The sequence below is a fragment of the Bubalus bubalis genome, chromosome 7 (assembly GCF_019923935.1).
Source record: "Bubalus bubalis isolate 160015118507 breed Murrah chromosome 7, NDDB_SH_1, whole genome shotgun sequence".
In the NCBI taxonomy this organism is placed as follows: domain Eukaryota; kingdom Metazoa; phylum Chordata; class Mammalia; order Artiodactyla; family Bovidae; genus Bubalus; species Bubalus bubalis.
Window position 1 is genome coordinate 21,112,685 of NC_059163.1, and position 288,358 is coordinate 21,401,042.

Here is a 288,358-nt window from a genome sequence, read left to right on the forward strand (position 1 = left end):
TAAAATATTTTATGAATATGAATTACCATTATTACCTAAGACTCTATTTAGCAGAGCTGGACTATAGCATCAATGTCTGCCAGTAACTGAAGAACATTGGCAAGCAGTTTGTCATGTCACCACTCCATGGAATGTTCATCCTTTCTGAGTCACATCTACCACCTTGCCTTGGATGCTCTGCACAGACACTGGGGAAAGTAAGGAATCCTGAAAGGTTGCTGGTGCTACTTGATATCATTTACAGTTAACAGGATCTGCTTTACATGTCCTTCATACATTAATCAGCTCTTTTCTTAGCTTCAGAAAAAGAAATTATCAATATGGTATGATGATGAGCAGCATAGATTTTGGAGGCAGACAATGTTGGGTTCAAATTCTTTCTTTGTCATTACATGATGATCTTAAGCCGTTTATTTCAGTTTATGAAATATAAGTTTCTCAGTTTGCATAGATACTAATCATCCTTCATAGGATTTTGCCTAATTCAATGCCTGGGATATCATTGTTGAGTGAGAATGATTAACTGGGGTTATCTCTGACTATTTAACTATCAATCTAGGGGAGTACGTGTGTGTGTGAACACTTAGTTACAATATCTGATGAGAAAATAATCAATACAAGGTGGTTACATAATGGCATCAGGGCATCTCTCCCTGCTCAGTTCAGTTCAGTTCAGTTGCTCAGTCGTGTCCGACTCTTTGCGACCCCATGAATCGCAGCACGCCAGGCCTCCCTGTCCATCACCAACGCCCGGAGTTCACCCAGACTCACGTCCATCGAGTCAGTGATGCCATCCAGCCATCTCATCCTCTGTCATCCCCTCTTCCTCCTGCCCCCAATCCCTCCTAGCATCAGAGTCTTTTTCAATGAGGCAACTCTTCGCATGAGGTGGCCAAAGTACTGGAGTTTCAGCTTTAGCACCATTCCTTCCAAAGAAATCCCAGGGCTGATCTCCTTCAGAATGGACTGGTTGGATCTCCTTGCAGTCCAAGGGACTCTCAAGAGTCTTCTCCAACACCACAGTTCAAAAGCATCAATTCTTCGGCTGTCAGCCTTCTTCACAGTCATTCCTCTCCAGATTTTTCCACATGTCTCATGAAGATCTTATTTGTAAGAAACAGGAACCAGCTCTGGCTAATAGAAACAGAAAAAGAAATGTGATATAATCACAGAATGGTACACATGGCAGTGAAAGAAAATGAATTATTGCTATATACAATGTCCTATAATATATCTGTTTTACAGTTTTACCTTTCATAATAAAATTCAAGATTAAATGTCCCTGGCATGTGTCATCTCTACCATCACTGTAAATTCCATATCTTTTGTTTCTTTGAGAGAAAGTAATCTTTGTGTGCAGATTCCCTGGTGGCTAGGTGGTAAAGAATCTACCTGCCAATGCAGGAGATGTGGGTTCGATTCCTGGGTCAGGACGATCCCCTGGAGAAGGAACTGGCAACCCACTCCTGTATTCTTGCTGGAGAATCCCATGGACAGAGGAGCCTGGTGGGTTACAGTCCATGGGGTCGCAAAAGAGTCGGGCACAATTTAATGACCAAACAATAACAACCACCTTTGAGTGGTGCTGGCCAGGCTCCTCTGCCCATGGAATGTTTCCAGGGGATCTTCCTGACCCAGGTATCGAGCCCTCATCTCTTGTGTCTCCTGCATTGGCAGGCAAATTCTTTACCTCTGAGCCACCTGTGAAGCCCTATTCTCTCTTATTGTGAATTAAATCCAACATGCCATCTCTCCCAGGGAATTTCACACATTAAAATTTTTGCTGTTAATTACAGAATGAATATCTTTTCCCTAGAAAAGAAATTTCAAGTGCAGATAATCCAAAGATGGGCTTCCTAACCTCTGCACTTGAAATGTACCACCTGTTTGCTCTTTGGGAGAATGATGCCCATGGCTATGGCTCCATTTGTGGTCTGCCAAATATTAAATATTCAATCAAATTATTAGTATGAATATTATCATTTATATATTATACAATGTCAGATTTAAATGTCAGAGCATTAAACTTATCTGCTGACTTCCTGAAATTGTACAATTAATGCTTAGTGCACATATGTGCACACATATGTGTCATTCTTAGCAGAATGGCAGACACACTGTACAACAGGGTGTGTGCATGGGAGAAAGCAAAAATATTTGGTGGCAGCGAAAAGTTTGAATTGCCGCAAGAAGGCAGGGTAAGGCCAAAATGTAGTACAAATTTTACATCAATGAAGGCATTTAAAATCAGGGCTCCACAGCGGGGAGTGCTCTTTGCACCTTTTGGTGCCCAGGGGAGACCCTGAGGCAAACAAACTACCCCTCAGCTGTACCCTCATCATGTCCTTTCCTTCTGCTGGAGTCTATCGTCTGTGCCCCTGTCTCCACTCCCTCACTCTCTACACCTCTGTCTTTCCTGGTTTGTGACCACAGTGGCCTAAATATTTGCCAAGCTGCTAGTCTCTCCTCTCAAATGCATGCTCCTGTCTGCTGCCCAGCAAATCCATTCACATATTGTTGTAAAAGTATCATGGGCCTCTTACCTACTCCAGAGTCAACACGCTCTACCTCTGTCTCACTGTTTTGGATCTAACAGCCCCAAATTATCTGTGGTTCATATAAAAACCCTAGAGTAGGAAATGGCAACCCATTCCAGTATTCTTGCCTGGAAAATTCCATGGACAGAGGAGGCTGGTGGGCTATAGTCCATGGGGTCCCAGAGAGTCAGACATAAAAACTCAACACTTCTTTATATTGCATACCTTTTGTACTCATGACATTTTCTCTTCCTTTGACACCATACGTCTCTTTCTCTATCCCCAGCAACCCAGCAACCCTCATCCACCCTGCCCCATACAACTTCTTTGACTACCTAACTTTTCCTCCTGTCCTCAGCTCCTGTACCACCTTCCTCCAGAAACCTTCTGGTCACAAGAACCCCTCTCCTGGCTGGGCTAGCTGCTCTTGCTTTGCTCAGACTGCATCTTCTGTATATCTATGTCCTGAACGTGCACCACTCCTTTGAATATTATTTGTTCACCTCTCTCTCCCACTGGACTGGGAGAGCTCCCTAAGAGTAAGACAGCATCATATTCACCTGAGTAGCCCCAGGGCCTGCTCAGTACTGATGTACAAAATCCTGTCCATGCAAATATCTGCATCTGTTTTGTCACTAGTCAAGGCAACATCCAGTTTATTTGGAAACCTTTCCTACACCAATTGCTTATGCTTAAGTCGCTTCAGTTGCGTCTGACTCCTTGTGACCTTATGGACTGTAGCCCACCAGGCTCCTCTGTCCAAAGGATTTACCAAGGATTTACCACTGGAGTGGATAGCCATTTCCTCCTCCAGGGGATCTTCCTGACCCAGAGATAGAATCCACATCTCTTATGTCTCCTGCATTGGCAGGTGGGTTCCTTACCACTGGTTCCACCTCATTGCCTCAAAGTCCTTCCTCCTGATATTGAATTTGTTTGTTGTTTTGTTTTGTTTTTGCTGGGAAGCCTTCTATTCATTTTCTAGGGTTTCCAAATTGGGTGACTGAAACAACAAAAATTTGCTTTCTCATGGTTCTGTGAGACTAGAAGTCTGAGATGAAGCTGTCACCAGAGTTGGTTTGAGACTTCCCTCCTGGGCTCACAGATGGCCATGTTCTCCTTGTGTCTTCACACAACCTTCCTTTCATGTGCATCTGTGTATACATTGCCTCTTCTTATAAGGACTGCTGTTATTTGGATTGGGGCCCACGCTGATGATCTCATTTTAACTTAATCACCTCTTTAAACACCCTACCTCTAAAGACAGTCACATGCTGAGGTGCTGGGAGTTAGGACTGCAATGTATGATTTTGAAATAAGCTTATAACTCTGCTTACTTATTGATACTTTCCCCTAAATTTGCTGCTGGTCGCCAAGCAAATCCCATCTGCAAAGATGCAAGTTACAGCATCCTTCCTTCCCTCCTGTAAAGTTCCCACCTGTAAAAGTTCCATATGGTTATTTTATGAGCCTATACTTCCCGAATCATTTTGCATATGACATTGATCTCCAGTGATGCATGGGAGGCCAATACAAGGGAGAGAACTACTTCTTCTTTTATGTGATATTTTCTCACGTTTGGATAGATGATGATTTTGCATTTTTATTTTCCTTCCTATTTTTTCTGAACTCCTAGATAATTTAGGGTTCTTATCATACAAGGGAATGGACAAATTGTGTGGTGTAACTATCACACCTAGGTTTTGATGTATCAAAAAGCTGTACAATTTTTATGTGTTGTTGATTGTTTTCAGATACATTGCCTTATTGGATCTTCTTTTTAAAAACTGCAAATTATATACTATACTTTTTATTGCTAAAGAAATGTGGAACCCCAAAGAGGTCATATACCAAGTGAGTATCAAAGCTATTCAGAAATCCAAGACTTCAGAATGAGGGACCACAGCTATTTTTGCTTTATCATTATTATCTTGTTTACAAGGTCCTTAGAGCCAGACTTCTACTTTTAAAATAAGCATTTATGTTTATGAGCCAATTCTTATTTTATTAACTCATGATTGATTATTTTTTAATATTTAAAATATTTCTATTTTAGACTGTGTTTTACTTAAAATTTTTAATTATAATTTAAAAGTTCTGAATATTTTTAATTTAAAAGTAAATATGCCACTTGAACCTAATTGATAAATTTCTAAATAATTTTCTTGTGCCTTTTATAATATTTTAAAATCTATAATTGCTATAAATTTTATTGAAACATTTTTATAAACCTTGATATTGCTTATGTAATCAATATTTTATATAAAAAGTCATAAATTTAGTATAGAGCTAAGTTACAGTATCTCAGAGGATAATTTTCTGACTGACAGTAGAGGAGAAAATGTATTAAATTATAATAGGGAATTGAAGATACCTAATATTTTACTTTGAAGAGGGCACCAAGGAAGAATAACAATAAGCCATTTGTCATTAACATGAAAAATGATCTGAGCATTATTATGTAAGTTTCTTTGCTGACTTGAATTTTAATTTAAATCCTCCAGGTAAGCCTATGACATAGGTATCATGTAGTATGTTTGTGGAGACTGATGCTTAGTGATTCAGCAACCTACTCTAGATCTCCATGCTAGCATGTTATGGGGCTGGAATTTGATTCCGTGCCTCTGACTCCATCCCCATGCTTGTTTCATTGTGACACAAGCTGAAGAGATTACAGGAGAGACACGTAGTCAGCAATTACTCATTGAAACCAGTGACATGTTGGATTCAGACACTTGAAGCCAGTGAAGCCCATAAAAGAGGCATTGCTTTGCTTTAGTTGGTCATCTAACACTTGAGTTTCCCATCTCTATGACCCTTGGTATCTTCATCTATAAATATGAGATTAATTGTGGCATCTTCCTCAAAGGTTTGCTGTGTTGAAAAAAGTGTGTGTATACATGCATGATACACATATGATATATGGTAGTTGTGTAAACTTATTTAGATATTGTGTTTTACTTATAATTATAAGTCTAATCCTTTCAAAAAGCAGTATAGATAGTAAATAGCCATGGCCATAAAAATGTCCATAATTTTGGCACAGGAACCCTACTCCTGGAAAAATATTCTAAAGAAATGATTTGAAAGACCAAAAAAAGTATATTTTTATAGGTATTAACTGCAGGGGAAAATAGTTTGATAGTTCCTCAAAATGTGAAATATAGAAATGTCTTATGATCTGGCATTTCCACACCTAGGTGTATAACCAAGAGAAATGAAAATTTGTACATGAGTGTTCATAAATGCCTTATTCATAATAGCCCCAAAGTAAAAGCAACTTATATGAATAAATCAATAAAATATGGTATATCTATTCAAAGGAATTTTTTTGGACAACAAAAAATGATGAAGTGATGATATATCCTACAACATGGATAATCTTTGAGAACATTACACTAGGTGAAACTCACCGAAGACAGTATACTGTATGATTTCATTTATGTAAATATAAAATATTTAGAATGGGCAAAAATACAAATAGAAAGTTGACTAGTGGTTGCCTAGGACTGGGGGGAGGAGACGGGGGAATGGTGGAGAGTTACTAATAGGTAAAGGGTTTCTTTTGGCAGGGGACACAGATACTTTAAAATTACACTGTGGTAATGGCTGCACAAACCTAGACAACATATTAAAAAGCAGAGACATTACTTTGCTAACAAAGGTCTGTATAGTTAAAACTGTAGTTTTTCCAGTGGTCATGTATGTACGTGAGAGTTGGACCATAAAGAAGGCTGAGCACTGAAGAACTGATGCTTTTGAACTGTGGTGCTGGAGAAAATTCTTGAAAGTCCCTTGGATGGCAAGGAGATCAAACCAGTCAATCCCAAAGGGAATCAACCCTGAATATTCATTGGAAGGACTGATGCTGAAGCTCCAATACTTTGACCACCTGATGTGAAGAGCTGACTCATTGGAAAAGACCCTGATGCTGGGACAGATTGAAGGTGGGAGAAGGGGATGACAGAGGATGAGATGGTTGGATGGCATCACCAACTCCATGGACTTGAGTTTGAACAAACTCCAGGAGATGGTGATGGACAGGCAAGCCTGGTATGCTGCAGTCCATGGGCTTTGCAAAGAGTCAGACATGACTGAGCGACTGAACAACAACAATGGCTGCACAACCTTGTGAGGTTTTTTTTTTTTTTTTGAGAAATAGTGAATTGCGCACCTTAAATGGGTGAAGTGAATGGCATGTGAATTGTATCAATAGAACTGTTTATGGGGAGGGAGGTGGGAGCGGGGTTCAGGATTGGGAACACATGTACACCCATGGCGGATTCATGTTGATGTATGGCAAAACCAATACAATATTGTAAAGTAATTAGCCTCTAATTAAAATAAATAAATTTAAATTAAAAAAATAAAACTTCAAAAAAATTACAGCGAAAAAATGGAAATAAAATATGTATCAGGATAGTAAATGACATTATACTCCATCCTGTTGATGGAACATGATGTAATCACTAAATATTATAAGCCCTAAAACTACATAACAACACAGAACATACGAAATGTGATGTTCAGAGTAAAGCAAAGTGATGTTGTAGCTAAATATACATTCATCTGGAGAAAGGCTGGCAGGAATCAGAGAGCGGAGACTGTGGTGAGGGGGATGTGCCACTTTCTTTCAAAAGTCTCATTAATGTTGTTGAGCATTTTGAAGGCACTTGTTTTAATGTGTTTTGTAATGGCAGCCTTGTGGTAAGTACAGGTGGTACTGAAGATGCATAAATCATAGGAAAGGAAGGCAAAAGCACAAGGGACATTTAAAAATCAACACGTAAAATATCTAAGAATTAGAAATTGACATGCAAAGATTCAGCGGAGCGTTTAAGGAAAATGCATATTGGGGGAGGCACTGAAGAATATTTAAGTAGCTCAGGTTCTCCCAGGATTCTGCCCAGAAATTTAAGAACTGGAGTGCCTGAGAGTCTGTTCTTCCCCATGAGCCTCTCTCTGCTCACAGGTTTTGAGGGGAGGGGGTTTTCATATACCGGAGCTGGTGTGGGTCTGTGATAATAACCCAAAGGAAGTGGGAACACTTAGCAGCGGGTGCAGTTTACTTAAGTTCACCAAAATTGTACTGGAGTGTGGAAAAGGGAGGAAGTCTGGTCAAGCCTGAATGAGTCAACATGTAATGGCCCTCCACCCAGCTCTCCTCCCTTCCCGAGGCCACCTCACCTCTGTGTCTGTGTGCTTGACCCTTGCTAAGAAGGAACTCCGGCTGGCCGGGGTGGGGTGAACCTAGATTCCTGTTGATTGGTCCCAACTCTTAGGTTGGGGGAACAGAGAGTAGAGGGGCCAGAGCAATGGGGCCTGGCCCCTCCTCTCTATGTAGCTATATTACATACCTTTTAAGAACTTTCCCTTCCCTGGTTCCCACTAAATGTTTGAAATATATTCCCCTCCTGAGTCCCAGAAGCAGCTCTTGAAAGTACTGCTCATAAGTTTGCTGTGTTGAAAAAAGTGTGTATACATATATGCAATACATACACATATGTGATACACATATGACATATGGTAGCTGTGTGAACCAGCCCAATCCTTTTGAAAAGCAGTATAGATAGTAAATCAAAAGAGCCATAAAAATGTCCATATCTTTGGCATAGGAACCCTACTCCTGGAAAAATATTCTAAAGAAATGATTCAAAAGGCTAAAAATAAAAAAGAGTGTGTTTTCATAGGTGTTAATTACAGGGAAAAGTAACTTGATATTTCCTCAAAAGGTGCAATATAGAAGTGTCTCATGATCCTTTGGGGTAAAGTTGTCCTCAGTCCTTTGGGAGCACTCTGTAGATGGAAGGTGCGGTCATCTTTAATCTGGATAAAGAATGGGTGACAAGTTGAGGATGGATAGAGGGGTGGCCGTCTTTGAAGTAGAATCTGCTTGCATCTCAAAACAGAACACATTGTTTACAGCCCTGAGGTGTGGGGAGGAGGTACAGGCAGTTGATTGACATCCACGTCCGTGTTTTCTATGGGATACAAATCCAAAAAAGAGGGGGTATATGTATACATACGGGGCTTCCCTGGTGGCTCAGACAATAAAATATCTGCCTGCAATATGGGAGATCCAGGTTTGATCCTTGGGTCAGGAAGATCCCCTGGAGAAGAGAATGGCTACACTCCAGTGTTCTTGGCAGGAGAATCATGGGAAAAAGAGCCTAGAGGGCTACAGTCCATGGGGTCTTAAAGAGTCGGTCACAGCTATGGGACTAACACAACATGTATACATATAGCTGATTCACTTTGCTGTACAGTAGAAACTAGCACAATATTTTAAAGCCACTGGGTATGTGTGTGTGTGTTAGTCATTCATTTGTGTCTGACTCTTTAAGACCCCATGGACTATACCCTGCCAGGCTCCTCTGTCCATGGAATTCTCCAGGCAAGAATACTGGAGTGGGTTGCCATTCCCTTCTCCAGGAGATCTTCCCTACCCAGGGATCGAACCCAGGTCTCCCCCATAAAAGGCAGATTCTTACCATCTAAGCCACTGGGAAAGCCCCTGTAAAGCAACTACTCTGCAATAAAAGTTAATTAAAAAAAATCAAGATTTCTGAGCAAAGACACATTCTTTTCTTCAGAGTTATTAGGGTTGTTTGAGCTGCCCGGTGACACCCCTTTGGACAGATGCCACCTGCATTGATCCCACAGCTCGGTCAGCGAGCTGAGCTGCGAGGTGATCCCTGTGTCCTTCCTCCTCAAAATTCTGGATTATTTCTGTCCTTCGGCACCAGGAATTGCCCTTATATTCCAGACTCCAGGGTAAACACTGAAGGTTGTAATTACAGTTCATGGTCTTAACCACTTCTGTGGTCTCCTTTTAGGAATCCAGTCTTAGAGAAGTAACCCCAGGTACCTGTCACTGCAGAGAGCTCTCAGCAGTTCTGTAGCTTCTCAGGAATGCTCTGAAGTTATTACGGGAAGAAGATAAAGGGGCAGTTTCACCCTTATCTTGCAGAGAGCTGGAGGGGATGGCCAGATTTGCCTGAGGCTTTGACTTTTCCCAAAGTTTCTCTTATTCCACTTTAAGACCATCCTCAGAGTCCCTGTCCCCACACAGAGCAAACAATAGGTTAGATGGGGAACAGCTCCAAAACCAGCCACAGCCACTCAACTACCCAAATAATAGCAACCACAAACCCTGGGTTGGAAAGCCTAAAATGACCAAAGGAGAGAGGGAAAGGGAAATACTATTTAGGGGAGCAGGAGGAGAAGGAGGTGACATAGGTTGGATATCAAGAGGATGAGATGGTTGGATGGCATCACTGACTCAATGAAAGTGAGTTTGAGCAAGCTCTGGGAGATAATGAAGGACAGGGAAGCCCAGTGTGCTGCAGTCCATGAAGTCTCAGAGTCAGACACAACTTAGAGACTGAATGACAACAACAATTGAGTCATAACAACATGCCCCTGACTACTCTGTGTTTTGTATGTGAACCCATTATCTCAGAAATATCCTTTTATATATGGCCCAGAATCATCATGTATTTTCCCACCACACAAATGATTTCTAGGTAAGAGATCTATGCTTTGGGACTCGTAGGTTGTTTCAGTCTTAAATATACCCAGTGCAATCATATCAAGGGACTCTTTTGTCCCAAAGAAAATCAAGCTGCACATCCACCTAAGAAAACTAGTTACCTGTTGCCATGGCAACTGGACCAGCCTTAGAGGGAAGGGCAGAGTTCCTCAAATTCATCTTCTATGTCTGCAGATTGACTTCCTTGAAACTGAGTCATGTGTCCTGATCATCAACGCTGAACTGTTATTTTCATTAAAAAAAAAAAAAAAAAGTCACAGTCTCAGTTGATGTATTTCAGCTTTTTCTCTGGTGCCACTCAATGAATGTCTTTTTATCTCTGAAAGGTGGGATTTGGTAACTGGATCCTTTAGAACTTTCATGCATGCCCTAACGTGGTTGGGACCTGGGCCAATAGGTTTGGTAGTAATTAAACTTTGATGGCTGGAACATGACCTGTGAAATGAGTTGCTGGTCTCAGCTTCACTCCTAATGAACAGAAAGCCATATGCCTTGGAATTTGACCATCACCCCTGTTTCTAGACCACAGGAAGAAAGTCAGAGGTTTGAATGGCTTCTCCTGGGGGTAGACTGCAGGGACCTCTTCCCCAGGAATCATGCTTTGCCTTTCTAGGCCACAGATAGCTCCACAATTCGTCTTAAAATGCCCTGCGAGATATGTGTAAATAACGCAAACCACATTTACAGGCAGGGCCACCCTGGTTGAAAGTACGAGTAATTTGCCCAGAGTAAGATAATTAGTAACAGCAGGGGTAGAGATTCCAGAGGGTCGTACTCCATTCCTTTGCTAAGACCACTGAAAAAAATCTTTCTTTCACTCAAGAAACATGGCCAATTAATGGACAGCAGGAGGCGGGGATGGGTCAATACTTGCTTGATTCAGTTTTAAAGGTCATTTTTATTTTATGGGGTTGTTGGTACCTACAGTTAAGATTTTTTTTTTTTTCAATAACAAGTATCTTGATATTTCCTCTAATGAGACTGAAAAATGTGCTTAGTGAGAATGAGAGCTGAGGGCCAGAGAGAGCTGGATCGGCTGGGGTGTTTCTACATAAAGAAAAGATTCAGCTAACAGAAGGCGAGAGTACTGTCATAGAAAGCACCTATATCTATGTCTTAGTCCGTTCAGGCTGCTCTAACAAAATGCCACAGATTGGGAGCTTATAAGCAGAAGACTTTTATTTCTCAGATTTCTGGTGACTCGAGGTCTAAGATCAGGGTTCAGCACAGTTCAGTGAGGGTCTTCTTCCAGGGCACAGACTTGTCCTTGTATCCTCACATGGGAAAGAGGCCAGCCAGCACCCTGGGATGTCTTTTACAAAGACATTAATCCCAATCATTCCCAAATCACTGTCTAAAGCCCCCACCTCCTAATCCCTTCACCATTTGGGGCTTAGGAGTTTTTTAAGGTGGTTTTTTTTTTTTTTTCTGATGTGAACCATCCTTAAAGTCTCCACCGAATTTGTTGCAATATCATCTCTGCTTTTTATGTTTTGTTTTTATTGGCTGCGAGGCATACAGGACCTCAGCTCCCTGACCAGGGATCAAACTAACACCCTGCATTAGAAGGTGAGGTCCCAACCCCTGGACCAACAGGGAAGCCTTTAGGGGCTTTAGTATTTCATCATATGAATTCTGGGGGCGGTGAGGGGTGGGGACACAAACATTCAGACTAGAGCTATGCATAAGACCTATGTTAGATTGTAAAGGATACAAAGATTACAAAAACAGGAGTCCTGTCTTCAGTAAGTCACTTCCCAGCAGATAATGACAAGTACCCTAATAATAGGATGTGAATCCTGTGATTGGGAGAAGTTTACTGTGATTCTAGCCAGAGTGGAGGAATATAGCGAAATGATTCTTAGGACAGGTAGGAAATCATAGACAGATAGTGAAGAAAGGATCTTTTAGAAACTGGGAGCAGTATAAACAAAGGCATAGACTGGAATCTACTGAAGAAAAACACAGTTGGCCAAATGTGGCTTGAGGTTTAGGTTAAATTATAGGAGAGAGTTGGAACTAAAGCAAAAAAGGGAAAAAGAGCCACATTTTGGAGTGTTCTAAAAGGCAGGTAGAGAATTTTGGACAGTACTCCATATAGCATCAGAGGTTTGAAAACCAGAAGTTGAGCTGTGGTCCGTGTTTTTATGCAATAAGATGAGATACTTGTAGTGTTATTTTTTTAACAACAACAAAAAAAGATTCACATAGTCTAATGTGTGTTCTGCAAGATACCTTAGCAGATTAGGCTGAAAATATTCTGCACTTCTGTCGATATTCCTTCAGAATGTCATAAGAGGTTTTGTAATGTACCCCTGCGTAAGGTTAAATGAGTTTGCACCGACGGTAAGCTGAAGGTGCCTGTGTGAAAACGCTGACGCAAGCATTTCAAGTGACAACCATTATAGTTAAGTGCTTGAGGCACTGTTGTGAGAAGCAGGAGCATGGCTTCATGCAGTAGGAGAGCCAGCCAAGTCCCTGAAACCTCTCTCTCTCTGTTTCCTTTCTCATAGGAACAGCAATGGAAACCTTCGATGTACAGCAGCATAACTCCCATCTGCTTTGCAAGCCCTCTACTTGAGAAGCCAGTTGGCAAAGTAAGAATGAATTCATTTCTTGCTGAACGGTTTAATTTGAGTCTGTTGGCTGTTCTTTCTTTTTGTCTTGAGCTATTTGGGTGACATAATCAAGTTGATCTCATAAAAGTGGCTGATAAAAATCCAGATTTTGAACTGCTTGGTTGGCCCTAGTGGCATTGCTCCTTGGCAAGATGTTGGGGTAAGTGATGTTGATCTGAGATTCCCTGGGCTTCACATGGATCTTGGTGCTGTCCTCCCCAAATCCTTCAGTGGCCCACTTTCTCAGCTCTTTGTCAGTGTCCCCCTTTCTCAGCTTCTTGTCTCCCCTTCCCTTGCCTATCGGAACATATTAGAAGGAAAGAGATGGCTTTTAGTCATCTACATTGTAGGGGAAGGGAAACCTTTTTCCTCGCCTCTTTTAGCTTAGTGCCTGGGGTAATGCAAATTAAACTGAGGAAATAAAAGAGACAGGTAAACAGAGAAAAGGTTTATTACTGTGAATAAAGAGGCCTTCATAGAAAAGAAGTGAAGATCTAAAGAAGCAACTGTATTTGAGATTTGTATAACATTTTAACAAAGAGTGATATTGGAAAAGTGACAAGAGAAAGGTGAAGGGTATTGGGCTTCCCTGGGCCATAATTTGTGAGCTGGTCAATATATGGGGGAAATTAATGAAAAATTAAGAGTTACTTGGTAAGGTGTGTTATACTAACTCAAGTTGGTGCCTTTTCTACTACTAAGAGTCTTTTCTAGTGATTAAAAATCATCTTCTTCCTGGTATGGAAAAGCAAGACACCGTTACAAATTTATGTTACTTTTACAAAGGAAAGTTTATGTGCTACTTTTAGACAGAAAGAGAGAAGTCAGAGAGCTTTGCCTACACCTGCTATTTCCCAATTGCCTTTGACTCAAGTAATCCTTATGCAAAAGTGGCATATTTGGGTGTAGCAAAATCTGATTCTCTTCAACATTTTATTGTGAAATCTAACTGCCACACTCTCTCTTCCAAACATATTTGTTATTTAAACTATCTTGTAGAATGAAAAACTTTGACTCCAGAAGAGAAATTACAGTATTTGCCTGATTCTGAACCTGAAAATCACACCCATCAGTCCCACCAGGGAGAGTAGAGCTGGATAGTTAAGAGGTGGGTTCTAGAGTCACCAGCTCTGTGACTTTGAGCAAATCAAATGTAAAGAAGTCTTCATACCGGTACCTGCCTCATGGGACTTCATCAGAATTAATTTAATAAAAATTTATGAGAACAAGGATTTTTTAAGCCTATTTGGTTTACTGTATATGCAAGTACTCAGCAAATGCAAATGAATTGAATGAATGAATAAATGAAACACTATACACATGATAAACTTAGAGGAAACACATGCTCAATTTGCTTATTTCAAGAAGTGGGAGCTGGAGGGTGTTATATGTAGAGAGGGACACCATTCTCGACACTTTGGCGAGAATGCCAAGGACAATTGCCAGGCACACCTCAACAGAAGCACCAATCTACCTGGGATAACAGTCACCTTCCTGTCCTTTGCTACAGTTATTGGTGCATCTCCAGACCACACACGATCCAACCACTAGGATGAACCATAGTCACTGTCTGGACAAGTCAAAAACAAACAAAAGTTCTTTCAATAGGTCTTTTCTCTCCAAATTCTACATATGTGGGCAGAGCTGGAGCTTTTGTAGTTTTTAAAAGGAAATGAATCTATTTTTCCCAGCAATTCCTGGTAATTCTGCCTTGTCCTGCCAAGACAGCTGTCTTTGGAGTACGAACTCCCAGTGGAACAGGAAGTCTCCTGCCCATGCTCTCAGCGCGGTTGACGTTTTGCATGCGTAGCAGGAGAGTGACCTCAGCTTCTTGGGACTGACTTTTCTGTACTTCATGTTCACTAAGGTCTGCACTTCCCCTCTGCTGACTTCAGTTCCAAGTAAGAGGAGTATCCTTTGGCCCAAAGATTAAAACAACAAACAAACAAAACACTCCCTGAACATCACAAAATGTGTTGCCAGCAGCTCCGTTCACTGCTTTGTCCCTGCCTGGGTCCCTTCCAGCCCCACTTCCTTTGACTTTATTTATGTAGGTTCTAAATAGACCACCACTTTGTGGGGATGGAAAGAAGCCATTTCAGAGGTTGAGTTCAGAAGTCCGTGAGCCCTGGAGAGACTCTTTTGACTAAATTTCACGTCAATCTAATAGCCAGTCCTGAGTTTACTTGCTGTTTTCCTAGACCTGATTGAAAAACACTAACAGCAATGTAGAAATGGTAGAGAGTGCCTTTGGTAAAGGCTTGTCAGAGAGCCAAAGGAAGCCAAAGGCAGTATGACCGTTCTTGGGTTTCGCAGATGGCTCTTTGGTAAAGAATCCACCAAGAGATTCTTGATGTAGGAGACATGGGTTTGATCCCTGGGTCAGGAAGATCCCCTGGAGAAGGGAATGACAATCTACTCCAGTATTCTTGCCTGGGAAATCCCATGAACAGCGGAGCCTGGTGGGCTATAGTCCATAGAGTTGTAAAGAGCTGGACACGATTTAGCGACTAAACAACAACAACATGATCATTCTTGGTCTGATAATATTTCACAGCATGTTCCTCGGGTTTCCCTCCCCCACAGGCCTGAATGAGCAGGTAATTGTCTGTACAGTGACACCAGGACTGTCCTGGGGTGAGAGGGGCTGCTCCCAAAGAATACACTTTCTCTCTTTTCTCTCCGTAGCTCTGGCTTTAGCTTAACACATGTTCTGTGAAATATTCTAATGAATTCATTTTTAAAATCAGCTCTCTAATCCATCCACTTGGGGGTGTATGTGGGGGGGAATGATGCCAAAACTGTAAGAAAGTCAAGCTTTAATTATAGAGGTCAATGGAAGGCAGCATTTGGGGGTGGATAATTAAAACCTATGTTTAATCTGCCCAGAATCCAAACTCTCTTCCTCACTGACAAGAAACTTTCTGTTGGTTAAAAGGCTTCAACTTTTGGAAGGTTGGTTTCCAGAGGCAGTTTCTACCACCCAAATTAGGGTGCCCCAAGCTGAACCAAAGACTAGTGTTTCCTTGCTACAAGGGGGAGGAAAAGTGCTGAGAAAATACCAATTAGAAAACAGAGGTTTCCAATGTGAGCTCATAATAGAATAAGGAATATTTTGGCACCAACTCCAGTCTTACCACTAAATGATAACTATTTTCATTAGTGGTTATGATTAAAGGGCAGGAATTAAAGGAGGGAAGCTTCCTTCTTTTCTAGGGAGAAGCCCTTGAAATCACTCTGGGCAGCAAGCAAGCCTGGAATGTGTGAATATCCATTCTCAGATCAAGAAGAGTTTTCTGTTTTATTTTACATAACTGAAGTCAGCGCCTTTTGAATGGAGCATGCAAATTTATGTAAACAAGAATGCAAATGTTAAAAAATATGTGTCTTGGGATTTCCTGGGGATGCCTTGGTAGCTTTATCTTCCTGCCTTTGTATCATCTAAATATCGTGTTGTGAAACGGGTGAACTTACTTCCCCAAATCCCACAATGTTATAACTAGAGGGCTTTCTTTATCATTTATAGGAGATATTTTGGAGAATGAATTAAGACAGACTAATGTATTTGACAGCTCCAAGAAGATACACAGGCCAACAATAAATGCAAAATGGATTGGAGAATTTCAATAAATTGATGGCAGATTCAAAGTGGATTATTGAAAGGGAATTAGAGAATGATGATGGAAACAAAAGCAGGGGTTTAAGGAGATAGGTGACATGAGAAGATGCCATAAAATTCAAACTCCAGGCTGTCCTTCAAAATTCTCCCTGGGGCTACTGACAAGAGAGTGGGTTGAAAGAAGTATTAGTTCAACTCAGCATAACAGTCCATCCCAAGTACGGATCATGCCAAGTCTAAATGACTCAAGCAAGTGCCATGACCTCTGAAACCTGCAGAGAATACACAAGCAGATGGAACTGTTTGGGATTAAGAGCTGTCCATGAGTATGGCTGTGCCAACCTGTCTTTCTCAGTATAATTTAGGAGACAGGTAAACTTGTCCTCAAGTCTAAGGAAATGTAACTTTAATACATGATTTGATTCAGCCAGAAGGAAATGGAGAGAGATAAACAGCCTTGAAGGATAGCAGTGTTATCGAATGGAAAGGTAACTAAGAAACTAATGGAGGCCCTCTGGGCCTTCTATATTTCTCCATGAGTAAAGGGGGAAACTGGAGGAGCTGGGTGGAAGTACTGGATAAACAACAGATAAGAAAGGAACTGGTGAACTCAGAATTAACCACATATAGAGTTGCTTTTGGAGAAGGAAATGGCAACCCACTCCAGTGTTCTTGCCTGGAAAATCCCAGGGACAGCGGAGCCTGGTGGGCTGCCGTCTATGGGGTCGCACAGAGTCGGACACGACTGACGCGACTTAGCAGCAGCAGCAGCAGCAGCAGAGCTGCTTTTGGCACCCCACTCCAGTACTCTTGCCTGGAAAATCCCATGGATGGAGGAGCCTGGTGGGCTGCAGTCCATGGGGTCGCTAAGAGTCAGACACGACTGAGCAACTTCCTTTTCACTTTTCATTTTCATGCATTGGAGAAGGAAATGGCAACTCACTCCAGTGTTCTTGCCTGGAGAATCCGAGGGGCGGGGGAGCCTGCTGGGCTTCCGTCTATGGGGTCGCACAGAGTTGGACACGACTGAAGCGACTTAGCAGCAGCAGCAGCAGCAGAGCTGCTTTATTTCAGAGTTGAGAGGCATCTGTGGGAAGAAAACAAACAGAGGTGTCCCTTTTTTGCACACTGATCTTTAGCTTCTTTTAACACTGGAGAATTTTTCTTACCAAAGGAAAATTTAACTTAGCCAAAATGGACCACTTAAAGAATCGCTGTAAAAGTCATGGCCCATTGAGAATCTCTGAGTGTGTTACATCATTATATCGCGGCTAGGTCTGCATAGACAGCACCAATTCAATGAGAAGTACCTTGGAACTTAATACTCAGTATTTAGGGCTCTAAGTGACCAAAGAAGATGGAACCAAGAAGGCAAGCCACAAAGTACTCTGAGGCCTAGTGCTGTTTCTAAAAAAAAGGAAAAAAAACCCAAAAGTCAGGAATGGAATAATCCAAAGAGAATAATAATTTTAAGCCCAGCAAGCTACCACAATTACTACAGTCATAGATAAATGTAATTTCATTAATTGAGGATGAGGGCACCTGATGTGACTGGCTCTCTTTCTCTATACATTTAGCTTCTGGTCACTGAGGTAAAATGCATTAAGCCAACTATTCTTAGAGGTGAAAGAAACTTCCAAGGTGAAGGGTCAGCTCTCTTCTCCTACGATAGTGGAGGATTTAGTTGGGCATATGTCCACCCAACTAAAGAGCACATTTTCAGCATCCCTTGCAGCTAGATGTTGGCCATATAATATTATGGCCAATGAGATATGAATGGAAGTGATGTATGTAATTTTTGAATCATGCCATTCAGATTAAAGGCAGACCCTTCCTGCTGGCTGGAATATGGTAGCAAAAACTGAAATAGCCACCTTAGACCATGAGAGGATGGCAGAGAAACCACACAGAACCATTATCTGCTTGTGTTCAGACAGCTGTTGCCTGAGACAGAAACTGGCTTTCATCTTGTCTATATCTCTACTATTTGGCCTTTGGTACCGTAGCTGCAGTGGTATCCTAGCACACAATTAAAATGGGAGAAAGGAGACTGCATGCCCTATGAGAAGTCACGTGGGATTCAGTGAAGGCAAAAGGCAGAACCTACACAGTAAACATCAGTTAAAGGGATGAAATTCTGAGTTGCTGTCTCCCCAATCAATCTGGATAAGGAAGAAGAGTTACAGAGGCTAATTTCTGGCTCTGATGATAAGGGGATGAACAAAACTCTGCTTAGCTGAGCTCTACTATAGTAAACCCAGATAGCCATCATATCCTGAATTTTGGAGTTCTCCTTAGATCTGAAACAAATTTCTACTGAAAATATTCTGATTCAAGCATTGTAGTGGAACCGGTTATCTGGTCCAATAACATTCTATTGATAATTATTATATATAGGAACTACATTAGTTTGGAAACATTTATAAATATCTCCATGTATTTGGTATAATATTCTATTCTTTCATCATCTGGAACAGGTTTAGATTCCCTGGGGCTTCAGGGAATCACCTTGGGCTTCAGCTTTTGCTATAATTCTATTACACAGGATTTTATGGGAAGACCGAATTGTTATCTCATAGCTTATTCTAGATGCACTGTCCTTTTATTAACATAAAATATAATAGCATGTATTATTTGGGCTTAATAAATTAAAACATCAGCTTTTACTGCTATCACATATTAGAGTCCATGTCATTTTTTCCCATCATCTCTTTCCTCATGTCTGATGTGATGACATGTACATAGTAAGCAGATAGTGCTTGTCCAAGGATGGTTAAGTGAATATGGAATTTTACTCCATTACTCAGCTATTTTCATCTTCTTATCCTGATCACAGTGGTTGTTGAAAAGTATTCTATGTGAGTGGGCTTCTATATCTACTAAAAACAGAAAAAAATTTTAATCAATAGCATTAGAACTGTCCTATGAATATTAAGTAAGCAGTGGTGAAAATATATTTCCCTTGAATTTTGATTCCTGGATTCTCACTACCACCCAAGCAAAACCTCGACTGAAATTGACTACATTAGGTCCATTGGTAAGAGTTCAGAAGGATAAGAAATGCTTCCTAAAGCACAAGGACAAGAAGTCTTTCCATCCCAACATTCCTACCAGGCAAGATGACTCTATAAACAGGCTTGTAAGCACAGAGAGTTAGAACAAGATTGAACAAATATGCTGAAACCAATGGCAGTTCGAAAGCTTTGACCAACCTAGACAGTGTATTAAAAAGAAGAGGTAAATTACTTTGCTGACAAAGATCCATATAGTCAAAGCTATGTTTTTTCCAGTAGTCATGTATGGATGTGAGAGTTGGACCATAAAGAAAGCTGGGTACTGAAGAACTGATGCTTTTGAACTGTGGTGTTTGAGAAGACTCTTGAGAGTCCCTTGGACTGCAAGGAGATCAAACCAGTCCATCCTAAAGCCCTAAATATTCATTGGAAGGACTGATGCTAAAGCTGAAGGAACAATCCTTTGGCCACCTGATGGGAAGAACTGACTCATTGGAAAAGACCCTGATGTTGGGAAAGATTGAAGGCAGGGGGAGAAGGAGACAACAGAGGATGAAATGATTGGATGGCTTCACCAACTTGATGGACATAAGTTTGAACAAGCTCTGGGAGTTGGTGATGGACAGGGAAGCCAGGCGTGCTGGAGTCCATGGGGTTGCAAAAAGTGGGACACGACTGAGCGACTGAACTGATAAACATAGAAGCATATTCAGTTCTGGCTTCCAAACCTATAGGATATAAGTGAAATGTGAACAATTAATATCTATAGAATTTATTTTATTATGCTTATCAAATAAGACTACTGGAGTGGGTAGCCATTCCTATCTCCAGGGGATCTTCCTGACCCAGCTTTTAAACCTGGATCTTCTCCATTGCGTGCAGATTCTTTACTGTCTGAGCCACCAGGAAAGCCCCATCAAGGTTGTTAATTCATAAACAGTTAAATGCCTATACACAATAAAAATGAGAAACAACAAACTTAGAAATCATTCTTATTCTCTGATCTTGTTTTACAGCTTATTTATTTTAAAGGGTGAAATACATGGTACAGTATGTACAGCTCAACTGCATAGACGTATCACGATATACTTCATGTTTAAATATGAGATAAACGGCTTGTTAACATTGCACACACACACACGTAATTACCAGACCCTTGCTATCACAGACTGCACCATTACCAGAGGTCTCAGAGTCATATTTGTATTACACAGGACTATTGTTTATTTTTCCCTTGGCTCAGTGTGCTCACACTTTCCATTTAATACCACATTGATTTCTCTTGCACAACCTGGTTGAAAAATATCATGTGGAACTTCTGATGGAAAAATGCTAAGTACAAATATTGCCTGGTCTGATACTGACCAAAAGAGAAATTTTCATTTGTCCCACCTGGGGGCAGGGAAAAAAGATGACCTGGAACTGGCATAGAATACATGTTGTCTCTATTCATAAAGATCAGAAAAATAGCATATCTCTGAATCCTGAGACATAGCACTGCAGAATTATCAACAAAATTAGCCCAGAATTTATATAGTTTTGCTCCTTTCTCCATACTCTGGGTCCCCCTGAGAAAGCCAAGGGAAGCTCCTCTTGGAAATATTGCATTCTAAGCATTCTATGCCAGCTGCTATTTCCACTAAGAAATGCCTTCCATGTGTGAGGCAGTGTGCTATAAACAGTAATTCAGGGCAATTTGGTATAAATGATAACAGCAATAATCATTATTATAATAGATTCCATTGTTTGAGAACTCTGTGCCAAACACTAACCTAAGTTCTTCATATCGAGTCTCTCATTTAATTGTTTTACCCATGAAGCCTGGAAAGGATAAAGGACGTGTTCAAGGTCATGGACTGGTAAGCAATAGAGTTGGCATCCAAAAGTAGGCAAGGACCTATGCCTTAACCACCTGCCGGAGAGAGATTTTAAAAATGTATTCAGATAATCTCTTTTCTCTTCCTCATTGAAATATAATCAAAGTTTCCTGAGAGGACACAGAAGGATGCCAAAAAAAGTATGACCTGTCTTAGATTATGGGTCACTCTGGCTGCAGTTAACCAACTCTAGATTTTCTTTTTCCAAAAGGCCCTGTTATAAATAGCAACCCAGCACAAGTGGGAAATAACGTGTGAGCATTCGGCGTTAGGTTGCCCCTTTAAAGGCAGCTGCTTTACAAAGGACTTTAAAGGGGATATGAACTGCAAAGATAGCGGCATGAGGTTACTCAGATCAGAATAATATTCCTCAGAAGCCATCCCATACCTTTGGGTGTCCCAGTTTATCTCCTCTGGAAGAAGCTGAGTTGGTGCTCACCTAATCCTTGAGGCAAGGCATTTAATTTTAAGAACTCTAATGCTCTCAATGAAAAAGGGTCAAAAGTGGCCTTATTAAAGTTCAACTTAACAAAAGACTCATGGTACAGACAAGGGTAGAGCTGAAATCTGCACTCACCACTAATGCCTGTTAAGTTTTTCATGGAGGCAGTTTAGATGCCTGGTGAAATAAAGGCGTCTGTTCTCTTTAGTGAACAGAGAACAGATTGCGTAAAAGTTTATGGTCTGAAGAGTAGGGAGGTAATTAGTGGTGTGATGAACTCCCCAATTGTGTCTATGTTTTTAAAGGTCATTTCCTGGATTTTACGAGAAATGGGGAATTACCTGTGGGCCCCCATGGAACTTTGCTTTTACTGTTATGAATGTTTATTTCAGTTTACCTTACCTTAGGGTTGGCTGATTGCATGTCTGTCTTTTTTGCAGGGGCTTGTAATCTCCTTGTCTGGGGGCTGGGGTGGAGGAGAATTGGGCCTTATTCATTATGTGTGTCCCCAAAGCACCACACATAATTCTTTCCATACAGGAGCTGGTTATTGAGGAGGGGGAAGTGGTAGACAAAGAAAGGGAAAGGAATTCTCATTTTGTTTATCTGAGATCACTCTTTTCAGATTACCTGGGTTTGGACTGCTTTTCGTGAAATGCCTTCTGAAACCTCTCTAAGAACAGCTTAGTGAAAAAATTCAACTTTACCTTAAAAGACATTTGCTTACAGAATAACTCTTAAAAGGCTCTATTCATTTGTAAAAGGCAGAAACTGAAGTTTTTACACTAAGGACTTTCACAGAGAATCAGCAATAAGAGATGTGTTGAGATTAAAACAAAATAGAAAAAAAAAAACAAAAACAGAGAATGTGCTCATGTTTCATGGCATGGAAGTTGTCCTTCCTTCGCTGCACGAGTCAAAGCGATCTTGCCAAGGTCAGTAGGGAAATCCTCACTGCCGCTGCCCCTCCCCAGTGCACAGAGGCCACAGTGGGGACTGCCAGAGCACGTGGGCAGAAACCCGCCCCCGCCCCACCCCCATGGGAGGAGGATGGGTGTGCAGGCCCAACGGTGGGGCCGTGTGCCACTCGTTGCCTTTTTAAAATTTTTTTTCTTTTTGGTGGCTTCCCTGGTAGCTCAGATGGTAAAGAATCTGTCTGCAGTGCAGGAGACCCAGGTTCAATCCCTGGGTCGGGAAGATACCCCGGAGAAGGAAATGGCAACCCGCTCCAGTATCCTTGCCTGGAAAAATCCCATGGACAGAGGAGCCTGGTGGGCTGCAATCCATGGGGTCGCAAAGAGTCGAGCATGATTGAGCAACTAACACAAACCCAGAGTACATTTCATTTCTTCTGGAATATGACTCAGTTGACCCCTCCTCAAAAGTTGTTCCTCTCTTGGCTTTTATGAGAGATGACTGTTGTAATTCTCATCTGGCCTTCTCAGTCTTTTTTGTTATTTCATCTTCCCTCAATAATACTTCCAATTTTGTGTTCCCCAGTGTTCCATTCCTAGTGTACTTAAAAGAACTCAACGCTCTCTCAACGAACAATACTCTATTTTCTTGTTTCATTTGCTCAACACCTTCGAACCTGAACTAGTGAGCACCTCTTTCGGGTCTCTGATTCCTCTGCTCTACAGATGTTCTGTTCCTCTCTCAATGAATGTTCCTACCTTCTATCCAGCAATTCAAATCAGACATCCATCATTCTTTCCGCACTCCCCACCCCACCTCATCCTTTCAGTCAGTTTTCCATTTCGGATGGTTCTAAATCCTTTGTATCTCACCCTCTTCTTCCCTATTGTGATTGCTATATTTAAGGCCTTCATCATCTCTCATCTGCTTCCTAAGGAGCCCTTGAGCTGTTTTCCTCTTCATTCTCATCATCGTCTTTCAATTCCTTGTCAGTATCACTACAGACTTATCCTTTCAAATGGCAACTATGATCAATGCTTGCTTGACTCAATGTTGAAATGGCTTTCCACTGACTACTGAGTTAGTCTGAGTCCCTCTGAATGGTGGAGGTGGGCGCGTGTGAAATACTCCCCTGCCCCTCCGTCACCTCCATCTGCTTGTCCCCTCCCAAATCCTACAGGATACTGTACTTCCTGAGACTGTCATCGTACGTGCTACTCCTTCCACTCGGTCCTGTGGAATCACTCTTCTTTTTAAAAATCTGTCTTAGATTTCCCTTCTATTCTCTTCTGTCCCTCCTCCAACCTCTATGCTGAGTTACAACTGTACTTTGTATTTTTCCTGTTGCAGCTTTTCTGTCACTTTCCTGATATTGCTTGTACTCTGCCCCCTCTTGGTAATGGCGCACGTTTATCATCTTGTATTCCTCCAGGTGCACCACAAAGCATGGCACACAACACAAAGAGATGCTCCAGAAATCTTATTGGTGCCTATGAGTACGTTGCCTGTTCATTTCACAGCAAGCCCAGAGTTCAGAGCTCATTCAAACACACAGTTTAGAACTCTTCTCTTCATTTATTCATCTCAGGGTTTTCTTGGCCAGTGTACCTGACTCTGAACTTTCATTAATGAGGAAGGTAAACACTGCTTACAGATGATGAATGCCCATTGCTATGCTGAAGCTCATCATAACGAAGGAAAAGTTTTTATCAGTTGGAAACGAACGAAGACAGCACCCTGGCCTGTGTGAATTTCTTCCTATTGACTGGTGTCAATGAGATAACTGAGGATGGAATTCTCTAGGCCAGAATACTGGAGTGGGTAGCCTTTCCCTTCTCCAAGGAATCTTCCCAACCCACAGATTGAAGACAGGTCTCCTACATTGCAGGCAGATTCTTTACCAGCTGAACCACAAGGGAAGCCCAAGGAGATAGGCATATTACCCCATTTAGGTAAATCTACCAGATCTATTTTATTAACTTGAATTACAGTAGAAGTTAGAAGTGCTTGCTGTGCCTTTAGAAGGCGAGAGTGATCATGGTCAGTGTTTCCAGATGCTCTTTGTACAAACAGGAGGAAAAAAGGTTACTGGCTCCAGCTTGGACTTTGGATAGCAGGTCAGTCACCAAAGAAAGTTCAGCCTTGTGTACCTTGAAAAATCTGACTGGTTTAAAATTAGACATTCTGATAGGGAAAAGCCAAGTGGGAAAAGACGAGGACTTTGAACATACCAATTTAAATGTCCCCAAAGAAGAATTTGTAGGGCTAAAATTTACACTCTTTAGTTTTAGTCACTGTGGTAATCATAAAAATAAAATTTAGTGGTGTACTTGTTTTAGAGGAGAAGAGAGAAAAAATGAATCAAGAATTCTCACACAACTTCACATGGAACAACTCTTACTATGAGAAAAATTATGATTATATAATCAAAAATGTTTATTAAATATAGTAGATAGACATCATTTGATCAATAGTGCTAAGTATTCTGGGAGATACTAAGGAAGTTATCTTAAGGAATATAGAATGACTTATTTAGCATTGGAAGATAACTTAAATATCATCCAGTCCAACTTTCTAATCTAACCCTTAAATCTATCCTACAAATTCCTGCCAAATCTCTTCAGTATATCTCCAGTTAGAGGAAGCTTTCCACCCTCTGAGGCAGTTCATGTCATATTTAAATAGCTCAATAAAATTTATTGAGTGCTTACTGCATGCCAGACACTGAGCTAAGCATTTTATCTTCAAAAATCCTATTTAATCTTTATCACAACCTTGTGAAATGGTACTGTTATTATTTCCATTTTACAGCTGAGGAGGAAACTGGGCAACTGCCCAACATTGCATGGCTGGTAAGTAGAAGACCCAGCTTTGACTATGCAGTCTGCGATCTTAAATAATATACACCTGCAGGCTCCCTAACAACTTCTTCCCTATGCTGATCTGAAATCTATCTTCTTAGAGGTCCTCTTCATGGGTCCTAATTTTTTTGGTCTATAACTTTATTTTTTAATTAATTTTTATTGGAGTATAATTCACTTTATTATGTTGTGTTAGTTTCTTGTGATTGTTGTTCAGTTGTTAAATTGTGTCCACCTGTTTGCAACCCCATGGGCTGCAGCACGCCAGGCTCCCTGTCCTTCACCACCTCCCAGAGCTTGCTCAAACTCATGTCCATTGAGTCAGTGATGCCGTCCAACCATCTCATCCTCTGTTGCCCCCTACTCCTCCTGCCTTCAATCTTTCCCAGCATCAGGGTCTTTTCCGGTGAGTCAGCTCTTCTCATCAGGTGGCCAGAGTACTGGAGCTTCAGCTTCAGTATCAGTCCTTCCAATGAATATTCAGGACTGATTTCCTTTAGGATGGACTTGTTTGATCTCCTTGCTGTCCAAGGGACTCTCAAGAGTCTTCTCCAGCACCACAGTTTGAGATCACCAGTTTCTATAGCAAAGTGAATCAACTAAATATATATCGGAGAAGGCAATGGCACCCCACTCATATATATATATATATATATATAGTGCTCAGTTCTCTGTAGTGATCTAAACTGGAAGTAAATCAAAAAGGAGGGGATATATATATATATATTAGTGTTAATCTTGAGGTCATGTCCAGCTCTTTCTGATCCCATGGACTGTAGCCTCCCAGGCTCCTCTGTCCATGGAATCCTTCAGGCAAGAATAGTGGAGTGGGTAGATATGCCCTTCTCCATGGGATCTTCCCAAACCAGGGATTGAAACTAGGTCTTCCACATTGCAAGCAGATTCTTTACTGTCTGAGCCACAAGGGAAGCTCTTTTTTGGATTTCCTTCCAATTTTAGGTCACCACAGAGCACTGAGTAGAGTTCCCTGAGCAATACAGTAGGTTCTTACTAGTTATCTATTTTATACATAGCATCAATAGTGTATATATATCAATCCCAACCTCCCAGTTCATCCCCTCCCTTTCCTCCCTCAGTATGTTTCTTCTGGACATTTGTGTCTCCATTTCTGTTTTGCACATAAGATCATCTATACCATTTTTCTAGATTCCACATGTATGTGTTAATATATAATATTTTCTTTCTCTTTCTGACTTATTTCACTCTGTATGACATTCTCTGGGTCCATCCACATCTCTATAAATGACCCAATTTTGTTCTTTTTAATTCATGGGTACTAATTTTTAATGAGGTAATACCTAACATATCCTGTTTTATTCCACACGATAGCTCTTCAAATAGTTGAAAACAGTTATATTATTTACTCTCACACCTTAGTCTTTCTACTGGATATGCAATTACATTGCCTTCCATTTCCTCTCATGTGAAATGGTCTGTAGTCCCTTTAACATCATGATCACTGTTCTTTGAACAAACCTCACTTTGGGGTCTTATCCATTGAACACAGCATAAAATCATATAAGCTTTGTTGTAAGAGTGGAAACAAAACATTAAGTCATATGCTTGTGGTCAACCAAAGCCAATGTGTTCTGCATATATGTTGGTAATCTGTATCTCTGCTCTCCTGTATTCACACAACTGTTTATGTTAAACTTGAACTTAGAGCTTTGTACTTAAATCAGTTATATGTTTGTGCATGATAAGCCACTTCAATACTGTCTGACTCTTTGGGACTGTATGGACTGTTGCTCACCAGGCTCTTTTGTCCTTGGGATTCCCCAGGCAAGAATACTGGAGTAGGTCGCCATGCCCTCCTCCAGGGGATCTTCCAGACCCAGGGATTGAACCTGCAACTCCTGCATTGAAGGAGGATTCTTTACTGCTAAGCCACACAGGGAAGCCCTATATCAGTTATATTTTATCTCAGTAGTATAGTTTATGATTCTAGAAAGCTGAAACCTTTTGTATCAAGATTCTGTCATCTAAAAATTTTTTCCCTTTGTGTTCTTTAATGTTTATCATGTATGAAGCCATCCCCAACATAAAGTATTAAAAGAACAATTTAGCTTCTGATTCTATGTGTCTGAACCTAGACTGGGCTCAGTTTAGGGCTTTTTGGACTTGACTGGGCTCACTCATGCATCTGTGATCAGCTGCTAGGTCGACTGGGGGCTAGTGAGTCCAGAAGAACCTCATCTGGGATGGCTAGTCTCTGCACGGCATGGCTTCTCATCCCTCAATAGGCCAGCCTGGGCTTGTCCACATGTCAGAAGAGGGATCCCCAGAAAGCAAATGAAACTAAGAGAGGCCCCATGAGTCCTAAGCTCAGGACAGGGACACCATCATTTCCCCTGTTTTCTGTTAGCCAAAACAATTCTAAGGCCAGAAACCTTCAAAGGCTGGAGAAACGGACTTGATGGGAGGAGCTTCAAAGTCTCTTTATAGTGGGTCTCGATAGGAAAAGAAAACATGACGATTGTGTCCATTTTTAAAAATCTGCCATGCTTTCGTGGTCATGCCATTTATAGATCTCATAAGCACATCATCAAAATGATCCTTTAAAAATTCTTGAGTTTTATTTTAGTAAGATCTAAAAATAAAGTCCTATGTAGCATACTACTTTGGCTCTTACAATCTAGTTCAACAACCGTAACAAATGTAAAGTAAAAGAAAAAAATTACATGCTAAACTATACCATTCTGTTTGCAGAGAGGCATGTGTAAAGGCCACCACCAGGAACATGCTTGTAGATAAGTCTGAATTTGATACGTATGGATTTTTTTTTTTTTAAGGCTAGAATCTTTACTAGGAAAGAGAAATTGTAGAAGTGTTCAGATTAAGGATTAGCATGTGCAAAAGCACAACAGCCTGGAGAATAGACTAGAGTGAAAATATTGAAGGATTACTCTGAAGAATAAGTGGTAAGAGAAAGGGTGGCTAGTTGGTGGGCGATCCATAATGAAAGAACTTGGAACTAGAAATTTGAGTTTGACTCTAAGCAGTTGGGCACTATGGATGGTTCTTAAACAAAAAGATAAAATGATGAAATTTTTGCACAATTAACCTAGCACTAGTTTGAATGGTACTTTTTTTGTAGTCAGGGAAATCATTGAGAAAAGCCTTATAACTTTTTTTATTCCTAATTAAAATCAAGTACCTAATATCACTTTTCCTGTGGTTGTAAAGAAAATGACCTAAATAATTACCTTGCCAATATGTTTCATTTCTGCCAACTGAAAGAAAAAACAAGGTACCAATATCTGAAAAGAGGTGACTATGTTCTTTTTCTTAAAGAGGAAGAAAAGAAAGTATAACTACTTCTGCTTAAATTTGAATCATGTCATGTGTACAGATTTTTTTCCAAGGTTGTTTCCCTCTATGGCAAAATGATGGCTAATGGAAATAAAAAGCTGACATTTTCAAAATTCAAAAATACAGTGATTGAATAAAATCCTGACTACTCAGAAAAGTCTTAGTTTTCCATTCTGGTATGGAATTGCTACTTACTGTAAGAGGACGTAAAATCACCCCAACCTTCTCAGATATTCTTAGTGTGAGTCCTACTGTAGGGTCTCTGTAAATACTGAAATTTCTCTTTAACCAGTGTTTCAATACCAGGACATGGAGAATGTTGGAAAAAATATTATATGTTTGGAAAACACTTTGGAATTCCCTTAGGAAAGGAGTGTAGCCAGTCAGAAATTCCATTGCTAATTACATGATGTAATAAAGGCCATCTAGATTACTTGTCTGAAGATTTTATTGGAACACATCTTTTCTAGAAGAAATCTATTTAGGTCCTTGTCTGCCTTGAGAATCCCATCGACAGAGGAGCCTGATGGGGCTACAGTCCATGGGGTCACAAAGAGCTGGACATGGCTGATCAGTGTTGATGGGTGTGTTGGTTGTTGCTTGAAAAGCTCTGATCAGCAAGAGATATGAAGTGTTTACATGTGACATGATATTATGTCTGAGATTTGCTTTAAAATACTTCAGCAAAGGACAGTGAGGGGACAGGAGATAATAGATGAAACAAGTAGAATGGTGACAAGTGCTAGTCAATGAGTACCTTGGATTTATTATCATATTCCCTTTATTTTCGTGTGTGTTTGGTAGTATGGTGTTCAAATTATTTTAAAGTTGTTGGAAAAATCATGAAGGCAAATGTTAATACAATCTACTGTGTAAACAAAGTTGAGAATTTCCGTGCTTTCTTAAACAGCAGGCTGGGGAAAGTATTTGTTACAAATGTGGCAGACAGAGTTAACATTCATTTTCATACAAATGCACATATATGTGTATATACACTAACACACATATCTGTATGTGTATATACACACATAAAAGTTGATAGAACAAATGCTAAGAACCCAACAGCTAAATAATATAAACAGAATTTGAAAGGGGAAATGCAAATTGCTGAAAATATTCCTTTAGAAATAATCATAAAAAGGCAAGTCGAAGATTTCTCAACTGCTGAGGCAAGCTATTCTCCGGAACATATATGCCTTTTATGTCCTGGAAAACAGTCATTTTCAATGATCAATAGAGAAATCTTTAAAAATAGTAGCAGCCTTTTTATTAAATGCCAAAATAGTGTCATGTGCTGTACAGTAAGGACTATTTTTAGAAAGTCTTTCTAACACTTCTCCAGTGCTGATAAAATCCTGGCCAAGAATCCCTGCTGGGGCTGAAGAGGGAGTGCTTGAAAAAAAAAATGAACTTAGGGGAGGGTTGTGAGAAGGAAGTCTTCACAGGGTGCTTCTAAGGGTGTTGACAGTGTTCTCAACTTGATTGATAGCCATATGGGTGTTCCTTTATAACTATTTCTTAAAAGTGATTTCTTATTTGTGTATATACATTTCATGCCCTTTTTAAATATAAATGCAATATATTTTATAATGACAGTGTTTTTTTTTTTAAGTAAACTCCAGCAACTGTAGTCCCCCATGTGACTTGAGTTGCCTTATATGTTGTCCTGATATCACCCTGATTGAGCACAGAGAAGCCTGACCGCCTTGGAATGGAGTGAGCTTGAGGTTCTATAATGGCAGAAACCGTTTCCCAAGAGGAACTCTTAGCTCATGTTTGATTATAGGGCTTCTCCAGGGACACCATTGGCTGTTGGAAGAGTATTCAGTTCTGGAATTACCCTAAAGTTAGAAAGCGTGCATGCATGCTCAGTTGCTCAGTCATGTCCGACTCTTTGTGACCCCATGGACTGTAGCCCGCCAGGCTCCTCTGTCTATGGGATTTCCCAGACAAGAATACTGGAGTGGGTTGCCATTTCCTCCTCCAGGGGATCTTTCCAACTCAGGGGTCAAACCCGAGTCTCCTGCGGCTCCTGCATTGGCAGACAGATTCTTTACCACTGAGTCACCTGGGGAGTCCGTAAAGTTAGAATACCCCAGGAAAACCCAAGAATCCCCTGAGAAGTTGTTTTTTTGTTTTATTAATCCCAGCCACATGGGATGTGTTTAGTGACTAGAAGAAAAATATGAATATTATCCATAAAGATACTGACATGAGGACTTTCTAAGAATGGGCAGACTCTAAGATGGTTTTCTAATAATGAAGATGGATTTACTGTTACTTATTTTCATCTTCTTACCTAATTCCTTTAGGTGACTAATAAGTGTTTGCAAGATGGGTGGCAGGGGTAAAATAGTGAATGATTGGTTAAACTATGATCTTAAAAAATTAACTGAGTTGATTCCCCAACATTAGCTTTCAGCTTTAAGATTCAATGACTAGTTTGTAATGGATGTGTCCAGAAGGCTTGTATGTTAAGCAGTCATATCTGGTCAATATCTAATCCTGTTCTTAACATCAAGTATCCAACAATGATTTGTCCATGGTCATGCAAGAGAAGAAAAAAAAAAGATAAAGGATAAAAACAAACCCAAATATCAGAGAAAGATGTGACCATTTGCTGATCAAGTTGTGGAGGTAGTCTAGAAAATCCTTTTTAGAAAATCAGTTGTGTTAGATAAATGGGAAAATGTGGCTTCTAATAATTCACTACATTCATTATCATTTAGAACAAGGAACTAAGCCTTCCTGAAACCATACAACTCACATTACACACTTAATTCTCTCTCCTCACATATCTCCCCAGTTCTCTTCAAACTTATCAAATTACCTGGAACCTGATTATTATACGCTTGCCTTCTAAGAAAGTCTCTCCCAGGAATAAGGGATTTAGTCTTTAAGTTTCATCCATGAGTTTGAAATATTAATTAACAACAATTAGGAATTACATTTGATAATTTACAGTAGAATCTGGATGTCTTAGTTCTTAAAAAACTCTTCTTCTTCTTATGGAAGTAATACTCTCTCACTCTTCCTCATTATGGGTAATTTGGAAAATTCAGGGAAGGTCAGAAGTAAACAAAAATTTCCACAATCCAAAGTTAACATTTCAGTGCATTTTCTTCCTCCTCATGCATACGTTTGTATTATATAACTGAGATTATTCAACATATGCAGTATTCAATAAACTCTAACTTACTTTATTGCATGAGCATTTACAATATCATTATATAGCTATTTTAAATCTTGATTTTAATAAGTAATATTTGAGTGTATCACTGTAGCTAAGTTATTTTTACCAGCAAGCCAACTCTGGACATTCTGGTGGTTTCTAACTTTTGTTATAAATAATACTAAGATAAATAATGAACATAATTATAGAAAGATCTGTGTATATTTTTCTGATTATTTTGTCATAGTTATTCCCAGAAATAGCAGAGGTTAGGAATTTTCAAAATTTCACAAGTTATACTGCCTAGTTGCATTTCAAAAAGATTGTTCAGTCTGTGTTTCTACTAGCATCATATAAGAATGTCAGCCTCACTATACTTTGATCAGCACTGACTATGGTAAGTTTTCATCTTTGCTAAGTAAAATCATGGCATGTTTTCATTTGTTAGTGTTTACTAGTGGGATTGATTTCTTTCCTATATCCATTTGTTTTTATATTTCTGCTTCTGTACATTCATATCCTTTATTAATTTTCTTTTATTTTGTTTATTTTTGGCTGTGCAGGGTCTTTCTTGCTGCATGGGCTTTTCTCTAGTTGCTGAGAGCAAGGGCTACTCTTGCGCAGGCTTCTCGTTGCGGTGGCTTCTCTTGTTGCCAAGCAAGGGCTCTAGACTAGAGCACATGCACAGACCTCAGGAGTTGCGGCTTGCAGGCTCTAAAGCACAGGCTCAGTAGTTGCGGCACACGGGCTTAGTTGCTCCCTGGCAGTGGGATCTTTACATATCGGGGACTGAACCCATGTTTCCTGCATTGGCAGGCAGATTCTTTACCACTGAGCCACCAGGGAAGCCCTCCTTTGTTCATTTTCTATTGGAACTTAAGTATTATTATACTGACTTTTATGTGACAGAGATAAAAGGAATATGTGTGACAGAGATAAACGGAAATTATATTGAACCACAAGTGTTTGTTATCCCTCTGTCTTTCCCCTTCTCTCTTTTCCAACCCCATTTCTCTACTTATGAAGTAAGCCAGAAAGAAAAACACCAATACAGTATACTAACGCATATATATGGAATTTAGAAAGATGGTAACAGTAACCCTGTGTACGAGACAGCAAAAGAGACACTGATGTATAGAACAGTCTTATGGACTCTGTGGGAGAGGGAGAGGGGGGGAAGATTTGGGAGAATGGCATTGAAACATGTAAAATATCATGTATGAAACGAGTTGCCAGTCCAGGTTTGATGCACGATACTGGATGCTTGGGGCTGGTGCACTGGGACGACCCAGAGGGATGGAATGGGGAGGGAGGAGGGAGGAGGGTTCAGGATGGGGAACACATGTATACCTGTGGCGGATTCATTTTGATATTTGGCAAAACTAATACAATTATGTAAAGTTTAAAAATAAAATAAAATTAAAAAAAAAAAGAAGAAATGATGAGCCTTTATCTCAGCTAGTTAGAGTGAGTTGTGGTTGGGAGAATAGAGACTAAATTAATGTACATAAGAAAAGGCATGAAAATACATTTTCTAATGTGGAAATATGAAGATACTGGATAGGGAGCGGGGATTTGTGAAGATAGCAAGAATTTGGAGAGATTTGGCAGCAGAGAGAAAAGGGGAAAAAAGCAAGAATGTTCCCACATTTTGGGAACAGGGTGGTAAGGGAGGTTATCTTCCCTGGTGGCTCAGATGGTAAAGAATCTGCCTACAATGCGGAGACCTGGGTTCGATCCCTGGGTCTGGAAGATGCCCTGGAGAAGGGGATGGCAACCCGCTCCAGTATTCTTGCCTGGAGAATCCTGTGGACAGAGGAGCCTGGTGAACTACAGTCCATGGGGTCACAAAGAGTTGGACATGACTGAGCAACGAGCACTTTTACTTTGATAAGAGAGATGAGAAGCTGCTCTAATCAATGAGACTTTAATGGAAAGGCTGAGCAAGAGACTCTTTAGCATATTTTACTATAGCTCAGTTAGTAAAGAATCTGCCTGGAGTGCAGGAGACCTGGGTTCCATCCCTGGGGTGGGAAGATCCCCTGGAGAAGGGAATGGCAACCCGCTCCAGTATCCTTGCCTGGAAAATCTCATGGACAGAGGAGCCTGGTGGGCTGCAGTCCATGGGGTTGCGAAGAGTCGGGCACGACTGAGCGACTAACATTTAACACTTACTGTGATTTATGCAGTGAAACCTTGCATTTGCTGCCATCTCTGCCCCTCAACCAAATAAAACCATCTTCAATAAAGTATATACATTAATCTTCAAGGTTGTGGAATTAGATTTGTGTTTGGATGTGTCGCTGGGCTAGGACAGGTCTTAAGAGAGGAGAAGATAGCCCAGGTTTATTATGAAGGTTAAACTCACATAATCAATACGAATAGCCCTGTCATCGTTTTGAACAAATATTTTCCTCTATTGGCTGTTTAACATTATGAGAATTTTGTACAGACATTCTGAAAAGTGGAAATACCAGCTTACAAAACTGAGACTGAAAAGCAGTCTCCTATCTGGGAAAGATGTTTTCTTTAACCAAATGTGTGGTGTTAGACACACATACAAGGTGGTAAAGACGGAGAGGACCCCTCCTGACCAAGCAGGTCACTTGGGTCAGCCCAGGTGATCAGTTGACACAACCAGGAAGTCTGCCTTCATATAGTCATACTATTATGATACTTTTCCACATTTAAGTAAGTATCTGTAGCTATATATCTCTGTTTCTATGAGGTTTACATATGCATGTGTGTGTGTGTGTGTGTGTTGGAATGACCCAATATTATCACCTTTCTTTTCTTCCAGTTTTTCTGTGGCATCAGTATTAAATGATTATGTGATGAATGACTTTTAATGTGTAGGATGAGGCGAATATGTGTTGATTATTTTTAAAATTATCCAGTTTGTTCTCATGTCATCATTGGAGAGTTAATTCCTTCCTTGTTAGTATGTGTCACTCACTTCGTGACACATCGAGTCTTCATAAGTTTTAGAACCATTGGACTTTTCTTTTCTGGTAGCATGCTATGTTGATTTTTGTAGATTTATAATGCCTTTTGATATTCCCTCATCACTTTTTCAAAGTTATTTTGGAAACTTTATCAAAAGTACATTAGAACTATAAATTACTTTGCAAAGAATTGACATCTTTATCACACTTCTTCATCATGTTCAAAATAAAGAATATTTCTCTGTTCAACTATCCTCTCTGTCCCATCAGAAAAAAATTATAATTTGTCCTTATGTAAGCTACCACATGAATTTTAATCAAAGTTATTGTTATTGTTTTATATATTCTATTGCTATTATAAATTACTGTTTTTGCATCACCTTTGTTTTTCTTCATATTCCCTAACGATGTTGTAAATACATAGAACAACTTTTGAATTTTGAACATTTATTTTGAAACTGATCACCATACAGAACTTTAAAAAATTAATGTTTTATTAGCTAATTCTCCTGCAACTTCCTAAACAGAGATTTATACTATCTATAACTAAAAATAAAATATCAGAAAGGAGGTAAAATCAATTCCATTTCTTATATTTTGGTTGGAAGATCTTTCAGGAATATTTTTATGTAATATTGAAAAATAATAGCGAGGTCATAGCTCACTATGAAATACCAGAGACATTCCTGTTGAATTCAGAAACAAAATAGGAATATCCTTAAGACGACATTAAAAAAAAAAAACATTACAAAGATCATTTAACCTCATTAACATCAGATCAGATCAGATCAGTCGCTCAGTTGTGTCCGACTCTTTGCGACCCCATGAATCACAGCACGCCAGGCCTCCCTGTCCATCACCAACTCCCAGAGTTCACTGAGACTCATGTCCATCGAGTCAGTGATGCCATCCAGCCATCTCATCCTCTGTCATCCCCTTCTCCTCCTGCCCCCAATCCCTCCCAACATCAGGGTCTTTTCCAATGAATCAACTCTTTGCATGAGGTGGCCAAAGTACTGGAGTTTCAGCTTTAGCATCATTCCTTCCACAGAAATCCCAGGGCTGATCTCCTTCAGAATGGACTGGTTGGATCTCCTTGCAGTCCAAGGGACTCTCAAGAGTCTTCTTCAACACCACAGTTCAAAAGCATCAATTCTTCGGCGCTCAGCCTTCTTCACAGTCCAACTCTCACATCCATACATGACCACAGGAAAAATCATAGGTTTGACTAGACGAACCTTTGTTGGCAAAGTAATGTCTCTGCTTTTGAATATGCTATCTAGGTTAATTAATACAGAATGCATTTAACCTTGACGAAATATACAGTACATCAGTATTACCATATTATAGTTGAAGAAATCAAAACAGAGTGATGAAGAACTTGCCCTGGTTCTAATAGATGGAATTTGAGCCCAGGTCTGTGATATTCCAGTCTGTTCTGTTCACTAGAGCTTTTTGCTTACTTGACCTTCCAGCAAAAGGAAAGCATTTTCTTTTTTAACTGCTTAAAATTTAATAACATGCCTTTATACACTCCATCTCACATTTTCTCAGAACTAAACTGAGTTAAGTGAAACCATTATCATTTTTACATAGTATTAAACAAACACTAAAACGTTGTCTCTTACTTCATAGGTGGTTTGGCTACATCAGAATATCATCTATTTCCTGAAAAAAAGATAACGCAAAGTGCTTAGAGAAAGGCTACTTTATATTCAGAGTTGCCTTTACTGCTTTAATTATACCTGTGGGTTTACCTCTAATATATATTTGATAATATTGAATTGGTGTAATTTTGTGAGAAAATTTCGGTGAGTTTAGGGGTTTGTAAAAAACCCAGCTAGAAAGAGTAATTTTCCTATTGTGTTGGGAAGAAGAGCTATAGAAGAAATTTCAAATTATGTTGGGGATAAAATTTGTATGAGGGAATGTGATAAACTTTTTTCCCCAAACAAGTTCCAAACCCACAGATCAGATCAGATCAGATCAGTTGCTCAGTTGTGTCCGACTCTTTGCGACCCCATGAATCACAGCACGCCAGGCCTCCCTGTCCATCACCAACTCCCAGAGTTCACTGAGACTCATGTCCATCGAGTCAGTGATGCCATCCAGCCATCTCATCCTCTGTCATCCCCTTCTCCTCCTGCCCCCAATCCCTCCCAGCATCAGAGTCTTTTCCAATGAGTCAACTCTTCGCATGAGGTGGCCAAAGTACTGGAGTTTCAGCTTTAGCATCATTCCTTCCAAAGAAATCCCAGGGCTGATCTCCTTCAGAATGGACTGGTTGGATCTCCTTGCAGTCCAAGGGACTCTCAAGAGTCTTCTCCAACACCACAGTTCAAAAGCATCAATTCTTCGGCGCTCAGCTTTCTTCACAGTCCAACTCTCACATCCATACATGACCACAGGAAAAAACCATAGCCTTGACTAGACGAACCTTCAAGGAGCAGCATTTGATACTGCATTTTGAAACAGAGAATGGAGCCAGGATTCCTCAGATCTTGTCCAGGGTTTTGCCAAGGATTGGTGCCAGTCTGTGTGCTGATGTCATTTCCTTGTGCTGTGCTTAGTTGCTCAGTTGTGTCCGACTCTTTGCAAACCCATGGGCTATAGCCCGCCAGGCTCCTCTGTCCATGGGGATTCTCCCGGCAAGAATCCTAGAACGGGTTGCCATGCTGTCCTCCAGGGGACCTTCCCAACCCAGGAATCAAACCGGGGTCTCCTCCACGGCAAGCAAATTCTTTAGCAGCTGAGCCACCAGGAAAGCCCAATTGTCCTACTGAGAGAGGCTGTGCTGTGTGCTCAGTCATTTCTGACTCTTTGCGACCCCATGGACTGTAACCCTCCAGGCTCCTCTGTCCATGGAGATTGTTCAGGCAAGAACACTGGAGTGGGTTGCCATGCCCTGCTCCAGGGGATCTTCCAAACCCAGGGATGGAATCCAGGTCTCTCGCATTGCAGGTAGATTCTTTACTGTCTGAGCCACCAGGGAAAGAACTATAGGACATTTTATGTTCTTTCAATATTTCCATTAGAAAATATAGATTTAGGACTTAGGTGCATGTGTTTATTCTTCCTGTCTAACCAGCTCATCTGGACTTTACAATGACCTTTATCCCAGATGTTCTTGTCCTGTGACTAAGATCAAGTTAGGGCGGGGCTGTGCCTGCCTCATTATGAGTTACAGTGGCATGGGGAAGCTGGAAAAACACCCACTGAGCTCTCATAAAAACACTTGTAATGGGTTCAGTTAGGAAAACAGTACTCAAGGGATTTTTTGAAGGCAGGCTAGATTTCTCCACACTAAATTCTACTCAACTGCTCTGTGTGTGTGTGTGTGTTGCCACATTTGGTAGGTAATAAAAAGATTTGTGAAAGAATATTGTAGGTCTTCTGAATCGTTTGAGCAACCACAGGCCTCCGATTTCTTAACACCTTGGGAATAATTTTAATAGCATTAAAGTAATCAACTTTGTTGTCATTTAGACTTATTTTGCAATGCATTTGTACTACGAAATGTTGTTATTGTTGTTCAGTTGCTAACTTGTATCCAACTCTTTGGGACCCCATGGACTGTATTCCACCAGGCTCTTTTGTTCATAGGTTTCCCAGGCAAGAATACTGAAGTGGATTGCCATTTCCTTCCCCAGGGGATCTTCCCGACCCTAGGATGGAACTGGCATCTCCTACATTGGCAGGTGGATTCTTTACCCCTGAGCCACCAGAGAAGCCCATTAAAAACTGGCTGAGTAATATTTAAAGCATATGCAATTTAAAGCATCTATAACTTGGGGAAATATTTTAAATAGTCAATAAAAAACATCAATTTAAATTTGCATTGTTTGAGTCAGGTGTCTTTTGTTTGTCTGTAACATTGACCCAGCTCAGATAAAAGGGGCTTTGAGTATGTTTCAGAAGTCTTGTAAGGATCAAAGCCTAGGAATCAAGGACAGATGGATCTCTTGAAAATGAATCTGGAAAATCACTGCACATAATGTTTCTTTTTCTTTCTATTGGCTTCCTTGTTCCTCCTTCTCCATCTCTCTGTCTCTACTAAGTCAACCTCCTCTCCTTAAACATAGTTTTTTGCTCTCTCATAAATTCAGCTTGCATATCGTTCAAAAATTTTTTTCTTAGTTTCTATCTCACATGTACTCATTTCAGCTTCGTTACTCCCTGGCTTCATCTCTCAGCCTCCCAATTCTGAATTCTTAAATTGATTGGCTCAGTGTGTCTTTCTGAGCCAGACCACAGCTCATGGGTCCTGAGTCAGCCTGAAACTGGACCATCCTTGAATCTGGTGGTCGACAAAGCAGCTTGCTTTACACCTAGGTGAGAAGCATCACAAATGTGTCTAGTACTTAAATGCTATGTAGTAATATGCATGGATAGAAAGTAGAGTTAGGAAAATAAGCCTAAATATTAGCAGCAGTTGTCTTTGCTACTGCTACTGCTAAGTCACTTCAGTCGTGTCCGACTCTGTGCGACCCCATAGATGGCAGCCCACCAGGCTCCCCATCCCTGGGATTCTCCAGGCAAGAACATGGAGTGGGTTGTCATTTCTTTCTCTGATGCATGAAAGTGAAAAGTGAAAGTGAGGTCGCTCAGTCATGTCTGACTCTTAGCGACCCCATGGACTGCAGCCCACCAGGCTCCTCTGTCCATGGGATTTTCCAGGCAAGAGTACTGGAATGGGGTGCCTCTAGGCAGTAATAATACAGTGACTTCTTTTTCTTCATTTCATTTTTTTCTTCAGGGAACACATGTTTTATAATTACAAACTTCATAGACTTCAAAATACTGAAAAAAATATTTTTTTAAGAATGATGATCTTAATAAGCAAAAAGGTTTCAGGATAATGTAATTCAACACCGCTTATGGACTCTGTGAGAGAGGGAGAGGGTGGGAAGATTTGGGAGAATGGCATTGAAACATGTAAAATATCATGTATGAAACGAGTTGCCAGTCCAGGTTCGATGCATGATACTGGATGCTTGGGGCTGGTGCACTGGGATGACCCAGAGGGATGGAATGGGGAGGGAGGAGGGAGGGGGGTTCGGGATGGGGAACACATGTATACCTGTGGCGGATTCATTTTGATATTTGGCAAAACTAATACAGTTATGTAAAGTTTAAAAATAAAATAAAATTAAAAAAAAATTAAAAAAATTAAAAAAAAAAAATCATCATTAAAAAAAAAAAAAAAAACACCGCTTCAATAATTTAACATCACTTCGATCTACAAAGGTTGAAACAGACCCATGTCATCAGTGACTTAACCAAAGTCACAGAGCAAAAGAGTGACTAAGCTCCAAGTGTCCCGACCTGAATGACCTCAGTCCCACACGGTACTGCCTTGTCTGAACCGAATGAGATTGACACCCCTGGTTGCAAGTCAAAGCTTGTGGGTAGCAGATCCCTGAATGTGAGGTCTAACGGTAAACCACATGCTAAATATTTAGGACTTGAGCAAGTTTGTTAAGATAATATCCAGTTGAGTTGAAACAGAACCCCTGCCCCAGGTTTCATTAAACCAGCATTTTCTATGATCTATATTTTGCTAAGGGCTTCTACTTACACACTCCAAATTGTCAGCTCTGCTTTGTGTTAAAATAATACCCGCAGCAGAAAAGCAAAGGAGGACTTGGGGAATTTCCAGACGTAAAGTAAAAGCTCCCTCTACGCTTGTGTCTGTTTCTCTATTCCGGTGGATTGGGCTTCCTTTCCTCCAGTGTGTTTTTTTTTCTTGATGGATTAATATGATCTCTTAAGAAGAGAATAAAGTCTTTTGAGGTGAGAGCAAAGTATAGGCTGGGAGGGACATAAAATCAGATCTACACTAAGGGAGAAAAGGAAAGAAAAATTAGATGTCTCTTAAGGTTTCATTCAAAAACAGTACTTCAAGCTGAAATAAAATACCATGCTTGGCAGGAAAAGGTTCCCACACAGTTTGAAGCTGGCTCCTGCTTAACCTAAAGGAAACAAAAGTCCTGGGGGATTTAGTAGTTCTGGGCATCTAAATGTTTTGGAGATAATCCCATCTCTAAAGCATTTACTGTGTGCTTTTCAGTGTGTTAATTCCTCCTGCACTGAGCCTCAGAGAAGCTTGAGATGTAGCTCAGGTAGAAACCCCTGGACAATTTAGTGCTCCCTGTTGGCTCAGATGGTAAAGAATCTGTCTGCAATGCAGGAGCCCCAGGTTCAATCCCTGAGATGGAAAGATCCCCTGGAGAAGGGAATGGCAACCCACTCCAGTATTCTTGCCTGGAGAATTCCATGGACAGAGGAGCCTGGCGGGTTACAGTCAGAGATGGGGTCACAGAAAGTCAGATACAACTAAGCGACTAACACTTTCAGGTTTTTCAGTTTTTCTTTTCACTGTTGTCTTAGAAGAGGATGAGCCAGTATGACATATGTCAAATGATAGACTCAAGATTAAAGGATTCTCCATAGTTTGTAATGATAGGTTAAAAAATTGAATGAAATGAAATGAAAAAAGATTAATGTATAAATAAAAAGTTCTAAACTCAGAAACTAGCAAAAAAGAACCATGCTAATGAAAGATAGGGCAAGGTTGCATAACTGAAATTGACATGAAAACATCCTTGAGGTGTCAATTTCCAGTTTAATGTGAGTTAAGTATGCCCAAGACAATGATTATAGAAAAATGTGTGCAAAATATTTTTTTAGGTTTTAGTGTTTGGAAATACTAGAAAATTGGCACAAGCAGACAGGAGCAGCCAAAGTAAGGAGGCGGTCTGTAAATCGTGTCTTAAGAAATCAGGAGTATTCAGTTTAGGGGAGGGAGGAGGAGGAATATACAATAATGGTTTCAAGTGCTTCAGTGATCCTTATGGAGTTAGAGGTCTTTGATAAAGGATCAAAGCACTGAATTTACAGGAGGCAAAATTCAGTTTGAAATGAGGAGGATCTTTATACCAATCATAGTTAACCCCCAACTGCCTTGTGAGGGACTGTGTTCTCTGCTAGTAAAAGAGTTTAATGCTAATGCTAATGCTAAGTCACTTCAGTCGTGTCTGACTCTGTGTGACCCCATAGACGGCAGCCCACTAGGCTCCCCCGTCCCTGGGATTCTCCAGGCAAGAACACTGGAGTGGGTTGCCATTTCCTTCTCCAATGCATGAAAGTGAAAAGTAAAAGGGAAGTCGCTCAGTCATGTCCGACTCTTAGCGACCCCATGGACTGCAGCCCACCAGGCCCCTCCATCCATGGGATTTTCCAGGCAAGAGTACTGGAGTGGGTTGCCATTGGCTCAGTGGTATAGGACCCGCCTGTCATTGCAGGAGATGCAGGTTCGATCCCTGGGTTGGGAAGATCCCCTGGAGGAGCAAATGGCAACCCACTCCAGCATTCCTGCTTGGAGAATCCCATGGGTAAAGGAGCCTGGCTCTAGTCCAAGGGGCACAAAAGAGTCAAACACAACTTTGTGACTAAACAGCAGCAAAGACTGTACTAGATTATGGTGGGGGTTCTACTAGAACTAATGATATGACTCTGTGTACTAGAAACAGTCCTTTAAATTATTTTTCTCTTTTTATATTGTCCTCGGCAGGAACTTAGTGAGATCACTGCCCTTGTTATTTCAAGGTGGATATTGAAAAAATAAGAATATAAAAATGGCTTAACAGCAGAACACCAGCAGTCAAGGTTGCCTCATGCATTCCTTAAGTAATGAGCTTACACTTGTGGGGGATGCTATGAGACCTCCACAATCTTTATTTACATTTCTCAGTTTTTATGGAGCATCTGCCCTGTGCTAGGCAGGCATTGTACCAGGGTCCAGACTACAGACATGAAATAGACATGGTTCCCCTGCACACAGTTAGAGTTGGAGTTATAACCCATAGAATGGGAAGGGTGTTATGTTCTTCATGCTAAAATCCATTCTAAGTTTTCTTTCTTGATTGAATGTTCCCCCCATTTTGTTAGATGCTTTCACATCCTTAGATGAAAAGTTGTTCAAGTAGACCTTGGTGAACCACCCCTGCATTCAGTTGAAATCTTTTGATGTGTCCAAGACAAAGAAATGGCTTTATTACATTCTATCCGTGCAAAGACTTGAACACGACTGAGCGACTGATCTGATCTGATCCGTGTGAAAGTGTCAGTTGCTCAGTCCTGTCCAACTCTTTGCAACCCCATAAACTATAGCCAGCTAGGCTCCTCTGTCTATGGAATTCTCCAGGCAAGAATACTGGAGTGGGTTACCATTCCCTTCTCTGGGAGATCTTCCCAAACCAGGGAGCCAACCCAGGTCTCCTGCATTGCAGGCAGATTCTTTACCATCTGAGTCACCAGGGATAGAAAACAAGTAAGTGTGTGTTTAATACAAGCCTTGTCCTCTATACTGCTGTCTTTGAATACCTAGCAGATTGATTCAGTACTTATACCTAACGTATCTTTTTATCTTAACAAGTTGAGCTGGTGAAATTCAAGTTCTGAAGCAATCTCCAATAATTAGAGGCCATTTGATCTGGAGTATTCCACAGTTAATATGTGAGCAGATGTTGGCCTGCATTGAGCATTAGGATTAAAAAAAAAAAAAAAAGTTAAATAGGAGGTTAATTTTGCAGAAGTGTTCAGTGGTAACCAATCAGTGGGATTTCTGTTTAGAGGAGAGGAAACTGGCAAGTGAGTTTCAGTGTTATTTGCTCCTTGACTACTTTGCAACTGTCTGCTTTCTTTGTATTTGTTTGTTTGTTTTTTACAAATTACATCTAATTTTTTTAAAGCAACCTCTAAAGTTGCATTTAATTTGCTAAAACCACCACAAACCATCTGTGTGTGCAGGTAAGGAGGCGGGGGAGGGGCTTCTTGACCAAGCGTGTATGGCTGCTTTCCCACTGAAATGTGATCCTTTTCAACAGAAGAAAAGACAGATTAATTCCCCAAGGAGGAACAGCCAGGCTGCTTACTAATCTGACCACCTCTTTATCACTTCTTGTCACTTAGGTTTAGATATCTAATGAATCTGTATTCCGCGAATTAGAAAGATACATATCCACTTTTCTGAGTACTCCTCTCCTTCAACAGACAGGGCAGGACAGTGGAGTGTAAATAACTTTCCTTCAGAATAGCCAACAACTATTTTAAAACCGTAATGGTAACCTCTGACTCTTTTCGTTTTAACGTGTATCAGTGCTGAAATGAAGCCACTGGTGGTAAGACCTACTCTCAGGCAGGAAAAGGACAATTGTAGGAAATCATATGGAGCATAATAATAGCAGTGAAACACAAACTACCACATTAGATGATCCCTCTCCCCCCGCCCCTTTTTGGTCAGCTAGTGCAGTCTTATGAAAGGCAGGAAGGACCCCTTTTCAAAGTTGTGTCTGTATAGATTAGTGGGAACAGAAATGCCGGATGTCTTAAGCAGTTGCTGGGATCTGAAGAAGAATCACCGATTTGTGTCTTTCCAGTTTTCTTAAGCTTCCCTGGTGGCTGAGATGGTAAAGAATCTGCCTGCAATGCAGGAGACGCAGGTTCAATCCCTGGGTTGGGAAGATCCCCTGGAGAAGGAAATGTCAACCCACTCCAGTATTTTTGCTTGGAGAATTCCATGGACAGAGGAGCCTGGCAGGCTACAGTCCATAGGGTCGCAGAGTTGGACACAACTGATCGACTTTTACTTTCAGTCCTGGTGATCATTGGGGTGGGGCAGGGGCACTGAAATAGCCAGGCCTGGTGACTTTTGAGGAGTTTCTTCTAATAACACTTTTGCCTGGTGACCCTGGAAAAAGCATCTCCCTCGTCCTCTCTTCTGGACCACCTCTAGACCCTGGCTCTTGTGGAAGACCGGTCTGTGCTGCTCACAGGAGGAACTCACACTCATCTGATCATAGTTTCTTGTAATGTTTAACAGTTGTGTCAAAGTGAGCAGAGAATAAGAGCAGCCTCCAAAGGATCCATGTTACCTGTATTTGTTTTGTAAGTTTTCAGCTAAGACAGGCCAGAGGAGGAGCATGTAAATATGTCTTCCAGACTGACCTGTCTTTTTCAGTGCGTTGTGCAGTATGTTCAGCCCTGTATCCTTCCCCAGCTGTTTTATCCTTTTAGCTTCCTTTCATGCTCACATCATACGGCACAATACTGTCAACCCAGGTGAGTTTCAGTGCCCCACATTTCTGAAAGCCAGTTGAGAGAAAATTTGAAATTCACTGCCAGAAATACCCAGGTATCACTCCTATACGTACAGAGTTGTAACTGACAAAGTGAAGGATGGAGCAAGAAACACTGATGCTATTTTGCATCATAATTAAGACAGTTCCACAGTCCTGCAAAATCAGTAGAGATTCCTGTCTGATGATTCTTAATCACTTTCTATGGTTCTACTATAACCCTGAACCTCTATATTTTTTTCAAATTCTATTTCAGACCATTAGACATTGGCCAAAAGTTTCCCTTCTTTTAATATTTTTCAGATGTCCTGCCTATAGTGGTGGTGATTTAGTTGCTAAGTCATGTCTGACTCTGGCGAGCCCATGGACTGCAGGCTGTGGTGAGCCCATGGACTGTCAGGCTCCTCTGCTCATGGGATTCTCCAGGCAAGAATACTGGAGTGCGTTGCCATTTCCTTCCCAAGGGGATCTTCCCGAACCAGGGATTGAACCCAGGTCTCCTGCATTGCAGGCAGATTCTTTACAAACTGAGCCACTAGGGAAGCCCTGCATACAGTGAGGCCAAGGTAAAATATGAATGTCTCAGAAATGAAAACTGTTCACAAGCCATCAGTATAAATGCATTGCTCACTAATGATGAATTCTAGGGAGGAAATCATGCTATTATCTCAAGAGCCTCTGAATGTTCTCATCTCCCGGTTTGACAGGAGTCAATCTGAACTCCTATGTTTTAAATGTACATTCTGACTCTACTAACAGGGTGAATCAGAGAAGCTTTTGAACATCAAAATATCAGTTGGAGCTGGCATACAATAAATTAAGGTCCACCTTTACAGATGGTCAGGGTATCAACATTGGATATAATAGCTCTTCCAATTTCAATAAAGCATTTAACAAAAGACTCCTTTTTAGCATCCTTGATGGTGAATCTAAGTAGGACATTGATAGTGAACTAAGGAAAAACACCAGGGAGATGTCCCTGGCGATGCAATGGTCAAGACTCTGCACTCACACTGCAAGGGGCACGGATCCAGTCTTTGGTCAGGGAACTAAGATCCTGCATGCCATGTGGCACAGCCAAAAAAGATCTAAAAAATTTTAAATAAAATAAATCGATGAAGCATTTTTAAAAAATGGCACCAGCCATGACATTGTATTAAAATACACAAACAAATTCATAGCTGTTATTGTTAATGTTATTTCCACACTTAGACCCACCAAGGCCCCAGGCCAAAGGACTGTTGCTTTAAGGCTGCTTCCTGTCCCTGCTCATTGAAGAGTGTTAACTGGGAGCAGCGTCCCCTCTAAACCTCTGCTTGAACCGAAGTCTGGTGGCTATGTGAGTATCAAGCCACAGCTTCCCTTAAACTGACTGACCGTCTATCACTAACACACACCGAATATGGTAGGTTCCTCAGAAAATAATTCTGGATAATTAAATGATTTGTTTCTGTGTTAATCCAACTATTCCCAAATAAAGAATATTCTACGTCAGTTCCCATTTCCTACTGTGGCTGAACATTTCAAAGGAACCAAAATAAGTAGGATCAAAGCACAATTCTATTCAAATTCTTCTATTTTTTTCCTTCTATATAGAATAGATAGAATAAAACCCTCTAGGCCCATGCACCTCAGAATGCAGACGTCTTCATATACCAATGGGTGCCATTTTAATAATAGAAGCTGTTTGATCTTTTATTTTAACAGGATCTCATACTTTCTATCAATAGGTATTTTCTATCAAATGATAAGAGAGACAGAAAATAAAGGGTTTTTCACTTTCATGCATTGGAGAAAAAAAATGGCAACCCCCTCCAGTGTTCTTGCCTGGAGAATCCCAGGGACGGGGGAGCCTGGTGGGCTGCCCTCTATGGAGTCGCACAGAGTCGGACATGACTGAAGCGACTTAGCGGCAGCAGCAGCTCCTTAATACTCTTAAGGTTCAAATCATTTGACAAATGAAATATTAACAAATATTGGTTAAAGATATTAATTGTACAAAAGTTTGTATTTACATAGGACCAGAAACACTGTCATTTTTCAGAAACAATCTAACTATCCAACAAGATGGGACCAGTTAAATACATCGTAACAGCAGTTCTCGAAGTGTGACCCATTGACCCGTGGGATTGATTGTAAGGTTAAAACTGTTTTCTAAATAATACTAAGACATTATTGATCTTCTTCATTGTTTTGATGTTTGCACTGATAATGCAAAAGCAATGGTGAGTAAAACTGCTATTGCCTTAGTATGAATCAAGGTAGTGCACCAAACTATGCTAATAGTCATTGTATTCTTCACCCCCTTGCATGTTCATTAAAAAAAAGGCCAGGTTTACTTAAGAATGTCTTTGATGAAACAGTACAAATGATCAATTTCATTAAATCTTGACCCTTGAGTACTTGTTTCATAGTATTTTGTGTGACAAAATGCGAAACATGCAAACAAGCTTTGGCACATCCTCAAGTATGGGGGTTATCATCACAAGGAAAAGTACTCGTGCAGTTGTTTGAGTTGCACACTGAGCTATAATGGAACATTTTCAACTGAAAAACTGATTGCAAGCTATAGTTATTCAGAATTGGATATTTGGCAAATACTTTCTTGAGAATAAGTGAATTTATTCAAGGAAAACAATAGACCAAGGTGCCCACCAATGGGATTTCCAGAGAAAATTAAAATTTTGTAAAGCCCCTAGGACCTTGAAAAGTTCTTCATATTTAAATATATTTTTAGGGAGATTAGTGGTGATAATTAGTGGTGTTTAGTTATTGTGTTTATGTTATTTATGCATTATGCAGTGGGCTTACAATTGTCATTTTAAATCAATTAAAAAATATTTTTGAATTTTTTTCTTAGCATTAATCCATAATACATAGAAATACAAATATAATAAAAATTATATATCAATATAAGAATAAATCCTTGAACACTTCAGTAATTTTTAAGAGTGTAAAAGTTCCAGAGACCATAAAGTTTGAGAACTGCTGAGTTATGGTATATTACGAAAATGGAATTCTTTGTAACAGTGGAAAAGAATGAAACAGATTTGTAGGTGCTTGTTGGAATTCATTCCATTGTATATTGTTAACTGATTGAAGTGAGCTGCATTATGTATGTATAGTATGCTTCCATTTGTATTAAAATGAGGGAGTAAAGATGTTTAAGGTTATAGTTATGTATATATTCATATACAGATACATGTATTTTTATTCATGAATGGAGATTTCTTGTATATTCTAAGCTGTAGTTGTATCTGGGAAAATGACCTGGGGTTTTAGTAGACAAGAGAATAACTTTCATGGTATTTTCTTTTGCATTAATTTTTTTTTTTTTTTTTACTGTGGATGCTTACTATTAAGAAATGTAGCAATTTTTTAGAAAACAAAACTCATGCAAAGAAGTGATGAATTACTCAATATTAGACAAAAATATGCAATAGGACAGAATTGATAATAGACCCTAGGCCTAGGCGTATTAACACTGAGTTGGCCAACTCTGGCTTATCTATTAAAAGAAATGGCTCGTTTTGAGTTCACAGTTTCAAATTTTAACTTCAACCATAGCAAGTAAATACTTTTTGTCCTGCTTCTTATCTCTCTGCAAATATTTATTTTTCATTAATGTTAAGCAATTGTACTGGCAGCGCTTATTTTTTTAAAGTGGAAAGGCAAAATTTCACAGACAGTAAATGTCCTTTCTTCTCACTAGATTCAATTTGTGGGAAGAGGGGAAGAAACACAAACAGGACATGAAGGACAGAAAAGATAAGGAAGTTGCCTAAAAGAATAAGGAAAAGGATTAAGTTGAGGGAAGGAATGGATGACAGTTGGAGGGGAGCAAGACAGGGAAAGTGAACCAGGAAAAAAAAAGAGTCAAAAACAGCATGGAAAGAAACCAGGAGAGGAGGCAAAATCAGTACAAGGTCAGAGAGCAAGCGCTTAGAGATAAGAGTACACGGGAAAGAAAAATAGAAATCCAAACACAGGGAAGCTGAGTTGAAAACAAAAAGTAATCAATCAGAACGAAATATCCTTGACCGCAAGTAACTAGGAAACAGATGACTTTGGCTAGGAGAGAGAAAAAAGAGTGAAAAATCACTAAATAGAAATTTCGTGGAAAGTGAGACATTGAGTGGACGTGAGGCTTGACAGGAAGGGAAGCTAGAATGTTAATTTAGATGAGACTCTTTTTAAAGATGTAAATTCAAAGTAGAAAGTTTCCAGGCACAAATGATGTTCCCCTCAACTTTCTATGCTTCATGTGTAAGGCTGATGGCATAGGAAAGACAATGCTGAGCTGTGATGGGGTCGGGGGTTGGGGCGCTGAGGCAAAAGGCAAAAACTAAAAGAAACTTCTGTGATCCCTTATCCTGGAGGAGAAAGGGAGGGGAACCCTGTATCTGCTGGCCTTGCAGCTGGAGCCCGATTCTGTCTCTCCAGCTGAGCATCAGCCCAGTCACTTCTGACCCAGACAGTCCATGACAAACAGTGTTCCACCCACCAGCCTTGGGCTGCAGCCAGGGGCTGTCCAAGGCGGGGAGTAAGCAGAACAATCTCCAGATTAGAATATTAGGGAAATGGAAATTTTGAGAGAAAAAGGGAAAGATGGGATGGACATTAGCAAAAGTGAAACTTTAACAATACAAAAACTTGAGTACCTAAATTGGGAACAAAAAGAGCAGGGGCAGCATGTGATCAAAGTAGCCATCAAACAAATTACACCCACTTGGATTTTGACTTGAAGGTATGCTTCTTACTCCTTTTAAGGAGTATTATTCGTTCTGTGATGATAAAGAATTTGGAGGTTCTAGGTCAGCATTTTGTTGTTGTCGTTACCATCTCCTGGATCCTAGGTCCCCAGATTTTAGATTTCATCTTTTTTTGTTGTTTTGGTTTTTTATATTTTAAACTTTTTATTTTTTATTGGAGTATAGCTGATTAACAATGTTGTGATATTGTTTCAGGTGGACAGGGAAGGGACTCAGCCATACATATACATGTATCCATTCTCGCCCAAACTCCCCTCCCATCCAGACTGCCACATAACACTGAGCAGAGTTCCCTGTGTTATACAGTAGGTCCTTGGTGATTATCCATTTTAAATATAGCATCTTTTAAGGCTGAGCTCTTGCAAACAGAATAAGATTCACCATGATCTGCTCTTTGCAAGGAGCTAGCTGTGTCAAGGCACCAAGAATAATTTACCAATTTTTGCTAATAAATTTACCAATTTGCCAATTTGCTAAGACATTTATTAGCCTACAATGGACACTGAATGAACATCCATAGAAAGCAAGGATGGGACAATTTAGTCACATTCTTATCTTTGTAGCTGTTAGCTTTTGCCTGTAAGGTATTTGTCTATAGGGAAAATATTAACATAATAGTCTTAATACTAGGCTAACACTAACCAAGAAGGAAGTGTTCTCAAGTGCTGAGAAAAGTGAGCCAAAGTTTAAAAGATTACAATAAAAATAAATTTTCCTGAAACATCTGGAGATGAGTCATTCAATGCAGTTGACAATTAGTCTCTTGAAGCACCAGAATATTTTTTATTGTATTTGCTTTATGTGGAAATAATATTAAACAACAGAATTCATTTGTCTCTTTCTTAGTATATTCTGATTACATTTTTGCCCTTTATTACTCAGTGTTCATTATTGTTAAAATTAGTTTTTCACTGACTATATAGCGATGATGTGGGTCCCTTAAAAGAATGTAAATTTGTTTGCCACTCTGCTCAGTCTCTAGATCAATGGAAGTTTAAAGGTTTTCTGTTGAATTTTCTTTTTAAGGCTTTCTGTTGCTTTCCTTGTTGTCAGCTATCAGCAGCTGCTCCACCCCCTCCGCCTCTAAACTTGTGATCTCGGAAAGTCAAAGAGCCATGTGTACAAAAGTTATGGGTACACTATCAGGAGATGGGTCTGAATCAGGACAGCAGCAAAGCCCCTGAACTTCAGCTTGGTGGACTTGTTGGTCTGTTGGTTTTGGTGTGTGACCTTGGTGACACCATTTGGAAGCTCCTGGTTATTCTTGTTTTATTGTATCTTCTCCTTTATGATCTTGTTAACAGAGGCTGCCTGATGAATTCAGGAAAAATGAAGTACTTTGAACATCAATTGAGGAAATCTTAGTTGTTGTTAAAGCTTTCTCAAACTTGACAGTGAAAATGATGTTTGTGGAAAAAGGGAGGGCAGATTCCAGCTCCCTGCACTCCCAAACAAAACACGTGTAGTATTCTCAAAACTAGAATTCATGATTACTTTTCAAAATTTCAAAGTACTTTTTAAAGTTCAAAAATAAAGGAATATCAAGTATCTCAAAAATATTAGCAATATTATTATCTTTAATGATGTTGATACGATTAATATTCATATCTTTCCGGAAATACTACTTAACTAACTGCTGGTTTTTCTCTTACATAGGAGTAATAAGAAAGAAGTTATGTAATTCTAGTCATTTTGTATATGTATTTGTAGCCTATCTGCTTAATATATCCTAAATGTTTTTTGCCTTACTTCATAATCGCCATTGAGTTCAATTATTGCATAATATATCAAATGGATACACTTTAATGTGTATATTTAGTACATCCTGGTGTACTTATTTTTTCCACTTATTTTATAAATTTACCTATTTTGGTATTTTGAGCATAATTGTTCTTTTAACATATTGTTGCAGTCTTTTTTCTTAATATTTTATTTTGTCAGTTAGTTTTGACCATACTACTCAAAATAATAAATTCATTTTTCTAGCAATGTATTTTACAAATAAAAACTAAAAAATAGAAGTCATTTGGATGGAAATTTTGTTGACAGCAAACTCTGAAAATACACCAATCAAAGACATCTGAGATTGTTTGCTCACTCAGATGTCAAAAAGTTCTTTCTCTCTTCCCCATCTTGCTCATTTTAAGCTGTCTTCTCTTTCTCATTCAAAATAATGATTTTTAAAAGGCCAGCATTTTTCTAACTCTCTCATATTCTCCAACTTTATAAATAAAATTCTTAACTTTTTAAAGTAGCGTGACTCAATCCTTATATTTAAACAGGTTTATTTTTTTATATGCATTGGTAATACAAGATAATGTTACTTCACAGCATTCAACTGAACCAAGAAAATTGCTATTATAGACTATATATTCTGCACAGAAATTTGCTTGGTATTGATCTTCCTCACAGATATCTTGAGAAAGAAAACACAGCTTTTATTTCTCTGCTTTGGAAGTACATGAAAAAAAATAGCAAGGAATTGAAAATCAGATTATAGACTTAGTCATATTTATCAGAACTGTGTTAGTTTTAACTGTCTAGCATGAATTTCCATAAGAATAAGAGGAGAAACTTTCATGTGAAAACTCAGTTATAGATTTAAAATACTGAAATTGGATATTACACCTTTCCCAGAGATTTAAGGTATCCTTGAGAAAGAGTCTAAACTCAATAAGTCAAAGCAACATGTCTAATCTGTTGAGGGATATTTTAGCATTTCTGACCTGCTTGGAACAGGCAATCTGACCTTGGGCTTCTCACTAGCCAGACTGGGCCTCTGTCTTTTCATTTGTAAAATGAAATGGTCACATGACCAGATCTCAGAGAATCACAGGATTTTACACCTGGATGGAATCTCAGAGAGAGTCAGCAGTTTGATCCATCTGAAAAGCTAAGCTAAGGATGTCCTTCAGTTAAGATCTTGACTCAACTGCCTATAGAAGTGGTAGTGGAAAAACCAAGATGGTCCAACTTTCATTATTTCAGCTGCTGGTTTCATTTCCTCCACAGCAGGAACCCCCTGTTGTGACGTCCAGGAAGGATGCTTGAAATGGAAGCGAAAGCAGAAACTCCAGGCAATATAGGAAACACAGAGTGAAACATATGTCTGCAAGGGGGTGCTGGCTATTTATTGTTCTGAGTAGTTTGGAAGAAAAAGTATTTAACAATATCCACTTCCTCTGCTAATCCCTTCCTTAAGTGCGTGTATTGCCTAAAAGACAGTAAACATAAGATCAAAATTTCAAGGTGAAACTTCCCTAGGAATTTTCTTATAAGAGAAGTAAATACTGTCACCAGCTGTCAGAGGTCAATTGGAATTTTTGGTTCTTAAGTGCCTCTAAATGTACCATTAAATAAACTTGGGCGCCATCATGGAGAAAAGCTCTAGAACAAGGCTGGTAATAGAGATGTAAAGATAATCGATTCATCAAAGATGTATTTATGAGTGGCTAGTTCAAGCCCTTGAGAAATACCATTTTATTTTGCCAAGTGTGTGATTGGCATGGGTATGGACAGGTTGCTAACGAAGGCCCAAGACACTCCTCAAATTCCGCATCTCTCTGCTTGGTTGCTCATGCTCCCAGCTATTTTCCATAGCCGTGGGACTTCTAAGGTTGGTTCTGGAAGAGCATTTTTAGGTCTTTTTTGACCACAACTCACAATAGAAACACATTTTAAACCATGAACGAGTTCTTATGTATGTGAGTGTATGCATTGTGTATTTAAGTAAACACATCTGAGAAAAGTCCCAGGAAGTGATCCACTCACCATATGGGAGGCACTCTGAGACTTTCTGTGTTAGTCTTTGCTGCTTTATTTACTAAAATGCTGTGACAACCCAGTTTATTGACTATAAAACCCATACATAGGCTGAAGTCCATAGTTTGAAAAACATTGGCCTAGATTAATAATAATCATGATGATAAATATAACAATAATATCTAATAATAATACAATAAAAGCATCAACCAACAGAACCCTGAGCCTCATTTAGAGTCAGAGTTATTTAAGAATGACCTGAAGTAGAGGAGGAACTCTCCTCCAGTTCAGGAGAATTTTCTAAGATGATAACTGACAACCATTTGGAAAGTTTTGTCCCCAATCCACCTCTGTTCCTGATTCATCGCAATAGTGTTACATTAGATGTTTGAAAGATCTGCTTTTCATATACTCTCATCTTAACTGGATTTGAGAGTTAAAGGGTTAAGGTTATGTCGTTGTTCAGTCGCACAGTCACGTCTGACTCTTTGCAACCTCATGGACTGTAGCACACCAGGCCTCCCTGTCTCCCTCACCATCTCCCAGAGTTTGCCCAACTTCATGTCCAATGAATCGGTGATGCCATCCAGCCATCTCATCCTCTGACACCCCCTTCTCCTTCTGCCCTCGATCTTTCCCAGCATCAGGGACTTTTCCAATGAATCATCAGTTCACATCAGATGACCAAAATACTGGAGCTTCAGCTTTAGCATCAGTCCTTCCAGTGAATATTCAGGGTTTATGTCCCTTAAGATTGACTTATATGATTTCCTTGCTGTCCAAGGGACTTTCAGGAGTCTTTTCTAGCACGACAGTTAGAAGGCATCAGTTCTTTGGCCCTCTGCCTTCTTTATGGCTCAACTCTCACAACTGTACGTGACCACTGGGAAGACCATATTCTTGACTATTTGGACCTTTGTCAGCAGAGTAATGTCTCTGCTTTTCAACACACTGTCCAAGTTTGTCATTGCTTTCCTGCCAAGAAGCAATCGTCTTCTGATTTCATGGCTGTGGTCACCGTCCACAGTGATCTTGGAGCCCAAGAAGAGGAAATCTGTCCCTGCTTCCACCTTTTCCCCTTCTATTGCCATGAACTAATGGGTCCGGATGCCATGATCTTAGTTTTGTTTTGTTTTTTAATTAATTTATTTTTTAATATAAATATTTATTTTAATTGGAGGTTAATTACTTTACAGTATTGTATTGGTTTTGCCATACATCAACATGAATCCACCACGGGTGTACATGTGTTCCCCATCCTGAACCCCTCTCCCACCTCCCTTCCTGTATGATCCCTCTGGGTCATCCCAGTGCACCAACCCCAAGCATCCAGTATCATGCATCGAACCTGGACTGGCGATTTGTTTCTTATATTATACATGTTTCAATGCCATTCTCCCAAATCATCCCACCCTCTCCCTCTCCCACAGAGTCCAAAAGACTGTTTTATACATCTGTGTCTCTTTTGCTGTCTCGCATACAGGGTTACTGTTACCATCTTTCTAAATTCCATATATATGTGTTAGTATACTGTATTGGTGTTTTTCTTTCTGGCTTACTTCACTCTGTATAATCGGCTCCAGTTTCATCCACCTCATTAGAACCGATTCAAATGTATTCTTTTTAATGGCTGAGTAATACTCCATTGTGTATATGTACCACAGCTTTCTTATTCATTCATCTGCTGATGGGCATCTAGGTTGCTTCCATGTCCTGGCTATTATAAACAGTGCTATGATGAACATTGGGGTACACATGTCTCTTTCAATTCTGGTTTCCTTGGTGTGTATGCCCAGCAGTGGGATTGCTGGGTCATATGGCAGTTCTATTTCCAGTTTTTTAAAGAATCTCCACACTGTTCTCCATAGTGGTTGTACTAGTTTGCATTCCCACCAACAGTGTAAGAGGGTTCCCTTTTCTCCACACCCTCTCCAGCATTTATTGCTTGTAGACTTTCAGATCACAGCCATTCTGACTGGTGTGAAATGATACCTCATTGTGGTTTTGATTTGCATTTCTCTGATAATGAGTGATGTTGAGCATCTTTTCATGTGTTTGATACCCATCTGTATGTCTTCTTTGGAGAAATGTCTATTTAGTTCTTTGGCCCATTTTTTGATTGGGTCATTTATTTTTCTGGAATTGAGCTGCAGGAGTTGCTTGTATATTTTTGAGATTAGTTGTTTGTCAGGTGCTTCATTTGCTATTATTTTCTCCCATTCTGAAGGCTGTCTTTTCACCTTGCTTATAGTTTCCTTTGTGGTGCAGAAGCTTTTAAGTTTAATTAGGTCCCATTTGTTTATTTTTGCTTTTATTTCCAATATTCTGGGAGGTGGGTCATAGAGGATCCTGCTGTGATGTAGGTCGGAGAGTGTTTTGCCTATGTTCTCCTCTAGGAGTTTTATAGTTTCTGGTCTTACGTTTAGATCTTTAATCCATTTTGAGTTTATTTTTGTGTATGGTGTTAGAAAGTGTTCTAGTTTCATTCTTTTATAAGTGGTTGACCAGTTTTCCCAGCTTCTGCTGCTGCTGCTGCTAAGTTGCTTCAGTTGTGTCCGACTCTGTGCGACCCCATAGACGGCAGCCCACCAGGCTCCCCCGTCCCTGGGATTTTCCAGGAAAGAACACTGGAGTGGGTTGCCATTTCCTTCTCCAATGCATGAAAGTGAAAAGTGAAAGTGAAGTCACTCAGTCGTGTCCGACCCTCAGTGACCCCATGGACTGCAGCCTTCCAGGCTCCTTTGTCCATGGGATTTTCCAGGCAAGAGTACTGGAGTGGGGTGCCATTGCCTTCTCCGAGTTTTCCCAGCACCACTTGTTAAAGAGATTGACTTTAATCCATTTTTTTTTTAATATTTAATCTTAAGCAGGTTCTTTCACTCTCTTCACCCTCATCAAGAGTCTCTTTAGTTCCTCTTCGCTTTCTGCCATTAGAGTGGTATCATCCACGTATCTAAGGTTGTTGATATTTCTCCTGCCTATCTTGATTCCAGTCTGTAACTCATCCAGCCCAACATTTTTCATGATGTTCTCAGTGTATAGACTAAACAGACAGGGTGACAGCAGTCAGCCCTGTTGTACTCCTTGCTCGATCTTGAACCAATCAGTTGTTCCATATAGGGTTCTAACTGTTGTTTCTTGACCCGTGTACAGGTTTCTTGGGAGACAGGTAAGATGGTCTGGTGTTCCCGTCTCTCTAAGAGCTTTCCACTGTTTGCCATGATCCACACAGTCAAAGGCTTTAGTATAGTTGATGAAACAGAGATAGATGTTTTTCTGAAATTCCTTTGCTTTCTCTATAATCCAGCAAGTGTTGGCCATTTGATCTCTAGTTCCTCTTCCTTTTCTAAACCCAGCTTTGACATCTGAAAGTTCTTGGTTCACATAATGTTGTGAACCAAGAAAACCTAGCTTGCAAGGTTTTAAGCATGAGCTTACTAGCATGGGAGATGAGTGCAATTGTCTGATGGGTAGCACATTCTTTGGTACTACCCTTCTTGGAAATTGGGATGAAGATTGACCTTTTCCAGTCCTGTGGCCATCGCTGGCTCTTCCAGATTTGCTGGCATAATGACATAATAGTGTTACATTAGATGTTTGAAAGATCTGCTTTTCATGTACTCGCATCTTAACTGGTTTTGGGAGTTAAAGGATTAAGGTTATAGCACACTATTATTTCATGAACTACAGAGAAGAATAAAATTCTGTTAATTATGATTGTGAAATGCTGCCATTATATGACATATCTATTTCAGATATGTTAAAATATAAAAATATATATATCTATTTAAAAATCAATGCTGGGTTAGCTCTCCTCAAGTCTTTTAGGTCCCTTGTTCTTTCCTTAAGAGGACTATCAAAGGTTTTTTTTTGTTTGTTTTTTGTTTTTTTTTTTAATCCATGGGGGAAATTACCTAGGATTACATTTTGCTAATCTCATACAATTTCATAAAATTCTAAATTTAAAAGTCATTCTCAGCGATGATTTGGATTATTCCTCCTCATGTTACAGTTGAAGAATCTGATACCAAGAGAGATGTGACTTGCCCCAGTTAACACACCAAGGTGGGGACAGAAAGGATCGAAAATAAACAAAAAGATCTAGGTTGTCAGACTGCAAAGAAGAAGGAGTAGCACAGAGAAAAGTCAAGGCTGAAACCAGAAGTCTCTGGTTCATTTAGGCTGTCTCCATAGTTTTTGATATAGAATTGGTTGTATCAAAGCAAGGTCATTAAAAGGAAAGCAGTGTACATAATCCAGTTATGTTCAGTTCAGTTGCTCAGCTGTGTCCGACTCTTTGCAGCCCCATGTACTGCAGCACACCAGGCTTCCCTGTCGTTCACCATCTCCTGGAGCTGGCTCAAACTCATGTCCATGGAGTCAGTGATACCATCCAACCATCTCATCCTCTCTCGCCCCCTTCTTCTCCTGCCTTCAATCTTTCCCAGCCTCAGGGTCTTCAATGAGTCAGTTCTTCTCATCAGGTGGCCAAAGTATTAGAGTTTCAGCTTTAGCATCAGTCCTTCCAATGAATATTCAGGACTGATTTCCTTTAAGGTTGACTGGTTGGATCTCCTTGCAGTCCAAGGGACTGTCAAGAGGCTTCTCCAACATCACAGTTGAAAAGCATCAATTCTTCTGTGCTCAGCCTTCTTATGGTCCAACTCTCACATTCATACATGACTAGTGGAAAAACCATATCTCTGACTAAAGGGAACTTTGTTGGCAAAGTGATGTCTCTGCTTTTTAATATGCTGTCTAGCTTGGTCATAGTTTTTCTTCCAAGGAGCAAGCATCTTTTAATTTCATGGCTGCAGTCACCATCTGCAGTGATTTTGGAGCCCCAAAAATGAAGTTTGTCACTGTTTCCATTGTTTCCCCATCTATTTGCCATGAAATGATGGGACTGGATGCCATGATCTTAGTTTTTTGAATGTTGAATTTTAAGCCAGCTTTTTAACTCTCCTCTTTCATTTTCATCAAGAGGCTCGTTAGTTCCTCCTCTCTTTCTGCCATAAGGGTGGTGTCATCTGCATATCTGAGATTATTGATATTTCTCCTGGCAGTCTTGATTCTAGCTTGTGCTTCATCCAGCCTTGCATTTTTCATGATGTACTCTGCATATAAGTTAAATAAACAGGGTGACAATATACAGGCTTGATGTACTGCTTTCCCGATTTGGAACCATGTCCTTTCCATGGAGCTCCTTTCCATGGAGCTCCTTTCCATGTCCGATTCTAACTGTTGCTTCTTGACCTGCATACAGATTTCTCAGGAGGCAGGTAAGGTGGTCTGATAGTCCCATCTCTTTAAGAATTTTCTTTTTGAAATCTCTCAAGAGAAGTTCTCTCTTACCACCACTTTATCCATGTTCCCTTTTGCTGTACATCCATGGAGCCCTGAGCAACTGTGGTCCAACCTAACACTTGTCATTAGGTCATAACTGTCTGCTCACAGATTTCCATTCTCAACTAGCCTGAGAGGTACTTGAGATGCGGTGCCAAGATGCCTCTTGGAAACATTGGCACCTAGGATAGTGCTGACCATACTTCATGGTCAGTTCACACTGTTCCAGGAAAACAAAAAGAAAATAAATTTGAGAGAAATATTTGAGAAGTATATCCACCACTGAACTGTTCTGGAGTTAGTGCACAAACAGAATCACTGATTTCTCCTGGATATTAGAACTTATTTTTAGAGTCAGGTTATTCTTTCGATCCCATCTTTGGTGTGGAATAAGTTGTGTCAGCTTGTTAGTCATATCTTAGAAAAAAAATTATCATCTAAAGGTTAGAGCCAGTTGGACTTCTGTTCAGTGACTCATCAGGCAGCCTTCAAGATGCTATTTTTCCCTTCAATACTACAGCAATTTTACTGCCATAATGTTGTCTGGGTTAGATAACACACATTATATTGATTTGCTCATGTCTCTTGAATTAAGGTTTTCTTTACCCTTTAAAACTAGTTATGTACGTATTAGCTTTAATAAAGCTTCATTAAGTCATTTCAGTTCACCTCTTTCTCTATTATTGTTACTGCACCATTGCCAAAGTTTTCAGAGTCAAAGAAAGCATCCTCTCCAGGAATGAGAAGGCAGCTGCAGTTTATTTTCAAGTATTCTGTGAAAAACCTGCATGTCAGTCAATTTGCATTCTGGAATTCATAATCTGAGAGGTATTTTCTTTCATTTGAACCACACAAGAAATACATCTCTGGAAAGACCAATGGGTGGGGCTCAAGTATAAGTCATATTAGAGTTTCTCACTTTCCTGCTTTGTTAGATGTCAGGAAGTTTAGCATAATGCAAATGGAATGGACTCTGTAGTAATGTTCCAACATCTGTGGAATGCCACATATATTATAAGGAGGATACAAAGATCATGTGAGTCACACAAAGCTTGATTTAACCTCCTCTGCCATTTGCCACCGGGGCGATGTTGAGCAGCTTACTCTCCCTCTGTGCCTCAGTTACCTCTTCTGTAAAATGGGATTTAAAATACCTGACTTCCTCAAATTGTTATAAAATGTATGTAAAAGAGTATATGTCAGGCTCATGTATATTAAATGTCAGATGATGGACAGGGAGGCCTGGCGTGCTGCAGTCCGTGGGGTTGCATCGAGTCGGACACAACTGAGCGACTGAACTGAATGTATTAAATCTTTAAAATGGTTATTACTAGTCTCATCACTTCCAGGTTATTATGTTAAATTATAACCTCATTTAAATAGTTTTTCATCAGTATCTTTTGCAAAGATTTAAAAGCCCAGTCAATAGCTTATGGGACGGTTGGCACCCGCATTGACATTTTAGATTTAGGGTTTCTTATGTAACTTGTTTTCTTTTGTTTATCATTCAGGATTTCCTCCTGGCTCACCTTGCATCAGGTACAAGTATCATTACAAAGATGAATTATTCATGGACCCAGAATACCATATTGATGTATGAGAGAGTTCCTTGAATGCAGAGTCCTTGGTAAAACCCTCTGGTGGTTCCTTTTGGCTGAATGAATTACTTTGGAAATCTTTATTGACCAGGAACAGCCTGAGCTGGAGAGACAGTATCCTAAAATGACTCACAAATCCAAAGAAAGCTTCTAAATTATTGGGCTGGCCTAAAAGTTTATTTGGGTTTTTCTGTAACACGTTACAAAATTTTTGGCCTCCCAATATTTTGTGAATGATTATATGGGAAGATAACTCTTAGAAAGTTAGCAAAAACAAGAGGGACTGATTCTAGAAAAATAGGCATGCCTACTTAGGCCATGACAGATAAGCTTAAGTTTCTGCTTAAACAAAGATACAAGGTTGTGGGGCAGATTCTATAAGCAACAAGTCTATTTAAAAGAATATGACAGTTTGGTTTTAAGTAAAAAGACAAATTCCAAAATGCTGAAAATCTAGATATACAAACATTAAAATGCAAAGAAGGAGTGGTGAGATTACAACTGGCCTTTTTTTTTTTTTTCATTTACATGTCTCTCTAATTTTTAAACAATAAACATAAATATCTTATGTAATAAGATAAAAGCAACATAAAAAAGAAAGTGTGTGGTTAAAATTTATCTGAATGATGTTCAAGGACTTCTACAACTGTTCATATCACCTGATAACAAGTTACTTGAGTATTAGATAGCAGTGAAAGGAGAGTGGATTATATTGAAAATATCCAGGCCCCTGGGAAGCGCAGTGTTGCCAGAATACTCAGCAGTACCCAGGAGAGCATGCTAGATGTCTACGTTTGTTTCCTACTCGTGTGGGTAAAAACATCTCCCACTTTTGCTGGAATCATTGAGACCAACATGCTTCCTACAACATTTTAGTAAAAACAGTTGCTATAAACTAATTTATTTGTTAAAACTATAATCCTGTCATTAAAAGAGTCCACTTGTCATTGAACAGAGACCTCTTGGTAAAGAATTGGTTTATCTCACCAGTAATAAACTTACAGTAGCGGTGGGGAGTGCCTGGTGGTGAGTTGTGTATGTGACCCTTTGTGACCCCATGGACTGTAGCCCACCAGGCTCCTCTGTCCATGGAATTTTCCAGGCAAGAATACTGGAGTGGATTGCCATTCCCTTCTCCAGGACATCTCCCCAACCCAGGGATTGAACCTGCGTCCCTTATGTCTCCTGCATTGGCAGTCGGGTTCTTTACCACTGAGCCACCTGGATTTAAAAGGCTGACTCATTGGAAAAGAACCTGATGTTGGGAAAGATTGAAAGCAGGAGAAGAAGGGGATGACAGAGGTTGAGATGGGTGGATGGCATCACTGACTCAATGGACATGAGTTTGAGAAAGCTCCGGAACAGCCTGGGGTGCTGTAGTGCATGGCGTTGCAGAGTTGGACCCAACTGAGCGACTGAACAACAACAACACCTGGCAAGCCCAATAAACTTACAGAGCTTACTCTAAATTCAGAGGATTAAAAAAAAAAAACTGAATAGAATTTTGCCAAAACAGTTTTTATATTCATAAAAATTAAGATCGGCCATATGAAGCAGAGCTTTTCAAAGAAATACTAGGCTTGTCTTACTTTCCAAAGCTAAAAATCATAGTAATTAGAATTCAGGAAATAAACATTACAAAGAACTGCTGCATAATGGCTTACCACCAAAGAGCAAACCACGCCAAACATCAGACCTCAGAACCTCACTGAAGTCAGCTTCCTAGATCACGAAGGATAAGTAGACAGTCATAAAATAAAGACTGCTTTGTGTTTTTTTTTCAAATTTTGGTTTAAACTTGAGGTGGTAAAGTGTCTGTACTAAAATGAGGCCAAGCAATCTTGAACATAAACTCTGCTGGCAAGAAGCCATTAGACGTTGAACTTTCAGTTAAAGCTCAGTTAGAGCAGACCTGCAAATTAGAGAAGGAAAATCCAGAGGCAGACTTGTTGAGTGACATATCCAATAATTCAGTGCCTATTAGGGGGTGAGCCTCAACTTCTTGTCCATTAAAAGCTAGAGTTGAAGGCAAGGGCAGGAAAGAAACTGGGTATGCCAGAGGAGTATGGTGTGATATAGTCTTGTTCATTTTTGTATGGCTGTTCCTTTCAGACCTAAGTCCTTCATGATTGAGGAAATGGAGTGGAGGTTAATTATATCCTTCTTCATTCTAATAAGATTTTGTGATTAACCTCTACCTTTTCCTGACAGTCTAAACACTATTTGTCTTGAATGATAAATTATATGTTCTATGAGTTGTTGATCTTTCTTAATTATGAATTCTTATTTATCCAGACATCCATGGATAAGTAGACCCCTCCAACAGGCAGTCTATTTGTAGACCTTTTATAAGGCTGGGTCATAAGGAGAAATTCCAAATTGTTAAATACGTTTTTACTTGAATACAGGATGACTTCTACCATTATAGTGTCACTGCTCTGAGTTAAGGAGAATAAAGTGAATCAGTGTATCAGGCTTATTGTGTGCACATGTGTGCTTAGTCAATCAGTTGTTTCTGACTCTTTGTGACCCCATGGACCGTAACCCGTTAGGCTCCTCTGTCCGTGAAGTTTTCCGGGTAAGAATACTGGAGTGGGTTGTCATTTCCTACTCTAGAGGATCTTCCCGACCCAGAGGTCTAACCCACATCTGTGTCTCCTGCATTGATAGGCAGATTCTTTACCACTGAGCCATCTGGGGAGCCCCTACCAGGCTTATTATATGTTATATAACATTGAAGTTGATGTATTAGGGTCAGGCACAGTAGGATGTAGACTGTGAACTCCATGTAGGTATCTAGTGGCCTGTATCTAAGACCAATAACTTTAATTATAATCAGTATCAGTATCAGTTCAGTTCAGTTGCTCAGTCATGTCCAACTCTTTGCGACCCCATGGACTGCAGCACGTCAGGCCTGCCTGTCCATCACCAACTCCTGGAGTCTACTCAAACTGATGTCCATTGAGTCGGTGATGCCATCCAGCCATCTCATCCTCTGTCGTCCCCTTCTCCTCCTGCCTTCAATCTTTCCCAGCATCAGGGTCTTTTCAAATGAGTCAGCTCTTTGCATCAGGTGGCCAAAGTATTGGAGTTTCAGCTTCAACATCAGTCCTTCCAATGAACACTCAGGATTGATCTCCTTTAGGATGGACTGGTTGGATCTCCTTGCAGTCCAAGGGACTCTCAAGAGTCTTCTCCAACACTACAGTTCAAAAGCATCAATTTTTCCATGCTCAGCTTTCTTTATACTCCAACTCTCACATCCATACATGACTACTGGAAAAACCATAGCCTTGACTGCTGCTACTGCTACTGCTAAGTCACTTCAGTCGTGTCCGACTCTGTGTGACCCCATAGATGGCAGCCCACCAGGCTCCCCCATCCCGACTAGGCCAACAGAAAGTGTCATTTCTTTTCATGTCTCTCTCTCTCTCTTTTTTTTTTTTTTTGCTATTCTATAAGTAGAATTTTCATGGTGCAAAGTGTTCCCCAAATATTTTTAAACAAAGTGCCCAGAAATATGGTACTTTGATCACTATAAAATCAACAGCTGTGTAATTTTTTGTTTTAAGGATAGATTCTGTATTGTTTATTTGAAGAAATATTTATTGAGCATCTGTTATTTGCCAGGTAGTAGGGAATTCTGATCTCTAGGCATTTACAATTTAGTGGAGGAAATAGATAAAAAACAAGAAGAACTCAATTTGATAAACATGAATTTTAGGCATAAGGACAATATGCTATAGTAAATTTAATAATTTATTGACTCTTTTTTTATGAAACATATAAAGTTACTGCAGTCTCAGGACTAGCTAGATCTAGGGGCTCAAACAACTTCATTAGGACCAGGGTATCTTTCTCTCTGTCTCCATCTCTCAGCTTTGCTTTCTTTGTGACAGTGTCATTCTTAGGCAGCAGCTTGGTTCCAATGGCCCCAAGCTTACTCCCACCAGAACAGGAGTTTGATTCTGTTCAGTTCAGTTCAGTTCAGTCGCTCAGTCGTGTCCGACTCTTTGCGACCCCATGAATTGCAGCACACCAGGCCTCCCTGTCCATCACCAACTCCCGGAGTTCACTGAGACTCAGGTCCATCGAGTCAGTGATGCCATCCAGCCATCTCATCCTCTGTCGTCCCCTTTTCCTCCTGCCCCCAATCCCTCCCAGCATCAGAGTCTTTTCCAATGAGTCAACTCTTCACATGAGGTGGCCAAAGTACTGGAGTTTCAGCTTTAGCATAACTCCTTCCAAAGAACACCCTGCAAAAGTCCCGGGGCTGGTTCTGATTAACCCTTCTTTTTAAAAAAAATATGGATTTATTTATTTTACTTTTGCCTGTGCTGGGTCTTCATTGCTGTGTGGGTTTTTTCTAGTTTCAACAAGAAGGGGCTACTCTTTGTTATGGTGCATGGGCTTCTCATTATTGTGGCTTCTTTTCTTCCTGAGCAGGGGTTCTAGGGCTTGTGGGCTTCAGTAGCTGCAGCACATGAGCTCAGGAGTTGTGGGTTTTGGACTTAGTTGTTCTGAAGCATGTGGGGTCCTCCAAGATCAGGACCAGTGGGCCACCAGGGAAATCTCTGATTAACCCTTGTTGAGTCACATGCCCACTTTCAATGAAAGCATTCTAGTCCTGTGATGCACCACTCTCATTGGCTACTTGGTGATACAGACTTACGGACGGGTGAATCTCCAAGGAAAAACCAAGAGAAGCAATAGATGCTCACTATACATGATTATTGATTATATTAAACATTTAGCTCATTAAGCATGAGCTCCTTTATCTCTAAATTAGAAAGATTTGCTGCTGCTGCTGCTAAGTCACTTCAGTCGTGTCCGACTTTGTGCAACCCCATAGATGTCAGCCCACCAGGCTCTCCCGTCCCTGGGATTCTCCAGGCAAGAACACTGGAGTGGGTTGCCATTTCCTTCTCCAATGCACGAAAGTGAAAGTGAAGTTGCTCAGTCGTGTCTGACTCTTAGCGACCCCATGGACCGCAGCCTACCAGACTCCTCCATCCATGGGATTTTCCAGGCAAGAGTACTGGAGTGGGGTGCCATTGCTTTCTCCAAGAAAGATTTGAGATACATATAAAAAGATGATAACTTAGTCTTAATTTTCTGATACATGTCTATTCCCAAGTCTTTAGGCTTGCCTGAAGGCAAACCTTTAGACATTAGATTCAATGGCTTTCTATGCTATGACAGTTTCTACTTTATACCAAATTTATATATATTTATACCAAATAGTTGGATATAGTCTGTAAGGAGAGGTCCATACTAGGCTATTTGAGATGAACACACAGAATTAATTACTAAAACTGGGGTCCATCAAAGAGCTGAGCAACCTTCAAATGTACCACTGAGAAGCCCAATGCATGAGCAGAAAACATTTAAAAACAAGAGATTGTCTTGGAAAGTAAGGCAGGATCAAGGAAAGGAAAGGGAAACGATGTAAAAATAAAAGAAACATGGTGAACTCAGTGCAACATACTCCCAGGTCTTGAATCCGCAGATATTTAGGAACTGCTACTATGAATAATTTTAGAGATTTGGCCCACCAGCCTGGAGAGGTAATATTGGATCAAATAAGCTACAGTGTCTTCCAAGTCATTAAAAAATTTCAAACTAAAAGTTGTGCTTTTTAACTGTTTCATTTTTATCTCAGATAACTGAACACAGCAAGAAACAAATTTAAAAACCTGAAATCAGTCTTCTTTTTGGAGCAGTATATTTGATTTTCCCAAATGTTGTTTGAATGATGCTTTAACGTGGCAGGTCAGTTACATAAGCAGGAAATAATTTATCAGTAAACACATAACTGTGTTTTTCCACAGGACTAAGATGTTCCAATGGTTTTCCAGTAAATGAATTTATTTTTATTGGAGATCTATTTTCATAAGCCAAAGGTCATTACTGGCCATTGCTACTATGAGTATGCCCTAAATAAACCCCCAAATAAGTATATTTAAAAAAAAAAAAAAGCTATGGTAGAAATCCAGGCTTGGGAATAGTCATGTATCAAAAAATTAAGACTAAGTTGTCATCTTTCATATGTTCTCAAATCTTTCCAACTTAGAAATAGTCTAATGATTTCCCCAACCCCTGAACATCATAGCACTTTATGTCCCTGTCGTTATAGCATTTAAATAAAATTTTTTGTGCCTTTTTGCAGTAAAAGCTTTATGACAGGTATTTGCTTCTTTACATTACTGACTTTATCCCTTGACTGTGAGCCCCTTAAAGAAAAGAACTAAATCTTTAGTTATTTTCTGATCTTCAGAATCTCTGTTTGCCACCTGTGGTTGTTTTAGTCACTAAGTCATGTCCGACTCTTTTGCACCCCAGTGGATGATAGCCTGCCAGATGCCTCTGTCCATGGGATTTCCCAGGCAAGAATACTGGAGTGGGTTGCCATTTCCTTCTCCAGGGAATCTTCCCAACACAGGGATCAAACCTGATCTCCTGAGTTTCCTGAATTGGCACTGGGATTCTTTACCACTGCGCTTACAGAATTAGATTATGATTTGTGCAGAAAATAGGGAGTGACAACTTGGGCCAATGCCCCTGCTGAAGAATAGGCATGGTTGGCAGTTTCTGGTTAACTCACAGGACAGACCACTAGTTGCCTTTTGTGTTGAGTAAAGAAGAGACTCCACGTGACAAAGCAACCAACCGTGTTTACTGCATAAACAACTCTATTTACCCATACACAAGTGGGCATGTTTGGCAAATTCTTGAGTCTGCACCAAAGAAGATTTTTCAGGTTAGGGAACTGTGATATCCTCCGAAGAAAAATTAATTTTAAGGGAAATAGCCAGTCATGATAGGCAGGCCATTGGCACATCTTTCTTTGCTTTGAAAGGAAAGAATGTTGTGTGCTCAGACAAGTCTACCACTCAGATTTTCTCTGAAAGTGAAAGTGTTAGTCGCTCAGCTGTGTCTGACTCTTTGTGACCCCAGTGGACTATCTGTAGCCCGCCAGGCTCCTCTACCCATGGAATTCTCCAGGCAAGAATACTGGAGTGGGTTGCCATTCCCTTCTCCAGGGGACTTTCCCGACCCAAGGATTGAACTGGGTCTCCTGCACTGCAGGCTCCTGTTTGAGCTACCAGGAGGAATTGTCTCCGTTAGCCCCATTAGACCCAGGGAAGGCAGAAGTGTGATGAGCCAAAGTCAGAAGAACTCTCTTAAGAAACGCTCTAACATCTGGGGTATATTTTTACAGTACTTAATCTCCCATCTTCCTGTTTTCACAGAGGAAGGAACTTCTCTTCTTCCCATTAAGCCTGTGGCTTTGAAGACGCCGTCTAGCTTCTCTCCCAACCCCACATTCACTTCTCCATGAAGGAGGAAGGGCAGTTCTCAGGAGAATGTCCTCTGTTGAGAACGACAGTTCCTGCACAAGCCTCCTGCTCTCCAGGACCTTCAGGGGAGCAGCGGGCACTCAGGCTCCCTAGCTCTTTGCTTCTGTATGAAAAACGCACTACAGGAGATATTTCACCTCTTATCCTCCCCTCTTTACTCTCTGGTCAGCCGCTAGCAGGGTTGATGAAGCCTGAGACCTGTGCGCAAGGGTGGGTGGTGAGTTTGTGCTGAAGACTCGTTTCTCCCTCCCTCCCCTCAGCCGACCCCAAGCTCCAGTGGCTCTACAGTCTCATCTGGATGGGGATGGGATGAAACATGTTGGCTTTGGATCCAAATTACATTCTCCAACCCAACATTTACTAGCATTTGCAGTGTGTCTTGGGCACTTGCCCAGTTCATTAATAAATCTGATTCATGAATAAACCCACAAGTGATCATCAATTAGCTATGAGTTCCATGGGTCTGTAGCTTCTCCACTGGAATCTTGTGGAGAGTCAGCGTAGATCATAACCTCCTCTCCCACCTAACCCAGATCCTACTCTGACACTGTCAAAGCCCAGGGAGTCAGAGGGCTGTGCCAGGCAGGGTCGAGGCATAGGAGTAACATATGCCTTAGAAAAGCCAGCATGGTTGATGTCATGGAGTGTTGATGAAGCATGGGAGTGGCTGGGCCTGGTGGCGCAGCAGGAGAAGCTGAGCTTTGATGGAGCAGCTGCAGTGCCCAGCAGGAATCTATTGAAGATTATATATGAGAGGTTCCAGTGGCTAAGCGGAGAAGGCAGTGGCACCCCACTCCAGTACTCTTGCCTGGAAAATCCCATGGAAGGAGGAGCCTGGAAGGCTGCAGTCCATGGGGTCGCTGAGGGTCAGACACCACTGAGTGACTTCACTTTCACTTTCATGCATTGGAGAAGGAAATGGCAACCCACTCCAGTGTTCTTGCCTTGAGAATCCCAGGGACAGCGGAGCCTGGTAGGCTGCCATCTATGGGGCCACACAGAGTCAGACATGACTTAAGTGACTTAGCAGCAGCAGAGGTGGCTAAGAGTCCTCATTCCCAATGCAGGAGGCCTTGGTTTGATCCCTGGTTGGAGAACTAGATTCCACAGTTCAGTCCAGTTCAGTCGCTCAGTCATGTTCAACTCTTTGCAACCCCATGGACTGCATCATGCCAGGGCTCCCTGTCCATCACCTACTCCCAGAGTTTACTCAAACTCATGTCCATTGAATCAGTGATGCCATCCAACCATCTCATCCTCTGTCATCCCCTTCTCCTCCTGCCCTCAATTTTTCCCAGCATCAGGGTCTTTTCAAATGAGTCAGCTCTTTGCATCAGGTGGCCAAAGTATTGGACTTTCAGCTTCAGCATCAGTCCTTCCAATGAATATTCAGGACTGATTTCCTTTAAGATGGACTGGTTGGATCTCCTTGCAGTCCAAAGGACTCTCAAGAGTCTTCTCCAGTGCCACAGTTCAAAAGCATCAATTCTTTGGCACTCAGCTTTCTGTATGGTCCAACTCTCACATCCATATATGACTACAGGAAAAACCATTACTTTGACTAGACAGACCTTTATTGGCAAAGTAATGTCTCTGCTTTTTAACATGCTGTCTAGGTTGGTCATAGCTTTTCTTCCAAGGAGCAAGTGTCTTAATTTTGTGGCTGCAGTCACCATCTGCAGTGATTTTGGAGACCAAAAAAAATAAAGTCTCTCACTGTTTCCATTGTTTCCCCATCTATTTGCCATAAAGTGATGGGACCAGATGCCATGATCTTAGTTTTCTGAATGTTGAGTTTTAAGCCAACTTTTTCAATCTCTTCTTTTACTTTCAACAAGAGGCTGTTTAGTTCTTCTTCACTTTCTGCCTTAAGGGTGGTGTAATCTGCATATCTGAGGTTATTGATATTTTTCCCAGCAATCTTGATTCCAGCTTCTGCTTCATCCAGCCCAGCATTCTCATGATGTTAAACTTCATATAAGTTAAACAAGCAGGGTGACAATATACAGCCTTGACGTACTCCTTTCCTGATTTGGAACCAGTCTGTTGTTCTATGTCCAGTTCTGTTACATTTTCACCTGCATACAGATTTCTCAGGAGGCAGGTCAGGTAGTCTGGTATTCTCATCGCTTTAAGAATTTCCCACAGTTTGTTGTGATCCACACAGTCAAAGGCTTTGGCATAGAAAATAAAGCAGAAATAGATGTTTTTCTGGAACTCTCTTGCTTTTTCGATTATCCAATGGATGTTGGCAATTTCATCGCTGGTTCCTCTGCCTTTTCGAAAACCAGCTTGAACATCTGGAAGTTCATGGTGCACGTACTGTTGAAGCCTCGCTTGGAGAATTTTGAGTATTATTTTGCTAGTGTGTGAGATGAGTGCAATTGTGTGGTAGTTTGAGCATTCTTTGGCATTGCCTTTCTTTGGGATTGGAATGAAAACTGACCTTTTCCAGGCCTGTGGCCACTGCTGAGTTTTCCAAATTTGCTGGCATATTGAGTGCAGCACTTTCACAGCATCATCTTTCAGGATTTGAAATAGCTCCACTGGAATTCCATCATCTCCACTAGCTTTATTCCTTGTGATGCTTCCTAAGGTCCACTTGACTTCATATTCCAGGATGTCTGGCTCTAGGTGAGTGATCACACCATCGTGATTATCTGGGTCATGAAGATCTTTTTTGTACAGTTCTTCTGTGTATTCTTGCCACCTCTTCTTAACATCTTCTGCTTCTGTTAAGTCCATACCATTTCTGTCCTTTATTGTGCCCATCTTTACATGAAATGTTCCCTTGGTATCTCTAATTTTCTTGAAGAGATCTCTAGTCTTTCCCATTCTATTGTTTCCCTCTATTTCTTTGCATTGATCACCAAGGAAGACTTTCTTATCTCTCCTTGTGATTCCTTGGAATTCTGCATTCAGATGGTTATATCTTTCCTTTTCTCCTTTGCCTTTAGCTTCTCTTCTTTTCACAGCTCTTTGTAAGACCTCCTCAGAGAACCATTTTGCCTTTTTGCATTTCTTTTTCTTGGGGATGGTCTTGATCACTTCCTTCTGTACAATGTCATGAACCTCCATCCATAGTTCTTCAGGCACTGTATCATATCTAATCCCTTGAATCTATTTGTCATTTCCACTGTATAATCATTAACGGATTTGATTTAGTCATACCTGAATGGCCTAGTCGTTTTCCCTACTTTCTTCAATTTAAGTCTCAATTTGGCAATGAGCTCATGATCTGAGCCACAGTCAGCTCCCTGTCTTGTCACAACTAAAGATCCCCTATGTACAACTAAGACCCAGCACAGCCAAAGACATAAAACAAATATTGAATTTAAAAAAAAAAAAAAAAAAGGATTACATGTGAGAATAGAAGATACCCACTATGGTTTCCATGTTTGCGGATAGGGAACTCTTACTGGCTGTTGAGGACATCACAGGCTGTGCAGGTGGAGCACGTGGAAATCAAATGATTATTTTAGGTGATCTCACTCATAGTCCAGACTGATGGCTGCTGGGAAAATCATGGTTCCTCCACTTTACTCTCTGAGCACTCATTCACTAGAACACCTTGTCCAAAGTGGGCAATTATTGTGGGACAGGAACGATTAATTCACTTGAAATGGTGACCATTTCATATGTTGCCGTTTAAAGGTTTGTTAGTTGAAATAAGAAAGCTAGTATTGTTATGAGGTGTTAATATGCTATTACAAGAGTTTTCAATTTTTGTTCACTTCTGTGTGCCTTGAGTTTGGAGTATGGTGAAAAGTAAGCCTGCAAACTAGCAATGAAGGCTTAATCCTTTAAAAAAATTTTTTAAAGCCAATGTAATTATTTAAAGCTGATTCTCTATGTCCTTAAAGGAATTCTCTTTCTTCCTACCTCAAAACCACATTGCTTATCAAAGTTGTTTAATCTCAAAATGAATATCTTTCAGCTAAGTTATTATTTCAAAAAATAATACCAGATTGGCCTGCAGTTTCCATTTGAAATTTGTTCCAACAAGTAGATGCTGCTTAATGCATTTAAAAAATTTTAATATTTGATTTGACACCTAATACACATGCATACGCAAAATTTTATTTTGCTCTAAAATGCACTTTTTTATCTACAAATATTATGGTTGTAATTTTAGACATTTCCCAAATTTTATAACATTTTCTTCTTTTCTATCATAATCAATTACCTGTTCTCTTCCACATAGTGACAATATTTGTTTCCTATTTTCATTGAAATGGAAGCAAAGGGGGATGGATGAAAGGGATCAAGGTGAAGGTGATTAAGAGATACAAACCTCCAGTTATAAAGTAACTAAGCCATAGGCTGTAATGCATAGCACAAGGAGTATACTCAATAATTTTATAATAACTTTAAGTGGAGTATTTGTTGTTCTTCAGTCATGTCCAACTTTTTGCAATCCTTTGGACTTCAGCATGCCTGGCTTCCCTGTCCATCATCTCCCAGAGTTTTCTCAGACTCGTATCCATTGAGTCAGTGATGCCATTCAACCATCTCATCCTCTGTTGCCCCCTTCTCCTCCTGCCTTCAATCTTTCCCAGCATCATGGTCTTTTACAAAGAGTCAGCTCTTCACATCAGGTAGCCAAAGTGTTGGAGCTTCAGCTTCATTATCAGTCCTTCCAATGAATATTCAGGGTTGATTTCCTTTAGGATTGACTGGTTTGATTCCCTTGCAGTCCAAGGGACTCTCAAGTGTCTTCTCTAGCAGTTCAGTTCAAAAGCATCAATCAATCTGTAATAATTTTGAATCACTATGTATACATCTGAAACTAATATAAAACTGCAAACTATACCTCAATATAAAAACTAAAACAAAATTTTAAAATTAAAAGGAATGGAAGCTATTATAATCCTGAGACCACAGAAATACTTTAATTTGTATTGTAATATTCATATAGTTTCTATTTTTTTGCTCTTAAGAATGACATTTGTATCAGTTATTCTTTGTGGCTTGGATCAATTATTAGAGTTTAGGGTTTCTCAAATGGCAAATTTGCATCTAAATTGAGTTTGATAAACTTTCAAATCACTAATCTACATCATATATTTAAGAGATTAGTTTCAAAATGACATATGTTCTCAACAATTAAGTAATTCTTGGGTTGTTTTTCCAATTGGGTTGACAAATTGGCAAATAGTTTTTTTTTTTTTTTTTTTCCCAATTCTCATCCAGTAGCTTTACCTCAAAGATGATGATAATAATGCTCTGCTCTGATCATGGATGGGTGACTTGATATGGTAGAGGAAAGGAGTGGACTTTTGAGAAAAGGAGACCCCAGTTCAAATATCAGCTGTACTACCTACTGTCTGTGTGATCTTGAGTAGGTAACTATACAGCTTTAAACCTCATTTTCTGCCTATGTGCTTCCCTGGTGGCTCAGACAGGAAAGAATCCACCTGCAATGCAGGAGACTTGATTTGATCCCTAGGTCTGGAAGATCTCTTGGAGAAGGTAATGGCATCCCACTCCAGTATTCTTGCTTGGAGAATTCCACAGAGGAGCCTGGTGAGCTGCAGTCCATGGGGTCTCAAAGAGCCTGACACAACTGAGCCACTAACACTTTTCATTTTCTGCATATATGAAATAGGAATCATGTACATATTCTGGGCAGAAGAAACAAGACAGTGATTGCTGAGTCCTTATAACATGATAAATGCTGAAAAATTCCAGTTTTAATATCTAGTAACATTTCTCCCTGGAAGCTCAGCTACCTCTGTGGATTTAAATATACTACTCATCTTTTTAATAGCTATGAAGTCATAGTACTTTGGGACTAGACGTTACCTTTGAGATCAACTAATGAGTAGTATTTCACAGATGGGGAGGGATTCCCTGGTGCCTCAGGTGGTAAAGAACTCACCTGCCAATGCAGGAACCATAGATTCCATCCCTGGGTCAGGAAGATCCCCTGGAGAATAAAATGGCTACCCACTGCAATAGTCTTCTCTGGAAAATTCCATGGACAAAGGAGACTGGTGGCTATAGGCCATGAGATTGCAAAGACTTGGGCATGACTTACCAACTAAACAGCAACAACAACAACACAGATTGGGAAAGCATGACACTGGAAAGTTAAACTATATAAAGAGGCTTTTCCTATATGTTTGTATAATAAAGAAATTGGAGACAGAATCATTAGTTGCTCGAGTTTCCATTTGAAAATGGTAGACAATGCCAGCCCTCACAGAGGTGGTGCCAGGTATGAGGTAAACCTCTATCAAGGTTTATGGTTTATACCCAAAGTAAGATAAACACAACATATTTTGAGAAAGAGATTCCTTCCCTTTACTATTTTAATGCATCTGAATGCTTTGGAGAATCCTGAAAATTATTAGCTGCCTATAATCAGTTATTCAGTATCTGAGGAAGTATAGTCACTGTGATTGCTAACACTACATCCCAAAGGTTTTTAAGATGTGCTTGAGATATTTTTATCCAAGAAATATTTTTAATCACGATTTAATCATATTTTAATCACTATTATTATGAGTTTGATTCTGAGGAGTAAGAAATCCTATTGTGTGTGTGTGTGTGTGTGTGTTAGTCACTAGTCATGTCTGACTCTTTGCGACTCCATGGACTGTAGCCCGCCAGTCTCCTCTGTCCATGGGATTTCCCAGGCAAGAATACTGGAGTGGGTTGCCATGCCCTCCTCTGGGGATTCTTCCCAACCCAGGAATTAAATCTGGGTCTCCCAACTTGCAGGCAGATTCTTTACCTCTGAGCTACCAGGGAAGAGGTCTTCATTTTCATCTGAAGAGTTAAAGAGTTGTATTAGAGGAATATTTCCTACATCGCAATCCTTTTTATAAAAACTATTTAATTAAAGAACTAATTTGGCTGCTCCAGGTCTTGGTTGTAGCACACAGGATCTTCGATCTTAGTTGCAGCATGCGGGATCCAGTTCCCTGACCGGAGATGGAACCCAGGCCCCGTGCATTGGGAGCGAGGAGTCTTAGCCACTGGACCATCAGGAAAGCCCTTGCAATCCCTTATGTTGCCATAGTCACAGTTTTCATTGTATAACACACCTGTAATGTTATTTGCTGTTTTAAAATGGCCTGATTTTGTAAATGTAACCTAATCTTGCACAGTATGATGTAGGAAGTGGCACATTTGCTACACTGATTCTACTGTTTCTAATATAAATATAACTTCATGACTGCCAAACTAAAAGATTCCTGTATATACCACCTAAAATCATGTCATGTATCATGCTGGCTTCTTTACAGACTTAGAAGAGTCTTATTCTTACTTCTGTTTACCGATAGGGTTGATCAGAATGAAGTATGATTTGCAATGACAAAGTCCTTTTCCGGGCTCAAGTGTTTAGTCTCTGGTGTTAAAAATAAAAGGCCCCTGTCCTGGGTTTGTGTGTTTCTTGAGGATGGGGAGGTTCAGGTCTATGTGCTTTGGGACAGGCGCTATGGGAAATGCAGCCAAATCCAGCAAAATTTCCCGTTTAAAAAAGATTGAACCACCACCATTAGGAAGTATTATTTATTTTCAGATTAGCTCCAATAACATCAAATTAAGTCCAAATCATTCATATCAGTGTGTACTTATCCAAGGAGACTTCATCTAAAGGCTAACGTTCTTAGTAACATTCCTGAAGGCCTATGGAAATTGTAACAGCCCCCAAAACAACATTCCTTCAAAAATAAAATATTTGAACAAGTGGGAGAAAGAACATTAAAAAATTAGCCCTCATTAATGAAGAATGTATATTTTGGAAAAGATCTTGGAGAGTAATCTCAGACCCACATATACATTTCCCCATAGACACTGACCTCTTAGTTGAACTGATTCATTGTTCATTTTCATGAAATTCCTCTTCTCTTCACTAAGAACTTAAAATTGCATTCCACCATTTCTCTCAGACATGGCAAGGGCACTTTATTTTTTGTTTTCATTAAATATATAAATAGAATCATGGCTATTTTCTATTAGATAGATATATAGGGAGATAGATAAATACAGTGCATGCATGCTCACCCCCTTCAGTTGTGTCAGACTCTTTTCAACTCTATGGCCTGCAGTCTACCAAGCTCCTCTGTCCATAGGATTCTCCAGGCAAGAATCCTGGAGTGGGTTGCCATGCCCTCCTCCAGGAAATCTTCCTGACCCAGGGACTGAACTCGAGTCTCCTGCATTTCATGCATTGCAGGCAGAATCTTTACCACTGAGCCACCAGGGAAGCCCAGATGAATATAGTATACACACACACATACCACACACACACACACACACACACATATATATATATACACACACACAACTATATAATTAACAGAGACATAGAATGCTTTATTTGGGAGGACCTTAATGGTCATTGAGCCCAGCATCACTAAACTGTGTTCCATAATTTCCATGCAGTGTTGAGTAGGTTTTCCCTTGAGAAAGGAATCCATGATCAAATAATGTTGGTAAACTTTGGATTAAACAAAACTTAACTTATGACACTGTATACTTTTGATTTATAAAAAGAGAATACATCAGTGCTTCTCAAACTTTAATGCATGTGTAAAATTGCATATTAAGTCTGAAACAGGGCCTCAGATTCTGCATTTCTAACAAACTCCTGGTAACGCTAATGCTTCTGGTCCAAGGACCACACTTTAAATAGCAAGGGTGTCTTTCTTAAAACCTTATTTTACCAGTGTACTGTGTCCTGCTTACACAAAGTTGGTGTTCTGAAATGTTTGGTTGGTTGGTTGGCTGACTGGCTTGTTAATTAGTGTTTGTTAATTTTGAAAGTTAAACATCAGTAATTTACAGTTTTCAAAACTGTTACTGTATCTGAATACCCTCTCTTATAGAATGTCATTATAGATGTCATTTTTTAAAAATCACCCTACATTTACCTAATTAACTTTTACCTTTTTAGTGGCTGCCTTGCTTCACTAGAGTTATGATTGGGAAAACATGAATCCCTATACGATTGGAGAAAGGGATGAAGGAAATAAAAGGACATATGTCTCTTGAATTCTATTCCGATATGCGGTGAAGGGTGTGCTCACTTTATAAGCACACTGAAAAATAAGCATGACTCATATAGCTAGACTAAAATTTATGTGCAAACAATTGTTTGAATTTATATTATTGACCTTTTTTTTTCTTGTCTGTTCAACAATTAATCATAATCATACAGAAAATCATCTAACTACTTTAAGTACCTGGCAAGCCAGCCACTCAGTATTCTCCACCTACTTATCCACCCACCACCATTGACCTGTGCATCCACCTGTTTAACTATACACTCATCCACTCACACATCCAGTCCCACTCAACCACTCAGTCACATGCTCAGCACATGTCCACCCACCCATCCATATGCTCATCCATCCCTTTATATCAATTTGGTCAATGATATTTATGTGACATTGTTTCTTGGCAAACATGGAGAAAAAGCAAAATTAATCTGCAAGTTTAAGGTAGGTAAAAGAATCAATTACATGTTATTTTACAATCTCCTAATATACTTCCTTATGTGCTAAACTCTCATCTGTAAAAGAGAGTTATTTCAATGGTAAATTTTAAACAGTGGCTTGGATGATGCCAGTGTAGGGAAAGAAACAAGCTGCTTGTAAGCAGAGAGCTGAGCTGTCCAACGTAGTTCCTAAACCTGACATTCCTGCTCCTTCATTCCATGAAGAATTCTTTCAGTCCTTTCTACCACATTGCCTGGCATTCCTGTTCATGCTTCTCTCCAGCTAGCTAAACTAAGCAATTGAAATTGCCCAAATTATGCCTTTGATTGTACTTTTTCTTCCATCTGAACTATGCTTCCTGACCATCCTAGATGTCTAGTTCATAGCCCGATACATTTCTTTTCTAAAGTTTTCCCAGATCTTCTCTGATTTGTCATCTGTCAATCTCCTCTGACATTTACAGTTGACCTTACATTCTAGTTTCTATGTGCTTGTCTGATCTCACCTGTTAAGCATAAAGCTCCTAGAAAAATGAGATATGTACCTAATTATCTTTGCATCTGCCACAGAACCTTAAATAGGGCCACTCAGTAGACATTTCTGGTATAAATGAATCAATCCACCTATACTTCTCATTGAATGAAAACTTTGAGTGTGCTGATTTCATGAGTAACTGAAGAGGTTGAGGCTAAGAAATATCCTGCTATATAAAATCATTGGTTAACTGTATTAGTGGGTTATTACTGCTGAATCTATTGTAGAGTACTTTGCCATGACTTTATCTGAGAATGTTGGTATGTTTCAAAGTGATGGAATCAGTTCAGTTCAGTCGCTCAGTCATGTCTGACTCTTTGCGACCCCATGAATCGCAGCATGCCAGGCCTCCCTGTCCATCACCAACTCCCAGAGTTCACCCAGACTCATGTCCATCGAGTCAGTGATGCCATCCAGCCATCTCATCCTCTGTCATCCCCTTCTCCTTCTGCCCCCAATCCCTCCCAGCATCAGAGTCTTTTCCAATGAGTCAACTCTTCGCATGAGGTGGCCAAAGTACTGGAGTTTCAGCTTTAGCATCATTCCTTCCAAAGAAATCCCAGGGCTGATCTCCTTCAGAATGGACTGGTTGGATCTCCTTGCAGTCCAAGGGACTCTCAAGAGTCTTCTCCAACACCACAGTTCAAAAGCATCAATTCTTCGGCGCTCAGCTTTCTTCACAGTCCAACTCTCACATCCATACATGACCACTGGAAAAACCATAGCCTTGACTAGACAAACCTTTGTTGCTAAAGTAATGTCTCTGCTTTTGAATATGCTGTCTAGGTTGGTCATAACTTTCCTTCCAAGGAGTAAGCGTCTTTTAATTTCATGGCTGCAGTCAACATCTGCAGTGATTTTGGAGCCCAGAGAAATAAAGTCTGACACTGTTTCCACTGTTTCCCCATCTATTTCCCATGAAGCGATGGGACCGGATGCCATGATCTTCGTTTTCTGAATGTTGAGCTTTAAACCAACTTTTTCACTCTCCACTTTCACTTTTATCAAGAGGCTTTTGAGTTCGCTGATTTAATTAAAGTATTGACTTTCTGGAACACAAGCTGTTAAAATGATACATCCTTACTCTAAGATGTATTAATTCGAACACTATTTTTTTCCTCTAAAACTTTTCTGCTGTTAATAGCAATTCAGTGTCAAAGCTTGTAAAGAATCACACGGGGTTGTAGCTTGGAACTTACTAACCAGTGACAATTTCTATCATTCCCTTTGGCTGTCAGATCACTTGAAGATGCAAAGTCTCTTTATCATCAGCAAGATTTTTTACCTGCCCTTTTCCATTTTAGAAAATGATAATAGCTTTTATTGTTGTCACTCTTCGTTCCTTTACATTGTCCCAAATACTACATGAATTCTCAATAATTATTATATGAAAGAGAGAGAGAAAAAAGATAACGACTCCACTGGTAACTCAAAGTCATAGCCTGTAGAATTGTCCCAAGGCTGGAGACAAAAGTGAATCTTTGTCTTTCTCATTTTCCTACAAAAACTCTTACTTTCCTACAAACGTGTCTCTTGAAGAGGTTGTCTGGGACTTCCTTGGTGGTCCAGTGGTTAAGAATCCATCTGCCAGCGTGGGGGGCACAGGTTCAATCCCTGGTCTGGGAAGATTCCACATGCCGTGGGGCAACTGAGCCCATGTGGCACCATTACTGAAGCCCTCATACTCTAGAGCCCACGCCCTGCAACAGGAGAAGCCACCGCAATGAGAAGCCCGTGCACCACAACTAGAGAGAGCTCAAGTGCAGCAACAGAGACTCAGCACAGCCGAAAATAAGTAAATAAATTTTTTTTTTTAAAAGAAGCATTCTGACATTTCAGGTCCTAGTCTTAATATCTTTGATAATCTGTATGATTGTGTTGAAGTAGACCTAGATTATATCTTGTTTTTTCCCTTTATCATGAAACTCTATGAATTTTATAATGCCAATATTGAAAATTATATATATATATTTTATACATATAATATATATATATATTACTTTGAATAGGGACAGGGAATATAAGAAATATATAATATATATGTAATAAAAATATAAAGAGTTTAATTTACATTGATTCAGTTGTCAATGTAAGTTTACCTGGACCTCTTCAGACTATATGTGGAACTGTGAAGCTCTGAGAGACAGAGCTGCTTCCATAAGAGCCCAGAATCTCCTGGCCTTGTTACTCAGCGCCCATACTTTGTCAGCCTTTTCATTTCATCTTGGCGACAATGAATAACAGTATTTAATACATATGTAGAGTCTTTTCATGGTGTCCCACTGCCAGGATCACTCTTGTTTTTCGGCTACCACCGTGCTTCCATTAGCCTTGGGCTGTCATCCCACCAGGAATGGGGTTGTTATGGCTTTGAGCACTCAGGATTTTTGCCCCTTCATTAAGGAAGAGCGAACAAAAAAAGAACAAGAAAAGTACATGTCATCCAGACAGTAATTTTCCCTTTCTCTGGGTCTTGAACAGTGTACTCGAGAAATGTTTGGATATGCTTATTAATTTTCAGCCGTCCTGAAGGTTACTTGTTTTCAGTACATACCAATGGGTCCCCTGACCCTTACTACATCCCATCTGGCTTGCCTCCCTTTGGAAGCCTCCTTTGCTGCTGGTGTCCCCCACTGAAGGGCCCCACGCCTGCACACCCCACACATTGTCACAGCCAGCTGCCCAGGATGGAGCAGCACTGAGAGGGGGCCCCCGAGGGGGCCTCCCCAGCCTCGTGTAACCACTTCCCTTTGCAAATGTTTCTGCCCACTCTACAGTCCTGTCCCTCAGTCTTTCCCACCAAATCCTTCACCCCCTGGGCCTTGAAAGCAAGAGGCGCCGGAGAGCTTCCAGCACCATCTCCCTGAGAGACCCAGTCCATCATATCTAACGTGGTCTCCTTTGGAAAAGATAGTTTAAATCCCAAACAGTCAACTGTCTCACAAATTTGGAAGGCAGACTGTGTTTGATTTGGGGATTCTGTGTACTTACATGGAGGAAGTGGGGCTGCATATAGAAACTACAGTCTAACTGCTGAGTGAGCACTTAACATTTTTTTTTAAATATATAATTTAATTCTCTAAAGATAGGAAACTGCAGGCAGCTGCATTTCCACCGTTCAAGAAGCACTTTTCTCCTTTACAGCAAAAGAGCTCAACTATGAAATGAACTTTGCTGTCTGAATGGGAGCTAGGTATTTTGGCAGTCATTCAAAAGTCTTTTTCGATGGAGTGTCCATCAAATAGCAAGTTTGTGAAGTACTGCTTAGAAATGCTTGCTCTTATTCTTTGATGATTAGATCAGGATAAGGAGGGAGCAGGAATCCAGAGTTACACATAATTTTTTTTTTGCAGCTGGAGAAACTGAGGCAATGAAAAGAAGGACATTATGCAAGGTCACAGAGGGGAGTCCGCAATTTTGAGAAAATCATCTTCATTTACTCAGTCATTTCCAGGCAGCTGGTTGAAAGCTAATCTTATTTTTAGATAAGCTTAGTTGTCTGGGATATTATTGGCCACTCCATCACTGGGAAAGGCAGTGTGTTTTAGGAATAAGGTTAGTTATCAGACTTCTATCAAATACAAAATTTAAGAAAAAAAAGATATCTGCTTCCTTATAAAGTTGATTAATAAGTTCACTTGTTTATTGTTGGGTATAAGCAAAAATATTAATACAGATTGAGGAGTATGTTTAAGTTATGAAACATAGTAACCACCTCCCCAGCTTAAGAACTGGAACATGAACAATGGCATAGAAACTTCTGGCATATTCTTCCCCAGACTCCTCCACTTTCCCCTGCCTCCTGCACAGAGGTAGTCTTGTTCCTAGATTTTACGTTTGTCTTTTCTGTGGTTTTATTATGTATCATTAGACAATGAATATTAATTTTAGCTTTCTTAGAGCTTCAGTGAAATGGTATCATAGTGAATGCATTTTTCTGCATCTCAGTTTTTCATTCCAGTAGTGTGTTTCTAAGATTTATATTGTTTCATAAAAGCTGGAGTTTACTCATATTCACTGCTGTATAATATTCATCATATGACTATATCAAAATTCAGTAAGTCACTCTTGACAGTGGAGTTGTGGATTTGGGAGTAAAGGATGAACCATCAGGACTGGGCTGATATTCTTGTCCAACAGTCTCTTCAAGTCAGAGGCTTTCAAAACTTTTTTCTTCACTCTTATCAAAAACAAAACCTATTTGCAGGGCAGGAATAGAGACACAGATGTAGAGAATGGATATGTGGACGTGGCAGGAGGGGATGAACTGGGAGATTACGATTGTCATGAATACTTTATCATGTAGTAAAACAGATCGCCAGTAGGAACCTGCTGTAAAGCTCAGGGAGCTCAGCTTGGTGCTCTGGATAACCTAGAGGGCTGGGGTGGCGGGTATGGGAGGGAAGGCCAAGAGGGAGGGATTATATGTGAACTTACAGTTGATTCACTTCGCTGTACAGCAGAAACTAACACACTGTTTTAAAGCAACTATACTCCAATTAAAAATCTCCAATTTTATATCTCAGTACACATACACATATAAATAATTGAAACAAAATATAATGAAATAATACTATTTTTACCTTGTGTGATATATTCTAATATTTCTATTCTAGCCCATTCTATTTCATTTTTACTTTTTAACACTTAACCATTTTATACAAGTATTTAATACTTCGTTGGCAAGGTCCAATGAATTGATTTTGTTACCCTCTGTGTTGCTGATCACAGTTTGAAAAACACCGCTCCAAGTCTTGCAGTGAAGAATCAATTAGTAGGTCAAAAAGTAAAGCATGCTTATTTTTAATATTATGAATTTTATTGGGGTCAGGAAAAGCAATATAGCAAAATCCATATAACATTCACACACGGTGCTTTTTATTGTGATCACCATAAGATTTTATCTCTCATATCAATAAAGCCTCCTTAATGAGATTTTAAAATGTTCCACAGGCGTAAACACTTTTAAAAGAGTCTTTTGATCAAAACTAAATTATGAAAAAGTCCAGCACAACACTGAGTCTTTAATAAAGTACATTTTCATATCATTTTAGAAAATTTAATTTTGTGATCAGAGAAAGCAAAATATTTTTTTTCCTTTCTTTTGCCATGGGAGATAAGAGGTTGCTTTCCAGATTATGAGTCAGAAAGTGAAGCACACACAGACCTTGTTCTTGACCATATCCCCTGTGAGTTCCTCACTCTATGCAGCAGGCAAAAGATACCAGTATCTTAAGGTTTGCACCCATCCCTCTTACTGCAAGGACATTAGGAAAAATCCTATATTTTAGCCTCCTCAAGGGAACACTGGAGAAGAATCTCTTCTATGTATCCCCAAATGCAAAGCAGCACTGAGTTCCTTTTTACACTTTATTAGAGTTGATGGGGATTTACCATTTTTGCCCCAAATTACAGAGATCTTCAAACCTCTACACAATTTCCTTCCTATTACAAGAGACTTATGGGAAGCTGGGTAGAGCTACTTGCCAGGTATCCTCACTTGAAAGAATCATTAAAACTTTAAAAACCATAAATGCTGGAGGGGGTGTGGAGAAAAGGGAACCCTCTTACACTGTTGGTAGAAATGTAAATTGATACAGCCACTGTGGAGAACAGTATGAAGATTCCTTAACAAACTAGGAATAAAACTACTGTATGAACCAGCAATTCCACTCCTGGGCATATACTCTGAGAAAACCATAATTCAAAAAGATACATGCACCCAAATGTTCATTGCAGCACTATTTACACAGTAGCCAGGACGTGAGAGCAACTTTAAGGTCCATCAGCAGATGAATGGATTACTCAGCCACAAAAAGGAGTGAAATTGGGTCATTTGTAGAGACATGGAGGGACCTAGAGATTGTCATACAGAAGTAACTAATACAATTATGTAAAGTTTAAAAAATAAAATAAAATTTAAAAAAAAATTAAAAGAAAGAGAAAAACAAATAGTATTTATTAACACATATATGTGGAATCTAGAAAAATGGTATAGATGAACTTATTTGCAAAGCAAAAATAGAGACACAGACATAGAGAACAAACATATGGATACCAAGGAGGGAGGGGGTGTGTGGAGTGGATTAAGACTGACATATATATGTCATATTGGAACTGACATATATTCAGTACCGTGTAAAAAATATATAACTAATGAGAACCTACTGTAAAGCACAGGGAACTCTACTCAGTGCTCTGTAGTGACCTCAGTGCTCTGTGGCGACCTCAAAAAAGAGAGGATATACGTACATATATAGTTGATTCACTTGGCTGTACGGCAGAAACTAACGCACATTGTAAAGCAACTCTGTGCTGTGTGCTAAATCCTTCAGTCGTGTCCAACTCTTCACGACCCTGTGAACTACAGCCCACCAGGCTCCTCTGTCTTTGGGATTCTCCAGGCAAGAATACTGGAGTGGGTTGCCAAGCCCTCCTCCAGGGGATATCTCCAATAAAAAAAAATTTTTTTTAATAAGTAAATGATTAAAGATCATAAAAAGGAATGAATTCTGTTGGTACTTTCACCTTCGGCCCTCACACACCCAGAATGAGGAACAAGTTACAGAGTTTGCAGTCCTCAATGAGATGCCCAAGATTTTAGACTGTATACTTGTCTCTAGACCTTCTCCCTGTTGCTTGGGAATGGACTTATTCTATGTCAGGAGTTTGTGTCCTCTCCAAGTAAAGCAGGAAATAATTTTTGGAAGGGTTAAAAACATTTTTATAATTATGATAACCTTGAGTTATTCTTGGATCATAAATTAGTCTCTTCCTTCTTAACCTTCCTTTCTCTTTCTTCAGAGACTAGTGAAAAAGAAACTCTTCCATTTCTAAATCTTTGAGCAGACTTTTTAGTTTTTATGATATTTCTTCCTCTCCATGGAATTTTATAGTTTTGATTAGCTTTCTCAATAATGCCTATCGTTTTTTCCTCTTTATTTTTGTTTGTAAATCATTGGCTATTTTACAGTTTTGTTTATGAAACAATGTTTATATAAGGGACAATTTACATTTTAGAAAGAGTCTTGAGTGGTTAAGAGTGAGTCTTCTGGAGCCAGACTTCTCAGGTTCAAAGCCCAGGTCTTCCACTTACTGCTTGTAGGACCTTAGCAAGTTACTTAAACACTTGTGCCTGAGTTTCCTCATCTGTAAAATGGAAATAATACCTTCTGCATGGAACTTTTATAGGCTTATGCAAGTTAATACCTAAAGTGCATAGACCAGGACCAGATATACAGCAAAGGTTCAATATATATTATTCTTATAATTATAGTCCTTGCTATATTATAAAGTTATTATATTTTGTGGTAATTCGTGATTTCCTTCTCATGCCTAAGAAGCTAAGACTGATTTTTTTGTTTCTAAATTTGTTAAAAACAAACATATTTTTTTCTCTTTGGGGATCTATATAACCAACATAACTTTCTGATGAAAGTTTGGCTTTGTTTAGTTCTCAAGTGAGATAAAGTCTATAAAGTACTTTGTAAATCATAAGGTACTATACAAATGTCCATTATTATAATACCTACTACTAAGAAAATGTCTATTTTCTGGATGCCTTTATTTAAGAAGTCTTATCTTTCCATTTGGAAATAAATTTGAGGTGATTTTCCCATAAAGAATCATCTTTATGGTGCTGCAAAGATCTTAGATTTGTTGATGGCATTTTTCATTATTGGGATAAGGATTTAGATTGTATCAGATTGAAACATATTTGCAATTTCAGCCTCTCCTTCCACAGAAATATGAACAGATTGCTCTCCCTTGTCTATCAAAAAAAAAAAAAAGCAAAGGACTCTTGGTTGCCAGAATTTCAAAAAATTAATGTTAAATAAGACAAGTTCTCAGAGATTTCAACTCTCAGACCATTTGATGCATATTTTATGTAACTAATTGTAAACCTGTAATTAATTGTGTATCTTAAGAAATTTCTTAGAAGGAGACATCCAATCTGCCAACAAGCTCTCAGTTGGTGAAATTTCTTAGACCATCAACACACAGAATTCTCCCCTTTTTCAATTTCCTTTTGTACACATAATGCAACTCTCCCCTAAGTAAGACCTTATCATGATATATATTATCCTTTCCTCAGGCTGTCAGCCCTTTACAACCTGGCATTTCGTTATCAGCGTATTATGTTATCATAGTTAAAAGTATTTCCTGAGTGTATTTAGCCTCCTCAGCTAAATTTTAACTTCTTGAAATCAAGGCTCATATTTTATACTTTTCATAATCCTTATATATATATAGATATATAATGGCCAGCAAAATCCTAATCATATAATAATTGCTTAGGGAGTGCTAACTGATTGGTTAATTGAAATTTACATGAGCCTACTCTAGAATCCAATGAGACAAAGCCCGTTGTTTCCTCAAATGAAAGGCTTCAGAACGGAATTCTTTTTCACTCTTCCTTAGCCTTCCTACAGGCTCGTCTGATGCTTCCGTGACCTGCAGACAAAGCAGTCACAGAAAGGAAAGAGCTTCTGTTGGGGTTTCAAGTGTCTGCGTTTCAAATAGTAAATGTAAAGAGGATATTTGACCTCCCTGAGCCTCAGTTTTCTCTTCTATAAAATGGGAACAATAACGTCCGCCTTAGTATTTTGAGGATTGGAGAAAATACTTGATCTAAAGTGCTTAGCATGGCACCTTGTTGGGACACAATAAAAGTAGCTGGTAAACACCTACTTAAGTGGAGGGGCTGACTTGACCTTTACCTCAAAGATTCAGTATTTCCAAAACCAAGCTCATGATTTTCCCTAATTCCCAAACCTGCTCCTCCTTCAGAGAACGGCACCACCACCTATCCTCCAATGCAAACTGAAATCTAGACTTCATACCACTCACACCCTCTTTCACATCACCCATTTCCAAACCAGCACAAACTTGTTGCCTCCAGAATGTCCCCACACCTCCGCACCTGAGACAACCCCCAGATCAGTAGAGGCTCCCATCACCTCTCATGGGGACCACCACGACACCTCCCACCAAGCTTCCAATCTGCTCCTATGACACCAATAACCTTCCTTTATAAATGCAAATCTGATCCCGTCTTTCCCTCACTGCCGATCCTGTTCAGAAGAACGAATACTCAAGTCCCTCACTTGGCTGATAAGATCTGGACCCACTGGGCGCATACTCTGCAGGACATTTTCCACTTTCCCCTCCAGGTCCACTTTATTCTTCTTCACCCCCCGGTGTGCACTGAGAGCTCACTTGTGATAAGCTGCAGGGCTCCCTCGTCATCTGACTTATGGTGCATTTGACTAAGGCAGCTTCCCTGGTGGCTCAGTCGGTAAAGAAACCGCCTGCAATGCAGGAGACCTGGATTTGACCCCTGGGTCAGGAAGATCCCCTGGAGAAGGAAATGGCAACCCACTCCAGTATTCTTGGCTGAGAAATCCCATGGACAGAGGAGCCCAGTGGGCTACACAGTCCATGGGGTTGCAAGAATTGGACATGAATTAGCAACTAAATCACCATGACTAAAGAAACGCTGGAGATGAGGAGGTGGCTGGAGATTGCAGTCTGGTATTTATGCCCCTGGATCTCTCCTTGCTGTGTTGCTCCAGACTATCTGCATCTCCTTACAGCCGCAGCCACTGTGAAGTGTATCTTTCCTGGAGCCCTTTTCTCTGATAAATACTCCTCCCTTCCACTTGATGCCCAGGCACAGGAATAACTTTTCATTTTGCGGTACCGTACAGTCATGTTGACTTCCCTTAACCATTCAGACCCCACTGCAAAGAGTCCCTTCATGGAACTGTCCCCAGTGGCCCTATGTGTGAGTGTGCCCTGTTGCTGCTGACTGAATCATTCTTCCCTCCTTAAGCCACTGGCCTTTCAGTACTTCAAATATATTCCACCTCTGCCTGCGTGAATCTTTCTCTTTCCCTAGTTAATGTTAACTCATCACTCACATCATGGCTCAAATATCACCTTCGTAGTGGAATCTTTTCCTGTCTCCCGAAGTAGGTCAAGTAACTCTACAATATGCTTTCCAACTTTCATGTAATTTTCCACAGCACTTAGAACAAGATAACAAACGCATCATTTAATTAAAGAACATCTCTGCCGTGAATGGCGAAATCACGTCTGATATGCTTGCTCATCACTTCTCCCTAGTTCTCAACACAGTGTCTGACACATGTGGTCCTCGGAACATAAATGATAAAAGAATAAATGGTTTGAAGTCAGGGAGCCTGATTGCTCCAGCTCCATTTTTTCTTTCTCAAGATTGCTATGGCTTTTCGAGGTCTTTTGAGTTTCTATACAGCTTGTAAAAATTTTTGTTCTAACTCTGTGAAGAATGCCATTGGTCCTTTGATAGGGATTTCAGTCGGGTCCTTTTGTAGAGTTGTGGATGGACCTAGAGTCTGTCATACAGAGTGAAGTAAGTCAGAAAGAAAAGAATGAATACCGTATATTAAAGCATATATGTGGAATTTAGAAAAATGGTACTGATGAACCTATTTGCAGAGCAGGAATAGGCACACAGACATGCAGACACAGGGGTGGAAGGGAGGGTGGTACTAATGGGATATTAGGATTGACGTATACATACTACTATGTGTAGAATAGATAACTTTTTCTCTGCTACCCTCCCATACCCTACTTAATATTTTGATAACTTTTATTATCGTCTAGCATCATTTATGGGCTTCCCTTGTGGCTCAGTAGTAAAGAATCTTTCCCTGCTGTAAAGCATAGAACCTCAGCTTGGTACTCTGTGATGACCTAGAGGAGTAGGATAGGGGAGTGGGGTTGGGAGGGAGATCCAAGAGGGAGGGGATATGTGTATACATATAGCTGATTCACTTCATCATATAGCAGAAACTAACACACCATTGTAAAGCAACTATGCTTTACAGTTGGGCAGTCATGTCCAACTGAAACAAATTATGCTCAGTCATGTAGTCGTGTCCGACTCATTGCGACCCCCTGGACTGCAGCCCACCAGATTTCTCTGTTCGTGGGATTTTCTAGGCAAGAATGCTAGAGTGGGTTGCCCTTTCCTACTCCAAGGGATCTTCCCAACCCAGAGATTGAACCCAATTCTCTTGTGTCTCCTGCATTGGCAGGCAGATTCTTTATCACTGAACCACCTGGAAAACATCAAAACTATACTCCAATTAAAAAAAAAAAAAAAAGAATGTACCCAATGTGGTATTTGCTAACTAGAAATATGCCAGAATTTAGGTGTGTACACATTTACGTGTTTATTCTGTAGATCCATGTCCATGTGCTAATCATATTTGGACAGAGAAATTATTTTTATCATTTCTTCCAATCACAATTTCCAAAGCCAAGCATTTCAAAATTACTTTAGGGATTTCCTGGCAGCCTATTTGCCACCAATGACTATCCTTTCTTCTTCTTCCCATAGTCTGCCCTTAGTATTTTTCTCAATAAGTAATTTTCTACTTTCCATTATGTCTTATATGTAGCCAGAAATGCCCCAGCCTCTCATATCCATGAGACTAACTCCTTCACCTCCTTCCAGGCTTTGTTCAAATGTGGTGTCTACCCTAACCACACTATTTAAAATTTCAGAAGCTACCTTTTCTCTGACACCTTCCCATAGCCTGCTCAATATTTTCATAATGTTTATTATCATCTAACATCCTTTATGGGCTTCCTTGATGGCTCAGACAGTAAAGAATCTGTCTGCAGTGCAAGAGACCCAGGTTCAATCCTGTGTTGGGAACATCCCCTGGAGAAGAAAACAGCAACTCACTCTAGTATTCTTTTTTTTTTTTTTTTTTTGTAGATTTTTTTAAAAATTTTATTTTATTTTTAAACTTTACAAAATTGTATTAGTTTTGCCAAATATCTAAGTGCCTGGAAAATTCCATGGACGAAGGAGCCTGATGGGCTACAGTCCACGGGGTATCAAAAAGGGCTGGACATGACTTGGTGACTAGACAAAAAGAGCATCCTTTATATTTTCATGAGGCCTATTTATTGTCTGTTTCCTCTATGTATCTTAAGTCCCTACAATAGCACCTGGAACATAATAGACCTTCAGAAATATTTGTTGCATGAATTAAATTGGTGTCCTTTTCTCAATCTTTGACTGGCCTACAACTCTTTATTCACATCTACTCTTTATTCACATCTGTTCTTTTCTCACAAACCAAAAGATTTAACAATTCTCCCTTTCCCTTCCACTATCTGGATACAACTCTACCTAGACAAAACTTTTTGGTGCAAAAAAATGGAAAATACATCTCATGGGATTTAAAGGAAATGCTCTTACCCTACTTACTTCTTAAATGATTAATTAAGCCATGTGAACACAGGAAGCATGCTTTTTGCTTTAAATGTCCCACATTCAATAAATATTTTGTTATGAGGGTGGTAAAAATGAAAGCAAGTGTTAATGAAAGTCCATAAAGGTGTAAGTAAAATGCCTGGTCTCTATTTGCTAAGCAATTTTCTCCATTTTATCTGCAAGTCACTTTAGAAATACTGCATAAAAAGCAAAACCGTCACATAATCTAGCAAAAGAAACCACTTTTGAATTTGTGTTATATTGCATTCTGTGTTATATTCATCATTGATATCCAAAATAATCAGTCGAGGCTCTGCAAGATCCCAAAGTGCCTTCTGAATCATTAACATTAAATTTTCAATAATATTTCAGGCCTCACCTTATTTATTGAATACTGGTTATACATGTCCTGTGTACATGGTTACCCTCTAGTAAACTGGAACATTCCAACCAATCAATCTGACAGGAAGTAGCTATTAAATGACTAGCATGGACTCATTCTCACATCATTTTATCAATCAGGATACCATCCCTTGGACTTCCCTGGTGGTCCAGTGGCTAAGACTCTGTGCTCCCAATGCAGGGGTCCTGGGTTCGATCCCTGGTCAGGGAACTAAACCCCACATGCCACAACTAAAGATTCCACACGTGGCATCAAAGATCGAAGACCCCGTGTGCTGTAACTAAGACCCAATGCAGCCAAATAATCTAAAAATAAAAATACAAGGACAAACTCTTCTTTAAAAAAAAAAAGAATCCCATGCCTCTGAGTATGCTAAATCCTGAGAATTTACTGTATTATTAACTATGAACATCCGTCAGTCTGAAATTGCTTTTACCCGGATGCCCTTATATGGCTGAAGAAAAGGAGAAGTGAAGCCTGTTGACAGTCCCGTGGGCGCTTCTGCCTTCACAATGCTGCCTCTTCTCTGAGGCACATACCTCTTTTCTCCTCATGATTAATCAAGTCCAAACTCTAACTGCGTTTTCTCCTTTAAGGGAAACATGGGAGAAAATTTTATCTGAAGTATTTTATGTCTTTTTGTCTCCCTTTTACCCTCAGTTCCTTTCAGATGCTAAATTGTGTCCAACTCTTTGCAACCCCGTGGACTGCAGCATGTATCTCCTGGAGCTTGCTCAAACTCATGTCCATTGAGTCAGTGATGCTATCTAACCATCTCATCCTCTGCAACCCCCTTCTCCTCCTGCCTTCAATCTTTGCCAGCATCAGGATCTTTTCCAACGAGTAGGCACTTGGCATCAGGTGGCCAGAATATTGGAGCTTCAGCTTCAGTATCAATTCTTCCAATGAATATTCAGTGTTGATTTCCTTTAGAATTGACTCTCCTTACTGTCCAAGGGACTCTCAAGTCTTCTCCAGCACCACTTTCAAAAGCATCAGTTCTTTGGCACTCAGTCTTCTTTAAGGTCCAACTTGCACATCCATACATGACTACTGGAAAAACCATAGCTTTGGACCTTTGTTGGCAAAGTGATGTCTTTGCTTTTTAATATGCTGTCTAGGTTGGTCATAGCTTTTCTTCCAAGGAGCAAGCATCTTTTAATTTCATGACTTAAATCACAGTCTGCAGTGATTTTGGAGTCCAAGAAAATAAAGTCTGTCACTGTTTCCATTGTTTCCCCATCTATTTGCCGTGAAGTGATGGGACCAGATGCCATGATCTTAGTTTTTTTGAATGTTGAGTTTTAAGCCAGCTTGTCTACTTACTTGTCAGTAAAAAGAGCAATTAGGAAGTACAGAGAGAGAGAGACAAAGAATTAATTCCCAATTCTCCCATACAGTTCATCACTAAAGGAAACTACTGTTACTGGGGGATATTTATCATGGTTTTTACACACACACACACACACACACACACACACACACACACACACACAGAGTGATCTGCAGCATGCCAGTAGTGGAGAGCTAGAAAAAAAAACAGTCCAATCCTATAAAAGTGACATCTATTAAAAAAAAAAATACCTAAAAGAAAAACAAGAAAGAATGAAAACCTAGCCTCCAGGGTAAAGGTTAACCACTGAACTGTCATTTAGAGTTGATGATTTGCTTCCCCCTAAGCCTAGAACTTTCAGGGAATTAGTTTATGATCCCAGGCAGCTTTCTCGGCAGGGGGGGAGGGTGTCCAGTTAGCCCTAATTATGACATTTTGTTTTACATTCCCACTTAAACAGCTAACCTTTTTTTCTCCCTAATAGGTCTGGACTCTGGCAGCCACAGCTTGAACTGACTGAGCCTTTCTTTCTCTAAATGGCCTTTTGTGTGTGGATAATGACTCCACTCTCTTGAATAGGGATTTTTTTTTTTCTACTTACTGTAGCTAAATGCATCGTTGGAAAAAACAAAGCAAAGAGAAATTGCAGTAAAATGGTACATGATGGCCCCCTGGGGTGGGGGGGAGACTTGACTCTTAGACTTTCACACTTTGCTTCCTTTGAAGTTTCCTACAGAATAACGTTTTGCTTCTGAGCTGGGGTGGGAGAAGGGTGTGGATTGGGGCCACATTCTGGGTTGGGATTTAAGACAAGCTGTCAGTACTCTTGCCTGGAAAATCCCATGGAAAGAGGAGCCTGGTGGGCTTCAGTCCATGGGGTCTCGAAGAGTCAGACACGACTGAGCGACTTCACTTTCACTTTTCACTTTCATGCATTGCAGAAAGAAATGGCAACCCACTCCAGTGTTCTTGCCTGGAGAATCCCAGGGACAGAGGAGCCTGGTGGGCTGCCGTCTCTGGGGTCGCACAGGGTCGGACACGACTGAAGTGACCTTGCAGCAGTAGCAGTCACTGAGTTAACAGATGCCTGGGTCTTCTCAGTACAAATACTGCTCTGCTTCTTGAGTCAGTTTATTGAGTGAGAGCTTGCCTCAGAGGAAGTGCTAGAAATGTTTCCTCTTGGTCAGGTCATCCTTGTGCTACAATTCGATGTGCTACCTGAGCGTACCATGTCTGTGGCATGGGAAAGAGTTGTGAAACATGAATGAAAGCTCTTGGAAACCCACTTGTACCAAAGATTTTAAATTATATTCAAAAATTTCCATATTATAGAAAGAGTAATGGTATCAAAATTTACAAAATTACAAGGCAGATTTTGATCTACCACTGTTATATTTTAAACTAATTAAGGAGCTATCTAGATTTCTTTGTCATCCCAAGGATATTTCTTTACCGACTTAAAATCGCAATAAGACAATTTTAAGGTCTAAGTACTGTGTGTTAGTGGAACCTTCCTACCTATACTAATTCAGTATCCTCTTCACTCCTTTCGTTTATTCTCCTCCTGTATGTAAAAAGCACTTTGTAAATTACTGTTGCTTTAGTCGCCAAGTCCTGTCTGACTCTGTGCGACCCCATGGATTGTAGCCCATCAGGCCCCTCTGTCCATTGTGTAAATACTGTGTGATCTAATTGCCCTTCTATCCTGTACTGAATTCCCTGCATTGCTCCTTGTTTACTTGGCCCTTAACTAATTCTGACCAATCTATTTCTGCCTCCTCATCCCTGGAGTATTTTAATAGCTTCATTTAATAAATTAATAACCCATAATGGGTTAATAAAAGGCATTTAGGGATCCTAGGGTCCAGTTCCTTGAAGATCTGTGATTTATTCACTCCCACTTCTGAGTGCCCTGGGCACCTCATCTTAAAAGGAAGTAATAATAACATACCTTCTTTACTCAGACAAGCAAAGATATGTGTGGTATATGTGTGTGTGTTTAACATTTTTAAAGTTCAGCCTCTGCGTAAGCAAGAGGACAGGAAATAGGACTGAAACGCAGAGAGAAGGAAATTCAGGAGATTGTTTCATACAAAAAGACTGACTTGAGACTTCCTGACGACCTAGTGGTTAAGAATCTTCACTTCCAACGCAGCAGGGCGTGGGTTCGATCCCTGGTTGAGAAACTAAGATCCCACATGCCTCTTGCCATGGCCAAAAAGTTAAAAATAAGTCTAACTTTGTGAAGAGAGATAAATATTAGCAACAACAGTATATAATATTAATTGAACTCAATCATTTTCAGTATTTGACCAGAAATTCTGAGTAGATTTCAAATATGCTGCATTTTAAAAAAATACTATTAAAAATCCAGTGAAGTTTGGAGAAAGTTCAGGCAAGCAAACTCATCCCCTGTGAGGGTGCAAGTCAGCCATTTGTGAATATTCCTTCTCTTCCTGGAAGACTTTTGAGACAAGTGCAGCTTTGCCCAATAGCTTTGGGCTGCAGCTGCTGAAGAGGAGGATGGAGCTAAATAGCAATGCAGATTGGTTTATAAACCTTGGCTTTCTGTGTGGACTGAGTGCTTTTTGACTCTATCAAATCTGCACTTTCGATGTGATCTAGTCTTTAAAACCCGCATGAGCATCTGAAAGGTGACTAAAGCTTCCAGGATGAAGAATGCTGACCATCTCAGAGTAACACTCCTTCTAAGTGTTCTTTGCTCGTCTAGAGTTATCATGAGGCACACCACTTGCTAGTGACCTGGCTCTGCGCACACAGCCTTGGGACACTTTCTGAGCAAATGCTAACCAGTGACAGCTAAAACAAAGAAAGGTTATAGACCAGGAGTAACAATTACAGTTCCATCATTACCCATGGAATAGTGGCATTCTCTGTTGCTTCACACTGTATGTGGGATCCATTCATTCGTATGTTCACAATCTTTATTGAGCATCTCTTACTTGCTAGACATGGTATTAAGGTCCAGCGATACAGGTGATACACAGGATTATCTCTTCCCTCAGAGGTCACTTTTTACTGGAAGTAACTGAGTATAAATAACAGAATAATTATTCTCACTTACTCCTGCCAGTTGAGCTCCTGTTACTGTTCTAAGTCAGTGGTCCCCAATCTTTTTGGCACCAGGGACTGGTTTGTGGAAGACAATTTACTATGGACCTGATCGAGGGGTGGGAGGGGATGTTTTGGGGATGATTCAACCTCCTTACATTTACTGTGCACTTTATTTCTATTATGATCACATCAGCTCCACCTTAGATCATCAGATACTAGATCCCAGAGTTTGGGGACCCCTGTCCTAAGTGATCTGTATGCATTCACTCCCTTCATCTCACAATTGTATGGGGTATGCGTTATTATTATCCTTTTCTGCACACGACTGAACTCAGGTGCAGAGCTGTTTGTACCTGCACAAGGTCACACAGTAGTAGATGATGGAGTGGGTATTCCAACACTCTTCACCACTGCCTCTGACACTATATTCTAAAAGAAAGGTATAGAAAGAGGATCAAAAATCCCTGGGAAAGGATTAGCACTTTTGTTAAAACTTTGTTTTAGTCCTACTCCCATATATAACTGGGCTTCCTTGGTGGCTCATTGGTGAAGAATCCACCTGCAATGCAGGAGACGTGAGAGATGCGGGTTTGATCCCTAAGTTGGGAAGATCCCTAGAGGAGGGCATTGAAACCCACCGGAATATTCTTGCCTGGAGAGTCCCATGGGCAGAGGACCCTGGAGGGCTACAGTCCATAGGGTCGTAGAGTCAGACATGACTGAGCAACTTAGCATGCACGCACCCATGTATGACTACTGTTAAGAGTTTGGTGAATTTCCTCTCATCCCAACCAATCTATGTGCCTGGTTTTGCTGCTTTAAAAGAAATAAGTGTAATTATATTGTACATACAATTTTAAACATGTAATTCTGAAGTCTGTCTGTAGGCCTTGAAGGTTATTAAGAAATGACAGAGGAAGTCCTTGAAAATCATTGTTTAAGGGCTTTTATGTCCCGAGAGATACTATTTTTTACACTACCTTTAAAAAAAACCTTAGTTCACTGGGGAAGTATTCATTTACTTGTATAAAGTGTACATTACAAAAATAAGCAATTTCCCTGTATGACTCATCTTGAAGGCTCACCTACATATTGAAATAACTAGAAATCTTGGGTATGAAAATTATATTTAAATACTTTTATATCCTCTTGCTGTTTAACCTAAGCAAGTTAAATTGGTGCATCAGAATTGTAAAAGCATTTATAATTTTAGAAGGTTCCCCAAATATTCATCAAGAACTCAGTAAAAGTAATGTTTCTTTTATAGCAATACTAAAAATTAGCAATGGTGGGAAGGGGATTTAAAGAACCATAATTATAGCTAGTCTTTCCATAAAGTGTACATCGGGTTAAATTTTAATGGTGGTATAAACAGGAGTACTTTGCAATCCAAGGGTTATACATCTTAACTATTAGGGAAGCAGGTGACACTCTTATTAGAAAAATAAGGAAGTGGGTAGGGGAAGGAGAAGAAAATGTGCTTCGGAGTTTTAAACTGTAGCTACTGACTTTCCTATCAGAAGCCAATTTTACATCTGAACCCCCAACAGATCTGAGCAAATTTTTGGCTTGCCAACTGATGAGTTTAAAAATGAAGACCTCCTGTTGTTGCTTGATTTTCTTTCTGCTTCAGTTGTTCTTTCGAATAAACACACTGAAATGCTAAGGAAGCAATTTTCAGAAATGCATTGGTAGTGAAATCACACTGTATGGTTGAGATCCCAGGTAGGTGGACTTCATCTGTGTTACCCAAAGCCTCTGTAACATTCTAATGTTACTTAAAGGTGGAAAAATCAGTGCTTAGGGAAGGGAATTTCTTAGCTGGGTAGACAAAAACAATAAAATTGCATAGTCATGAAGTCATTAAAACAAACTCTAGCCTTTTCCTTATGATTGTCACCTTCACTAAAACCTTGCTGTAACATTGATTTGATAGTAAATACTTCAATATAAGACAAATTTGCCTAAATCTGACCCAAGGTAGGCTTTTAAAAAGCAATAGTATTAGGCCCAAGCACTTCACTTAGATTATCTCTTTTGAGCCTCAGAACTACCATACGAGATAGCTACCATCATTTCCTTGGTTGTCTAGATAAGGAAGTTGAGGCACAGAGATTTTTAAATATTAATAACTAGCCCACGTTTACAGTTAGGGAGTGGCAGGGCTGGAATGTGAACACAGATAAGGTTTCCCCATGCCTTACTTTTTGTCACTTCCTCCTCCAAAATCTCCAATGGCAACTAATAGCCTTTCAATCCAAATGATAAGAGATGATATATCTTTTTCTTTGGCACTATCTTGGGAGAAGAGGGAATGAATGAAGGCACAGGGAAGGGAAGGCACCATTTTTTTTTTTTTTAACCCACCTTTCATGAAAGTTGCCAAGAGAGTAAAACTTTAAAGTTCTCATCACAAGGAAAAAAAATTTGTAGCTATGTGTGGTGATGGATGTAGATTTATTGTGGTGATCATTTTGCAATATATATAAATACCAAATCATTAACTTGTAATCTTAAACTAATATAATGTTCTGTGTCCATTACATCTCAATAAAAAGAAAAACAGCTTTCAGTTTCAGTTCAGCCAATGGGCTGGTGATTCTGTTTTCAGTTCTCCAGCCTTTTCTGTCCTGCTCTCACCATCTCTGGCCTCTGGTTGGGTTCAGCCAATGGGAGGCCCTGGCAGGAGAAAGGAGGGCTGGAGGAGAGAGAGATTGCAGTATTTCTTCCTCACATCATCCCCACTTCAGTACTTGTCTCTGGTAATTACTACATCTTTTCTGCCAAATGACTCCTCTTGCTCTTTCAGCCTCGGGGCTGCTATCAGCCTTCTGTTGCTAGAAGCCTTCTGTTGCTAGAAAAAAAGTGAGTGTTAGTTGCTCAGTCGTGTCCAGTTCTTTGCCTGCTAGGGTCCTCTGTCCATGAGATTTCCCAGGCAAGAATATTGGAGTGGATTGCCATATTTTTCTCCAGGGGATCTTCCCAACCCAGGAATTGAACTCAGGTCTCCTGCATCGCATGCAGATTCTTTACTGTCTGAGCCACCAGAGAAGCCCCTGTTGCTAGTCCCATCCTTTCTTATTCCTCTCCTTAAGTCATTCCTTCAGTGAAGTGGAGCTTGAGTTATTAGGAGGAAATTCTGTTTCCTGCTAAGACCTGACTGCTAGACTTTGTCTTTCTAGTCTTATTCCTCTCTCCTCTCTACATAAATCCATTCACTGATTAAATATTCACTGAGCCAGGTGCTCTCCCAAGGCTGGTGGGGAAGAACATCAGACGAATGATATGGATAAAGTCCTTGCTTTCTTGGTACTTAAACTATATGCTTTCATTTCCCCATGCTTTTGTTCATCCCCTAATCCTCACTCATCTCTTGACAACTGAAATTTTTTAAGCCCCAGTTTCAATATTTCTTCTTCAACATGGCAACATTTAGATGTCTTTTGAGCACTGTGAAGGGCTAGGTTCTGTGCTACCGGTGAAGATTCTAAAAAGAATTCTGAAAACATTCATCGGTCACCCCTGCATTCCAGTTCTTCTTTCCGAGAATCCAGAACTCTGAAAAACCCAGAGGAACAGAAGGAATTTTCCTAAGTGGGCGGCCACTGACTATTTGCCCCTTTGAAATGATCGGCTTCCCCAGATGATAAAGAGATGCTTGTGTCCCAGGATGATAAGATTATGAAAGCATTTTTCTCTAAACCATTTCCAAACAGCAAGGATCTGGGGCTCCTTTGCCTCAGGATAGGGGTGTGTTGCAGAAAGCAGAAGTTTTCCTTAGACAACCTGCCTTCCTGATTTTTGTTTCTAGAGGCCTGAACTCTTGAGGAAATCATGGTGGTGGGGAGGGGAGGGATGAAGGTGGCTGGAGGCAGGAGAAGAAACTGGTGAAGACTCAAGACAGGGCAGAGGCCACTGCAGGGCATTCCAGAGAGGTGGCCATGGTTGTATGTGTCCCCAGTAAGTCTGACTTCTAGTCTCTCAGCCAGGATAAAGGCCCAGGGAGGCTAGAGTAGGGAGTTCCCAAGCTCCCTGCACCCCCCGCCCAGATTGGCCACCCCCTGACCCCTGCCACCTTCTAGGGATATAGGTAGCAAGATGAAAGACCACCTTAATCTCCTCTGAAGTTTGGTTTTTAAATAAGGTAATTGACACACATCAGATCCTCATGTTGCTTAATTTCCTAGCAGCTAAATGTACAGCCTACTATGGTCTTTTTCTAGCATGGCTCGGTGCTATTGAGTTGCTGCTACTGCTGCTAAGTCACTTCAGTCGTGTCCGACTCTGTGCGACCCCATAGACGGCAGCCCACCAGGCTCCAATGTCCCTGGGATTCTCCAGGCAAGAACACTGGAGTGGGTTGCCATTGCCTTCTCCAATGCATGAAAGTGAAAAGTGAAAGTGAAGTCGCTCAGTCGTCTCTGACCCTCAGCGACCCCATGGACTGCAGCCTTCCAGGCTCCTCCATCCATGGGATTTTCCAGGCAAGAGTACTAGAGTGGGTTGCCATTGCCTTCTCTGGCTATTGAGTTGACATCAACTCAAATCTGTATCTAAATTTGTATATGAGTCATTGAATTGTATATACAAAACACTGAGCTGCTTATGAGAGAAATAAAATTGTTGTTCCCTGGGCTAGTAGGAGGATTCCTTCCAAAAGGGCCTTTTATTTTCCTTGTTTGCTTGTAGTTTTAGTAGAAGAGAAGGAGAGAGAGAGAGGAAAGAGAGAGAAAGAGAGAGAATTGACCAAGTTTAAGAGATGTTTTATCAAATCATTGTCATTTAGGGTAGGAGTTGGCAGACTAGGTCCCACAGGCCAAATCCAACCATCACCTGCCTTTGTATGGCCCAAGAGCTGAAGATAATTTTTACATTTGTAAATGGTTGAAAAAATCAAAAGAAGAAAAATATTTGGTGACATGTAAATTATATGAAATTCAAATGTCAATGTCCATAATAAAGCTTTATTGGAACATCACTAGCATCACTTGTCTATGGGGCTGCTTTTGTGCAATAATGCAGTGGAGTAGTTTCAACAAAGACCCCCTAAAACCCCAAATATTTACTACCTGGCCCTTTATAAAAGTTTGCTGACCCTTGATGTGGCGTGAATGTGGCAACTCTTGTTCCTAGGCTTTCATCCTGGCTGTCCAAGAGAGGATCTGGCTACCTAATAACTGGATTCTGTTTAAATATGGAGAAGACAAAGGTTATTACTCACCCAGGGGTGAAGGGCAGCATCAGAATAAACTAAGTCCAAAAAGGGGGCCATGGGGCTTCCCTGGAGTTCCTGTGGTTATGACCCTGCCTTCCGATGCAGGGAGTGTAGGTCTGATCCCTGGTCAGGGAGCTAAGACCCCACATGCCTGGTGGCCAAAAAGCAAAACATAAAACAGAAGCAGTATTGTAACAAATTCAATAAGGACCTTAAAAATGATCCACATCAAAAACCAAAAGAACAACAAAACCAAAAGGGGGGCCATCTTTATGAGTTAAACAGAAATCAATGCATTTTGAATGAGTTTAGCCTGAGGAAGTGCTCCCAGAGACATTATAATAATATTAATAGCTTCCACTTACAGAACTCTTACTATATGCCACCTACCTCGTTAGCAACTCAATTTAATCCTCAAAAACAACCCTGAAAAGTAGGCATTTTAAAGATGTGATGAAGGTAAGGCAATGAGTTGAAATATAAAAATCAAAAGATGTGTTCAGTTCACATGAAACGCTAGAGGTTGGGAGAGGCCTGAGAAAGTGCTTCTAAAGTACGGGACCAAAGGTTCAGATTTCTGCCCACCTGACAGGAGGTCTGTTCTTGGGACAGATAAGATCAACCTTACAGAGTTGTCATAGGGAATCAGGAACGTAACTCATGGAAAAACTAACAGTGTCTGGCAAATAGTGGTTGCCAACAAAGCTTGGTTCATTTTCTTCCCTTTTTTTTCTAATTAACTTTCCTATTTACAAAATGGATTTGGATTTTGCATAAAGAAAGACTATGAGAGTGCAGCAACAAATAATACAAATGGTTACTGGTGGGGGCTGGGCAGGGTACAGGGCAGCCAGGGACAGGAGTGTGAGCATTGCTTCTCGAGATATTTTATCCATATTATTTTGATTTTCAACCATGTAAATATATTTGCTATCAAAAAATTAAATGAAAAATATGTACTTCCCTGGTGGTCCAGTGGTTAAGACTCCATGCTTCTGCAAGGGGCGTGAGTTCAATCCCTGGTTGAGGAAATAAGACCCTATATGCTCAGCAGTGTGGCTAAATTTTTTTAAAAAGGAGAAAAATGTGTAATGAATTTTAATTTGAGACCTAAAGATTTCAGAGCCTCCCTACTTGAGAAGCCTACTCAATTGTATGATGGTGGCTTATCATTACAGATTTCATTTCATCCTATTTTTTTGTTTGTTTGTTTGTTTTGTTTTCTTTGGAATTAATTTATTCCTTGGTTTGAAAACATAAGTACATATCCCAGTTCCTTTGTTCTACAGTCAACTCCTGTGAATAGTAGTGATTCTCAGCCAGTAGTTTATTCTTATAACCAAAATATAATTTCTGAGAGCTTGGTACATCGTATTTTCAGGTCCTTTTCTATCTACTAATTCAATCCAGTAGCATTATTGCTTCAACCACATGTATCTAGTGGGTAAAATATGACTTACCAAAGCATTAAGTCACTCAGTCGTGTCCGACTCTGTGAACCCATGGGCTATAACCGGCCAGGCGTCTCACCCCATGGGATTCTCCAGGCAAGAATACTGGAATGGGTAGCCATTCCCTTCTCCAGGGGATCTTCCAGACCCAGGGATTGAACCCTAATCTCCTGCATTGCAGGCAGATTCTTTACCACTGAGCCACCAGTCAAATGAAATAATAACATACTTAGAAGTTAAAAGAATTGTTTCTGAGCTTACTAAAACATTTCAATGGCTTGTGATTATAGAGAGATTCAAGTCCTAGCTCTGTACCAGGAAGTACACAGCCCTCTGGGGCCTGGATTCCGCCCTCCTCTCTGCAGCCCAGAGACCCCCTGCTTGGTCTTCCAACATCCCTAAACCACTTGCCTATCAGCTTCCTCATGCTGTTTCTCACCTAAGTGCTGTCACTTGGTAGAAGCTTAATCAATATTTGATCAACTGATGAATCAATGACCAATAAACTCTGATACTGATTTAATTTTCCAGAATACTGTTCTTATTAGAGAGGAATGAGACAGGCTATATTTCTTCCCATGCCTACAAGCCATTCCTCTTCATAATTGTGTGTAACTTCCTAAATGCTTAAATTGGCTTTTATGAACAAATCTCTTCTGAGTTTAGTTACTATGGATCAAATCATCTATAGCAAATTGATGAAAACAAGTTTCAAGACCCACTTGGCCTATGGCTTGGAATGAACACTTCAGAAGTCAGTGAGGGAAGAGGTTTCAGAAAAACAAACCTTCTCTCCTTATCCCTTAAGAATAAGGGTGTAGAGTCTCAGAGGGTATGAGACAGGTTGGGACCTGGGACCCTTTGTGGCAATGCCACAGTGCTTGTACCTAGACACGTCCCTCCTTGAGCAACAAAATGCAAAGAAACTAAATGGGACTAAAAATAACTGTGTGCATGCACAGTTGGGGCAAATTCTGGACAAAAGATAAAAAGGCATCAGAAAACCCAGCTGCCACTTCTGAAGAGCTTGAAACAAGTGCAAGGCACTGAGGTATTGTGTGTGCCCCTGCATACAGCACCACCAAAGGGGTGTGCAAACCACCTAAGCCACCGCTCCAGCCCGGCCCCTGAACACACACCTCCCCTCGCCTCAATAAGGAGCAAACTCAGCCCTTCAGGAGCCAGCAGCAAAGGAACCTGTTGTTTGTTATCGCTTCCCCTCCTGCTGTAGCAGGGGCCCCAGCAAAACCTTGCCTGGAAAAAGAAGAAAGAAGCATTTGAGAAGCACAAACAAGTAACCTTCCCTCTCACAACTCTAGAAAAGTCCCCAGACCCATGCTCTGTCTCCAGTGCATCCTGAAGAGCCACAGCCTCTCTTTCTAAAGACTTCATAGACCATATTCTAATTAGGATAATGTTCAAGGCTCTTTTTAACTTGGTCCCAACTTTACTCTTTTGTATGATTTTCCACAATAAAGCTCTCTACTCTGAGTTGGTCAGTTTCCTCAAGATATATGCTCTGTTCATTTCTACCCTCAAATCTTCAATCATTTTCTTTCCATTAAAAAAAAAAATCCCTAGGTTGGCTTGTTTTTAAAGTGGTTTGTTTTGTTTATGCCAATTAAAATTCTGTATGTCATGAAAGCCTAAATAAATTCTCTTTCCCATGATCTTGCCTAGCACCTGCTGTTTATACCATAACATCTAATACTTGTCTGTAGGTACCCTAATTGCTTCCCAGTTGCAAATAGGAGTTTATTTATACCTCTTGTTTCCTCAAATAGAAGGAATATTCTTCTGAGACATTGTCTGGGCTTTCTCATCCTTTATTATTTTTTCACAATGCCTACCACAGAGCTGGAGAAGGAAATGGCAACCCACTCCAGTACTCTTGCCTGGAGAATCTCATGGATGGAGGAGCCTGGTGGGCTACAGTCCACAGGGTCGCAAAGAGTTGGACATGACTGAACGACTTCACTCACTCACTCACTCACCACAGAGTTAGTTGGACTGAGTAGGCATTCTAAGGATACCAACTGAATCTCCATAAAGTATTTTCTAATTGGAAGGAATAAAATGAATATACAAGACCTACCATGATAGGTGTTTATTCTTTGTTATCTAAAGTCATTCCCATACAATGCTGCCAAGTGCGTATTATAAGCCCCATCTTTTAGAGATGAAGACCCAGATGTTCACAGACATTTAGCAACTCACTCCAGTGTCACTCAGCTTGTATGTGGCAGAAATGGAATTTGGAAACACATCTGCTTGATATTAAAGCTTTTTTCTTTCTCTTTCCAATCAGTCTTTCACTAGTAGCTGACAGTGGTACTAATCTTTTAAGACCGAAGGGTATAACCTGTTAGTATGTATTCTAAGTAGGTAATTGGATGGAAAGAAATTAGTTTTGCCTATATAATGGCTTTCTTATCTTTAAGACAAAATTAAAATTGCGTGAGGGACAGCTTCTCTTTATCAAATAAAGAGGAGGGATCATTAGGAAATAAACTCAATAGATAGAGAAATAAAGTCTTGCCCATCTTGGTTAACTAACAGAAAAGTCCTGAGTTTAGACAAACTTCAGGCTGCCTGATTTCTTGGAGAGGCAGCAAGAATGTCAAGGTATATTTTCTACTGCTTGAAAAAGGGTCTTTCAAAGACAGGATTTTTTTTTTTTCTTTCTTCTTTAATTTCAGAAGATCAGCTAAGCTAGCAGTATAAGTTTAATCTCTAATATTTTCCAAAATAAAATCGAGGCCTGATTGTCAAGAAAACAAAGTGGAAAAAAAAAGAAAGTCTTGTAAAATTCTTTCTGGAAACCCAGATCCTCTTTCCACCTATGAACATCAACCATATAACCCATTCTTCCTAACCCTGGGTCTTCCACCGACCCTGGAAATGGAGTATGTGTTTGTTTTCTCTGCTGGGTTTTTTGTTTTTCTTGTGGTTCTCACTGAATGGGAGATCCTGGGTCCTGGGCTGGTTGTGGGCAGAGGGTATCTCCAGAAGCTGCCTGACCCAGGCAGGATGTCATATGGCAGAGAGAAGAAAGGATTCAGCCCGACTCACAGCCAGGCAACTCCTGAGAAACTTCCGAGCCCCAGCTATGAAATGACTACAGACACGTTCATTTACTGGACATCTTTGTTTCTAGTTGTGCCCACTGCTTCTCCTTCAGTCAGATCCGGAAACTCACGTAAGAAGCCATACCTCTGTAACTCCTCCCACTGATAGATACCATTCTGAGACTGGATAATAAGAGGAAGGGAAAGGATGAGGGGGAGGGAGGGGGCTTTTTGGAGGAGGATGAAGCTTTCTTTACATGGAAAAACCATTTCCTTTTATTCTAACCTCGGGCTTCTTTTAATTTTAAGCTATTAATTTGAAATAGCTAATCAGTTGCCACAGGCATACACACATTGCCAAGATTGCAAAATACCTCTCGTTTCCTAATCAACCCCAGAGTGATCATGATTTATATGTATAACGTGCACTTAGCCTGAAAAGCCCAGGCACTTTCTGTAGGATGATTCGCAGAGATTCTTCAGTAGGATTTTCTAATCCATTCTAATGGCTGAGAGGCCCAGGGAGAACTGCAGTGTCTTCGCGATTGAATAAGAGAGTGAACACACACACTTCATAAAAACAAACAAAACCCCCCAAACCACAAACTCTAAGAAGAGCTTTCACAAAACTTCCTTACCCATTGATTTGGCCCAGGGTCATTTTGTTTTGAATGTTTTCTCGTTCTCGGTGGAGTACTTGTGGAAATGTCCTGCCGCTGCTGCTAAGGTGCTTCAAGGTTTACATAGCACAAGCTTTCATTGCTGCTCTGATACCAAATATTTACTGGGAAGCAGGATGGGTTTCTTCATTTAAATGAGAATTATTTGGTTTGACTTAATGAAGCAGGAATTAACTGTTAGCTCTCTCACTTAACCCACTGCTGTGATGTATCTATCTTTATTAAGGAAACCTAATATCGCCTTGGCAGATCACAGCAACACTATGGTTTTGAGGGAACTGGTAAGAAAGAACACTGGTTCTAATTGAAATGACAGCAGGAATTTGAGCAGAATGCAGTAGTCTGCATTGAAATGTTCCCACCATCGCAGTTAGAGTTTGTGTCCTGACTTCTACCCAAATGATGAATCAGACCTTCACTGACCTTGCAAAGCAATGTTTTGACCACACTCTTAAATCTACTCTGGGGACTTCATTTCCATAATGGGGTGTTCATTCAAGGAAAAGCATAACTCCATCTTCATTAAGTGTCAGACTCAGCATAGCAACTTCCCCTGGGCTTCTGCTATTCAAGTCAACTGCAGTGTTGACCCAATTAAGATTATGAAATATCTTGGGAACATTATCAGGGGACATGGTTGGGAAATGGTCAGTTTACACTTAATTGAATTTGACTCATCTTTTGCAAAAAGTCTTTCTCAAAGTGAGGTGTATTCAATATTGTCATTAAAATAAAATCAACATTAAAGTAAGTAGATTTCTTAGGTAAAACATGTTTATTATTAAGGTCATTACAGTATTAGAGATAAAGGGTCACAAGAAAAAAGAATGGAGGAGCCAAGAAAAGTTACTGAAGACTAGTTTTTCAAATAGAAATTCTATATGAGATGCTACTTTATGATAATGCTATTTTATTTTATTGCCTGCCTCTCAAAAATCTCAATATACTGTATTGAAAATATCCTTTTTTATTGTTGTCTTAGGTTCTGAATTTCATAACTTCAAAAGTGCCTTTTCCCGGTCATAAGAGAGAATTCTTTAACTGTTTTTTACAGTAAATCACATAGCAGATTGCTAAAACATCATTTTGGTGGGATAATTTTTTTGTCCCTTTTTATAGATTCTTGTCGCTATTTCCTAATTGAATATTTTAAGACATAAATAATATATTAAATATTATTTAAATAATATATTTATATATTAAACATATATATATTAATATATATATAGATAGATAATATATTTAACCCCATACTGTCTAGATTGGACTGGAACATGAGTATCTTCAGGCCACATTCTTCTTAGGGAATTTGTTTTCAATCTGGTATTGGAAACACGGGAAAATAAGTAGTAAAATATGGAATTAACTTGTTGTGTTGCATGTCAATAACTAGGGTTGCCATATCAGTTGGACCTCAGATCCAATACATGCCCAGTAACTTTTTGGATAGTTGTAGGTGGAACAATTACTTGGTGACGATGTGTCTGCAGAACACATAGATACCTTGGAATGATGCAATGATAATTCAATTCTCCTCAGCCAATTTTTAACAAATCTCTGTGTGTATAAAGGGAACTGAGTGTGTTCCTCTCAGGATGAGATACTCTGTAGTTCAACCGGTCTAAGATTTCTCTCTCCTTGTTCTAACTGAGGTGATCCCATTTTAACGTGCCTGTTACCTATCAAAGTGGATGTCAGAGTACATTTCCCCCACAAGAGATGGCTTCTGTGGATAAACGATGCAGGAATATCTAGATTGTCACATGCTCTAGAAACCTGTTGGGTTTTACAAATGATCTAAATTTAGAGTTGCTAGTTTTAGGGTGTGCGAGCGTGTGGGAGACTGTCAGTCAAAAGCAGAGCTTAACATTTACAGTGACTTTGGATATTGAAATAGGATTCCTTTTTGTCCTCAGCTGTAAGCTCCGAAATGGAGTGGAACAAGTTAATTAAAACATTGGTGGCTTAATACTTTTCAGCCACTGATCGCTTCCAGTCAGCACCCCCCAGGAACATTCTCTGTAATTGTGAAGCTCATCCGGAGCCAATAGAAAGATTCCTTAACAAACACAGTAATTTCTTCTAAGCTCTTTCTACCCTCTCTTTTAAGATCTGAAGGTGACAGTTTTGTGGACTATTTGTTGATGCTTCAACCCCTCTATGATACCATGGAAAATGTAAGGAATATCACATTTCACAAGCATATACCTAGAAAATAGCTTTATCAGCAGGCATCAACTTATCTTTTCCTATGCACAGACTTTGAACAGTCTGCCCACCAGCAATTGGCTAAATCCTGAGGAATAAATAACAACAAAATCCTTCATAGGTTTCTAAGGTTATTTTTGGCCCTTGGTGTCCTAGATATAGAAATATGCAGGAAGAGATTTATTTGTATGTTGAACTCCTTGCTCTGTGTGGAATTATTTGAAGAATTTTTTTTTTCACCAAAATATTTTACTATACAAGGAGTGAGAATGTATTCATGGAATGTTCCTCTTCTAGAAGTTGCTCACTGGTGGCCCACAGGCCACATAGCCTGCAGACATGCTTTTGTGGTCTATGTATCTTCTAATTAATTGACTTAGGAGGCCTTTTATGAACTGGAAATTTCACATAGAAATAGATTTCAGGATTTAAAAAAAAATCTGTGACCAGTGGGTCTGCACTATCTTGAGGCAGGAATTAAGTAGAAACTGCCTTTTAGATGTGACTCAGTCCCTTCATAGATGGGAGTGGACCCTCCTCTATCAGGCATAAGTTCTCTAATTGCTGTCTTCAAATGGGACACACACCTTTTGGTCACTCCCTTTAGGTAAGCGTGGGCCCTCAAGTTTGCCACAGTTCTCCACAAATCACAAATCAAATTCTACTGTAGGCTTACCAAAGACATATGCTTTTGTGATCACTGCTCTTGACAAAGAACTTTTTGATATCAGAATCTTAATTATCAGTAACAAGAGAGAAACTAAGTCAGAAAGAGAAAACCAAACATCGTGTGTTAATGTGTATGTGGAATCTGAAAAAAGTGGTACAGATCATCTTATTTACAAAGCAAAATAGAGACACAGATGTGGAGAACAAAAGTACTATACCAGATACCAATGGAGAAACTGGGGGTGGGATGAGTTGGGAGATTGACATTGACACGTATACATGAGTGATACTATTAAAATGTGTAAAATAGGTAACTAATGAGAACCTACTATATATAGCACAGGGAACTCTACTCAGTGCTCTGTGGTGATCTAAATGGGAAGGAAAACAACAAAAGAGGAAATTATATGTATATGTATAGCTGATTCACTTTGCCATGCAGTAGAAACTAAAACATTGTAAAGCATCTGTATTGCAATGCAAATTAAAAAAAAAAAACAGAAACTATGATAAATGCTTTTCTGAGTTCCTTAAATAACTTCTTTTCCATGAAGATGAACCGTCATTCATTAAGTGCCTGTCATGTGCCCAGCATCATTCTTACCCTGTCTCATGTGATCATTACAAAAACTCCATCAAGTAGTTATTTATAGACTAGGAAAATGGAGCTCAGAGAGACTGAGTAACTTGCCTAAAATCACACAGCTCTTAACTGACAGCACTAAATTGCATTTCTAGGCCCTCCTGTTTCCAAGTTTTCTTCCCTGGTGGCTCAAGAATCCGCCTGCAATGAAGGAGGCTCAGGTTCAATCCCTGGGTTGGGAAGATCCCCTGGAGAAGGGAACGGCAACCCAATCTAGTAATCTTGCCTGGGAAATCCCATGGACAGAGGAGTCTGTGGGCCACAGTCCATGGGGTCGCAAAGAGTTGGACATGACTGAGCAACTAACATTTCCACTTCCTAGTTCCAAAGCCCAGGCTCCTCCGCTAAACCTCCTGAAGACTTCAGTTGACTTGACACAGAATCTCATTCCTCTTACCACATCCCTGTTGAGAGTAAGGAACTGAGTCAGAGAGGTGGAAGAGAGAAAGGGAAATTTTAAACTTTTTTTTTCTCAATGGCTACGTAAACATTTCCTTCTTAGAATTACAAGAAAATTTCCTATTTTGGTTTTTGTAATTCCTCAGGATGAATTATGAAACTTACATGTGGATCCTCTAGGCCACTATCAGGTTGGCATCCACGTGGCTTTTCTTTGCTTTCCACTGGCTGTGTATTCTCACCTCTCAATTTCTGCACAGCTGTAAGGAGCTCAAATTGTAATAAAAGTGGTTTAGTGCCAACTGTACATTTATAATGGTTTTTGCTTTCCCCCTAGACTTTGAAAATCTCTCTTAATTATCTGTCTGTAGACTTGAAATTTCTTTGCCAAGTCTAGCTTCATTTTCTGTAGTGTCCCAAAATACCACTTTAGAGGAATTTCTTCAGAAGTGAGAATTGGCCCCAGCCCTCATATGGGGGAAGGTCAATGCAAGTGATGAAGTTGATTTGAAATCTTACTCCAGTGAGGGAGCCCTTTAAGAAAAGGCATTCAGTTCAGTTCAGTGGCTCAGTGTCCGACTTTTTGCAACCCCATGAATCGTAGCACACCAGGCCTCCCTGTCCATCACCAACTCCTGGAGTTCACCCAAACTCATGTCCATGGAGTCGGTGATGTCATCCAGCCATCTCATCCTCTGTTGTCCCCTTCTCCTCCTTCCCCCAATCCCTCCCAGCATCAGGGTCTTTTCCAATGAGTCAACTCTTTCTCATGAGGTGGCCAAAGTCATTGAGAAAAGGCATTAGGTGGGAATTTACTGAATGACACAGGGAGCTCAGGTCTCTGATAACCTAGAAGAGTGGGATGGGATGGGAGGTGGGAGGGAGGTTCAAGAGGGAGGAGACATACTTACACCTATGGCTGATGTATGGCAGAAGCCAACACAATATTGTAAAGCAGTCATCCTCCAGGTAAAAATAAACTGTTTAATTTAAAAGCACACACACACACACACACAAGCCACACAGGGCCCACTCTGTTTTAAAAATAAAAGTTGTAAAAATGGGAGTGAGGGAGGCAAAAATGAACACTAAACAGTCCAGAATTGGGGGAAAATAACAATGTAGTTGAGCTGATGCCCTGGTGAAGGTTAAGCTTCCTTCAGCTCTGTGTAGCTCCAAATTCCTGCTTTTGCCCCAAGAGACTTTTTCAATCTTCTCCATACCTTCATTCAGTTGTTCATTGAAACCTTCTCTGGGCACATATATAAAATTAGACCTGCATCCATCTCTAGCGCCTTACCCTGCTTTATCCTCTTCTTTTCACTCTTATCACTGCCTCATTGTATTTTATATCCAGTTGTTTTATATATTGTTTGCCCTCTCACCTAAACATCAGCTCTCTGAGCACAAAGACCTGGTCTATTTGTTCACTCTTATACCACTAGCACCTTATGCACGATACATGATAGAAACTCAGTAAGTATCAGTTATTCCTGCTATGTACGTAGAGACTGACTGATGCTGAACCTGAAACTCCAATACTTTGGCCACCTGATGGGGAGAGCTGACTCATTTGAAAAAACCCTGATGCTGGGGAAGATTGAGGGCAGGAGGAGAAGGGGACGACAGAGGATGAGATGGCTGGATGGCATCACCGACACAATGGACATGGGTTTGGGTGGACTCCAGGAGTTGCTGATGGACAGGGAAGCCTGGCGTGCTGCAGCTCATGGGGTCGCAAAGAGTCAGACACGACTGAGTGACAGAACTGAACTGAACTGAACGTAGAGTCTGAAAATGATTAAGACGTGGTTTCCACCTCCAAAGTATTCACAGGCTTTTTGGAGAGATAGACGCAAACATAAATGCAACTCATTCTATGAGAACTTGACCTGTATTCATGGGCTTCCCTGGTAGCTCAGCTGGTAAAGAATCTGCCTGCAATGCAGGAAGACTCTGGTTCCATTCCTAGGTTGGGAAGATCTGCTAGAGAAGGGATATGCTACCTTCTCCAGTATTCTTGGGCTTCCCTGTTGGCTCAGCAGGTAAAGAATCCACCTGCAATGCGGGAGACCTGGGTTTGATCCCTGAGTTGGGAAGATCCCCTGGAGAAGGGAAAGGCTACCCACTCCCATATTCTGGCCAGGAAAATTCCATGGACTGTATAGTCCCTGGGGTCGCAAAGAGTCGGACATGACTGAGCAACTTTCACTTTAATGACTTTAGCAAAAGTGATTTAACTGATTGGCTGTTGGACTCCATAGTGGGATGGTTGAGTTTATGTTTCAACTTGACTTCCATAGAGTACAAAGGTATTTGGTTGAGAGTGTTCCTAGTTGAGATGAACATTTGAATCATAGACTGAAGAGAGTAAATTGTCTTCGCTAATGGGGTTGGCCTCATCCAATCAGTTGAAGGCATAAATAGAACAAAAAACTTGAGACCACACCAACACCACCGCTACCACACCGCCCTCCCACTCCCCAAGAGTAAGAGGGGACTCCTGCTTGAATACTCTGGCCTTGGTCTTGTCTGATTTTTGGACTTGGACTGAACCATTATCAGCTCTTCTTGGATCTCAAGCCTGTCAGCTTTCACACTGAAACTTGAACTGTCAGCTCTTGGACCTTTAGATTCCAAAAATGGAATTCCACATTGGCTCTCCTGAGTCTGCAGCTTGCCAACTGCAGACCTGATGGCTTCTCAGACCCTATGACTACGTGAGCCAGCTCCTTATAATAAATATGTATCTCCAATAGATAGGTTTTATTTCTCTGGAGAACACTGGCTAACCCAGTGGGCCAGGCAGGCTCTTTGGAAAATGTCATGCCCTGCTTCTCTTAGAAGCAGATGCCAAATGGAATTAAATCTGCAAGAGGTTTACTGAAGGAAGTGCCTGTGAAGGATGAGGGGTAAAATGAGAAACAGCAGTATAGTCAAGGGTAGCCTTCAGTCCATGATACAGATCTGAGACCTATGAAAGGAAAGAGGAAGGAAGGATTGAGTAGGAAGAGTTTCAGACCACAGCACAGCTCTGAGAAACTTTCCGTTATCCTGGTGGAGAGTCCCCAAGCCAAAAGTGCCTCTTTGAAGAATCCCCCTTGGGAAAGGAATGACCCAACTCTCGTTCCCCACACCCACCACTTCCCTACCCCCCTGTGCTCAGTCAGTGGCTGGGAGCAGCCCTGGGGATGTGTGGCTTCGGAGTAAACACATTAATGGATCCAAAACAAGGCAGCTGGTGGCTGTCTATCAGCTACACTTCATACCACATTCTCCAAGCAGGGTACCTTCATGACCTGTTCTTTTAGAATGCCTTCTGTTTTAGAAAACCCACCAGCTTTCACAGATTTTGGTATCATAGAATCTCTATGTGGGAGGGATAGAGTATAAGAGGTGATCCCAGGAACTTATGTTAAAGCACATGGTCTGACTCAAATTATATATTTACCAAAGCCAATCTTAGAGCCATCCCTGCCCACAAGCAAGAATGGCATCAACTGAGAAAGGCTGGTAGTGGGAATTAGGGGAAAGGAAGGCAGAGAAGCTGGACTGTCTGTCAAGTCTGCCAAGTCCAGTGGCATGGGAACAGCAGGCAGTTAGGATTCTAAGTGATGGGAAGAGGATCTGGTCTTCGAAACCAATAATATATCAATCCATGGGCCAGCTTTGGTACCCATGCTCTACTTGACAGACCTCTGGCTGAGACTTTGAGGATCTGGATACATTTCAGTAGAGCTGGGAGGGAAATGGCAGAGATCAGCTTTCCTTAGTTGGAGCAGAAAAGCTCCCGTGAGTGGGCAGGGAAAGATAGGAGGCCACCTGTTCCTTTGGCAAACCAAAGAGTGCTTGTTTTGTTAAGTGATTAAAAATCAAGTTCTTTCTTTTGTTTCTCCTTTAGGATCAAAATTTATTAGCAATTCAAACGCTTTTACGTGGTCTGGGCTTCCCCTGTAAACATTTTCCTTCTTTAGTGTATTTCTTCACTTCTGCAAATTAAGAGAACTGCCACTTAAAACTTGTCAAAAATAACCTTGTCAATTAATTCTGATGGAATCATAGTGATGAAGCATTAGTGCTAGACAGGAATTTAGAGATCCTTTATTGTTACATATACAGAGATTGAAACCCACAGAAATAATGATTGCCCAAGGTTAGTGGGGTGACTGATGGCAGGAAGAAGTCTGGAACCCCAAAGCTTTAGTTTTTAGGTTAGAGCTCTGCTCATCACAGCAGCCTAGCTTTCTTCTCTGATTGTACCCTGCTTTTTATTTTTTTATTTTTTATTTTATTTATTTTTTTTTTTTAGGAAATAGTGCCAAACCTATTGATTTTATTCCAAATACAATGTAATAGGATCCACTGTTCTCTTCGCCTCATTCAATTTTTTTTTTGTTCTTCAATTTTATTTTATTTTTAAACTTTACATAATTGTATTAGTTTTGCCAAATATCAAAATGAATCTGCCACAGGTATACATGTGTTCCCCATCCTGAACCCTCCTCCCTCCTCCCTCCCCATTCCATCCCTCTGGGTCGTCCCAGTGCACCAGCCCCAAGCATCCAGTATCGTGCATCGAACCTGGACTGGTAACTCGTTTCATACATGATATTTTACATGTTTATTTTAAGTTCTTCAAGTTGAATACATACTTGGTTAGCCAAAGATTTTTCATAGCACCTTTTCTAAGAAATCACTTTTTTTCTCTGGTTAAGAGTTTTGAGACCTAAGTTAATCTTAGAAAAACCAAACCAAACAAAAAAACGGCGCTGTAATTCAGGAGCATGTGCAAATGCCATTGCCTTGAAAATTGGCAATGGCAATAGCTTAACATAAACCCTGTGGAGGGAAAAAGAGAAAGTGAAAGTGTTAGTCACTCACACGTCTGACTCTTTGAGACCCCATGGACTGTAGCCCTTCAGGTTCCTCTGTCCATGGGATTTCCCAGGCAAGAATACTGGAGTGGGTGGCCATTCCCCTCCAGGAGATCTTCCCGACCCAGGGATGGAAACTGAGTCTCCGTGTTGCAGAAGGTCTCCTGCATTGCAGGCCGATTCTTTATTGTCTGAGCCTCCCGAAATCATCTGGCTTTGTAGCTGGTAGAGCCAACCCTCGCTTACTGCTGTGGAAGATTCCACTGCTGCTTGTCTACAGACTCTGAAACTTCCATGAGCTGCAAGGAACTCTGACAAATATTTATGAAAACAGAGCCCCAGGAAAAGCAAATTAGGACTGGAACCCACACTTTCTTTTAGTCAGATGATTGTCAATAACCTAATACTTTGAAGGATCCAAAGATGAGGGTTTTCATTTAAGACAAGCAAGGGCAAATGAAGAAGTCGTGTCCAAAGTCAGAGCATACTAGCAATGAGAATCACTATTAATTCCTTCTACCAGGCACTGTTCTAGGTACTTTACATGGATGAAGAACTTTCACTGGGCAATGAGTCAGCTTCACCAGGTTATGTCCCAGTAACAAGCCCAACAAGCTGGAATCAAGATTGCCGGGAGAAATATCAATAACCTCAGATATGCAGATGACACCACCCTAATGGCAGAAAGTGAAGAGGAACTCAAAAGCCTCTTGATGAAAGTGAAAGTGGAGAGTGAAAAAGTTGGCTTAAAGCTCAACATTCAGAAAACAAAGATCATGGCATCTGGTCCCACCACTTCATGGGAACTAGATGGGGAAACAGTGGAAACAGTGTCAGACTTTATTTTTGGGGGGCTCCAAAATCACTGCAGATGGTGACTGCAGCCATGAAATTAAAAGACGCTTACCCCTTGGAAGGAAAGTTATGACCAACCTAGATAGCATATTCAAAAGCAGAGACATTACTTTGCCAACAAAGGTCCGTCCAGTCAAGGCTATGGTTTTTCCTGTGGTCATGTATGGATGTGAGAGTTGGACTGTGAAGAAGGCTGAGCGCCGAAGAATTGATGCTTTTGAACTGTGGTGTTGGAGAAGACTCTTGAGAGTCCCTTGGACTGCAAGGAGATCCAACTAGTCCATTCTGAAGGAGATCAGCCCTGGGATTTCTTTGGAAGGAATGATGCTGAAGCTGAAACTCCAGTACTTTGGCCACCTCATGCGAAGAGTTGATTCATTGGAAAAGACCCTGATGTTGGGAGGGATTGGGGGCAGGAGGAGAAGGGGATGACAGAGGATGAGATGGCTGGATGGCATCACTGACTCGATGGACGTGAGTCTGGGTGAACTCCGGAAGTTGGTGATGGACAGGGAGGCCTGGTGTGCTGTGATTCATGTGGTTGCAAAGAGTCAGACACGACTGAGTGACTGATCTGATCTGATCTGATAACACAGTGGCTTATTTCTTATGTATTATATGTTGATTGTTATAGTGGAGGCTCTACTCCCTGTGTCTTCTTCATTCAGGATCTAGCATGAATGAAGGCGAAAGTGTTGGTGGCTCAGTTGTGTCTGACTCTTTGCGATCCCATGGACTGTACGCGCCAGGCTCCTCTATCCTTGGAATTCTCCTGGCAAGAAGACTGGAGTCGGTTGCCATTCCCTTCTCCAGGGGATCTTCCTGACCTAGGGATCCAACCTGGATCTCCTGCATTTTGGGCAGATTCTTTACCATCTGAGCCACAGGGAAGCCCAGCATGAATGAGATGATCATATTTGAGATAGTCATCTTTGTGGTAGAAGAAAAAGAGCACAATGGCTTTGAAAACCTCTGCTCCCTCATGTCATGTGTAGCTCGAATTCCATAGGTCAAAGCAAGTCATATGGCCAAGCCTGATGCCAATGAAAGAAACACAACAAGTCATGAGATAATGGGTATGTGTTTAACATGAAAGGCAAAATATTTGAAATAATATTGCAATATACCACAATGAGAATCTCCACTTTTATTAGCTCCTTTAATTAAAAAAAAACCAAAACTATGAGGTAAGTAAAGATATCATTTAATGTTGAAAGTATATAAAACACTTAAGAGACAGAACTAGGTAGGGTAAGTTCCCTTTCCCCCACTGGGAGCAAAGACTGCCACCGTGTCCTGCCAGCCATTCACTGCAGGTGGTGGGATGTCACTCCAGGATCCTGCTTCCAATGTGTAAGATCCCCTATCCATTAAAACATCGATGTCTCATAAAAAAGGAGACAGAGACAGAGCTGATGTTTGAACCCAAGCAGTTGGGCTCAAGAGTTCACACTTAATCAACAGGCTGTGTCGCTCTTTATAATATGATGCCTTTAGTCCAATAACCTTCTGACACAGGTTCCCTCTCGTCCTCTCCCTCTACCAACAAGTAAAGTCCACCTAACACCTCACCCAGAGACTTCCACTGTCTGTGATTTTTACCTCTTTCCCACATGCACTTATTTATTCAAAAAATACATGTGTGCATCTGTGGACATGACATGATACAAAACGGTAGGCAGAGAGTGGTTACAAAAATAAATCAGAAATAGATGATGAGCCCTGTTCTCAGAAACCTAGTCGGGATATGTAAATGAAGTGCGTGGAATAAAGTGGTAAATCATCAACACATATGAACCTACTGTTAATTGCTGTGGGGAAGTAATAAGAGATTTCATCTGAGGAGGGAGGCCTGAAAAAGGATGGGAAGGGAGCATAAGTTTGGTCTTTGAAGGAGGGGTTGGGTATGAAGATGTGCAGATGGAAGGGAAGGAATGGGATGCAGGAAAATGGGGCTCTCGAGGATGCAGTGGGCCAGCAGAGCCTTTAGTTCAAGGTACAGGTCCACCACGGACCTCAGAAGAGTGTGTGCTTTGACTCAGCAACACATACACTGGCAAGAGTATGGAAGCCCTTGTCACCTGTTTTAAACTGGTGTTCCAATACTGGGCCACACTGTTTAAAGTGACTCTATAGGAATATTTGAAAAACTCCTGTAATTATCTTTGAATGGCACAATTATATTACATTGTGTTTAGTAATCATTAAGAACATTAATTTGATTAACATTACCTTCTGATATTTAGCAAACATTTAAAAATCCTGTTTTGGCTTTTCTTCATTAAAAATATATATATACCAGGGACTTCCCTGGTGGTCCAATGGCTAAGACGCCCCACTCCCAATGCAGGGGCCCTGGGTTCAATCCCTGATTGGGGAACTAGATCCCACATGCTGCAACTAAGAGTTAGCATGCCACAACTAAAGATTCTGCATGCCACACTAAAGATGCCAGGTGCCGCAGCTAAGACAAGGCATGGCCAAATAAGTAAATTAAATAAATGCATATAAAACAAATTTACCAGCAGCCTTAAAAAAAAATTAAAGCAGATTTTATATCTTTCAATGTCCAACAGGTTCTATAGTAAAAGCACGGTAGAAAGAAAGTTCAATCATTTTGACTGGGAAAATTGCTTTCATTCATTCAACCAACAAATATTTAAGGAACACTTAACAAGCTATGATTCCAGGTATTGGGAATGAAGCAGTGAATAGAGACACGCATTTCTGCCCCCATGGAGTCTGCATTCTGCTGAATACACAAAGAAGTAATGAGAATCAAAAGGCCAGATTGCAGATTTTTGAAGGAAGTGAACCTTGACTGTCAAGCTGACTAGTCTCATTTTTCTTCTGAAGACTGTGCGGAGTCATCAAAGCATTTCCATAAGGAAGAGAGAGGTTTGCAGCCTAGTCTCTGGTAGGGACAATGTGGTTTAGCCCAGAAGTATATGGTGGACTTTGGCACCCTAGCTTCCCAGATGACTCAGTGGTAAAGACTCCACCTGCAATGCAGTTGACATAGGAGACTCAGGTTCGATCCCTGGGTTGGGAAGATACCCTGGAGAAGAAATGGCAACCCACTCCAGTATTCTTGCCTGGGAAACCCCAAGCACAGAGGAGCCCGGTGGGCTACAGTCCATAGGGTTGCAAAAAGAGTTGGGCATGACTGAGCAAGCATGGGCACAGACCCTAGCTTTGACGTCTAACCTGACACTTAATAGCTGTGAAGCTTTGGGAAGGTGGCTTAACATCTCTGAGCTTTAATTTCTTCATCTGGAAAAACAAAACATAATCCCTAACTTGCAGGATTAAATAAGATAATAAATACAGTACACAGAACATAGACTAAGTGCTCAATCCCTTTTTGTTCTGATTATTATAATTACGTGGAAGAGGAACTGGCTTGAAGTATACATTTGAAATAACTGCATACTCATTTGAAGTAACTGCAGAGTAACTTCAGAAGTAACAACTTCCAAAGAGAGGTGTTGAGTGGACAGTCAGAAAGTTGGGAGGCCTTACACAAGCCCCTATATTAAAAATGACAATATATTCACATCTCTTTTGTGAGCATCTACTGCGCTAATGATTTGATAAGGTTCAACCCAATTAGTTCTTCCAGTAAGCCTACAAGAAATACGTGGTTGTCATCACTTAAAAAAAATTTTTTTTTAAATATAACTTTGTTTATTTTGGCTGTGTTGGGTCTTCCTTGTGACACAAGGGCTCTTCATTGCTGCGTGTGGGCTTTCTCTATTTGTAGTAAGCGGGGGCCACTCTTGAGCCAAAAGTGGAGAAGAGACTTGTATGATACCACTTAGGTGCAATTTAAAAACAATACAAATGGATACACACACAAAATAGAAACAAACTCAGGTTTAGGGGCTTCACTCGTGGCTCACTGATAAAGAACCTGCCTGCCGATGCAGGAGATGTGGGCTTGATCCTGGGTCAGGAAGATCCCCCGGAGGAGGAAATGGCAACCCACTCCAGTATTCTTGCCTGGAGAATCCCATGGACAGGGGAGCCTTGGCAGGCTACAGTCCATGGGGTCACAAAGAGTCGGGCATGACTTAGCAACTACACAGACTCTCCAGTTGCAGTTCTCAGACTTCTCACTGTGGTGGCTTCTCTTGCTGAGGAGCACTGGGTCTAAGGCGTGCTGGCTCCCATTGTTGTGGTGCAGGGACATAGCAAGGGGGATTTAGTTCCTGGACCAGGGATCGCAGTCATGTCCCCTGCATTGGCAGATGGATTCTTAACCACTGGACCACCGGAGAAGTCCCTATCATCACTATTTTAAAATGAAACAGATTTCTTTTCTACGTTTATCCCAGCCTACACAGCTGATAAGAGGCAGAACTTGAATTTGGGTCCCCTTGACTTAAACATTAAGAGTTTGGAGTGGCTAACTCAGAGGTGGCACTTCATTTAGTTTAAGAACAGTAACTGCCCACTCATCCATACTCAGACCCTTCCCACAACCCTCCAGGAGGGTAGCCTGGATTCTCTGCTCTGCTTATGAAGGTAACCACCTTACCCATCTCCACAGCACCTTTTGTAGACTGGAGCTGATTTCATGGTTCCACTCAGATACCTATTCATAATCACAGACAGGTCCTTTGGCTCTGGAAAGGTCTGCATGTGCGCTCAATCATGTCCAACTCTCTGCGACCCCAGGGACAGTAGCCTGCCAGGCTCCCCTGTCCATGGGATTTCCCAGGCAAGAATACTGGAGTGGGTTGCCATTTCCTACTCCAACCCAGGTTGACCCTATCTTTCTCTACTAATTTTGAGCAAGCTGCCTGAGACTGGGAGCCACTGCAATAAAAATATACCAGTCCAAGAAGTCAAGACCCAAGTTCAGTCTGGATCTTCATCATTTATTACCTGTGTGTTTGGGGGAAAGTCCCTTACCCTTTTTGAGCCTCTCTTGCTCATTTGCAAATCAGAGACTGACCTCAGGCTCAGATCAAACAAGAGAAAAATAAGGTGGTTTGGAGAAGGAATCTGTAAATAGCAGCTGTTCTGTATGACATTTCTGTCCTACCGGTGGTCAACTGGAAGAGGGAAGAAAATCTAGGTTCTTAGCCCCCAGAAGTGGAGAAGGCAATGGCACCCCACTCCAGTACTCTTGCCTGGAAAATCCCACGGACAGAGGAGCCTGGAAGGCTGCAGTCCATGGGGTCGCTGAGGGTCGGACACGACTGAGCGACTTCATTTTCACTTTTCACTTTCACGCATTGGAGAAGGAAATGGCAACCCACTCCAGCGTTCTTGCCTGGAGAATCCCAGGGACAGGGGAGCCTGGTGGGCTGCCATCTCTGGGGTCGCACAGAGTCAGACACGACTGAAGCGACTTAGCAGCAGCAGCAGCAGCAGCCCCCAGAAGATGTCAAAGCCGTGAGCCACAGAGTGCTCCCAAGAGGAACACCTCACCTGACCCTTGAATTAGACCGCCTTGAACTTAAGTACAAACCTATTTCCACTCTTCTTTTGTTTCCCAAGTGCAGCTATATTGAGTCATTTTTCACTCAAGGAAAAGTGTCACATTCACAGTTCTGCCCCTTCTATTTCGATGTTAATTTTAGCGTTACCTTTGCAGATTACAGGTTTCCGATTCCAAACAAGCCTTGCTTAGGACAGAATGGAGGCCTCTCTCTGACGGACTTAACAGCTTAATATCAAGCTTTGCCATTTCTCTGTGAACAGCTTCTGGCAACAAAGTCTATTGGGGTATTCTTTCCTAATAATTTACTGTATGAGGAACCGACAAATTGGCTTCTGAAAATCCACCGCGCAAAAGTGGCCCTGGCCAGCTAGTGTCTGGGAAAAATTTTGATACGATCAGAAGAAGACATGATGCAGATTGTTCTGTGTGTTAGTCAGGGAAGCCTGATTTTGTTTCTCATTCCGGGTCAATCTCTTAAAAATATGAACTTGTCCCAGAGAGCAGAGACTTGCCTTTTCATCAACATCCACTCCTCACTTTGACCGTCTCACAAGCAGGCATCTTCTTGTTTTTCTTCCTTTTCCTTGAATGTGCGATCTGGCCAGTCGAAGGAAACACCAAAATGCCAGAGCAGTCGAGCGAATAATCGGCATTTACTCTGGGCTCCACCACGTTTTCTAGCCAGAAGGACGGCAGAGTTGAATGAGTGGGGGTCTCCAGCATGTGGCTTTGTTCAGCGGGCCTGCCAAGCATTACTATTCCAGCCCTTAAGCCTGTGCCAGACTGTTAATGTCTTAATGCTTATTCAAGTGTCAGGGAGTGCTGGCAGATGTCAGGGAGAATGGGAGGCTGTCAATAAGGAAATGACTTACATTCACAGGGTGATTGCTGCAGTCTGTCAGGTAGCATTTGAGAAGATGTCAAGCTGAAAAGAAGGAAGCAGAGGGGAAAAAAAAAAAGAAGAAGGTGGCAGCAAACAGCATGGGGGGAGGGCCTTTTTTATTTTTATAAATTGTTTCAAGATATTTTATTTGCCTTTTTTTTGTCTAGAGCTAAACACCAGATCCAGCCGTCATAGGTCAAGAAATAAACAAGCAGTTGTTTCCTACTTCTGAAAACCTTAAGCGTCAGTGTTGCGTGACTGGGGCCTTTTGTTTTTGACACACGAGAAATCATTCAAGCTCTTGCCCCAAGAAGACAGCAGGAGGCAGTTCCCTGGTCATCAGGAAACACACATGGTTTTCTTGAAAGTGTATTAGTTGCTCAGTCATGTCCGACTCTTTGCAACACCCTGGACTGTAGACCGCCAGGCTGCTCTGTCATTGGAATTCTCCAGGCAAGGATAAAGAAGTGGGTAGTCATTCCCTTCTCCAGGGGATCTTCCCAGCCCAGGGATTGAACCTGAGTCTCCTGCATTGCAGGCTGATTCTTTACCACATGAGCCACCAGGGAAGTGCCGTGGTTTTCCTTACATTCTACATCTCATTCAGCCATGACTTACTACCTTCTCTGTGCCAGGCATGGTAGGTAACCCAAAGATTTGATGTATACACAAGTGTATTTAAAACCACATTTTTGAAATGTTAGGAAGGAAAAGGTTTCCTTGCTCTGTGGTTTTAACATTAAGAATTTGAACTGAGTAACATCCCACCTGTGTAACTTTGACAGCATCTGCCTTTCTTGTTGCCTGTTTGGTGAGGACACTTGGGGAACAGAGCTTTGGAGAAAGAGGTTTACAGGCAATCTTGCCTTTAAAAGCTTTTCTTAATTCTGGATCTGCTATGGTGGTTCTATTTATTGCCTTCTTATGCATTAGAGGGCAGACAGAATGAAAACCACAATCACAGAAAACTAATCAATCTGATCACATGGACCACAGCCTTGTCTAACTCAATGAAACTATGAACCATGCCATGTAGGGCCACCCAAGGTCATGGTGGAGAGTTCTTACAAAATGTGATCTATTGGAGAAGGAAATGGCAAACCATTTCAGTATGCTTGCCTTGAGAACCCCATGAACAGTATGAAATCATCCACCTATCAACAAGGTAATAGATATATATCCTAACAGTGGAATACCCTGGAATACTTCTTACAGTGGGAAGATACCCTGGAGAAGGGAACGGCTACCCACTCCAGTGTTCTGGCCTGGAGAATTCCATGATGTATAGTCCATGGGTTCGCAAAGAGTCGGACACAACTGAGCGACTTTCCCTCACTCACTCTGTGCCTGTGAAGCCCTATTCCTGTCTTTTTTCTGATCTTTATATCCCCTACCCCATCCCTCTGTGTATGTAAATGTCTGATGTCTGTGGCCAACACAACAATCTAATTACAAGGGGGAAAATGCAGATGTGGCTACAAAACTTAGCTTTGGATGGGTTGAAAGGATGGGTCCCTCAGAAATACCCTGGAAACATGAGAGCCCTCTGATGTTTATCCCTAATAATGAGAAAAACATCATTGCATTTAAAGGGGACATGGCAATTCCATTCTTAGTTAATGATGGCTTTTTAGAGCTGTCTGCACTTAAGATATAATGTCTCATGTTGCTCAGTCATGTCTGACTCTTTGTGACCCCATGAACTGCAGCACGCCAGGCTTCCCTGTCCATCACCAACTCCTGGAGCTTACTCAAACTCATGTCCATTGAGTCGATGCCATCCAGTGATGCCATCCAACCATCTCATCCTGTGTTGTCCCCTTCTCCTTCTGCCTTCAATCTTTCTCAGCATCAGGGTCTTTTCCAATGAGTCAGTTCTTCGCATCGGATGGCCAAAGTATTGGAGCTTCAGCTTCAGCATCAGTCCTTCCAATGAATATTCGGACTGATTTCCTTTAGGATGGACTGGTTGGATCTCCTTGCAATCCAAGGGACTCTCAAGAGTCTTCCCTCACACCACATATTTCCTACCATAACCTAGCTCCCTTTACTACTTTAGAAATTCTCCCAGGAGGAATAGAAGAGGGGAAGTTAGGCTCATTTGTGAGTTGCCATTGGACTACTTAAAGAAAAGCAGGTATTTTACTGATGGATACTCCAAGGTGAAAGGTGTCCAGGAATACAGGATACAAGGGCAGAGAACTTCTTCCCACAGAACCTGAGTCAACCAAGCTCCTGAAAGATGTCGCTGGAGGATTGGACTCCCTGGGGACAGAACAGGCTGGGATGAAAGCTATAGTCTAGATTAGCTTTTTCATACTGTTCATGGGGTTCGCAAGGCAAGAATTCTGAAGTGGTTTGCCATTCCCTTCTCTGATAGACCATGTTTTGTCAGAACTCTCCACTATGACCTGTCTGTCTTGGGTGGCACTACATGGCATGGCTCATAGTTTCACTGAGTGAGACAAGACTGTGGTCCATGTGATCAGTTTGGTTAATTTTCTGTGATTGTGGCTTTCATTCTGTCTGCCCTCTGATGGATAAGGATAAGAGGCTTATGGAAGCTTCCTGATGGGAGAGATTGACTGTGGGGAAAACTGGGTCTTATTCTGATGTGCAGGACTATGCTCAATAAATCTTTAATCCAATTTTCTGTTGATGAGTGGGGCTGTGTTCCATCCCTGTTGTTTGGTCTGAGGCCAAACTATAGTCAGGGTAATGAAGGTAATGGTGACCTCCTTCAACCAACAAAGGTCCATATAGTCAAAGCAATGGTTTTTCCAGTAGTCATGTATGGATGTGAGAGTTGGACTATAAAGAAAGCTGAGCACCAAAGAACTGATGCTTTTAACTGTGGTGTTGGAGAAGACTCTTGAGAGTCCCTTGGATTGCAAGGAGATCCAACCAGTCCATCCTAAAGGAGACCAGTCCGAATATTCATTGGAAGGACTGATACTGAAGCTGAAGCTCCAATACTTTGGCCACCTGATGCGAAGAACTGACTCATTGGAAAAGACCCTGAAGCTGGGAAATATTGAAAGCAGGAGGAGAAGGGGATGACAAAGGATGAGATGGTTGGATGGCATCATCGACTCAATGGACGTGAGTTTGAGCAAGTTCCAGGTTGCAAAGAGTCGGACACAATTGAGCAACTGAACTGAAACTGGAGACTTAGCCTGGACAGAGAGGTGGCCCCAATGGCTCCAGCGGGGACCTCCTGGCAATCTCTCCCATCCCAATAGTTCAGAGGACACTGTGTGGGATTTGGATTCTGGACAAGAATGTGCTCCATCCACATCATCACAGCCCCCCCAGGAGCATCCCGCCCCCCGCTGCTTGGGCTGTGTACTCTGGATTTCCGGGGCACATGCCACATACCTTCATGGCTCTCACCCTAGTGGTGGAGGAGGCCCCTAGCCTTTGAAGTGTCCTCTGAACCTTTGAAGTGCTCACTCCAAGAGGGTATCAGCAAATTACTCTCTGAAAAATGTGGCATTACTTAACCCATCCCAAGAGGCATTCTTCCAGGGACACCTTACATTTCAGGAAAAGGTAATTAAGTTTCTATCAGCTGAATTTGCAACAGCTTTGCTTCTTTTCCTTGCTAAGTTGAAGCAGAGATCAAGCTGGACACCCTGTGGTCTGTATAGTAAGCTTTGAAACATCTTTCCTTGTTAGAGCTGTAACTTCTTTACCCTCACCTGCTCCACCCTCATACACCCAAGTAATGTCAGTCTAAGGCCATCTCCTATATGTTGCAATATAGGATTCTGGGTAAAAGAGCATATCCATCAATCAATCCAGGACTAATGCTGAAATACATAAAAATACAGGAAAACACAACCTAAGCAATATTAGGACAAAATTCTGGAGATGTCACTAAAACATTATCAAGGCCCTAGTTTTCCTGTAGGCATTTGTTTTCCCACTTGGTCATTTACCATGTACTGCTCATTTTACTGAAACATTCTATTTTAAAAAAATTAAAATTTGTAGCATTTTCAAAATATTTTGTTTTCCTCCCCTATCCTTTCTAATTTCATGATTGCTATTATTATATATCTTTGTTTCTTTTATCCTGTTCTCTAACTGGATACTGGTCAGGGAGTAATGAGAAAAATGAAAATAACAAGGTCAACTAATTGTGTCATTAATTAAGTACTTACTAAGTGCTGGGTTAAACTCTTCACATCTCCTCACTAAGATTTTAGGACAATCCACCATCCCTATCATTACAGAAGACTGACGCTTAGAAATGGGAAATAACCTAAGGTCTCAGGTTTTGTAATCCCAGTGCAAGGTCATTTCCTCGGGGAACCACTCTCAATTAGGACATAGCCCTCTTTAAATGTTCTTATAGTCTTATAACATCTTGTAACTTTCCTTCATATTTCTTATGAGAGTTTGTAATATTACATTTATTTGTGTAATTTTTTGAATAAAGTGTTTCTCCCCACTACACTCTGAGTTCTAGGACAGCAGAAACCACATCTGTTTTTGCTATTACTGAGTCTGGTACATAGAAGTAGGATAATAATACATATTGAGTGAATAAATACTAAAATGTCTTAATTAGTGAATAAATGAGTCTTTGTCTAACTCTAGAACTTGAGAGTTTTAGTTTAGGTGGCAAAATTGCTTTTTACATGAAGTCCTAGGTAACAGAACATGCGAAGTGCTATGTCAGTTCAGTCATTCAGGCGTGTCCGACTCTTTGCGACCCCATGGACTGCAGCATGTCAGGCTTCCCTGTCCATCACCAATCTTTTTTAGATTCTTTTCCCTTATCGGCTATTATAGAATACTGAGTAGAGTTCCCTGCTAAACAGTAGGTCCTTGTTGGTTATTTATTTTGTATACAGTAGTGTACATGTGCTATACACTCCCTTCTTATGTTACTTTTTATAACCACCCCAACCAGAATCTGACCAATACTTCACTATCTTTCTGGGCCTTCTCCAAATCAGTTCTTCAATGTTTCCCCAGCCTTCCTGGGACAACAGTCATCAGGTGGTCCCGATTCTTCCTATTTTCTGAGTGCTCTCAAGGCTCAAAGTAATAGAAGTACCATAGTGAAAAGGAAAATGAGACATTCAATCAAATCTCCTGAATGGGAATTTGTCTGCAGGCCTGCTTCTGACTGGCCATTTGATTTTGAGCAAGTTATTTCACTCTTCTAGGTTTCCCATTGCCTACCTGCGGAAATGAGACTAATTCTCCATGAAGCTTATTCTGGAATGGTTTTTCCTTCCTCTGCCCTGTTTGTTTAGACCTATGTCATAAGAGCAGTAACAATAGTACATGCTTTCAACTTACACTTTCCAGAATCTTTTGTATTATTTGGTCACCATGTCAAAAGTCTGAGGATTTCCAGCTGGACACTATCGCTCCACTTCCAGATAAGGAAAGTGAGCTAAGGCAGGAAAAGCATATATGACTTGGCAAGGTCACAGAGCCCCTAGACCACAGATGTATCTGACTGTGGTCTGTCAGACGTCTATGGTATGTTGTATGCATTGTGCTGGGCAAAGTGCGAGCGATACAACACCAATCCCATATTTTTTTGGTAATGGACTATGCACACAAAGATTACCTGTTAACCAAAGGGAATAGATGCCAAGAGCCAAATGAGTAAACTACAATTGCTTTTCGTCTTATAGACTTGACTGTGAAGAAAGAATCCCTTCCTTTTTAGAAGAAATTCCCCCATTGTTGTGTGCTACACACTCCCCTCTTATTTTCCTTTTTATAACCATGCTAACCAGGACCTGACCAATACTTCCCTATCCTTCTGGGCCTTCTCCAGATCAGTTCTTCAATTTTCCCCAGCCTTCCTAGGACAACAGCCATTAGGTAGCTCTAATTCTTCCTATCTTCTGTGTGCTCTCTAGGCTCAAAGTATTAGAAGTACCGTAATGAAACATGAGACATTCAGTCAAAATCCCATCTCCTGCAGCTGCTACATGGAAGGCAGAGATTAATTTTACTTTACATCATTATTCAATTGTATGTAAGCACTAGCCTTGGGATGGGTATCTTTCCACAATGGTCTGTTTGGACTTTAACTACTGTATGTTTTGCTTTATTCCTAAGCTTTAAAATTCTGTAGAAGAACAAAAATCAAGACTGGAAGCTGTCTTGATCAGTTTCTTGTGAGGTTTTGTGTTTTTTTTTTGACTCTGTGTTTTAGTTCTGATTGTATGCAAAGCATGCAGGGCTTCGGTTTCATTTTCAGTGACATTGAGGAGCACCAGAAGTGACTTGGAAACTCCACAGCAAGAATAAACACTAAAAGAAGGTCTGGAATTTTTTCTGTTAAGAAAATTACATTTTCTGAGGACTTTTGGTAGTGCTTTTAAGGAATTCAAAGTTTTGAATGTATTCACACAAAGACAAACATGGTAAAGTAAGAAAAGGTGTCTTGAGCAGTTTGCTTCCTATCTCTCCCTCTCACTGTCTGTTCGTCTCTTCCACCGAATAGCTAACCAACCACTTGTCAGTTCTTTGTTTATCAACCCAAAGATTTTTCAATGTAAAAAAAAAATGCAATACAAGTATATATTCCTTCTTTTTTCCCTTTTTTTTTACATAATAGCACACACTATATGATAATCTGTACCTTTTTTCACTAAATATATGAGCACTTCATACAGTTTCCTTATTATTGCCTATTGTTTTATATTAGCTGAGTGTTTGAATTCTGAGCATTTATCAAAACATATTTATTCAGCTCTTTAATGAGGGACAGTAAGTTGCTTCTAATATTTTACCTGAGGAAATGAATTAATACTTTGTTCACGTGTTACTTCACATAGTGAGTGGAGTGTATCTATAGGATACTTTTCGTTGGCTCATCTTGGTGAATCAAAAACTGTGTAAGCTTATAATCCTCCACAACATGGATTTTTTTGCTAATCTGAGGAGTGAAAGAAAAAAGATACCTCAGTATAGTTTTAATTTACACTGTTGTCAGTAGGAGTAAGAGGGAGCATCTGTTTAAAAACCTTTTCAAATACAAGCTGTGTGCATACTCTGGTTTTCTCTTGGGCTCTTGATGATTTTCATTCAGACAAAGCACAACAAATAAGTGTATATTCACTGTTTCCTAAGTTTGCTATGGGGTAGGCTTCTTTGTTGGGAGAAGGTGGCTATTCTTGCCTTCTTTGTAACTGAAGCTACATACAGGTGGTTAGTTTTGGCAAGCCCCAACAAACCCTACATCTTTTCTTTCTATTTTTAAGATTTGACCAAGTTGAACTGGAACAAACAGAATTATATTTATCCCCAAAGTCCTTCTCTTTCTATTGCACTCCTCCACATGGTTGAAATTTGGTCAGTATAGAAAAAACAAGTTCAACTAAGAAAAACTCCCAGTCTTTTTACCTCTGTTAGTCATTTTAAAATCATTCACCAGTTCTTACAATAAAACTGGAAGAACTGATAAAGTGAGAAGAAAAAAAAGTGGAATTGTCTAACAGAATAAATCTAACACTATCACTAAATGATGATTTGCTCTTTTTTCCTCTCTTTGAAGTTTGAAAACAATTTTTCAATTGATATACAGTTTTCAGAAACTTGGAAAAGCAATAGCATGTTCTGATATCTCTAAACATGTTATAAAATTAACCTATTGGCTTCCTAGTGTGCCACATGGAAAACAAGGAAAACCTGAAGCATGAAAGGAGGATGAGGTGGCCTATACTCTGAATATTGATTGATTGAGCATGTATTATTGAGCAGTAATTATGAGCTAGGGCTTTCCTTGTGGCCCAGCTGGTAAAGAATCTGCCTGCAATGCGGGAGACCTGGGTTTGATCTCTGGGTTGGGAAGATCCCCTGGAGAAGGAAAAAGCTGCCCACTCCAGTATTCTGGCCCGGAGAATTTCCTGGACTGTACAGTCCATGGGGTTACAAAGAGTCAGACACGACTGAGCGACTTTCGCAGTCACTTATGGGCCAGGCCTTCCACTGAGTGGGCTTCTCAGGTGGCACTAGTGGTAAAGAATCCTCCTGCCAATGCAGGAGATGCATGAGATGCAGGTTCAATCACTGGGGCAGGAAGATCCCCTGGAGTAGGAAATGGCAACCTGCTCTGGTATTCTTGCCTGGAAAATTCCATGGACAGAGGAACCTGGTCAGCTACAGTCCATGAGTCCATGGGGCAGCAGAGAGTTGGACACAACTGAGTGACTGAGCACACTTCTACTGAACAGATCAAATACACGCATGTGTGCTAAGTCCCTTCAGTCTTATCTGACTCTTTGTGACCCCAGTGACTGTATCCCGCCAGGCTCCTCTGTCCATGGGATTCTCCAGGCAAGAATACTGGAGTGGGTTGCCATGCCTTCCTCCAGGGGATCTTCCCCACCCAGTGATTGAACCTGTGTCTCTTTACCACTAGCACCACCTGGAAAGACCATGGAATATGAATTAGTAAATAAAGGTGTGCTCCTGCCTTCTCAGAGCTGGGATCCTACACTCATCCATCTTTACCCAGGTTACAGTGAGGATTATCTGGAACAGCTTTGCAACAATACCAATGCCTGGACCCAAGGTAAGAAATTCTAGGGTTGCAACTCAGGAACAAGTATTTCTCAAAACTCCCCAGATGATTCTAAGAGAAGCCAAAGTTGAAAACCACCAGCCTACATACCCTAGAGGTAGCTACAAAACCACAACATATTTTGAAGAGGAAGTGGTCGTGGAAATTTTCTATGAGGTAATATGAACTACAGAGCATCAACTTTGAAGCATTCTTGCCATGTTTATCTAAAAATCAATAAAGCTTTAAGCCTCTCAATCCATTTTTTTTTTTTGGATAACTTAGAGGATAGAAGGAAATGTTAAATGGCATCTCAAGGAAAAATATCAAACAGTTCCAGAATGGCACTTTCTCCAAGACAAATAGATTGGTTTCTTCACAAAGAAAGCAGTATCAAGAAAAGCAGAAAGGGGTTAGGAGTGGAGTGGGGACTGGTACACATTAAAAGAGAAGGAACAACAGAATTTCAAGGGCTTCAATCCCTGAGTCAAGAAGATCCCCTGCAGTAGGAAATGACAACCCACTCCCTGGGTCAGGAAGATCCCTGGAGAAGGAAATGGCAACCCCCTTCAGTATTCTTGCCTGGGAAATCCCATGGACAGAGGAGCCTGGTGGGCTACAGTCCACAGGGTTGCCAAGAGTCAGACACGACTGAACACAGACACAAAGAAACAACAACCAAATAAAACACTTTAGTTATGTCCTGGTTCACAAAATTCTTGGGGATAATTTTGAGGGACAATTTAGGAAATTTAAATTATATACTAGAAATTAGATGATATTAGTTAACATTGTCAATTTTTCTTAGGTGTTTAGAAATCTCAATATCACTGTCCAAGAATGTCCTTACTTTTAGGAGATGCATGTAGAAGTATTTAGGGGTGTCAGCAACTTTCAAATTGTTCTTCAGCAGCCCAAGAGGAAATCACACATATAGACAAGCAAATAGAGTCGTATTTTTTAAGACGTTCGAAAGAGGCTGAAGTGTTAAAAATGAAAGAGTCTGCTGAATAGTGATGATAATTAGATTTCATTAACTACCATTTATTGAGTTCTATGTTCCAGATACTGTACTAATGACTTTATATGTTGGTATTATTTCATTTTTAAAGCAAGCATTATCATTTTAATGTCACAAATGAGAAAACTGAAGCATTATTATTTTAATTTCACAAATGAGACAACCGAAGCTTAAGTTCACACTGAACCAGATTTTGAACCAAGTGCTTCCTGTTTCCATTGTGGGTGATCTTGAGTATTACGCATGCAACATCGCTCTGCCCCAAAAAGTACACACGCTTTGTATTTACTTCCATTACAGCGCTTGTTACCATGCAAGTCCAGCTAGTGTGTATGTGTCTACTCCATAGACTGTGTCTTCCTTGTCACAGGAAGACTATGATCTTTGGAGTCCTGCCCACCTGGATTCAGATCTTGGCTCTGTTACTTATTTGATGTTCTCCTTTGGCAATTTTTAAAAACTTCCCTCAGTTTCAGTTTCCTCTTTTGTGAAGATGGATATAATATAAAGTGTTTTATAGGACTGAAAGCACTTAGCACGGTTCTGGCGTATAGTGAATGCCCAGTAAATGTTTCCTCTCTCCTTACCTTTTTATTTATTTATTTATTTTTTAATTTTATTTTATTTTTAAACTTTACATAATTGTATTAGTTTTGCCAAATAAATTTGGTTTGGATGACCACACATGACTTCGGCTCATGCTCGGTGATTGCTCAGGGCTGAATCCTGCAATTGTGTCCATTCACTGTCAGCTTGGCATCAGGGAGTGTGGCTTTGAATCCCTGAAGCCTACAACAGGAGAATTCAACTAGGCTTTAAAAATATATATGTTTGTTAGCGTTAAATCATTGGTATGCCTGGAGAAGGAAATGGCAACCCACTCCAGTATTCTTGCCTGGGAAATCCCATGAACAGAGGAACATGGTATGCTACAGTCCATGGGGTCACAAAAGAGTCAGACACGACTGAGCAACTAAACAACAGCAATAGAGTGCAGTGAGAATCTATATTTATTTTCTAAGAAACAGGAAACACATACTTTTTAAATAGGAGAGAGGCTGATATTGCTGGAGAAAACTTAGTAAAGATGTGTTTTGCTTTGAAAAAATAAAATTAATGATCAGTGTGATGGTCATTGTGACTTCATTTATTAAGCTTGTGCCAGGTATTAAAAGTTCCCTCTAGGAACTTAAAATGATGATATTTTCAATGGGTTTCTAAAATTCAGACAGGAATAGTTATTTGTAATATATTTTGGAACTAAGAAATGACATTCCAGGTAAATGGAAGAGTCTGAGGAAAGTCATAGAAATGGGAAAATGTAAAAAAAAAATTTCCAGAGACAGGTAGTAAACTCAGTTGTATTACTATACATGTAAAAGCAAAATAAGAGGTAAGATTGGAAAGTTTGGTTGAAAACCTTCAGGCTTCAGTATGAAAAACTACTATCAGTTTTGGAGCAACTGAACAATTCAAGTTTCTGAGATCTCACATATCAGACCTAGTCTAATCTAGAAATGTGCTGTATGCGTATCTGTATGTGTCCTGTTGGGAGATGCAGGGGTGGGAGTTGGGTAGGTGGTCATTTCTCTATTCTCTGAATGCAATGGGACTAGAATGGTGAGGGAAAGTAAGGGGGATTTTGGGGTAGAAAAATTAGAGGATATAGCTACTGACTGGATGTAGGCAATAAGCCTGGATAAAGAGGCCAAGTTGGCTTTGAGGTCTGTAGCCTGAGTAACTGAGAAAATAAAGGTACTATGATCAGAAGTGAGAAAGTCCAACTCCCCTCCCATCCAGGCTGCCACATAACATTGAGCAGAGTTCCCTGTGCTATACACCAGGACCTTGTTGATTATCCATTTTAAATAGACCAGTATGTACATGTCGATCCCAAACTCCCTAACTATTCCTTCCTCCTATCCTTCCTCCCTGGCAACCATAAGTTCATTCTCTAAATCTGTGAGTCTGTTTCTGTTTTGTATGTAAGTTCATCTGTTAGATTTCTCATATAAGGGATGTCATACTACATTTCTCCTTTTCTGTCAGTATGACAATCTCTAGGTCTATCCATGTTGCTGCAAATGGTATTATTTCATTTTTAATGGCTGAGTAATATTCCATTGTATATATTGTTGCACATCTTCGGGCTTCTCTGGTAACTCAGCTGGTAAAGAATCTACCTGCAATGCAGGAGACCCTGGGTTGATCCCTGGGTCAGGAAGTTCCCCTGGAGAAAGGATAGGATACCCACTCCAGTATTCTTGGGCTTCCCTGGTGGCTCAGATGATAAAGAATCCACCTGCAATGTGGGAGACCTGGGTTTGATCCCTGGGTTGGAAAGATCCCCTGGAGAAGGGAATGGCAGCCCAGTCCAGTATTCTTGCCTGAAGAATCTCATGGACAGAGGAGCCTGGCGGGCTACAATCTATGGGGTCACAAAGAGTCAGATACGACTGCGTGACTAAGCACAGCACAGCACATCTTTATCCATTCCTGTGTCTTGGCTATTGTAAACAATGCTGCAATGAACATTGGGCTGCATGTATTCTTTCGGGTTTGGGGGAGAATAGATGCATGTATTTTTATGTCTGAGTCCCTTTGCTCTCTACCTGAAACTATCACAACATAACTGTTTAATCAGTTTTTCTCCAATATAAAATAAAAAGTTAAAAAAAAAACAAGTGAGAAAGTAATAATAATGAGCTGTTTCAAGGGACTTGAGAAATTTCCTGATGGAAAAGGTAAATTAGTTCATTTGTTAGATTCTGCTAGAATCTAGCTAGAGTTTGCTAGACTTGGACCTTCTTTTAATTAGTCACACCACAGCCCACCAATAGAGACACCAATAAAGCTGAAGTCTTGAAGATCTATCGCTCCTCAACTTGGGTAGCAGAACACCTAACATCCTGTGAGCTGATGCCTGGGCACAGAGCAAAGGAAAGGGCTTGGAGCAGCAGGCACAGACTGGCTTAGAAGAGCCCTCACCTGTAGCTTCATGGCTGTTCCATGGTCCATAGGATCTATAATTCCATCTGCCTCATAGATATTCTGGTTGAGAAAAAAGATATAATTTGGGAAAAGTAAGTTTAGGGTAGCTACATAGTATTAATAAATCAAAATATTACTCTCCTTTATTTATTTAATAGATACTGACACCTAATACCAAGTATTGTGGGTACTGTTGGCATTGTAGATTAGGTCTTTGTGTGAGTGCATTTCTATTCTAATTATTCTATAAGCATTTTATTCTACATCTGATTCTAACAGTAAGCACATAAATGGATAAACAGTTTTGGAGAATAATATTCTCCTAAGATTTTCTTGAAATATCTCTTAATTTTTAGAAATGATCTAAAACTTACCTGTCTTGGCAATACTCATGACCAACTTCATATCCTTCAGGTCTAATTCAAGAGAAATCTTTTTGACCCCCTCTAAGCAAAGCCCAACAGCTGTTTCCCTCCCAGTGATGACCACCATCTGTAATGATTATTTATTATTTATTCCCTTGTTTAATGTCTGTCTCACCCACGTGGATGGTAGCCTCATGACAGCAGGAATCTTGTCCGCTTTGTTCTCATGAGGTTTCCTTTTTTCTAGGGCCAAACCCATAGTAGGTTCTTGGTAAACTGTGAAATTAGGCTGACCAACTGTGCCAATTTGCCAGGAGCTAAGGGTTTGCCCAAGACATAGGATTTGGGGGGCTACAACCAGGATGCAGTGAAAAAAATATGAAGTGAAAGTGTTAGTTGCTTAGTTGTGCTTGACTCTTTGTGACCCCATGGACTGTAGCCTGCCAGGCTTCCCTATCCATGGAATTCTCTAGGCAAGAATACAGGGGGAGGGGGTAGCCATTCCCTTCTCCAGGAGTTCTTCCCCACCCACAGATCAAACCCAGGTCTACTGCATTGCAGGCAGGTTCTTTACCATCTGATTCTGTTCATGGAATTCTTCAGGAAAGAATACTGGAGTGGGTAGCCATTCCCTTTTCCAGGGGATCTTCCTGACCAAGGGATTGAGCCTGAGTCTCCTCCATTGCAGGTGGATTCTTTACCACTGAGCCACCAGGGAAGCCCAGAACCAGGATAGTCCTGAGCAGATTGAGGTGCTTGGTCACCCTATATGAAATGCACATCTGTTAGATAAGAAATTAGCCCCCCAAATTAGCCCCAGACCTTCAATCACTGAAGCTGAATGTCAAAGCTTATGAAACCAGATGCAGAACAGAGGTATCACTATGCTGTGTGATGGTGAGTTGCAGCCACTGCCTCTAGTGTTAGGCCGAGCCTTAGGCAAAGTGACAACAGATCCCTGGGGACTCTTTGAAGCATCCTCATCACTATAATAATGCAGACAATGAACTCTGGGGAAAGATATAACCAGAACTATAGTCATAACCAAGTCTGTAGAGTTGGGTCAAGTCCATCACTTCTGGGCCTCCTCAGGCCTCTTGGCTCTCTGCTGAGGCATCCAGATGGAATAAGTCTAAAAACTGACAATTAAAAACAGTATTAATATGAAGTAGTATTTGCCAGCTAGAAAACACCTCTGAAATCGAATCTCCAACCCCTCATTTTACAGTTGAGAAAACTAAGAATCTGAGATGTTAACTTCTCCATGCTATGCTAAGTCACTTCAATCATGTCCGACTCTGTGCGACCCCATAGACGGCAGCCCACCAGGGTCCCCCATCCCTGGGATTCTCCAGGCAAGAACACTGGAGTGGGTTGCCATTTCCTTCTCCAATGCATGAAAGTGAAGTCGCTCAGTCGTGTCCGACTCCTAGCGACCCTGTGGACTGCAGCCTACCAGGCTCCTCCATCCATGGGATTTTCCAGGCAAGACTACTGGAGTGGGGTGCCATTGCCTTCTCCAATAGGATCCCTGTTATTAATACTTATTCCTATACCGTCCAGGGTCCCTTTCAAAGAGTGTTCACTGCTTTCACTTTACAGTTGAGAAAATGAGTCCCTTCTGTTATCTGCTCTCAACAGGCTGTCCTGTTTTACATTTTCTTCCTCATTTTGTATCCTCTGGAACAAGTTCAGCTAGCCTTTTTTGCAAATGACTTATTTCAATATATTGGTTGGTTCTCCCTAAGATAACTGTCTAACAGATTCAAACATTACTTCTTCCTGGTTTAATTACTCTGAGATTTAGAGTAAAAAATTACCCTGCTATGTAAATCACAGAGAAAGAAAGAAAGGGAAATTTTTGAAAAAAGAAGATAAAAGAAAAATAAAAGGAAAGAAAGCCTAAAAGCTCCTGTAAAAAATTGTGAAACCTAGTATAGGCACCTTATCAAGCTAGATGTTCCTAGAGTTATATCACTGTGATATACTTTAAAGGCTAGGTTTTTCCCTCACTGGTGGAAAGCCACAGGCCAAAATTCACATTCATTTTTATTTTGTTGTATGTTTTGAATTAAAAAATGACCACTGTCAACTATTAGCCTTAGTGCAAGAGTGGGGGCAGGGCTAGCCAAAATTGCATCTATTTAGAGATATTTTCGAAACAGTATGTCCCAGTTCAGCTATTCTGGGGGGAAAAGTACAGCTTGTTAGTATTTTGGAAGTTAGAAAGTTTGGGCTCACAACTGCCTTTTGTAACAGCTGGTATTTGACTTTTAACTTAGGAAGGCAGGGCATTTCAAAAAGAGTTTGTTATGAGTTCTTAAGAAACAAAACAGAACTTAAGACAAGTGTTTTATATATTTGGAGGATTTTATCCAGGCTAAGATATTTTATTTGACCTTCTGTTGTGGATTTCTTGTTGTGAGAGCTGTTAAATTCATCCTTTCACAGAGAAGGCCTTGGTCTTTCTTAGGCTTATTTCCTTGCATGCTTTTTCTTGGGAGATAATCTCTTTAAAGTCACTGAGAAATATGTTCTGGACCAGAAATTTTCTATTTATTCCATCTCTTTCCAAATTTCACCTCTGCTGGCAACAGGCATGTCCTTCCACCCCATTTACTCATCAAACACATCTTGAAAACATATACTCTGACTCTCTCAACAGACCTGAAGTGAATGGACTATTCCAGTAATAGACATTTCCATGTATTCAACCTCCATTTTCCTTTCATTCTTGACCACTCTTCAGAGACAGCTAATTGGAGATAATTATGTGGGTAACTGTAGATTCTAAGGTTATCACTAGTTAATTCCAAGCCCTAGAAACATTAGTCATATGCTAGTGGTGTTAATGTGTATGAGGTTTGACCTTAAAGAAGATTTCTATCCAGACTCAAAGCTCTTTTGTGGGTTTAATACTCATAATAAACATCACAGTCTGAGAGAATATACACACAGTCACATCACAGCAAGAGAAAGCTAATAATCTTGATAAACTCTGTGAGATGCATAACGTTCTTTAAAAAAGTTTTCATATATATAATTTTTTGTGTGTATGTATGTGTGTGTTTATATGCGTGTGTGTGCGCTCAGTCGTGTCCGACTCTGTGACTCCATGAACTCTACACCACCAGGCTCCTCTGTCCATGGGATTTCCCAGGCAAAAGCACTGGAGTGGATTGCCATTTCCTTCTTGAGGGGATCTTTTAGACCCAGGGATTAAACCTATAGTCTCTTGTGTCTCCTGCATTGGCAAGTGAGATCTTTACCAGCTGAGCCACAAATTCTCTGGACTTTTTATTAAGATATACTTTATAAATGTGATTAATAAATGAGCAGGAAAAGGTAAAACAATAACTTTACCAGTATATATTGCTTTAAAATGAAAACTTTAAATACAGACATTTAGGGAGTCCCTGGCCTAGTGGTTAGGATTCTGAGATTTACTGTCGTGATCTGGGTTCAATCTCTGGTCAGGGAACTGATCTCCTGTAAGCTGCATCAGTTCAGTTCAGTCACTCAGTCGTGTCCAACTCCTTGCGACCCCATGAACTGCAGCACGCCAGGCCTCACTGTCTATCAGCAACTCCCGGAGTTCACCCAAACTCATGTCCATTGAGTCAGTGATGCCAGCCAACCATCTCATCCTCTGTCATCCCCTTCTCCTCCTGCCCTCAATCTTTCCCAGCATGAGGGTCTTTTCAAATGAGTCAGCTCTTCCCATCAGGTGGCCAAAGGATTGGAGTTTCAGCTTCAACATCAGTCCTTCCAATGAACACCCAGGACTGATCTCCTTTAGGATGGACTGGTTGGCTCTCCTTGCAGTCCAAGGGACTCTCAAGAGTCTTCTCCAACACCACAGTTCAAAAGCATCCATTCTTTGGCACTCAGCTTTCTTTATAGTCCAACTCTCACATCCATACATGATCATTGGAAAAACCATAGCCTTGACTAGACGGACCTTTGTTGACAAAGTAATGTCTCTGCTTTTGAATATGCTATCTAGGTTGGTCATAACATTCTTTCCAAGGAGTAAGTGTCTTTTAATTTCATGGCTGCAGTCACCATCTGCAGTGATTTTTCAGCCCCCCAAAATAAAGTCAGCCACTGTTTCCACTATTTCCCCTTCTATTTCCCATGAAGTGATGGGACCAGATGCCATGATCTTTGTTTTCTGAATGTTGAGCTTTAAGCCATTTTTTTCCACTCTCCTCTTTCACTTTCATCAGGAGGCTCTTTAGTTCTTCTTCACTTTCTGCCATAAGGATGGTGTCATCTGCATATCTGAGGTTATTGATATTTCTCCTGGCAATCTTGATTCTGGTTTGTGCTTCTTCCAGCCCAGTGTTGCATGGCACAGCACAAGAAAGGAAGAAAGAAAAAAAGAAGAAAAGAAATAATTTTAAGATTATGTAACATAGTTATATGAAAACATCCAATTTTCACCATAAAAATCTTTTGTGTTTTTGAAAGAACTTTACAAAATTTAAAAAAGAAAAGGTATGGACACCTGTGTATTCACCACCCACAAATGATAATATCAAGCATCTTGTCGTGTCTACTTTATATCTTCTTTATGAAAGAAATAAATACTATATTGGAAAAGACCCTGACGCAGGGAAAGATTGAGGGCAAGAGAAGAAGGGAGTGATAGAGCATAAGATGGTTGAATGGCATCACCGGCTCAATGGACATGAGTTTGAGCAAACTCAGGCAGATAGTAAAGGACAGGGAAGCCTGGTGTGCTGCAGTTCATGTGGTTCAAAGAGTCAGACATGACTTAGTGACTGAACAACAACAGCAAAAACACTTCACATAAAGTTGTCTTCCATGCCCAATCCCACCCCCACCCCTTCCCAGGGACAGCCATTCTAATTCAGTGAAATAATTAAATTATATGATCTGCCCCATTTGTTTTTGTGCATAAAAATATACTTAGTATTACATATTTCACAGCAATATTTAAATATATTGAACAGAAATGTTGCTGTTACTATGAAAATAATGGCTGTCCATGAGTCAAAACGTCTGGACATTTTACAGAATTAAACTTCACAAAATTATCTAGAAATCACAACAATGCTATAATATTTATGAAAGAGGATACAGTCTTATGAAAATTATTTTATTAAATTAAATAAAAAATACCTTTTAGGTATATATTTTCATGATGACAACAGCAAATGCTTACTAAAGAAGGTTTTTTATTTCTTTTTTGGGGGAAGGGCATGCTCCACAACTTGTGGGATCTTAGTTCCACAACCAGGGGTTGAACCCAGACCCATAGCAGTGAAAGCTCAGAGTCCTAACCACTGGACTGCCAGGGGATTTCATAATTTCTTGAGTACAGTTTATAAAGTCTGACTAATAGTCTAAACTATGGTTATGTTAATGATAAAGCAACCGAGAGTTTACTATATTACTATCTTGAATATTAAATAGATAAATGATATTAGCAATATTTAGAGAAATCTAATAAAAGGTATTAGCAACACCTAATGAATTCTTCTTTATCATTTCATCAAGAAGTATTTAGTAGAGAGTATTTGTCATCAGTATTTGAAAACAAATTATACTTCCATAACCTCAAAGTTCATCAGATGGTCAACACTGAAATCAGTTTGATTATATTCTTTGCAGCCAAAGATGGAGAAGCTCCATACAGTCGCCAAAAACAAGACCAGGAGCTGACTGTGGCTCAGATAATGAACTCCTTATTGCCAAATCCAGACTTAAATTGAAGAAAGTAGGGAAAACCACTAGACCATTCAGGTATAATCTAAATCAAATCCCTAATGATTATATGATGGAAGTGAGAAATAGATTTAAGGGATTAGATCTGATAGACAGAGTGCCTGATGAACTATGGATGGAGGTTCGTGACATTGTACAGGAGACAGGGACCAAGACCATCCCCAAGAAAAAGAAATGCAAAAAGTCAAAATGGCTGTCTGAGGAGGCTGTACAAATAGCTGTGAAAAGAAGGGAAGTGAAAAGCAAAGGAGAAAAGGAAAGATATACCCATTTGAATGTAGAGTTCCAAAGAATAGCAAAGAGAGATAAGAAAACCTTCCTCAGTGATCAGTGCAAAGAAATAGAGGAAAACAATAGAATGAGAATGACTAGAGATCTCTTCAAGAAAATTAGAGATACCAAGGGAACATTTCATGCAAAGATGGGCTCAATAAAGGACAGAAATGGTATGGACGTAACAGAAGCAAAAGATACTAAGAAGAGGTGGCAAGGATACACAGAAGAACTGTACAAAAAGATCTTCATGACCCAGATAATCACAATGGTGTGATCATTGACCTAGAGCCAGACCTCCTGGAATGTGAATTCAAGTGGGCCTTAGAAAGCATCACTACAAACAAAGCTAGTGGAGGTAATGGAATTCCAGTTGAGCTATTTCAAATCCTAAACGATGATGCTGTGAAAGTGCGGCACTCAATATGCCAGCAAATTTGGAAAACTCAGCAGTGGCCACAGGACTGGAAAAGGTCAGTTTTCATTCCAATCCCAAAGAAAGGCAATGCCAAAGAATGCTCATACTACCGCACAATTGCACTCATCTCACATGCTAGTAAAGTAATGCTCAAAATTCTCCAAGCCAGGCTTCAGCACTACGTGAACCGTGAACTTCCTGATGTTCAAGCTGGTTTTAGAAAAGGCAGAGGAACCAGAGATCAAATTGCCAACATCGGCTTGGTCATCGAGAAAGCAAGAGAGTTCCAGAAAAACATCTATTTCTGCTTTATTTTCTATGCTAAAGCCTTTGACTGTGTGGATCACAATAAACTGTGGAAAATTCTTCAAGAGATGGGAATACCAGACCACCTGACCTGCCTCTTGAGAAACCTGTATGCAGGTCAGGAAGCAACAGTTAGAACTGGACATGGAACAACAGACTGGTTCCAAATAGGAAAAGGAGTATGTCAAGGCTGTATATTGTCACCCTGCTTATTTAACCTATATGCAGAGTACATCATGAGAAATGCTGGGCTGGATGAAGCACAAGCTGGAATCAAGATTGCTGGGAGAAATATCAATAACCTCAGGTATGCAGATGACACCATCCTTATGGCAGAAAGTGAAGAAGAACTAAAGAGCCTCTTGATGAAAGTGAAAGAGGAGAGTGAAAAAGTTGGCTTAAAGCTCCACATTCAGAAAACAAAGATCATGGCATCTGGTCCCATCACTTCATGGCAAATAGATGGGGAAACAGTGGAAACAGTGTCAGACTTTATTTTGGGGGGCTGCAAAATCACTGCAGATGGTGATTGCAGCCATGAAATTAAAAGACACTCCTTGGAAGAAAAGTTATGACCAACCTAGATAGCATATTAAAAGGCAGAGACATTACTTTGTCAACAAAGATCCATCTAGTCAAAGCTATTGTTTTTCCCGTAGTCACGTATAGTTGTGAGAGTTGGACTTAAAGAAACTGAGTGCTGAAAAATTGATGCTTTGAACTGTGGTGTTGGAGAAGACTTTTGAGAGTCCCTTGGACTGCAAGGAGATGCAACCAGTCCATCCTAAAGGAAATCAGTCCTGAATATTCATTGGAAGGACTGATGTTGAAGCTGAAACTCCAATCCTTTGGCCACCTGATGGGAAGAGCTGACTGATTTGAAGACTCTGATGCTGGAAAAGATTGAAGGCCAGAGGAGAAGGGGATGAAGAGGATGAGATGGTTGGATGGCATCACCAACTCACATGAGTTTGAGTAAGCTCTGGGAGTTGGTGATGGACAGGGAGGCCTGGCGTCTTGCAGTCCATGGGGTCACAAAGAGTTGGACATGACTGAGCAACTGAACTGAACTGAACTGAACCTCAAAGTAGCTCCACAAATTTCAGCCCTGAATGAATGATTAGGAAGTCAAATCAGGTAGGTTTTGAAGTCTTTGACTTGCCATCCAGGCTCTTTGACTTGTATAACCTTGGCTCTTACCTTGTTGGATGGCCTTGGAGAGATCATCTAATCTCTTAGTATTCAATTTCCTCAATTAATAAATGCCTTGGTTGGTGGCATTGAGGTGGGGAAAGATGAACAGAGATGATCATTAATTTTTCTCAGCTCTAAGATTTTATTATTCTATTATTCATTTTCTCCCTTCCCTACAACACTCGATGTTCTAGGACATAGACTGGTAATTAGTCAAAACTGAGGGGACTGTCTAGCAAAATAATCAGACAATATTAAAGGATGTAAGAATATGAAACATAAAACTTTTTCTTCATTCATTATAAGATCAACTCCTCTGCAAGAAAGCAGACCAAACCACTATAAAGAGAAATTTGAACTAGAGAAATAGTATGTCTACCATTCACTATAAAGATTTTACAAGATGAAGAATATTTATCTAAATAAATTCATGTTAAATATAGTTGAATCTCCTCTCAAAAGAATGATTTATTGTTGTTTAGTTGCTCAGCTGTGTCCGTCTCTTTGTGACCCCATGGGCTGCAGCACACCAGGCTTCCCTGTCCTTCACCATCTCCTGGAGTTTGCTCAAACTGATACATTATATTAAAATAGTGCTTAAGGTTATGAAATATTTCTTTCTCTGTATTAAAAAAAAATCACTATGCATTATATAATCAATGATGATGAGATTGTCTCATAACCAGGCCAAGCAATATTGTTTCTCGATATCAATATGCCTTCTGAGGGTATTGCAAAAATTACTTTGTATGAATAAGTAAGAATTGGCAAATGAGCAAAGTAATGATGCTTATAAAGGAAAAATAATATATTTGCTTTTCTGTAGTTCTTGTCTGGTATAAATGACAATATGGTAACTTTTACATCTTTTTAGGGCACTTTGAAAACCTACTATGTAAACCTACCTACTTTGTGGAATTTTCCATGCAGTTGTGACATTCTTCTGTACAACTTTAAAGTCCAGCAGACAAACAGTGACAATTTGTCACCTAGAGGATCACCTAGATGTGTGGAAGAGACTTCCCTGAAGTTACCTTTTCTAGTCAATTCCCTTTTGCTTAGTGGTAACTTCCTAGCAAATCTAAATGAATGGCTGTCTATAATATTTTTAGTGATCCCAGGAAAGGAAAATATATGCCTCTGTAATAACCACCATTAGAACGGAGTCACCTTCATGAACTCAGTATTCTCCCTAAATGAGACAGTGCTGTGAAAGAGTATTGTAAATGATAACAATTGTTAGGAGTTATTACTGAGGAGACCATTCCAAGGCTGACCCAATCATGTGTTTCGTTGCAAAAATTCCTCCCAAGTGGCAGGGTTCATTTTATCGTTGTGAAGGGCCAGGGACTCAGAATCTTGAATATCTAAATTTTCAGGTCCTGTGCTCACCATCCTTCCTTCAGGTTCCAGGAAAAGGTAGGAACAGAGGTCAGTGTCAAACACATACATGCTTTATTACTGTGAAATTCCAACATGGCCCCCTCATAGGCTAGGAGGGCCCATGGGCAGAATTCGTTTTACTCAGGCTAGAATGAGGAAGAGGCCACGAAACCCAAGCATGCCAAGCAGCTTCCTTCCCTGTTTCACTCTAGGGTCTCAGATGAGGAAAGGGAAGTCAGGGAAAACTCATGCTAAAAAGCAGGGGAATATAAGGGTTTTTTTGTAAGGTCTAGAGCCAGGCTGCTCTAATTGACCTGATCAACATCTCATCATCCCATTATAGCCACATGAAAGGGAGAATCCAAACAGACGATGCCAACAAATCAGACCTCTGATTCCAAAATGTCTTTGTCTCTACTGAGCCACACCACGCTAGTATCTCATCCTCCCTTTGTGAAAGGGTGCAGTACGGGGGGAATCTTGTGGTTTTCTTTCCTCCCTCTTCCTTTAAATTGATTCTCATGCAAAAGCAATCGCTTTTCCCACCCTTTTATATAAAATAATGGTATCTGTGCAGTACCTAGGTATTATAGAGTTTGGTTTCTTTTCATCTGTTGATTTTGCATATCCAGAGAAGCTGCGATTAGTTCAGACAAAGGACAAATTAACCAGCTGCAAACTTATACTAACATACCTTGCTTAGGAACTGTTTAATTGCATCTGGTCATTCTTCCTGTTTCTGCTTTCTGAAATTCTTGTAATCTTCTGTCAAAATATATGTGAGGCAGTGTACCTCATACTTATAAAACATGGGTTTGTCTTCCTTGGCTTTGAAAGTGAGAAGGCTGAGGATGTGGTCTAGACTGGCTGTTGATAAGCAGTGTGACCTATGCCTTTGTTTCCTGCCATATATAAACTTGGAGCTAAGATTCCATATCCTTAGACTCTTCATCTTCATATTTCAGAGTGACACTAAGAAGCTAAATGAAAGAGAATATGTGGAAGTGTTCTGGAGAGTTACTTGGCCATTTCATACGGCCCTTTAAGATCCAGAGAGAGGGAATTCAATACCAAAAAAGGCTGCTTTTCTATTGGGAGCATTGTTGTTCAGTCACTAAATCATGTCCAACTCTTTGTGACCCATGAACTGCAGCATGCCAGGCTTCCCTGTCCTTCAGCATCTCCTGGAGTTTGCTCAAACTCATGTCCATTGAGTTGGTGATGCCATCCAACCATCTCATCCTCTGTCATCCCCTTCTCCTCCTGTCTTCGATCTTTCCCAGCATCAAGATCTTTTCCAATGAATCAGCTCTTTGCCTCAGGTGGCCAAAGTATTGGAGCTTCAGCTTTAGCATCAGTCCTTCCGATGAATATTCAGGACTGATTTCCTTTAGGATGGACTGGTTTGATCTCCTTTCAGTCCAAGGGACTCTCAAGAGTCTTCTCTCCAGCACTACAATTCGAAAGCATCAATCCTTTGGCACTCAGCCTTTTTTATGGTCCAACTCTCACATCCATACATGACTACTGGAAAAAACTATAGCTTTGACTAGACAGACCTTTGTTACTGTTTTTCTTACTCTGAAGCCTTGGTCCATTCCTTTATACTTTTCCCTATTTAGTTCTATTTGGTGTTCTGGAGCCTTATTCCTCTTTGATATGATGCACTTTAAGCATTTGAAGGCTATCTTTGTGAGATTTTCATTTAAATTTCTTGTGTCTTAAGAAAATCATAAGCCACAAAAATGATATTTAACTTGTGTCTGAGACTAGTGATAAACATTGCTTCGCAATGAAAAGAACTGGTCTCTGGTTTATCTACATATATCTACCAGTTTTAAGAGCAATGAAAAAGCCAGACTCTGGTTTAATTTATATACACATAGTTACTAGTTTTAACAGAAATATCTTGGACATGTGATATGACCAAGAAATAGAGGATTTTTTTCAGATACTATTTCAAAAATCTTAGAGTAATTATATCCATTCTGTAGAGTGGATTGGAACATTGGAATCAGAGAGATACAAGTTTAATTCATGGCTTCTTCATTTGAATGTTCTTGGCAGTTATTTACCTTCTTAAGCCTTAATACCTTATCTCATAAATGGAGAAAACAGTACCTATATCCCAGAGTTTTGCTGAGGACAAACAATAATGTACACAAATATGAAAGTGAAAGTGTTAGTCGCTCAGTCCATAAAATGAACATGATGAAATACTCAACAGCGAGTAAACGAAATGAACACCATCAACTTATGTCAACATGGATGGATAGATGATCAAAACTTAGAAAAAACCACGAGAAAGAAAATGAGATGGATTACACAATAATGTTTAGGTAAATAAACTCTTATGGTGCTCACATAAAATACACATCATCATTCATGAAAGGCAGATCAAAACATCCGTACCACATCTGTGAGAAGGAGTAAGTGGCTTTGGGTGAGAAGTGGGGTCTTAGATGGGAAATGAAAGAGAGTGAAATAAAAGGAGGAATGTGGGACATGAATCAGTCGTGACGACTGTTCTAATTTTGTGAGCTTCAGGTCCAAAGGGAAGGGAAAGAAAAATAATGTTCAGCACAGAGCTGGCCATATAGAAGCTCAATACAAGTGGCTGTTTTTATTACCCAAGTGAGGTCCTACTCAGCAGGGGTTTATTTGCATCAGTTTGACCAACATTACTGAGCTTACCAACATGTCAGAGACAAGAGCTGAGCCAATGGAGTCCAAAGACCAGAAAGAAACTATGACAAGTAGAGGATGGAATGAATATCTTTTCATGATAAAAGATAATTAAATACATACTCATAAAAGCTATTATTTACCATTTGTGAGGCATTCATTCATTCAACCAACATATAGATAGCGAGTGTGTATCGTGTGTTAGATACTGTTCTAGACATTGGAAACAGCAGAAAGACCGCAACTGCAACAACAAACCACAAACTTGGCTCTTATGGAACTTAGATTATAATGAAGGGAGGGAAGCAAATGCTAATAAGTAAAATAGACAGTATGTTAAATGGTAGAAAGTGCTATGGAAGAAACAACAAAGCAGAGAAGGATGAGATGGATGGGGGAGGGCATTACAGTTTTAAATAGGGAGATCAGGGGACTTCCCTGGTGGTGCAGTGGCTAAGACTCCACTTTCCCAATGCAAGGGGCCCGGATTTGATCCCTGGTCAGGGAACTAGATCCCACATGGTACAAATAAGATCCCACATACTGCAGGTAAAGATCCTGCATGCCACAACTAAGACCTGGCCTCGTGTGTATGTGTGCTCAGTCGGGTTCACTCTTTGCCACACCATGGTCTGTAGCCCACTAGGCTTCTCTGTCCCTGGGATTTTTAAGGCAAGAATACTGGAGTGGGTTGCGATTCCCTTCTCCAGGAGATCTTCCCCACCCAGAGATCAAACCCATGTCTCCAGTATCTCTTGCATTGGCAGGTGGATTCTTTACCACTAGCGCCACCTGGGAAGCATTAAATAAATACTAAAATAAATTAAAAAAATAATAATGAGGTAAGAGAATGCTTCTCCAAGGGATACTTTTCCAAGCTTATTTTGTGTTTTATATCTTTTCATCTTGTTCCATGAAGAATTTGCTTTTATAAATCATGACTGCTATTTTTTAGATGAGTCAGCTGGGCCTCAAGAATCCTTCCTTGCCTTTTCTAAGGTTTGATCACTGGCTAAGAGATAGAGGATTAGAGTTTGAGCCACCTAACTCTGGAGCAGTCTCCTTATGTATTACTCTCACACAGAGAGCTGGAAGGGGCCCTGGGGGATGAGCCAGAATGGGGAGCAGGAATGTGGTTTGGAAAAGCACCGAATCAATAGTATCATAGTATCTATTATATATTTTTGAGAAATTAAAACAAACATCTTTTATTTGGATGGAAGAAAGAAAAACTGCAGAATGTAAAACTGGGCAAAACTTTTGGGCTGGTGGGTATATCCGGAGGCTACTACAAAGGATGTCAAACATTTCCATTAAGAAATCATGATTTACTCCAACTATTATTTATTGCTACAGGAGCAGGAACCTCAGGATTGGAAATGACTTGCCCAACCTCTTATGGCTTGTTTGCTGCAGAACCAGGGTGGAAAACTGAGCTGGAAAAACTAGCCAAGCAGCACAACCACAACAGGGCTGGGCCACCCAAGCCTGGTGCTTTACTCTGAATAGCTAGCTGGCCATGCCAAGCTGTCTTGGCCTTATGGCTCCTTCTTTAAACTGTAGGGAAGCTTAGATAAGTGAGAGTGGCTTCCTGAGTCATGGTGCGGGGAGGTAGAGGGGAGTTGTGGGGTGGGGGAGACCCATTTGTAGAAGAGAAGGATGGAGTATAATTAATGAAAGAGAAGCCCCAGGAGGCACCGATGAAGAAGCTGAGGGAAGGGATGAGCTAAGCATAGGCAAGGTGAACTTCAAGAGCACTGTTTCCATCCCAGGAAGGAGGACGGAGGGAGGGAAGATGGCACAGAGACAAAAAACGTTCCTCTATCTCAGTAATCCTAATTATAGTCCTATAGGCCAGGTATGAATAATGTTGTTTTATACATGGGAAAATAGAAGCTCAGAAAAGCTGCTTTACTTATCCAAGGTCACATAGCAGGCAAGAGAGTCTGTGTGTGTGTGTGTGTGTGTGTATTTATTTATTTTTTTTATATTGTATTGGAGCATATAGCCAATTGGGTTTCCCTGGTGGCTCAGACTGTAAAGAATCCGCCTGCAATCGAGACCTGGGTTTGATCCCTGGGTTAGGAAAATGCCCTGGAGAAGGGAATGGCTACCCACTCTAGTACTCTGACCTGGAGAATTTCATGGACAGAGGAGCCTGGCAGGCTACAGTCCATGGGGTGGCAAAGAGTAGACAGGACTGAGCTACTTTCAATTCACTTCATATAGCCAATTAACAATGCTGTGATAGTTTCAGGTAGACAGACAGCAAAGGGACTCAGCCATACATACACATGTATCCTCCTGATGCTTTAAGATTTTTCTTAAAATCTTTTTCTTGCATCTCTTCCTTCCCCTGTTTTTCATCTTTTCTTCCCTCCAGTCTCTTTTTCTTAGTACAAGGTGAAGTACTGGGGGTTTTACCTCTTTTTCTAAAATAGTTATCAAGTATCCAATGATCAAGTATAAGGTTACCATGACAGCAAGACATTTACTGAGGTCAGGCCACCCCTTTGCCTCCAGAATCTTATTTCACAGCACAGTTCCCTTTCATTGTTGCACCTGTAACAGTCTCAATTTTACGTGTTGTTCGGGTGACGATTTTTTAAATGTTTGTCCTCCACTAGACTGTAAGCGTCATGTCAGGGACCAACCTGGAGTGTGCCCCCAGCGTTTGGCACAACCCTAGCACTCAGGTTTTCTGTAAATATTTGCTGAGCGAATGTTCTTGTGGTTTCTCTCCGCTCTCTTCTGAAAGTTACACGGACAGTAACCTCTAGCTCATAATTATGTTAATAGAGACGGTATAACAAGTCGAGCCGGTATTTACAGGTAGCACACAAATAAACGAACACACACAGGCACACACATGACTGCACAAACAGCCCCCGGCAGGTGCACTTGGGAGGAAGCTCACGCCAACCGAGCGAGCCGAACCAGCGCTGGTAAACACTGCGGCGCCGGGCTCCGCCGGCCTCCGCAGCGTGGGAGGGTACGGAGGCAACCTCGCTGCTGGAGTCCCGGGCCCCTGGGGACGCGTGGGCGGGTCCCGGGCGCCGGGGGCGGTGGCGGAGTGGGCGGGGATCTTCGCCGTGATTGGCCCGTGAGGACGGGCGCGGGGCGGGGCTGACGGCGGGGGCGGGCCTTCGGAGCCAAGTGGGTGTGCGCCCCGGCCGCGGCCGTAGTTTCAGTATAAACAAGCCACCGGACTGGTTGGACAGAGTTCTCTTTTTTCCCCCCTCATCTTCCCGCGCGCTTTGGTTCCCTGTCCTTTGGTTACGTTGGTGGGCACACGGAAAACAGTCGGGAAGCCGAGGACGCGGGGTCCATCTGCAGGTGAGTTGTTTCCTGATCAGTAGTTTTCCTGGGAGAAACCAGAGCCCGGCTGCGGGAACGCGCGACCCTGCCGCGCGCTGCCCTCTCCCAGGCTCTCGGACTCGCTCCCGCTGTCGGTGCCCCTGGAGGCGGCGGGAGTGCAGGGCGAGCGAGCGCTCCTGGTGCAGAGCGTTCCGCGAAAGCGAGTGGAGTGGGGAGTTCTCCTGCCTGGCCACCGAGGGCGTCTGGGGCCACCTTTGGAGCGGTCACGGTGCCAACAGGTGCGGGACCCAAGCCGATGGGGTCCAGGAGGGGACAGGCTTAGGTTTTTGCCTTGTTTTTCTCAGCCGGATCCCACAGCCAGGCCTTCTGTCTCGAGATCTTGGTATAGTTTTTGAAGATCTGTCCGAGTCCTAGTCGCTGTTCATCCTTTCTTCATCCTCTTCGCCCTTCCTAGGTTGTTTTCTTCTACTTCTTGGCTAGTTTTCGTGCGTGGGTGGGTGGGGGGGAGGGGAGCTGTTTATTTTTGGTGTCGGAGCCTTACAATCTTAAGGTTTGACTCTTAGAAGAGACAAGGGAACAGAAGTCATGTGCTCACCATTGACACGGTGATATTCTTTAATTCCTCCGTTTGGCTGGCTACTTGGGACAGTTTCCCCTTGCTCTTGCCTGAGCTCAGGTGAGTCGTCTTGGGTCACCTGGCTGGGAGATAGTAATCTGAACTGTGGGTACCTGGGAGCCTCGCGGGCTGCTGGCGGGAGGGAGGCTCCTTTCTCGGGGAACCGTGGAAACTTCATTGCCGTTCCTGGGAAAAAGAACAGGGGGGCTGGAGGGTACGTAGGTGTGTCTGTCTGTCTACGTACCACTGGAATATTGATTCTCACCTTACCCCAATGTGATCCGCGCAGGTCAGGGGAGAGCAACGTAGCTAAGTCCTCTGACAGTGCAGAGTGGCGCAAGTGTACCAAGAGGGCATCTCTAGGGAGCGACCCTCTTTTCTGAGTGGATGGATATGCCCATCTTTGCTAACGAATTCGGTGGGTATAGTGTATATGGATGGATATGCACACACATTTGTGTACATGTGTTTGGGTCGAAAGCGTCTCCAAGGAGTCCTTCGTCAGCAGCACCATGTGACGGTGGTCAGGGACTGCTGGTGCGCGTAGATCTATATTTAGACCTCGATGATCTGATGGCCTGGGAGGGTCTCTGAACTGGGTGCATAAAGGGGAAGAGTTCAGGGATCAGGCCTCTTGATTAATGTCTGGTACAGTCAGACTCAGATGGGGTGAATAATTATTCTTTCCTTCTGAAGACAGCGTCTAGAGCTTAGCATGTGATGGCTGTGTCTTAATTTAAAACATAGACCATGGTGATAAGCTTAGGCTAAGAAACAAGGAGGTTACAGTTCACCAGAGTATATGCCTGATCAGAGATTTGGGAGGAAAACAACTAGTCAGGTGAGGTTTAGGGCAAATGTAGAAGTGACTTCTAAGAGGAAATAAAAATAAAAATGCTTGGCTGTTGAGATTTTCATAACAGATTAAAAAGTGTGGCAGCTTGTTGGATCCTATTATTAATGGTTATTTTATTTGGGGGGGAGGGAGGAGGGGGTTGGGCCAGGGAGGACCTGGGGCATTTTTGACAGAAATCAGGGTTCACAGTTGATGCTCTGTTACACCTTTCAGGCAAAAAGTGGAGATGATCAGCTACGGATTAGCAAGTTTCTTGTTGGCATTCTTCTACTACATGTTGGTCAATCCTTTGTTTTCTTAGAGGTGGCAACATTTCTGGCTACTAAGCCTAGTACTTTCCAGTGGTCTAATGGACTATTAAAGCCTTAGAATTTATTTCACCCTTGGTGCATTTTCAGTCTTGCTCTATTTTATATGCTCCACTAGCCCAGGGACAAGGGAGCCTGGTGGGCTGCCGTCTATGGGGTCGCACAGAATCGGACACTACTGAAGCAACTTAACAGCAGCAGCAGCAGACACTTAATCTGATGTTTGAAACCCTACTGACTTTTGGAATAGAAAATCATAAACCATTTATATTTATTGTTTTTTAAATTTAATTTATTCTTATCCATATATTAAATATTTAAATATTATTTATCACAATTCACACTTCTTATATTATTACTAACACTGCATTCTTACAGTTCAAAATTAACTACTAGCTAATAAGCTACAATAGACAAAAAAAAAAAAATATCAATCGAATAACACCTCTCTAGGAGAAAAAAGAAATGGTTAAGAAAATTGAAGGGCAAAGCTAGGTGATGGTCTATGTTGGTAAGGTACCTAATATGGCAGAGGAAAAGGTGGGTTCAACTTCATCAGTCTCCAGAGGTGGCCTGGAACAATTGGACTTTGGAGGAGCATTCGGATGACCCCAGAGAGAATATCTGCTTGAACAGGAAATGAGGAAATAAGAGTATCCTCCCTTCCTTGGGAGAAGAATCTGGCATCTCTAAAGCAGGGACTTAGAATCTTGATTCTGATGCCACAGATAATAAATGGAAAAGCCATAACTTTTTGTGTGGTTGTAAGGAGACAAATTGTACTATTGAAAATACTGCTTAAGATTGATGAGGTTTTTGTCTTTAGTGGTTGAATTCAAATGTTACCTCTCCTTCAGTTGTACTTTTGGGTTCACAGTTAAATTTATAAAAATTAGATTTGTGCAACCCTCTTATCCTAGAATGACAGATGTAGCCAAGTGCTATAGGCAGATTTCTGCCTTGGAAGTAGAGACTAAGGGTCTAATCAGTCTGGAGCCCTAACAAGTCACTCCCTCTCTCCCTATGCCTGCAATATCTGTGAAATTGATGAGTTGTCAAACTAGATGATTTATGAGTCTCTTTTAGCTCTACGTTAGCTGACTTATTTTGCTATACTATCACTTCATTCATTTGTACCATTTATTGGCTGTGGAAGAATGAAGGCTGAAGTCATGATCTGTGGTTAGATGTTCAGCTACTTCATGGGTACACAAAAATGAGACAGGAGAGTGAAATTTCTTATTGATGAAAATTATGTAGAGATTTATAATTTACCTGAACTGCCTTTTGTTTTTCTCCTACAAGTGTTTTTAAAAATGCTAGTTTTCAAGAAGGCTGAATGAGGAAAATTTTTTGACCTTTTAAATTAGTGTTACTATTAAAACTGATCATCTTAAAATCAGTCTTTTGACCAGTCTGTATATTACTTTATATGGTCTGTATATTACCTTGTTTCAAGGTATGTCTATGTCTAGAAGTCATTCAGTTGATTCATATTGTATTAGGAAACTCTGGTATGAAAATTACTGTAACACAGAGAAAGCACAAGTTAGTCTTGTAAGAAAGGAAAGCACTTTATAGACCACTAATATCCTTCTATTTATCTAAAAGGGAAGAATGGAGAGGGGGGTGGCAGATAAGGGTACATTTTCAAGAACTTGCAGTCAGAAAGATAATATTATCCTAGTAACCATGTTAATAGAAAATTATACTTGTTTACGAAATGTCCTAAATATCAGGTTATTTTCCTATTGAGGTAAATTGGGTTGAGAAACATAAACCCTTTTAGTTAAGGTTGCTTCCCCATTTGATATTCTGTAGTTTGACTTGAAATCTATCATGTGTAAATGATGATTCCACTACTTATCTCTGTGCTGTGCAATACGATAGCCAGTGCTGTTCAGTAACTAGCCACATGGGGATATATGAACTTAAGTTTAACTAAATTAAACAAAACAAAAAAATAGCACGAGTCATGTTTTAGATGCTCAGTAGCTACGTGTGTAAGTGGCTGATGTATTGGCCAGAAAAAGAAAGTTTCAAATATCTCAGCAAGTTCTTTTTGACAGCCCTTAATTAGATGATGATGATTTTGATTATCCAGAAGATCATTTTTATTCCTCTGGGAAAATGACAATTAATTCTCATCATAAACAGCGCCCAAGACATAAGGAAATAAGACCGACTGGCTTTGTATGTTTGCAACTGTATATCATGAGCAATGCCACCTCCCAAAGTTCAGTAATTGGCCACAATCACAAACGCCAATTTCTCAAAAAATTTCCCCCAGAACTCCAGTTGTCATTTTACTTTTCTTTTTTTTTTTTTTTTAATTTTATTTTATTAAACCAGCACCTACTGTTTCTGCTAGAATGCACCAGCCCTTCCAACGACAAGGAACGTGGAGCCATCTACTGTTATCTTCAGGAACTGCATGGAAATTGTAGATGAAAAACGGTGCAGGAAGAATATCAACATGCACTGTGATCATTTCCTACAAAAAAAAAAAAATAGTAAAGATTTATCTCAAAGAAAGGTTTTAAATGATTCTCTAGGCCTATTTATAGTTTCCATGTACTGAATTGTTGTTTTGTGTCTTGATAAACTGCTGACAAGATAGTCCCAAGTCAAAAGATGACAAATTTTAGCTTTGTTTTTCTTCCAAGGAAACCAAAGATAGTAATTATTTGAGTCAGAATTCTTTTCCTTCGTTAATTAGGAGTTAGTTTTGTTTAAAAAAGGTAGCATCTAGGACAAATGAAGCAAAATGCAAATTCATTTTTTATATGGAAACCTGTAACAAATTAGGAAATACCCCTATTTCATCCTTATAGAGAGAAATAGGACCTTCTTTCCTCAGAAATACTGATTATTTCCCCTTGAGTGTGAGATCTCCTAAGCATTTGGGGCTCAGTTCCAAAGAATGTACTTATCTGGGAGTTAGTTACTTTTTGTTCTCATGCCAAAGAGGTGAGTCAATTCTTACTTGTCTGCTCTGTATTGTTTGTAATCTCAACACAATACCTCTTTTTTCAAGGAGGTTAGCAAAGGTGTAGCTTTTCTAGCATCCAGAGATGCTGCTAGGAAGAAATGAGAAGATAAGCTTTGAGACATTTTCAAGCTCAAAATAATCCTGTTTTAGATAGTGTTGGAAACTTGATTTTACTTTTTTTCAACTCAGATCCATAATTAGAGAAACCCTCTCTGAGCCTACTGTTAACTGTTGTCTTCTGAGATTCCGCAGTGCCTGTAGGAGGATAAAAGTACTTGAGATCCCAGCTGGAGTCAAGCTGAAATATGTGAACTCTTTTTTCATTCCCATCTCTGGAACCTCAAGTGAGAAAGGGAAGTGGTGGCCTCTCACCAAAGGGCAAAGTTCCTCTGGAATCTGGATGGGAATTTGGGAACCAGTCATTCCCGGATCTTAAATTAAGCCTCTCCTTACTAAGCAAATATGGTTTCGAAGTTCAACTGTGATAGAGTGGCTGTCCTCTACCTCACTGGGACACATGCCCAGCATTTTTTAACAGAAGCAAAAGGATAGCAATCAATATAAAGGCATTGGATTTATTAAATATCTCACCAAGGCGCTCTGTGATGAAATAGGGAGAAATACACCTCTTTTTTTTCTTGTACTCCTACCCTTTGCGATCTCATTCTCCTGGGTGTAAACGAAATGCTGACTTGACATCTTGGTAGAGATTTACAAAACACCTTAAGCAGATGTTGAAGGATGGCCTTTGATTTAGTTCCCACACCCATCTTTTCCTGGCCCTCTTTTCCAATTTGCATTGTCACCTGAAACCACCTTAGCCTCCTGCACCTGCCTCCCCATAAATAACCTTCTGCAAAAGCAGTCGCTGATTCAAACGCAGTCTGCTGTTTCGAGAAAAGGCAGCTTTTCATCTGGTGCCTTAGTTGGTTTGAAACCATTAGGCATGCCTTTCAAATCCATTCATCCCTTAAATCACCCAGAGCCTGCTTCCTTGCTGCTGGATCAATGTCACGCTGAACTCTGGCAGGGTCCTTGAAAGAACATGATATATCTTTGTGACTGAATTAGCTGCTCCTGTGAGATATCTTGTCTGTCAACCAACTTTCCAGGTTCCCAAATTCATTTTAAGAAAGAGCATTCATCTTGTATACCTGGGTTGGGTATCGCTTACTTCCCCTTGGGAAGTGTCCCAGAAGAACCTGTAATCTGTATGCTAATTCTGGCAACTCAAAGCTTTCTTTTATCCTGGGTCATTGTTTTAAAAACCAAATTCATTTCCCACTGTCTCATTGCCTTCTCTCCATTCCAAAGTCCTCAATTTGTGGAGGGTGTGGGGGGCGGGGTGGGAAGGCCTATTTAATTATCTCTGCCCCCCAAAAAAGAAGTGTCTTTTTCATTCTCTTTAACTCCATTGGATCAGTACTACCAGGAAAAAAAAAAAAACCAAACAAATATTTATTGCTTTCTAAGGAGCCAGTTTTGAATGTGTTACACCAAGGTTCTCTTCAGAACCACCATATTCTCCTTCTTTGAGGAAGTGGGTAATAAATACAAATCCAAGTTCTATATAGGCCAGCACACATACTTCCTAATCTGAGATCTGAGCTCTCTATAAGTATATACACATTTGTTGGTTGATTTCTTGCAGAGAAGTTTGTGATCTCCCTAAAAAGCTAGAGCCACTGGCCAAATAGAATATATTCTGAGTTTCCAGCAACTGGGTTACAAATGAAACTTTGCAAAATGCAAACTGTTTGTGAGATTAACCTGTCTCTTAAGCCTTATCTTCCTGGTAGTAATTTGAATAGAGTCAACAGCTTTTTCAAGCATCTCACATAAATCTCACTTTTCCAAAGGAGTTAACTCTTTTGAAGTTTGACTTAACCAGCAAATTAAGGACAGTACTTAATCGCCTGGGGGAGGAAATGGCAATCTGGTCCAGTATTCTTGCGTGGAGAATCCCATGGACAGAGGAGCCTTCCGGCACCAGTCCATGGGATCTCAAAGAGTTGGACAAGACTGAGCACAGCACAGCACTTAATGCTGTCACTTATTTCAATTTTGGAAAAAAGTGAATTTCTCCTAAACCAGAATTTTTGCTAGCTGGTCCCCACAGCAGGTGCATTGGGTTGGGTAAAATTTGTACTAAAGAAGGATGGAGAACTTGGTGGAGGATGTGCTAAAGAAGGATGGAGAAGTTAGTGTTGAGATTATGTTGGAAAGGATGAGAAGGTAAGTAAATTGAGAGTTTACAGAACCCAACAGACAGAACATAGTAATTGTGAGAGCTATAAAGAGAAGGTTTGCTGCAGATAAGAAGCCAGAGCTTCACTGAGATTAAAGAAAATAAATGGAAGCTGTGGGTAGGAACTACCTTAAACCCAGTCCTTCGTCCACTGGGGTAACGTCAGCAAAGGATTCCTGGAATTAATAGCACCCGGGGCTAAATGCTTCTTTGAATTCTCATGTCCAGCACTTGGACATTCTGTGAATTTGTTTTCTTAAACAAAAACCAAGCCGATATTTAATCTTCTGAGCCTCCCTATTTAATTCTAGAACTGTAGCAGGTTGAACTAAAGTCTTGGACATCAAGTTTGAGTAATGCTAAATAAACAGTAGTTCCTGATGTGGATAATAAGAGGAAAGATACTTGAGAGAAAAAAAATTCCACTATGTTTATCTTTGGAAGTATTTAAAAATCCACTTCACAAACAGTACTTTCTGTGCCATTCTGCTGACCTTTCCCCTTGTTTAACAAATACATCTATTACACAAGGCAGTTGATCTTTCCAGAAAACAGACTGGCCACTTGCTAGAGATTGTCCAGAAATTAGTTATGCCTACTGTGATCTATGCGCTTTCTCTGTGTCATTTTATCTCATCAGATTTTTTTTTCTGGAAATCTATAAAGTACACACAAGCAAATATTACTGTATTTCATTGAGTCTAAGATGTCATCCATTATAAGATGCTCTTTTATATATTGCTAAAAAAAAGACTGATGGTTAAATGTGTTTTCTTGTCACTCAACTATCTAATGAATCCCAATTTCAAAGAAACTAAAATACAAAGAAGTGTATATTAGAATCTCTGAAATCTCTGATTAGAGGGGATTATTCTTTGATGGCAAAGGTCAGTATCTTAAATACTTCTGTTGACAGTGTTGCTTTTTAATAAGAGTAATTAATGGCCTATCATACATCTTGGGAGCAAGGATTTATGTAGAACTTGTAAAGCATATAAATTACTCTAATAGACTACAATTTGGGGCAGACTGACAGGCTTTTCATTTTATGGGTAAACATTAGAAGTTCAAAGAAGACCATTTGCAGTATAGCATGATGTAGAGTTGTAAATTTTGAACCTGGAATGTGAAGACCTGGGTTTGAAACATGGTATGCAAGTTGAATTATCAAGATGGTTTGTGGTCAAACAATCAGCTGATCAGCACCAGAACTTTGGGCTAATTAGAAGGCAGAAAGCAACCAGTGACATGGTCTTTTCTTAAATTTGATTTTTAGTAAACTATAACTCCAATTAACTTATTTCAGTTTAACATCCTTTGCTATTTGCAGTATTTTCTTTTGGTACCTGGTCAGAGAGTTTTTTTGGTGTGTTGATATTTTGTACACAGTTCCCAGGAACAATACAAATGCCTTTTGTCATTGCTCTAAAAAATGCTCTAACTTTGCCATAAAGGAAATTGGTAGTTTGTTATTATTTAGAATTTTGGAAGGAGAGAGCAGAAGTGGAAATAATTTTCCAGGTGAAGGATATACCTAGGGGTGAGTAAGTGAGTCTCCAAAGTTTTCAAGGCTCTTAAGCCCCAGATGAAGGCTTCATACAGTCTGCGTCTTTGTCCATATCTGGATCCTTGTCCACTTTATGGGAGTAAATAATTAAGAAGTACTTTTGGTGCTGATTTTTTGAAAGGGAATTCTGAGTAATTTGTGACCATTTTGTGGGTTAGTGATTCCTGTCGATCATCGATCAACCGAAGGCCACAGGGGTGTGTGTGTGCAAGATGCAAGAACGTTCCATCGGGCTCACTGGATACTGTAGCCACGTGACTGTGTGGTCCTAATCTGGTCACTTCACCTCACTGCACAGGGTCTCAGCTTGTGCACTGGTGGACAGAGGAGAGTGGACCTGACTGTCATGGCGCTTGGTCCTTGGCCTCTTGCAGAACTGTTTTCTAGTCATTGCTGATCCCTTAGCACCTAGTTACAGCCTTAGATGCTAATCCCTTAGCATATGTTCCCCACCTAGTTACAGCCTTTGAATCCTTACTCTTCGTGGGGCCTCTGGGCAACCACTTCAGATTGATTGCAGTTAGAAAGTGAAATGAAATCTATTTCCATTTTCGACTAGTTGATTTCCTATGGTCCTTTTGAACTTTTGGCACTTTCTGATTGTCTGAAATTCCCAACTCTTGGCCTACTCTCTCCCCAAAGCACTTTACTATGATGGTTTTAGTAGCAATGAGTGAGTGGAAAAATCAAGGAAAATTCATGATTCTTGGCAGAAGGGGAAAAAGAAAACCTTCAAGGGCATGATGGAGTGAGTTCCACTCGTCAACCTTGGATGCCAAGGATACTGTGTGGTTTTAAAGCTTTTTTAAGCCAGAGGCAGGTGACCGCATCCAAATGGAAGGTTCCTTCCAGGCTGTAACTTTTAGGTGTTTCTCATCTCAGTCTCTGGTGTCCCAGTTGAAGGACATTTGGACTTTCTCAGGGCAAGGGCAGATGGTCTCTTGTTTTTCTTCCCACCAGGAACAACCCATGTGCAAAGATGATACTGCATGTGAAACAGACTCATGGAAAACTGGCAGTTTGAAAGAGGACAGAAGCATACTTTGTCCATTGTCTTAGAAAACGTTAGCCTTGAGTTGTTTATTTAACTGTGATTCCTGTGTATAAGATCTTACCAACTAAGTGGAGAGCATTTGTGTTAACATCTGCATCTCAATGTTCCTGGTCCCTTGGCCATTATGACCACGTCCAAGCGAGAGGGATGGCAGCAATGATTCTGGTGGTTACTGGTCTCCCCAGACAGTGATTCTCAGTCCTCACTTTCTTCCCATTTGTGACTGTATTTTTGGAGAATAGTTGATTTACAATGTTGGGTCAGTTTCAGGTGTACAGTAAAAGGATTCAGTTGTACATATATATACTGTTGCTGTTCAGTCGCTAAATCATGTCTGACTCTTTGCTACCCCATGGACTGCAGCACACCAGCCTTCCCTGTCCTTCACTGTCTCCCGGAGCTTGCTCAAACTCATATTCATTGAGTTGGTGATGCCATCCAACCATCTCGTCCTCTGTCACCCGCTTCTCCTTTTGCCCTCAATCTTTCCCAGCATCAGGGTCTTTTCCAGTGAGTTGGTTCTTCACATCAGGTGGCTCAAGTGTTGAGCTTCAGCAGCAGTCCTTCCAAGAATATTAAGGGTTGATTTCCTTTAAGATTGACTGGTTTGATCTCCTTGCTGTCCAGGGGACTCTCAAGAGTCTTATCCAGCACCACAGTTTGAAAGCATCAGTTCTTCGGTGCTCAGCCTCTTTTATGGTCCAGCTCTCACATCCCTGCGTGACTACTGGAAAAAGATATTCTTTTTTCAGATTCTTTTCCTTTATAGATTATTACAAGAGATTGAATATAGTTCCCTGAGCTGTACAGTAGGTCTTTGTTGTTTATCTATTTTATGTATAGTAATGCATATCAGTTAATCCCAAATTCCTAATTTATCCCCACCACCACCTCCCGCCACTACTTTCCCCTTTGGTAAACACAGACGTTTGTTTTCTATGTCTGTGAGTCTGTTTTTGTTTTGTAAATAAATTCACTTATATCACTTTTTAAGACTCTGCATATAAGCAGTATCATATGAGGTTTATCTTTCTTTCTCTGTGCTATTTCACCATGGATGGTTTTATGTTCTCCCTCAGTATTGGTTTATGGATGGGATCGACCACAAAATACTGAAATTATTATTTTTCTCCATTTTCACTTTCTTGATGCTTCTTTCCCTAAATGCCATTTCACCTGCCAGGGCAGCTTTACAGTGGGTGTTGTTTGTTCCCAACACCCCACCCCTGGCAGCTCCCTGCCCAGGCACGTGCAGGTACTGTGATGCTCTGGCCCCAGTGGGAGGGTGGCAAGGGGGAACCTGGGACAGTTGTGCTTGGAGAGGGATGTACAGCCACAGACAGACCCCACTCCCCGCCCCCATTCGGATGCAAATATCTTAAGCCTCTTGAAGGATTAGCCCAGGTTGTGTCCTCCTGCAGCCTCCAAACACCCTGGGCCTGTCAGTCCAAGCCCTGGAGTTTGCCTTTCCCTCATTGTTTGCCTCTGAAACCTTCCATCTCTGCAACTCCTGAATGCCTCCATTGTCCAGACAGGCTGCTGGAAACGGGAGTCTGTTCTGGGGCCAGGAGCTCCGTTCCTTGGAATCCAAGTAATAACTTAATAGCCTCTGGCCTCCAGCAAACACCCTCTTATGCGGGCTATGTGAGCAGGAAAGCACACACAGGGAGCGGACGTCACAGCACTCCTTGTTCCTCAGTCAGGTGCTTTCTCAGCCTGTGTGTTTACCGAGCACTGAGGCTTTATAGAGCCCTTCACCCCGAAAGAATTTAACACAAAGGGGCAAAAATGAATGGCATCAGACTTCCAGTGAATGCTGAGGAGTTGGCATGAAATCTCCTGATATATATATGCGTCTATAAACTTACACAGTGCTTCCCTGGTGGCTCAGTGGTAAAGAATCCGCCTGCAGTGCAGGAGACTCTGGTTCGATCCCTGAGTTGGTAAGATCCACTGGCAAAAGGAATGGCAACCCACTCCAGTATTCTTGCCTGAGAAATCCCATGGACAGAGGAGCCTGGCGGGCTACAGTCCATGGGGTTGCAACCAATCAGACATGACTTAGTGACTAAACAAGAACATAAACACACACACACACACACACACACGTACACACACAGATACTTTAATTCTAGGCTTCTCTTAGGTTTCAGGTTTTCAACTTCTGTTTTGGTTATCTCCTAATATGCCCAATGCTAGTCCAATATTTCTTAAGCATTATGTAATTCTTCCCCACCAACTTTGAAGGTGCATGTTTCCACCTTAGGATGATACTTGACTGGGAGGATAAAGCAGTTTAAAGCTCAACCCCTCTCCCTGCCTTCCTAACCAAATGTGAAGGCATAAGATCTAAACACAGCAGCCAGAGACTTGACTTTAGGCATAGATTGGAGCCTTTGATTCAAGTATTTCATGGTACTTTATTGGACACGATTGGTACTCAAAAATATGCATTCGTGTGCTGTTCAAAAGCAGTGTACTTCTTGATGAGTTCTGAGATTGTTTCAGAATCTAACCTGGGTTAAAACTTGCCTGCTTCTTCATGACTGTGAAAGCGTATTAAAGTTTGCTTTTCTTTGGGACTGCCTATTACCGACACCGTGTTTCTTCCTTTCTTATTCATTTTAGGAAAGCATGCCTCAGACTCCTCCCTTTTCTGCCATGTTTGACAGCAGTGGTTACAACCGAAACCTCTATCAGTCTGCAGAGGACAGCTGTGGGGGGCTGTATTACCATGACAACAACCTCCTCTCCGGGTCTCTGGAAGCGCTCATCCAGCACTTGGTACCCAATGTGGATTATTATCCGGATGTAAGTATTCACATGTTTCTGAAACACATCCTTGGTATCCAGCAGAAATTACAATAGAGTAGGAGAATCCCAAGGACGGGGGAGCCTGGTGGGCTGCCGTCTATGGGGTCACACAGAGTCGGACATGACTGAAGTGACTTAGCAGCAGCAGCAGACAGGGACCCTGGATGCTCCACAATTATATCTGGGTTGCTAAGAATTTTTCTAACAAGAAGTTGCAGGTTGATTATTGAGTGCTTTGAGACCCAGTTGAGCCTGGATACGATAGTTCTGCATATTAGTTTTCTTTTCAGGGTTGGCATCACAGTGTAGATGGTCAGAGACCATCTAAATAACTGTAAGGTTTGACTCGTGCGTGTACCATGATCCTTAAATAGAAATGCCAGAGAACCTCGGATGCTTCTCGAATGTTTAGTGCCTTTTTGGTTTCCAAGACCATCACTATGTTGAGAAAGGTGAAGCAACACAGGGAAGCTTCCTAGAAAAGAGAACACGAGTTACATTCAAGATGCAATTCTTTGTAGACTGGACATCAGATAATATGCTTGCTTATGTTTTCCTTTGATCCCTGACATATGTATAGGTAATCCTTTCTAATTCAGGAAATCCATTTATATTTTCTCAGTCTTTAGAGCAATTCCAAGAGACTCAGAGAGGAAAAAAATTGAAATTTGGGATTCGGTTGGCACATGGTCTCACGCCCGACATCAGCAATCAAACCCGGGTTTTCTATTTCTAGAGCAAGTGATGTTTCTCCCCACTTCCTTTGTGCTGTGGCTGACCCCGTTCCTCAACAGCTGCTTGCTGATAAAGATTTCATGAAGATATCCAGACACTGGATTCAAATGCTTTTATAAATGTAATAATGACCTTGGTGTGCAAACGACAGTCTGTGCTTGCCACTGGAGTTCACTGTAGTGTTTGTTCCTGAGTTATCTCTCTCTGTGTGTGATTTGTTACATAGCATTTTCAAATATGTTGCCACACAGGGAAAACTTGTAATCAAAAGTAAAAGGCGTCCCTTATTCAGCCCTGTAAGTGTTTATGAGCCATAAAAGGGTGCCTCAGGGGGAGAAAAAACCCATGGCATTTTTCTTTTTATTGGGAGTCTGAAGCTATTATAACAAATAAGCATTACTTCATTACTGGCTTCTTGGGAGACAGTGTGCTTAAAGAAAAATATATAGTGTGATATTATGTTTTATCAAATTGCTTAGCCTTTGAGCAAGTAAACAGATGACTTGAACGCCTGTTGAATGTTCTGACAAGCACACAGATGCTCCAGTGTGTAATACTGGACCCACTGGAGAATCCTTGAACTGATGTGGGTTGGGTGGTTTTTTGTTTTTTAATTTCCATTGAGTTACCATAATATTTGGACACAGAACAAGATTCTGTACGGGTGGTGTATGTAAGTTAGATTGATCTCCGTGGGCTGAATTTCATTCTTCTTTACTGGGCTGAGTTATATGTCCTGGTATGCAGGCTCCCAGAGGGTAGATATAAAAATGTGGTGTGAATAATTTAGTAGCTCAACTTATCCTGTACTTCTGTTATTTTTAGTATGGTTTAAGGGAAAAGATGTATCAGAAGGTAAAGGAGAAATCCATCTTGTTTTCCTACTAGTAAGCATCACTGGAGAACTTGATATATGATGCATCAGGTTTAGGGAAGATACTAGTTTCAGATGTAGGCTCTAACCATGATAACTTTTTTTTTCTCTTGCCACAGAGAACGTACATATTTACCTTCCTGTTGAGTTCTCGGTTATTTATGCATCCGTATGAGCTAATGGCCAAAGTTTGCCACTTATGTGTTGAGCACCAGAGACTAAGTGATCCCAACAGTGATAAGGTAATGATATATTTTGAACTTTACTTTTTTCCTATTGGGTTTGGTAGCTTTATGGCTTAAATCTTGTGAAGTGGGTCTCCTGAAGTCACCGTGGCTTCTCCCTGGGCTGAAGAGTATCACGGCTATGCAAAGGGAATGGGGAATGGTATAAAGAAGAAATATAAGTCCAGTGCCATGGAAGATCCCCAGGTCCTTCCTGAAGCTGGTAGCACTTGACATTGACTTGGGAGAGGGGCACTAGAGCTTCTTTAGCCTCAAAGACTTTGCACTGGAACTTTATCAGTAGCATTGTTGGTAATTATTTATTTGATGGATATCACTGAATTCAGTTTGCTTTTCCTCCCTAGAATCAGATAAGAAAAATTGCACCGAAAATTCTTCAGCTCCTGACAGAATGGACAGAAACATTTCCTTATGATTTTCGGGATGAAAGAATGATGAGAAACTTAAAAGATCTGGCTCACCGAATAGCCAGTGGCGAGGAGGTTGGTAACCTAAATTGAATAGAGTCATTCGCATTTCCAGGCAGGGTCTTAGTTGGGAAGTGGTTGCTGACTTGTACATTGGCATCTCCTCTGCTTCCTCTGGGTTTCTGCCTTTGGGCAAGTCCTCTCCACAGAGTACTGTTCTGTTTGGTGCGCCAAACAGAGCTGATTAGACGATCCCACTTCAAAGGGATGTGATCTAAAGTTTTATGTGATTAATTTGGGGGTATGTTCATGTCAGTTCATGCAGAGGATTCATGTTGCAAGTATGTTTTCATGTTGTTTTATTGATACCTCTCTTCCTTCCAGAAAGGTTTGATCTAGCAAGTTAGATAAAGAATATCACAGTAGGAGATATAAATACTAATACATGTAAAATAACATATTTATATATTAACAGATAATAAGGAATATCTAGGAATATCTAGTAATACTAAATCGGAAATAGTCTGTATCATGGAAAGGAGAAAACGAATAGTCTAATATTAAGAACCAGTTGACTAGGACAAGATTGTTGTATTTCACTGTAAATCTCTAGGTAAAAGGAAAACACAGTTGGTTATATAATTTTCACTATCAGAGGAGCAAAACCATATAAATTCTTCAAAGAATTAAATAAAAAAATTTTTTAAATGTCCTGCAAGGACTTGGTGAATATGATCATGGAAACTGTTCTGTGTTGTGTTTACAACAAATAACTCCTTGGTAAAAACTGCAGCCATTAGATTATTATAAATTAGCAAAGGTAATTCTTTAGGAGTAGAAAAGACAGAGAAAAAAGGATTCAAGTCTTGTGCCCAGAAGTTGATTCAAGGCTAGCACTTAGACTAGGTGGAGATGAAAAATAAGTCTGTTAGATAATCTTCCGTAAATATCACGTTCCTCAATTGAGCCTTTGATAAGCACTAACTAGCTATGACAAATTCAAGGTTATCCTCTTTGAAGCAAGCCTGGAGGACTGGTATTCTGTGTTGAGGCTTGTTGGGCAAGGAGGCCTTTGTAGTTTCCGTGTTGCTGGCGTGCTCCAGGGAACACATTACTTAGGCCCAGATACAACATTCAAAAAAGATAGATGAAGCTTTTGGCAAAGCCAGTGGTGTCTTGTTTCATTTGTCTTAAAATGCATTTTCCCATTATGGATACCCTAACTGGAGAAATCATTCTTTCAGTGATGTGCCGTCAAGATCCTATAACAAGGCACCCTATCTATTCTGTCTACTTCTGGTGAATACGTTTTAATACTGTTTCCCCAAACTTAAAAAAATCAGACAAATTTTTCCAGGATTAACACTTGAAAAATGTGCACATGCTTGCCACATTATGTTCTCATGAAAGTGGAATTAATCCTTTTACAGTTCCCCTATGACTTTGTCGAGCTATGGGTTGGGAAGATTCCTTGGAGAAGAAAATGGCAACCCACTCCAGTGTTCTTGCCTGGAGAATTCCATGGACAGAGGAACATGGTGGGGTAGCAAAGAGTCAGACATGACTGAGCACATAAGCACATACGACTTTATATTGAACACTGGTGCTCAGAACAGCCATAACTTCTACAAGGCTGAATGAGTAGTTGCCTGGGTCCTTTTGCAAATTCTGACACTTCTAATCATTTTGCTAGTTTGTGTGTAACAGGTTCTAGCAAGATAGGAATTGGTATGTTCATCACTCATAAAGGCAAAACTTAGGCATCACTGTTTTTTAGTAAATCTTTTCTTAGAGGGTTAAGCTGCTATGCTGCTTGGCAGAAGCAGGGCTGTCTCAGTGACCTAAGTTTATGACAAGCTGCTCAAAAGATTAGTGGCATCATAAGGACTTTTTCTTGTGTGAGGCTAAGCCCTGAGTCAGGCAGTGTTTCATTTCAGTTAAGTTGTGTTTAGAGACTTAAGTTGATATGGCAGTCAGCTTCCTTTTTCTCTATCGCCTTTTTACAAGGTAGAAATGATGCCTTGTTTTTTTCCAAAGGAATACCTTGAAAATCTTTTTCCGATACAGTGCCAAATGGATGGCTTTTTGTCCTTCTTGTCATGGAAGTTCATGAAGGGGATCGCTGCTATCAGTATTGGCCAGATTGGGTCCAATCTCTTTTTAACAGGATCCAGCCATTTAAGAATTGGATGGAACCAAGCAAGGGAGCCAGACAGTCTTGTGCCTGGGCTTCTTCTCAGCCCTCCTGTGTTCATAATAAATCCTTGATAAACCCTGACATCTTCAGAGAGTTTTAAGTGTGAAAAGAGGAGATGAGAAGATAAGCCAAGTATAACCACGGAGTTGGCTGATTCATCTAGGGTTTGAGTGGAGAGATGTCACCTGCCATGATTCGACTGGGTTTATAGTGAGATGCTATTTCTTCAGCCACTTATATAGCCAGTATTCAGAAATGGGTCCATGATTTGGCAGCTGGTTGATTTGAGTGCTTTGGCAAGTTCTCTAAATTCTCTGCTCCTTCTTCATTTCTGTCAATCCTAGAAGTAAAGTTTTGTGATTGATGCTCTTTTCCTCAGTTCTGTGCTTGGCAGGCCACTTAACCTGTCTTGGGCTGAAGTGTCTTTCCTTGGAGAGATCTTCCCCCACCACCCAGCCATGGTCACTCCCCATTGTTGGCTCTCACCACCAATTTCTTCATAGCACTCTGTGATTAGTAATTACTCTCTTTATGACTTGTTTTCCCCCCATCTAGACTCCATGCTGTGCCCCTTCTGCTCACATAGCATCTTAACTCCTAGCCCAGTACCTGGCATTTAATGGGCACTCAGGAGTGTTTGAATGGATGAATGAATGAATGAGTTAACAAACTAATCAATTACTGGAAAAGGAAAAAATATTTCCCTCCACTGGAAAAAGGATCTCCCTTCTTGGGAAGGAGTGTGAGCTTAGGTTGGGACTTGTTGCATCTTGCCTGGGACTTTTTTTTTTGGCAGCCAATAGATCCAGGTGTGCTCCCTATGTAATTTAGTTGAGTTGTGAATCTGCTAGAACAGTTCCACATAATATGACCTAATATGTTTCCTGCCTCAGGATTTGCCCAAAATGAACAGGTTTATTAGGACTTGGCTGCAAGGAACCCGAAATGAAACTGATGATTGAATTACATGACAAATGACTCTTGTGGGCAGAATGCAATTTTCTCTTCCTTAAGGGGCTGGTCTTTATTCTATCTTTATTTGCCAGGTAATTACTGACACTGGCATTTGAAGTTATAAAAAAGATTAAGTACATATTTAGCAATCCATGATTCAGGAAGGACGCGTGCTTAATAACACCAAGCCTTGGTTTCTCAAATGGAGTCAAGTGGTAGCAACAGACTTTTCAAAGAGGTCACACACATACGTATCACACACACATATTCCTCTCTGTCTCACACACACACACACCTGCGTGTGCACCTGTACACACACTCGTTCCTTGTCATTTGAATGGCTCTTCCCCTGTACCCTGTTGCATACATGTTCTCCTCATATTATACTGCTTTTTGCTCACTAGCTGAATCCTCCACTGTACATTCCTCTGCCTGTTCCCTAAAAAGCACTTTTTAAGTGCAGAATAAGAATCTTTCACCAGATATTCTTTGCTGTGTGTCAGAATCACCTGGGGAGCATTTATTATGATATTTGGAACCAAAGACCGCAGAAACCATTTGAAGTTGATGGATTTTTACGTAACTTAAGATTATGAAAGTAGAAGAAGCAAGGGAAATAGGGATGAAGGATTTTTATTTTATTCTTCTTTGCTTTCATTGAGGTACAGTTGACATATAACCTTGTATTAGTTTTAAGTGTACAACATAATGATTCATGGCTTATGTACATGGCAAAATGATCGCCACAGTAAGTCTAGTTAACATCTGTCACCTTTCATAGTTATAAAATTTTTATCTTGTGATAACTTTTAAGATCTCTTAGCAACTTTCAAATATGCAATGCAGTATTATTAATTGAAGTCACCATCCTTCCTGGACATTACATCCCCATGACTTATTTTATAACTGGAAGTTTCTACCTTTTGACCCCCTCTTACCCATTTTGCTCACCCCCCAGCGAAGGATTTAAAATAGCCCTCAATTTGGCCTGAAGTGCTTTGAATTCTGAAGGAAGAGGCATTTTCTTTGAGTGACAAGCATATTATCAAATAGATAGCATCTTCTAAACTGATAACTTTAGTGCTGTGTGGAAGATAGCCGCTTTGAAGGCTCAATTTTTTAAACACTTAGGTATTTCATTAGTGACTTTAGGGTGATCTGTGAAGGTAGAAGAGGGGAAAAGGTCATCTAATTAACCAGTTTAAAGAACTCAGTGGAATATATACCAGACAAATAGAGAAGAAGAGAAGGAAGGTTGTGTGTGCTTTTTCGCCTTGACTGTATGAGAATTGCTCATTCCCTCCTGTTTGTGATTTTCCTCCATTTAAGTATGAAAACATCTGTTCATTTAAAATTTTGTAAGATGCTCTGGTAAAACAAATTACCACTGTTAAAAAAAAAAAGATGGCTCTTAGGCTTGTAGGTAAGATGCCATTTAATTTTCAGGTAATTAATCTCAGCAAATGTTATTGTGGTACTTTTTGAAAAGGAGCTGATTAGTTAGTAAAGCATGTATATAGGGTTTTCATCTGTAAATTCACTGGGGCTGTCCCTCTTTGGAGCTTTAACCTAAGGACCACACTAGCAATGAATTAGCCTGTATGCCTTTCTCTGATACCAGCATCACAATTTACTTAGATGGCTAAGTGTTTGGCAATTTTTGGCTGAAAAAGGAAGAATAAAAGAATACCCCTAACTTACATCATGATAACTGCCCCCTAGGGATTGATTGTGGTTATTTTTTGGACTTAATAACTATTTTAAAAGTCAAGAGACTACCATTTATCTATAATACATGCATTGCTTTTAATACTAATTTATCTTAGTGCGTGGCTGTAGCATGATGTAGTCACAAACCAGGCAGCAGCTGGTAGTAGCATTACGGGGAGAATTGCCATGTGAAAGAATTTGATTGTAAACATTAGCACTGACTCATGAGTGCAACAAAGACAGGAGCCGAATGGAGGTCAGATACCAAAAAGGAATATCCAAGGCTTCTTTTGGTGGGGACTCATGTTATATGTGGAAGTCAGGAAGGTGGTTAGGGGCTGAGTAGGAAGTGATGGTGTATTTCTGACAAATAGTTGTTTGTACTTAGACAAATGCGATTGGGAATGATAGAAGTAGAAAAATCAAGAAGGTGGGCCTAAAGAAAAAGAATTAGGAAAAGGACGCTCTGACTTGAGATCTGTGCATCTTCACCTCCCAGAAGAAAACCAATAGGTTCCTATTTCAGTCCAGAGAACATTAGTTGTATGTGGTTCCTATTATATGGAATTCCCTCAATAGCTCATCTAAAATATCACTGTAGTTGTTTCATGGCCCAACTTGAGTCGCACTCCCAAGAGCAACCCAAGGAAAGAACTAAATCTTGCAGGTCTGAAAAGACTCCGTATGTATATGTGTCTTTTAAATTGTTAGAGCAAAACTGACTGCCTCTAACTGCCCTCCACCAAGGTGGCTATCCAGCATCAAAGTAAGAGCATCAAGTGCAGATCTCTTGAGTTTGTGGCGTGGATGCACAGGCAGAGTGAGGAGGTCATCCTTTGCTTGTTTCCTGGCAGACATATCGGAAGAATGTCCAGCAGATGATCCAGTGTCTGATCCGCAAGCTGGCCGCACTCAGCCAGTATGAGGAAGTACTGGCCAAAATCAGTTCCACGTCAACAGATCGACTCACAGTTCTCAAGACCAAGCCACAGTCCATCCAAAGGGACATCATCACTGTCTGCAGTGACCCTTACACGTTGGCCCAGCAGCTGACTCACATAGAGCTGGTGAGGCCGTTGTCATCCTTGTCTTTATAACCCAGACTTGGTTTGCCGTGGTAACCAGATAGCACGTTCATCGGCAGTAATGTCAAGGGAGAGGTGAAAATAATCCAAATGGGAGCTAATCTATGAAATAGCGGCAGCATGTTTTGTTTAGATATTTGCATATGACTGTTTCTGATATTCTGAGAATTCACTTTAAAATAAATACTAAGCAAGAGCGAAGAGGTTATTGACCTTCCTCATGTTCCCCATCTAATGAATTTTTCCATAGCTCGCTCAGCCTTTTACTTTCTAGTATACATTGACCCAAGCAGAAAACTGTCTCTGCTCAGATCTTAAAGATGATGACGGTTTTGAAGGTTAAAGGCTCATTTTACAAGTTGCCTGTTAAAAATGGATAGTGGCAGAAATTAATAGACAGAATGGAAAGACCATTCCTTCTCCTTTTCTTCAATACTGTTGAAGCTTGTGTTTCTTCAATACTGTTGGGTTTGTGTTTCAGGAGAGGCTCAATTACATTGGCCCAGAAGAATTTGTTCAGGCCTTTGTGCAGAAGGACCCTTTGGACAATGACAAGGTAATGGGTCTACCCAGAGGTTAGCCCCGAAGTTGGAAATGGAATTCTTTAGTCCATGATAGTGGGTATGAGATACAGAAATTGGAACAATTTTGTTTTAGGTTTTAAAGATCAGGAAGTTGTTTTTTTAAAATTCACGTTATTTCAATATTTGTTTTATTGCGGTAGTCTGGAGCCAAACCCACGATATCTCTGAGGTATGCCTGCACTTCGTGCACGAGGCTTTTTTTTTTTTTCTGATCATCCTACACAGCATGTGGGATCTTAGTTCCTCAACCAGGGATCGAACCTGTGCCCCCTCCAGCAGAAGCACGGGGTCTTAATCTTAACTACTAGATCACCAGGAAAGTCCCTCAGAAAGATTTTTTTTTTTACAGCCATGTCTGATTCATCACATTTTTATTTTTGAGTCTGGTCTCCAAGTGCCATAACAGTATTTTTACCCTATCACCAACTTTTGTCCTCTCTCTCTCTCCTTATTGGGAAATTTAATAAGCAAGTAGATGCAGGCATTTGTGGTGATGAAGGTAGGAGATAAAGGATAATGGTTTTAGCAGATTAAGTCAGAAAGAAAATACGAGAGGATGCTCTGCTCATGATTCAACAGTAACAGGGGCGGTAAAGACAGGATGCATGTCCAGTGTGCTGAGGACAGGTCTTTACTGCTCTGCCTCTTGTTTTAATGTGCATTCCTCATGGCAGGTTTGTTGCCTGAGTGCAGCCCATATGGTTAGCAATTGATGGTAGGCATGGCTGTAAGGTCGGCGTACACACATATAAGAAACTTTTCCTTGCGTTACCTCCAGAAGTATTAGGCAAAGACTGTATCACCCACTAATGAAAGCTCCTCTTTCAGAGTAGGGGCAGCAGCTGTTTTCCGGCCTTAGAATAGTTTCGCTCAGTACAGGAAGTGAAGATCAGGTTTTGCAATAGAGGCTAGTGGACTTTTTTGTTTGCCTCATTTGAAAGGAAGGAAAGAGGGGTGTAATTAACCTGTTTAAGCTTGGCCTTGAATTCTGAGATGAGCTTAACTTCTTTTTGCTTTTGAACAATATGTCACTCACTCTCCAAAAACCGGGATAGTGTAAACTTCCGCTTTACTTACCTTGGAATATACTAGTTTCTTGCTACACAGTGTTCCAAAATTATCTCCTAGATTTAATCTTAAGAGAAAATTTTCTAGACCTCTATACTCTCAGCTCCTCCATGCTATGTGAATAGCAGTAGGTAGTCACACCGCTATTAATTGGTCAAGATTGTTTTAGAATGCAGCAAAGACATATATATATATATATTTTGGAATGGTACTTCTGAGAACCGTTCTCACCCAGAGTAATTTAGTTTCCTGGGAGAGAAGGCATTGTCATGAATGCAGCAGAATAGGTTTCTCGATCTTCAGGTTTTTACAGGACTATTCTAAGAGACTGATATTTCTGTACTGAGAGTCATGGGCTTCCCAGGTGGCCCTAGTGGTAAAGAACCCGCCTGCCAATGCAGGAGATCTAAGACATGCATGTTCGATCCCTGGATCAGGAAGATCCCATGGAGAAGGGCCTGGAAACCCCCTCCAGTATTCTTGCCTGGGAAATTCCACGGACAATACAGTCCATGAGTGTCACAAAGAGTCGGACAGAACTGAAGTGACATAGCAGACCCACAGGCAGGAGAGTCAAGACTATTAGGGGTTTGTTCTCTTTTTCCCCTCCCCACTGCCTCCCCATCCTCAAAAGTCTTCCTAATTCATAAACTGAGAATAAAGGCCCATATCTGACAAAAACAAGAGTCTCATACACCCTTTTTTCCTCCAACTCATCTGCTCATTTTACTTTCTCAATAGAGTTGCTACAGTGAACGGAAGAAAACACGGAACTTAGAAGCCTACGTGGAATGGTTTAATCGCCTCAGCTACTTGGTTGCTACAGAAATCTGCATGGTGAGAAAATGAATTTTTCTCCCAGCCCTCTATCTTACTTTTTCATACTTCCTTTATATTTGTTGGGCCTACATGTTAGACAACTGCTCTCTTTCTCCTCATTCTGTACAGCCTGTAAAGAAGAAGCATCGAGCAAGGATGATTGAGTATTTCATTGACGTGGCTCGGGAGTGTTTTAACATTGGCAACTTCAATTCCTTGATGGCAATAATCTGTGAGTGTTTTCTGAGAGATACGTTTCCTTTGTTTGTATAGGTTATGTGAAATGGACCCACTAAGAATTAGCAAATAGTACAGTTTTGTTCATGAAAACTGTACTTATTAATCCAGACTTGTTTCAGAATGATCAGAAAGCTTTAAATATACAAACTGATATAAATATGTTTAATCTTTTATAAGTATATAAGAATTCATGGAATATGTTTAGTTAATCTTCATCTGAATATTTATCTATAAAAGATACTTGCCTAAATTAAGGATTTTAGAAAGTGTTTGAGAAGCTTGTGTATCAAGCATTATAGAAACATGATCTGAGAGTAAATCAAATGATTCCACTGGTAAGACAAGAGGTTGGCCTGAGAAACTGGAACATTTTCTGACTACCCGTGTTCCTAGTACTTGTCATCTGCTGACCTCATTAGCCTCACAAGGATTTTTAATACCAGCGACTATTCATTCAATAAACATAGGGCATGGGGGTAACACTGTATCTTGTTTTTTTTCTAGTTTATACCTGTTTTCTTGCTATGATTATTGATAATGTCTGTTTCATTTAAAAATATCCTGATTTATATGATAAACGATATGGCTATCTTATACATTATAAGTACTCAGTAAATATATGAATATTTACCTGGCTCTTTAGAATCAGGGTCAGTTTGAAGCCAGAGAATCTACTGAATTTAATTCAATAATTTTAATTTTAATAACCCCCCTCATGCATCCCTTTTTCTCTTAAAAAATCTTTTTTCCCCCTCGTCTCCCCCATAAAAATAACTGGTGAATCTTCAGCTTATTGTCTGGCTTACTGCACAAAAATAGTGAACAGAAAAGTCATCTAAATCAGGGACTTGAAAGGCCCACAGTCTAGGTAACAGAAGATTACCTAATTTCCCTCTTGTACTGTTAAGAAAATGTCAGGGCAATTTATGTCACAGGAGAAAGTGTTTGTAATACATCTAGCTGAACACTTGTATTCAAACTCTGTAAACGACCCTACAGAGCAACACGATGTAGACAGATAACCCAGTGAAAACAAGGGCAAAATACATGAGCAGTTCATAAAAGAAGATACACTGATGGCCAGACAGTATATGAAAAGAAGCTCTACTTCATTAGTCATCAGAGAAATACAAATTAAAATTAGAATCACAGTGAAATACATTTCACACACTGGAGTGACTGAAATTAAGAAGACTGGTTGAACCAAATATTGTGAGGATTATGGACCAAGTAGAATTCTCAGACCTGGGTGGGGTTGTGAAATGGGACCGCTACTTTGGAAAATCGTTTGGCAAGTTTTTTTTTTTTTTTTTTAAATAAAGCTAACTTCCTTTCACTTAGTAATGAACACTTTTTCAGAATGTACCTTAGAATGACTTCTCTGATTTCTCTGTTTCCACTTTCTTTTTCTCGCCTTCCATTGTAATCGGAAGCTGGCATGAACATGAGCCCCGTCTCTCGACTGAAAAAAACTTGGGCCAAAGTGAAGACTGCCAAGTTCGATGTTCTTGAGGTATGTGAAGCGGATCTCTTGCTGTTAAGTAACATTTTGCCCTGGAATTATTTGGACTTTTTGAATCCAGCATTTAAAGTATGATCTCATAAACTTTCTGCAGGTGAGAAGTGTGTAGTTCATATTCTCCTCTCTTTTGTCTACAGCATCAAATGGACCCTTCGAGCAATTTCTATAATTATCGAACAGCTCTTCGTGGGGCAGCGCAAAGGTCTTTAACTGCTCATAGCAGCAGAGAGAAGGTATGTGTTTAAACAAGTTTTATTCGTGGCATAGTTGCCACGTGTTGCACTGAAATGCACTGTGTGTGTGTGCGTGCTAAGTCGTTTCAGTTGTGTCTGACTCTTTGTGAAATTATGGACTGTAGGCCACCACACTTCTCTGTCCATGGGGATTCTCCAGGCAAGAATATTGGAGTGGGTTGCCATCCCCTCCTCCAAGGGATCTTTTCCACCCAGAGACTGAACCCGTGTCTCCTGCAGCTCCTGCTTTACAGGCAGATTCTTTACCACTGAGCTTCCGGAGAAGCCCTGAAATGCACTGTACTCAGCTGCTTTTACCTGTTTAGATCTAAGAAAGAAAGTTCATATGCTGTAGATATGTTTCTCACTTGCCACATAGGGAGAGGGGATGCTAAAGAAGGAGGAAAGGGGGAGGTAACTTGGTAGCGAGCTTTGCAAATGTTATTATTGCATTATTTAAGTGATTATTTTGTAATGTGTCATAGTTGTGTTTCAAGCAATAAATTAAGTCCTACGTGAAGATGACTAATGGCATTAGAGAGTAATTTGATTTAATGGAGTACAGACGTTTAAGCTCTGCACAAGGTAGCTGACTTAATGTAATCTTTTAAAGAATTAGCTTACCTCCCATGGTTAAGTCATTTATTTTCAGAAAGTAGGTTAGTTGCTGTAGCATTAGGCCTGCTGTTACTAATTGGGTATGTGGGTGGCGGGAAAAGTGCCAGGATGAGGTCTGAGAAATGAATGGTCTGCACACTACCTGCCCTGCCCTTAAACAGTTTCACACCGTCCTGGATCAGCCATGCTCCTGACTTGGAAGGGCATTTACCCACATTTCATACATGGGAAGCAGAAGTCATTTTGACATTAGGAGATCATGTTATTTGAGAAGTAAATACTTGGTTACAGTAAATGGGCTGATGAAGGTTGCTTGGTGAAAACAATTTTCTGCTTAGGTTCTACCCCATCTTTTAACTCGAACTATATGCTCCAACAAATCAAAGAAAATGAGGATACAAGATTTTAGGCCCTCTTGGTCACTCACCCTCAAAAGCTTCAGCCTCCGTGATCTAAAATGAAAACAAATGCAAAAAGAAACCCCATCTTTTAAGCATGCTAAATTGCTTCTCACCAAAATCTAAATTTTTGGTTCTGATCATGTTTGAGAGCTATTGTAAATACATTAATTTTTTAAATAAAGAAGCAAGGTCAGAGTGGGGATGAAGCAGAGATGACTATCTCAATTTAGCCCAAGGGAATATATAAGCTTTTATTTTTATTATTATTTTTTTTAATGTTTATTTATTTGGCTGCTCCGGGTCTTAGTTATGGCATGTGGTATCTAGTTCCCTGACCAAGGATCCAGGTCCCCAGATCCCAGGTCCCCTGCATTGGGAGTGTGGAGTCTCAACCACTGGACCCCACCAGAGAAGTCCCTGTATGAGCTTTTAAGTACTACTTTTCCACATCTCAGTACTTCCATGACTAGATTGAGAATAATCTAATCAGAAGCTTTTTAAGCTTCAGAAAATGAGCACACTTGTGGGAGGATACCAGCACCCAGAACGTGCAAGGCTTTCTCTGCAGAACCTCTGTGAGTTACAGGGGTCTCTGTCCAAGGGAGGAAGCGGCTGTAGAGTCACCTCTCTTAATCAGGAACTGCGTGCAGGTATGCATGCCTACTCAGTGCGACCCCATGGACTATATAGCCCACCAGGCTCCACTGTCCATGGGATTTTTCAGGCAAGAATACTGGAGTGGGTTGTCAGTTCCTCCTCCAGGGGTTCTTCCCAACCCAGGGATTGAACCCGAGTCTCCTGTGTCCCCTGCATTGGAGGGCATGTTCTTTACCACTAAGTCTGAAGCTGCAGCAATGCCAACCCCCAACCAAGATCTCAGTGAATGTTGTGCTTGTGGGGGTCTGATAGCTTTTTTCCAGAAAAACAGTATTTACCCTTTCTGTCACTGAGCAAATTCTGTCGACTTTAATTTCATTTTTTTCTTAAACCAGTTCTGTCTGAGCATAGGGATTGTATTCTGCAGTTCATAAAACAAATGGTATCACCACTAAATTTTTTAAAAATATGACATTTCTAGTTCACGGTTGTCCTCCAAGTCTATGAATGAAAGCATTTGGGGGGATAAGAGCCATCTTTGATTCAAGAGAATTGAAATCTTTTTTTCTTTTTTTGAAGTGAGGGTAAACTCTTTACCTCTGAATTATTGCCTATTTTAAAGTCTTCCTGGAAACATGACTAGAGTAATACAATCTTTGATATTCTTTGAATTATGTGTATGTGGCCAATGTGGTTTCTCTCTAGGAGCCACATCATAGAACAGATTAAATCTATCTGTCACATAGGGGCCGTTAAATGATCCTTAAATAGCTGTTTTTCCTATGAGTCCTTGTGTCTCCTGGTTTTTAACCACTCCTCATGCGAGTGTATGGTTTTAAATACTTTCACCATCCCATTTCTGATCGTGGGAACTTATTCCTCCTCATCACCATTCATTTCTAGGTGTGGAACTGATAACTCCTTTAAGGTGTAGCTGCCAAGTTTCTGAATTTAGAATATTGTGAAAGGGAATTAGGAAACATTACTACTTGAGAAGTTTTCCCATGAAAGCCTTCATTGAAAGACTTCTCAGAAACCAAACCTTTGTTCCTGTTAGTAGCCTATATGTCCACCTTAGCTCTGGAAATCCAGAGTCCTTGTAGTCTCCTGATTTTTACTGTGGTGGATTTGCGTAGGGGCTGCCGATCTGAAGGGAACCATTCATGAGGAAATGAGAAGGTGAAGGAGCTTGTCAGACCGCTCTGTCTAGCATATGGGCATCAGGAGTAGAGCAGGAATAATAAGGGAGATTATTTCTGTTGCTGCATCTTGGAAAAGTAGTTCTGACAATCAATAGTGGATCAGTCCAACAATTCCACTTTTGGGTATTTATCCAACTATATGAAAAACACCATATAATTTGGAAAGATATATGTATCCCATGTTCATTGCAGCATTATTTACAAAGCCAAGATATGAAAACAGTCTTGTCCACTAATGGATGAAGAAATTATTATTTATGTATATGTGTATGTATACGTATATATACATTATACACACACATACATATATATAAAATATATACATACAAATATATACATATTGCAATTTATTCATTATATATGTAATGGAATATTATTCAGCTATTAAAGTGAATGAGGTTTTGCCATTTGTGGTAACATGGGTAAAACTGGAAGACATTAAGTGAAATAAATCAGATTGAGAAAGACAAGTACTCTATGATCTCTCTTATAAGTGAGATCTAAATGTATATATGTATATGTGTGTGTATATATATATATATTTTTTCATTTTAAGAGAAGCTTATAGATACAGAGAACAGATTGATGGTTGCCAGAGACATGAGGTAGGGAATGGGGGAAACAAGTGAATTGTTCTTCATTTTTTTCTGGTTTAAGTAAATTTTATTTTTTAAAAAAGACTGCATTGTATGGCACACACCATGAATGCAAAACTCACGTATGTTATAGCCTGTGCCACCCAGCTAGAGGCATGTGACAAGAACTCCTGAAGAATTTAAATATCCTTGTCAGACAGTGAGTGATCAGTACCATATGTAGGTCCACCTTAATTATAATTCAGTCCTCATTTTCCTGATGATGATCCATCAGCAGTATTTGTCCCCTTGTATGGGGCCCATGTGTTTGGGGGGGATGCTTAATTGAGGTCAAGTTTTGTATTATTAATTTAATCCTTGCCACAACTCAATGAGGCACTGTTTCCATTTTAAAGTGAAGAAACTAGGCTTTCTTAGTATGTGAGCCTTATACCTAGGGTTGGCAAACTTTTTCTCTTAGCAACCAGATCATAAATATTTTAGGCTTTGTAAATTGCACAGTTTCTGTTGCAACTACTGAGCTCAGACATAGTGGCACAAAAGCTGACATAGGTGATGTGCCGGTGAGTGGATGAATGTGACTGTTTCACACGAAAGCTGTCTGGACACTGGAATTTTAACTTCATGCTCATGAAATATTATTCTTTTGCTATTTTCCCAGCCATTTAAAAATGTAAACTGCATGACCTCTAGGCCGTTCCAAAGCAGGTGATGAGATGGGCTGGCCCGGGGGCCACAGTTGGCAGACTCATGGCTTATATGGCCAGTCGAGTGTGGAGCCAGATTTGAAACTGAGAGGCAGAGCCTCTCAGTTCAGGCATTTGAAACTGGCAGAGGCAAAGCCCAACACCTTGCAGGCACAGGTGGTCTTGCAGAGAAGTGAGGTGCAGGTGTGCTTTTATCCTTATGCTGATGGCTGTTTAGTTCTAAAATAATAGAAAAAATAGCCAGTAAAATTATGAGAAGGTTATGAAGGGACCTTAACGAATTCAGTTTAGAGACTTCCAGACAATAGCAAATAATTCAGGGCTTCCTTGCTGGTCTAGTGGTTAAGAATCCGCCTTGCAGTGCAAGGGATGCTGGTTTGATCCCTGGCTCAGGATGATCCCACGTGCCTCAGGTCCAGCTGAGCCCATGAGCCACAACTACTGAAGCCTGCTCATCTAGAGTCCATGATCCGCAACAAGAGAAGCCACTACCATGAGAAGCCTACACAGCACAGCTAGAGAGTAGCCCCTACTCCCCGCATCTAGAGAAAACCCGTGCAGCCACAAAGACCGAGTGCAGCCAAAAGAGTAAAATAAAGAAGGAAATTAAAAAAAAAAACTTTTTTAAGTACATTCAAAAGTGCTGTCAAGAAATCAGCAAAACAAAAAAATAATCAGAGCCTATCTTTTTTAAATGACTTTAGGGGAAAATCTGAATTTCTCTCTAGAAGTGAAAATGTATGCTAATATTTTTGTGTATAAGCCAAAACATATGTTTTCCAGACCTCCCCTTCATCTAGGATAGATGTACCACATGAGTCATAAGCTTAGGAAAACTTCAAAAACCTGCTCTTGGGTAAACAGCATAGGCCCACCCACAGGTGTTTGTAGCATCGTTTGCACTGTTGCAAATTTAGAATCTTCAAAAACATGTTAGCATTTGAGAGAAAGTAGAAGTTACAACGGAGAAGGCAATGGCACCCCACTCCAGTACTCTTGCCTGGAGAATCCCATGGATGGAGGAGCCTGGTGGGCTGCAGTCCATGGGGTCGCTAGGTGTCGGACACAACTGAGTGACTTCACTTTCACTTTTCACTTTCATGCATTGGAGAAAGAAATGGCAACCCACTCCAGTGTTCTTGCCTGGAGAAGGGGAGCCTGGTGGGCTGCTGTCTATGGGGCCGCACAGAGTCGGACATGACTGAAGCAACTTAGCAGCAGCAGCAGCAGAAGTTACAAAGGGGAAGAACAGAGAGTCTTATTCTTTGTTCCCTCTGGATTTAGCAGGAATTAGGATACTGTCTCAGAGATTATAATTTTAGGTTAATTTGTTAAATACCACTCTATCAAACCAAAGATGTAAGGCAGGAAAGGCTTACTAAAGAAGGCTCGTTGTTTTTTTTTAACAACTGTTAACTTGCACATGCATATCCCCCCTCACCTGGGCCTCCCTCACAACTATTGTGCAAGGTATTATACTGCTTTGGTGCTTTCCCAAGACAGCAGGTATTGACTTGTTCTGACATACAAGGCCAGATTTGCTCAATAGGAAGTTTGTAGCAACTATTACTGAAAACTCCCAGTTCTCATGTTATCTTGAGCTGTGTCTATAAGAGAAGGGGCTTCCCAGGTGGCTCAGTGTTAAAGAGTCACCTGTCAACGCAGGTGACTCAGGAGACACAGGTTCGATCCCTGCGTCGGGAAGATCCCCTGAAGGAGGAAATGGCAACCCACTCCAGTATTCTTGCCTGGAAAATTCCATGGACAGAGGAGCCTGGCAGGTTACAGTCCATGGGATCACAAAGACTCAGACACAACTGAATGACTGAGCATATATACAGTTCTTCAAGGGAAAAGAAAATGTTCCTCTAAAAAGAAAAATCATCTAAAATGTAGTTGTGTAAATGATAGAAAAAGTACAGATCCTCAAAGACAGATGGGTCACATATTTTAAAATCTTAGTACCTGTGGGACTTTCCTGGTGGTCCAGTGGCTGACACTCTGTGCTTCCAATGCAAGGGGCCCAGGTTCAAGTCCTGGTCAGGGAACTAGATCCCATAGGCTGCAACTAAAAGATTCTGAATGCTGCAACTAAGACCCAGCACAGCCAAATAAATAAACATTAAAAAAAAAAATCTTTGTACCTGCAGTGGCAGGTATTCTATTATTTGGTTCTAACTGAATGAAAAGTAAGAGTCCTTTAGATCTTGTCCCTTTGATTATAATGAGAACTTTCAGATTTTACTATGTGCCATTATGTTGAGAAAAATAAGGAAAACAACCTGAATCCATCCATCTCCCATTGCCACTCATCTTTGCTTCGTTTTGGTTATTAACAGCATTTGCATGTTCAGAAAAATTATGTAAGGAAGGAAATGGCTGTCATGGGAGGTCAACAAAACACTGCACCCATCCTAATCAGTGGTAGCCTACTATGGGAAATGGTGAGGGATGGGGAGGCCTGGCATGCTGCAGTCCATGGGGTTGCAAAGAGTTGGACATGATTGAGCAACTGAACAGCAACTATGTAATCCCTTCATTAACATCTTGTATTGTTTGATGAGAGACTAAATGTTTATTTGCCCAAAACAAACCAGAATCTTTTTGTTTTCTCTAGATTGTGATACCATTCTTCAGTCTGTTAATCAAAGATATTTATTTCCTCAATGAGGGCTGTGCCAACCGCCTTCCCAATGGCCATGTCAACTTTGAGGTAAGGGTAGGCTGCAAAATTCTGAGCGCAGAGGACCAGCCTCTCCACCAAGTGCAGAGAGGCCAGGCCATCTGAGCTTGATTCTGAAGTTCTGAAACCAAGTTTTCTCTTTCCTTGCTAATCTATGAGAAGATAATAGTGCTGAGTAGAATAAATTAGCTACACCATTATTATTCTTATCCAGAGATATTTGAGTAACTTTTCACCACTACCTAAAAATACCAATAGCTGATTTTTCTTAAATTAAGAAAATGATGTAGTTCAGAAGATCAGAAGCCAGAAGAGAACATTAAATGGAGTGGTTTCATCCAAGCTCATGATTTTTGACAACTGCCTTTCAATTCAACTTTCATTTGATTCTTTTGTAGAAATTTTGGGAACTGGCCAAACAAGTGAGTGAATTCATGACGTGGAAACAAGTGGAGTGTCCATTTGAGAGGGACCGGAAGATCTTACAGCATCTGCTCACAGTTCCAGTCTTCAGTGAAGATGGTGGGTAGCCTATTAAGCTGTGACTGCTCCCAGGATCTGTAGAACCTACAATCAGGAAATCAGTGTATTAAATGCTTGGTGTCTGGTTCCTTATGTAGTATGAAGCCTGTGTTCTGACCTGTTCCATCTTGAGTTTTCTGTTGCACAAAAAACTGTGTGATTTATCCCTAAAATATTTGAGTCAGGCACTCACTCACTCTTCAGCCACAAATAGTACATTTCTGTGTTTAAACAAAATTTTTATAATATTAGATCTGCAGAGCTTTGGGGCACAAATGGAAAGTTACTGAGGGATTTTTTTCCCCTTGTTCAGGCTTGCTTTAATGGAGAAAAAAGGTGTTTCGTGACATGTTGATATTCAAGATAAACTTGAAAAACAAAGCAGTTGCTACCCGCTGCTATTTGTAAAAAATAAACCATGGAAAGTCTTAACCTGTTAAAACATTAGGGACTTTGAGACAGAAACAGTGATTGTGTACCAAAAAAACTGACTGGATACTTAAAGTTTGTAAAAGACTTGGGGATTGATTATATTACTCTATTATAGCCTAATATTATACAAATCAATTGCACTATTAACTATTTCTCATGGTAGATTGATAGTGTTTATGATAATGACTAAAGAACATTTTGAATTAATAAGATCTATTCCAGAGAGGGCTTGATTGTTACTAACCTCTGAAGGCAAGATTAATACCCAGCTTTTAAAGCTTTGGAAATCTTTTTGACTTAAAATTAAAGCGAAAACATTAGAAGAGTGAAAAATTGACCTAAAAACCCTAACTTTTTACCTGCTAAAAGGTCTTTTTAAAAGCTAACAGGGGTCCGGGAGTCTTTTTAAAAGCCCTGGTGGTCCAGTGGCTAAGACTCTGCACTCCCAGTACAGAGGGCCCGGCTGTGATCCCTGGTCAGGGAACTGGATCGCATGTGCCACAGTGAAGACTGAAGATCCCATGTGCCACAGCTAAGACCCGGCACAGCCAAATAAATCAATCAATCCAGCAGAAAAGGCTCCACATCCCAGTCCTCCTTTTTGTAAAGAGTATAAATGTGAGTGTATATTCCAGTCCTGTGGCTTGCCTTTATAAGCTTTTTTTTTGGCCTCAAAACTTGTCTTAGTTATGGGCTTCCCTGGCAGCTCAGTGGTAAAGAATCTGCCTGCCAATGCAGGAGATACAGAGTTCAGTCCCTGGTCTGGGAAGATCCCACATGCTGTGGAGCAGCTAAGCCCACACTCGACAACTATTGAGCCTATGCTAGAGCCCAGGAACCGCAACTACTGAGCCCACGTGCTGCAGCAGCTGAAGCCTGAGCACCCTGGAGCTCGTGCTCTGCAACAAGAGAAGCCACCACAGTGAAAAGCCCTCTCACTGCAACAGAGAGTTGCCCCTGCTCGCTGCAGCTGGAGAAAAAGCCCCCCCAGGCCAGCCAAAAATAAATTAACAAAATATATAGATATATAAATAAGCTTTTAAAAAAATAGAACCTGGGAGATATGCTGTGGGCATGTCAAACTTTGCATGTCTTTCACAAGTATCCCTTTAACAAATAATAATAATAAATTGTCTTACTTAACCAACTGCTTTTTTGGTCTAGAGGCCCCTGGTGTTTTGTTGAGAGGGTCCAGTAGGGGCAAAGTGGTGTTCTGTGTTTCTAAAGCTTCCCAATTGTAATTCGATGTTTTAAAGAGTGTGCTTAGCTGTAGAGTTTGGCTGAGGTTGAATGGGAGATGAATGGAGGTGGGTAATGTATTAGAAGGCTTCCGCATTCATGCATTCTTCCTTTTGGTTGATTGTAGCTCTCTACTTGGCATCCTATGAAAGTGAAGGACCTGAAAATCATATAGAGAAAGACAGATGGAAGTCCTTAAGGTGAGTCTCATTGCTTCGCATTGCTGTACAAATCTAAACATGTTGGCCTGAAGTGAAAAAAGCTACGTGCTTGCTGTAGGAAGTCCCTGCCTGCATGTTGCAAGCCCTCTCTGTCGCTTAGCTCTTGTTTACTAAATATTTGTGGCTTAAAATCTTCATTGCCATCCTTCAGTTTTATTGCTTTTTTTTTTTTTTAATACTGGCAGATATACAGTGACTCTGTGCTGCTTTTTCTCTCCCAGTATTTTATGGGATGAGGAACTGAAATTTCCCCATGGTGTGTTAAAAAGGCCTCTGACACATTTTCTTCATCTAAAAGATAAGAATTGTTCTAACACTAAAATTTTATTTGACCTGAAATAAAAAAAACCAGTTGGGTTAGTAAATCTGAGAGTGTCACTTACTGCCTAGATCTTGGTCCCCTCTTTGGTTTGAGAGAGAGTTAGGACTTGAAACATAATCCACAATCTTTTCAAATTTAAACATTTTGTTATTTTATTAGTATTTTTGAACAAAACTAAAATGGCACCCCACTCCAGTACTCTTGCCTGGAAAATCCCATGGACAGAGGAGCCTGGTAGGCTGCAGTCCAAGGGGTTGCTAGGACTTGGACATGACTGAGCGACTTCACTTTCACTTTTCACTTTCATGCATTGGAGGAGGAAATGGCAACCCACTCCAGTGTTCTTGCCTGGAGAATCCCAGGGATGGGGGAGCCTGGTGGGCTGCCATCTATGGGATCGCACAGAGTTGGACATGACTGAAGCGACTTAGCAGTAGCAGCAGCAGGATAGATAAGTTTGTCTTTTAACCACTTGAGATGCTTTAATGGGTGAAAGTAGCCCAGGATATAGAATTACTATAACCAAAATTGCTGTTTGTGTATTTTTACTGAGAGACTCTAGGAGTATGTGCCTTTTGGTACCAGGTTGACAGGCCCATTTTCTCTTCTTTCCAGAGTCATTTGGGAGCCTTCGTTAAACTCGATCAGGGCTAGGTTTTATGAACCAGGGTATCTAAGATATATTTGCTTTTGTGTGATTTTGTTTCAAAGGAAAATTTAGGCCTTCTTTGAACCTTTTATAGAGGAGAGATAAGGTACGGAGGCGTTGGAATTATTATCGTTAGAACAAATCGTGGTAATAGGCAAAGGACTGGAGCTATTTCTTCTTTACCCTTCTGCTCTGTGAGCCTTAGGGTGAGCACTAGCTCCTCCCTCATGTCCGCCACAGCTCTGGACATGTTCTTGTGCTGCTGAGCAATGACACTGAGGGTAATGCAGGTGTTGGGCAAGGCAGAGCACCCCCAAGGAAGATAAAAAAGAAGTATGCGATGGTTCTTTGCAAAATCACACATGCTAAGTGAATACTAAGGCTCATTAAAAGCAGAGACATCACTTTGCCAACAAAGGTCCATCTAGTCAAAGCTCTGGTTTTTCCAGTAGTCATGTATGGATGTGAGAGCTGGACCATTAAGAAGGCTGAGTGCTGAAGAATTGATGCTTTTGAATTGTGGTTCTGGAGAAGACTCTTGAGAGTCCCTTGGACTGCAAGGAGATCCAACCAGTCCATCCTAAAGGAAACCAGTCCTAAACATTCATTGGAAGGGCTGATGCTCAACCTGAAGCACCAGTACTTTGTCCACCTGATGTGAAGAGCTGACTCATTGGAAAAGACCCTGATGCTGGGAAAGATTGAGGGCAGGGAGGAGAAGGGGATGACAGAGAATGAGGTAGTTGGATAGCATCACTCAATAGACATGAGTTGGAGCAAACTCCAGGAGATAGGGAAGGACAGGGGAGCCTAACACACTGCAGGCCACGGGGTCTTAAAGGGTTGGACACTACTTAGCAGCTGAACAGCAACAACAGATTCTCAAATGATGTACCCTGCCTGAACTAGCAGTTCTCCCAGAAAATCTGAAAGACTTCAGTGCTTAATATTTTTCTGTCCTTTTTTAAAATTTATTTTAAATTATTTTTTATTATAGTTGATTTACAATATTGCATTAGTTTCCGATGTATAGCAAAGTGATTCAATTTTATATATGTGTACACACACACACACATATATACACATACTTTTTCAGATTTTTTATAGGTTATTACAAAATATGGAGTATAGGTCTTTGTTGTTTATTTTATATATAGTAGTGTGTATATGTTGGCTTCCCCTGTGACTCAGAGGTAAAGATTCTGCCTGCAATGCAGGAGATGCGAGTTCGATCCCTGGGTCAGGAAGATCCCCTGGAGAAGGAAATGGCAACCCACTCCAGTATTCTTGCCTGAGAAATCCCATGGACAGAGGAGCCTGATGGGCTACAGTCCAGAGGGTCACAGAGTCAGACATTACTGAGGCAACTTAGCACACACATATCTCAGTAAAGCTGGAAAAAAGTCAGAAGTTAACTATTAATATAGAATTTCTATCTTACCCTATATACTTTTATTACTTTAGAGATGTGGAGAAATTCCCAAACTTGAGTATAGCAAATCCCAGTGGATTAGCGACTTAGCATGCATGGACAGTGTGTGTATGTTACTCTAAAATTTCTATCCCTCCCCCTGCTTTCCCCTTTGGTAATCCTGCTTTGTTTTCTATGTCTGTGAGTCCGTTTCTGTTTTGTCCATCTGTTCGTTTGCGTCATTTTTTTAGGTTCCTCATACATGTAATATCACATGATATTCGTCTGATTTACTGTAAACTATTTAAAATCGAGCTTCAAACACGGGAAAGATAAAACTGGTGTTAGGTGAGGATTCTCATCCTCCTTCAGATCATCTGCCGCCTCCCTTCTGATCGTGTCTTCTTTATTCCTCAGATCCAGCCTCCTGGGCAGAGTTTAACACACGGGCTGCTGATTGCTGCTGTTGCCGCCTCCACCGCTGCATCACGTAGATCATCGAGGGGCTGGCCTTTGTGTTCGGGAATCTTGTGCTACCAAAAAAATCATGAAGTCCCTGCAAGCACGCTCCCTCAAGAGCAGATGAGGACCTTGCTCCCTGCAGCTGACAGATTGACTCAGATTCTATGAGACTGAAATGTTCACTGAGGACACTTGAGAAAGAATCCTCTAAGGGTCCCAGCTCTGCAATGATTCATCTCCTGGAATTTCCATGTGAATCACAGCTCTGCACCTGGATGGAGCTTTCTTTTGTGTGTGTATGTGTGTGTTTTTGTTTTGTTTTGTTTTTAATTTGGTTCGACATTTGCTGCTAATGGGACTTGCCCAGCTGAGGGCTGGCTCTTAGGAAGCCCATGTTTCTTTGTTAACTTAAAAGAAAAAGGGAGAGAAGGGAGGGGAAGCAAGCCTTCCTTTTAGATCCCAAACTGCAGCTCAGTGGCGTTGCCCCAGAGGGATCAGGCTGGCTGGAAGCCAGCCTTGGACTTAGCTTCCCTGAGCTCAGGCTGTGTTGTGAATTCCCCTCTTCCCTTTTCCTATAAGGTTTTGAGTTGGCTGCTGGTTAGCAAACTCCTTTTTACCCATATAAGTTATTTAATATAATAATGAAGCTCAACACTGTGGTAGGAAAATAGCCACTAGAAAAAAAAAAAAGGCAGAGTTTGTCATTGGACTGCGTAACTTTCTAGAAGGACTGTCTGTTTTCTTTGCCCTCCTGAGCTGTTTACAACTGACCACTGTGTTCTACGGATGTATTTTTTAGTAGTTTTTTTCTTGTTACTTAGTTTTCCATGATGTGTATTATTTTTTCCTCTTGTAAATTTGAATTATCTGACTGTAAGGGCCTTGGGGGAAAAAAAAACCCCATGGTCTAATTACAATTCAAGTTTTTAACAGTCTGTTATTTTTCATTACCTTTTGGAATCTGTTGGCAACTGAACATGTGAACAGAAAACAAATTGGTAAAGTTACCCCCCGCTCCCTACCCACTAGAGCAGTGAACACATGAAAAACATCTTGCTGTTAACTCAAGAGGTCGATCTAATTGTGAAATAGTTCACCTTGTTAAACATCTAAACAAATCCGTAGTTGCTCTGCAGTCATTATATTTATTTACTCTAGGAGAATCTGTAGAGTAGTAAACTGTGCTAATGAAAAAAAAACAAGACATCATGTTCAAAACAGAGATGTATTTGAAAACTTAATGACATGGTTTCAAAAAACAGAGCATGTCTGTATACTGCACGCCATCTCAGCAGACCGAAAATGTCTCTAAGCTGTCCCTTTACAACCATCAATATATTTGACACTCTGCGGCCTGCAGTTGTGATGCCTTTCGTTTCTTTACTGGATGGAATTGATGGGGAGGTGGGGGCGGTGGGGGACTGGAGTCTCAGTCATTCGACTCAAGGGACTGGCTGGAAATGTGGCTTGTCCTTGGGGAAGTGGCCTTTAGAAGCATGTGTGTGGCTCCTGACTTTCTTGAACCCATTTTTGAAAACATGAAAGTGGTAGTTGCTCAGTTGTGTCCCACTTTTTGCGAACCCATGGACTGTGTAGCTCAGCAGGCTCCTCTGTCTGTAGGATTCTCCAGGCAGAAATAGTGGAGTGGGTAGCCATTCCCTTCTCCAGGGGACCTTCCCCACCCAGGGACTGAACCCGGGTCTCCTGCACAGAAGCCAGATTCTTTACCACTGAGCCATCTTTTAATAAGCATCACTTGCCAGATATGTCTGAATGTTTGGCATGGATCATCATCCCCACGCTTTTAGGTGTGGAAATAGGTGCATCAATAATGATGATGATTCGTTCAAGGCCATGTAGCTAATGAGAGACACAAAGACTTGACCTAAACCTTCTAATTTTAGAGCCCAGGCTTTAAATCACATTGTCCAGCCTTCTCAGACTTCAGTGTAACCTTCAAGCTTTCGAGGAACACGGGGATGTTGTTGACTTGCAGGTGTGGATTCTGTAGGTCTGGGGTAGGGTGCGGGGAATGCTGATGTTGCTGGTCCTAGAATCTGAAGAGCAGCAGGGTGCCCTACAGCGCTGCCTCTCAGTGCCTCCACTGCCTTGCCCTGAACTCTGCATCCTGCAGGTGTTGCCATGACAGCAGCCATGGCCATCTTTCAACCACTTAGGTTGGGCGGTCTGCAAATGATGGGATGCTGGCCAAATCTACTCCTTTTATTCGAGCCACAAGGTGACAATTGTTGGAAAAAATTGAGGAAAAAAGTGTTTTCACGATACATGAAAATGATATGAAATGCAAGTTTCCGCATCCATAAGTGAAGTCTTTGGAATACAGACTCACTCGCTTGCTTACTCAGTTCCTCGCAGCTGCTTTTGCCTACAAACCAGGGTCTTATAGTTGCAACAGAGACAGAATGGCCCACAAAGCCTCGGATATTTACTCTCCGCCCTTTACAGAAAGTGTGCTGCTGACCTCGACTCTCTTAACTGGTTGTTCTGAGCATTACAATGAGTTTGCAAACATGCTCTAAGATTTTCTATTTAAAGCACTGTTGTTGTTGTTCAGTCGCTAAGCTGTGTCTAACTCTTCGCGACCCGATGGATGGCAGCACGCCAGGCTTCTCCGTCCTTCACCATCTCCCAGAGTTTGCTGAAACTCATGTCCCCTGAGTCAATGATGCCATCCAACCAGCCCATCCTCCTCTGTCATTGCTGCCTTCTTCTGCCCTCAAATCTTTCCCAGCATTAGGGTCTTTTCCAATGAGTCAGCTCTAATGAGTGGAATTAGATACATAAATGGGGCTAGTGAACATGTTTTTCCTAAAGTGATAAGAGGCTTAACAAATTAGGGATTTTTAGAGATTATAAGGGTGTTTAAACCATAACTCTTCACGGAAAGAGTTACCATTCTTGTGCCTTTTGTTTTCATGCCCAGATAAGCCAGCAGTTTTAAACCAGGAACTGAGCTGTGGCAGTAATTCACCATCCTCCTCCTTGGGTTTGGGTCTAGGTGTCTTGATCATGGCTGTAGCTGGATGGAAGTCTGGGTAAACACAAGTGTGAACAGCATCCCATAGATGTGGATTCTGATGTGTTCTGTTCAGACACGCCCTGCATTCCTCAGCTGCGGGCTCTGAGCTGAGGCCTCACATCAAGCTGAGTTGGGTGGGGAAGGAAGAGAGCCCCCTTTCAGGGTTTGAAGTATCCCTTGTGTTTGAGGACAAACCTCCTGTGTTTGAGGACACAGGCCCAGGTTCCCCAGCGTTGGCCCGCCTTGCATCTAACAAAGAACATCATTGGTAAAGGTTTGCCGCGCATCTGTCTTTGAAGGTTTTCAGCTTTCCCTCTCCACTGGCCCCAGCTCTGACACCCCTGCTGTTTCCTCTCATACCTCTTGCGCCTTTAGCACACTTGTGCTTCTTTTTGTACTGCTGCCCATTAGCCTCTTGCACGTAGAATCCCAAGAAAGCACGGCTCAGCCTTGGAAGCTGAGTTGCTCAACTGTACAGGCTACAGTTACATCGGCTACAAATGATAGAGAAGCTCTGCCTTCCACTTCGCTGCGTTCTGTTTACCCTGTGGCCCGTCTCAACAAAAGCCCCTGCCTCTATTCCAGACATGTCTTGCTATTCTGATGGAGAGTGGACCGCTGGGGATAGAAACGTGGGCTAGAAAAGTTGATTTTTTTTTGTGGGAAGGGGAGCTAAGAGTTCAAAGGAATTCCTGAATTGGCTTCCTGGAGAAAAATGTGCTTAGTGACCTGGAAACTAACTAAACATATTGAACGCAAAGAGATTCTGATGACGACTCTATTAACTTTACCCTTAAGACATTTTGAAAAGGACTTTTGTCAGACCTGGGCTTCCAGAGTTTTACTAGAAAATTGGGGAATTCCTGGGTAAGTCAAGCCAAAGATTTTTTTCTGGGTTTGAAAGATTAGGCAATAGATTCAGTTCTCTGCTTCATGTCATCAAGATCACTTGACCCTACTCTGTGCTAACAGAAGAGGTTGGCATTGGAGATTAAGGTTTCCAAACGTTGCCTTTGTTAGAGGTTAGAGGCTTGAAACTATCGAATAAGTCCGGATCCATGCAAAATAGACCCTAATTAAAAATCTGCCTTAATTCCATAATTAAGAATCAAATTCTCTTAAAGGATGCATTTTTTTCTTTACTTAATGCAATGAGGATGTTCACAGGTAGTCAGTTCCCTTTGGTGCTAGCAGGCTTCAGCAGGTTTAAACCCCACTCCACAAGCCTGAACCCTCCTTCATTTCGCTAAGATTTGATCTAATGAGAAATGAAACATCCCAAAGTGTATACTCACATTCTGGATAGCATGAGATAGCAGTCTTAGAATATGGTTGTGTGTGATTCTCCAGGCAAGAATACTGGAGTGGATTGCCATGCCCTCCTCCAGGGGATCTTCCCGACCCAGGGATCATCAAGCCTGCATCTCTTTTGTCTCCTGCATTGGCAGGCGGCTTCTTTATTTACCACTAGCGCCACCTGGGAAGTCCCAAAATACGGTTAGTTGTTAGCAAACTTAAGTTTAAATGTGCACATAATCCAACATGTTAGGACTTCTATGTAATGGTCTATGGAACACAATTTCGAGAAATAAAGAAGAAGGGAACTAATATTTCTCAGAACAATCAGGAAAATTTTGTGTTCCTTGAAGAGTGCCAAATCAGTGGGCTTTCCACCCTAAAAGCAAGTTTGCTTTCTTTCCCTCTTTCCACCTACGCTGCCCAGACAAAATGAAAGCATGAAATCGTCTTTTCCTGGATGAGTCACTGTGGGAAAGTCCGTTCAGCAGTGTTTATCCACTTGGCTGAGACACGGCAGTGGGAGGACCGTGGCCTTGTTCATTTTTTTACAATGCAGTTATGGATCCTTGTATGCGCAGGTGAACCATGTGGGGTCTTCATCTGTGCTCAGTACTAAAACGTTGAATCCACGAGCTGGTTACCTGTCTGGGAATTGGAGCTTCTGCCTATGGGGTCACACAGAGTCGGACACGACTAAAGTGACTTAGCAGCAGTCTGACTTTGGAAATGAGTGTAAATTTGAGTGATTCTGATCCAGTCTCTTTGTGACCGACCCCAAGGACTGTAGTCCTCTAGGCTCCTCTGTCCATGGGATGTTCCAGGCAGGAATACTGGAGTGGGTTGCCACGCCCTCCTTCAGGGGATCTTCCCAAACCAGTGATCTAACGCACATCTCTTATGTCTCCCGCATTGGCAGGCAGGTTCTTTACTACTAGCGCCATCTGGGAAGCCCAAAGAATGGGAGGCCTATGGGCTAAACCTCACTCTCCCCAGATATTCTGGACTTTGGGAAGCTTTCCCCCACTTTTGGACCTCAGTGTCCTCAACTGGAAGTAATGGATCTGGATTAATTGATGTCTGCTGTTCATGGTCTGAGAGTTCGTGGTTTGGGAAAGCACTTCCTCCTCTTACTGGACTGAGAGGTGAGTTAGCAAGTAAATACAGCATCCTGCATTTGTGCTGCCAACCCCTTCTTTCTGCCTGGCTCTTTTGTTTGTTGTATCTGAAGAGGGAATGGATAAGACGATAATTGCTACTTGATTGGAGACAAAGAAGTGATAAAGGCTCAGCTCCCCCTCCAGTTCAACTCCACGCAAAGGGATAGGGCTCTTTATGGTAAAGAGTGATTGCTACCCAGACCAGAAACCAAAAAATTCCCTTTGTGCAAGTCCAGTTCTGTGATTTCGAAGGTTCTAGATGAAGAAAGCAAAGTTTCCAAAGACCAAAGACTACAAAAATGCTTTGTTGTGTAGACTATATCTTTGCCACGGCAGCTGTTGCAGTTGTGCTTGTTTGTACAGATAAAATCTTAGATAAAGTGCCTGTTCACACCTAGTCATTTACAAATGAGTCAATATTTGGCTTAAAAGACCAAAACTCAGACTCATGATGATCAGAGTCCACTTCTGCATTTTGTCAATTTTCACATCTTAAAAATGATTGGAGACCTCCTCTGAAGACTCCTGAATTTGACATACCTTTTACAGGAAGACCTACACGGAAAGAAACCAGCAAGGGCATGGACCACTCGTGTGAGCGTGGATACCTTCTCTCCTTTGGCTACAAATGCTCCCTGAAGCCTAGTCCAGGAAGACCTGTGCAAAAGAGGAAAGATCAAAGGAAGGAACAGGCAAACAACTCAGAAGAGAGAGAAAACTGTAGAGGGATATGTAAATGACAAAGCTTTGGCAAGTGGAAGAATTTAGGAAGAGATGTAGCATTAGCAGCGTTGAAGCTTTTGAAATACTCAGACACTGAAGATCTAATAAGAAAACAATGAATCAAGGAAGTCTGCTCCCTCGGGAAACTACAAGCTATTTAGCTATTAAAATCAGTATCAGGGAAATGGATAGATATAAAGATAACTAGGGAGGATATTTTTAATTACTGAACTCCATAAAATAAAGTTTATAAAATTCTGGAAAACAGGCATCACCAACCCTTCTCCATCTATTCGAAAATTGTCAAGGCCTTTGTGCAGGGCAGAGAAACCCTGGCAGGAGGGCATGCTTTTTCAGGCAGTTTAGACTCAGATGGGAAATAAGGATAACCCACAGGGTTCCTAGATGCCCCGACAAAAGCTCAAGATTTGTAAAATGCTCTTTTTCTTTCAGGGTGTTCACTTGGCTTACAGATAAACCCAGCCATGCTGCGATGGTCAGGTACACAGTGGAATAAATGGGATCCCTTAGCTCTGCTCTTAAACTTTATAAGGAGGTGGGGGTGCAGTCCTATAACCAAGGTATGCTTATAAAGAGAACTTCCTATATTCAGAGAATTCAGAGTATGGTGCAAATCGTTCTTAGGTTTTTCTTGAGTAGTTTTTCAGCCTGTAATCTGTTAACCTGGAAAGAACCTGAAGGGAGTTTTATGCTGCCCTTATGGAAGGCAGAAGCTTTCCAGGTGGCACTAGTGGTAAAGAACCCGCCTGCCAATGAAGGAGATGTAAGAGACGCGAATTTGATCCCTGAGTCGGGAAGATCCCCTGGGGAAGGGCATGGCAACCCACTCCAGTATTCTTGCCTGGAGAATCCCATGACATGTAGAGCCTGGCAAGCTATAGTCCATAGGGTAGCAAAGAGTTGGACACGACTGAAGCGACTTAGCACCTGGAGGGCCTGGGGCTTCCCTTCAGATGGTAAAGAATCTGCCTGCAATGCAGGAGACCCAGGTTTGATCCCTGGGTCAGGAAGATTCCCCCTGGAGAAGGGAATGGCCACACACTCCAGTATTTTTGCCTGGAGAATTCCATTGACCGAGGACACTGGAGGGCCCCAGTCCCTGGGGTCACAAAAAGTTGGACATGACTGAGCAGCTAACATATATGGAAGTTATGAAGGAAAATAGTTCTGGAACTGCTAATATCAGGGAAACCACTGACTGAAACTGCCTGCATTTTGAGCAGGCATAGTGATAACCAGTTGCATGAATTATCTTTAACAGGAGGTCCTGGTAAGGAATGTGGAACTAACAAGATACCAACAACCGGACGAGTTCAGGAAAGGTCAAAAGGAGAGTGGAAACACCAGCCTACATTTGCTACCAACCTCCCAGAATCCTCCTCACTGGAATCCATCTTGGCTGCGTGATGCACGCGCTGCCAAGAAGGACCCTGATGGGCCAGCCAGAAGCAATTCAGAAACTAACCCTATCACCATAAAACCCAAGACTGCAAATCACACGGCAGAGCAGTTCTAGGTTCCCTTACCTTCCTGTTCTCCACCTAGCTATCCTTCCCAATAAAGTCTCTTGCTTTGTCAGCAGGCAAGTCTCCCCAGACCATTCATTTCTGAGTGTTAGATAAAAGCCCACTTTCAGGCTGTGGAAGAGGTTTCCCTTCTTGCAGCACTAAGCTTGGCCACCTCTTTCAGCACAATCCCCAGGTGCTATAGTATCTATGGAGTCTCTTTTCTTTGCCTTAACAAAGAGTCCTATCCATTATCTTTGCTTGGAGTGGGTCTGGGCCCCGGGAGGTTGGTGGTCACATGCTGTAGAAGGTAGGGGATGAATGGAGGCCACTCAGCCTTGTTAGTATCAGACAACACTATTTCCAGCAAGCCTGGACAGCCCCACCTCCCATTCTTCCCCCTTAACATTCTCCTTGCCCTGGAGCTCTCTTCAAATTGAAATGTGCGTTTCTTCAGGGTCTGCTGATTTTAGCTAGCAATTTGCAGGTTTAAGCCAACTCATACAGTTGTGTGATTGACAGAATCATTTCATGTTGGTTGTCTAGCTGGTAGAGTATTAGGACATATGTGTGCATGTGTGCTAAGTCTCTTCAGTCATATCCCACTCTTTGCAACCCCATAGACTGTAGACTGCTAAGCTCCTCAATACATGGAATTCAGCAGGCAAGAATACTGGAGTGGGTTGCCATGCCGTCCTTCAGGGAATCTTCCTAACCCAGGGGTTATGTTTCCTGCATTGGCAGACAGGTTCTTTACCCCTAGTGCCACCTGGGAAGCCCATTAGGGCATACAGTAGACTGGAATTTAGAAATTCTAGTAGCATTTAAAAACTTAGGCAGCAAGGAGAGAAATGTGGACAAGAGGACCTTATAAAACCATACAATGGAAGACCTTTAAAGGTTTTACCAAGCAATTGATTCCTCTAGCCATCAAGCTAGTTGGTGAGTGGCCTGGGACTAGAGCCACAATCTAGGAGCATTCCTTGGCACTAAGCGGCTTCCTTCTAGAGCAGGTCAGCCTGTCTGGGACTCTGCCCAGGTTCACACCCTCAACAACTTGTGCTGTTTTCAGCTAATCCAGCACTTTTGAATTCACAGATTTTCTACTTGTCAAAAAAAAAAAGGAAAAAATCTCACTTGAGATGGACAGAGTGTGCTGCAGCGTGTGCTGAGTGCCGAGATACTGGGATGTGACCCAGACCCAGAACCAGGCTTGAAGGAGCTCACCTTCCCCTGAGGAAACCAGCCTGCAGTGAAATAGGTGTTGGGAGTCCATCTTCCCTAATGCGCCCATAGAATTTTCTATTCTTAAATAATCAGCTTGGGAGATCAGAGCGCTTTTCCTTGTAGATGCAAATCTGAGATCTTATGAATGTTAGCCTGGGGAAGTCTTACTGAGGTGTGGGCAGGACCAGGAAGCTAGATATGGATATATTATTTTGTTCTGATTGGCACTGAAATCCATCCCCAAGCTGTGTATGGAGCTTGTACTGAGGTAACATCCACCCTGAGAAAGGAGGGCTTTATATAATTCATCCTCCCTGATGGGATACTTTTTCCTACTTGGCACAGAGGCTCTTTCACGCTAAGAGCAGCCTTCCTAAAGGGCACAAAGAAAATATGCCACTCAAAGAACCACCTTGTGTTCGTTACATCTGAATTAGGGTTTAAGCTGAGGCTTGAGAGGTAGTCAGGACCCAGAAGGAGGAAAGGTTAGAGATCTGTGCTGAGAAATGGTACTTTATCCAAAAGGTCTTATGTGGAGCCATTGAAGGATTTTTAGCAGTGAGGTGACAAGGTCCCAGGGGCATTTTAGCAAGAAAATACTGGCTGCTCAGTTCAGTTCAGTCGCTCAGTTGTGTCCGACACTTTGTGACCCCATGGACTGCAGCACGCCAGGCCCTCCCTGTCCATCACCAACTCCCGGATTCACTCAGACTCACATCCATTGAGTCAGTGATGCCATCCAACCCATCTCATCCACTGTCATCCCCTTCTCTTCCCGCCTTCAATCTTTCCCAGCATCAGGGTCTTTTCAAATGAGTCAGTTCTTCACATGAGGTAGCCAAAGTATTGGAGTTTCAGCTTCGGCATCAGTCCTTCCAATGAACACCCAGGACTGATCTCCTTTAGGATGGACTGGTTGGATCTCCTTGCAGCCCAAGGGACTCTCAAGAGTCTTCTCCAACACCACAGTTCAAAAGCATCAATTCTTCGGCACTAAGCTTTCTTTATAGTCCAACTCTCACATCCATACATGACTACTGGAAAAACCATAGCCTTGATTAGATGGACCTTTGTTGGCAAGGTAATGTCTCTGCTTTTTAATATGCTGTCTAAGTTGGGTATTGCATGTAAAGATGGGGTTATGCTGCCACAAGCTAAGGGACTACCATAAAGTAGGAGACTGAGAGCTGGTCCTTCTCTGATGTCTGCAGAGGGACGACAGGCTAGCCAATACCTGCATCTCAGACTTCTGGCCTCTAGACCCCAGAAGTCATACATTTCTGTAGAAGCCACTCAGTTTGTGGTACTTTCCTACAGCTGTCTTAGAAAACTAACCGTCTGTCTCTTTTATGATTAAATTATATGTTAGTTGGTTTCTGCCATTAATTAGTGTTGTGCCATTAATTAAACCCCTCTAATAAAGAGGTTTATAAAAGAATTAGGTAATCCTTCCTACATGTTACCTTGAACTCTGAGACTACTCATTCCATTTTATTGCCAAACATCTTTTTAGAATTCCATATTTTATTTGCTGATTACCCTCAACTGCACCAATCTTAATCAGTGTAAAATGAATAGGGAACTTGAAAAGTTTGCACATGTCAGTGAATGTTGTTAAATACATATCATGGAAATTGATGTGATCTAGATGTAAGATCCGAACCAAAGTGACATGGAATACATGGGCCAAATGGTAGAGTCAGAAAGGACTCTGGAGAAAATAATATAACCCTCATACGTGCATACACTATGGTCCAGAGCATTTATGTGACCTGGGGCTAGTGTTTAACAAATTTGTGACAGGGCTAGAAGTTAAGATTTCATCTCCTGACCTGTAGTCAATTATTTCTCCTATACTGCTTGTTCAATGTTGAATTTCTCTTTGCACTGAATTGGTCTGAGGCCACCCCCAGGTTTTGAATGCAGATGCTAAAAGTCAAATGATAAAAGGCACTCTATTTTGCAGGAGTTCAAGAAAAGAGCTGTTATAAAAATAAATCGCAGCGGATGGGAGAGCAAGCACAAAGTCAATGCAAAGAGAAAAAATATTTATTATCAAATCAGTCTCACTGGCTACTTCTCAGTCTCCTTTGCTAATTGCTTCTTAATTTCAAACACCCAGGGATCAGGGACTCCTTTATTTATTATCACTGCAGTGGTGACTTCCTTCAATCCCGTTGCTTTAAAATTCTCTGCTACCTGGTGACGTCCCCATTTGCAGGATAAGAATATATATATATATATATACACACACATTCTTTTTCAAACAAGCTATTGAATATAGTTCCCTGTGCTATATAGTGGAGAAGGAAATGGCAACCCACTCCAGTATTCTTGCCTAGAGAATTCCGTGAACAGAGGAGCCTGGTGGGCTGCCGTCCATGGGGTCACACAGAGTCAGACATGACTGAAGCGACTTAGCATGCATTGGAGAAGGAACTGGCAACCCACTCCAGTATTCTTGCCTGAAGAATCCCAGGGACAGAGGAGCCTGGTGGGCTGCTGTCTATGGAGTCACACAGAGTCAGACACGACTGAAGCGACTTAGTAGCAGCCGCAGCAGGGCTGTATAGGGACCTATAAATAGTAGGTTCTTGCTGTTTATCTATATTTTATATGTACATACTGTATGTATCTGTTCATCCCAAACTCCTAATTCATCTCTCACTTTTGACTTCTTAACCTTAAATAAGCTTCCTGTGATATAAACTCTTGGTTCCACAAAACTGGGTCCACCCTTTACTGTCCCCTGGGACCCAGACTTGTACACACTCCACCTCCACTTGGATGGTCATGTCCAAAAAATGAAAACAAAAACACTCCTGATTTTCTCATCAGCAGTAGTCATTGGTGCTAGTCACCAAATACTTCCATGTCTCGAATTCCTAGGCATGTGCTGGGTTGCATTTCCCATCATCTTTGAAGTTAGGCAGAGGCCCGCGGTGGCTTTGTCTGGTGAAATGTGAGGGGAAGTGACTTCATTTCCCAGCAGGCTCTTGAGAAACCAGAGTACAGTTCACTAAGCTCCCTTCCCCAGACCTTACCCTAGGAATTTCTTCCCTCTGTCTCTTCCCAAGTTCTATCCTTTCATAATAAATGGGTGATTTAGTAAGTAAATATGTCTCTGAGTTCTGTGAGCTGTTCTAGCAAATTAGTCAAACCCAAGGGGGAGGCTGTGGAAATTTTCAAAATATAGCCAATAGGTCAGAAATACAGGTAATAGCCCGTACTTGTGATTGGCATCTGAAGTAGGGGAGGCGGGAAGTCTTGTAGGACTGTGCTCTTAGCCTGTGGGATCTAACTCAGAGTTCAGCTGAGTTGTAGTACCTCCAGTTAGTGTTGGAGAATTGCTTGGTAAGTGTGGGAAGAACCCCCCTCCACATGATGAATTAGTGATCATAACTGTTTCCCCTAAGCACCAAACTCCTCCCCAAGGCTTCCATTAGTTTGTTATAACATGTATGGAATTTGACTGTGATATGTAATGTGTGTGTGTTGTGTGTTCAGTCATGTCCAACTCTTTGTGACTCCATGACTGCAGCCCACCAGGCTCCTCTGTCCATGGAATTTCCCAGGCAAGAATACTGGAATGAGTAGCTATTTCCTTCTCCAGGGGATCTTTCCAACCCAGGGATCGAACCTGCATCTCTTGTGTCTCCTGCATTGGCAGGCAGATTCTCGTACCACTAAGCCACCTGCTATATGCTAGCTTCTCTGTTAACTCTTGATACAATAAACATATTTACTTAGAGTGATCTTATGCACTGGAAACCATTCTCACTCTTACTGAAGTGTTAGAGAAGCCATGGCATAGAGATGTTAGCACCTTGTTTATGTCACAAAACTGAGTGGCACAACTCAGATTTATCTATGTCAGACTCTAAATTCACGTTCTTAATTGCTCAATGATTTTGCTCCATAGATTAAGAAGATTTCAAAGATATAAGAACAATTGATTTTGGCAATTTTTAAAATAAGTCTTCATGCTATCCTATGGGTGAATAAATTCAGACCTTTGCCAGCACAGGATTCAGAGCGCACTGCACAGCGGTGCCCGCAGACTGTAGATGGATGTCAGCGTTGCCTGGATACCGGTCTGGCAGGGAATGACAGCATTCCCACACGACCCTGGTCCACTCTCATTTTCATCACTGACCGGCATGAAGATTGAAAAGGTTGCAAAACTGATGTGGCATCAACATTCAAAACATTTCTGTTTTGTTGCAATAAGGAATAAAACCTGGGGATTCCCTGGCAGTCCAGTGCTTAGGATTCCAAGCTTCCAACTGCTAAAGGCCCGGGTTCAAACCCAGGTCAGGGAACTAAGACCCCACAAGTAGTGGGGTACAGATGAAAAAAGAGAAAAAAAAAGGAATCAAACTAAATCAGATGAAGCTTGACTGGCTGAAGCTAGGTTCAAAACTCACTCTTATAAATGCAAGGAGAGAGAATGTGTCTTACAAAAGCTCAGATAAAGGGCCCCAGGGATTTAAACTCACCTCTCTCTCCCCTGGACCCATAGTGTGGCATCATGCAGATGCTCTTAGCAGCCATCTCAGTCTCACTTAGAAAAATCCTGGGGCTTCCCTGGTGATTCAGTGGTCTGGCTTCCAAAGCTTCCAAAGCAGAGCGGGTGGGTTCGATCCCTGGCAGGGGAACAAAGGTTCTGCATGCCACGTGATTCACTTTGTGGAACACCTGAAACTAACACAGCGTTGTAAATCAAGTGTACTCTACTAAAAATTTAAAAATAATAATGATAACATCTAAAAAAAAAGATAAAAAATCCTGCATCTTGATATAGGACTAGAGGTTTTTGACCATCTGTCCTGCTAAACCACATCTGTAGTTTTGTCATTGTATTATTTTGTCATCTTATTGTCTTTGCTTCTGAGGCTTTAAGGGGGACATTGATAAACTCAGGAGCACCAAAAAAGGCAGCGGTAAGCATAGTGATGTTTCAGGAATCCAAGACATGTGAAACTGTGGCTGGACCCAGAGGAGTTAAGCCAGAAGGGAAAACTTGGTGAGAAATAACCTCCATCAGAAGCTTTCAGTCTATTGTGTTACAGGAATAATTAGGGCCCCAAATTGAAAATCACAAGGATACAGACTTCAAGTCAATGAAAAGAATTTTCTAATGAACAAATATGTCCTGTGTTCCTAATGGTTTCAGGAGGTATTCTCATGGATGGTAATAGAACCATACCACTGCCTTCAAAGTGCTCACTGACCAGTCAGAGAGACCACTCACTGACTTGTTGACCTGCTTAAATGCAAAGCTTTGAAGTTGCTGGAGAAGTCAGCACTGGCCCAGGGCAAGGAGGAATTGATTTTCCCTAGGTGGTCAGGGACACTTCACAGCCGTGATCATTAAGCATAACTTGGAACCACAAGTATGGGTTTTGCAGGGGAATACATGCAAGGGAAGCGTTTCCAGGAGAAGCTGGTAAGGGAGTTCAGGATATCATATGAAGACGGGAGGGAGTGTGTGACTGTTAGTTGCTCAGTTGTGCCTGACTCTGTGCTACCATCCAGGCTCTTCTGTCCATGGAATTCTCCAGGCAAGAATACTGGAGTGGGTTGCCATTCCCTTCTCCAGGGGATCGTCCCAATCCAGGGATCGAACTTGGATCTCCTGCATTGCAGGCAGATTCTTAACTATCTGAGCCACTAGGAAAGCCCAAAGATGGGAAGGAGCCAAGCAAGAGTGAAGTCCCAGATTCAGCCTGAGCTCTGAGGCATAAATGACACCTCAGTGTTTGTCCTCCTTGAAGAGAAATCTGCAGTTTCACACCAGTCTGTCACTGGTAATGGACTTCCCTGATGGACAAGCAAGAGGAGGGGATGAAACTCCCCAGTGTACCAGGAAATACAGATCATCTCCAGGGTCATGAGTGCTGGGAGGAGGAGGAAGCGACCAGCAGCAGAGCAGACAGAAACTGGAGCAAGATTGTGAGATACAGTTAAAGGATCTCGTGGTTCTGGCAATCTGGTTTCACTCTCCGAGTCCTCTCTCAGAGTCAAGTGAAAGTGAAAGTCGCTCAGTTGTGTCCATCTCTTTGTGAGCCCATGGACTGTAGCAGCCAGGCTCCTCTGTCCATGGGATTCTCCAGGCAAGAATACTGGAGTGGGTTGCCATACCCTTCTCCAGGGGATCTTTCCACCCCAGGGATCGAAGCCGGGTCTCCTGCATTGCAGGCAGATTATTTACCATTTGAGCTCCAGGGAAGCCCAGACACATGAAAGGGAGCTAGCAAAGAATCAGCTGAGTGAAGGTACAAAGGTGATGTGCGCTTAGAAAAGTAGACTCAGTATTTCTCAACACAAAGGGTGAACACAACAGAAGCCAAAAAGGCAAAAGAGCTAGGGGGTAGACTTTTGTGGCGCCAAGTGAAGAAAATTCTACCTGGATCAGGAGACACAAGAATCTCAAGTAATTCTAAGAAAAAGTACTGCCGTATGTTGCTGATTATGGAAGGCCGTTCAGGATTCCAGGGTGCCTTGAGGGTTTCCTAGGCAGGAATTAATGGATGCATACTTTCGTTCTCTGACAGATTTTCTCAAACTTTCCTGGTTCAGAATTCAAGGTTTAGAATCTCTAGTCTAAATTAAACATCACCAATCTTTTGCCTGAGCAGAACTTTGTGTATCAGCACACTTCTGAATCTGCTATAAAGCTTTAGGGCGGTACCTGACCTGGGTGCCCAGGAGCTGTCACGGATGTACAGAGCAATATGTCATAGGTCTCGGTACTCGGACGCATGTCATAGGACATGGCAGGGAGATTAAAGGACTGGTGGCCATGATTTGTGTGCTGTGATTGTTCGGAATAAACTTTCCAGGAACCAATTTGAGAAGATCCCAGTATCAGTATGAATGTGTGCTAAGTCACATCAGTCATGTCTGACTCTTTGTGACCCTATGGACTGTAGTCCACAGGCTCCTCTGTCCATGGGATTCTCCAGTCAAGAATACTGGAGTGGGTTGCCATTTCCTCCTCCAGGGCATCATCCTGACCCAGGGATCGAATCCAGGTCTTAAGTTTCCCGCATTGGCAGGTGTGTTCTTTATCACTAGTGCCACCTGGGAAGCCCTCATTATGCATAGCTGGGCACCCAACTATGCAGGACCAGGCCTAGGGTGAGAGGAGTGGGTGAATAAGGCACCTTGGGCACACAAGGAGCTTCATGTTCAGGGCCATGGAGGTATGCGTGAAGTCCTCCTTACATTTTGCACCCTGGGGCCTCACTTCCCTGACCCCAGTTCTGATCATCAGTCACCCCAAAACTGAGTGGTGGTGGCTCATGAGCCTGTGGATCAGTAATCTTGGGTGATCCAAGCTCAGAGGCTCTTCTGCAAGTCCATGCTGGGCTTGTCCATGTGCCTGTGGTTTAGCTAGTTGATGATGGCTGGAATGTCTAGGATGACTGGACCCTCGAGCTCTGTGGTCTGTCATCCACTGATTTGTTCACATGGATGTCTGAAGTTTCCAAAGAAGAGTAAGACAGAGCTTTTAAAGCCTCTGCATGTATCAGCTTTGCTGTTGTCCCAACAGTCAAAGCAAATCACAAGTCCATTATGAAAGGGAGGAGAAATTGACTCCATCTCTTGAAGGAAAGAATGGCAAAGTCATTTTGCAAAGGTGCATGCATCTAGGGAAGGGACAATTTTGTTGCCATTTTTCCGTTTACCAAAATCTCATGTGCAGAGGAAAGGGACATGGTTTCTCTCCTATAGTCAAGGGAGCTGTGGAAGTCTTTTAAGCCATGGAGTCATGATCAGATTGAGTGGTAAGAGATGTCTCTGTAGCAGCTGGAAGAAAAAAGGAAGACTGGCGACAGGAGATGGGAGGTATGAAACGGTTGGGTGAAGGTGAAAAATGGTGAAACCTTGTACCAAGAGAGCAGCAGGGAGGATGGAGGAGAGAGGACTGGATCAGGAATGTTTAACACTTAGAGTGAACAACTATGGAAGCTATCACCGGTGGGAGAAGGAAACTGTGGGATTAGAGATTGAAGCCACTTCCGGGTCAGGGTTTCCAGTCTCAGTTGAGCTCTCAATGCTTCCTCCTTCCTGTGGTCAGCCCAATCATCACATTTTAAAAAGAATTCTTCTTCATGTTCTTTTCCATTGTGGTTTATCACAGGGTATTGAATACAGTTCCTTGTGCTCTACTTCGCTATTTATCCATCCTACATATAACAGTTTGCATCTGCTAACCCCAGACTCCCAATCCATCCATCCTTCCCCCACCCCTCAGCCTTCACTTTCAAAATCCCTTCCACCCTCACTCCTATTCACTCTCAGCTGACGACCTTGCCTCCTGATACACCAAGAAAATGAGGTCAACGGGGAAGCCCCAACCCAGCTTCCATCTTCCTCTGTCTACTCCCCATCCTCCTTTCTAACTTACCTTCATTCACATCCACTGTGACTCCTTGCCAGGGCTGTCTGAGGACACTCTTTTCCCATCCATGGTTAAGACCTCTTTCTGTGATTTTCATCCTGTTTCCTCTGCTCTCCTTGAATCTCGTTTCATCTCCTTTTACAAAAGTTTATCATTCCTGTTGTACAGTTTGAGTATTATCAGGACAGAGATATTAAATGTATTATAATATATGGTGGAGGCGCACTTTCAAGATTTCTGTTGTGTGTAGAGCTGGCAAAGAGTCAAGCACTTTAAAACCAGTTTGGACATTTTGTACAAACAAAGTGTTGAATGTGTTAATCACTCAGTTGTGTCCACCTCTTTGGGACCTCACAGACTGTAGCCTCCCAGTTTTCCAGACAAGAATACTGGAGTGGGTAACCATTCCCTCCTCCAGGGCATGTTTCTGACCCAGGGATGGACCAAACTCCGTTCTCCTGCATTGCAGTCAGATTCTTTACCATCTGAACCACCAGGGAATTTCTAAGGCCGTCCATAACGAAGTTCTTTTGTTCCGGGTTCCAACTTCAAAACTGCATTAAATGAGTTAATTCTCCTCTGAGTGTGCACACCCTATATTCCTTCTGGGTAACTCTGGTGGTATTTTACCTGAAACAATAAATTGTCAGTGAGAAGCTCTGGGGCCCAAAAGAGATGGAAATACTGGAAGAAGATCAGAGAGTAAGGACAGACATGACTGAGGGAGTGGGAGGGATTCATTTATGTGGAGACATGAAAGCAGAACCAACTAGGTAGTGACTAATGAGATGATAACTGTCTACAGACACCCCTGTGTGTGAAGTGAATGCCAACAAGTCATCGCTTCGTTCAGCACAAAGATACGATCTGATCAGTAACACGGTGGACAAAAAAAGAAAAACAGAGCGTTCTTAATTACAGTCACAGGAGGAAAAAAAGAGCAGAGATTGACACGATATCAAGAAGGCTGCTTCCTTTCTCTGAGGACAACTCGCATTCATTCACTCATTCATTCATTCACCAACAAACTTGAAATACTTAAAGAGCTATAAAGAAGCCACCTCTTCAGGTTTCCTGGCTCAGCAGGTCCCAGCCTCGAACTTTTCCTTCATTTCCTGAGGGGTCTTCCTGAGTCCTCTCCATTCAACGTTCAGCCAAGAAATTACTACTAAAAAGCCCCACACCAGTAGCATCTCGATGTATAATTTAACTCATCTCAGGGAAAAATATCCACGGAAGGATCGGCATTGCATTCCGATTGACTGTTGGTCCTAGAAGCATGCCAGCCTAGAGGGATGAAGGTTCAGTGTGGAGGGAGGTCCCCACCACTGCAAAAGCCCACCAAGGGCTGTGTCCCGATCAGCACACTGCTCACAGTACTCCCTGAAACAAATTCTCCCCTTCTCCCACGTGACACTGACTTACCCCTACAGCCTCTATCTTCATGGGTTACCAGGGCCAGTGCAAGGCCCATGTCAAAGCAGACGTACTGACAGTATGCCTCTTCTGGGGAAATTCATCAGCAGCATCACTGAAGCAAAGGAAATGGCCTTTTCACAAGGGCCCATTCATTCAGTAAACCCACATGAAGTCAGACATGGTGTCAGACTTCATGAGGTCAGAAAGTTTAAAGCTGGTCTCACAAAGAATGCCCAAGATATGGACTCAGTTTGAAGGAGGTGTCTGAGGTCTTCTTGCACCGCCAGATACAGTGGGATAGGAACTGCGTTGCACAGTGTTGGTGCCTAAAAAACCTGTGAGGAGTGATGGTAATGCAGGGTCATGGGAGTCAGGAAAGAGTTGGACGTTCAGAAACTATTTGAAGGAGGAACCCAAGAAAGCTTAGTTAATTCTGGGTGGTATTGTTTAGTCGCTCAGTCATGCCCAACTCTTTTTGGACCCCATGGACTCCTCTGTCCATGGGATGTCCCAGGTAAGAATACTGGAGTGGGTTGCCATTTCCTTTTCCAGGGAATCTTCCTGACCCAGGAATCGAACTCGAGTCTCCTGCATCTCCTACCTTGGCAGGCAGATTCTTTACCACTGAGCCACCGGGGAAGCCCATTATTTCTGGAGGGATGCGGATTAAAGGTGGAAAATCACTAACTGTATTAGGCCAAGTGCAGGGAAAGTGTGCCTGAGAACCCTGTGCTAACTCCCAGGGACAGCTTCCAGAGAGGTGGAGGGCCTCCTGAAAGATGGGGCAACCTGCTCCCAGCATCTTGAATGGAATGGGACTGGGAACCATGGATAAAGCATGGATTGATGAACTTTTGGAGTTCTTTGTTCAAAAAATTTAATTGAATTTATAGTTAATTTACCATGTTGTGTTAGTTTTCCGTGTCTCACAAAGTGATTCAGGAATACATATGCCTTCTTTTATAAAAACAAATTATTTATTTGGCTGTTTCAGTCTTTTTGTGGCACGGAGATCTGTAGTTGCAGCATGTGGGATCTAGTTCCCTGACCAGAGATTGAACTTGCATCCCCTGCATTGGGAGTGCCGAGTCTTATCCACTGGACCACCAGTCAATTCAATACATATGGAAGTCCCCACATGTATTCTTTTTCAGATTCTTTTCCATTAAAGGTTATTACAAGATTATGAATATAGGGACTTCCCTGGTGGTCTAGTGGTTAAGACTCTGAGCTCCCAGCGCAGGGACCAGATTCCATCCCTGATCAGGGAACTAAGATACCACATGCCACATGGCATGGCCCCCAAAATGAATATAGTTCCTTGTGCTATATAGTAGGTCTTTGTTATCTATTTTATACCTAGTAGTGTGCAGAATTACCAACTATCAAAGAAGAAAATGAGAATTAGATGTTGAAGGGGTCTTTATCCCCATCAAGTGGTGGAAGAAGGCAATGCTAAAAAAGTCAGCTACGAATTAAAATTTTCTAAGCTGCAGAAAGGCTGGAAGCTATTACATTTGAATCTACGGTTTGAAAGCCTTTATTTCAACAGCGCACAATCACAATTTTGGAGCTTTTCTTGTTTTTATATGTTTCATATTAGTTATCCCCTGATTTCTACTTCTAGTTAGATCTGCCAATTCCTTCAGCGTTCATTGCCGACGACTGTATCGCTGGAGAAATGCTGCCACCTTGGGGCAAAGTGGAAAGATGCTCTGAGGGCAAGCAACACACGGTTTAAGCTTTCTGAGGAGGAAAACTGTGAAGCTGGCAGAACTAACCTTTGACATTTCTGTCTTCCTTTTTGCAGGAAAAGGACATACACTATTTTGTAATTGTAGTTTGATTAGTTCTGTGTTGTTGTTGTTCAGTTGCTCAGTCGTGTCCAACTCTGCAACCCCATGGACTGCCGCACACCAAGCTTCCCCGTCCTTCACCAACTCCCAGAGTTTGCTCAAACTCAGTCCATAGATTCAGTGATGCCATCCAACCCTCTCATCCTCTGTCGTCCCCTTCTCTTCCTGCCCTCAATCTTTTCCAGCATCAGGGTCTTTTCCAATGAGTCAGTTGTTTGCATCACGTGGCCCAAGTATTGGAGCTTCAGCTTCAGCATCAGTCCTTCCAATGAATATTCAGGATTGATTTCCTTTAGGATGGACTGGTTTGATCTCCTTGCTGTCCAAGGGACTCTCAAGAGTCTTCTCCAACACCACAGTTTGAAAGCACCAATTCTTCAGCACTCAGTCTTCTTTATGGTCCAACTCTCATGAATGTGTTAGCTTCACTTTCCTTATCTGTAGACATAATGACATTTATAGAACACAATTATTATTTTCTCTATTTTTTGCCTTCTTTCTTACAAGAGCTTCTTGTCTTTTTCATCTCCAAAACAGAAAAAAAAAGTGCCCTGTTTACATTAATTCACACTAATGTGTAACTGCTGTGCTGTTTTATAATTATACTGCTGTTATTTAGTGACTGCGTTGTGTCCAACTCTTTGTGACCCCATGGACCCCAGGCTCCTATATCCTTGGAATTTTCCAGGCAAGAATACTGGAGCAGGTTGTCATTTCCTCCTCCAGGGGATCTTCCCGACCCAGGGATTTATCTCAAGTCTCCTGGTTGGCAGATGGATTCTTTACTACTGAGCCAAGGGGGAAGCCCTTGCTCTGGATTTTCTAGGAAACATTCCGCCCTCCCAGCAGCCAGCAGGGGGAGGCTGCCGCTTTCTCTGGGAAGGAGGCTGGGCTCCAGCCTGGCAGGTCCTTGGCCCCTTCCCAGTCCACAAATCCTCCCTGTAAGAGTCTTAACTTTGCCTTCCTTCAATTTACAATCTTAAGAACAAAGGAATCATAGATGCTTCAGCCTGAGAGGGACCAGCCCTATTTACAAATATATCTCTCAGAAAACACTTAGAAGGCTTCCTTGAGTTTTAGTAAATGCGGAAGAAAGAGCACTTAGAGAACGAAGCCATTTCTGTGTCAGCGGTCATTGATGAGAGGTGAGGAGTATGTTTAGATGGGATTTCCAAAACGTCTCTGAAAAGTACTTTGGAAAGTTCAGAGTCATAGGTGAGGTGGGTGGATAGCGTGGCAGTGCTGCTACCTGCTGCCTGGTTATTGTGTTCCGCTGTGACACACGGAGGGCATTACCTTCAGGGAGTGGGGACCTGATCTCCGTCATCACCTTGGGTTCCTACTTTGTTTCCGAAAGATATTCGGAATATCTGGAGAGGCCCACAGGGGCAGCTTCCCATCAGCCCGTCACTCAGGATTCTCGCAGGGGAGCCTGCCTCAGATAGGCTCCTTCCAATTAATTACAAATGTAGTTTGCCTCTCACTCAATTCCCTCTCTCTGCAGCACTTCCGGCTCCTTGGAAACGTTTCGGTCAGAGGCGGGTCCTCCGGCAGGCGGTATGGACAGTTCCTTTTCCATGATGCCAGAGGCGGGGGAAAGGTCCATCGACGGGAGCAGGCATCGAAAACGTCTGCACACCCCCCACATCCTCACCAACACCAGGGACCAGTGACCAAGGCATTTCCTCTTTTCCAACGCTATGGGACGTGCTCAGTCGCTCCGACGTGTCTGACTCTTTGCAACCCCATGGACTGTATAGCTCACCAGGCTTCTCTGTCCATGGATTTCTCCAGACAAGAATACTGGAGTGGGTTGCCATTCCTTATCCAGGGAATCTTCCCAATCCAGGGATCAAACCTGGGTCTCTTGCATCTCTTGCTTTGGAAGGTGAGTTTTTTTTTTTTTTTCCCCCCACCACTGCGCCACCTGGGAAGCCCACAAAGAGGGAGACAGCTTTGGGATAGAATTATTTTAAGTGAGTCTGGACCTTCCAGGCACTGTAGAACTTGTCTTTGTTTTCTTCTAATGCCTTTGACTGAGTCCCTGATGCTGGTGTGTGGTGTGTCTGGGAATTGCCCGAGCTCTGAAAAGATTTCCAGAAGCTCTGCCCTCTGTTTGCGCTCTTCTGTCTCCGGATGAACCAGGAGGAAGTAAATAATTGCTTACTTTGAAATCGTACATTCAGGGAACACTTTAGATGACCATGAAGAGCTTACTAAGGTTCAAGAGTCTTGATTTTAACCTGAGACCTGCTGCCAATGTGTTCTATGGCTTCAGGGAATTCACTGGGTTTCTGAGTTCTCTCTTTCACCCATTCATATGTAGAATTGTTAAATAGAGCCTATTTTTCTTTTTTGGAAAATATTAGCTGCTTCTTTTAAGAAATGCAGTTCAGATATTTCAAGTGTCTGTCACTTGCCTGAAAACACCGTAGTGGACCGCTGGGGTGGGGTTTAGCGCTGGGAGGTGCTAAACCAATAACCAAAACCAATAATTTGATGATGAGGGTGTTATTCCCATTTTACACATAAGTAAACTGAGGTTTGGAGAAGTTAATCAAATCATACAAGGGCCACCAAGCTTGAAACACAAGCCGATTTGATATCAAAGGCTATATCCTTCTTCCCATATTTGCTGCAAAAATGATTGAAATATGATTTCTGTCCCCAAGGGGCTTTCAGCAAAGAATGGGTGATAGTACACATGCAACAGCTACAATCCACGGAGGAGTCTTAAGTTCTGCATAACAGGAAAAAAAGCGCAGGGCTGTGGGAGAACTATGAAAGCAACTATTACTTAGGGTTATGTTTGGGTCTTTGTTATTCATAGCGTTGTTACCATAGTTACAGCTTAACCCTCTCATAATTGTGAATTAAAAGCCACACAGATGTCTACGAGGATACCCTGACCCTAACTGGTAAATCCATGCCACTGCTGCTGCTGCTAAGTCACTTCAGTCGTGTCCGGCTCTGTGCAACCCCATAGACGGCAGCCCACCAGGCTCCCCTGTCCCTGGGATTCTCCAGGCAAGAACGCTGGAGTGGGTTGCCATTTCCTTCTCCAATGCATGAAAGTGAAAAGTGAAAGTGAAGTCGCTCAGTTGTGTCTGACTCTTTGCGACCCCATGGACTGCAGCTCACCAGGCTCCTCCGTCCATGGGATTTTCCAGGCAAGAGTACTGGAGTGCTGGTGTCAGAGATATTCAGGGAGTGGCAGGGGTCCCAGCAGCCAAAGTGCTTTCTTCCTGACTCTACCCTGCCCCTTCCACCCCAGGTCCACGATTTACCCTCTTTGTGGCTCAATGAGCTCCTCCAGGAACCAGGGTGGCTCAGAGCTCACCCTGCCTGTACTGAAGGTTAAGCGAACACCATTCCCCAAATGTGGGAATGAAAGATTTCCAAAGTCCCATGGCAACATTCTGTAAGGAACCAAACACTCCTGCTCACAGAGGTTAACCCTCAAATCCCCAATACTTATTCTCTGAAGCTCTAGGAGAGAGTTCTTACTTCATCCAGAGATGAGGGATCTGGCCCCATAAAAACAAACCAAGTTACAACTGTGTGACAGACATATTTCGCTTATAATGCTCAACTAAGAGGCTTTACATGCTGGACCTGCAGCCCAGTGATGGGTGTTTCTGCCAGGCCAAAAGCAAAGTCATGTGATTTTTAGATGCTGCCTTCTTGGGATTGGGCCCACCAGGTTCCACAGCCCCGGAAGTCTGCTCCGGCTGGAACACCTGTAGCCAGCGCACGGGGATTCAGAAGCACTTTTTCCAGCCTAAGCCTTGCCAAATGTCTTCACACCTCAGAAATGGCATGAAATCTGGCCTGTGCAGAGGGCAGGGGGCCGCCAGCTTGCATCACATTCTTCCAGGCTTAATCTACTCAACAACCAAAGTGGAAACAGCTTCCCCATCCCCCAACTCACGCCCATCATGGCCAACCGAGTGTACGATAGAATCTACTGTCGCCATAGAGCAGGCTTCAGGAGTGACTAACTCTGCCCCATGTTCCTCCAGAGAACTTTCCAGAATTTTACTGAGGGCATGATTTGGGGGGACAACTGTTCTTTCCCCAAAAGGAGAATAATCTGCACGAGGGAAAAAGGAGAAGCTTTGAGCGACACTGACAGTGTAGTTCATGTTTATCTTTCAGTTGCTTCTTTGATTCAGCAGAACCGGTAAGACATTATGGATGTGGTACCATAATACAACACAGGTGGTCCTGGAACTTCTGTTACAGCTATGATCTTGTCCCTTCCAGAGGGGGCCAGCCAGAGGGGTGGGCACATAGCATCTTTGGTGCATCTCTCTGTGACTTTATTCCTGGGAGCAGAAAGTGGGGGGAAGGCAGCTTGGGGCTGACTTTACAAAGCGTGGCTGGGTGAGTGCTCTGAACTGGTTCTAGAAAAGGTGGAGGCCTGCCTGTGCTTCAGGCTTTCTTGCCTCCATCAGCCAGGCCCCTGGAGGAGGACTTTTCAAAGACAAGTGGCAGGTGTCATCTAGAACAGGGATCTGTGACCTGTTAGGAACTGGGCGGCAGGCAGTGAGCCAGTGAAGCTTCCGGTGTATTTACAGCCGCTCCCCATCACTCACATTACCGCCTGAGCGTCGCCTCCTGTCAGATCAGCAGCAGCATTAGATTCTTGTAGGAGCCAGAACTCTGCTTTGAAATGGGCATCCAAAGGATCTAGGGTGGGTGCCCCTTGTAAAAATCATCCAGAAACCATCCACCCTGTGGAACCATCCATCCCACTCTGTGGAAATACTGTCTTCCATGATCTGGTTCCTGGTGTTCGAAAAGGTAATAGACCTCTGATCTAGTGTTCAATAGTTTTTTCATGCTAAATTCATCATTTCAGTAACTATTTCTAACAAGAGCGCATTGGCTATCTCACTTGTCTCATTCTCATTTCCTTTATCCTGTCTCTTCTTCCTTGGGAGGTAAGATGATTGAGTATACAAGAAGAGACTTGGACCTGACTGTTAAAACTCTGATTGGGGAGTAAGCAAGAAAAATGTCCTTTAAAATTATTTCAATTATTTTATGCTTTATTAGAAATGGCGAGTTGGATTTACTTTTGGGGCATACTATCCTTTTGTCCTGGGCAAAACCAAACAGCAATACTTAATTGGTAGTGCAGTTTCATTTTGAAAAGTTGTCATCATTGTTTTTTGAAGAAAAGCTAAATGCAGTGAAGCAACTCTAAAGTGAGAAATGAAAGGTTCTGTTGGTAATGCAGTTCAGTGAAGGTTACTGTACTAACGCTGCCTCTCTTATTTCTCTCTGTGTTGAAAACGCTTTGAAGGGAGAACATCTGGTGCCCAGTGGGCACTTAATATATATGTGCTGACCAATGGCTTAACTAACTATGACTTTAGAACTTGCGGAGTTTCCTTTTTTCTAGATTGGTGGGTTTCTCATCTCGGACTGCAAGAAGGTAGGTTTTACTTTAAGCAAATGCTATGTATTTCTGAAGGTTGTAATAACTTGAATTCTTACAAAATAATCAGTTAAAATGCACCAGGAAAAAAACAATTAGAGGACCTCACTGTGAAATTTCAGTAGTGATTATCTCAGAATGATGAAGGTGTAATATGCAGTCTGTTAGCATTTGTTTTTTTTAAAGCAGACCACTTTTTACAATTAGTGAGGATTGCTACCACTGGTAGACTTGAGAGTCTCTTTCTCCTAAACAGTCTGTGTTGGTTTTGTTTGTTACATACGTATTGTTAGAAATGATTATGTGTATGTGTGCCTTTTAAGTCACTTAAGTAGTGTCTGACGCTTTGCGACCTTATGGACTGTAATCTGCCAGGCTCTTCTGTCCATGGGATTCTCCAGGCAAGGGTACTGGAGTGGGTTTCCATGCCCTTCTCTGGGAGATCTTCCTGACACAGGAATTGAATCCACATCTCCTAAGTCTCCTGCATTGGCAGGTGGCTTCCTTACCACGAGAGCCATTGTATCTCACCATATTAATTTCACTGAATATTCCTGCTAAGGTCTTACAGGAAATCTGTTCTGCACCCATACAACTTTTGTTCACTGGTGGGAAGGACTCCCCTTTGAGACCCTCCAGAACACTGAGGGGTAAAATTCTAGAAAGACTGTGAGTTTTGGTTTATTCTGTTCACATATAGCTCCTATGAGAATGTAGTGAGAGGCAAAGGGCAAGTGGGTAGAAAACAACTCAGTTCAGTTCAGTTCATTCAGTCACTCAGTCCTGTCTGACTCTTTGCAATGCCATGGACTGCAGCATGCCAGGCCTCCCTGTCCATCACCAACCTACGGAGTTTACTCAAACTCTTGTCCATGCAGTCGGTGATGCCATCCAACCATCTCATCCTCTGTCATTCTCTTCTCCTCCTGCCTTCCATCTTTCCCAGGATCAGGATCTTTTCAAATGAGTCAGTTCTTCCCATCAGGTGGCCAAAGTACTGGAGTTTCAGCTTCAGCATCAGTCCTTCCCATGAATATTAAGGTCTGATTTCCTTTAGGATTGACTGGTTTGATCTCCGTGCAGTCCAACAGACTCTCGAGTCTTCTCTAACACCACAGTTCAAAAGTATCAGTTCTTTGGTGCTCAGCTTTGTAGTCCAACTCTCACATCCATACGTGACTTCTGGAAAAACCATAGCTTTGACCAGATGGACCTTTGTTGACAAAGTAATGTCTCTGCCTTTTAATATGCTGTCTAGGTTGGTCATAGCTTTTCTTCCAAGGAGCAAGCATCTTTTAACTTCATGTCTTCAGTCACCATCTGCAGTAATTTTGGAGCCAAAAAAATAAAGTCTGTCACTGTTTCCATTGTTTCCCATCTATTTGCCACAGTTGGAAAACCAAATCATCCTCCAAGGAAGAGGGGCCAAATAAAGATAAAGCCTCAGGACCACTGAAGTCATCATATACATTTGAAAAATTGTCATATGTATGCCTAAAGTATACAAAGTACTACTAGGGAATGTAGTTGGAGTTCCAATATTTTGGCCACCTGACACAAAGAGCTGACTCATTGGAAAAGACTCTGATGCTGGGAAAGGTTGAGGGCATGAGGAGAAGGGGGTGACACAGGATGAGATGGCTGGATGGCATCACTAATTCAATGGACATGAGTTTAAGCAAACCCTGGGAGATAGTGAAGGACAGGGAAGCCTGGCATACTTCAGTCCATGGGTTTGCAAAAAGTCAGACATGACTTAGTGACTGAACAACAACAACAACGGAATGTACTACAGTGTGGCATCTCAATATATATATATATTTTATAAGAAAGTAGGATTTATTGGTGGGCATGAGTAAGGAGGGGACAGCTCCAAGACTCTCAAGAGTGCAGGGCCTGCCTTTTGTCCAGAGGGCCGCCATTAGGGTTGTGTATATAACATGCGGCCCCCAGCCATCCCAAAGGTGCCACTTTTCTCTCACGTTTTCAAGTTCATCTGCACTAAACTTAGTGGTAAATGCCCACTTCTTAGAGATGTGGATCCAAGATGTGGTGGCCGGGGAACTTGAACTTGGCCCCAAGGAGGGCCTCGATCACATGCTCCTTGTTCTGCAGCTCAGTGCGGATGGACATTGTGACTTTGCCAATGTGGACCCTGGCCAGTGTGCCCCAGGGCTTTCCAGAGGCACCACGCACACCTGTCTGGAGCTTAGACTGGGGACAGCATGCCAGTCATGAAAGTCCACTTGAAAGAGCTGTATCCAAGGTCGCTTAGGGCAACCTGTACAGGCAACAGGCTGCATACACTACCGAGGAGGCTGCTGTTTGCAGCCACTGCACACTGGGCCCCCACGGGGAAAAGAGCACAGTCGGCTTAACTGGCTGCAATGGTGTGCGTGCACGCATAGCTGCTCAGGCATGTCTGACTCTTTGTGATTCCATGGACAGTAACCCATCCTCTGTCCATGGGATTCTCCAGGCAAGAATACTGGAGTGGGTAGCCATTTCCTCCCCCTGGGGATCTTCCTGACTCAGAGATGGAACCCCTGTCTCTTGCGTCTCCTGCATTGGCAGGTGGATTCTTTAACATTGTGCCACCTGGGAAGCCCAGCTGCAGTGGCATCTCTAAAAGAAGAAGATGAAGAAGAGGAGGAGGGGGAAGAAATCCCACAAGCCAAATCAATACAATTGTTTGGTTACATAGTATTTATGGTTGCCTAAATGTGTTTGTGTTTAAGTACGATTTGTCGTCAAGCACAGAAGGCTCTTCTCATAACAGCTATTGATTTTATGGGTTCAATACCCTGTAGGTCTCCTGTTTCTGGTATCAGGAGCAACTACAAGTGATGTGGGTCCCATGGATCACAATTTTTAAGCTCCTGAGTGAAGTGTGAATTCAGTCCCTTTGTCTGTGGCATAAAGAGTTTCTACTGTGTCACTTAAAAACATTCAGCTCACAAAAGCTATCTCTAACAAAGGGTCCAACAAGGTAGGTGAAAAACAGATTGATTCAATTCCTCTGAGATCCACATTAACAGGTTTTGGGCTGACAGGTAAATATTGACTAAAGCAGACCTGACAGCTGAGAGGAGGCAGATGTGCAGAAGAAAATCCTTTCCTCCTTTCTGGGGGCAAGTCCACCGTTTTTAGTTTTCTTAATGATGAAATGCTGTTGGAAGTCAGGCATTACATGGCAGTGGCAATGTGCCCCCTTTCACCTCTGTAGCAAACGTAGCTAATTCTGTCACCTGCCTGAGGGTATCACAGGAACTCAGGAAAATAGAGAGGAGCATCAGGGAGTGTGGTATAGTGGTTATAACATGTTATCACGACGACGATAGTGGAATAACTGGCCAGAGGTGACTAGAGATATGGATCTGAGTAAATATCTTTTTCTATTTGATTAAAAAAAGTTTTATTGGAGTATAATTGCTTTACAATGTTGTGTTAGTTTCTGCTGTATAGCAAAGTGAATCGGCTATAGAGATAATCAATAACCTCAGATATGCAGATGACACCACCCTTACGGAAGAAATTGAAGAGGAACCAAAGAGTCTCTTGATGAAAGTGAAAGTGGAGACTGAAAAAGCTGGCTTAAAACTCAACATTCAAAAAATTAAGATCATGGCCTCTGTTCCCATCACTTGTGGCAAATAGATGGGGAAACAATGGAAACAGTGACAGACTTTATTTTCTTGGGCTCCAAAATCACTTCAGATGGTGACTGTGGCCATGAAATTAAAAGGCTCTTGCTTTTTGGAAGAAAAGCTATGACCAACCTAGACAGCATATTAAAAAGCAGAGACATTACTTTGCAGACTAAGGTCTGTCTAGTCAAAGCTATGGCTTTTCCAGTAGTCATGTATGGATGTGAGAGTTGGACCATAAAGAAAGCTGAGCACTGAAGAATTGATGCTTTTGAACTGTGGTGTTGGAGAAGACTCTTGAGGGTCCCTTGAACAGCAAGGCGATCAAGCCAGTACATCCTAAAGGAAGTCAGTCCTGAATATTCATTGGAAGGACTGATGTTGAAGCTGAAACTCCAATACTTTGGCCACCTGATGTGAAGAACTGACTCATTGGAAAAGATCCTGATGCTGGGAAGGATTGAAGTTAGGAGGAGAAGGGGATGACAGAGGATGAGATGGTTGGTTGGCATCACCCACTCAATGGACATGAGTTTGGGTAACCTCTAGGAGTTGGTGATGGACAGGGAGGCCTGGCATGCGGCAGTCCATGGGGTCGCAAAGAGTTGGACATGACTGAGGGACTGAACTGAACTGAACTGAATAAGTATACACATAGCCCCTCCCTCTTGGACCTCCCTCCAACTCCCTAACCCCATCCCACCCCTCTAGGTCATCACAGAGCACCCAGCTGAGTTGCCTGTGTTATACAGCAGCTTCCCAAGATGTAGTGCATATATAGAATGGAATATTGCTCAACCATAAAAAGAAATGAAATTGGGTCATTTGTAGAGACGTGGATAGACTTAGAGTTTGTCATACAGAGAGAAGTAAGTCAGAAAGGGAAAAACGAATATCAGATATTAATGTATATACATGGGATCAGGTAAAATTTAAAGCTAGGAATGTGGAAAGTTACTTTCAAAATCTCCATCCTGTTCTCACCGATAACAGATTTGGTTTTACAAATTTTGCTCCAATATAGCAAATGGTATCTCTAATTTGTCATGGCATATGAATTAATCTTAGGGTCTGTGGTAGAAATGATATTAACTCAATGCAGTAAGTGGGAGAGAAACTTTACAGCAAATTACTTTGTACTTCTTCTGGAAATGAAGACATGTTTCACTGACTGAATAATGAATGCCAATAATAGAGAGCATTTATTCCTCCTGAAAGGCAAATTCATCATAGATAACTAATGAAAATAATGTGGTTTAGCTGTTAAGTTGTGTCTGACTCTTGGAGACCCCATGGACTGTAGCCCACCAGGCTCCTCTATCCATGGGATTCTCCAGGCAAGAATACTAGAGTGTATTGCCATTTCTTCTCCAGGGGATCTTCCTCACCCAGGGATTGAACCTGGGTCTCCTGCATTGCAGGTGATTCTTTACCAGCTGAGCTACCAGGAAAGCAATGAAAATGAGAGCTCACATTTATCGCATACTTCTGATGTAACAAGCACTGTTCTAGGTGTGCTGTGTGAATGACGTCAGCTCTCATCTGGTTCTGTGAGGTCGAGCGGCCAAGGTGGACTCATCCTTCACAACATTGCCATCATACTCCATGGCCCCGGCCTGGGGCTGCTTCTGCCTCCTCCTTTATCCCTCATGAAGTATTGGGGTGCGCTCTAGCTAGTCTTCTTGGCTTCTCTGTCCATGTTACATCCCCACTGATGTTCTTGAAGCCCACACACATCTTAGCTCAGTTAGAAATGGATGTTCACTTAGAACAGATGGAGCATCCGAGCTTTCCCAGGAAGAACTAGCTTTAGCAGACCCGTGGTTTTAGGCATGCAAACAAGACAGAGCAAATAAGTTTTGGGAGCAAAGTTGGGGTAGGGGAGGAGCTGGGGTCAGAGCTACATGGAGAGGAGTGAAAGAGGTGATTTCCCAGGCCACTCAGGACAGTCACAGGTTAGATGGAAAAGTGCCTTTCTCCCTCAGGGGGTGGGCAGACAGAGCCCACAGAAGTTAAGTCTGGTAGGGCTCAGAGCTCTAGATGCCTGAGGCTTCGAGTGAGGAGGAGTGAGCCTGAGTTTGCAGTGTGGGTGGGGGATGGGAGGGACAAGTAAAAGGGGCACCAGCCTTTGACTCCCTTTGCCACCGGTCTTACTTTTACTTCTGTAATATCTTTTTATCATTGACTTAAGAATAGTTTTGGCATATATTCTGAGAAAACCATAATACAAAAAGACACATGTACCCCAATGTTTATTGCAGCACTATTTACAATAACCAGGACATGGAAGCATCCTAGATGTCCATTGGCAGATGTATGGATAAAGAAGATGTGGTACAAAAATACTATGGAGTATTATTCAGCCGTGAAAAAGAATGCACTTGAGTCTGTTCTAGTGAGGTGGATGAACTCAGAGTCTGTCATGCAGAGGGAAGTTAAGTCAGAAAGAGGAAAACATATAAACTCATACTTGTGGAATCTAGGAAAATGGTGCAGATGAACCAATTTGCAGGGCAGGAATAGAGACCCGGATGCAGAGAATGGACATGTGGACCCAAGGGGGAAGGAGAGGGTGGGATGAATTGGGAGATTGGGATCGACATATACATGCTACCATGTGTTAACAGATAGCTAGTGGGAAACGAATGCATAGCTCAGGGAGCTCAGCTCAGTGCTCTGTAATGACCTAGAGTGGTGGGATGGGGGGTGGGTGAGAGGGAGGTCCAAGAGGGAGGGGATATATGTGTACACGTGGATGATTCACATTGTTGTACAGCAGAAACTAACAAATCTTTGTAGAGTAATTATGTCCCAGTAAAAACAAATAAAGAATGATTATGCCAGCACATTTCCTCAAAACAATTATTGGGACAATCCTATGTTGGATAAATTGTGCTGCTTCCCAACTCCCACCCTCAGCTGCTTCAGTTTTGACACCTGCAGCCAAGCCAGAGAAGGTGGCTCTGTGAACAGTCTGAGAACTTGACCTTGAGTCTGGGTCCCAGACCTTGTATAGCATGGATGCTAAATTCAGATGGCCACGGTTGAGAGCATAGCCCAGCCCTGGTCCTGATGGGCTGGTGAGAAACAACCAGAATCAGTGCTTGAAAGGACATGAGCTACTTTGGGCTTCACTGGCACAAGGGACCCATGCTCTGTGAACTCACCCATCTCTCTGCCTTTGTGTTTTCCTTTCTTATCTTTGATTGCTCTCCCACTGTAGTTCTGTAGTGAATCTCTTTTAGAAACTTAAAAGATGCTTGCTCCTTGGAAGAAAAGTTATGACAAACCTAGACAGTATATTAAAAAGCAGAGACATTACTTTGCAGACAAAGGTCTGTCTAGTCAAGGCTATGGTTTTTCTAGCAGTTTTGTATGGATGTGAGAGTTGGACCATAAAGAAAGCTGAGCACAGAAGAATTGATGCTTTTGAACTGTGGTGTTGGAGAAGACTCTTGAGAGTCTCTTGGACAACAAGGAGATCCAACCAGTCCATCCTAAACGAAATCAGTCTTGAATATTCATTGGAAAGACTGATGTTGAAGCTGAAACTCCAATACTTTGGCCACCTGATGCAAATAACTGACTCATTGAAAAGACCCTGATGCTGGGAAAGATTGAAGGCGGGAGGAGAAGGGGACGGCAGAGGATGAGATAGTTGGATGGTATCACCAACTCAATGGACATGAGTTTGAGTAAACTCTGGGAATTGGTGATGGACAGGGAGGCTTGATGTGCTGCAGTCCATGGGATTGCAGAGTCGGACATGACTGAGCAACTGAACTGAACTGAAATCTTACCTCAGGGCTTCCCTGGTGGCTCAGCGGTAAAGAATCCACCTGACTCTGCAGGAGAGATGGGTTTGATCCCTGCTTGGGGAGGCTCCCTTAGAAAAGGAAATGGCAACCCATCCAGTATTCTTGCCTGGGAAATCTCATGGACAGAGGAACCTGGAAGGCTATAGTCCGTGGAATCTCAAAAAGTCAGACACGACTTAGTGACTAAGCAACAACAATCTTACCTCAGTTGAATTGAGGGGCTGGGCCCAGGTGAAGTGAGGCCACAGAAAAGGAACTGCTATGTCATTTCCCCAACCCTCAACCCCCACCATGGGTGCCTCCATACAAATGGAGTCTTGATTCTTAGGGCCAATGGAAGTCCCTTGATAGGAATCTAAAATCTTTCAGAAGCACTTTGTCAAACATTAGTGAAGGTAAGTGTTGGTATTATCAGTTAGAAAAGCTGAGCCAGAGGAGACTGAATCATTGGACTCTTGACCACTTCCTGGGTCAGGGGTCACAGGGAGTTGCTTGGATATAAATTCAATTCTTAGGAGTCTGAGTTCAAATTTCAGATCCTTCAACCTGTTTACTAGACAGTCTGAGGAGAGGAGAGAGCATGAGAAAAGAGGTAAGAAAGAGCATGAGTTTAGAGTCAGACACAGCTGAGCAGAAAGCCTACCCTTTAATAGCTATGTGACCTTGAAAATGTCTCTTAATCCCCCTGCCTCAGCTTCCTCAATGGCAAATTGAACATAAGAAGTCACAGTAGAAACATCCTAACAATTAGTTGAGATAATATAGATAAAAGATTTAGTACAGACAGTGGCCCATAATAAAAGGAAATGGAATTATTACTTACTTAATTTATACCTAATAGAGTGTCTGGAATATTGGTGATATACAATAATTATGTGTTGAATTTAATTGAATCCTGATATTTCACTGTGCTCACTTGGTAAGCTTAGAGAGGTGGTGGAGGTTTAATACAAGGTTCTAGACTTGCTTAGGGTCAATCTAGAGTAATGAGGGGCTGCCACTTGCTCCATTAAGTGAGACAGCTAATGGGCCCTGAGTCATCAGGGTTTAATATGTTTGCTTTTTAGACAGATAAGTGGAACTCTGAACTGAAAACAGGAGTAAACTGAGGGCAGGATGCTGGCTGGGATTGGCGGCCAGGATTCCTGCTGCCAAGGATATGCAAGCTCCCCCATTTGCTAGAAAGTGAACTTCCAACTCCTGGCCCAGTGACAGGAGGGCAGAGACCACACAGCTGGGCTGGGTCCACACAGGACTCAGTCTCTTATCCCCATTTCTCTCTGCTCTTCTAGATATAGTACTTTCTTATCTTTAAAATAGCCAAATAACCTATTTAAAAACAGTTAAATTACTTATTAGGCAAATGCCACAATCTGAAAGGACAAAATTCAACTGCCAATAAGAGAATAAATAAAAGAACTTAACTAAAATAACTTACAAGGAGTTTCTTAAGAGAAAAAGACAGATCAATCATCCAGTCAATGAGTTATTGCCTTCTGTGTGCTAAGAACTATGAATATGCAAATCACAGATTAAGTGGAAAATGACTAAATAGACAATTGTTTTTGTTCAATCACTCATTCGAGTCCGACTTTTTGCAACCCCATGGACTGCAGCATGCCAGGCTTCCCTGGCCTTCACTATCTCCTGGAGTTTACTCAAACTCACGTCCATTGAGTCAGTGATGCCATCCAACCATCTCATCCTCTACCGTCCCCTTCTCCTCCTGCCCTCAGTCTTTCCCAGCATCAGGGCCTTTTCTAATGATTCAGATCTTCTCATCAGGTGGCCAAAGTATTGGAGCTTCACCTTCAGGATCAGTCCACCAATGAATGTTTAGGATTGATTTCCTACAGTCTAAGAATTTAGAGGAGGGAGGGATAGTAGGTCAAGAGGTGAACATAGTAAGTGGTCTACTTCAGCTGTTTTTTCCTGCTTCCCCATTCATTCCACACCCCAGTTGGTCCACAGGCTTTGTCTTGGAGAGCCAGGATGGGAGTTAGGGAACAGCCAGTGAATGAGGACTCTCAACCCCTTGTCCACAGCTTGCTGTTTTGGCTGACTCCCTTGTTCCCTGGAGTGGGGCTGGGGGAGGTTTGCACAGGCTTTTCAGACAAGAGAGAACCTGACATGAGTTTTAAAGGGTGGATGGACTTTGGAAAAGAAGGAAAGTAGGAAAAGTTATTCCAGCTAGGGGAAAGGAAATAAGTAAATGAAATAGGAAAAGTGGGAAAATAAAAGATACGTTCTGGAAACACTGATGAAGTATTATTAACTATCACAGTTGGGCAGGATCCAGTTATGGGGATGGTCCCCATCATGGTCTTTGTCCTCAAGATGCTATGTATGAGGGATATGCATATGAGAAATTCTCATCAGCTCTCTTCCTCATGCCTTGCTTTTGTCTGCACATGGTCAGGCCACTTAAGATAGTTCTCTGCTCTCTGTACATCCTTTCCCTGGTAACCGATAAGCCAACCTGACATCAGTTCCTCCCAGTTGCCAGTCCATGCCCACAACCCTCTGCTGCATATACAGTAGGGTGTCACTTTAGGGTGACCTTGCTTCAGACATGTAAGCTCCTCCATCCATTAAACCATTGATGTCTTTGTCACTGACTCTGGGCTCTTTCTCAGGCTGGGCAAGCAAAGGGCTTGTAAGCCTGCAGTGTGCAGCCCAAGGCTCTGGGATCCATGCTGGTTCCCTTCTTGCATTTTTGGTCAGAAGCACTTCTGATTATAAGATGCCCTTAGGTTTGGTGTTGCTTTCATTCATAAAGGACGAAGACATGAAGAGAGTTCACTGAGAAGAAGAAAAGAAAAAGAGTATTAAGAGAAGAAGAGTACTTTCACACTGGTATTTCTGCAGGTAGCTCCCTTTCTCCCTTGGTAACATTTCCATCCTCTAATTGATGCCTTTGTGTTTCCTCAAGGCTATGACTTTGGTTTCAGTGAGTAGACTCAGGAAAGGCCTAATGTATTCAGGTCAGATGTATAATGATTCCATGAACTAAGAAATAAACTATGCTCCACATTGTCTTATTATTCCTAATTGCATCTTGGTCACCCAATTCCAAAATGTGTGTGGGAGTAGGGATGGGAGGGGGTTCCACACACCTCCAAAAATGATACTCCCAGACATCAGCCAGATGTCCTACAATTCAAGTCAGTTCTAACATTATCTACCAGGAGACTGAAGCTGAAGCGCCAATACTTTGGTCACCTGATGAGCAGAGCTGACTCCTTGGAAAATACTCTGATGCTGGGAAAAATTGAAGACAGGCAGAGAAGGGGATGACAGAGGATGAGATGGTTGGTTGGTATCACTGACTCAATGGACATGAGTTTGAGCACGCTCTGGGAGATGGTGAAGGACAAGGAAGCCTGGTGTGCTGCAGTTCATGGGGTCACAAAGAGTCAGACACAACTTAATGACTGAACGACTGAGAGATGACATCCAATACCACATGTAAAGTGCTGAACCCCAAAAGATTCCACCTTAGTGACAAACGCAAACCTGTGTTTCTGATGGCCAGTTAGAAATCAGTTCAGTTCAGTCGCTTAGTCGTGTCTGACTCTTTACGACCCCATGAATCGCAGCACGCCAGGCTTCCCTGTCCATCACCAACTCCCAGAGTTCACCCAGACTCACATCCATCGAGTCAGTGATGCCATCCAGTCATCTCATCCTCTGTCGTCCCCTTCTCCTCCTGCCCCCAATCCCTCCCAGCATCAGAGTCTTTTCCAATGAGTCAACTCTTCAAATGAGGTGGCCAAAGTATGGGAGTTTCAGCTTTAGCATCATTCCTTCCAAAGAAATCCCAGGGCTGATCTCCTTCTGATGGACTGGTTGGATCTCCTTGCAGTCCAAGGGACTCTCAAGAGTCTTCTCCAACACCACAGTTCAAAAGCATCAGTTCTTCACCGCTAAGCCTTCTTCACAGTCCAACTCTCACATCCATACATGACCACAGGAAAAACTATAGCCTTGACTAGACGAACCTTTGTTGGCAAAGTAATGTCTCTGCTTTTGAATACGCTATCTAGGTTGAGAGTTCCAGGAAAACATCTATTTCTGCTTTATTGACTATGCCAAAGCTTTTGACTGTGTGGATCACAATAAACTGTGGAAAATTCTTAAAGAGATGGGAATACCAGACCACCTGATCTGCCTCTTGAGAAATCTGTATGCAGGTCAGGAAGCAACAGTTAGAACTGGACATGGAACAACAGACTGGTTCCAAATAGGAAAAGGAGTACATCAAGGCTGTATATTGTCACCCTGCTTATTTAACTTATATGCAGAGTACATCATGAGAAATGCTGGACTGGAAGGAACACAAGCTGGAATCAAGATTGCCAGGAGAGATATCAATAAACTCAGATACACAGATGACACCACCCTTACGACAAAAAGTGAAGAGGAACTAAAAAGCCTCTTGATGAAGGTGAAAGTGGAGAGTAAAAAAGTTGGCTTAAAGCTTAACATTCAGAAAACGAAGATCATGGCATCCGGTCCCATCACTTCATGGGAAATAGATGGGGAAACAGTGGAAACAGCGTCAGACTTTATTTTTCTGGGCTCCAAAATCACTGCAGATGGTGACTACAGCCATGAAATTAAAAGACGCTTACTCCTTGGAAGGAAAGTTATGACCAACCTAGATAGCATATTCAAAAGCAGAGACATTACTTTGCCAACAAATGTTTGTCTAGTCAAGGTTATGGTTTTTCCTGTGATCATGTGTGGATGTGAGAGCTGGACTGTAAAGAAGGCTGAGCGCCGAAGAATTGATGCTTTTGAACTGTGGTGTTGGAGAAGACTCTTGAGAGTCCCTTGGACTGCAAGGAGATCCAACCAGTCTGTTCTAAACGAGATCAGCCCTGGGATTTCTTTGGAAGGAATGATGCTAAAAATGAAACTCCAGTACTTTGGCCACCTCATGGGAAGAGTTGACTCATTGGAAAAGACTCTGATGCTGGAGGGATTGGGGGCAGGAGGAGAAGGGGACGACAGAGGATGAGATGGCTGGATGGCATCACTGACTCGATGGACGTGAGTCTGGGTGAACTCTGGGAGTTGGTGATGGACAGGGAAGCCTGGCGTGCTGCGATTCATGGGGTCTCAGAGTCGGACACAACTGAACGACTGATCTGATCTGATCTAGGTTGGTCATAACTTTCCTTCCAAGGAGTAAGTGTCTTAATTTCATGGCTGCAGTCACCATCTGCAGTGATTTTGGAGCCCAGAAAAATAAAGTCTGACACTGTTTCCACTCTTTCCCCATCTATTTCTCATGAGGTGATGGGACCGAATGCCATGATCTTCGTTTTCTGAATGTTGAGCTTTAAGCCAACTTTTTCACTCTCCTCTTTCACTTTCATCAAGAGGCTTTTTAGTTCCTCTTCACTTTCTGCCATAAGGGTGGTGTCATCTGCATATCTGAGGTTATTGATATTTCTCCCGGTAATCTTGATTCCAGCTTGTATTTCTTACAGTCCAGCGTTTCTCATGATGTACTCTGCATATAAGTTAAATAAGCAGGGTGACAATATACAGCCTTGACATACTCCTTTTCCTATTTGGAACCATTCTGTTATTTCATGTCCACTTCTAACTGTTGCTTCCTGACCTGCATATAGGTTTCTCAAGAGGCAGATCAGGTGGTCTGATATTCCCATCTCTTTCAGAATTTTCCACAGTTTATTGTGATCCACACAGTCAAAAGCTTTGGCATAGTCAATAAAGCAGAAATAGATATTTTCCTGGAACTCTCTTGCTTTTTCCATGATCCAGCGGATGTTGGCAATTTGATCTCTGGTTCCTCTGCCTTTTCTAAAACCAGCTTGAACATCTGGAAGTTCACAGTTCACGTATTGCTGAAGCCTGGCTTGGAGAATTTTGAGCATTACTTTACTAGCATGTGAGATGAATGCAATTGTGCGGTAGTTTGAGCATTCTTTGGCATTGCCTTTCTTTGGGATTGGAATGAAAACTGACCTTTTCCAGTCCTGTGGCCACTGCTGAGTTTTCCAAATTTGCTGGCATATTGAGTGCAGCACTTTGACAGCATCATCTTTCAGGATTTGAAATAGCTCAACTGGAATTCCATCACCTCCACTAGCTTTGTTCGTAGTGATGCTTTCTAAGGCCCACTTGACTTCACATTCCAAGATGTCTGGCTCTAGGTCAGCGATCACACCATCATGATTATCTGGGTTGTGAAGATCTTTTTTGTACAGTTCTTCTGTGTATTCTTGCCACCTCTTCTTAATATCTTCTGCTTCTGTTAGGTCCATACCATTTCTGTCCTTTATTGAGCCCATCTTTGCATGGAATGTTCCCTTGGTATCTCTAATTTTCTTGAAGAGATCTCTAGTCTTTCCCATTCTGTTGTTTTCCTCTTTTTCTTTGCATTGATCACTGAGGAAGGCTTTCTTATCTCTTCTTGCTATTCTTTGGAACTCTGCATTCAGATGCTTATATCTTTCCTTTTCTCCTTTGCTTTTCGCTTCTCTTCTTTTCACAGCTATTTGTAAGGCCTCCCCAGACAGCCATTTTGCTTTTCTGCATTTCTTTTCCATGGGGATGGTCTTGATCCCTGTCTCCTGTACAATGTCACGAACTTCATTCCATAGTTCATCAGGCACTCTATCTATCAGATCTAGGCCCTTAAATCTATTTCTCACTTCCACTGTATAATCATAAGGGATTTGATTTAGGTCATACCTGAATGGTCTAGTGGTTTTCCCTACTTTCTTCAATTTAAGTCTGAATTTGGTAATAAGGAGTTCATGATCTGAGCCACAGTCAGCTCCTGGTCTTGTTTTTGTTGACTGTATAGAGCTTCTCCATCTTTGGCTGCAAAGAATATAATCAATCTGATTTTGGTGTTGACCATCTGGTGATGTCCATGTATAGAGTCTTCTCTTGTGTTGTTGGCAGAGGGTGTTTGCTATGACCAGTGCATTTTCTTGGCAAAACTGTATTAGTCTTTGCCCTGCTTCATTCCGTATTCCAAGGCCAAATTTGCCTGTTACTCCAGGTGTTTCTTGACTTCCTACTTTTGCATTCCAGTTCCTATAATGAAAAGGACATCTTTTTTAGGTGTTAGTTCTAAAAGGTCTTGTAGGTCTTCATAGAACTGTTCAACTTCAGCTTCTTCAGCGTTACTGGTTGGGGTGTAGACTTGGATTACTGTGATATTGAATGGTTTGCCTTGGAAACGAACAGAGACCATTCTGTCATTTTTGAGATTGCATTTCAAGTACTGCATTTCGGACTCTTTTGTTGACCATGATGGCTACTCCATTTCTTCTGAGGGATTCCTGCCCACAGTAGTAGATATAATGGTCATCTGAGTTAAATTCACCCATTCCAGTCCATTTCAGTTCTCTGATTCCTAGAATGTCGACATTCACTCTTGCCATCTCTTGTTTGACCACTTCCAATTTGCCTTGATTCATGGACCTGACATTCCAGGTTCCTATGCAATATTGCTCTTTACAGCATGGGACCTTGCTTCTATCACCAGTCACATCCACAGCTGGGTATTGTTTTTGCTTTGGCTCCATCTCTTCATTCTTTCTGGAGTTATTTCGCCACTGATCTCCAGTAGCATATTGGGCACCTACCGACCTGGGGAGTTTCTTTCAGTATCCTATCATTTTGCCTTTTCATACTGTTCATGGGGTTCTCAAGGCAAGAATACTGAAGTGGTTTGCCATTCCCTTCTCCAGTGGACCACATTCTGTCAGATCTCTCCACCATGACCCTCCCGTCTTGGGTTGCCCCACGGGCATGGCTTAGTTTCACTGAGCTAGACAAGGCTGTGGTCCTAGTGTGATTAGATTGACTAGTTTTCTGTGAGTATGGTTTCAGTGTGTCTGCCCTCTGATGCCCTCTTTCAACACCTACCTACTTGGGTTTCTCTTACCTTGGACGTGGGGTATCTCTTCACGGCTGCTCCAGCAAAGCGCAGCTGCTGCTCCTTACCTTGGACGAGGGGTATCTCCTCACTGCCGCCCTTCCTGACCTTCAATGTGGGATAGTGCCTCTAGGTCCTCCTGCCTCGGGGCAGCCACCGCTCCTTGGACGTGGGGTTGGTCCTCCCGGCCGCCCCTGGCTTCGGGCATGGGGTTGGTCCTCAGGGCTGCAGCCCCTGGCCTTGGGGGTGAGGGCGTGGGGTAGCTCCTCCCGGCGGCCGCCGCCCCTGACCTCGGACTTGGGTAGCTCTTCTCTGCCGTTCCTGCGCCGTTGCAGCCTGGCACTCTCGGCCACTGCCCCTGACCTCAGACGTGGGGTAACTCCTCTTGGCCACCGCTCTTTGGGCATGGGGTCCTCCCGGCTTCTGCTCCTGACCTCGGACGTAGGGTAGCTCCTCTCGGCCACGCTTAGTGCGCTGGTCACAGCCGCCGTCGCGCTTAGGGCCCTGGTCTCAGCCGCCTGTCCTTGGGTTCAATTAATCTGTTGGAGTGGCTTATAAAACTCAGGAAACCCATTTACTAAGCCCACTCATTATATACAAAGGGTATTAAAAGATACAGATGAACATTCAGATGGAAGAGAAGGCAGAGGGCAAGCGCTTCGGTGCCCTATCCAGGATCATCCCTCACCTCTGAGTGTTCTCAACCTTCTTTACGGTCCAGCTCTCACATCTGTACGTGGCTATTGAAAATCAGCTTCTCTTTTTTGTCTTGGCAAGTTTGTGTCTGCATTTCAGTCAACACTGGTCCTTCTATCCAACAGTTTTCCCAACTCTGCTTTCGTTATCTTGTCAACACTGGTTTAAGGTGGAGTCCCTAGCTGCCTTGATGGTATCATTTGAAAGATGCTGAGAAGTTTGTCCTAGACAAAAGCACTATTTCGTGGGTTTTCATAGAGATTCTTTTCTTTGGGTTAAGGCATTATCATTAGATAGTGTTCAATATATGGTTGACAGAATGTGTGTGTTAGTTACTCAGTCATGTCCCCCTCTCTGCAACCCCATGGACTGTAGCCTCTGCAGGTTCCTCTGTCCATGAAATTCTCCAGGTAAGAGTATGGAGTGGGTTGCCATTCCCTTCTTGGGGGGATCTTCTTGATCCAGGGATCGAATCCAGGTCTCCTGCATTGAAGGCAGATTCTTTACCATCTGAGCCACCAGGGAATACCTCTTTCTCCACTATTAACTTAGAAAATTCATTTATTGGCATATTTCAAGTGTGTGGTTATCTGAGGATAAGATTTGAAATGGGAGAAGGGAAGGGAGAAAGAGTAGAAAGATGTGTTCAAGATGCTGGTATGCTGGTGTAGATTTAGCAACTGACTGGATGTCCAGGGAGGAAATAAAAGTCCTGATCTGTAGCACTGGCCAACTTCCATGCTGTGAACACTCCCACCACAGTTGGTCACTGAACATGGAGTTGGGAAGAGATCCACAGGGTCAGCTCACATGAGCAGGCAGGAGTTTGGTTCCAACGCACCCTTGGGACAACTGGGGCAAGTCTTTATGAGAATCCAGAAAAATAGAAGAGACATAGGGGAACCTGGGAAAGTTCTTCAAGCAGACAGAAAGTTACAGAGAGAGCAGAAGCGAAGGCTTTGTGGCTTCTGGGGAGGAGCGCCATGCTGAAGGAATGTGCTTTCTTCCTCAGGTTAGGTCTTCAACCTATTTCTCTTTCCCAGCTTTTCAAATATAATGGACACAGAGATAGTGTCTCACCATATTTTTTTAAAATTAAAACAATTTATGGAGTATGCTCATGACTTCATAGTTCAATGGAGAGTGATTTCTCTCTCCAACTAACATGTAGAATTGAGCTATTGTAAATCTGTGTTCAGTTACCTCCACTCCCATGGCAGATGTAGCTTTTGATCAAATAAATGAGAAGATTCTCATATTTATGGTACTCTTGAATAGATATCTCCCATTATTTGTGAGGAAAAGGCAGATGCCCAAGTACAAATTAAGCCCAAGAGAAAAATTATGTCTTGTTTATCTTATTAGCAGTTATTCTTTAAAAGAGGATGTCTGCTATGCTTTACTCTTCAAACAAGAAGGAGGCTTATGAGGTGCCAAACATTTCAAACTTTTGAGAAAAATAATGAAACGGTGCTTGAAATAGGCATTTTATACTCTAAAGAAAAGAATACACTTTTCCTAGAGAGAGATGTGGGCTAAAGGCTGCCTTTGGGATTTTTTCCCTAATTCTTTCTAATTGGTTATGTGTTGATGGTATGTGTGTCTCACATCAGCCACTTAATTTCCCCCCTGTGATCAGGCCCTCTGTGATCAGAAGTTGGAATCCTCATCAGAACGAAACAGAAACCTTCTTTTTTATAATGACATGCATGTGCGTATACATGCTCAGTCACTTTGGTCATGTCCAGCTCTTTGTGACCCCATGGACTGTAGCTCACCAGGCTCCTCTGTCCATGGGATTTTCTAGGCAAGAATATTGGAGTGGGATGCCATGCCCTCCTCCAGGGGATCTTCCAGACAGAGTGCTCGAATCTGCATCTCCTGTGTCTCCTGCATTGCAGGCAGATTCTTTACCTCTGAGCCACTGGGAAAGCCCCCTATAATGACACAGTGGATGTTAAAAAAATAATAATAATAAAGGATTTTAAGAGAGTTAAAGAAGTATAATATAATCTCTTTACCATTTTTAAACAGAAAAGGGATTTTAAATCTATAAATTTATGATTCTACATGAAACTGACATATGAGCTCAGATTCAGAGTAGTTTTTGTCAGGTTTTTCTCATTTAATGCTTTTCCTGTCTTTCCAGCTCTCTCTTCTATCCCAGAAGAGGAGGATCTCAGTCTCAGGAGGGGCTCAGAGGCCACAGATGGTCAGTGAATGAATGCTCTCCTGCACCTTTGCTTTTACTGCAATGATTTGTTCATTTCACAGTCTTTTGGGCCCATCAAAAATGTTTGTTGAACTTAGAAAAAGGTCAGGGTTTGGATGGGTCTTGAAAATAATTGCAATAGCTTTTCTTCCCCTTTGTTTTTTGCTTCTTTAACAATATGTCATGCCCCAATGGCCATTTAATATAAAAACAAATAAGCAATAATACAACCTGACATATAAATTCTTGTGTGTGTGTGTGTGTGTGTGTTATTTGCTTGGTCGTGTCCAACTTTTTGTGGCCCCATGGACTGAAGCCTGTCAGACTCCTCTGTCCATGGAATTTTCCAGACAAGAATACTGGAGTGGGTAGCCATTCCCTTCTCCAGGGGCTCTTCCCCACCAGGGGTTCGAACCCAGGTCTCCCACATTGCAGGCAGATTCTTTACCATTTGAGCCACCAAGGAAGCCCATAAATTCTGGTGGAACCCCTAATTTGCAGTTTTGGGTTCAGAAGGAAATGGCAACCCACTCCAGTATTCTCACCTGGAGAATCCCAGGGACAGAGGAGCCTAGTGGGTTGCCGTTTATGGGGTCATACAGAGTCAGACACGACTGAAGTGACTTAGCAGCAGCAGCAGGTAAATCTTTGTTTAGTTCATGCAAGTACAGAAAATTGGACTAGGGGTTTTCAACACATAAAATACATTAATTTATGAAGAAGTAAAACTAATTATCACAAGTATCAGAGGTGGGTATCTTCATTTCTTTAAGTAGATAAATACTTGAAGATATGTTTAAATACATATACACATAGATTTCCAGCTGTATGAGTTTTTTGTTTTTTGAAAAGTTTTTGTTGGCTGTTTTTGGTAAGCACTCCTTAGCCCCAGTTTGCAAACTGAATGACTTCCTGGTCCTCCACTTGGAAATTTTTGTCAATTCTTTTGAACTGTATCGTTCCTTGTAACTCTTCAATTGTATATACCTTGTGACAACAAAGCCAATCTTTCCCCATGATGGCTGACTTCTAAATTGTAAAGGTTAAAAAAATTAAAAAATGAACTTCCCTGGCAGTCCAGTGGTTAAGACTCCACACTTCCAATGCAGGGGGCTCAGGTTCAATCCCTAGTTGGGGAACTAAGATTCCATATGCTGTGGCACAGTCAAAAATATATGCTAAATTGTTGAGGTTTCTAACCCCATGGTTTTTCCAGTGGTCATGTATGGATGTGGGAGTTGGACTATAAAGAAAGCTGAGCGCCAAAGAATTGATGCTTTTGCACTGTGGTGTTGGAGAAGACTCTTGAGAATCCCTTGGACTGCAAGGAGATCCAACCAGTCCATCCTAAAGGAGATCAGTCCTGAATATGCATTGGAAAGACTGATCCTGAAGCTGAAACTCCAAAGTTTTTGCCACCTGATGCAAAGAACTGACTCGTTGGAAAAGACCCTGATGCTGGGAAAGATTGAGGGCAGGAGGAGAAGGGGACGACAGAGGATGAGATAGTTGGATGGCATCGCTGACTCAATGGACATGGGTTTGGATGGACTCCGGGAGTTGGTGATGGACAGGGAGGTCTGGCGTGCTGCAGTTCATGGGGTCGCAAAGAGTCGAACAGGACTGAGCGACTGAACTGAACTGAACTGAACCCTATGACTGGGAGAGGAGTACACAAACTTCCCAGAAGGGCAGTGTTGACTATTCGGGTTTGCCTCTTTGAGCTGGGGTCAGTGTTTTATATTTCTCTTTCTTCTCAGACCACTTCTGTTTCCCTCCTCAAGTAACTAACCATCTCAGCCATGAGGTCTGTATGCCTCCAAAGTGTTTATGGGGCTCCTGCACCTGAGAATTTGATAAGGAATTCCTGCTGTGATAAAAAGTGGTCTTAGGTCAAACGTGTAGTGGTAAAATTAATTGTTCTGAGACTGTGTGTCTCAAGCCATCTATAAAAGCCATATTATTTACTGCCTGGGATACCACCTGTGTAAGGCAGCTGTCTCAACCATTTTGCACACACATCCACACCCACACCGGCATACAGATTTACAGATTGAGAGAGAAATAGAGAGAGAGAGAGAGCTAGAGAGGGAAATTATATTCAAGGGGAGGTTTTATTTGGGTCAAAGCCATACTCCCTGGAGGTTTTGTTCCCCCGCCTAATTGAAAACATCTACAATACTTCTGCCAAAGAAACCTGAACACAGGCCGGCCTGGGGATGAGGCCCTCTGGTCTCTAAACCATGAATCACTGACGATCTTGCCTCAAATCTAGGCCCAAGTATAATGTTCTGCTTATCAAATAAAAATAGTAGCAAACAGCAGGATCACCGAAGTGACAGCTACTTGATTCTCAGCCAAAGGATTTTCATTAGGTTTTTAGTCCCCAAATGTTTCATGGAAGTAGCTGAAGTGAGGCTAACTTTAAAGATCTCAGAAGACTCAGGGAAAGGTCTCTCCTACTTGTACTCCCTGGTGCGTGGTTCGTATCCCCAGTAGGGATGTTCTTGCCTTCTGTGGCCCATCTTCATTTCTTCTTGGAGATTTGAAGAGTGACAAGGTCTTGTTCGGCTCTTTTATTTCTATTCATTTATGAATCTCAAGTTAACTCACCTTTGAGATCTAGGACAACAAATAGAGCAAAGACCATTCTGAGGCTGAAAGAGGGGAGGCTGAGGAGGCTCCCGTTTTTTCAGCCTAGGTCAGGCTTGGCAAACAGTAAATCACAGGACAAATCTGGCCCTTCATCTATTTGTGTAAATAAAATTGTATTGGAACACAGACATGCTCCTTTGTGTCTATGGCTGCTCCATCATAATGGCAGAGTTGAGAAGGCATGGCAGTTCACAAAACTGAAGATACTAATTTTCTGGTTCTTTGTGGAAAATGTTTGCTGACCCCAACCACTGGGGGTTAATGTTTGATAACTTTCCTGGGGGTTGGAAACAAGCAATTCAATTGCCAAGACTCCTGAGCCCGTGAAATGAAGTATGAGAGAAACCTCTGGAAAATGATGAGAGCAGGACAAATCTGGTCTTTGTATGGTGAGCTATCTTTGAGAACTCACCACTCTGAGCGTATCTAAATGTGGAGAGGATATTTTGAATGAAATCTCCTAAACGTTGTTGCACAGAACCTTCATTTCCTTCCAAAGCAAAATTGTTGCATGGTGAAAGGATTCCCTTGAGGAAGTAAGCTTTTTCAATACTTGGACTAAATGAAGTTCAAGAGTTTTCTTTACTCCAGGACTTGTAATTCACTCCCGTATTGTGGAATACAAGAGGGATATAATTTGTACCGTGTTTCTCAATCTTACTTGACCATAGAAATATTTCTCTTGTAACATCTAGAAATATCTTATGAGCTACAGTTTCTTATGGAACACAGTCTAGGAATCTTTTCCAGGATCCTAGCACATATGAAATCTATTTTCCCTTTTCAAAATTAATTGCTCCAATTCTCATTTTTTGGTTGGCAGCACTGACATTTGCTGGGCACTAAACAGAGGTTTGTCCAATTGTTAAAAGTCTTGAGATACATATCAGTTGGCAAGTAACAGTTTCTCTGAACCCTCAAATATCTCCTGGATTCCTGGTTATCCTGGCTTCTTCCCTGAGAATGTCTAAACTTCTGTTCATTCTAATAAATACAGGTTATTATTTGTGGGAGACAGGGAAAGAAGCCCTAGGGCCATGCTCTAGTGTTACCTGTGTATGTTCGGACTGGTCACTGCCTAGGGGCTGTAAAATATTTTGAATATCACTAACCAAATTCCAATACTTGGCCACCTGATGTGAGGAGTCTACTCATTGGAAAAGACCCGGATGTTGGGAAAGATTGAGGGCAGTAAGAGAAGGGGGCAAGAGAGGATGAGATGGCTGGATGGCATCACCGACTCAATGGACACGAGTCGGAGAAAATTCTGGGAGATGGTGAAGGACAGGGAAGCCTGGAATGCTGCAGTCTATGGAGTTGCAAACAGTTGGACATGACTGAGCAACTGAACAACAATCCAAATTCCAGCACAAATGTGTTGGTTTTTTAGGCCACTGAGAAATGTCCTGCCTGTCATGATGCAAAAGCCACAGCATCGCTGAAGCCAAACAGCTTATGGTGACACGTCAAGCTTACCAACATCAGGACCGTTGTGTGAATGGGGGACTGGAAGGCTAGAGCAATGGCTAAATTTCTCAAGTCGGCATGTTATCTCTCCCAGGCAGGTAAACATGGCATAAGGTAAACAATGAGTAAGGTATCATGACATACCTGGAGTATTCTCTACACCAGCCCCCCCAAAAGGTGAGGTTTCTAGTATTAACAATTACTAGTAACAAACTAATGACGCATCTGAGAAGTGATTAATCCACCCGTATGTTAAGGAGTGTTAAGTCTAATGGGAGACTCAGATGACAAACGGCCACTCTAATGTGATGGATAAAGGCTGTGATGGGAAAAAGCACAGAGCTAGGTAGCTCAGTAGGGCCTGGGCAGAAGGAATTGACCATAAAATACTTTCTGGAGGAGGAGACACGAGCCAAGTCTTAAAGCAGGAGCTGGTTGCAGTGGAAGGGGGATGAGTGAGGCTATTCTAGTTAGAGGGAACAGGGTGTTTTGAGCTCAATTCTGTTTCTCTTGCCTTTTCCTCCCATTCCTGCCCCTAAAACCTACCTGCTGTTAAAAGCTCAGCTCAAACACTGTTTGGCTTGAAACCGCCTTCTGCTCTCAATCTGGTGGCTCCCTACTTTGTGCTATTGTGGACCCTGGTATTGCAGGGAAGGATAAATAATTTTTCCCTTTACCCTTTGAGTTCTTAGTTGGGACCCCTGTAATAAAAGACACATTAACAAAAGAAAAACAAATGAAGTTTACTAACATATTCTTCATGGGATACTCAGAAGAAAATGAATCACTCCCCAGGATGGCTTAGAATTCAGGATTAAACAGCATCTTATAGGGAAAGCAGAGGAAGGATACAAGACTCTCGGGAGAGAATAGATAATCTTTAGGGCCTTAGAAAGCATCACTACGAACAAAGCTAGTGGAGGTGATGGAATTCCAGTTGAGCTATTTCAAATCCTGAAAGATGATGCTGTCAAAGTGCTGCACTCAATATGCCAGCAAATTTGGAAAACTCAGCAGTGGCCACAGGACTGGAAAAGGTCAGTTTTCATTCCAATCCCAAAGAAAGGCAATGCCAAAGAATGCTCAAACTACTGCACAATTGCACTCATCTCATATGCTAGTAAAGTAATGCTCAAAATTCTCCAAGCCAGGCTTCAGTGATATGTGAACCGTGAACTTCCAGATGTTCAAGCTGGTTCTAGAAAAGGCAGAGGAACCAGAGATCAAATTGCCAACATCCTCTGGATCATGGAAAAAGCAAGAGAGTTCCAGAAAAACATCTATTTCTGCTTTATTGACTATGCCAAAGCCTTTGACTGGGTGGATCACAATAAACTGTGGAAAATTCTTCAAGAGATGGGAATACCAGACCACCTGATCTGCCTCTTGAGAAACCTGTATGCAGGTCAGGAAGCAACAGTTAGAACTGGACATGGAACAACAGACTGGTTCCAAATAGGAAAAGGAGTATGTCAAGGCTGTATATTGTCACCCTGCTTATTTAACTTATATGCAGAGTACATCATGAGAAATGCTGGACTGGAAGAAACACAAGCTGGAATCAAGATTGCCGGGAGAAATATCAATAACCTCAGATATGCAGATGACACCACCCTTATGGCAGAAAGTGAAGAGGAACTAAAAAGCCTCTTGATGCAAGTGAAAGAGGAGAGTGAAAAAGTTGGCTTAAAGCTCAGCATTCAGAGAACTAAGATCATGGCATCTGGTCCCATCACTTCATGGGAAATAGATGGGGAAACAGTAGAAACAGTGTCAGACTTTATTTTTCTGGGCTCCAAAATCACTGCAGATGGTGACTGCAGCCACGAAATGAAAAGATAGTTACTCCTTGGAAGGAAAGTTATGACCAACCTAGATAGCATATTGAAAAGCAGAGACATTACTTTGCCAAGAAAAGTCTGTCTAGTCAAGGCTATGGTTTTTCCAGTGGTCATGTATGGATGTGAGAATTGGACTGTGAAGAAAGCTGAGCACCGGAGAATTGATGCTTTTGAACTGTGGTGTTGGAGAAGACTCTTGAGAGTCCCTTGGACTGCAAGGAGATCCAACCAGTCCGTTCTGAAGGAGATCAGCCCTGGGATTTCTTTGGAGGGAATGATGCTAAAGCTGAAACTCCCGTACTTTGGCCACCTCATGGAAAGAGTTGACTCATTGGAAAAGACTCCGATGCTGGGAGGGATTGGGGGCAGGAGGAGAAGGGGACGACAGAGGATGAGATGGCTGGATGGCATCACTGACTCGATGGACGTGAGTCTGAGTGAACTCCGGGAGTTGGTGATGGACAGGGAGGCCTGGTGTGCTGCGATTCATGGAGTCGCAAAGAGTCAGACATGACTGAGCGACAGAACTGAACTGAATTGAACTGAGGAAAGCTGAATGAAGAACCGGTGGGAGTTGGTGACAAGGTTTGTCAGGCTGTGGTGTCACCTCTAGTCTCCTCGTTAGTGATGACAGTCAATCTTCTCTGGTTAATGAAACTGTGACAACTGAGTATTTGAGGTGGCCGGTGGGGGGAGGGATCTGTCTTTAGGCAGAAAGGAAGCTCCACGAAACCTCTTCCTGTATCTACTGTTTTTATTTCTTTCTTTAAAATATTTATTTATTAAGGACTTCCCTGGCGATTCAGTGGTTAAGACTCCACCTTTCAATGCAGGGGGTGCAGGTTCAATCCCTGGTCAAGGAGTTAATACCCCACATACCTTGTGGCCAAAAAACCAAAACCTAAAGCAGAAGCAATATTGTAACAAATTCAATAAAAACTTTAAAAATGGCCCACATCAAAAAAAAATCTTAAAAAAATTTAGTTGTGGCACATAGGGTCTTCAATCTTTGTTGTGGCATGGGGGATCTAGTTCCCTGACCAGGGATTGAACCCAGACCCCCTTCATTGGGAGCACAGAATCGTAAGCACTGGACGACCAAGGAAGTCCCTTCATCTACTGTTTTTTGAGTATCTTCAGCTCAAAGTAATCAATATACCTAAGTGGCATATTTTGGGGTAGCCTGTCCTGCCACCCTTCTGTTCTTCCCTTATAGTGCACTCCTAGACTTCTTAGAATTACCATCCTGTACACTTGTATTATCTCTTCTATTAAATTGCAGTCTCTTCAAGACCAGAGTCTCATTATCTTTTCACATACTCACCAATACCCTTTATATTGTATGAGCTTAAACAAAAATTATAAAATCGAGTTGGGAACAGTTCCCATTTGTCTGATCTGCTTCTCATATTTTTCTTCTTTACCCGCCAGATTCTCTTATCATGCTCCTTTTGAAACAATGCCTGGTACCCTGTAATAGAAAGTAAGCATGCAAGGAGATCCAACCAGTCTATCCTAAAGGAGATCAGTCCTGGGTGTTCATTGGAGGGACTGATGCTGAAGCTGAAACTCCAGTACTTTGGCCACCTCATGAGAAGAGCTGACTCATTGGAAAAGACCCTGATGCTGGGAGGGATTGGGGGAAGGAGGAGAAGGGGACAACAGAGGATGAGATGGCATCACTGACTCGATGGACGTGAGTCTGAGCGAACTCCGGGAGTTGGTGATGGACAGGGAGGCCTGGCGTGCTGCGATTCATGGGGTCACAAAGAGTCAGACACGACTGAGCGACTGAACTGAACTGAAGCATGTTCTTGAAAGAGAAGTACTATAATTGTCTGCATCTTGAGAATCTGATACAATTTAACAGACTGAAAAGATTTTTGGATGATTTTATTATTCAGCTAGACAGAGGAGGTGTTCTCTCATATTGTTTTTTCGTCTCTTTCCCCCTTTCTCTTACTCTTTGGGTAGCTTTTCCTGCTCTGGCAATGCACAAGGTTAAATGACACCCACTCCCATTTTATCTCCTCAACTCAAGTAACCAACCTTGATATCCCAAAATTTTTTATTTCTAGGCCAAGATTGTGGAGTTTGTTTTGTCTTGTTCAGTCACTGAGTTGTGTCTGACTCTTTGCAACTCCATGGACTGGAGCACGCCAGGCTTCCCTGTCCTTCACTGTCTCCCTGAGTTTGCTCAAATTCATGTCCATTGAGTTGGTGATGCCATCCAACAATTTCATCCTGTCACCCCCTTCTCCTGCTTTCAATCTTTCCCAACATTAGGGTCTTTTCCAATGAGTTGGCTCTTTGAATCAGGTGGCCAGACTATTGGAGCATCAGTCCTTCCAATGAATATTCAGGCTTGATTTCCATTAGGTTTGACTGGTTTGATCTCCTTGCTTATTTGTTTGAATAAATGACTTTCTATTCAGTCAAGGAGTTGGAGCTGCTCTCACACAGAGCAAGCATGGCTCCTATGAACCTCTTGGGTGGGTGGGATAGAGATGTAAAGCTTGTTTATTGTACAGTAAGTCCCCTACATATGAGTGAGTTCCATTCCGAGAGTGCGTTCCTAAGTCCAGTTTGTTTGTAAGTTCAACAAAGTTAGCCTAGGTACCCAACTAGGTAACACAACTGATTGTGTATCAGCTATATAGTATTTATACTGTAATAGGTTGATTAAACTTTCACATAAATAATACAGAAAAAATCTAACACAAGAAATAAATAAAACATTTTTGATCTTACAGTACAGTATCTGGAAAAGCACAGCAGTACCAACTACATCACTGCTGCTTTTATGCTTGCTTCTGGTCATCCTGGGCTTGAAAGAAAGATACTATACTACTGTATTCTATGCAACACTGTACAGTGAAGTACACAAAAGCACAACCACTTGTAAAGGATGCATGCATGAACGTGACAATATACACCAGACACATGAACTAACTTACATGATTGGACATACGAATACATGTTTGCATCTTTGGAAGTCTGCAACTTGAAGGTTTGTATGTAGGGGACTTTACTTATGCCACTTAGTATAACAGCAGTCCTACAAGGCAGCTCTTATTATTTCCACCTTATGGAAGAGGTAATTGAGATTCAGAGGGACCAAATGACTTCCTCCAATTGCAAAGTCAAGATCCCAAATTGAGTGTCAAAATCAAAGTGTTGGTCACTCAGTCATGTCCAAGTCTTTGCAGTCCCATGGTGTATCCCACCAGGCTCCTCTGGCCATGGAATTCTCCAGGCATGAATACTGAAGTGGTAGCCATTTCCTTCTCCAGGGGATCTTCCTGACCTAGGGATCTAAGCCGGGTGTCCCGCACTGCATGTGGATTTTTTTTTACCATCTGAGCCACCAGGGAAACTAAATCGAACATATCTGACTCCAAAACTGTTCTCATTTATGTCCTCTCAGTTCCATAACATACTTGGGCAAAGGAGACTAAATACTTGTCTGTAGGACATGGGTTGTAATGCTGGGCAAGTCTTTTCCTGCACTGACCCTTTTTCTCAACCAAGAGCAGAACCAGAGGAAAACCAAGAGCATTTTCCTGGGACTAGTGTTAAAGGGAGATGGCAGAGCCCTTGGTCCAGAGTGGTATGGACTTGAGTGATGTTTTAGACATCTGTGCTACTGCTGCTGCCGCTAAGTCGCTTCAGTCGTGTCCGACTCTGTGTGACCCCATAGACGGCAGCCCACCAGGCTCCCCCGTCCCTGGGATTCTCCAGGCAAGAACACTGGAGTGGGTTGCCATTTCCTCCTCCAATGCATGAAAGTGAAAAGTCAAAATGAAGTCGCTCAGTCGTGTCCGACTCCTAGCAACCCCATGGACTGCAGCCCACCAGGCTCCCCCGTCCCTGGGATTTTCCAGGCAAGACTACTGGAGTGGGGTGCCATTGCCTTCTCCAATGACCTCTGTGGCAACTTCTAATTTCAGATGCACTTGTGCTCTCTGAGACTGGCTGAATCATGAGTGTCTTCAGAGCACACAAAAAATACACAGACAGAAATTTTAAAAGATATTATATGGAAACCAAGATTCAGAAATCACCCTGATATTTTTCATGTCCCACAAAATATATCTTCATTCATAGAAAAATTAGAACTGTTTTGTATTATTTAGCAATGCAAATGGGCTCCTAAGATTGTCTTGATATTCTTCACCCTTTAGTCCCAGAAAAGCCTGAGAATAGGGTTACATATGGTCTCAATTATGGGCCTCACTTCCTCAAAGATTTTGCTCCTCTTCACATAAGCAGGATTTTTCAGCAGGTTTGTGACACTCAACTAGACAAAGTGAAATGGAACAGGACCCAGTGGTCCTTGCCCTCCATGTCCTGTGCCTGCCTCTTGTTAGTGGAAAAACTTTAGCCAAAGAAAAAGTTTAACCAGAGAAATGAGAACATGTACAAACAAAGTAAAGCAGTCAAAGGAGAGCGAATAATGTAGTCACTGAGCAAAGTCAAGGACCTTTAGTTCCTTCTCAAGGGCTATAAATAATATTCTGAGCATATCCTGTGTGCTGTCTTTCAGATAATGAAAACCCCACAAGGTGGAAGAAGCTAACTACATGGTGACCAGACAGTAGCCGTGACATAAGCTGCCACAATTCCAAGAACTGGCTTCAAGGAAATGGGAACAAATCAACCCTGGGACTCAAGATTAACTGTACCTAAAATAACTAAGATGACGCTTGTCAGACTACCAGCGACCAATTTCAAGATGACTGTTAGAGCTGACTGTACCAGGCTTCAGCAATATGTGAACTGTGAACTTCCAGATGTTCAAGCTGGTTTTAGAAAAGGCAGAGGAACCAGAGATCAAATTGCCAACATCTTCTGGATTATCGAAAAAGCAAGAGAGTTCCAGGAAAACATCTATTTCTGCTTTATTGACTATGCCAAAGCCTTTGACTGTGTGGATCACAATAAACTGTGGAAAATTCTGAAAGAGATGGGAATACCAGACCACCTGACCTGCCTCTTGAGAAACCTGTATGCAGGTCAGGAAGCAACAGTTAGAACTGGACATGGAACAACAGACTGGTTCCAAATAGGAAAAGGAGTATGTCAAGGCTGTATATTGTCACCTTCATTATTTAACTTCTATGCAGAGTACATCATGAGAAACGCTGGGCTGGAAGAAGCACAAGCTGGAATCAAGATTGCCAGGAGAAATATCAATAACCTCAGATATGCAGATGACACCACCCTTATGGCAGAAAGTGAAGAGGAACTAAAAAGCCTCTTGATGCAAGTGAAAGAGGAGAGTGAAAAAGTTGGCTTAAAGCTCAACATTCAGAGAACTAAGATCATGGCATCACTTCATGGGAAATAGATGGGGAAACAGTGAAAACAGTGTCAGACTTTATTTTTTTGGGCTCCAAGATCACTGCAGATGGTGATTGCAGCCATGAAATTAAAAGACACTTACTCCTTGGAAGGAAAGTTATGACCAACCTAGATAGCATATTCAAAAGCAGACATTACTTTGCCAAAAAAGGTCCGTCTAGTCAAGGCTGTGTTTTTCCTGTGATCATGTATGGATGTGAGAGTTGGACTGTGAAGAAAGCTGAGCGCTGAAGAATTGATGCATTTGAACTGTGGTGTTGGAGAAGACTCTTGAGAATCCCTTGGACTGCAAGGAGATCCAACCAGTCCATTCTGAAGGAGATCAGCCCTGGGATTTCTTTGGAGGGAATGATGCTAAAGCTGAAACTCCAGTACTTTGGCCACCTTATGTGAAGAGTTGACTCATTGGAAAAGAGGGATTGGGGCTGGGGGAGAAGGGGATGACAGAGGATGAGATGGCTGGATGGCATCACCGACTGGATGGACGTGAGTCTGAGTGAACTCCAGGAGTTGGTGATGGACAGGGAGGCCTGGTGTGCTGTGTGATTCATGGGGTCGCAAAGAGTTGGACACGACTGAGCGACTGAACTGAACTGAACTGAACTGTGCTCTTTCTACATGCTGCCCTCTCTCTTTGTCTGTAAAAGCTCTTGCACCCTGATTGTCAGATGGGGGTGGGAATCGACCTTTGGATGGGCATCCCCTCTCCCCACCCGCCTACCCTAGTTGTCAGCATCAAAATAAAGCAAAATTTTCCTTTCCACCAACCTGGACTCTAATGGCTTTTGAACAGCGAGCAGCCAGACCCCACTTTCAGTAACAAAAGAAATTTACCTTCTCGCCTGTCTTCCTTTTGCCCTCTCTTTTCCCCAGAGGAGCTTCTGCTTATTTCCCACCCACCTCTCAGTAGGCAATTTTCTGTTTATTTCTCACCCTTGGGATTTTTTTTCCCCCTCATTTTTTTTTAAACTCAAGGTGTCACAATGTATTAGTTTCAATATAAATGTTATAGTTATTTATCCTTATTTAATTAGAGTTTGTATAAAGTGATTCAGGGATATAATTCGGCAGTGCCATTGTTAGGTCTGTTTCTGTCATTCTGACTAAGCTCCCAGCTTCCCTGGTGAGGCATTTCTTAACATCTGTCCTGAGTTCCCATTGGTGGAGCCTCCCGGGACCCCTCACCACTTCTGTGATACCTCCAGACCCTTCATCTGCCTTGCAGAGCCTGTAGGCCGCACATCACAACCACCCAATGACTGCAAAATGCAGACCTCCATCTGCCTGGTCTGGGAATGATCACTCAACAACTATTGATTAAGCACCTGCCTATATGGCCCTCTGAGCTTTGTGGAAAGCCCAGGTGACTGGGAAAAAATAAAAAGAAGGGGGAAGAAATAAGCACACAGGTCTTGTTCTGAGGAAGATTACAGTTTAATAGGGACAGGGGATCTTCCCCACCCAGGGATCAAACCCGTGTCTCTTATGTCGCCTGCACTGGCAGGCAGGTTCTTACTGCTAGTGCCACCTGGGAAGCCCTGAATAAAGTTATACATGGATTTGTCACTGCATTGCATGCAGATTCTTTACCTGCTGAGCCATCAGAGAAATTGGATATATATACACATAGCTGATTCACGTTGTTGTACAACAGAAACTAACAGAACATTATGAAGCAATTATCCTCCAAAAAAATATAAGTAAGAAAACAACAGGGTTAGCACCCCTAACCCCAACCCCAACTCCACCCCCTGCATTTGAGGGTTAGCTGCATATGTATAGAGATCTGGAATAATATTCATCGAATACTAAAAATCGTTTATTAGCATGTGGTAAGATTTGGGATCATCTCTGTTTTTTTTTTTTTTTTTTTTTGCACTTTATTGTTTAAAATTTTTACCATGACCGTGTATCATTTTCATAAAAACAGTCATCACTCTAAAAAAATTATTGATGTGAGGTCACTTGCTAAGTTACATCCGAAGTCCTAAGAGCCACGTAGAACCCAGGCCACACACTCTCATTAAACATGACGACTTCAGGTGACAGTGGGGAAGTCCAGGTGAATTCTTTGTGAGAGTTTTTAAACACTTTCATCTTGGAGGCCAAGTTAAATGACTGAACTAGCTGGAAAGTGAAAACTGAAAAACTGAAGTCTAATTATTTCTTTAACATCAGAAAGTCAATTGGTGTCTGCCACTCAATAATTTTCTAAGCTTTTTCAAACAGGTTTGATATTCACACATCCAACAACTTTCCGCTTGCCTGTTTCTATCCAAGGGAGAAATGAAAACAATTAATAGGCAAACATGAAACAACACACACATTTAAAGCATTTTTTTTCAAAACACAAATGGCTTTACTAATGGAAAACACATTCATTACACTTATGCATAACTTGGTCTTATTAATCCATTTGCAAAATACTAAGTTTTTTTTTTTTTAAATCAAGGACCAAATAAAGACTTAATTGGGGTATCACTCAAATTTACTATGAGATAAGAGAAAACAAGCTTATCTTCACTCGTTTGAACCAAATATTAAATATGACTTTGATACTAATTCAAAATGAAATCTCGATGGCTCTGTATTCTAGGAAGTGGTGTAAGAGGTTTTTAGTGAGTTTTATGAAGGAAATCACTTTTTCTACATATTAGTATCAAAATAACAGATTCACGGCTTCAATAGAAATCATGTCAATTATATGCACTTAAAATAATGCATCACACTCAGACATTAAACATTATCATTGATCTTTTTATCAAGAAAACTCTATTTAAATTTGCATTTTATTAATTTTGGACTTGACATTTCAAACATGTGTATTTGGGATTTATCTGGGGTTTGGCCACCTACTTACCCACACTATCGTGCAGATGTGTGAAGAGGCCCTGGGAACCCAGATAGTGTGGGGAAGGTAGACTTTGTTTACCTAACTTCAGGAGAATGAATAAGCACTGGATCATTCAGCCCCAAACTAACATAAGCTGCAGATACTGCACTGTTCATTGACTGTTTTAGGTCAAAGGGAGAAAGAGGTTAACATAGATACACATATATTTTAAGTCAGAAGGCATCTTAGATTTTGTTCTAATTTAAGGCATTTACAGTTCAATTGTGGTTTTTTTTTTTGAGAAGATATACATTTGTTTATTATGCGTGTGTGTGTGCGCGTGCGCGTGCTCAGTTCCTTTAGTCTTGTCTGACTCTGTTCAACCCTATGAACTGTATCCCGCCAGGCTCCTCTGTCCATGGGATCTCTAGGCAAGAATACTGGAGTGGGTTGCTATGCCCTCCTCCAGGGGATCTTTCCAACCCAAGGATCGAACTCGTGTCTCCTATGTGTCCTCCACTGGCAGGTGGGAGGCCCACATTTATTTATAACAAAGTCTATTTATGCAGTTTCATAAACATTGTTAGACAAACATTTCACCAAAATACATCTTCATAGATTACTACTTCAGTAACAGCATGATATACATACCACTCTTGACCTACAAAGTTAATTCACCCTATACCCCAGTGCCAGTAATTTGTGGCACTCTGTAGATTTTTAACACTTGATATTCTGCTTTTTGATCAATATTTAAATTCCCATTAGGCAAACAACATTTAGGTGATTTCAAAATTGAGAAAGAAAGAAAAAAAAGAACCCTAGACACTTCTGGAGATCACTCGATATTATAAAATTTAATTCCCAAAGGATCAGTACAGAGAAGGTTGAGTGACTGAAAACCGTGGGGATCACATATGCTTCATAAGGAGATGTTTTTATTCACTGAAAACTTAATACTAAGAGAAACTCTGGGGCTTCCCTGATGGCTCAGTGGTAAAGAATTCACCTGCAAATACAGGAGACATGGATTTAATCCCGGATCCAGGACGGTCCCACAGGCCTTGGAGCAAGCAAGTCCATGCACCACAGCTATTGAGCCTGTGCTCTAGAGCCCAGGAGGTCAACTAGTCTGTGCTCTGCAATGGAGAAGCCACCACAGTGAGAAGCCTGCACCACAACCAGAGAGTAGCTGCTGCTGGCCAGAACCAGAGAAAAGCCCAGGTGGCACCGAGGATCCGGCACAGCCGAAAATAAATAAAAAGTAAAAAATTGAGAAACTGACTTTGAAATGATTATCTGAATTGTTGTTCCAATTTTTCAGTGTGCTTTGTTAGAAAAAGAGGCTCATTTATAGAATAAGTGCATTTTAGAACTGAAAAGGACCTAAGAAATTATTGCACTCAACTTTTTAAGAGTGAGTGAAAGCAAGTGACACATTATCTATAACACTTTCCCAATTCTCCAGTGAGAATTAATCTTAAAAATATCCCTTATTTATGATTATCAAAAGCCATGCCTGAAAGAAAATCTGATGAATACAAAGTCTTATTTAAATCTAATCCATTTCCTTCCAGAATCTTTTCGGTTTCTATTATACAATCTCTTGTCACAATATCCCTTAAAATATTTTTAAAATTGTTGGGTGATATGCCATCCTGTCGATTGCACGCATCTCACACGCTAGCAAAGTAATGCTCAATATTCTCCAAGCCAGGCTTCAACAGTACATGAACCATGAACTTCCAGATGTTCAAACTGGATTTAGAAAAGGCAGAGGAACCAGAGATCAAATTGCCAACATCCGCTGGATCATGGAAAAAGCAAGAGAGTTACAGAAAAACATCTACTTCTGCTTTATTGACTATATCAAAGCCTTTGGATGTGTGGATCACAACAAACTGTGGAAAATTCTTAAAGAGACGGGAATACCAGACCACCTGACCTGTCTCCTGAGAAATCTGTATACAGGTCAAGAAGCAACAGTTAGAACTGGACATGGAACAACAGACTGGTTCCAAATTGGAAAAGGAGTATGTCAAGGCTGTATATTGTCACCATGCTTATTTAACTTATAAGAAGAGTACATCATGAGAAACACTGGGCTGGGAGAAGTTGGAATCAAGATTGCCGGGAGAAATATCAATAACCTCAGATATGCAGATAACACCACCCTTATGGCATAAAGTGAAGAAGAACTAAAGAGCCTCTTGATGAAAGTGAAAGAGGAGATGGAAGAAGTTGGCTTAAAACTCAACATTCAAAAAGCTAAGATCATGGCATCTGGTCTCATCACTTCATGGCAAATAGATGGGGAAACAGTGAGAGACTTTATTTTGGGGGGCTCCCAAATCACTGCAGATGGTTATTGCAGCCATGAGATTAAAAGACGCTTGCTCCTTTGAAGAAAAGCTATGACCAACCTAAACAGCATATTAAAAAACAGAGACATTACTTTGCCGACAAAGGTCTGTCTAGTCAAAGCTATGGTTTTTCCTGTGGTCATGTATGGATGTGAGAGTTGGACCATAAAGAAAGCTGAGCACTGAAGAACTTATGTTTTTGAACTGTGGTGTTGGAGAAGACTCTTGAGAGTCCTTGAACTGCAAGGAGATCAAGCCAGTCCATCCTAAAGGAAATCAGTCCTGAATAATCATTGGAAGGACTGATGCTGAAGGTGAAACTCAAAATACTTTGGCCACCTGATGCAAAGAACTGACTCATTGGAAAAGACCCTGATGCTGGGAAAGATTGAAGGCAGGAGGAGAAGGGGACGACAGAGCATGAGATGGTTGTATGGCTTCACCGACTCGACGGACATGAGTTTGAGTATGCTCTGGGAGTTGGTGATGGACAGGGAAGCCTGGAGTGATGCAGTCTATGGGGTTGCAAAGAGTGAGACACAACTGAGCGACTGAACTAAACTGAACTGAACTGATGATTATATTTCAGGACTAATTTCTAGAGGTGGAGTTCTTGTTTAAAAATAGGGATTGTTAATCTGCTTTTCAGAAAATACACACAATAGCGGCATAGGAAGATACCTATTTATCTTTCTTGACTGCAGCACTTCATACTTACATAAATGCACAAATCATGTTATCTCTGGTGGTAAAATTAGTTGAGTACGTGCCCACATCATTATAAAGATAAGAAAACCAAAATCAAGATTGTGTGGTTGAATTGCCCAAATTCTCATAATTAGTGGCAGAGCTAAAGGTAGACTGAGGCTTTTCTGCTATAATTCTTTACACAGTTCTTAACCAAATATATGTATTATCATTATGTGTGTTATGTGTGTTAGTCACTCAGTCTTGTCCGACTCTTTGCAACCCCACAGACTGTAGCTCGCCAGATTTCTCTGTCTGTGGAATTCACCAGGCAAGAATACTGGAGTGGATTGCCATTCCCTTCTCCAGAGAACTTCCCAACCTAGAGATCGAAGCCTGGTCTCCTGCATTGCCGGCAGATTCTTTACCATTTAAGCTACAGGGAAGTCCTATTATCATGGCTGTAACTATTTATTTTTCAAGATTTTTATAGATGGACACTAGGATGTCAAGGTGGTCAGTGTTTTATGCTGTGCCTTTTCCTTCATTTAGGAACTTTCCTTTTCTCCTCCTCGTCCATGTACCAGAGATTCTTAACTTGCAGTATTAGCATCATCTTGTCAGCTTGTTAGAAATGTAGACTCTCAGGCTCTATCCAAGTCAATGAGTCAGAATCTGCATTTTAAGAAGATCCCTGGGTAGTTTAGAGGTAGTTTAGAGGCACATTAAAATATTTCCTGCAACTCAAGTAGCCAGTTTCTGATTTTTTTTAATTGTCATAATAGAAGAGAATAAAAACACTTATTAACACTTTGACTTGACTTAATGGATTTTATCTTACCCCAAAATATGACTAAATACTTACTGGACAGTCATAAGGTGGACCATAATAAGAAAACCTTTATTTTCTATGCTATTGTTGTTTAGTCACTAAGCTGTGTCTGACTTTTTTGTGGCCCACTGGACTGTAGCCCATCGGGCTCCACTGTCCATGGGATTTCCCAGGCAAGAATATTGGAGTGGGTTGCCATTCCCTTCTCCAGGGGATCTTCCCGACCAGGGGATCGAACTTGCATCTCTTGCATTGGCAGGTGGATTCTTAACCACTGAGCCACCAGGGAAGCCCTAGTACAATAATATATTTAAGGATTTTGTCTCTGGAAATAAATTTCTACCAAAAAAGCAGAAAACCTGATCACAGAATTAAAAAAAAAATTTATAAAACAGAAATAAAAAAGTTCAGACTATTAAAATATTTAGTTGGTAAAACCAAGTATCTTTTTCTTTCTGTTGAGGATGTTTCTAGAGGCTGGATTGATGATATATCTTAAAGCCACATCTAGTGAAGTTAGGAACATAATATAGATTCTTATCCCTGGCAAACTTTAGTATTACAAATAGAAGTATTCTTCATTACTCAGCCTGCTAAACTGTATTCAATTTATGGCAATCACCTTTAAAATGCTACTGCTGCTGCTGCTGCTAAGTCGCTTCAGTCGTGTCCAACTCTGTGCGACCCCATAGACGGCAGCCCACCAGGCTCCCCCGTCCCTGGGATTCTCCAGGCAAGAGCACTGGAGTGGGTTGCCATTTCCTTCTCCAATGCATGAAAGTGAAAAGTGAAAGTGAAGTCGCTCAGTCGTGTCCGACTCTTAGCGACCCCATGGACTGCAGCCTACCACGCTTCTCTGTCCATGGGATTTTCCAGGCAAGAGTACTGGAGTAGGGTGCCATCGCCTTCTCCAACCCTTAAATTAGTTCTTGCTAATTTGATGCATATGAAAGGTGGAGAAAATCTTTGAATGAGAACAGTCAGGGAAAAGCTGGATCCTCTGTTACCTTGTGGTGGCCTTCTATGTTCTACCTTGGTTGCTCATTAAAATGAGTTTCATTTTTTCCTTAGATGGCTTGTGTGTGATAGGGAAACTTAAATGGTTCATAGAGTTCCTTTTTTGTTTGTTTGTTTAAGATTGAGATCTTTATTTTGATGCACCTCTAGGAAGGGTCCAGTGTTTTCTGGGAAGACTGATATGCTGGCTATAATGAAGGTAAAGGAAGCCACTGTAGAGGGTATACGCCCATTAACTAAAGTCTTCTCAGAACTTAAGGAGTCAGAAGAAAATGCTGAATTCAAAGCTTCTGACTCAAAAAGAGTTAGTGTGAAAGGAGCCTTGAAATTTCAATAATTAAAAATAAACCCTTGTAAAACAGAAATTATAAGAACTCCCAATATTTAAGACACTTTTTAAAAGTCACTTTGTAGAATTTAGTGCCAATTTGCTGTAGGATACAAAAACAGTTGAGAAAAGTTTTGCTTTCCAACTACGAGATCCGTTAATTTGGACTTTATGAAACCAAATAACTCTTTTTGATTATCATCCACTTATCTCCCTCCCATCCTCTGACCCTGACCCCATAAAAGATGTACCACTGGATATTGATTCAATATTCCTTGCCCTTGTAGAGAAAAACCAGTTAAACTGCTTACTCACAGAACTGTTTATTTTCCATTTCACTCCAAACTTCTTTAACTTATGGAATAACAGTTCCACTTCCAAAATGCTCTCAGAGAAAAAAAGACTAATTCTGGCTTAACTTCTTTTTATAAAAAAAATAATAGCCAAAGGGGATTTTCTCCCTCAATTCCGCTCTTGGTAAAAATTGATTTCTTCTTTACAATGTTGATAATCAATAAAAGTCTTTACTCAAACTCCCCAAAGCACCCGTGGTAACCTAGTCCTTCGATAAATCTAGGGCCTCTCCCACGGGGTTTCCAGGCCAAGCCACCCCACCACGTTTATGGTGATATATGAGCATCAGATCCAGGGACTTACCCAACATCCTCTAAATTAAAAGTCATTGGAGCAGGTAGTTTAAGGAACAGATTTATAACAACTTTCAAATGAAACAAAGGTATTCCTCACAGCTGTGAGCCATCTGCAACCAATTTTCTCATACTCGGGGTATATTGAAGATAAATATTTTCCCCATACCCACCCCACCCCCTCAGCACACACAGAGACTCGTATAACATGCCACCCAGAGGAACCTTAACATTTCCGAAGCGAACAGCTGCTCAGCCTCTCTTTGGCCTTTCTCTTGTAGTTCATATCAATTTCAAATCATTGCTCCACTTTTTATGCAGACCCTTGCCTTATTGTTGAGCTTGAACACGCTGGTTGGAAAAGTAAGGATCATTTAATTGCCACAAGGTTCACAGCTATGACTGATTATTCGATGTGGTAGTGAGTAATCCTAGAATCACAGTTTGGAGAATGTCCCAAAAGAGTGCAGAGATAGAAAGGGATACAGAGCAATATATCACAGTGGTCCAGAGCAGGACTGGGCTCTCACAGACCTAGGTTAAGGCTTTTTCCTAGCTGTGTAAACTTGGCTTCCATTTTTCTCAATTATAACTTGTGGTGGTGGTTTAGTTGCTAAGTTGTGTCCGACTCTTTCGACCCCATGGACTATAGCCTGCCAGGCTTCTCTGTCCATGGGATTCTCCAGGCAAGAATACTGGAGTGGGTTGCCATTTCCTTCTCCAGGGAATCTTCCAGACCCAGAGATCGAACCCAGGTCTCCTGCATTGCAGGCAGATTCTTTACCAACTGAGCTACAAGGGAAGCTTTTTAACTATAATCTGAGAATATGAATAGTACTTACCTCAGGGTTCTTGGGAAGATTAAATATGATAATGTACAGAAAATCTCCATAAGATATTTCATCTTCAATAAGGATTAGTTAGTATTATTATCTTCATGAATGATAGTATGTCCAATGCTACTTTTAATAACCATGATGTCATATAATAATCTCTTTGATCTATCATCTCATAGCACTACATCCTACACTACACAACACAAATTTTGTTTATCCCAGCATTTACTTCTCAAAGTGTTCTTCATACTACATCAGCACCCCTTAAGATGTAATATCTCCTTCTTTCTCTTTCTATTGAGAACAAGCGAAATGCTGGGTTGAAAACAATCTAATGGTCTTTTCTGCAGAAGTTCACAGAGCCTTGAATACACTGATTGTCACTGTCAATTTCAGTGTGGTGGGGCAGCTGTGGCTAATTTTATGGTGGGGATTGTAGTTTACATTGCTTCACAGTCTTATTTTACCAAAGAACACGTTTTCATTTGTTCATTTTTCACATAATATCCATTCAGGTGGTTTACCAAATGGTTTGAAGTTGCTGTGAGTCTTAGTCCACTTGGGCTCCTATAACAAAAATACGGTGAACTGGAAAGCTTAAACACAGAAATTTATTTTCCAGAGTCTGGAGACTGGGGGGGTCCAAGACCAAGGGGCCTGCAGACCCTTGGTGAGATGAGAGCATATTTCATGTGTCGTCATCAGTTGTCTTCTTGCTGTGTCCTTACCTAGAATAAGGGGCAAGAGAGCTCTCTATCGTGTCTTTTATTAGGGCACTGATCCCATTCAGAAATGGTATGGACCTAACAGAAGCAGAAGATATTAAGAAGAGATGGCAAGAATACACAGAAGAACTCTACAAAAAAGATCTTCATGACCCAGATAATCACGATGATGTGATCACTGACCTAAAGCCAGACATCCTGGAATGTGAAGTCAAGTGGGCCTTAGAAAGCATCACTACGAACAAAGCTAGTGGAGGTGATGGAATTCCAGTTGAGCTCTTTCAAATCCTGAAAGATGATGCTGTGAAAGTGCTGCACTCAATATGCCAGCAAATATGGAAAACTCAGCAGTGACCACAGGACTGGAAAATGTCAGTTTTCATTCCAATCCCAAAGAAAGGCAATGCCAAAGAATGCTCAAACTACCGCACAATTTCACTCTCTCACATGCTAGTAAAGTAATGCTCAAAATTCTCCAAGCCAGGCTTCAGCAATACGTGAACTGTGAACTTCCAGATGTTCAAGCTGGTTTTAGAAAAGGCAGAGGAACCAGAGACCAAATTGCCAACATCTGCTGGATCATGGAAAAAGCAAGAGAGTTCCAGAAAAACATCTATTTCTGCTTTATTGACTATGCCAAAGCCTTTGACTGTGTGGATCACAATAAACTGTGGAAAATTCTGAAAGAGATGGGAATACCAGACCACCTGATCTGCCTCTTGAGAAACCTGTATGCAGGTCAGGAAGCAACAGTTAGAACTGGACATGGAACAACAGGCTGGTTCCAAATAGGAAAAGGAGTATGTCAAGGCTGTATATTGTCACCCTGCTTATTTAACTTATATGCAGAGTACATCATGAGAAACGCTGGACAGGAAGAAACACAAGCTGGAATCAAGATTGCCAGGAGAAATATCAATAACCTCAGATATGCAGATGACACCACCCTTATGGCAGAAAGTGAAGAGAAACTAAAAAGCCTCTTGATGCAAGTGAAAGAGGAGAGTGAAAAACTTGGCTTAAAGCTCAACATTCAGAAAACAAAGATCATGGCATCCGGTCCCATCACTTCATGGGAAATAGATGAGGAAACAGTGGAAACAGTGTCAGACTTTATTTTTCTGGGCTCCAAAATCACTGCAGATGGTGACTGCAGCCATGAAATTAAAAGACACTTACTCCTTGGAAGGAAAGTTATGACCAACCTAGATAGCATATTCAAAAGCAGAGACATTACTTTGCCAAAAAAGGTCCATCTAGTCAAGGCTATGGTTTTTCCTGTCGTCATGTACGGATGTGAGAGTTGGACTGTGAAGAAGGCTGAGCGCTGAAGAATTGATGCTTTTGAACTGTGGTGTTGGAGAAGACTCTTGAGAGTCCCTTGGACTGCAAGGAGATCCAACCAGTCCATTCTGAAGGAGATCAGCCCTGGGATTTCTTTGGAGGGAAGGATGCTGAAGCTGAAACTCCAGTACTTTGGCCACCTCATGTGAAGAGTTGACTCATTGAAAAAGACTCTGATGCTGGGAGGGATTGGGGGCATGAGGAGAAGGGGACGACAGAGGATGAGATGGCTGGATGGCATCACTGACTCGATGGACGTGGGTTTGGGTGAACTCTGGGAGTTGGTGATGGACAGGGAGGCCTGGCGTGCTGCGATTCATGGGGTCGCAAAGAGTCGGACATGACTGAGTGACTAAATTGAACTGAACTGAACTGAATCCCATTCATGAGGGATCCGTCCTCAAGAACTGATCATCTCCCCACCTCCACATGTCATTGCACTGGGGATTAAGTTTCAACACATGAATTTGGTGGGAGGTCCACAAAAATTCAGTCTACAATAGTGTTGGAGTGCGTGTGTGCTTGTGGGTGCTGTCGCTAAGTCATGTCTGACTCTTTGCAACCCCATGGGCTATAGCCCTCCAGATTCATCTGTCCATGGGCTTTTCTAAGCAAGGATACTGGAGTGGGTTGCCGTTTCCTTCTCCAGGGGATCTTCCCAATCCTGGGATTGAACCCACGTCTCCTGGGTCTCTTGCATTAGCAGACAGATTCTTTACCACTGAGCCATGTGGAAAGCACATAACATTATGATATAAACATGAAAAAGTTAATTTTTTTCAGTTACCTCCTTCAGTTACACCCCTTATGCCATAATAATATGGCCAGATCCCATAGCTTTCTAATCATTCTATTCCAATCTAGTTCAATTAAAAACTCAATCTCCTGTCCAGAGTGGTACTGTACATCATTCTGTTCCCCTTGCACAGGCATTCAAAATGGGGGCGGCGGATGTTGGTTTGTCCTATTGTTGAAGTGGAAAGGGAAAAAGGATGAGTTTTTCTCTTTCCCTTTCCTAAGAACAAAGAAGATAAAGAGAACAGTAAGTAGGTCTGAAATTCCTTGTGTTTTTTTTTTTTGTGTTTTTTTTTTTGTTTTTTTTTTAACTTTAACTGGTTCTAACTCTGTAACTAAGTTTGGTTTTCTGCCTCCTAACTCTGAAGGATGAGATGGTTGGATGGCATCAAAGACTCAATGGACATGAGTTTGAGGAAATTCTGGGAGACAGTGAAAGTCAGGTCAGCCTGCTGTGCTGCAGTTCATGGGGTTGCAAAGAGTTGGACATGATGTAGCGACTGAACAACAACTCTGTAGGAGCTACAATTCATATTTTCTCCTTTGACTGTATGCTAAATACATCCCCTATCTGTTATTTACCCTTAAAACACCCTTCCCCTTGTAGTTACACATCAGAAAAAAGGCCATAGGGCCCCCAAACTGCTGGACTCAATTACTGGGTCACTGATGCCAGTTTATTTGTCATTTAAACAATGTCATTGAAACACTGTCTTTGAAACAATGCAAGAGGAAGAAATCAAGATCCTATCACCTTTGTTCCTCATCACTGGCTCCTGACAACAAGTCCTTGTCTTATGTAAGCTCCTGGACTCCTCATGGCAGGGGTGTGTGTGTGCACAGTTCTTGAGGCATGAGGGTACTGTGTTCCCCTTGCCACTGGCTGAGAATTAAAACCACCTTTCTATTTCCTCCAAAAGCTTTGATGGGCAGAGAAGGCCAAGATTTTGGTCAGCAACACCATCTCCTCTCCTTTCAAACTTCTTCTGGGTTCTATATTATCTGTGTTGGAATAGAAGAGAAAAACTAAAGGTTACAAAGAGCAAATGTTCTTTTTTTTTTTCTGTGAAAGTGGAAATGTAATTTAATACACTATTGTGAGTCACTTTACAGGAGACCTAGTTAACTGAAACCCTATGTGTGATCTGGCATGACAGACATTTAAATGCTGACTCTCTTATAGGGCCCTTGTTTACATTCTCTGAAATATGGATCTTCACTGCATAATGCATGGATGAACTCCTGGATCGATCTCTTCCAACATTTTTCAGTTCCCACCTGCATGGTGGACCTTACAGCCTCTTACTTCTAGGGATCCCTCATCAACTGACTGCCCTCCTAGGTGGGGAGTTGACTCAAATCCAGTGATCTTCATGAGCATACAGGTTGGTCCACCGCCACTCCTCTCCACACTGCCTCCTCTCTCAAGTTCTCTGCAACCTAGCTGAGACAGCTACAGATGGTAGACCAGCAAGCCCACTGCATAAGTAGACGTTTGACAAGGGAGTTAGATGTCTAGCTCTCCTTCTGAAAGAAAGAGATGTCTATTCTCTCCTTCTGCCAATTTCTAAAGGAGTCTCAGGTAGCACCTTCTTTACTTGGTTTTTGGCATGAGGAGGCAATCCCTCTTTTCACAGTGGGGAGAGGGAAGTGCTGTGATACTGAAATGGATCAGGACCCTCTGGTCCTTGTCCTCCATGCCCTCTGCCTGCCTTGTGTCTGTGGAAAAAATTTTGTTGTTACTTTTCGGTCACTAAGACATGTCCAACTCTTTGTGATCCTGTGGAAAAACTTTAGCTAAAGAATAAGTTTAATCAGAGAAGTGAGAGGATACAAAAGCAAAGAAAAACAGTAGACAGGACAAAACAATAATAATTTAGTCAGTAAGCAAGTTCAATGACCTGAGTCAAGGACATTAGTCCTATATGGCTAATATTCTGAGCCATATATCCTGTGAACTATCTTCAGTTCAGTTCAGTTGCTCAGTCATATCTGACTCTTTGCCACTCCATGTTCTATAGCACGCCAGGCTTCCCTGTCTATCACCAACTCCCAGAGTTTGCTCAAACTCTTGTCCATCGAGTAGGTGATGCCATCCAACCATCTCATCCTCTGTCATCCCCTTCTCTTCCTGCCTTCAATCTTTCCCAGAATCAGGGTCTTTTCCAATGAGTCAGTTCTTCACAGCAGGTGGCCAAAGTATTGAAGTTTGAGCTTCAACATCAGTCCTTCCAATGAACATTCAGGACTGATTTCCTTTACCACCGACTGGTTTGATATCCTTCCAGGCCAAGGGATTCTAAAGAGTCTTCTCCACTACCACCATTCAAAAGCATCAATTCTTTGGTACTCAGCTTTCTTTATTGTCCAACTCTCACATCCATACATGACTACTGGAAAAACCATAGCTTTGACTGGACAAACCATAGCTTTGTCAGTAGTGAACTATCTTATAGATACTGAAACTCCCACCAGGTGGAAGACATTTAGTACACGATGACCAGATTATAGCCATGACTTAAGCTGCCACAATTCCGAGAATTGGCCTCAAGGGAATGGGAACAAACGGACCCATGGAACTGATTAATTGCGCCTAAAACAATCAAGATGATGCTGGCTAGACCACTGATGACCAATTGCAAGGTGACTGTCAAAACTGACTGTGCTGTTTCTGCATGTAGTCCCCTCTCTCTGTCTACAAAAGCTCTTGCTCCCTGACTGTCAAGGGTGGGTAGTCAGCCTTTGGACAGGTGTCTGCCCCCACCCTTATACCCTGCCCCAGTTGCTGGCATCCAAAATAAACAACTTTCCTTTCTACCAATCTGGCCTCTTTATTGACTTCTGAGTGTCGAGCTGCCAGACCTCACTTTTGGTTACAATACTATGGTGAGAGCTTTGGAACTTTATGCCCTTGAACTGATGCCTCCTCTTGCCCTCTTCTTTTTCTATGCATTCTTCATCCATAGAAAATGGGGTTTGTGGGACTTCCCTGGTGGTCCAGTGATTAAGACTCCACCTTGCAATGCAGAGGATGAGAGTTCAATCCCTGGTTGGAGAACTAAGATCCCACATGTCACAGGGCAACTAAGTCTGCACATTCTGGAGCCTGTGAGCCACAGCTAGAGAGTCTGTGTACCTCAGCCAAAAAAAAAAAAAGATCCTGCATGATCCAACAAAGATCCTGCATGGCACAACTAAGACCCAGTGTAGCCAAATAAGTTAATTAAAAAAGAAAATTGGTTTGTGCTTGGGTGATGATGACAATTAGAGGTAGTTCAGCTGCCACTTACTAAGCCCTAAAGGTGGTAAGAATCTGGTTTCCGATTACTTACAATACTCTTTATTCTTTAGAACATGGGCTATTCTTGACTTGGGTCCTGTTCAGCAGAAAAGTTTGCAACAATTATTAAGTTCTTGTAGGATGCTGGGAGCCTATGAGATGCAGTTTAGCAGATGCCAGATTCTAGGTTTCCTGGAGATAGGGACTGTGATTGTCGTATTCATTTGCATCCTCCAGTACTTAATAGGAGCTCAGTAAATGTTTGTTAAATGAACACATGAATGAATAAATGATCCAGCCTAGACATTCTTTAAATTTTAGAAAAGATAAGAATCACTTGTGATTTCCCTGGTGGTCCAGTGGCTGAGACTTTGCGCTCCTCATGCAGGGGGCCCGGGTGTGAGCCCAAGTCAGGGAAACAGATCTCACATACTACAACCTAAACCTGGTGCAGCTAAATAGATCAATAAGTATTTTGAAAAAGAATCACTTGGGGAGTTTTTTTTTTTTTTTTTTTTAGTACGGATGCTTTGGCCTCACTGGCAGAGGATCTCATTTAGTAGTTCTAGAGAGATGGGACACACTTTGAGATATAGTGGCTAGTCCATAGGCAGATTAACCTTGTGTGGTTCTACACTTATTGGGTAATGATTGCTTAAATACATGTTTTTAATGCTGATTTCAGCAACTTTCTCCTGATTGCATGTGAAAAAAAAATATATATATGCAGACATGCAGGCACAAATGCATACACATCACACATAGGTAAGGAGAGGAGAAGGAATAGGATTGATGTCTGAATCATTACTTTGGGCCTCATGAAAACGTCACCTCAAGGAAAGTATCCTTGGAAAACCCTCTAACCATTTTTGACTTTTACATATGGGTAAAAGCTCCATTCCTAATGATGATTAAGTCACTTGTCTATATGCTGCAAATCAAAATTCCTTAATTCCCAGGGTTCATGTCTGTGATGAAACCCAGGAAGGAGCCATGGGTGGGGCTGTGATGCTTCCACTTTGCAGGTGGTACCAGTTATAAGAATAAATTATGACTTTGACTTTCTGGAGTTTTCAGTACAATGTATTTTATAACCACAGAATAAAAATTGTAACCCCAATACTTTGAAAGAGTATAGATGTAGAAAATCTACTTATACACTGGGGATATGTGAATCCCAATGAATCTGACATAACTGAGAAAGATTTGAATAGGCAAAGCCAGTATTTTTAACAGAAATGAACTCAAACATCTACAACTTGTCTATTACAAGTATTTCTTGTAGAGATTTTTTTAATTGAAATAAATATACCTGTAGTAAAATGTATTTCATACGTTTGCTCTCATTTTAAAGCTGCATAACTGAAAGTCTGTTAGAAACAGTATAAGTATTCTAAAATATATTTATTATTTGAAATAAAGTTTTAATCACAATCATGTAATACATAGTCATAGAAGTTAATTTCACCAGATTAGATTATTATTTTTCAAGTCATGTTATTTTTAGATGTTTTCTAGGAAGTTAGAGGACATTATATAACATTTTACAATCAGATAAAGCTGACATCTCAGAGACAATTAAGCAAGATAGAAATGAAGGTGGTCACAATTTCATGGGCTTAAAGTGATGAACTTGTCAAAGCAAAAGTCAGGAGGAACCTCCAGTCTTCGGATGCATGAGTTATGAAATAGACCCAAAAGCCCCTTTGCCTCAAAGATGCAGCTTAGCATGAGAGCTGTGATAATAAGAAGGACACTCCAAGGGCTTGATACCAAAGATTTCTTAGCTACAAGCAGAGAGTCAAAGATTCATGAGATAATGTAAATCACGGAATTAAAAAATATGTCTTATCAAGAAATAAATCATCAAAATTCAAATCTTCCATCACGAAAAGCAAAATGTCACTTGCATATCTTGCTGTGCCCATCTCCTCTCCTCCCCTCCCCTTTTTCTCCCTCCTCTCCCTCCCTTTCTTCCTTCCTTCTTCCAATTTTGTGTTGTAACTTCAGGTTGTTAATGTCTATTTGGACAGGTAAGCCTGTCCAAATAGACATTAATGATCTAAAGTTAACCACTTACAGGGAAGCTCTGATTTTCTTAACAGTGAAGAATCCACCTGCAATGCAGGAGATGTGGGTTCAATCCCTGGTCTGGAAAGATCCCTTGGAAAAGAAAATGGCAATCCACTCCAGTATTCTTGACTGGGAAATCCCATGGACAGAGGAGACTGGCAGGCTATGGTCCATGAGGTTGCAAAAGAGTGACTAAACAAGAACAGCAGCAACAGTAACGACAAAACCACTTATAAAGGAGACACTAGAGTCTGCATAATAAAAATGAACCACTACTCTGACACTAAGTTCTAGAAGAGAGGTCTTTCTTGAGTCCATGTTAATACTCTGGCCCTTTGGGGACATGTGTGGGAGGGGAGAGAAAGAACCTGGGGAAAGAAATGGGATCAGGCATTTGTAATCACTTACAATGTCTATTCAGGGTAGACTCACTTACTTGTGCAAAGCAGTCCTGAAGTTTTAATTCCTTTCAACACAGAGCTCTAAGTTCTTCTAGGATGGTCATAGAAGACCTAATTTGATCTAGACTCCAAGGACAGCCTTCAGACATCAACAGAAAATCTGGATCATCTTTGTAGTGTCTCAGAGAAGCTGGGACAAAACAAAGCCTAGGAGTCCCTGGAGGGCAAGACATGGCTTGTGAGGTCACTTCAGTCTGACTGTAACCCTCAACAGTCCAGGTATTGCCCAAAGCTCAGCACTATTTATTGGCCAAAGACAGTGGCATTTGTACAACCTAAGTGGTACATTTTGATCTAAGTGAAGAGGAACTGAAAAGCCTCATGATGAAAGAGAAAGTGGAGAGTGAAAAAGTTGGCTTAAAGCTCAACATTCAGAAAATGAAGATCATGGCATCCGGTCCCATCACTTCATGGGAAATAGATGGGGAAACAGTCTCAGACTTTATTTTTCTGGGCTCCAAAATCACTGCAGATGGTGACTGCAGCCATGAAATTAAAAGACACTTACTCTTTGGAAGGAAAGTTATGACCAACCTAGATAGCATATTCAAAAGCAGAGACATTACTTTGCCAACAAATGTTTGTCTAGTCAAGGCTATGGTTTTCCCTGTGGTCATGTATGGATGTGAGAGTTGGACTGTGAAGAAAGCTGAGCACCGAAGAATTAATGCTTTTGAACTGTGGTATTGGAGAAGACTCTTGAGAGTCCCTTGGACTGCAAGGAGATCCAACCAGTCCATTCTGAAGGAGATCAGTCCTGGGATTTCTTTGGAAGGAATGATGCTGAAGCTGAAACTCCAGTCCTTTGGCCACCTCATGCGAAGAGTTGACTCATTGGAAAAGACTCTGATGCTGGGAGGGATTGGGGGCAGGAGGAGAAGGGGACGACAGAGGATGAGATGGCTGGATAGCATCACTGACTCCATGGACGTGAGTCTGAGTGAACTCCGGGAGTTGGTGATGGACAGGGACGCCTGGCGTGCTGCGATTCATGGGGTCGCAAAGAGTTGGACTGATCTGATCTGATAACCACATCCCAAATATGTTATGATTAAAATTGATCTTTTATCTTTTTTGAAAAAAGCAATGCATCTAAATGTGTTGTCAACCTCTCCCCCCAAACCTAAAAACCGATAAATAAAAATAAACCCCAAACGAAAAAAACAAAACTCTCTGCCTGGGCGTAATTTCTAACACTGAAAGTGACATATTTGCCACTTCATTTCCTGACATTGTGTTTAAAGCCCTGCCAGGACCCTGGCTGGTACTACTGCAGGAAGCTGCTAGCTTACTGAGCAAGGGAAAGACAACAACAACCTCTTATGGGATATAAACCCATAGTTTGCAAATCTAGAAGATGCTTGTATCATGCTGACTGATTAATGGTTGTGAAAGGGAAATTTTAAAACATACTCTATCTTTAGGATTCTTTGCAACTGCTAGGAATGAAAAAAATTCAAGTCCAGTGAAATGTTTTAAAATTTTCTCATTGCTGTTTTTCTTTTATTTATTTTTTTGCTTTGATTCTTTAGTAGAGTACTCAACAGAAAACAAAACATAAAAATGCACAGCATGATTACGACCTAAAATTACAGTTGTGAATCACTATTAAGCATATGTTTATGCATCCCCCATGAGGCTAACAATGATACCCAGACACTTTGCTGCTGAACAAACACAGAGTCACCTTGTACTTTACTGTCAAATTTCTTTTTCAAGTGTACAACTCCAATCCATTTCTTTAGTCATGTTTATTAACTCACGGTTGTAGTGCAGTTCCTAGTGATCCACTGTGGATTGATGATTTTACAATTATTCATAGGCTGTGTTATTCTTCCTCATGATCTCTCAGAGGAGTCTCTCTCAATTAAAAGTAAAAAGAGAGATGCTAGAAACAGGCTTGGTACTGAAATGAGGATCCAAAATATATGTATGTCTACGTGTGTCTTTTTAAAATTGATAATGTGTCTCTAAAACTGATAGCCAAATGGAAATTATTTCTTTTGTTTGTTCACAATCTGAATCCAACAAATAAAGTGAAATTTTATGACTCAAGTAATTAAATGGATATTTTTATTAAACTATTTTATATTTCTTAAGTGACTCCTCTGCCTTTTCTAAATCCAGCTTGTTCATCTGAAAGTTACTTGTTCACATACTGCTGAAGCTTAGCCTGAAGGACTTTGAGCACAGCCTTACTAACATGTGAAGTGAGCACAACTGTTTGGTAGTTTGAGCATCCTTGGGCATTGCCTTTCTTTGGGATTGGAGTGAAAACTGACCTTTTCCAGTCCTGTGGTCACTGCTGAGTTTTCCAAATTTGCTGGCATATTGAATGCAACACTTTAACAGCATCATCTTTTAGGATTTGAAATAGCTCAACTGGAATGCCATCACCTCCACTAGCTTTGTTCGTAGTGATGCTTCCTAAGGCCCACTTGACTTAACATTCCAGGATGTCTGGCTCTAGGTGAGAGATCACACCATCGTGATTATCTGGGTCGTGAATATCTTTTTTGTACGATTCTTCTGTGTATTCTTGCCACCTCTTCTTAATCTCTTTTGCTTCTGTTGGGGCCTTTATTGTGCCCATCTTTGCATGAAATGTTCCCCTTTGGTATCTCTGATTTTCTTGAAGAGATCTCTTGCCTTTCCCATTTTACTGTTTTCCTCTAGTTCATTGCCTTGTTCATGTTGCTTTCTCATCTCTCCTTGCTATTCTCTGGAGCTCTGTATTCAGTTGGGTATAGCTTTCCTTTTCTCCTTTGCCTTTTGCTTCTCTTTTCTAAGCTATTAATACGGCCTCCTCAGACAACCACTTTGCTTTCATGCATTTCTTTTTCTTGGCTGGCATAGGTTGAGGGCAGGAGGAGCAGAGGGCAATAGAGGATAAATGGACATGAGTTTGAGCAAACTCTGGGAGATATAGAAGGACAGGGGAGACTGGTAATGCTGCCACATATTGGGTCGCAAAGGGCATGACTTAGCGGCTGAACAGCAACAAAATAGAGACTAAGAGAAATCTCATTCTTTCTCCACTAGCAGGTACTGTGGAAAAGCCTGGTGAGGATACAAGAAAGTGGCTGTCTACAAGTCAGGAGAGGGCTCTTACCAGCTATCTGATCCTTGACACCTTGATCTTGGACTTCCAGCTTCCAGAACCATGAGAAATAAATTTCTTTTGTTTAAGCCACTCAGCCTATGGTATGTTGCTCTGGTGGCCTGAGGAGGCTGAGACAATCTGTTAGGAATGTACTATTTGGTTATAACCAACACAAAACTCTATGAGAATGGGGTAGTGTAGGTGCCTGACATTAAGCCTTTGATTGTGGAGAAATCCATTTCAAAAGACATCTATTTTGATTAGGCATGACCCTGGCTGTATGAACCTGCTCCTTAGCAGACCAACCAGGTAAGGAACTAGGCCACCCACACTCCTGAAGTTCCCCAGGCCACCTGGATAACTGACCCCTGTAGTGACCCTTCCTCCACTCCCCTGAGCCCTAAATCCCCCCATGTTTCAAATTACCCCATAATGAGTGACCCCACAAAACCCCAGACACCTCACCCTCAGACCCTAATAAAAGCAGAGTCCCAGGTCCATTCTCTCTGTCTCTCTCTGTCTCTGTCTCTGACTGTCACCTCGAGATCTTGCTCTGTGGCCCTCAGGCGTGTAGTATATTTTCCAGGCTCTCTGAGTAACAAATCTTGTCCCTTATAGTTTTCTGACTTTTTTTGCCTGAAGTGTATCCTGTGATCATGATAAAAACCATAAGGATGGGCATTGGCACAAAGCCGGGCCCGGTGTGGGGTTGGGAACATCTGTGTGCCTTGTTAGGAGGGATGGGGCCTCCTATTTTCCTAGTCCAGAGCATGACCATCAGTAGGATGGGACCCACAGGACAGAACAAGGGACTTAAACATTAGGAATTTTTTGGCATACAAAGAAATTCAGGGAAGGGAATCCAGTTCAAGGCATATGTGGTAGCTCACTCAGGACCATCAGTGATGCATTCCACCATCTTTAACATTTAAGCCCTCATTTTGATGCTCATCGCTTCATAGTTACAAAAGGGCTGCTGTACCTCCTAACCTCCCATTTGTGTTCCAGGTATGAACAAAAGGGTGAAAGAAATCTGAAAGTTGTCTTGTCCTCCTAAGGAGGCAGGTGGCACTAGTGGCAAAGAACATGCCTGCCAATGCAGGAGACATAAGAGATGTGGGTTCGATCCCTGGGTCAGGAAGATCCCCTGGAAGAGAAAATGGCAACCCACTCCAGTGTTCTTGCCTGGAGAATCCCATGGACAGAGGAGCCTAGCAAGCTAAAGTCCATGGGTCACGAAGATTCGGAAATGATAAAGTTGACTTAGCACGTCTTCCCTGACGTGGAACTTCTATCTTTCCTTGGCTATGTCACATTGTTACCAACCAGGGTTCTTCTTGGCCTCCTTAATCAATAGAAATTGATCAGAGGCCAGACAAAAAGTTCAGACAAGGCTTTACTGGCGCCCCTACTGCAGCAGTGAAGGCGTCCCTGGTGGCTCAGATGGTAAAGAATCTGCCTGCAATGCAGGAGACCTGAGTTTGATCCCTGGATTGGGAAGATCCTCTGGAGAAGGAAACGGCAACCCACTCTAGTAGTCTTGCCTGGGAAATCCCATGGACAGACGAGCCTGGTGGGTTACAGTCCATGGGGTCATGAAGAGTCAGACACGACTAAGTGATTAAACGTGCATGCATGCACTGCAGCGGGGGGAAGCAAGAACAAACAACAGGTTCCCTTGCTTACTTACTCTTGAGGTGGGGGGAGCTTGTTCTCTACATGGGGTGAGGGTAGGGGTGTGAAAAGCAGAGACGTTACTCTGCCAACAAAGGTTCGTATAGTGAGAGCTGGACTGTAAAGGAGGCAGAATGCCAAAGAATTGATGCCTTTGAACCACGGAGCTGGAGAAGACTCCTGAAAGTCCCTTGGACAGCATGGAGATCAAACCAGTCAATCTTAAGGGAGATCAACCCTGAATATTCGTTGGAAGGACTAGCTGAAGCTCAAGTATTTTGGTCATCTGATGTGAACAGATGACTCACTGGAAAAGTCCCTAATGCTGGGAAAGATCAAGGGCAGCAGAAGAAGGCATCAGAGGATGAGATGGCTGGACTGCAGAGAGTCAGACACAACTGGGGGACTGGACAACAACAGGGTGTGTCCAGGGGTTGTGGCGGAGGGGTGGCTTAGGTGGTTTGCCCGCCTCTTAGGTGGTGTTGTGTGCAGGGGGGCATGTGCAGTACCCTGCTTTTGCTCCAGGCTCTTCAAAAGTGCCAGTTAGGTTTTTTGGTCTCTTTGTATCTTTTGTCCAGAATTTGCCCCACCTGCACATGTACATGGTTAGTTTTAGTCCCATATAGTTTCTTGGTATTTTTTTGCTTCAGGTGAGGTGTGTGTCCAGATGCAAGCATCGCAGCACTGCAGCAAAGGTCGCAGGTTCCAGGCCTGACTCAACTTTGACCCGCAGAGAATGCTGTATCTGTGTATAGATTCAGGGATTCTTCACTGGGGAAAAATATGTTACCACCTGTACTCCTTGGACAATCTGCCATCCATACATACCCTCCTTCACGTGAACACACTTCATACTGACACCTTCTCTAGGAGAATACGCCCAATTCTCCCCCTGCCACCGTATTCCTCTTTGAGCTCAGGATGTCTAGCCAATCCATAGGTCTCTCTGGCACATCTGCCTGGGGCTCCCTTGTCCTGAGGGGCTCATCACCCCACCTGGGCTGCACTGGCCACTCTTGACCTTGGATGTGCCAACGGGACGAACATGGGCGGCATCAGTGAATCTTCCATTTGTATCTTTGATGTCATCTGTAACGTTTGCATATTTTTGCCGCTTGGGTAATGAGACCTAAATGAAAGCAACCTTGAACTGAATCCAAGTCAGAATTCTTGCAAACTGAGATCAGTCTTTGTGGTCTGGCCTAGCTCATTGGGCTGGTTTTGCTGGGTTATGAATCATCAAAAGGACTGGTGGGTTCAAGGAAGAAAATAATCAGTTAAACCCATCTGACTGAATCATGGGTTAATCCAGTCAGCCTGGTCAGTCTTGTATACTTGGAAACAGCTGCAGAGTCTTTGTTTTTTTGATCCACAGACTCTAAGAGGCCACAACAAACAAACTTGCAAATAATGTCTTGAGTATACTCACTGCTTTCACCTGTTCTTCCTTCTAACACGAGGCTTTTTAGAGAATTATTACTAGCCTTCTCTATTCTTCCTGCGAAGCCCCTGCTTCTTCCCTCAGAGTCAGAAGAAAATGCCAGAATTCCTAAGAAGTGGGCTGCATCCACATTTGTATTTCATTGTAAAACTGACGGTGCCATCTGACTTATGCGCCCTCCAGGACATGTACGAGAAAGGCTCTGCTTGTAGAGCACAGGTTAATTACCACCACTCTCTTCTCTGTGTACTTTATGGCTTTTACTTAGTTTCTGATCAACGGAGAGAGGAAGACTGAGAAAGTGCTTCTGCACTCGAAACTGATGAAATGACGCGTATATTATTTGGAAGTGTCTCTCAATACTTCTGAACCGCTCTTCCAATTCTGGGTTACTGAGCAGAGAGAGCATATAGACGCCCATGTACCATTCAGCACTTGCTGCTGCTGCTGCTGCTGCTGCGTCGCTTCAGTCGTGTCCGACTCTGTGCGACCCCATAGTTGGAAGCTCACCAGGCTCCCCCCGTCCTTGGGCACCTGCAGATGTTTGTTAATCTCTGGACGCCTTAAGAAGACATACAACTTATTCACTTTGCTGGACAGAAGAAAATAACACAACATTGTAAAGCAACTATACTCCAATTAAACAACCACAACTCAGTAATGTTTTAAAAAAAAAAACAACAACCCCCAAACCGCGGCTTCTGGAAGCCCCAGTGAAAAGTTACTGCTTGAACAGAAGCTGCATTTACTTTAGCCACTAGAGGGCAGAACCAAACAGAAATTGAGGCGCAGGCAGAAGATACTTGTCTGATTTTAAAGGATGTGAAGGAGATTTCTAGGGCGCAGGGCAAGCCAGGAGGGAGTCCTCAGAAGGCAAACAATCAAAAAATGACTCCTACAATACCTCGTGTAAAAATTAAACAGATGTGCAAAGCTTGCCACATAGTTTTGGAATTCACGGTGGCAACCCACTCCAGTACTCTTGCCTGGAAAATCCCATGGACGGAGGAACCTGGTAGGCTGCAGTCCATGGGGTAGCACAGAGTCCGACAGGACTGAAGCGACTTAGCAGCAGCTTAGCAGCAACTAGAGAAAAATAGACAAATATATTTAGATATTTATCCCTTCATACCGGTCATGGAAGAAGGAATGAGCTACTCATTTAAACTGAGGGCAGGGTACCAAAGTCAGAAAGAGAGTTTATAGTATACTTTTACTCATTTTGGGGACATGACCCTAAAAAGCATTTAGACCTAGGTTTATATGCCATTTCCATCATTACTGAGCTTTGGAATGCTGTAAATTTGTTTAATTCTCTAAGCTTCAGTTTGCTTATCTGGGAAGTGGGGATAATAATAATAATAACAACTCCCTCATAGTGGGATTGTGAGCTTAAACAGAATAATGCTTTTGAAGAGACTGACTCAGCTAGGTAGCCCTCAGAAATGTAGATTCTGGCTAGGATTAAAGTCATCCCCTAGTTCATTGTTTAGAATTAAGCTTTGCCCTTCCGAAGTCTTTTAAACCCTGAATCCAGGCTCCTAAGGAAGATACAGGAGCCAGGAATAATTGGAGCCAGTAGGAGAAGGAGGCAGACATGACAAGGCCAGCACCACGGTCAACACCCTGGTCCTCCCAGGGGCCTGAGCAGGCTCTCTGGCTGCAGGCAGGATGTTGAGGCCACCAGTTGGCTGGCTGTGTCTTCCAGGCTCCTGGAAGGGGATGAGCAGGCTGGGAGCTCAGCACAAGTGTGGGCTCAAGGAAACAATAGCTGCTGATGCCTACTCCTCACACTTTTACCTTTAAAATGTTCTGTGAAGCTTAAAGTCACAATGACGGGAAAGGCAATAGAGTTGATAGTCAAACAGCTTTCCCAGCCCAGGGGAAAGCCCCTGCCTCCTGTTGCTATTCTTAGTTGTCATGGGACTGTTTTCCTAGCTTCTTCCTCTCTTGCTTCTTTCAGTCCTGCTTATAAGCTCATCAAACCCTCTATTCTGCCCACAATATCTCTTTTATTTATTTATTCATCAACCTAACATGTAGTTATTGAGGACTGACTGTGTGCCAGATATTGGGAATACAGTGCAGAATGGAGGTCGGAGACCTGTTCTAATGAAATCCAACCAGTCCCTCCTAAAGGAAATAAGTCCTGAATATTCATTGGAAGGACTGATGCTGAAGCTGAAACTCCAATCCTTTGGCCACTTGATGCGAAGAACTGATTCACTGGAAAAGACGCTGATACTGGGAAAGATTGAAGGCAGGAGGAGAAGGGGATGACAGAAGATGAGATGGTTGGATGGCATCACTGACTCGATGGACATGAGTTTGAGCAAGCTCCGGAAGTTGGTGATGGGCAGGAAGGCCTGGGTGCTGCAGACCATGGTGTCGCAAAGAGTCAGACATGACTGAACAACTGAACTGAGTGGGGAAAACAGACAATAAGCGAACAAATGAACAAATCAGATAATCTTGGAGAATGGTTAAGTTGCAGGTTAGGTAAAAGTTTATATGTGTAAGATGGTGTGGTCAGAGAGGGTTTCTCTGAAGAGATGACATTAAAGCCGAGGCCTAAATGATAAACACAAGCCACCTAGGCATGGGTCACAGGATTCCAAGCAAGGGCAAAGACCCCAGAGTGGGTTTGCTGTGTTGGAGGACAGAAGCAAGGCCCATGGGAGGAGAAGGGGAGTGGGGAGAGATGATGTTAGAGGTCAGGTCAGGTTAGAGTTTGAATTTTCCTCTAAAGCGAAAGAGAAGTGATTTTGAAGCCTTAAGAAAATGGTCTGGGGACTTCTCTGGTGGCCCAGTGGTCAGGAATTTGCCTGCCAATGCAGGGGCACATGCTCGATCACTGGTCTAGGAAGATCTCACATACCTCAGAGCAACTAAGCCTGTGGGTCACAACTATTGAGCTCAAGTGCTGTGTGCCCTAGAGTCTCTGCTCCCCAACAAGTGAAGCCATTGCCATGAGAAGCCCATTCACCCCAGTGGAGAGTAGCCCCTGACTCGCCACAACTAGAGAAAGCAGCAAGGAACATCTAGCGCAACCAAAAGTAAATAATTAATTAATTAAAACAAAATGGTTCTTCCTTCAATGTCATACATAATGTCTTACATTTTCTTTTATCTGTTTTTCAGCTTTGGTTTCTACTCAGTAGAAATGGCCAGGGAAGAAGATTGTCTCTTGTCGGGGAGAAAAATAATAGGCAAATAGAGTCACAAATCAAATAAACACAATCAAATTGGAATAATGGGAATCTCTTCTCAAGCACCCACCTCTTCTCTGCGGATGGTGACTTCAGCCACGAAATTAAAAGATGCTTGCTCCTTGGAAGAAAAGCTATGACAAACTTAGACAGCATATTAAAAAACAGAGATATCACTTTGCCAACCCTATAAAGGTCTGTCTAGTCAAGGCTATGGTTTTTTCAGTGTGTGCCAAGTTGCTTCAATTGTGTCTGACTCTGTGCGACACTATGGACTGTAGCCTGCCAGGCTCATCTGTCCATGGGATTCTCCAGGCAAGAATACTGGAGTGGATTACTGTGCCTTCTTCCAGGGGATCTTCCTGACCCAGGGATTGAACCCACACCTCTTAAGTCTACCTGCATTGGCAGGCGGGTTCTTGACCACTGGAACCACCTAGGAAGTCCATGGTTTTTCCAGTAGTCATGTACAGATGTGAGAGCTGGACTGTGAAGATGGCTGAGCACCAAAGAATTGATGTTTCTGAACTGTGGTGTTTGGGAAGACTCTTGAGAGTCCCTTGGACAGCAAGGAGATCAAACCAGTCCATCCTAAAGGAAATCAATTCTGACTATTCACTGGAAGGACTGATGCTAAAGCTGAAGCTCAAATACTTGGGCTACCTGATGCAAAGAGCCAACTCATTGGAAAAGACCCTGATGCAGGGAAAGATTGAGGGTGGGATGAGAAGTAGGTGACAGAGGATGAGATGGTTGGATGGCATCATTGACTCAGTGGACATGAGTTTGAGCAAACTCTGGGAGATAGCGAAGGACAGGGAAACCTGACATGCTGCAGTCCATGGGGTCACGAAGAGTCAGACACGACTGAGAGAATGAACAGTAACTCAAACACCCTCCTGAGTGAGTAATTAGATCATTGTTTTCACTCTAGTCCAGAATGTTGTCATCAGAACTCACTCATTAGCTACCTTGCAATTTCTTTGCATTCTAAAGGGAATGCATGTGGAGACTAACATCTAAAGGGTTTTCTGGGCAGCTCTTATGGCTCAGATGTGAGGTGGAGCAACGTGAGAGAATGTTGGGAAGAACAAAGCCAGCACATATGTTATCACTGGCAATTTCCAGCATAGCCCTTTCCAAACAACGATCTCAAACACTACCCAAAAAAAGTGAAGCCAGTTGAAATAGCCCAGATGCTCCCCCTGCTTGTAAAGTAACATACACCACAATGAACCATGAAAGATGACATCAAAGTGGTCCACAAAGCCAGGATCTTCATGGAATCAGGGATATCCCTCAAACTTTCAGGCATCTGCTCCTGCACCGTGGCCTGGGCTCTTCTATATCTGGCCAGTGTATATCTGGAAATCACACATCTGGAAACAATGTCATGAGCGTTCCAAAAGCTATTTCTTTCTTTGATAACAGGTTGCTTTAATCAGAAAAAGATGAAATAGTGCAGGTTTCTCAGTGGGGCAAATTCTTTACCTCCAAGAAAAGTAAGGTTTTTCCAGGAATAAGCTAAAACAACAGAACAGACAGAATAACCATACACTGCCCCAGTCTGACTTGTTTTGATTAAGCCTTGGTGAAGATGTGAGATCTTCTGACAGGCTCCTTATTTCTTCTTGGGTCCTTTGCCATTTTCATGCACAATGTCAAATACCTACCCTTGGACTGCTAGAACCTGCTTTGCCTTTTGAAATGCCTGGAAATTAATGACTCTCTAGGGGTATCCTTACAAATTACTTGAGGGTGGGAATATAAATATCCCAGCCAAATTCCCTGTATTTAGCAGGATAACTGGGATGTGTGAGTGCTGTCTTTTCCCAGAACCTCTAAGTTGGATTAAAGTCTGGTTGCCCGCCTTGTGTCTCCTCCTCCAAGGTAGCTCTCTTTATTCTGGGCCCCTATTGGCTGCCTTACTTGCTCTGTCTCATTTGTCATGAACCTCCCAAATAAACCGTGTATTCAGTCTGCTTCTTGGGGCCTGCTTTTCAGAGGAATCCAACTAATCCACACACTTGATGAAATAATTTCCCTCTCCTTAACATTTATATAGAAAAGAAGCACATCTCCTACAAAACAAGGGGTGCTGCAATGTAAGTCAGCTGACGTTTCCTATCATCTGTGCAGTGAAAGCTGGCTGAGATCCATGAAGACCTATATATCAATGGAAGATTACCAGGCCTGCCCTTCACCTTCTCTTGTGCTCTGCTCTGCCTGTAATATGGGAGGAATTCAGGTTTAGAATAGACTCCTTAATGTGTCCCTTCCCATCACATGAAGCAAGGTGGTTGTAGATACCATGAAATATGCCTTGATCAAGAACCAGGGGACTTACTTCACCATGTGTGACAGACTCTAGGTCCATCCACATCTCTACAAATGACCCAACTTCATTTCTTTTTAAGGTTGAGCAATATTCCAAAATCACTGCAGATGGTGATTGTAGCCATGAAATTAAAAGACTCCTTGGAATGAAAGTTATGACCAACCTAGATAGCATATTAAAAAGCAGAGACATTACTTTGCCGACAAAGGTCTGTCTAGTCAAGTCTATGATTTATGCAGTGGTGATGTATGGATGTGAGAGTTGGACTGTGAAGAAGGCTGAGCACCGAAGAATTGATGCTTTTGAACTGTGGTGTTGGAGAAGACTCTTGAGAGTCCCTTGGACTGCAAGGAGATCCAACCAGTCCATCCTAAAGGAGATCAGTCCTGGGTGTTTGTTGGAAGGAATGATGCTGAAGCTGAAACTCCAATACTCTGGCCACCTCCTGCGAAGAGTTGATTCATTGGAAAAGACTCTGATGCTGGGAGGGATTGGGGGCAGGAGGAGAAGGGGATGACAGAGGATGAGATGGCTGGATAGCATCACTGACTCGATGGACATGAGTCTGAGTGAATTCCAGGAGTTGGTGATGGACAGGGAGGCCTGGCATGCTGTGATTCATGGGGTCACAAAGAGTCGGACATGACTGAGTGACTGAACTGAACTGAACTGAATATTCCAATACTTTGGCCACCTGATGCAAAGAACTAACTCGTTGGAAAATACCCTGATGCTGGGAAAGATTGAAGGCAGGAGGAGAAGGGGACGACAGAAGATGAGATGGTTGGCTGGCATCATTGAGTCGATGGACATGAGTTTGAGCAAGCTCTGGTAGTTGGTGATGGACAGGGAGGCCTGGCGTTCTTGGGGTCACAAAGAGTCAAACACGACTGAGGGACTGAACTGAACTGAATATTCCATTGTATATATGTACCACATCTTCTTTATCCATTCATCTGTTGATGGACATTTAGGTTGCTTCCATGTCCTCGCTATTGTAAATGGTGCTGCAGTGAACATTGGGGTGCATGTGTCTTTTTGAATAATGGTTTTCTAAGCGTATATACCCATAGTGGGATTCACTTTATTGTACGGCAGAAACTAACACAACATTGTAAAGCAACCACACCCCAATTAAAAAAAAAAAGAGAGACAGGGGAGGCGGAACATTTATGTTAAAATAGAAAGTTCCAAGATGATTAGAAGTTGTATTTTTGTCTGCTTAAGGAAAGTTTGGGGTGTCTATTAAAACCATGTTTCCAATCTCAAGCCTCAGAAATACTGATTCAATGGGTCTAGGGTAAAATCCAATGATCCAATGATTTGCTTTTTAAATAAGTGTAGCAGCTGTTTCTTTGACTCTCCTAGTATTGAGAACTGAGTTCCATGTCCCCTCTCCTTGACTCTGGGCATGGTCATCACTTGACCAATACAGCACAGTAGATGGCATGCTGTGCGTGTTTCTGGGCCCAAGACTTAAGAAGTAGGTAGCTTTCACTTCTGCCTCTTGGGGTGCTTATTGTTGGAACCTAGCCACCGTGCTGTAAGGAAGCCAAGCGGCTGTACACATGTGTGTGTGCTAAGTCACTTCAGTCATGTCTGACTTTGCAACCCTATGGGTTGTAGCCAGTCAGGCTCCTCTGTCCATGGGATCCTTGGCAAGAATACTGGAGTGGGTTACCATGCCCTCCTCCAGGGGATTTTCCCGACCCAAGGATCAAACCCGATTCTCTTCAGTCTCCTGCATTGGCAGGTGGGTTCTTTACCACTAGCACCACCTGGGAAGCCCAAGCAGCTGTATAGCAAGGCCCTTTATGAATGTTCCAGATGATCCCCTAGCTGAGAACTGACACCCAACAACAACTCAAGTCATGTGACTGAGCCCTTGTTCTGAAGATGTGGGTCACCTTCAAGTAGCACCTATTGGCATTTTGTGGAGTAGGGACAAACCCGCCATGCTCTGCCAGAATCGAGGCACAACCATTGTTTGCTAAACAGGAATCCTAACCAGAGCGATAAATTCTCCAGGTGATGCTTAAGTGCATGGCTCATGCTCTTTGAAAAATGAACTTTCTGATTATCAAGTATGTCAAGAGATTATGCTAAAGTGAATGGTGTTAAAAAAGCTATTAAAAAATGCAGAGGTCAGTAGGGAGATGCAGAGGAAAACTATTTTAATATGAAGTCTCCATCTATAATGTGAAGAGCGTGAATCTTAGTCTGTAATTCAGATATAGAGGATAATTAACTTTGAACATTTAAAAAATATTTATTTATTTGTTTATTTATTCAGTTGTACCAGGTTTTAGTTGTGGCTTGTGGGACCTAGTTCCCTGACCAGAGATCAAGCTCGGGCCCCCTGCATTGGGGGCACGGACAAGCCTGGACCACCAGGGAAGTCCCAACTTTGACCATTTTTTAATGTATTTGTGGGGAGGCTGGTGATCTCCCCATCTTACTCTTCTGCCATCTTCTTCTGCCTTCTGAACATTAAAAAAAATTGTTTATTTATTAGCACTTTTGGCTGCACTGGGTCTTGGTTACTTTGTGAAGGCTTTCTCTAGTTGCAGAGAGCAGGGCCCACTCTCCAGTTGTGGTGCATGGGCTTCTCACTGCAGTGGCTTTTCTTGTTGTGGACACCAGCTTTAGGCTCCCAGGCTTCAATAGTTGCAGCTCAGCAGTTGTTGTGTCCCGGCCCTAGAGTGCCAGTCGTTGTGGAACACAGGTTTAGTTGCTCTGAGGCATGTGGGATCCTCCCAGACCAGGGGTCAAACACGTCCCGTGCATTGGTAGGCAAATTCCCACCCACTGCTCCACCAAGGAAGCTCTAAATGTTTTTGATAGCCAACTTAATTCGTCACCTGATGCGAAGAGCTGATTCATTGGAAAAGACCCTGATGCTGGGAAAGATTGGGGGCAGGAGGAGAAGGGGGCAGTAGAGGATGAGATGGTTGGATGGCAGCATCAATTTAATGGACCTGAGTTTGAGCAAAATCTGGGAAATGGTGAAGGACAGGGAAGCCTGGTGTGCTGCAGTCCATGGGGTTGCAAAGAGTTGGACACAACCGAGTGACAGAACAACGACAAAAATTGGTGCCTTTCTTCATCCCATTCCTGGCAATGCTGAGACACTGGGTGCTGCTGATCTTGGCCACTATGTGGTCACTCTTCAGCTTCCACGGATGCCTACTTGGTCCTGTGTCCACCAACGGCATCCAGATTCCACACTGCATCTGTCTCTCCTTAGGACAGCACAGCAGCACAGTGCCTGAAGCCGTCAGGTCATTACTCTGCATCATGTTGCTGCCCTGGGGCTTCAAGGAGAGAATCAATCAGTGAAGTGGGCTAGTTGTTTGCTCTAGGTAATTGACGCCATGAGGGAAAATGGGAGCTAGACATCCTGATATGTTGAAAGAATCCTCAAGTGAGAATTTTTATGTAGAATCTCCTGATATTCTGTGTATATCAATAACAAAGACACAATTTTAAAATGTATTGTAGGGATTTCCCTGGTGGCTCTGCACTCCCAATGCAGGGGGCTCAGGTTCCATCCCTGGTCAGGAAACTAGACCCTATGTGCCACAACTAACACCTAGTGTAGCCAAATAAGTAAATCAATTATATACATATATATATATATATATATATATAAATAATATATATGTAAACATATACTATATGTATACACACTCATATATAAGTAAATATATATAATATATAATGTTATATATATATATATATATATAGAGAGAGAGAGAGAGAGAGAGAGAGAGAGAGAGAGGGAGAGAGTAAAGGTTGAACAAAAGATATCTGTGGGCCAGCCTTGTAGCCTGACAGTTTGCATGTTCTGACATAGTGAATTTTACGTGTGTGGGGTTGGCAGGTACACTAACTACAAAGCAAAGAATAAAAAGAAATACTTGAACCAAGGGCCTATCTGTGAGTTAAAACATTATTATACCAATAAAGAAGAGGAAATAAGGTACAATATAAAACGTGAAGAAAAAGAGATTTCAACTTAGTTTCAAATGGGGGCATTTCTTCTTTGTTGTTGTTGTTCAGTCACTAAGTTATGTCCGACTCTTTGCAACCCATGAACTGCAGCATGCCAGGCTTCCCTGTCCTTCACTATCTCCCAGAGTCTGCTCAAACTTGTGTCCATTGAGTCAGTAAAACCATCCAACCCTATTATCCTCTACCGTCCCCTTCTCCTTTTGCCTTCATTCTTTCCCAGCACCAGGGTCTTTTCCAATAACTCAGATCTTTACATCAAGTATTGGATCAAAGTATTGATCTTTGCATCAAAGTGTTTGAGCTTCAGCTCCAGCATCAGTCCTTCCAATGAATATTAAGGGTTGATTTCCTTTAGGACTGACTTCTTACTATGTGTGAAATAATCAGCCATGCAATGAACAATGCCCTGCCCAGACTTCAGAGCCCAGAGCCCAGGGTCTTGAGTATTCTATCTGAAAAGGAGAGGGGTGAGGGAAGAGAAGTCAGTAGATGGGAGCTGTGAAGCTCAGAAAAGTCATTTTGCAAAGATTTAAGCAAACAGGCTTTCTGATGACCATTTTCAGCTTTACGTTCATTCTCATATTCAAAAGCAGAAACAACTGAAATTTATGATCAGTTCTTCCTTTTGAATATGATCCCAATCCAAGAGTTATCATGCACCCTTCCACTCAGACATAATCCTAGCTAAGAGTTTAGCTCCTAAAATGTTAATTAAAACAATATATTAAACTTAGAGGTGCAAAAATGAACAAGGGGCAGAGGAATGCAAAGGTTTGCTGGATGAATATAGGTCACCTGAGATCCAAGGAGGAAGAAGAACTTAGTGTGAATGTCCTGTGGGCAACCAGGTTCCAAGAACAATGCTGTTGCTTTACTGGGAAAGGCCCAGAAGGAAGATTACATATTAGTTGGGGGATAGAAAATTGGTCTACAGATCTCCATAATAGGATATTTCCCCTTCCTTGTGGAAGGCATGGATGAGGGCATTTGGAGACTGCATAAGAGTGAAAGAGTATTTATAGTCAGAACTCTCATTGAAGGTGACAGAACAAAATTCTCACTAGTCTAAAGCAAGAAGGGAAATATTTGCTCATAAAACTGACTAGTCCAGTGATAGGACTGGTATAGCTTTCTCTCTAGGGCCTTAAGTGATGTTACCAGGACTCAGTTATTCTCCTCTCTTGACCCTGACTGTACACCAGCACAGAAGTTCCAAACTAACATCTAAGACCCAGGTTCAATTCTAGTGAAAAGGAGAATATTTCATTCTGGAGGCTCAAGCCCAAGCTCCAACATTAGATCTGATTGTACCAAGCTGAACCACATGGTGACTCTTGAGTCAGTCATGTGGCCAAGGGAATAGAACCCTATGACTAGTTGGGACAACTGCAGGTCACACCATCTAACATCAGAGCTTTTCTGATTTATCTTTTTCCTCCAGTCCTTTTTCTCTCTGTATTTCAGTTGGGATCCTTTGCTTTGATCTTTCAGTTAATGAATTTTATCTTCTGTATGTCCGGTCAGCTACTAAACCAATCTGTTTTCAGTTCTTACTTTCATATATTACATTTTTCAATTTTAGACTGTCCATTGGGTTTTTTTTTAAATGGGTTCACCCAAAGACATGTACAAGTATGCTCTAAAAAGCATTATTTGTAACAACCAAAACTGAAACTAATTTCTATCAAAAGTGAACAGATAAATAAATGGCATTGTATTCTTAGAATGGGATAGCATTAACTAGTTAAATGAATGAATACAACTATATCCAACATCATATATGACAGTTGAAAACATAAAATTAAGATAAAGACATCAGATACAAAATATTGTGTAATCACATTTATATAAAGTAGTTGGGATTGATATTTAGGTAGTAAAAGTATAAAGGCAAGGAAATAATTACAAACAAAGCCGGTACATGTATTTTGGGTAGATGTGTTATGTTTTACAATAAGGAAAGACTTAAAGGAAAGGGGTGCCTGTAGGTTTTGAAAAGCCCATGAGAACATAAGCCTCTTACCTCTGTGGTCTTCTCTAGTTGCCTCCTTTAGATACCATCACAAACTTTCCAGAATTATGATGGCATTTTGTCCTAGAAAAGTGGTAAATAGCATCATCTCCAGAAGTCTTCTTTTAAAATTTAAGTTATCTAGTGAGGTAGAAAATAAGGCAGTGTGTATTCAAAAACAGTTATATCATCATCAAGTAATATTATCATGTGAGATCTTAAACCTGATGTGGATTTAGCTTTTAAAACTAAACTTCTATAAGCACACCAGCTCACTTTACCTGGTGAGTAATTTCCACACTGTAAGGCAGAATTAACCATGAAACCATTAAATTTCAGTGATGTGATACAGTAGAGAGGCTTCCCAGATGGTGAAATGGTAAAGAATCCGCCTGCCAATGCAGGAGACATGGGTTCGATCCCTGGCTTGGGAAGATCCTCTGGAGTAGAAAATAGCAACCCACTCCAGTATTCTTATCTGGAAAATTCCATGGACAGAGGAGCCTGGCGGGCTATAGTTACTGGGGTCTCAAAGAGTTGGACAAGACTGAACACACACCAGCACAGATATGGTAGAAGGCGGTTTAGAAGGGTGCTCTGGACTAAATTATTCACCCTCCAAATTTGTGTATTGAGGTCCTAACAACCAATGATGGTATTTGGAGATGGGACTTTGGGGAAGTCGTTAGGTTTATTTGAGGTCATGAAGATAAGACTTTCATGAGGAGATTAATGCCTTTATAAGAGACACTAGCAGCTTGCTTCCTCCTTCTCTCTCTCCTTTGCTCCACCCCACGCCCTCCCCACGCAAAAAGAATCATGTGAGCATATAGCAAAATGATAGCCATCTACAAGCCAGGAAGAGAGCTCTAACTTGGATCAGAACATCCTGGCAGCCTGATCATGAACTTCTAGACACCAGAACGTGAGAAAATGCATTTCCATTGTTTAAGCCACTCAGCCTATGGTATTCTGTTATGACACCCTGAGCAGACCAATACCCCTTTCCCAAAGATTCGCAGCTCTTCTTTGAGTGATGGAGAGATACAATGGTAGAGATAGCAAAGGCTCAAGAAATCTGAAGGACCATCCCAAGAAAATGAACAACCCAGACAGCATCATCTTAAAGAAATCATAAAACCTACCTTGGGGCTTCCCTGGCGGTTCAGTTGTTAAGACTCTGTGCTCCCATTGCAGAGGGCACTGGTTTGATCCCTGGTTGGGGAACTAAGATTCTAAGTGACACATGGTGTGGCACTTCCTGCACCCACCACTCCCCCCCCCTCCTTCCCGCCCCACCTAAAGACCTACCTTTGTTTTCTTTAGAGCTGTGTTACACCTGGCATTCTGTACCAGGCCTTTGTCTGAGGTATTTCTTTGTCTTATTCAGCAGAAGCGTTGCCCTAGAGTCATCAATACTTAGAACATTTTTAGTGAAGCAAAACATTTGCTTCACTAAAAATGTTTCATTACATCGTATTCCTACTGCAGGTCATTTTTTCCTTTCTGGAAAAGAATCGGGTTATAAAACTTGGGTATGCAGTTAGCAGGACCTTTAAATGATGTTTGATTTTTTAAAAAAGCTTAGGAATCTGACCATAGTTTTTCCAACTCAAACTGGGAGGCTTTGAAGTCAGAGGCCTGTAATGCTGTGGGCTACTTCTCTGTCTCTCTCCTGAAATAGTAGGTGAGATCAGATGAGAAAATTAGTACAGATACTGTTTGTGTTTCTCTACATAGAAGACCATTTCTTAAGAGTTTGACCTGTAAACCTTACTTTGGTTCTATAATACACTGAGTCACTTTTTGGAAATATATAAGAAAAAAAAATTCGGTATGCTGAAGAAACCTTATTTAACTACATTGCTATTACTTTTAAATATAAAAAGTGTCATTTGTTTCTTTACTTTTCAAATAATGAACAGAAAGTCCCAGAGTTTCAGAAGACCACAAAGCAAGCCATGACTAACCCTGATTTTAAACTCATGATAATAGAGGCCTTTTTTATTTTGTTTTTTAATTGAAGTATAGTTGATTTACAATGTTGTGTTAATTTTTGCTGTACAACAGAGTGATCCAGGTATATGTGTATTATTTTTTAATATTTTTTTCTGTTATGGTTTATCACAGAATATTGACTATAATTTCCTGTGTTATATAGTAAGACTTTGTTGTTTATCCATTCTATATACAAGAGTTTGCATCTGCTAACCCTAAACTTCTACTCCATCTTTCTCTCGCCCCCTCCCCTTGGCAAATACAAGTCTGTTCCATAGAGGCCTTTTTAAAGATGCAAAGATCTGAAAAATGATAGTTAAATGTGGCGCTGGAGAAGACTCTTGAGAGTCCCTTGGACAGCAAAGAGATCAAATCAGTCAATCCTAAAGGAAGTCATCCTTGAATATTTTTTAGAAGGACTGATACCAAAGCTGAAGCTCCAATACTTCAGCCACCTGATGGGAAGAGCCAACTCATTGGAAAAGATCCTGATTCTGAGGAGAGTGGGGGAGGAGGAGAATGGGGTTACAAAGGATAAGATGGTTGGATGGCATCATCGACTCAATGGATATGAGTCTGAGCAAACTCCAGGAGATAGTGAAGGACAGGGAAGCCTGGGGTGCTTCAGTCCAGGGGGGTCTCAAAGAGTTGGGCACAACTGAGCAACTGAACAACGCTTTACATTGTACTTACAACATCCCAGTCACAATTCTTGTCATCTTGGATTATTTTTCATTGTTTTAGGACATCAGCAATGAAAATACTTATAATGGATTAATAACTTGAAATTCAGAGTGATTAAGTAATTTGTCTAAGATACATTATTGATAAGAAGCTGGATCACAACTTTCCAACTCTCTGCCTCCAAAGTCCATACTCTTTCTACTACTATGCCATGAGCATCCATAATGTTCTGCATTTCTGGAAAGGCCAGATCATCTATTAATAATTAATTTCTCATCCTGGAATAGTAGAAAGCTCTCAATGAGAGAAACGTGAATATTGGTTGTCTGGTGACTTGAATGTTATTACACTTCTCTACTGTTGAAATTCTTCTAAAGCAAAGTTGTTTAAAAAAAAATAGTGGTAAGAGTGTGCATGGTGTACTGCAGCCCATGGTGTTGCAAACAGTTGGACATGACTTAGCGACTGAACAAGAACAATAAGAGTGTGCTGGGAAAATACTGTTGGTAGCTTGATAGGGATTGCATTGAATCTATAGATTGCTTTGAGTACTATACTCATTTTCACTATATTGATTCTTCTGATCCATGAACATGGTACATTTCTCCAACTATTTGTGTCATCTTTGATTTCTTTCATCAGTGTTTTCTAGTTTTCTATGTATAGGTCTTTTGTTTCTTTAGGTAAATTTGTTCCTAAGTATTTTATTCTTTTCATTGCAATGGTGAATGGAATTGTTCCTTATTTTCTCTTTCTGTTTTCTTATTGTTAGTGTATAGGAATTCAAGGGACTTCTGTGTATTAATTTTACATCCTGCAACTTCGCTATATTCATTGATTAGCTCTAGTAATTTTCTGGTGGTGTCATTAGGGTTTTCTATGTAGAGAATCATGTCATCTACAAACAGTGAGAGTTTTACTTCTTCTTTTCCAGTCTGGATTTCTTTTATATCTTTTTCTTCTCTGATTGCTGTGGATAAAACTTCCAAAACTATATTGAATAGTAGTGGTGAGAGTGGGCACCCTTGTCTTGTTCTTGACTTTAGAGGAAATGCTTTCAGTTTTTCTCCATTGAGGATAAGGTTTGCTGTGGGCTTATCATATATAGCTTTTATTATGTTGAGGTATGTTCCTTCTATGCCTGCTTTCTGGAGAGTTTTTATCATAAATGGGTGTTGAATTTTGTCAAAGGCTGCATCTATTGAGATAATCATATGGTTTTTATCTTTCAATTTGTTAATGTGGTGTATCACATTGATTGATTTGTGAATACTTAATTCTTTCATCCCTGTGATAAAGCCCACTTGATCACAATGTATGATCTGTTTAATATGTTGTTGAATTTTGTTTGCTAGAATTTTGTTGAAGATTTTTGCATTTGTGTTCATCAGTGATATTGGCCTGCAGTTTTCTTTTTTGTGTGTGGCATATTTGTCCGATTTTGGTATTAGGGTGATTGTGGCCTCATAGAGTGAGTTTGGGAGTTTACCTTCCTCTGCAATTTTCTGGAAGACTTTGAGTAGGATAGGTGTTAGCTCTTCTCTAAATTTTTGGTACAATTCACGTGTGAAGCCATCTGGTCCTGGGCTTTAGTTTGTTGGAATATTTTTGATTACAATTTTGATTTCCATGCTTGGGATGGGTCTGTTAAGATTTTCTATTTCTTCCTGGTTCAGTATGGAAACACAAAAAACCTCAAATAGCCAAAACAATCTTGAGAAAGGAGAATGAAACTGGAGGAATCAACCTGCCTGACTCCAGACTATACTACAAAGCTACTGTCAACAGTATGGTACTGGCACAAAGACAGAAATATAGATCAATGGAACAAAATAGAAAGCCCAGAGATAAATCCACGCACCTATGGACACCTTATCATTGTCAAAGGAGGCAAAAATATACAATGGAGAAAAAACAATCTCTAACAAGTGGTGCTGGGAAAATTGGTCAACCACCTGTAAAAGAATGAAACTAGAACACTTTCTAACACCATACACAAAAATAAATTCAAAATGGATTAAAGATCTAAATGTAAGATCAGAAACTATGAAACTCCTAGAGGAAAACATAGGCAGAACACTCTCTGACATAAATCACAGCAGGATCCTCTATGACCCACCTCCCAGCATATTGGAAATAAAAGCAAAAATAAACAAATGGGACCTAATTAAACTTAAAAGCTTTTGCACAATGAAGGAAACTATAAGCAAGGTGAAAAGACAGCATTCAGAATGGGAGAAAATAATAGCAAATGGAACAACTGACAAAAAATTAATCTCCAAAATATACAAGCAGCTCATGCAGCTCAATTCCAGAAAAATAAATGACTCAATCAAAAAATGGGCCAAAGAACTAAACAGACATTTCTCCAAAGAAGACATATAGATGGCTAACAAACACATGAAAAGATGCTCAACATCACTCATTATCAGAGAAATGCAAATCAAAACCACAATCAGGAACCCTCTTACACCAGTCAGAATGGCTGCCATCAAAGTCTACAAGCAATAAATGCTGGAGAGGGTGTGGAGAAATGGGAACCCTCTTACACTGTTGGTGGGAATGCAAACTAGTACAGCCACTATGGAGAACAGTGTGGAGATTCCTTAAAAAACTGGAAATAGAACTGCCATACTACCCAGCAATCCCACTGCTGGGCATACACACCGAGGAAACCAGAATTGAAAGAGACACATGTACCCCAATGTTCATTGCAGCGCTGTTTACGATAGCTAGGATATGGAAGCAACCTAGATGTCCATCGGCTAAAAAATGTATAAGAAAGTTGTGGTGCATATACACAATAGAATATTACTCAACTATAAATATTGGAGAAGGAAATGGCAACCCACTCCAGTGTTCTTGCCTGGAGAATCCCAGGGATGGCGGGCCCTGGTGGGCTTCCGTCTATGGGGTCGCATAGAGTTGGACACGACTTAGCAGCAGTAGCAGCAACTATAAATAAGAACACATTTGAGTCAGTGCTAATGAGGTAGATGAAACTGGAGACTATTATACAGAGTGAAGTAAGTCAGAAAGAAAACACCAATACCATATATTAACACATATATATGGAATTTAGAAAGGTGGTAATGATGACCCTATATGCAAGACAGCCAAAGAGATACACATGTAAAGAACAGACTTTTGGACTCTGTGGGAGAAGGAGAGGGTGGGATGATTTGAGGGAATAGCATTGAAACATGTATATTACCATACATGAAATAGATGGCCAGTCCAAGTTTGATGCATGAAATAGGGCACTCAAAGTCAGTGCACTGGGACAAGCCAGAGGGATGGGAAGGGGAGGGAGGTGGGAGGAGGGTTCAGGATGGGGGGACACATGTACACCCATGGCTGATTCACATCAGTGTATGGCAAAAACCACCACAATATTATAAAGTAATTAGCCTCCAATTAAAATGAATTAATTGAAAAAAAAAAAAAAGAATGTGCTGGGAAGAAGGGCAAGATAGACTGAGGACTGAACTTTACCAGCAGGTTCTAATCATGCCGTGATGATAGACCATCAAGGTATTGATCTGCAGAGCTTACAGTGATCATAATAGCTCACATTTGTAGAGATTTTTAGAGCTGAAATACATCGTCTGGAAGAAGACAAGACAACTAACTGGATCAAAGAAGAAGCTGTGCCATGTAGATTAGATTAGCTTTCCAAGTGTGTTGGGGAGGGATCCTTGATTGGATCCCTGTTTCTGTGGGGAAAATGGAGAATTGGAAGTCAGAAAGAGTCACCAGGGAAGCTGTCTACCTGCAAAGTACAGTAAGTACAAAAGTTTGAAATTGGGAATTGGTTCATTATAATAAAGGGTTATAAAGAAGGGTGATGAAGTTGAGGTAGTTACAAATACCCTGAGTAGAAGGAGGGTTGCCTGAAAAATAGGGGTGACAGGGCATCTTTGTGAGCAGTTTCCTGCACTAAAGAAGGAAGGCTGTCTAGTCTGCCCGACAGATCTATTTCTGTAGAGAAAAATAGGAACTCATTAGCTTGCCTTATCTTCATGATAATGTTTCCAGGATCATCTAACTCCCCTGGCTCTGATTCTGTATTCTCCAAGAAACCTTCTGATGGTAATTGAGCTTCCCAAATAGATTTCTCTTCTGGGAGGGAAATGAGTGGACATACTGACGTGACTGTCCAATCTTCTTAGCAGTGATTTCTCACCATAGAATTAAGCCCCTGGCTCCTGCCTGTGATGCAGTTGGGTGTTGTGAGTCAGGTCTGACTTCTGTGGCAAGCTAAAAATCAAGGCCCTAGGTACTGCTGTTAGAACTGCTAATAGCGGTTACTTACATTCGTATGGTAAATTGCAGTTAATAAAGACTTTGACTCATGTCATCTCATTTAGCTTTCATAATGTGCTTGTGAGGTAGTTACTATGATCTCTATTTTATTAAAATTTGAAAAGGTCGAGTGAATGTCTCAAGGTCACACAGCTAGAGGCAGACAGGATGCAAAACCCAGGAATTCTGATGATAAATACAGAAAACCTCCAATACCAGGAACAGGTGAGTACACAAGTGTGTGGAGACTCAGGAGATGGTGTTTCCAACAACTTGCAGCCTTACCAATCTTTTGTGACAGCAGAACCTAGTTGGTAGAGGATGAACCTTATTTTTATTAAGCTTATTTTAACCATCATCCCTGATCTCCCCAACACCTTTAGGCTTAGGAAACCACTATTTTCTGCCTCTTCAGATTTGCCTATTCTTGACATTCTGCATATATAGAATCACACAATTGTGTGGTACTTTGTGACTAGTTTCTTTCACTGAGCATAATGTTTTCAAAGTTCATCTGTATTGTGCCAATACTTCATTCTTTCATTTATTTATTTTTGGCTCTGCTGGGTCTTTGTTGCTGCTCACAGGCTTTCTCTAGCTGTGGTGAGTGGGGGCTGCTACTTTCTAGCTGTGGTGTGCAGGCTCCAGGTGCACGAGCTCAGAAGTTGCAGCACGTGGGCCTACTTGCCCCCGAGGCAGGTGGAATTTTCCCGGACCAGGGATCCAACCTCTGTACCCTGCATTGGCAGGTGAATTCCCAGCCACTAGACCACAAGGGAAGTACAGCACTTCATTCTTTTTTATTGACAAATAGCATTCCATTGTAAAGATGTACTGCTTCATCTTGGCTATCTATTTATCAGTGGATGGACATTTGGGTTGTTTCTACTTTGTGACTATCACGAATAGGGCTATGAATATCTGTGCAGAAGTTTTAGTGTGAACATAGGTTTCCATTTCTCTTGGGTATTTAACTAGAAGTAGAATTTCTGGATCATACGTTAACTGCATGTCTTTATAGTTGAAAAACTGCCAGATTCTTTTCAAAGCAGTTAGACCTGTTTATAGTCTTGCTAGCAGTTTATGAAGCTTCCAATTTTTCCCCATTCTCATAGACTCTTGTTACTATCTGACTTTTTGATTAGAGTTAACCTAGTCAGAGAAGGAAATGGCAACCCACTCCAGTATTCTTGCCTGGAGAATCCCAGGGATGGAGGAGCCTAGTGGGCTGCTGTCTATGGGGTCACACAGAGTCGGACATGACTGAAGAGACTTAGCAGCAGCAGCAGCAGTGGGTGGGGACTACCCTGGTAGCTCAGTGGAAAAGAATCCACCTGCCAATGCAGGAGATGCAGGTTCAATCCCTGGGTCAGAAAGATCCCCTGCAGAAGGAAATGACAATCCACTTCAGTGTTTTTTCCTGAGAACCCCATGGACAGAGGAGCTTGATGGGCGGGCTATAGTCCATGGGGTCTCAAAAGAGTAGGACACAGCTAAACAACGACAACAATGACCTAGTGGGTATGCAGTGGTTTTCACTGTGGTTTTGGTTTCCCCGGTTAATGGTTTTCTAACGGGTAATGATGCTAGACATCATATCATATGCTTATTGACCACTGTATATTTTATTTGGAGAAATGTCTTTTAAAATCCTTTGTCCATTTAAAAATTCTGCTATCATTTTAATCATTGACTTTTAGTAGTTCTTTAAATATTCTAGACACAATATCCTTAAGAGATATATGATTTTAAAAAACAATCTCTCATTTTGTGGGTTGCCTTTTCACTCTCTTGATGTTGTCTCCTGCAACACACAAGTTTTAAATTTTGATGATGTCGAGTTTATTTTTTTCTTTCATTTCTTATACTTTTGATGTCTAGATAAATCTTTTTGAATAATGAGAAAGCCTGATTCGACATTTAAATAATGTTAACTGTTATTGTGAGGTTAAAGGAAAAAGAACAATTTCAGAGGAGAGGTATCTGCTTTCATGGAGTCGACATAGTGATGAAAAGAAAAACTAAAGAAAGAAAGAAGGTAGAGAACAGTAAAAGAAGGATAGGAAAAATGTTGGTAAGGAATAAATATTGAAACTGAAATTTCAACAATAGCTTATTCTAGCAATGTTTATTTATTTATTTGGTACAAATACATTATATCAGCAAAGTACAACCCTTAAAATACATATTTTACCTTAACTTTTTGGATGTTTTTCTAGAGATGGAAACAACTGTAGCTATATTGTGTATTTGCCTTCAAAACTAGTACAAGTCAAGCAGTTGCCCCTATAGATTTGTCCATGAATTTCATGGACATGAAAATTTCGGGAGATAGTGGAGGACAGAGGAGCCTGGCCTGCTGCAGTCCATGAAGCCACAAAGAGAAGGAAACACTTAGTGATTAAACAGCAACTACAATGTATCTATTAAGATTTAACAATTTAGTTTAGACTTATTTTCTTCTGTGTCTGTATCATTACTAAAACATCACCTTGGTTTATACAAAAGTCTTAAATTTCCTCTGAAACTGCCTTTTAACATAGTACTGTCTCTTTAAACAAACCAAGATATATGTAGCTTCTACCTATGACACAATTAGATTTCCTTCCTGGTCTGTTGACAGGTATTTTATGAGTAACATCTGTAATATCCAGTAATCTGCTGCAAGAAATAGTGCTGATTTCATTAGAAAATAATTTGCCTTTCAAAATACTTTTTTCATATACTCTAAGCACTCTCCTAATAATAGATCATCAAGGAAAATTCTGGGAAGAGTAAAGAAAAAATAAGTATATTCAGTTCAGTGTTGAAAGGAAAATGAGTGGAGAAACTTTCTTAATCTATTCTCTTACATGT

The 288,358-nt window shown here is 41.5% G+C and overlaps 1 protein-coding gene, 1 long non-coding RNA gene and 2 other non-coding genes across 16 annotated transcripts; 3 read left to right on the forward strand and 1 right to left on the reverse strand.

The window, feature by feature from the left end:
• The first annotated feature begins 12,604 nt into the window (after positions 1–12,604).
• RASGEF1B (RasGEF domain family member 1B) lies at positions 12,605–194,595 on the forward strand. 13 transcript variants are annotated; one of them, XR_003110536.3, is made up of 17 exons: positions 12,662–12,686; positions 161,854–162,036; positions 163,768–163,890; positions 164,238–164,375; positions 170,016–170,228; positions 170,728–170,802; positions 172,640–172,735; positions 172,847–172,949; positions 174,391–174,470; positions 174,617–174,712; positions 181,451–181,546; positions 181,915–182,038; positions 183,837–183,909; positions 186,730–187,070; positions 192,030–192,255; positions 193,447–193,494; positions 194,276–194,595. XR_003110536.3 is itself a non-coding variant. In XM_045166270.1 (14 exons), the coding sequence occupies exons 2-14, from the start codon at positions 161,860–161,862 to the stop codon at positions 186,752–186,754; spliced, it is 1,419 nt and encodes a 472-aa protein (XP_045022205.1). In that variant the 5' UTR covers positions 12,662–12,686; positions 161,854–161,859; the 3' UTR covers positions 186,755–188,131. The 13 variants fall into 13 exon arrangements, 7 of the variants coding, with proteins under 7 accessions (XP_025145620.2, XP_025145621.2, XP_025145623.2 ...); XR_006641265.1 differs by having other exon boundaries at positions 192,030–193,574; XR_006641267.1 differs by having other exon boundaries at positions 192,030–193,494.
• TRNAG-CCC lies at positions 90,667–90,739 on the forward strand. Its single transcript has one exon. It is a non-coding gene; the product is annotated as a tRNA-Gly (tRNA).
• Positions 194,596–215,130: 20,535 nt separating the features above from the next.
• Positions 215,131–215,265, reverse strand: LOC112586295. Its single transcript, XR_003110761.2, has one exon. It is a non-coding gene; the product is annotated as a small nucleolar RNA SNORA70 (small nucleolar RNA).
• A 7,719-nt stretch (positions 215,266–222,984) lies between these two features.
• On the forward strand, positions 222,985–231,216 carry LOC123334398. The gene is made up of 2 exons (XR_006552164.2): positions 222,985–223,210; positions 231,115–231,216. It is a non-coding gene; the product is annotated as an uncharacterized LOC123334398 (long non-coding RNA).
• The last annotated feature ends 57,142 nt before the right edge of the window (positions 231,217–288,358 follow it).

What these genes read in the sequence shown, in the direction of transcription:
- RASGEF1B (XM_025289835.3), top strand. Translation starts at nt 12,624, where the DNA reads ATGTACAGCAGCATAACTCCCATCTGCTTTGCAAGCCCTCTACTTGAG. An exon ending in TTCCTTGATGGCAATAATCT is followed by an intron (nt 172,950 to 174,390) that starts GTGAGTGTTTTC and finishes TGTAATCGGAAG; the next exon opens with CTGGCATGAACATGAGCCCC. An exon ending in TCCAGTCTTCAGTGAAGATG is followed by an intron (nt 182,039 to 186,729) that starts GTGGGTAGCCTA and finishes TTTATTCCTCAG; the next exon opens with ATCCAGCCTCCTGGGCAGAG.